Source organism: Molothrus ater, chromosome 1, assembly GCF_012460135.2.
Source record: "Molothrus ater isolate BHLD 08-10-18 breed brown headed cowbird chromosome 1, BPBGC_Mater_1.1, whole genome shotgun sequence".
Lineage (NCBI taxonomy): Eukaryota > Metazoa > Chordata > Aves > Passeriformes > Icteridae > Molothrus > Molothrus ater.
The window spans coordinates 60,643,778-60,932,135 of record NC_050478.2 but is presented as its reverse complement, the minus strand read 5'-3'; the positions used below and the strand labels follow the sequence as shown (position 1 = coordinate 60,932,135).

At 39.1% G+C, this 288,358-nt stretch overlaps 1 long non-coding RNA gene across 1 annotated transcript; it reads right to left on the bottom strand.

Annotated features, from left to right (window-relative positions):
* Positions 1-141,229: 141,229 nt before the first annotated feature.
* LOC118698780 (uncharacterized) lies at positions 141,230-260,464 on the bottom strand. The gene is made up of 13 exons (XR_004981946.2): positions 260,399-260,464; positions 259,546-259,635; positions 213,865-213,942; positions 201,894-201,949; positions 200,938-201,041; positions 182,051-182,114; positions 180,681-180,906; positions 164,607-164,734; positions 160,752-161,074; positions 160,619-160,659; positions 152,406-158,693; positions 144,365-144,520; positions 141,230-143,947 (listed from the first exon to the last, which is right to left on the bottom strand). It is a non-coding gene; the product is annotated as an uncharacterized LOC118698780 (long non-coding RNA).
* Positions 260,465-288,358: the final 27,894 nt, after the last annotated feature.

The window sequence follows — 288,358 nt, the reverse complement described above, 5'->3', positions numbered from 1 at the left end:
AGCTCAGATGCCAGCCAGCCTCTGACTGCCTCAGGGATGCTTTTTTGCCCATCACCCCTCAGCAAGCCTCTGCAGAGGACTTCACCTCCTTCAGGCAGTTCCTTTCTTCACAATGTGGAGACACATTGTGTCTTCTCCTCTTCACCTGGTATTTCAGATCAATACCTTGTCACTTCATTCACCGGTTGCTACTTTAGCCTGCAGTGAATTTTCTGGGGTGTTTGTGCTTTTTCATCCCTTTCTTTTTTCTTTTTTTTTTTTTAATTAGTATTTTTAGCTCATTCCTTCACCCTTCTTGCACAGCAGTGATTATCTTCAGTTTAGCTCTCTCCTAACTCCATATATCACTTCATTACCAGAGATTTCTTAGAAATCAACCTTAGCACTCTGAATAAAAACACAACCTGGACTTTGATTTCTGGAAAGTGCTGTTCTATGGGATGTCAGAGTACCACAACAATGAACTGCTGTGTGATCTGCAGCCGGCCTTTGCTCAGTGCCTTGAGCAGTATTAGCTCTGTTTTCTGATTTTCCATTTGGACCCTCTTTGGGTGCTGCATTTCTCAAATGCTGGAACATGTTGCTAGAGTGTAAACATTGCAATACCAAAATCAGCTGCTCCTCCATCTGTAACTATCATTAAAACATCCCATTCCTGCTATGCAAGAAGAAGAAACATTGGCAGATTTGAGGGGCATCGTTAGCAGTGCACTGCTGATAAGAACAACTTGCATATTGCAGCTAGAGGTGGGAAAGCACTGCTCCAGTGAGAGGTCCCTTCCCACAGCCATGGCTTCTGCAGGTGTCAGCCCATTCCAGCTCTGGTGTTTTGAGTTTTTTTTAATTAGGACACACAGTGCTGAGAATTCATACTTAGAAAATGAAAATCAAAGTTGCTGGACGTGTGTGAACCTGGAGCCACCATCACAGGTTTGTGTGCAAAGGGACATGGCCTCATGGGCCAAAATGTGAACCAGGTTGTTTTCATCCTCTTTTCAGAAATCAAGGTAATCAGTCACCTCCTGCTCCTTAGTGCCTTTTCTGCTCATGGAATGTGTCAGTCCCTTACTACCCTTACTTTAAGAGAAAAGTTAAAATCATTCAAATCACTGAAGAATCAGATGTTATGCTGAGGATAGCCATGAAAGTAGGTTGGGAAGTAACATCTAGATGTCAAGTTTCTGACAGAAAACAGATGATAAACACATTGGAACACAGATACCATTCAGGCCAAAATGCTGTCCATTTTGCCAGGTAAGAATTTTGAAAGAAAAATTGTTACAAAGATTATTTTAAATTAAATCTTTTGTCTTAGGTGTGTATGGGAAGAAAAGAGATATTTTTCTTTTTCAGCTTGAAAAAATGTTGTATTAAAATATAATAAGAGCTTTGACAGTATTTCCTAAATCAAAGATTTTAAACCTTTCATTTGTGCAAATTTTACAAAATGAAAGACTATACTGAAACGTGTTCTGTGTTGTATAACTTGCTACTACCTTTTTTTAATTTGTTTTTGAGTGGGTTTTAACTTAATAAAGCTGAGGAGGGTCTACCAAATTTTACTTGAACAAACAGAACTTTCATTTGAAAACTTGGGGGAAAAATACTTGAAAGAACCATTCATCCATGCCTATGCAAACCTTCACTCCATCCACACTAACAAGCAAGAGGATGCCAATATAGAAACACAGGCACTTGGCTCTAATCTGAGTGAGACTAAGAGGACAAACAATTTTTTGTGAGGAGAGGACTGCCCATGAGGCATTTCTGTAGTACAGATGCCTATGCATACTAGGGTGAGCAGCAAGAATCTGGCCTGCTTATTTGAACAGCAGTAAGGTAAATACAAAAGCAATAAGATAAAATACTATTAGTTTTTCACTGCTTTTCCCCCCTTTCTTATTGAACTTCACTTTTCATTTTCTATTAAGGTCAACTGGGCAGGCTTTTCTGAAACTCCTATATGTTGAAATATAAATAAAATAAACCAAGGAGGGGCATGAAAAGAAATGACTGGTCCTAATGAGTGTAAGTTTATACTCTGCACTACAGAGCCGACAGGAACATCCCAAGGCAGGGTCAGATACTGAGGGGAATGTTTACAGCCCCACTGACATCAGCTGAGGGCTCAGCCTGGCTGTGGAGCCTGGTTTCTAGCATAGCAGTAAGCGTCGGCACGCTGCCTTTTGGCCGCTCTGCGGCATCTGCAGAGCAGAGATGCTGCTGCACAGAGGTGGCTCCAATGCTTTCCCTTCTCCATCCCTCTCCAGATGAAGCACCCAAAAGGCTCAACAGGAAAGGATGTGTGTGGCTGTCCTCTTCCTCCATCAGGCAGTGAGAAGGAAGGGGGAGAAAGGAGAGGGAAAGCCCTTCATCCCCATGCGTTTCTCTTTCTGCCAGCAGCTGATGGGGAGTTGCCACCAGCCTTCCCATTAGAAGTTTACAGAAAAGGTGAGCTCATCTCATTTGATTAGGACTGTCACCATCAGACAGTGTTTGCAATTAGTCCACGCCAACCTTATTCAGGCTTTGGATGCCTTTCAGCAGCGAAAAAGGGAACACTTGAGCTCCATTGAATTGGAGCGTGGCATCTGCTGCATGCTGGGGGGAGAGGTTGGGGGTCAGCGCTTGATTTTGATAAAGCGTGCCAGATTAATTGTCTTCGGTAATCCTGTTTGTCATGGTAGATGTGCAGAGAAGTCTTTGTGGCACAGCCTGACATATGGGCTGGCCGGCTGCTTGCCTATTCAGTCCCTCCCAGCACATGCTCTTCACAGTTGGCCTAGTTCCCAGCGCCTTGTTTTCCCGGGGAGCCAGCCTCCTGTGCCTATTCAGCTGGCCCCCTGCTCCACAAACAGGCTCCCTAATCTTCAGGCCTGTCTGGGCTATTCAAAGTGATTGCATTATTCAAAGAGATCAAGAAAGAGAACGGGGCGGGAGGGGTAAGCGAGAGAGGGGGAAAGAGAGGGGTGCAATTTGGAAAAGAAATAAGCAGCCATGTACTTCAGGCAGAGCTCTTCAGGAGGCTGATTATAGTCCCTCTCCAAATCTGAATCTATCGTGAAATTATACCCTGCCTCTTTGTAAAATAAATGCTAATAAGAGGTAATTTGGACCCTGCTGATTATTAACTTCAGTGGAGATGGTCTTTTTACCCCATGTTTTGTTATGAATTCTTGCATTTCTCCCCCCTGTTAGGATCCATGCTCCACAGCAAAGGAAGAAACAGGAGAGTTAAGAAGCAGGACAAATGTGGCATGACAGAGGATAGGGGAGCATCTAGCTGGGCAGACCAGTCTGGAGTTACTGAGAGACCACAAGCAGATCAGTTTCCTGAGCATGGATCCAGCACACCCATATTCCCACAGCTTAAGTGCAGAGTCTGTCCTGCAGCTGTACAGCCTCCTTACAACAGCTTGCTTCCCCAGGGAATGGGAGAAGGGAGATGGTTCTAAGCTGATGTGAAAAGGAAACAGAAAGAAATAGCTGAAACTACCCTTACCTGGGTTTCCTAAATGCTATTTGATTATATATTTAATTACACACTCAGAAATCTTACTTTACAAGAGCTCTTAGGATACATAGTGTCTAGTTTTTTTAAATGGGAGTAGCTTTGGAGAGATGCTGAGAATTCAGTATATGTCAGTCAAGTCCTCGACTTCTACAGGCCATAACCTAATCTATTTCAAACCCCATCTTGACTAGGCTAGAGTCAAGTCTTCTGCCAAAGAACAATCTTCTAAGTATATGTGTAACATATCAATAGGAAAAAAAACAAGCCAAATCCAAAAACAACCAACCAACCAACCTAGCAAGAAAAAAACCCAAACAACACCCATCCCCAATTACAATAAAGCGCACAATTTCCTTCTCTACATTTTTGCTTTTTTATGATTTAGAGAAGCAGCAGAAAGAAACAGATGCTGTTGAAATGTATGTCCTGTATGAACATGCAGAGAACACACTGTGTCCTGTTCATAGACTGCTCTGACCCAGAGTGCACATCCACCAGTTATTTCCTGTACCAAGGATGTGGTGGCATTAGTGTGGTGTGATTTGCATGTGCTGTATGGTCATCTGGCAGATCTTCACTGTCATCTGCCACATTTCAGCCAATGTTGAAGAATTCTCTAAACCTCTGCCTGATGCACTATTAAAATTTGGTATAGTGTCCTGCAAGGAAACAACTAAAGCATTGAAGAATGACAGGGAGTATCTAAGTTTAAAAGATCTTTCTTTGATATTTTTTTAAAGCCAGTTTTAAATGTCTTTAGCATCATCCTCTATCATTGCCCAGAATTTTCTGATTAACAGCTTAACAATCAGTTCCTGGCTTCTCCTGAGCCCTAGAACTTCAGGCAAGCTCATCACAGTCACATGCTGTCTTCTGCAAAGGCTCAGCACCACCCAAATGAATTCAGTTCCACATTAAGGGAGCCTTTGAGGCCATTAGGCTTTTGCTGGGTGTGTGCTGAAGGAGAGGGGTGGCATGCTCAAGTCAGCAATCTGATTTTTAACCACAGTTTAGTTGTTGTAGCAGAAGGATAGCTCAATTTATTTTTGCAACAGTGTTGCTATGTCTCTTAGAGATATACAAATCTTCATCTTCAATAGTGCCGTTTTTATGGTCAACTGAAAAAAGGGATTTTTGTAACTCTGAATTTATTTGTTAATATATCTGCAATATTATAGTTTATTTCCCCCTAAAAAAAACTTCAGAAATTCTATTTGTTGCAGACAAATAGATTTATTGGAAAGAGGAAAAGCATTCCAAATATTCATGTTCAAGGCAAGTGTTTTCCAATTCCCTGAGAAACTGTAAGTTTCATCCATCCTTGGAAAAAATATTTTGATCTAACATATGTTTATAAAGATGATTATCAGAGAAATTAGTAGAACCTCAAAATTTGGTTTTAATACTTCACACCAACAAGTTCATTCAGAAGATAAAATTTTACATGACCATTGTGTCAATTTTTTCCCATAATTTCTGAGAAGAATGCGAAAAAATATCAGCAAATAATCCACACTAAATTGCTGTCATTCAGTGAATTTGAGTCAAGGTGAAGTGGTCACAGCACCAGCCTTCCAGAGCTCAAGAAACATTTGGATAATGCTCTCAGGCACATGGGGTGGGGTGGTCTTGTACAGGACTAGGAGAGCTTTTTTTATAATGATCCTTGTGGGTCCCTTCCAACTCAGGGTAGTCTAGGGAATTTTAGCTATTCAAATTATTCCAGTTACATTTTAAATAGAAGTGAGTAATTTGAAGAATACCTTAAGCCTTTCTTAAGAAAGAGGGAGGAATCTTCTTTCCTCCAGTGTCTCTGAAAGTTGGCCATGGGCAGGTGGCAGCAACAAATAGGAGTTTCTAATACCAGCCATCCCTGATGCACTTACATCTCCCTTTTCCTCTTGTTTAAATCCACAAAGATTTACAAGGAATGAAACATCTTCTTGCTTTAGGGATAGTTTGAATGATTTCTGTATTTTTAGCAACCAAATGCACAGTGAGAGATTCTTCAAAGATTATTTCCTTGTGAATTTAGCAAAATCCTTTAATACATTTTGAGTAATGCTTGCCATGTATTTTGATGGGAATCAAGGGCAAACTTCTGACTTACTGTGTGACCTAGTGCAGCTCACATAGATAATAGCAGGGAAGCAAGGGAATGAGCTCATCAGTGCCCTCTAACTTGCAAGTTAAAGCCAAATGTGCAACATTAACAGACATGTAGATGCTATATTGAGATATATTTCACAGCATCAAGCAGTTTTTAGAAGAAGATGGTTGGAAGAGGTTTGAACAAGGTCACCTCTCAAAAAATAGCTGTTCTCAGTTGATAAGTAAATCATAAGTAGTGTGTTTGTGTCCCTGCCATCTTCTTAATAATACTGTTCTCCTTCATACCTTTTGCAAAATTAATTTTTATTTCTACAGGGAATAAACTAAGTTCCAGGTCCTTCCTGGGTTCTTGGGCTCATTAGTTACCAAAACCATCCAAAAACTGTAGTTGAACTGGGGAACACATGCATGTTGTTATGTTGTATGACACAGTGACACTGGTAGGAAATGAAAAACTGTAACATGTATGCAGTGAAGGGTCATTGACATAAAAAGAGCCTCATGTTACTAGAGACACAGCTATTATTTTCTGCTTTTCTCAGTACATATCTACAATTCCATTTCTCTGGAATCTTTGAAAAGTCCAAAAGTAAAAACAGGAATTGAAATGAATCAAGATCCTACAAATTACACTACCTCTTCTATTTTTGACATTAATACTTAAGTACCACACCAAAGAAAAACTAAAATTATATTCCAGCCTTATGACAATTACATCATCTGCCTGACATCAGGTAAGAACTAGTCATTTGCATGATAAAGTCCCCAGTGAAGACACAAATAACTCCCTGTATTATAAACAGATTATACCGTCTGTATCTTCATGAAAGCAATACGTTTTATAGTAATTATATGTGTTTTGTATTTTTACAAGAAAGAATAAATTTGGACTGACGCAATTCTTCATTACTGTGAATCTATATCCCTATGAGTAGCTAAGAGAAGTGCTGCTATCCTGATATAGGAGATTCACTACATTCCTGCTTTGGAGACTGAGTATATTTCTGTATCTTATTCTGTACCACACTCTTAAGGTCCTGTATGGAGTGGGGTAATGAAACAAAGAAAATTAAAGTAAAACAATCAGAGCACAGTAGAAGCTTTTGCTAAGCAGGGAATGTCCTTTCATTTGTATCACTCACAAGATTATTGAGTTAGAGAAGAACAAATTAATCTCAGCACACTGTTTTCCATTCTTGTTCATACTTCCATTTTAAGGTCAAAAAGGTCCCAGTCATCTCACTGAACGTGTCAGGAGTGAGAGCAGGTCTAGGGCTGTAAGGACAAATACTTTTGACAAGTAACACAGTTGCTCTGGCTGAGACTTCTCCCTTCTCCTTTGGTCCCTGTGACAGCATTGCCCCCTGATCAGTAACTTCAGGGCGAGCCTCATTGTTCCAGCACTTGAAAGAAATACATCAGAAAGATTTACAAAATACACAGGATAAAGTAAAGAACCAAAAAATGATGACACATAGAGTAAATGTCAGCCTAATGTTCTGACATTCATTTTTAAAAATAATCCTGGGACAGAAGCATGTGTTTTCGGTTGGGATTCACCTAATTTAATTTCAATAACCTAAAAGTCAAGTGCCAAACTAAAGCTCAGTTTTAGAGCACACAGAATATGCAGGAGGAGCCACCATCTTCTCCAGAGGGCAATTAGTCCTGTTCTAAGATAACTGATCTCAGGTTTAACCTCTGGAATGACACTTTCTTTATTAGATATGAGGGGTAAAAATGGGGAGTGTAGTTCAGATGGATACATTTCAGATCAATGAAAACCTCCTTTAGTGTTACCAGTGAAATTTTTTCAGGCAAAAGACATTAGGATTTTATCTAACTGTTGTTATTACACACTTCTATAATGCTGTGGGACCATAATGTTCTCCATACTTCATAGAATAGAATGTTATTCTGCCCAATAAGGACCTGATATTTTCATGGATGCAGTTTTTATTTTAAAATAAGCTATTAAAGTAAATTTCCACGCACTTTTGTTATTTGCTAGAAAATAAAATTATTCTCCACAGAAATGGCATGATATTTTTAGTATGCTCTGGTTTTGTAAGACAGGTTGCACCATTCAAAGGAGTATTTCATATAAACTGACCAGCCATTGTAAATGCTTTCCAAGAGGGAGAAGTGAGAGCAGTGGCCCCACAAGTCAGAAAGTAATGCTAATTCCTCTGTGGGAGAAGGCTACTGAATCTGCATCACCATAAAATCTGAAGTGCAATTAATGTGACTGAATCAGGAGACATGCAATTGAGTATTTTTTTCCTTACTGATACCCACCCTAGTACTGGAGTGGGCAATACAGTCTTCAAGGAGTCAAAAGAAAAAGTTGTCCACTTATTGCCAATTTATGCAAAAAAAACCGTGGAGTGCATAAAGATTCTGTCAAGCTAAGAGAATGTTCACATGTAGAACAAATCTTACCAGTGATCAAGGAATTTGAAAAGAAGAATTTATCAGTCTTTTCTGGACAAGGTCCCTTTTAGCCCCCAGTCCTTTTCTTTCTGGCTTCTCTATTTCCCCTTCCCTCAGTCTCTTCAAAGCTTCCAACCACTGTCATCATTTCCCGTGTTTGCAAATGGATAAGCACAGGGCCCTGCTTCTCAGAAATCCCCTGCAATCAGCTGGCTCACTCCAGCTCCCCACCCCCAGCCCACTGCTCTCCCCTCCACTGTGCACAATGTCCTGGTGACAGGTGGTTGCTGCTTTCTGTAATTCTGGATACAGCTCCAGTCAGACTCAGTGGCCTGTGAAAAAACCTAGAGCTTATGAAGAGAAAAAGCTCTGGCTCTGAAAGTGCTGAGACAGGCTGGTACGGGGACTCAGTACAAAAAGCATTCAGCACAAAAAGCCAAACCCAAATGAAAAGAGCTGCTGCCAGGATCATCACGAGGTCCTCTGCTGCACAGATGTCTACTGAACTAAGCTGAAACTGATGAGTCTTTTATCACAGCCCCCATCCCCCCTCCCTGTAGATACCCACAGCAAGACTCAGCTGCCTGGCTCAATTATTATTATTCTAAGGGACACAGTATATGTGATAGACATACGACACTCAGAGAATTAAGCTAGGACTGTCTGGCAGAATTCCTCTTTCTTTTTTTTTTTTTAATTTCCTTTTTTTCTTTTTTTTTCTTTTTTTTTTTTTTGTTTTTCCTAGTCTGCAAAAAGCTGATTCGTTAGTTACAGGAATGGAAAAGATTTGGGTGCACTATGGTAGCAGTAGAAGCAGTGTTTTAACAAACATATTGCTTTCAGTATACTCAAGCAGGAGAGAGCTAACACAGGTGGCCTCTGCAACTTGGTACTTACATGGGTGCTCTGTGGTTTACTGTCCCCCTTGCAGCATTTTGCCATTCCAGTTAAATAGAAACAGGACTGTTAACTGTGTGTTAACATGCTCAGTCTGATCTGTGCACATTTTTGTCCTATGACTGAAAGTTTATTACACAGTTTCTTCCCTTGTATTATAAAATGGGTTTATAAATTCTGAGCCATTTGCAAGCTTGTGATGGGCTATATCTCAGAAAGAATTCAGCACCTAAAAGCCCTTTGCTCTCCAGGGCTCAGCTGATGTTTACTTTTCAGTAAGTCTGAAGCACATGCTTATTTCCATTGTCGTGTTATCAAAGATGGGACATAGACTTTGTCATGTCAGAGTGCCTGTCAAACACCTGTTAATTCCTCTGAAAGCAGCAGGCATATAAATCAAGCAAGGGCAATGGAAACTGGGCACTCAGCACCTTATGACCCTTGGCTATAGAGGAGAGAAGTGAGTGAAAGAGAGCTGCCTCTGGTTACTGAAGGTGCTGCAGTTTGCTAAAGAACAATTTTCAAGAAATGTTGAACAGGCAAAACATAAAGATCCCATTGTTTATATATTAGAACGGACAGCCTGAGGGGTTTTTACTTTAACCATCTGCCTTCCAACTTTTACATATAAATTCTGCTCTCTAATAAATGTTTAACACATTAGGAAATATATATTGCTGGAAAGAAACCAGACCAAACTCCTTCTACTTCACAAGGATAAATTAGCAAGTGAAAAGCAAGACTTTCCAAACCCTCTTTTGTATGAATACAATCATTTAACTTAGATTTTGGAAAGTTGAAGGTCTAGTCACTAATCTACTGACTCCATCACAGAAGGGTGAATTTAATTTAGGAACTGCTGGCTCCAGCACTGCACTTAGTTATACCAACTTGAAGAAATTTATGTGATAATCCTTTTTATTAGCTTATCTATTCTTTTTTTTGAGCCAAACAGCAGACCAACCAAACAAAAGATGTGCTTTACTGGCTAAGAAATTAGCCGGCTATCTTTTTTGGCTGGACTGTTCCCTGCTTTATCTTCAGTGGGTGATGAGACATATAAATCAGTGTCTACATGGAGAGGTGACATGCTGTTTACACAGCAGGCTTGTATTATCATAGCAATCATATATGGGTAATAAATTAAACTGCATCAAGAAGCCAAAGATTTGCCCCATTGGAACAAGGTCTTTTTTCTTAGAGTTTTACCAAGAGCCTGATAAAATGTACAGATCTCTCCTGTCAACTGTACCAAAGTATTCAGGTTTGACAAAGTTAAATGTAAAGTTAAATGTAAAGCATTTCTCTGTTGCACTTTAACTGGCCTTGTTGGAAAGTTTAAATCTTACATGTAGCCCTGAGATGGCTTCATGAATCTACATTGCCTTGCAAATACCTGCTACCTTTGCAGGCAGGAATAAGGAAAGACTTTGTGACACTTTGTCCGCCCAAGAAAGGCCTCATTGTTGATAAGGGAGTGGGGAAACATGAAAGCAGCTGGACAACAAGACCAATGCATGTGGGTCTGCTCCAAAGGGGAGGGTAGGGCCAGCTTTTCACCACTGGCTTGCTCCAGAGATTGCCTGGGTCATTGGTGATGTTGGTTTGGTGAGTCCTGGGCTTCTGGATCATGACAAATGATGCCAGTGTAGCTGCTGTGTCCTGTATCAGCTGTTGTTTTCAATTTCCTAGTTAGTCATCAGAGGGATTAATGCAGACAGCAACGTGGGAACCTTTTCTCACAGACAGCTACTTGTCTCTTGCTTCCAATTCCATCACTGATTTTATTAGGCAAAACTCAGAGAATCTCCCTCAAGAGAGGAAATATGTCCTTTTGCAGAGTATTTTAAGAACCTTGTATTAAGGAAACAAAATATAAGCACTGTGGAATTTAATATTTCAGCAAATAAAAGCATATAACTATACTTTCACCTCAAATACAAATATTGGAAGGTTTTGGCCCATCTTCTTTTTTTTTTTTCTTTGGCCATGTCAACAGGAAGAACTCCAAAAAATATGGTGTCTTTCTGATTCAGCACAAGGGGTTTGTTGCTGTTTAGACTCCTGTGTGCAAGCAATACTTGATGTCATTGGGCCAAATTTATCCCTGGATTAAGTGTACTGACGTCAACATAATTACAGTAGGAATTAATTTGCCTCACTGATATAATTTTCTGGATCCTATATCTACTTCCAAAATGTAATTAGAATCCAATTTCCTCAGTCTTTTATTTTGGAGCTAGGCAGCTTGAGTTTCCCCATAAAAAGACTGGGCTAAGAAAAAAATGTATCTCCTGGTCACTTACCTGATCATTGTTGTTGGTACCAGCACAAGGGAGTGCAGGCTCACAGGTTTTGCACTTTAAGTGGAAGATACCTGCATCTTAGAATTGCAGATTAAACGCATCCCAGGAGATTCACAGTCCTGGTTTAACTTCCCTAATTTTCTTTTCACAGGTTTTGGTTCATTTACTTTGACAAAATACAACATAGTGATTGATTTTGCTGGGAGTTTACTGAGTGTCTGCACACCATGAATCTGCTGTATAGTAATGCCCTTCCTTGGGAAATATTGACTTGCTCTGTGCCATTACAAAGGATTACTGAATCAGACAATATTGAGCAAATGTTTATTATATTAGGTTTTAACAGTGACTTTATTAATCAATTCACCAGCTGTCTCACCACTTGCACCAGATCCAGCTAAATACAAGCTTTTTAAAAAGTGTATCTTGTTACTTTCTAAAAGCTTCCGTATCAAACTCGGTAATTTGCTTGTACACAAAAATGTACAGATCTCATTAAGAAACCTTCAAAATACTATAAAAAAAAGAAATAAGGGTGTTTAAAATAATTATCGAGGAGACCCATTAAGGCAAGCATGAATTTCCACCTCTTAGAGCAGACAAGTCTGAATGTGCTTTCAGCTCAGCCTTTTCTGAACCACATTAACCACCATCATGAATGTCAGGAGAAGCTTGAACTGAGGTTTTGCTCCCACTTCCTGGCAGCATGCATATTTATTCGTCAGGAGGGAAGATATTAAACAAAATAAGCCTGCTTTTCTTAATAAAGGTGTTCTGTAACTCCTTACTTCTGGCTCTCATGCATAAAAGTGTAGCAATCCAAAGTAGAATTACTGCAAATAATAGAAAAAGTGTATGACACCCAGAAGGAAAAGACAGGAAAAGACTGTGTGGAGCAGGAGAAAAAAATTGAAAAAAAATTAAACATTAGCAATTACTCCATTGTTAGAATAATCCATTAGATATGGCTCACACCAGATTTGCCCATTTCTGGGATAACAACAGTAACAGATTATAGTCATTTCTCAAATACCACATTTACTATACCCAAGCCACTAATATGCAATCTACAGCAGCAAATTCCCCACAAGGAGAGAGCAGCCATGCATGAAGCCATCATGGTCTGTGATGCCCCAATTGCACCAGTTGGAGAAGGGCCAGAACTCTTTAAAAAGAGGGGCTGCATAGGGCCAGTCACAGAGGCTCAAGCTGAGATCAGCTCTGCAAGGCCCAACTGTGCTTGCTGGTTGAAATCCCCTCATGGCATAGATTAAAGAAATGCTGATGTTTATGTTAAAGAGAAATGCTAGCCCATGTTCAAAAAACCCTCGCATATTTAAGATTTGTCAGTTTTAGCTGTCCTGTGGATTTGTCTTTCAGTTTTATCTTTGAGTCTTTTAGACATGGGGCATAGCTTCCTGTTCTAAGAAGTGCATATTCCCCAAATCTTTCTCAGATGTTTTTGTATCCTGACTCAGTGTTTCTCTAGATAATGGGATAAGAAAGTAAAGCACTTTGGAGCAATCTTAGTGAATGCAATTTTCCTTATACATAATATGCCTATTTTCCAGGCATCAAACCAGATTTTAGGGAAATCATCCTCCTCCCCTTCTCCAGGTCCTACTCAAGCTGTAAACATGCTTCACATGGGGAAGCATGGCTGGCACTAGGCCTAACCAGATCACAAAACAATTTATATAAAAGTTTGGACCTGAACAGTCTCATGGAAGGAACCTTACTTAATCATCACAGAGATCAGAACTGGAACAAAATTTCCTGGCCCACAGTTTTTGGAGGTTACTTTAGGTCTCTGGCTAAAAGTTAGTCATTAATTTGTTGAATGCTTGGCCAGCATGCCAGGGAGAGCTCTCTGGATAACAGGTTTCAGCATGGAGGAGATTTTTCAGTGCCTGTTCTTGCAGCATAAGCTGAAAATGACACTAGAAAAGGAGTATAGGATCATATTTGCTTTCTCTGACAAATGGGCTCTTAAGCCTCTGGGAACTGAGACCTCCAACCCACTACGATAAGAAAAACAACCTCTATGAGCAGAAAGTTATGACTTTCTCCCTGTCTCCTCCTCCCTTCCCCATTCTCTTTCTGAGCAGATTATAAAACAAAGAGAGAATTTCTGGAGTTGTCTCAGCTCCTGCGGAGTTTCCATGGACACTGGTTGCCTAAATATCTTTTTGTCTCTTAAGGGAGAAAAAGTATCTCCTTGTTTGATTCAGGGGGGTCTACTCCTTTGAATGGCAGCCCTGTCCAGTCTCACAGAAAAGATTACTGGAGCATACCAGAAATGTAATAAAATTGAGAACTTGTTTACTTGTCCCAAGGAGCAGAAGCAAACTGCTTGACTGGAAGACAGAAAGCTCCACAAAGTCACTAGAGCAATCTCAAATGTATTAATACATAAATTGGTCTTGGGGTTTGTGTGTTTTTTTATTGGTTGGTTGGTTTTGGTTTTGTTTGTGTTTTGTTTTGTTGTTTGCGATTTTGTTTGTTTAGGGGATATTTTTGTTTAGGTTCTGGCATTTTTGTGGTTTGGTTTGGTTTTTTGGGCTTTTTTGTGGCATTGTTGGTTAGCTTGCTCTTTTTCTTGTGGTATTTTGTTTTGGTTTCCACTGTTTATGTTACACACTGTAAGTATGCCATACAAGGCAAATATGTCCTTTCCAACCACACCTCATTTTATGGCAGATTTTGAACATTTTGCTGTTACCATACACTGCATGAACAACAGTAGATTATAGGGATGGCAACCAAATTAAGAGTTGTACACACACAAAATCAACACATTTCCTGGGCTGAGATATCTCTCACATTTTGGGTGAGATGAGATGCGATGCTTTTACACATCTTAGTACTTCATTTGATCACTGATATCTCACCAATCAAATTTTAATTATTATTATTCAATAATAATAATTTGTCAAACTCTATTGCTCATAGGTGTGTAAATTCAGGTAGCTTTTGAACAAGCACATTAGAATTTGGCAAATTTTGCCAGCAATTACTCTGCCTCCAAATTAGATGCATGGATATGTTCCACTTTAAGTGTATCTGACATCTGTTGAGTGCTTTGGGGATACTGGCGATGGGAAGAGAGGCATAAGGTTAGGGTCATTGCCTAAGGGCAGCTCTAGTGCATGTTATTTCTTTGATCACATATTTATGCTGTGAGAGAACATAAAGGAGTCTATTCTGTGCTTGATAGACATATCTGAGTGTCATTGATGCTAGAGGACTCAGATTACCAGTTACAGCTTTGCACTACAGTCCTTTTTGTATATTAATTAGCTTGAGCATTGCATAAGGCTGTTTTGATAGGGTTCCTTAAAGCGTACAGTCTATATTACAACCAAATTCCTGTCTCCTTCCATGGGAGCCCTGCCTTCTGTTAACATTTTGCCTGAGGATGAACTGAAGGACTTTCTCCCTCCACCCCCTACAGAGCCTCCATCACCTCCACTTCATGTTTAAAAATCAACCCAGACTCTTGGCAAGGTGAGACGAAAAGCCAGGCACGGCAGACTAATGCAGAGTTTGTATTAACATTTTGACTCAATCTAGATTTTTACAATGGTTCCTGAAATGCTCTACCAGAGAAAACACCGCTGAATTGTAAACAGAAAAACTGCACACAAGTGGCAGAATTTGCTTTACAGACTTTGTTATCTGTTAAATAAGCAGGAAATGATGGTATTAATGCAAACAGAAAAGCAAGATTTATTCCCAGAACAGAGGGCTGTAGAAGTCTATTCATTCAGAGACATTGCCCCTGGGGGTCCCCGATCAATGCAATGTTTTCACCCTCCACCACACCCAGGCAGAAATTTTTCTGATGACTTTTATGCTGCATATATATTTTGACTTCTGAAGGTTTTTAAAACTGGTGATAAATAAACAAATGTCATACATACAAACAGAACATACGCATCAAATATCACAGGAGCATTAAATTTACCTATCTGGCCCCTGGGTTCATTTCAGCCCTTTTCACCGCCGTTTGCCCTGTCAGTGCTATTTTGTGGCCCAGCTCAATTAAAGGACAAATTCATCCCTGCACGTGTCCTAAGGGCCCTAATGAAGTCAGCTGTCAAACTCCCATCATGCAGCTGCTTGGCTGCAGGATCTGATGGCCACTTGTCAGCTGCTTCACCAAGTCAACCCCGGACAAAGGCCCCTTTTATGGGCTGCCTTTCTCCAATCAATCTACACCTTCTCCTCTTGGACTTCAGCATCTGCTTCTGTGTAATTTGATTTTATATTCAGTGCAGCCTGACCCTATTGATAAATTAAATCTATCTAAACCTGATATCCTCATGCCACCACGGGGTAAATGACTTGCTTTAATTTTGGCTTTTGCCAGATGTGACATGGTATCAATACTCACTCTTTTTTGTGTGTGTGTTTGGGTCATTATTTGAATAGTTCAGTCTCCAGGTCACAATTAGGGTGGGGGGGAAGAAAAGAGAGCCTTTTTAGAAGTATGCACAAAAAAGTAAATCAGAATAATTCCTTCTACTATTTTAGCATTGCTTTCCATAATTATGTTTGTCTCTTTCCTGGTAATGACATTTTATTTCTCTGTCTTCCAAATGTATTTGACGTACAGACAAAAAATCCAGCTTTAATAAACAAACAAGCAAACAAACAAGTAACATTAATTTATAAATTCTCTAATAACTAGAATAACTACTTACAAAAGTCTGTTTGCTATGTAGATTGAAATAGACCATTTTCTCAGATGCACAGTTTCTATTTGTAAACAAATAAAACACATATACAAAAGCAACAAATGAGAAAAATCATGAAACTATATATACCTTAGTTGATACCATCACAATGCTTCAAAATTAAAATAAATACAATATTTTATCTCCCCAACACCCCATTTGATGTGTAAAAATTGTAGAAGTCTACCTTCCTAGGAAATCCAGCACTTTTCCTTCAAACTACTGATGTTTTACAGTTCTTAACTTTTTTTCTCCTTTCAAAGAAGCCTAAAAACTCTGTGAGATCTCCTGCTTCCACATATACCTGCCTCCTTCACCAAAGACTTGTTGATCCCATCTTCTCTTAATCTGTTTCCTTCTTCTCTTTTCCTAGATTGGGAGGGCCACCTACAGTCATTGCCCCACTCAGGTCTAGGCAAAACAGTTCCAAGGCATTGGGAAACAGCTTGTAAATAAATGTGTGCACAGAAAACACTCTGAGGTATTTTGGTGAAGAAGAAAATTCTTCTCTTTTCACTGTAATAGTCTGAGTAGGTTTCAGAAAAGGACCTTACTATTCCTACTACTGTCCACTTATCCTTAGCTAGCTGTGTGTTGCCCTAAAGCTACTCTTTGAGAACAACTGGCGCACACTGAATTCTTCTGGAATGGGAGCTGGAGGAGGAATGAGCTGAAATTCTTTGCAAGCTGCCTGGCAACAAAAAACCCACTAACCAATCAACCAACCAACAGAAATAAAAAAAATTAAAAAAAAAAAAAAAAAAGAGGAAGGCAGAAAAGTAAAAAAAAAAAATCTTCATACTACATTTTGAATGAGACCATCAGAGAGTAGGCACCAATTCATCACTACATGACAAACTGGATTCTCCAGTCATAAATGGGCAGCATCTTCTGTTATAAAACCCTGTTACCTGGCAACTACGCAAATATTATAAAACCTTCCCCAGGTGGAATAAAATTTTCCATGCGATGTTATCTAGTTTGGAGCTTCTCTTCTTTTTAAAAGCTAAAAAGTTCAAAAGTTTTAGAAGTTTTGTTTAATGAACACTGTTCTCTTATGCTTACCTCAATTTCCTCACCCAAGAAGGCAGAAATAACTTCTTTGCTTAAGAAAACACCCCCTGCTTACAACCAGGGCAATTAGGGCATCCTGGTCCTACCATCACATGAAGGCATCTTGCTGACCTACTTGTCCAGGTTGAATCTCCTAATTTTCTTGAAACCAGAGCATGCCTTGCTGAGAGTGCTTTTGACAAGGGTGGTTTACAAGAGGTTTCTCCTCTCCTGTCTACCTGTGTCTGCAGTATGTTTGCAGACATGGCAGCTATAGCCCCTGTCAGCTTTCCGGTTGGCTTCCTGACTCGGGCACCAAGGCCTCTGAGAAGCTCTTTCTAAAGTGATGGCAGAGCTGCAGTTTTACATTTCAATCTAAATCTAACTGTTTAGTTTGGATTGTTTTTTTTTTTTTTTTTTTTTTTTACTTTGATAGGTGAAATGTAAACTTTTATCCAACTTAAGAGAAAATGTCAAAGTAATTGTGTATCCATGAAGAAAAACGCCATTCTTTATTTGTGTTTGAGATCTAATTACTCGAAGACTTTTCTCAGCTGTTTGTGTCCTAGCTTGACAGTGCCTTGAGAGTGGTTTGAATTTGGAGTTGCTTTTCAGGAAAGAAAAGAGTCTAGACTACAACATTTTCCAATCACTGATGTTGTTCAGGCCTTTGTAAAGGGCTGAGGCCTCTACAAACAGAAAGCAATCAGTGACCACTATTGAAGATTACTCTATTTCAAAGAAATGCCTGTAGACATTTTTAAACCAGGACACCAAACTTCCAAAATATGCACTTATTATTATTATAATTACATTTTATCCTTCCTTACAGCAGTGTAAAGTGGAATGAAGTGCACAGATGCACCAGTCTAGAAGAAAATCTGTGATCTTCCACCCTGCTAAGTTTTGTCTATCCCACTGCACCCCAAGAAACCATTAATGCTTCCAGCAGAGAAGTGCAGAGGGCAAAGCCAGGTCCCCATTTGCCATGTAAAGTGGCCAAAACCAACACTGCTATGAGGAATCAGCCATGTGGATTGAGAGGACAAGGGTGTATAACTCCACATGAATGCATCTGCACACAACCTGTGAAATTCCTTAAAATAAAGCTACCCAGCTTTTACCATGTTGCAGAAGAATGAACTTAGGAGATAATATTAAATGCCTGTGGGTCTGCGTCAGTCTCAGTTGTGCACCTTGACCCATGTTTTAGAAACACAGTAGTTCTTGTCCAACATTTGAGTAATTCCCTAGGACTGTTCCTGCCCATGAATGGGCTGTCTCACAGTGGCAGCCTCACTACAGCCAGCCTTGGGGCTGGGTCCTGAGCACCATGGAAGTTGTTTGCCCTGTCACTATCAGAGCTGGTTTCATCAGGTTGTTGTCATTACACTTGTGTCTGTTTTTGTTTCTACAGGCTATAGTTAGATTGTTTTGTTGGTTTTTTTTTTTGTTTCAGAAAGTGAAGAAAATTCAGCAAGCCAGTATAAACTGCTTTGGATTTGGGAATGATTGATTCCATCTTTTCCTTCAAACCTTATCTTTGCTAAGACCTAATGTAACATCTTGCCAAGTCTGGAGTGTAAAAAGCTTCTCCACAGAAACCCTGAAACTCCAAGATTTGTCCAGAATGAGTGTGATAGATGAGTAATGCAATGATTGACTCTCACAATTAACAGACAAATATCATGTATATGTCCTAGGGTGACATTATGATGCTTGTATCCCCATTCGTGTGTTCTGTTTATGCTGGATATTATGTTCTGTGCCTTCAAGACTGGCTCTGAAGAGTGAAAGTTTTGTTTGGGTTTCTTATCAGCTGCTCCCCCACGGCTGGCAGGACACAGAGACAGGGCAGTACATAGTGCTGCTTTTGCTTTTTTGCTTTTGCTTTTCGCTTTGCTCTCGCTCTTGCTTCTGCTCATTAGCTAGTTTAGCTAAACAGTCCAAATTTCTTCCTGGACTGTTTCTCCTTTCCTTTTTTTGGACCTACTGAAACCTGCTCCAGACTGGGACCTGGGAACACCGAAAGTTTGCACCCTGTGGATGCAGCAGCTACCCCAGCACTGGAGGGACCAATAACAGACCAACCATCCCCAAGAGACACTTTCTGAATTTTTCATCTTTTTCCGAGCGATGACAGAGTGGTGTCATCTGGTATTGTTCATTTTGTGTGCTGGGGGGTGCTGTGCCTGTTAAATAAACAGGTTCTTTCCACTTCTCTCTGAGGAATTCTTCCTGAACTGGTTGGGGGGAGGGGCCATGTGGGTTTGCTTTCTGGAGGGGCCCCCCTTTGGAGATTCTCTCCCAAATTTGCCCTAAACCAGGACAATATAGGTTAAGAAAAGTTTTATACGTTTATAGTTTTGTTTTACCCCCTTGTGTAGCTATCAAGAGACAGCTGGGTTGGGACATCTGGGAGGGTCAGCTTGTCACTATGGTGACATCTCACCTCCAATCAGGATTTGAGGAAGCGATCTCCACCACTGGACAGTGAAGAAGGGGGCAATGGACGGAACTTTGGGAGGGGTTAAAGGGTTAAAAGGTGAAACCTCCATTGTGTGAGCGAGAACATGGTGGGAAAATCCTTTGCATTTTTATCTATTCAGTCTTCTGTTGTATTTTGGGTAAGGTTTAATAAACCTTTTTAAATTAGAAAAGTGAATAAACATTTCTCGCAATGAGGACAAAAATAAGCAGCCAACAGGTACAAACACATCTGCCCACTTGGAGCAGCACAAAGGAACAGTGCATGTCCAAAGGGCAGCACAGCAGTGCCACTTCCAGCTGTTCTACTCTGTAAGCTGCACTTACAGAGAAACTGTTAGAAATCCCATCCTTCCTGAACATTTCTCATGCTCCCTAATTGGCTTGAGATTTTGGGAGGGACAGTAGCTCTTACTTACAATATTTGCTTTAAATGCATATATATAAAATGCACATATAATTTATGTGAATATAAATAACTTTATTTTAAAAGTTTAACTATAATTTCTGTGAAAACTCTGAAAGTGAGAAAAAGTGCTTCATTGTGGGTGAAAAAATAATTTGTGTTAAGCTGCTGCTGTTAAATAAATTTTGACAGCTGTCAGAAATGACAGCAGCCAGTGGTACTTCCACTGTTGCCTTTATTAATCTATATGAGCTTTTAAAATTTGAAGTATCCTCTTCCAGCTGTTAAGTTAGGATAAAATTACAGCTTCTACATCGTTCAGCTCTTAGTTCTTCCATTTAAGCTGCATATTCATGGAGGGATTACAATGTGACAAAATTACTTAGAAACTAATGCTGTAGTGAATTATGTCCATCAGTAGTTACTCAAAGTCCACTGACTTAATGCAAGGTAATTTCAAGTTGACCTCAGTTCTAGCATTTAAAGGAAACCCCCCCACATCTTTATAAAACTTCATATTGCAGCCCATAATGCCATTATTTAGATGAATTGAGGAAAGGTTTGGATTGGAAGGGATCTCAAAGATCCAGTTGTAACAGTCCCTGCCATGGGCAAGGACACTTCTCACTAAACCAGGTGGTTCGAAGGCCATCCAACCCAGCCTTGAAGACTTCCAGAGATGGGACATCCATAGTTTATGAGGGAAGTGTGCCTCACCACCCTCAGTAAAGAATTTCTTCCTAACACCTAATCTAAACCTACCCTCTTTCAGTTTAAAACCATTACCCCTTGTCCTATCACTACACGCCCTTGTAAAAAAAGTCCCTCTCCAGCTGTCCTGTAGGCTCACTTCAGGTACTGGAAGTTGCTATGAGGTGTCCCTGGGACATTCTCATCTCAGGCTAAACAATCCAACTCTCTTAGCCCATCTTCATAGAGGAGGTCCCTTGGTCATCTTTGTAGACCTCCTCCAGGTATGGTCTCACAAGAGTGAAGTAAAGGGGAGAATCAGCTCCCTTGATTTGCTTGTCACAAATCTTTTTCCCTTTTTAAACCTGGGGGTTATGTTTCCCTATTCTGCAACTCCTGGAAAACTTCTATCCTTGGTTTTGGTGGCATAGAGTTAATTTTCTTCACAGTAGCTTGTATGAGACTGTGTTTTAGATTTGGGCTTAAATCTTTGTTGATAATGTAGAGATGTTTTTGTTATTGCTGAGCAGTGCTTACACAGAGCCAAGGCCTTTCTTGCCCCTCACACCACCTCACCAGCAAATAGGTGGGGGGCATGAGAAGTAGGGAGATGACATAACCAAGACAGCTGATCCCAACTGACCAAAGGGATATTTCCTGTGACATCATGCTCAGAAATTAAAAACAAGGTGAAGAAGGAAGGGGAGGACAGTTGGAGTGATGGCGTTCTGACTTCCCTGGTAACCATTGTTCATGATGTAATCCAAAACACAAATAAAGAATGTAATCCTGCTTTCCTGATGATGATTGAACATCTACCCTCTGGCCCATGGGAAGTGGTGAATCAATTCCTTGTTTTACTCTGCTTGTGTCTGTGGCTTTCACTTTCCTGATTTAACTGCCTTTATCTCAACCCGTGAGTCTTCTCCCCCACCATACCAGGGGAAAGCAAGCAATTGGCTGCATGGTGCTCAATTGCCAGCTGTGAGTAAACCGTGAGAGAACTTCACTAGTCTGCAACAAATTTTCAAATATGATAGAATGGCTAAGTAACTTCATCTGTCACTTCCCTCAAGACCTTTGGATTTATCTTTTCATGGACTTGTGCACAGTAAGGTTCCTTATAAAACCAGCCAACCAGAACTACTCAGTGGTTGAGCGTAGACAACTTAGAAAGAAATCAATGATAATCTCACTTCTGAAAACCTGACCTTGATTACTGAAGCATAGCTAAGTTGCATCAACCTCATCTAAACCAGTCATCCCTTTATATTTAACCATATGAGTGGAAATAAGCAAATAGTTAAAAACAAAGATACACTTATTAGTCTTTCAGTAAAGATGGTTATCTGCCCTTAGTGTAAAAAAGCCACTTGTTTTATACCTGCTGGTACATATCCATGAACCCAAATGCTGTACTGAGAACACGACTAAACTAGACTAGAAGTTGGCTGCTTGACACAGTAGTTCACAATACTTCTTTTACATTAAAAAAGGAAAAGTAACTACTAATTATTTTCAAGACATTGTAGAGGAACAGCAATGCCTTCATTGTGCTCTTACACTGGAAAAAAAATCATCCTTTTATTGTTTTGCCAAAGTTTTAGTTTTTTACTGTTATCCCTCTTGCTGCTTCTGTTTTAGAAAGGCCAGTATTTCCAAGTATTTAATTTGGCAATGCAAATGTGAGTGTGGAGATGGGTGTCAAGGACAAGTGGTCTCCAAAGCTCAGCTATTTCTATTTTGACAAGGTATAAACTTTGTGACTGCCTTCCCTTTGCCATACTAGCCCTCCTCACTCCACCAAAACATCTCTAAATGATGTCTCCTCTTTCTCTAATAAGGCATAAGTTCAAAAATCAGCCTCTATTACGTAGTTAACGGGTCAACAGTGCAAAGATAAACTTAAGAGGTTTAAGACAAAGTATCATGTCTCAACAGGCCAGAAAAGCTTGGACATGCAATGGCATAGAATTCTGATATGAAAAATTTAAATACCAACTGACTAATTTTCTGATTTCATTGTATTCAAGTCTGTTGCTGTTTTTCCTCACAGATATTCTTCTTTTTTAGTTATTTAGTCTGAGAGGTATCCTTTTTATGTACCACCTAGTGAGATAATGTAGGTGTCCACTGTGATTTTTCATGGCTCGTTTATCTGATAAAGGCAACCAAACTCATGTGATCTAGGATCATTAATCAAACTCCTCTTTAGCCAGTGAGAACTCCAACCAGCACTCATGCAACACAGTGGTCATGCAAGTGTACCTCAGTTACAAAGAGTACAAAGTTGATCTCGCTTTGAAAGAGAGGCATTGATGGAGCGGTGTGGCCAATGGAAAACACGCCCAGGCTAGAATGACCAGCCCATCTCCAGCCAAGGGGGGGGCGCTTCCCCAACACGAAGCTGGGTATTGCGCCTAAGGCAATAAACTGCCTTCCGGACGTTGGCCGCTGTAAAACTCCGAGCTGCGGGATGAAGAGGCGTCTCTCAGTCTCTTTGGTTTTATCGGGTTTATTAGGTCCCGGGGGACCAAACACTCCCAATGGAATCGGGGGATAGGAGCAGAGAACTGGGAGCTGACAGCTAGGGAAACAGAGAACTGTGAGCCCTGAGGTGTGGAAGACCTCAGGTTTTAAAGGAGATGGGAGGGGCGAGAGGTAACAAATCAGGAGAGGGAAGGGAAAGATACATTGGGGATTGACACAACAACAAAACCAATCACGTACAACTGAGGGAGGGGCCTCGGTCCCTGGGCCAATCACCCGACACCCTGGCCAGAAGCTTCTGGAAAAGGAGGCAGGGGTGCCGCGTGACAGGCAGGCAACCGGGGGTGGAGAACAAAAATGATACATTTGATAACCATAGAAACTGGGGAGGGGTTTGGGGATTGACAGATAACTGGGATTGGGGCAGGACCTTTTAACATGAACAATGGGGGGAACAGAACGAACAAAAAACGAACCACAACACATTGACTCACTGAATCTCTTCCTGGCAACAATAAATGAGGATCTTAGATGGGCATCAGCTAAGAAGTACACAATAATAGTTGAGGCTTGACTTTTTCATTCATTCTCTTCAGATAACTATTCACAGTACTCTGAGAGGGAAAAATCAGATCAGGTTATTTTGCCACTCCTTTATTACACTTCTCTGTTTCGAAGTTTCCTACTAAAATTACTGAAGGTCTCAGTCACAATTTATTTGATAGTCTATAGGTGTATGAGCCACAATTATAGAACTGCAAACAAAATACAGGGTAGAAAAAGGAGAAAAGAAAGTCAATGCAACTGTGATATAGATCACTCTCTACACAAATCTGTTTGGGAACAATTTGTTCATTATGCAAAGTCATTCAGGCCGACTTTTTCTGTTAAATGCTGCTAAGATTTGAACTGCTAATGGAGATCATTTGTTTAACTACCCCTTCATCATTAAAGGTTCTTGACGTGTAGCTGTCATCCTACAAACATTCTGAAACTGAATTTCATAGCTTTTTTTTTTTTGTCAAAAATTCCTGCTAGAAAACAGGTATTTTTTGTAAAGGACAAAAAATGCAAATAAAAAGCAAAACAGTACGAAACTGATTTTTCTTTTTTTTTTTTCTTTTTTTTTGGGTGGGGCAAGGTGTTTAGCACTCTAGTTTAAATAGAAGCTTGCAACCTTAATCCAACTCTACATGGGATATTCACTTCCTATCCCATGAACATTTCCACCCTTTTCTGATTTATGGCCTTTTGTGACTTGTTCTACAGCAGTCACAGCATGCTCTGATCAAACTGGTTTTTACTAATTCTTCTCCAACAACAAAATATTATACAACAGCAACCTAATAAGTGGTCTGTTATGTAAATAAATGGAATATTACATGTAAAAGGGTAGTTGGTGTTGGCAAAAGGAATGACTGCTAAAATTTAAAAATCAACAACTGATATGAATGCTTCATATTCATATTAAATATTTTTTTCATATTCCTTCACTCCCCTAGATTAAGACCTTTGCTAGGGTAATTATAAGTTTTAAGAGCTAAACTAAGTCATCAGTTTCAATTTTTTTCTTTTTAATTAGACATATTATATCAGACACTAGCCTGCAAAAGGCATTCCACTGGACTCCCTTAAATAGATCAGCAATGCTCAGCTGCAATGTTATAGATTAAGGGAAAAGATGAGAGCAACAGAGAGATGGTGGAAGTGGGTTGCCTGGGAGATGACTTATCTCAAAACAGCCTAAAAAGAAGCACATGTCAGGGCTTGGAATCAGGGTGGAGGGATGACATCAGTCTTCATGGCCTTAGGCATAGCTGATGTGTATCCATTTTGAAATTTAGTAGTTGCTGCTGTACAGGTTCATGAAAAGTACAGTATACCAAGTTCATACTTGACTCTTATGCTTCAGTTTGCTCTGCTCTGAGTTTCAATAGTATTTAAGACAAACAGACTTGCTGCTAGATGAGCAGGAGTCATCTGGAAGCATATTACATTTGGCTGGCCCCAGAAACCTACCACAAGAGGTGAGGTTAGCATAGGAGTACTTGCTATAGGAACCTGCTGTGATGTACATTAAAAACATGGAATGTTTTAATAAAACATGGAATGCTTTAATAAAACAACCAGGTAAACAACAGCTTGATGGACTAAAGAAGTTCAAGGATCCTTCTGCCTTTATCTCTCTCTTCATTTTTGCAGTAGAATATTTATCAATGGAATTGATTCTGAACAAGATTGCAGAACACCTGTTTTCAGCCTAAACATTGCTCCAGCTGAGTCCATTTGTCTTTTTGCTCCCTTCATTCTGAAACCTGCACCATCAAGATTTTAAGATGAGAATAAAACACAGGATTCATTAATGTTTTTAAGGATAAATATTGCTCCTACAGGGATTTTCATCAGAGCTTGCAAAAGTCGGATCTCAATAGTCTATCGTAAGATTAACAAAAGCAGAAGTAAATGCACCAACATATAAACAAGAGTACAGAGCAAAGTCATGATATGCACAGATAGAAATCCAAAAGCATGTCAGAAACACTGAACTTTACGCATAATTTAACAGTTTGGAGTCCTACACAGTTTGAACTCTAATACAACAGGTTTTAGGGGGAGGGGCGTTGAACATCAACTTTACTATGGAGAAGGCAAATCTTACTTGTAAATGTACCAAGTTTGGAGTCTATTTCCTACCAATGATTCTAATGGTAACATCCATAAAGGGAGCTGAAACATTTCTCTTTGACATTTAAAGTAAAATGTCTGTGACTTGTTTGCAAAAGCCTTGATTTTTAAATTTAAAAGAGTAATTCATTTTACCAGGATCTGTATAAATAAAGCAAAAGGTTACCAAAAATTGAAAGAAAACAATTTTGTTTTGATTCAGGTTGAATTTTACTTATTGAAAACTTTTATTTTCATTTTACTCAAAACACTCCAAAAATTCTTGGTTTTTTTTCTGAACTTATCCCAAATATTTTCTTGAACTTTTTTCACCACTATTTACCAAGTTTCATATGTAAAGATTTTGATTTATATATTTTAACTGTGTACTATGTTGTACATGACAAAGTTTTTAAGAAGACACATAGCACATCTTATTATCAGACTGAGGGAGAAGATGACATACACCCAGGATTTTTCTCAGACCATGTTTCAGGCAGCAGCTGGATCAGAAAGATCACCTATTTTTCCCCACCACATATGTAATCTGATTCAGTAACAGGGATTTTACTACATAATGAACCCCTTTGTTTCAGGTATTTTCTTATTTTTCTTCTTTTATAACATGATTGTAGGACTACAAAAACTATTTGCAAGCTGACGCTGAATTAGGTAAATAGTTTTTACCCCCTACGTTTACTTCCTTTTCTTTTGTTCATAGCAGTTGTAGATGTCAAACACTGATAAATTTTACAAAAAAATATTACCATGCTTTGTTCTATTTCCCTTTGGAAAGGATATTTTTGGTTATTTTTAATTGAATGAAAAGAAAGTCATAATGTTAACAATAGCAAAACAATTTTATTTCAAGGTCAACTCTTTGCCTCTGCATGACCTTAAAAGTAGTGGTCAATCATTTGCTGCCATTGACATGAGCTTAGAATTTGGAGGATGAGTGGTAATGTCTCAGCCAGGAAAACTTCTTGTTTTCCATTAAATGGAAATGTATCATTTAAAACCAATTTTTTTCCTAAGAGTATTTTGTATCTATTTCTGTGCTGTATATATATTCCTATGCATTACCTGTCTCTTCTACTGGGACAAAATAACCACACTGCCAAAACCAGTCAGCAACAGTCATAAAGAAAAAAAAAAAACAGGAGAAAAAAAAAGGTATAGGATTGCTTTTGCCTTGAAACTAATTGCAAGTGTAAAAAGAAGAGTAAAGATGCAAACATTCTTCTATGTGGCAGAGTGGATGGGGTGCTTGCAATCAGAAAAGAGAAATCAGGAATCTTTGTGTGTCAGCTGGTTTTTCATAAGCAGAGGGAATCATCTGCAATTGTTCTGCAGCAGTGACAGTCAGTGGGGCCTTGGGGTCCTACACAGCACTGCCAGGGAGGAAGGCAAAGCCTGCTGTCATGTCTTCAGTGTTTCAGAGTAGTACAGGAAACTGAATAATGAACTGGGAACTTCAGGACATTTTTCTCTCTCCTCTCTTGCTGCCATCCCTCACCCTGGTCATATTTGTTCCTACCCAGATAACTCCAAAAACAAGGGAAAAGAAAAAAAAGACCCAAACCCCACTTATCCAATCTGTGCTTGCATTCAACATTTTATAAAACTCTGCTGTCCACATGGCTCAGTATCTGATTGAGCTTGTGTTTCAGATGGTGCCTCCTATTGTTTCAGATATCTTACTCCAAAAGGGGCTTAATTGCTTCTTCTGTTTATTTGAACAAAAAAGTAGCATCCCATCTGCATACCAGATGCAACAGGACTGAACCCAACTTTTCAACAGTATTTTAAATGAAGTGCTTGTTTGCTGGTAGCTGACAGCATGTAGCAGCAGACTCAGATTCTGGGAAGATAAATGAAATAATTCAATTGCCCCCTTCCAATTACCCTCTGCAAAAGGGCACACAAAAGGGAGAACAACTAGCCCAATCCATCCTTAAACTGCATGCAAATTCAAGATCTAATTAAGCTCATCAGTTTCCTGGTGTGGGTCTTTCCTTCATGTTCTTAGCTTGATTCTAAGCTAAACAACATTTCTAAATAGTCAATGCAACTCCATTGGTTTGCTTTTGCAGCAGATAGTTTTGGAGTAACTATTCTTAGGAAAGTAGTCTGTCTTTTCCTCTATATTTGTGTGCATAGATTGCATTATTAAAGAGACTGGCCAGTCTTTTGGGAGTGAATCTGAGTAGAAGAAAATATCTCCCTCCTGCAGCTTGATCATAAAGTATGCATTTCTGTGTCAATTTATAATCAAAATCAAATACATTAGTGAAATGTAACTAGTCACCTTTGCACATGAGGCTTTCCCTGCAAAAAATTCAAAACTAAAAACAGGATTCTAGTGGAGCAACTGATTTTTACCAAGCAGAAAAAATCCAGAGCTTTCCAGATAAAAATTATAACAAATCCGAGGAGGTTATGATGGCATTTTCAATTATAGACAGTCATTTTTTAGGGAAAATTTCATCTTAAAACTTTCTGTTTGGGGTTTCATGGCTCTTACAGCTCAAACTGCAAGGTTACTTGCTATAAAACTGAACTTATAGTATATACTCAGAAGTGTGTGTGTGCATGTTCCATGAATGTAGTCACACTGATGGCTACAAATAAATAAGAGCATTAGGAGCTGACCTGTTCTTGCAATACAAGAAAAAACCCCACCTTAACTGTCCCAATAGATAGACTTGTGTATCATTTAGATTGCTATTTCAGGACTCAATTACAACAAATAACATTAGTATATGCTTTGTTAAGCAATTTCTGTTTTAATAAGCTAACCAGAGCAGCCTCTCCTAAGAGGCATGAAAGTCAAGGTTTTGAGTAGTCCAGGCTACTAAATGGAAACACATATTGAAACCTTTTTATGCTTTGTCAACAAAAAAGAATTCCAAAGGAAATATAAATAAAGCATCATGTCAAACACTCATGACAACTACAGTAAGCCAAAATCACATTAGTCCTGCCACAAGGATAAAATCTCCCCTAGTCCTACATTAGTGCTGCTAGGTAGACTCTGCAGTGTTTGTACATACCTCCTAAATGCAAGTCCTGCTGCTCAGGTGGCAGGAATGCTGTTAATCAAATTTGACTCTCTACTTACAATGCAGAGAGGAGAACATTTTTGAGGAAGAATTCTGCCCCATTCAGGAGCACTTTGCAAATACCTCTACTTTCCACAAAATTTCACCTTTTTTATATTTCCAACATTTCTGGTCACAATCCCCTTGCACACAGGAATTCCTCAAACCAAGAAAGTCTAGAGTTCTATAGACAGAATCTGTAGCACCAACAGAGTGTATTTTGCTCCATTACTTTTGATTTAAAGTGATTTCCTAGAAATGGTCTAACTCCTGTAATGCTGAATCAATCAGCCTTAAGGATTGACAGGATTCCTCAGCTTAGCATGCAATTCTGCTGCTGGTGATGCTGCACCCTTTATGACAGAGGTCCTTCACCATGAAAATATCAGATTATTTTGATTGTGGTTGGAAAGAAAGAAAAGAAGCAGCTATTAACAATAAACTTTCATACAGAAAGAAGGAGAAAGGAAAGTCAGAGGAAGATGTACACTACTCACTTTGGGGGGCAGAAGATGCTCACAAGGCCCCATCTCCCAACTCCCTTATAATCACATGGAAGAGACCAGTTCTTTAATTGGTTGCTCCAGAAGCCACAACCTCATCCAAGGTACAGTCACTTTAGCTCCTGTTACATGCCTGCAGTCCAAGGCTCCAAATATCCACAGCACTGTCCCTGAAGTTTCAGCCCAGAATTTTCAGTCCTGTTTTCCAAAGCACTGAACACCCTAAGAATTGTGGTATTTGCTATTCTAACAGCACAGAAGAAAATAAAAGTAGAAATTTCTCATTCTAGCAAGAAGTCAGCTTCATGCCTACATTTTATTACTTTCCAGCTTCAGGTTTTATGCTTTCAAGTAACAAAGACACTCAGGAAAATTACGTTGTCTGAAATACTAGGGACTCTCTGAAGCTTGGTTTTGGGCCAGTATCTTCATTGCCTTTACAAAACATGAGATCTAATTGCAAGAATATGGAGTGGCTTCCTGTTACAGCACACATCAGAGCTTTTGTTGTAATTTTATGGTAGCAAATTGCCTCTACTCTCACCCTGAAGGATACTAAAATCAGCAGAGAGGTAGGATATTCAGCCTAGCAGTGACTCTTACTCAGTGAAGCCAGACACATACTCTTAAAAAAGTGCTACAGTGATGGGAGAAGGCTGTGTGAGGAGGACCTAATCATTGCTTCTGGCCATGATGCTATTTCTCCTCTTCCCACTACAAGTCTTTCCATACAGCAGGTGCTCAGGCCTATTTCTGGTTTTAAAATGTGAATGTTTCCAAGGCCACAGAGGTGCAAAATATTTGGAAAAGGAGGTAAATAGAGATTAGATTTACACCTGTATGTAAATTAAGGAACAGGTTTGCAACATGAATCAACATCTGCTGGGTGAACTATTTATTTTTGCTGTGTAACAGCATTAGATCTGTCTGTACAAGCACATAACCTCTCTCACCACTCTGATCAGGTTGCACTGTGGTTGTACCCAAACTAGGAAAACAATTGTTAATTAAATTAAAGAGATCACATGGTGGCAGAGTATGTGGTGCACTCATTCATCATGCAAACTCTGGACAAAAGCGCTCCAAAGTGTTATAAAACTTGTTGCAAACCAGTGATTTACTCCCTTGTCAAGACCTTGGGAGAAGTTTTTTGAACACCTGATCCAAAGGAAGCAGCAATCATCTGCTGGCACTTCAAATCCTGTCCCTTGCCTTCCTTGGAAGGCCTATTAAAAATTTATTTCTAAATTAACAATACTTCATTATTATTTTCTTTTTTTTTTTTTAAACATAAATCTATATGGAGCAGTGTGGGTTACTGCTTTGTTTTCCTGCAGTGTTCAGCAGGGTTCTGCAAGTTTCATTACATATTTTGAATAGTTATATTTGGCTATCTGATTGCATGTTCTGAATACATAACGGCTGCAAAGTAATTTTTCACTGCAATATTAGATTCATCAAGAACTCAATCACCAGCTGGATGGGATGCCTTATGCACATGGAGAAGACAATGCAGATTTGCAATTTCATTTAAGAAGTGTTAACAGAGAAACTATGAAAAAAAATAGTGACCCCCTATGTTAGCAGTAATTAGTCAGTGAAAAAATACCAGGGACATGGAAGACATTCCATTTCCATATGACTTTATCACCTTGTAAATCTCATTTTGCAGTGCCAGGACAAAGGGAGCTTGTAGCTTGCTTTTGTAAAACAGCTCCAATACTTCCTTGTTAAGGTTCCATCATTTTGAATACAATTATAGAAGAAGAGAAACAGACCTAGCAGCTCCATTTATTCTTCTCCCCCTTCTCTGTGCTCAGAAGTAATTTGCCTTTTATTTGCCTTTCCCCCCCAGTGTTGGCCTCTAAGACAACCCCCATAAACCTTCATTGCAGGGAAAAAAAAAAAAAAAGTGGTGTTTTTTTTTTTCCTTTAATTGATACACTGTTTCTGATACAAGTGCCCCAAACAGAGCATCTGAATTTGAATAAAATCATATCATGGTTAATGATAGCTAGATACTGCCTGTTACTATTAATAATAAAAATTAGCAAGCTCTTCTGAAGATACTAAATGGAATAAGGAAAAGAAAATACTTCACCCTGTATCTTGAACAAAATCTTACAGGATCTAGCTAAATAATCTCAAAATATATGGTACCTACACAATCACAATAAAAAGACAGCAACTGGATATGGTTTTAAAAGTAAAAAATACTACACAATTAAAAAAATCAGTATTTGAATTGTGAGACATTGATTAACACAATAACATGGAAAAAAAGGTTGATTTTTTAACCATCAAGTCAATCCTGAGGAAAGCTCCAATCCATAGTCTCATATTTGAGTCTAACAGGACTTTCTAAAATGTATGTAGGTGCCAAAGTTTAAATAATCTTCTCTGTGTGTAAATAATTTAAAATTCCAAGTTATGTTATTACACCTTTTATACAGCCCAGAATAATTGCACTAATTTACAGAAGAACTTTTAAATCCAACTGGATAAACGTATGTGCAATGCACCATTAAAGTACACTCCATCACATAATAGCATAATGCAGTTTCTGAAATGGATCTGTAGAAATAGGATTCATTAAGATAAAGTCCCAGCATTCCACCTGAGGCCAATAAAAATTCTGTGCAAACCTCTTCAAATTAAATTTTCTTCTTGAACATATCCTGTCTAATTATGTTTAGTATTATCCTCCTTTAGGAATTCTGATTCATCAGTGCTATTAAGGGAGGGAAAAGGAAAACCAGATGCTGTGGACCGGATACCCAGCTGGTAAGAAATCACTATAGTTTCACAGAAGCCAAAAGAACTACAGTGATTTATATCAGCTATGGGTTTGTTATATACATAGGAACACACATATGGACAGATGTACAGAGAATTATATTTATATCTAAAGTTACACCAGCAGAGAGTCAGTCTGTGGAGTTGCACCACCAGAGAATTTGACCCAGAAGCTCTAATAAGCTGAAGTTTATAAAAGAGCCACAGCTGTGTTGAGATTTCTTGTCTTTCACTCTCTAGAACTGAAAATAAATGTAAGAAACAGAAGTGCTCTAATTAGACATTTGGCTTTAAAAATCAGGAAGATAGCCAGCTAATGTCTAAGCACTTTTTTGTTCTGGGGAGTTAGGCTAACAAAGATTTCATAATTACAATCATACTACATACAGATGAAGCGCACAGAATATATTGGTAAACCAAGTTGAGGGACTGAATTAGATTCCAGCTAAGTTGTTTCAGTTTCAGTCTTTAATGAATACCATTTTTGTTGTTCTTGTTGTCCATACAGTAAGCACAAATTTAGAGTGAGATTTCCAAGTGCATCTAACCATACTGTGACCTGAAAAAACAAAATTTCTGGGTAGCACCTGTGTTCTTCTATTCCACAGGCATTTCTACATCTACAGCTCCAGACTTGCCTGCACCACTGACCAAAAAGGTACTGCTCAGGACACTTAGTGCCTGCCTCAGTTTCCATGAGCCACCCAACTCATGTTGTAAGCTCTTGCTCTGCCTTTGGCTTTGCTCACCCTGACATTTGTGCCCCAAACACCCCTGCACGCCCCATTTGTGAGACCTTTCTGACTTAAAGGCTGGAAGAGAAGAGGAAAGAGAAGAGCCCACTCCTTTGCCTTTACCAAATAACATTATATGTGAAAGTCTAGCATAAAATTTACTCGACACCTATTCTTCCCAGCACCTGCTCAGTGTTTGAAGAGGACTTCATCCTTCCTCAGGCTTTAAATCTGGGACTGCAGTCAGCCTTTGAAAGCTGAATAATCTTCAAAGACTAATGCCTAGATATCATAGTCTGAAGTCTACTCTGTTATACAGAGGGCACCTTAAAAGAAAACTGAGTTGGAACCAGGTTGTTTCCTCTTTCAGTTTTCCAATATTTTATCCAGCAGCCCAGTGCTAGATAACACAGAGGTGAGACACAGCAAACCCAGGTTGCATTTCCATTCCTTGGAGGGAAAGCAATTAGCTGTCCCACTGCTGGCCACTGCGTGCTGCCTCTATGCCGATGACTGTGGCCCCATTGCACAGAGCACCTCAAGGCTTGCTGGTCAGGAGAGAAACAGCCCCAAGCCACCAAAACCACTGTACCAGGAGGCACATGGCTGCAATTCCATTCCTCTGTCAGGGACTGTTTTCCTTACAGGAATCAATCCTTGAATGAAAAAGCTAATTAAGCCTCAGGATGAGGACCTCAGGCTGCTCAAATCTTTCACACTTAGAAGCACATAACAGCAGGAATAGAGAGACTCTCTATTTCACTGACCTTTTTATCCAAATAATTAGGCCATTTATTACAAGATATACAGATTTGACCTCCTGCTGCATAAGTGCCAAATCCCCAGTTCCCATGTTCTAGACATGTGCTCTAAATACTTTTTTCAGACAGGCAGAGAAGGCAGCAATACCAGCTCCTCTACATCAGGGTTTGAAAATGAGATAGACAGATGCCAAGACTCTGACTGAGAGCTCACTACAGTGGAAGCATCCAGAAAACATTTTTTATACTGAACTGGTGTCACAGAACAGCCCATTTTGTGGATTCCTGCAGTGCTTAATGCTGAATTATATTTATGCCTACCAAAAGCAGGCAGACTCTGTGGTTATTCAGAAGCAGAATGTAATGTACCTCAAATCTCTGTTGACACAATCTTCTTCCTGATGTAGGGCATTGTAGAGTTAAATTGCAGCTGGGAAAATTTTGAGGTCTCAACTTCAGATGCCTAAGCCCTCCCCTCAGTCCAGCTGTTTTCACATCTTATGCCGCACCTTCACATGTACTATTATTTTCTAGGTGTATCTCATATGTGCAATAGAAATTTGAACCTGTAAATGACTTCACATTCAGATCCAAATTCTCCTCAAGAGCTTCTAAATGTTCTGCAGATAGCTTTTAACCTCCAATGTACTTATAATTATTATTATTATAGTAAAAATAATTTGAAAAGAAAGACCCAGAGCAAATAGTGCTCACTTTCCAAGAAACAATTTTACTTGGAGGTAGGAATTGGAATTATTTGATAAGTGCATTAAAACAATTATAATTCTTCTCCTTGGCTCTGAGATACCCCCATAGCTACTACTAAAGCTTTATTGGAAGGTCACAGTCAGCATCTTTATATATCTCATAGGAGGTATCCTTGAAGGATAATTTATGCTCCCTTTCTGGTGGCAAAAGCATTTCTTTGCATGGTAGGATGTGTCATTTGCTATTTGAGTTGACTACACAAATATTCAAGAAATATATGCCTTCAAATACAGGTGTAATTTGCTGTAGTAATGTCTACAGGGAAAATGCACACCATACCTTGTTCCATACCATACCATAAATTACATTGATTGAGGTACAAAAACATATTAGGTCTCTTTCAGTTGTTCACTTCTCCTTAAAATAAGTCCATCCAGGACTATGTCCTGGGATCATGCTGAAAACACAGCACATTTCTGAAAGATAATAGTAGCAGTCTTAATGGATATTAAAGTGGAGATGTTTCTGGGGTATTTTGGAGGGAGATATTATTGCTGTGCCTTCAAAGGGAAAGAATACAGCAGGAGCTCCAGAGTATCAAATGCAAATGTTTAGGACCAGAAGCAATTCTGCCACCTCTGTGTTTTTCTTCGCCCTCACCTGTTTCCTCATCTGTCTGGAAAACTGGCTGGACAACTCCCTCTAACTGGACCTGTCCTTTTCTCTAATACCCTGGAGTAGTTAACTATAAGCAGTTAGGTTTTTGGATGAGATGGTCTTTTCTCACCCCTGCCCCCATAGCCATGGGATACCTGAAATGAGACACCCATGGCAGGACCCAAGCAATTGATGCCTCACATGCCCCTGGCAGAGAAGATTTCATTTCAGAGTTTTTTCCAGAACAGCTTGTACAACAAATAGCTTTTAGCATATACAATTTGCAAAGTTGCCAGTTTATCATGAATAGAGCTATTTGTAGTCTAGTCATATCATAAAATCTTGTTAAAAGAAACAACACAAAGAGACTGCTCACTTTTCAGTTATGGCGCTTTGAATTAATTTGAATCCAGATTGCCTCATGAGTATTGTTTGTTCCAATATGAAACAGTTTATGGTGATAAATTGCAGCAGCATCACTTGAGAGCTGCCTGGTACAGTGTACTGCAGCAGAAGTTGAGTCAGCTTTCATACTGAGTACACACTGTAGCCACAGCACACCCAAGTTTTTTGGTTTGGGGGAAACCTAACTGAGAAAGTCAGCAAAGCCAGAGTATTTTGTGGCATGTGCAGGTATTGGGCAAAGTCAGGGGTTGTAGGGGCATAAACAACTAAAGCAAGCAGTGAAAATCTAGTAACCTACCTCCTATCTGAGCCCTCCTGTCCCACTCAGCTAGGTATTTACTCAGCATTCAGAAGTACCATCTATAGAGACTGACATTGGGCTGTTTCAGACATACTTCCAATACTAAGCCATTGAAGGTATAAGAATTTTTCATCTAGCTCTAAATTTACTATTATAACAGATGTTAGAGTCAAATCTCATTAGCTAAGGTTTCAGTAATCTGCAGAGTAATGACAAAAGATTTCTGCATCCTCCTAGTTATAACCTTAATTAAGACTAAGCAGGGTATGTTGTGTAACATATTGCCTGTGAATGCTCACTCTCATGTAAACCATCATGGGCTTGATTCAGAGAGGGAGCAAGCATTTGTCCTTCCCACCAAAATCATTAAAGATTCAGGAAGTCAGTACTCCTCCATTGGACCAGTTCCTTACTACCACATGATTCAGTATCTTAAAGATTTTCTGTAGCCACTCAGAGGAAGAGACAGCAGTTCCCTAACTCAGCCAAACATACTGATATCTATAGCCTTATGACAAGTATTTAAGGTCTTGCCCAGTGCTGCTAGATCTTGTCATAAGGCAGAAGAGTCACAGCTGTCACCTCACACTTGAAATATTTTTTCACATTTAATGAAATTAATGAATTTGATCCGGCAGTATGCCAAATTAATCTCTAGTGCCCTTCCATCACACGCAACTGAGTTAAACAGGGATTAATTGAGGCCCATGCAATTACCTCTTAATTAACCTTGAAGGATTGGGATTAACCCTGCTGTTCAGGGTTAGATATGAATGTGTTTGTCACGGGAACTCCTATATCATGGGTATCACAAAGTCAGCAACATTGACCAAAATGTCTGTGCCAAAACACATTTGGGGAATGAAGCAGATTGCTCTTGCTCTCCTGGCCTCAACATGTTGTAGGATTCTGGGGGCTGCTCTTACTAGAAGGAAAAATCAAGGATCCAACCAGTTCCTCCAAACTCATCTATTAACATAATGCATGCACAGCAGGAAGGCAGACAGCAGGGAACAGTCCTTTCCCTTCTGCTTCCAAGCATCTTTTCAAACACTGTCCTCCTCAGAATCTTGCTGTAGGATCTTCTTAAAATTTGCAAGAATGTTTTATTCCCGGGCTTGGTTTCCTAGCTGCATTTTCTCTCTGAGTGTGCCTACATATTATTTTGAGTATGCCTACATTGCAGTCTGGAGTGGGAAGCAGAAAGAAGTGCTGGAATTAGCAAGGATACTGAACAGAAGCAGTATTCAGCAGAACGTTATCTACATTTCCACCTGCCTGCAGGAGTTACTATTTGCAAAGATCAAAACTGATCAACTGCTGCAACATAATTCAGTGCCATGCAGATCGTGGATATCTGCAGGGACTCCAACACATATCCACATTTCTACTACTCTTCCCTCCTCCTACATACATAAAGAAATTGTTCATTCACCCATCTGATGTGTATTCAGGTACTCAAGAAAAAGCCTGCAGCCTAACTAGGCCATTCCTGTGTTACACACAGTCAGATTTTCAAGTAATGCCCTTCTCTTTGCCTGCTGATTGTATGGAAGCTGGAAGGTATGTGTGTATCATTTGGTCTGAATGAAAAAAGCTGTTGTAGCAAAGAGTTTCAGTAAAGCAATAGAACCAGCCAGTATCCAGCGTAACCCTGCACAAAGATTGCCACAGGATGCTGTGTATGTCATTCCTACATGTTTCATACTGATTGTGACTACAACAGTGGCTTACAAACAACATTTAATGAAACAGAAGTTTAAACCAAGACTGCTGTACTAAACAAGTACACATCATGGCTATCCTGCAATTGGTACTGTAAGGCTCTGCAAATGAAAAAAACATGGGTTTTATCCATGTGAAGAAGAAACAGAAGAAAATTGAACCTCTCACCCTCCTCTTTTGTGGAGATCTCATCTTTTGGCCAGCATCTTGAAACAAGTAGAAAAGCAGACTCTGGAACACAACTGCATCTTCTTAGAGAACCAAGACTGAGAAGTCAAAAACAAATAAGGGCTCCTACAGGAGCTTATCTAGCAAACAGCTCTTTAACCAAACACCACTCCCTTTCAAACCTTCAACCCACACTAAAATAAACCACAAAATGGTTTATTTTTGTGAAATATTTTAGTGGGACTGTGGGAATTTCTTTAATGTAGAGTCAGAGGAACTGTCTCTGTCTCCCTGACAGAGAACTGCTGGTTTGCATTTGTCTTTAAATTATGAAGACACCCAGGAAAATAGAATTTGTGTTAAATTATGTTAAAACAGACCAAGAAAAAATTTTGGTAAGGATTTGACTCAACAGACAAGGGGAAGGAAGCAGGGGACAAATAAGTTCTTCTAGGCTTCCCTGTCTCTATTTCAAGTTTTAAAGTAATAGCAATATCAACTTAACATATTCCTGTCTTTTCCCAAGATGAAGATAAGTAGCTACAGCATGCCTCTTATTAAATTACAACACTCAGCACACAGGAACACAGTTTAACTCAAAGGTTTGCTACCAGCATCCTGCAACAGTTGGCGAAATTGCTCAATTTAGAGTTGAGGACCCAAATTCAACACTAATTTAAGATTAACAATTTGAATTCTCATTGCCAAATATACTAACAACCATAGAAAATGAACACAACTTGACAAAATGCTTTGGTACAGCTGAACTGTTATCAGCATGTAAAAGATATCAAGAATATATTATCATAGTGATTCTGGGTCATGCCAGACTCATTTCAGACTTCAACAGAAATAGTTTTGCATGATACAAAGGCACTGAAATATGATTAAAATGCACTACACATCTCACTGTCTTAGAGATCAGTGCATACATGAAGTCTGAAATATGCTAAGGAGGTTTTTCCTCAACAATTTTAATCATCCATAGTAACTGCTTATACATGGTAATTCCAAATCATAGTGACAAACATTTAAAAAACTCTTCATTTATAATGAATGCAAAGTATCACACTCCCTCCCTCCCTCCAAAACTGCTGCCACGTGGGTCTCTCTTTCCATGGGATGCAGTCCTCCAAGGACAGGCTGCTCCAGCCTGGAAGCAGGGAATCCCTCTCTCCATTGGGTCTCCCACTGGATCACAGCCTCTTCCAGGTATCCACCTCTCTGGCATGGGCACCTCCCCACAGGCTGTGGGTGGATCTCTGCATCCCCTGTGGATCCCCATCGTCTGCAGGGGCACAGCTGCTTCGCCATGGTCCTCAGCATGGCCTGCAGAGGAATCTCAGCTCCAGCACCTGGAGCATTTCCTCCCTCTCCTTCTCCACTGACCTTGCTGTCTCACATGTTCTCACCTCCTCCTCTTCTCTCACTAGAAGCAACACCCATGACTTTGTTTTGATTTTCTTCTACAATATGTTATCACAGAGGCATTACCAACCTCCCTCACTAGCCCAGTTTTGGCCAGCAGCATGTCCATCTTCAGAGCCATCAGGAATTGGCTCTGCTGGTCATGGTGGGAAGCTTCCAGCAGCTTCTCACAGGAGTAATTTTTGTGGCCCCCCTGCTACCAAAAACCAGGCCAGGCCAAACCAATGTAATCAGGGACACCCAAGTGCTGTTTACAGTATTGTAATTGAAATAAGAGGGGAAAAACACCACAAATCTAGAAGAAAAAAAAATGTAATTAAATAGGAACTGCTAAGCTGTATCAGTCCATCAATCTATCTGGTCAGGTAACCCACCTTTTCCAGGTTGTATTGGTCAATAAGAGTGTTCTATCAGAAAATAACAGCGGCTTACACAGTTAAAGAAGTGATATTGATATATAGCCAAATACAAAATAGCTACTTCGGGCCTAGTGTTATGTGGGTTTATAAAATGGAAAGAATTAGACCAGAACAGGTGTATTAGAGTGAAAAAAAAATCCAATATAAACCAAAATCAGGTTTCAAAATTATTTTCTCTGACTTGAACCAGCCCTTTCTATTGCACAGTTACTGTACTCACCATTCAACAAACACTGTTGATTGAGTAGTAGTGTCTAGAGCAGAAATATGAACACAGAATTTATTACTGAGTAATGAACCATACTGCCTAAGTAGATCTCATGGTCACAGCACCAGTCAAAGGAGCCTTGGGACCAAGCTTACATTGCCCTTCACCAATCCTGGTAGAGACAGAGACAAGAAATGCTTAGGTTACACTATGTACTTCCCAGCACAAGTGTTAGAGAGACAGCTTCAGATGAAAAGCTGACTGTTTTGTTCCCCCGAAGCCCCAGGGATGGTGCATTTACAATCACTTTCTTCTAAACTGTTCTTTGCTCAAAACCATCCTTTTAATTTTTAGTTACCTTGCTATCCTGTTCACTCACAATACCCACATAATTACCAGCAGCCATATTACCATCATACTGTAACATGGACACTCAATAAGAGCTGCATGAAGTATTTACACATAAATGAGGAAGAAATTCAAACTAAATGGGTGGGGGAAGAGGCGGAAGGGAGAAGCTAGCAGCTCTGAGGTAAGAAACAAATTTAGTCATGTAAGTCCCGTATTCATTTATTAAGCTTCTCATTTGAGTCCTGTGGCAAAAGCATATAGACATCATCATTTAAATTAAAATGCACGAATTATATGACAGTGAAATAATAAAAATAATAAAGCAAGAGGCATAAACTGCCATATCCAGGGGCTTTGGATTACATTTTATTGTAATTTTTACTAAGGACCATCCATTTGCAAAGTTATTGAACAACTCTTGTACCTTCAGCAAACACATAGACCATAAGAGAAGAGAGTAGCTTTTAAAAACCTTACTCTATACTTTCAGGAAAAAAATTTGGCAACAGAACTTCAAATGTTTTGTATGGTCCTTGCAACCCATCTGTCCAAATTGATGGTCAGTCAAGAGAGCATCCATCCATGCTCACCATCCTGAAACTTTCCCACCAGCTTTGCCACTACAGGAGTGAACAAGGGGCCTAAAGCTGCACCACTAAAAACTACAGTTTGAGAGGAAGTAGTGATCCCAAGTACATTTCCAAGCCACTTGGTTCTCTCTTGGCATGTTGGGTAACCTCAGGGAAGACCTACTTGATTGACAAACACATCCAAGGACACACAGAGAAGTCACTTTGCCTTCTCACCCTTAATGAGTCTCACTGTGAGGACACTGAACTATGGTGTTTGTAAGGGTCCCTAGGACGAAGTGAGAGATGAGAATTTGACTCCATGTTCTCAGAAGGCTGATTTATTATTTTATGATATTATATGATATTAAAAGAATGCTATACTAAAACGATACTTAAGAAAGAGAAAGGATACATCAGAAGGCTTAACAAGAATGAATAATAAAAACCCGTGACTGACTCAGAGACTCTGACACAGCTGGCCATGATTGGCCATTAAGACAAAACAATTCATATGGAACCAATCAAACATTCACCTGTTGGTAAACAATGTCCAAGTCACATTCCAAAGCCGCAAACACAGGAGCAGCAATCAGATAATTGTTTTCATTCCTCTCTGAGGCTTCTCACTTACCACGAGAAAATCCTGGGCAAAGAGGATTTTTCAGAATATATCATGGTGACACTGAACCACTTAGTCCTGGTCTGGACTGAGGTATTCCACTGCACTTGGAGAAGCACAGCTCCATGCTTCAGGCATGCCTCTGTAATCACAATGAATGAAGTCAACAGTACCTTCACAAGAGAGCAGTAGCTGACTAGGGGCTGTTAGAAACACCCCTTCGGGATTCAGACAACTCAAGCTAGAAACAATTCTCCAGATGGAAAACAAAAAAATCACATAGAAAAGCACATGTATAATCAAACTACTAAGAAAATCCTCTACTTCTGCATTTGACCAAGGTAACAGCAGATTTCCCTGTACCAGTCCAAGCATACCTGCTATGTCCAGGAGATGGAAAGCAAGCGTGACTCCAGATTAACCAATTAATGAATTACTGCATTTTTGCTCTTTTCATTTGGTTTCTGCTAACAAAGTTGGAACGAGTGCCCCAACTCCACAGTCAGACGCTGTAGAGATGTGTTAAATCACAGCAAAATCTGAAGCTCACAAAAAGTGGGCCATACTAATTGAATCAAAAGAAACAACAACTGAGGAAAACAAAGTCCTGTGTGATAAATGTTGGTCCTTTGATCTTGTAGCTTCTGTAATGGATGAAAATTAGGATAGACTGTTTAGCTAGATTTCAGCTAAACATATTAAAGGATCTGTCGAATCTTTCCATTTCTGAGTAAGAATAGCCTCACAAGCCTACAGGGTCTATCAAATACAAGTGGAAAAGATTGGCTGTGAATGCATTTAATGCCTCTCTTGACCTGCTGTGGGCTGGTGGTAACTGTATAGGAAATCACAGAAGAGAAAGCAGGAAGACAGAAAAGGTATCAGACCTGTAGGGCTATGGAAGAACAAGAAGGGAGAAATGACAAAAAATGCATCCCACAGAATGAAAAAAATATTGTTAATGTTGTATATGCATCTCCTCACGTATTTCAAAACACATGAAAAGTTATACCAATATCAACAGGTTTGTGAAGGAAGCTGAAAGGGAGGCAAACATTATATTCATTTGCAAGCAGTTATCAGGGAACAGAGCAAAAGCCCACACAGACACAGACTGGCCAAGGTACTCTGATTTTTGAAGTGAGAAAGGAGGAGTTTGGATTGTTCATGAGCCTTTCTTTTTTAAATTGAAAAACAGAGATAATGAGGAAAAGGCAGAACAATACAGTAGCAGCTATCTTATTCTTGCTGTTTGACTTTACTGTATTGAATTCAGACTGGGCAAATAAAGTCCATCTAAAAATAATAAGTGACATTCCTTGACACTAAGCCCAGTTAGAACTGTCCCTCCCATAGCCCAGGGAGGAAAACAACCTGTTTACAATTGAAGTACTCCAATAGCCAAGCCCTTTACTGTACTTGTAGCTCATCAACATCATACTACCTTTCTAATGTCCTTCACAATTAAACAGCATAAATCCACCCCTTATTCTGGCATCTGCATGACAAACCAGAGGCTGCAGTGCCTTCTTACCCAATTCCGTCTTCCATCTGAGGCAGATCCTGTGCAGTCATTCAATTCCAGCCTTATCTGTTCCCAATTACACATGGATTAAACTCAATGTAGCAGGTTTATCACACATGCAAATCCACTGCTGTTTAATCTTGCCAGTGCTGTGTTTGGTTTTGATATATTCTGACTGGCTTGCCTCTCAGCAGCAGGCTGAAGAATATTAAATAGTTTGATGCACAGTAACTCACACACACTTTCATGTGTGTTATTTAATTGTGCTGTGTGACTTCTATTAAATCAAGCATTTCCAAATCACGCAGCATGGACAAAAACACAGCAAGAAGGTGCTTCAAGAAGGTGATCAAAAATGCTGCAGAAATATGAGGTGATTCAGGCTTGCACTGTTGGAAAACATCAGCCCAAGGAGACATCAGACCAGAGGAAAAACAAGCAAGAAAACCTTCAGACTCTCACCTTTCAAGCTGTTTGCTCAACACTACTACAGCTCTCAGCAATGCTACTCACTAACACCCAAGCACTGATGCAGTACATGCAACAAAGCAGAACAAGGACAGGAGAGATCCAGAGACTCTTTGTAACACTCTTAGGCCATGGGGGTTGCAATCCCACATAATTAGCTACTGAGTGAAGACCTTGCTAACATCCTCTACCCACAATCAGCTGATGAACTGACTCTTCTTCGTGCCTTACACACACAGCAGGGGAGCAGGGGTGAGGGCCAAAATCTGTGTTCGCATGCTGGACCAGACCTACCTCCCTTCTAGTTCCTGTAGCTTTGGTCAGTTCAATATCAAATTCAAAGGTTCATCGCTCTTCCCTTCTGCCAGAGAAGAGTCTCAAGTACCCTTTGGAAATTTCTGCCAAGTAGAGAATGGGTGTCTCATATCTCCTTCAACCATCTCACCTCTACTGCAAAAGAAAAGTCATCATAGAATTCAACAAACATTATTTCCTTAGGCAAGGTTTTAAAATGCATTACAAAATCTGATGTCAAATTTGATCTTTCACCTTCCTCATTTCCCTGCAAAGGAGTCTTTCTCCTGCTGATGTCAGGCTCTGACTCTCCAAACATATATTCTGCACATGCAGAGTGCTGCTGGCATTACCTAGAGGCATGCATTAGAATAAATACAAACAACAACAGGCAGAGACCATTGGGACAACACTAGCAAGATAAAGTGTCTAGTGAAAAGTATATCTTCTTTAAAATAAGTAGAACATGCTAGTGGTCTTTTGCCTGTATTTGTTTTTTATAGCTCTTGTGTTAGAACATTGTTTTAAATATTTTTTAATAGTTGAGGGTGGGGGAACAGATGACATTTATGCTTTCAAGACCTATATAGATTCCTATTTCACTGTAAAACTTTCAAAAAGGCTTTGGCAGGCCTCCAGAAGCTGCCTAAGGTGCTTCATGGACTCATTTCTTCACATTTAACAGAGGGACGTACAAAAGTATTTGTATATATAAAACATATTTATTGTTGGCTTTAATAATTTTGGGGCAGGGACTCAATTTCGCTCTGGACTGGTGCATGGCCAAGCAGAAGATAGCTATAGGGAACACAAAGGATGGATTTTGGTGTCAGGTAAGGATTAATAATGAGATAATTGAGAGCATAGCAAACCTGGATGTCTCCTGGGAGAATATGCTTTATTGACTGATGAAACCATAAAAACAACTTAATAATAAATTTGGTTGTTTTCTGAAACTACCCATTCTTAGTTTGCTAAGGTTTTCCCCAAAACTATTAGCTTCCCTGTGAGCTGGCTAAGTGTAATTTGCAGATCTACCTAGCCTCTCTGAGATGTCTCATATCTATTAACACCCCACTTTTCTTTCCTCAGTATCACAGCACATATATGTGTCTGTGTATATGCTATATACATATAAAACACACGTATAACCCTTCAGAATCCCAAACAGGTAAGAGAACTGGAAAGGACCACCCAGTCACAACATTCAACTCCTTGCAACTACATAATAAACACTTTTCTCAGGAAAACCCACTAAACACACACTTCACACATGCCCTCATATAAAGCAAGCTGGGCACAGCTCAAGAACTTAAGCATCTCTGTCACCCTCCCAGTTCCAGGACTCTGGCCCAAGGCACCCTGACCACACAGTCATGCAGACCCCTAAGCAAAAGCACTTTCCACCAACAGATCCATGATCTATCAGCACAGTCCACCCCCACATCTAAACATCAGCTTTGCCTGCATTTCCACTTGTCCTTTGCTCACTAGACCTCATTTAGAGAGTTGAGGAGTTTTATCTCTCTGGCTTCAGCTTCTGGTACTTTATCCAAGTTCCCATCCCTGTTCAGAGAAGTCAGCTGGTGAATCCCTCAGCTCCTTTCCCCAGCCTCAGCCAGGAGACCAAACACCTCTGTCATTCCCTCAACCCTTCCAGCAGGTTCTCCAGCTTCCTCTTCCTTCATTGCTTTCATATGCTGCCCTGCCCTCTTAATTTGACTCAGCTGGGAAGAGTTGAACTTTCCTCACCTGGTACTCCCAGAACCACATACACAATTCCACCCACCAACACATCTTCTGCCAGGCTTGTGTGTTTACTTTTCTAGAGTTTCACAGTCAGTGTCAGTACCGCAAGGGAGGGCCTACAGTTCAGATGTCTGTGAGCCAAATCAGATGTACAAATGTTACAAACCTATCTGGAAAAAGCTAATGAAGAAAAAAAGACAATGGTGGAGAATCCCATTATAGCAGCACAAAATTACTACTTTTTGCTATATATATTCCAGAGTTTGTTTTTTTTTACTTTTTTTAAACATTTATTTATTCTATATTACTATTTTTTCATTCATTGATTACCTACTTTTTCCATTCATAAGTCAATGGTCCAGGTTCTTAACTGCCATTACTGCTCCTCAACTTTCTGGAACTGTAACTGTGTGCATAAGCTGACTAACTGGTGATTCATCTCCCAAAGCTGCTTTTAGGATCATAAACAAATGTCCTCACTGGACTGCTCAGAAACATAGTTCTTGTTATAGCAAAGCCTAAACTTTCTCTTCTATGATGTGAGTCTGGACTGCTCAGAAACATAGTTCTTGTTATAGCAAAGCCTAAACTCTCTCTTCTAAGATGTGAGTTTATTAATAACAAGGGGGAAGCAGGAAAGCAAAAGGCTAGCTCAAATATTTCCAGGTTTTACTACTTATAAAATTTATTTCCTCAAGTTTTCTTGATCTAAGTGATTGTCCTTAGACAGTTTCTCCTACCACACTTATAATCATGTGAAGGCTGAGTCCCCTGTATTACTGAATCTATAGAACCTCCACAGATATTAGAATAACTGATATCTGTCTGCAGGATGGAAAGATCTATTATTGTCTTTGAAATAGAGTTTCTGTTTCTCCCAGAAACATTGTTTTATGAATTACTGAAGACAACCTGTTTATCTGAGAACGATCTAGGGAAGTGACTGACTCCTTAATTAAGTTGCTGGAAGGAAGAGAAAATGCTTCTCTGACCCACACTGACCTTCTCTTTCCAAGAAAGATGTGAGTGAGACTACTCTAATAAAGCCACTAGGACCAGGTGGCCTAGGTGGGCTACTGCAACCACGCTGTTTTTGCTTTGCTTTGGCATTACCTAATAATCCTTGGCCAAAAGCTGCTGTCTTCTGCACAGAAGAATCACCATGCCAGTCATTGGGTACAATAATTGTTAACCTACAGCAGAATTTGAGCCTGGGCTACGATATTCATCATTAGCAGGTTTGTCATATATTCCCAATTTGCTCTGTGTGTGTATAATAATTTTTTAAAGCCCACACACAATGGAGTTTTGGCTGCTGGAAAGAATTCCATAATTTGGTGGGTTTTTTTCCTGAACTTTATTTTACTCAGTCTTGCATTTCCTATTAAATATATCAAAAGTTCCAGAGTTTGTTTGAACAGTAAAAGAGCTTTGCAAACTAAGCTTCATTTCAGCATTGATCAGGCCAAGGACATAACCTGGCAGAGGTATAAAATCTTGGCCTTAGAGGAATTCAATGGAAGCTTTGAAGTAGATTTTTTCTGTAGTATTTCATTTCACCTTGAATTCCCCTACTACCCTTTTAGAAGTTTGTTACTGAAGAAGCCACTGCATTTCCTTACCCTGTAGGTCTATATTGAGAGGTCTTTGCATGGCATCCACACAAACTGCTAGAGATGGGTCTGTTACAGGAAAAAGAAAAAAAAAACCCAAGAGATTTCTTTCACTTTTAAGAAAGTGAAAGGGAGAAGGTTGAATGAAAAAAGCCCATTTAAATCCATGGCACACTAAAAGATGCCTGGAGATTTTAATTATTTTTGTAAAGAACTGCCTTGAAAACATGAAATGTTGAAATAGCATTAACCATTTTTAATTAAAAGGGACTGATTTTCCTTATTATAGTCCACCAATTTTAAATATTGAATAGTACTAAAATACCCAAATAGACTAACTGAATATTTTCTGTGCTATGGAAGATCAGATAATACTTTATGGTGTTTCAGTACAGTGGAGTGTTGAAATATTACTGTGGCCTTTCTCTCAGCATGATTTCATTTGGTTTTGTTTGAAATTGATTTTGAATTGAAACAAGAACCTGAAGGTCTGATGTGACTTAAGCTGACCTTTGTTCCATCACACTGTTTTCATCATGTAATTCTGAAACAATTTTTCCCCACTCTTTAATAACTCATTTGCATATATTTTCACTTCTCCATAGTAATTTTTTTAAGTATGTATTGCAAGCTAACAGCACTCATAGCATAAATTTCAAGGTGAATTCTCTAGAACAATTTTGTTATAAAGATAAAGAAGACATATGAACTTTTCCTTGTCTTCCCAATAAAAATTCTTGTAATATTTGAATAGTTGCCCTCTTTGAACCATGGCTTTCATATTTAAGAAATTTCAACTTAGTTTGCACTAAGACCGGTGCCCACTGCTCTGTACTGGGCCCTTGCCTTTGCACTATGGTGCATTCTTACAGCCCTCACAGAGAGAGGACAGCTTCTCCTAAACTCAAGGATCTACCTTCATGCCACTGTTAACTGGCTAGCCTCTGTAGACAAGCACTACAGAGAAATAGTCTTCTCTGAATAGTACTTCAAAGTAGAATCTTAACCTGAGGGAAAAAAATTGTTTTCAAAGAGCCTTTCCTATTCAGTATTCATTGTAACATAAACACAAAACTAAGGCTTATAAATTTGACTGTACCTGGCACATCTTCTCCACTTCCTGGAAAATATATGAATATATAAAAATACTGCATGGTTTGCAACTGAAATTTGAGTTAATTTTAAACAAGATATAGTTGTGTTAGTTGTATGAAAACTGGATGAGGCTTTAATGATAACTCAGGTAGGTCAGCATCTATGAGGGAAAACAAACAGGTACTAAATCAAAAGCATTAATAGCCAAAAAAAAGTATACTGTTAAAACTACAACACTTGAAACTTTAGGGGCATTTTAATGTTTTTCACCTACACCTAGAGCTGAGGGAATAATATCTTGACAAAAATCAGCCAACTGCTGAGACACCAAAGTAGGAGACACCAAAGTTCCATGGCCTAAAGAGATCTTGAAGGGAATGGTTATCACTGATCCAGTGGGAAGGTGGCACCTCTGAACTGCCTTCAGAAGATGAAGGGCCTCATTCAAATCCAGTACTTGGCTGTGTGGTATCTAATTTTAGCATGTCCTTTAGCAACTTCCTTCAATTTTGCATTAAAGATGGAGAGCAGAATGATCCACCACATAAAATATTATAAAATAATTTCCCAGATTCTTCAAATTCCCCTTTACTCTTAGTTTTTTGGGTTTTTTCTTTTTTTTTGTTTTGGTTTTGTATTTTTAGTTTTTGGGGTTTGTTGTTGTTGGTTGGTTGGTTGGTTGGTTGATTGGTTGATTGGTTGGTTGTTTGGGGTTTTTTTGTTCTTGTACTAATGCCACTTCTGGTGCAGCTGGTGAAAAATGTCCCAGCCCCGAAGCAGACTTGGGTGACATAGCATTTGGACCACACATACTTTTTACACCCATCACAGCATCCTGCCTTAAGTCTGGTCTTTGCCTTCTAAAGTGATTTCAGTTGCATCATTGTTAATTGCCAGCATGCTAAGCTGTGTCCGGGATCCTGATAGCCTTCTGATTCATGGCCTAATTTATCTCCTTCTATCGGGGAATATTTCCAATGAAGAGGAAGAACTGAGTCAGGCATTGATTTCTCTGTCCCCCATTTCAAAGAAGCAATCTCTAGTATTTACACAGAACAAGTGTTCAGAGATTTTTAAGAAAAGAGGATCTTTTTCTTAAATGCATGGTGTTAGGGGACTAAAATAACAAATCAAACAATCTGTTTTGAACAACTTATTGTTTATTAATCTGAACAAAAGAAGTCAAAGAAAAGGGCTTATCAAACCACATACAGCTCCTACATAGGTGAATTCACATCAGGTCTATTACTCTGAGCAAAAACTCTTCCTGGTCTAATATTACAGAGAAGATTAATTAAATAATGCATTCAGTCACAGCATCAAAATGTGGCAATATAGTAAATGGACAGTATTCAATCAGTTCCAGTAAACACCAGTTAAAATACTCTGGGAAATGAAGAACTCTTGCCAGAATTCTATTTAACAGAAAATTATTCACAGACAATTTGACTGGCCCCATACAGATGAATTATTTCATGCTCAACTAGGAATTAGAGGGGAAAAAAATACTGGACGCTATAAGATTCTCTATTCCTTGGTAATCTAAGTCAGAAATTATATTCTAAATCACATTATATTCTAAATAATTGGGACATGCTATCAGAAGTCAAAAATATTGGAAGATATTTATAATAAAAAATATATATGTGATTGAAAATTGCATACCATTTTGCACATACTCACAGTCTTTTCATCCTAACTATTTGCACACAAATAAGGAATCCTTAAGTGCATTTTAAATTCTACACTACCTTGAAAAATAGAGAATTTTAAAGATATATTTATTATTCTGTAGGAAAGGTAGCAGTAATACGAACCAAATAATTACTTTGTTTGAATAGTGATAAGATTTATTTGTAACAAAATCCTTTTATAAATATAAAGAAGGGGCACTGGACATTATGGAACTTGACAAGAAAAATAACAGAAAATGTCATCAAGAAAATGTGCATTCATAGGTGAAAGAATTTTAGTACATTACTTTTCAATATATCTCTACTACTAATGTCAGAGTAACATGTCAAGGCATATCCAGCATATGCCATGTTTATCAGGCAAAAATAAAATGTAGATTGACCAAAAAAAAAAAAAAGAAGCCAGAAGTGTCTGAACTTCTTGCACTTTGGAGGATTTTCTTGTGAAACAGTTTTTTTTTAAGTTGCTGAACCAATGTTTTAATTTAGTAAAGATAAATATAATTTCCTGTGTGTGACCTTGAATTTTAAGTCTTAGCCCAAAGGGAATATTAACAACTTGTAAACAGACTCTGATAATGGAAATTCTGACAAATCTCACTATTATAATGCTAGTTACATTTATCCTCCATTTTTTTCCCTTCTCTCCCCCCTCTCTAAAACATAAATATCCATAGCTGACTAAAATCCTTGTCTTAGGTGTCTATCAGAACATGTCAGACCTTTATAGTATAAAGGTATAAAGCCAGTTTGTATTCAGGCCTGTATTCCATTTTGGAGCCTTTCACAAAGTAACTCAGATTGGCAAAATTTAAGCACATGATTATCTTCATTTTCACAAAGACTGTAGCAATCAAAAAGTGCTTTTTTTGTGTGTTCAAACTGGCTTTCCTATCTCCTACTGCCACTGTAAAGCAGGAGGTTTCTCTCCCACTGCCTTTCAGAGTCCATCCATCCCCCACCTGGTGCAACAATACAGGCAATATAGGCACTTTTTGGAGAAAAAAAGTGGTGCGTCTAGGTTCTTATGAACACATAATGTGAATCCTCACAAGCAGTGCTGCTCTCAGGTTACACAAAGTCCCTTTATTTTTTTGTGGGGAGAATGAGGCGGTGAAGGACCTACACAACTACTGCTGCTGACAAATCTCAGTGGTCACGTTTTCATACTGCAGCAGGGTTTTGCTCAGCTCAACAGGGACCATGGAAACACCCTCACCAGCAATGATTTCCAAGAGTGGACTTGCATATACCCTAAAACTTTCATGTGCTATCCAGGTGCTGTCTCTCTGTATTATGAGTGCTCTGTCTCTAGCCTGACAGTCAATGTTTTCTGCTCCAGCCCTTCCCATCATCACGTGGCACACACCAAGTACAAATCCTGATCAGGTCATGCAGACCAGACATGCTTTGACCAACTACCAGCTACCATCAGCTGCTGTGTAACGTGGAGGGGTGGGTCGGAGAAAGAGAGGACACACACCCAAAGTCCATGTAGCAACAGAGAGCTTTGTTCTTTGAACCCAGCCTTATATAGGGGGTTTGAAACATCCCAGTCTAAAATGGTCATTGGTGTGCTCTTAACACCTCCCATTTCTCTGACCAGTGAGCTGTCTGCAGCTTAGGATGGAACGTGAGTGGTTGAGGTTCTTGTGTGTCATCCATGGGGCCGGTTTATAGAACTGGGCTGCGTTTCTTATTGATAACTCAATTAATTGCTCAGTCACAGACTGGATGTGACACTGTTCCTTATTCCAGTGGTAAACTTGGTTTCGTGCAGTGGTCACACAAGACCTTTTCTCCTCCTCACACTGCCCCACCAGTGAGTAGGCAGGGAGTGCACAAGAAATTGGGAGGGGACACAGCCAGGACAGCTGACCCCAGGTGACCAAAGAGGGTCAGTTCAATATTCAATTGCCAGATTTGTTTACTGCAGTATATTCAGGGGACTGAGGAAGCAGCCTTGTGGTGCTTAGTTGCCAGGTGTGTTTTGGAGATTGGTCTTTATACAGCCAGACTTATAAACTGTCCCTTGCTGATCATCTTAACTCTTGTGCTAAGAACATCATTAGCCTGTGCTTTTTCTTACTTATGGTACAGTTCATTTTCAGCATGGCTGCAACTCATCTTCAGAAGAAAAGGATGCCCAGATCTTAAGTTCTTCTCAATCACTTCTTCTGGTGGGAAGAAAAATATTTTACTATGCCAGTACACTTCGCACATTGTAGCGTTCTTTGGGTTTTAGGATTCACAGTTATTCATGTCTACTACTGTTATTTCAGTATTTGGGGAATGAGAAAAGAAAATAAAATCTTCTCTAGAATCTGTCTCCTGCAAATATATTCATTAAATGGGAAGTCTGTGAGAGGCCTTGATGTCAGCTCTCTTGTTGACTTGGAACTGTACCACTACAGGTTGTAACAAGTGTCTTTGTAGAAGTCCTTTCCTATGTGGCATCACAAGCTGATTATACCTCCTTATACTCTGGAAAAGATGTTCAGATGTTAATTTGGAGAAAGCAGTCAGCAATGTTCTGACTGAAATTCCTGCCTTATTGCATCAGATAGGTCTAAGAAGAGGGCAAACCTTCCAGCAAGTGAAACACCATGTTGTATGCTTTTCAAAACCCAGAGGAAAGATTTGTCCCTTGTTCAAGAAGAAAATCCTAAATGCTCTCAAAACAAGCCAAAACCTCCAGCACCACAAGCATTTTATCTTTTGATCTGTGTCTCTTCTTCCATATATTAGCTTATGATAACATGCTACAGAACTACAATACTGTATATCTATTTTTTGTTTGTTTGCTTGTTTGTTTTGCTTGCTAAAGCTACAATTCTGCTAGGAATATTCTGGCTTAAACTGCTATTCAAGCTCTAGAATCATACTGAAAATGTAAAATTCAGTGCAGGTATTTGTGCAGATATGTTCAGTAACTGTGATGGAAAAAGAAAATTACCCCAAAGCAGAAACCAGCTGTATCCAAGCATGTATACCAGCATGTATAATTTTCCATAGCCTTGGGCAAGAAATCTACCCATAGAAAAATTTCTAAGGTGTTAGAGTAACCAGAAAGGCATTAACAAGATAATTAGGGACTGATTATGAAGACTTACCAGATGGGTATAAAATTAAATTTTGGGGGGTTTTTTAGTTTTGAGCTTTTATATAATACCCAAGTAACCTTTATTTAACTGCAGTCCACATTTATTCTTCCCATTACCCAGTATAGCCAAGAAGTTATTTAACAGTTGTTACTGGAATTTCACTCACACATTCTTCCTAATTTGATTCAAAATGCTTCATCTGGTACCCAGTTCATGCCTTTTTTCACTAGGCTGTCAAAAGGTTAAAAATAATCAGTAAATAAGCAGAAGTATTTTTCATTTTGAAGCAGTTGTATAAGGAATTGCCTTTTCAATAATATTTACATTACAAGCAGCTAGTTTTCTTTCAAAAAGTACTTTTCCTCAGAAAAAGGGTATCCTATATGTTGTCTAACATCCATAAAAATGACTTTAGTGAGGTACTGTGTTTAGGAGTCTAGGTATATAAAGTTCACTGTCCAAGCTTCCTAGCTAATTTGATCTCATTTACACACGGTGAAAACTTCTTTCATGGCTCTATACAGCAAACAATGCCCATACCTGTGATATCTAAGTTTAAATTGATTAGAGTAGCAAGAGAGAAGGAAAAGCCAAAGTTGCTATCAACAGGTAGACTGAAAGTGTCTAAATTTCATCACAAGATGATAGGTTCATCGTTAATCAACCATAAGTCATACAGAAATAAAGTTTTCTATTAACAAAGCACGTGACTGTGTAACTAAAATACAAGCAGTACAAGTTTTCCAAAATGTCCTTTTGCTGTGTCACAAACCATTATTGGCAGGGCAGCTCCTGAAAACTGTACTGTCAGTTCATTGCTGCCTCACTGAGATTGCAAGTGTGAGTGTCAATAAATGCTTCAAAAAAAAAAAAAAAAAGCTTCACCACTAAAAAATGAGTTCATTTAACATAATTTTCTAAACAGCTGTAAAATGGTAACAGCCTTTGTTTATTGCTACCAAAGTCAAATCATTGCTCTGGATTCAAAATCTCCAGGTTTGAATTATCAATTCCCCAGCCTCTTCAATCTCTCCAATTGTCCGTTCACAAGTCAGCTTTAAGGGCTCTGGCTTTATGAGAGAGCTGTGGCAAATACATGCATTATGCAAAAAATATTTACCACTCAAAGAAATCTATGCATGAGTACACCCTAAACTCACAGCAGTGCTCTGAATATCATCTTGATGATTTCATTAGATTTTAAGTCTCAGGAATGCAGAGATCCCTGATATCTCTCCTAAGTCCATCCTCACCCTGCATCCCCAAAACAAAGAGAACTTGATGCATGAACAAAGAGAAGGAGACAGAGAGAGAAATTTTTGTGTGCTCTCACTAAATAAGTTGTCTGACAGGGAACAAGGAGAGTTGTACTGCGCATATGTACTATTGTGGGAAAACCTATTTGGGTCTATTACAATAAAGAAACAGATGAAGAAAAGTCCATCTGTGCACAAATATGACCCCTGTGATGCTGCCAACGTTGCAGTGATCTGCCAAATGATACCATCTGCACAAATGGAAATTCTTCCATGGGCAGATTGAGCTCACGTGCAGATTTAGTAAAACTCTTAAAGGAGCACTGTATCCAAGGGGACTGTCCACTTTGGAGGTGGAGGAGGCTTGCTATCTGCTAATGCTTGTCTGCTGCCAGGCACACGGGGGGTCTGAAGGATGTTGTCCTTCCCAGAAGTGGGGAGGAGGGGGTAAAGAGAGTAGGGCAATGAACTTCATCTCCTGTGATCCTTGAGCAGGATAAGTGCATCTTGTTTTCCAGTCAGAAAGAACCAGCTCCTTCCCTTGCACTCCTCTAGGATAATTCCTCCTTGTCACCTCAGTGAGAGCAACAGGAAGATCCTTGTTCAGGGCTGCATTATTACTTCATTTCAAGGACCTTATGGCACAATGGTTTGGGATTCCTGATTTTGAGTGCAACACCTCATCTAACAGAGCTCCTAACCTGCAGAAAAGGAACTTAACCCTCTGGCACAGCACCTCAAGTGATTTTCAATTGTGACTCCGTTTCTGTGTGCAATCTGTCATCCCAAAGAGTAGCATAGGTGGTTGAATCCATGTGGGCCTTAAACACTGCCTTGAGAACATACCCTAGAAAGAGGACATCTGTACCCTGGAGCACAAAGAAATTGCCTAATTTCACTGACACTTTCACAGTTCACCTTATCTGAGGTACATTGCCAAAAAATGCCACCAGAATCACCTGGCAGGGAGAGAAGCTATCTGCTCTGGAACTAAATTGGGTCCCATGGCTTGAGAAAGTATGTTGATGACATCATGTAAATATTCATGCATAGGTACAATCATCTTTGAAAGAGACTGTATAGGAAATTAAGATAGTGAGGCAAGGATCTGCCCATAGATGAAGTTGAAAAAGAATCTGATCTAAAACAGAAAGTTAAAATTAGTTTGGAAGTTTTACCTCTTGCTGAGTCCCCTTGACAATTTCTCTGGGTTCATAATCACATTTTAAAACCCTCATGTGTTCCCTTGTTGCTTTTTGAAAGACCAGTACATAAATGGATAGATCAGGAAACTGACTTTGAAGTGAAAACTAAATCTGACCATGCACAAAGCACTGCAAAGAGACAATTGCCAAATTAGAAAGGACAAAAATATATATTTTCTTTAATCCTCTTTTTGGAAGACATTGTAAGTGCTACTTATAACAAGAAACAATAATAAAATCAGAAATAACATATGTTAATGATATCCCTGGAAGAATACACAGAACATGAACTTCACTCATGATAGGCCTTATGCCACTTTTAGTCAGTACTATTTCTGCTGATAAAAGTATGGATATTTTAGCAAAAATGGTGTTATCTTTACATATCTTTCTTTACATATCTTTCTGGATGTCCTTCTAACACAGGGAGATATCTTCATTTTTCTTATCCAGAAGCAAAAAATTTATAACCAGTATTTGCTGTTCCTGATCTGAGATACAGGCCTTATATCCACAGGTATTTATTAAATAAAGCCCAGTTCCAAAACTGGCCTTGGTCTGCAATGATGATCACTGAAATGATGAGCTTGAGGCATTGAAGTTCTGGAAGAGGAATTGTATTGCTGTGGCAGGTACTTGGGGGTCTCCCCTGGGCATCCCAGAGGTGGGTGTCCAGTGCAGCAGGACTGCTGTGGGCAGGCACATGTGTGAAACACCGTGCTTTGCCAGGTGTCCCTGCCCCATGCAGTTCAAACTAAAGAAGCCCTGCTCTCTTCAAAGTCTTCCTTCCCCAGAAAAAATGAACTTGCTTTTTTCTTCCCTTCAAGAGCAGAATTACTGTAGGACATGGCCTCACCCTTTTACATAAATAAATCACCTTTCAAAAATGCAGAAGAGCCATTTTAACTGTATTGCTCAGCCTGGAGGGATTCACAGCTACACCTCTCCCAAGAGCATGTTAAAGCTACCAACTGTTCAGGAAAGAAGGTATTCTTCTATCCTGTGGCAAAAAGAAGATAGTAAAAGGGCCTTGACAAGTAGGTACCAGCTAGGGAGGTTAACCATCAGTGATTTTTCACATGAAACTGAAACAGCCTGTGGAGCACAGGACTTCTTCATCTCCTTCAAGTACCCTGATTACTAATTTATAACCTAAATCAGTTGTAATTTATTAAAAAAAAAAAAAGAAAAAAAAATGTCTGTATTCTGTTTAATGTGTTTAATGAGAGATGCTACCCCCCAAAATGTCCATGCTGAATTTAGTCTGTTTCTTCTTTTTTTTCACGGAAAGTATTAAGATATTCAAACATGTTTAAAAAAAAATAAAAAAGAAACAAAGGAAAAAAGTTTCTATATACTTGTGAGAGACGACTGATTGATACATGCTGTCAATCGACCAGTTTCCAAGCTGATGGTGACAGCTCTTCCAATACCGCTTTAGAACTAGGTTTTGAGGGTGCAGGGAAATATGTATAAATATAGGTATAACAGAATGCCTTCTGTTCAAACTTATTTTTCTTCTTCCAAGAAATGTTTTAAATGTTGACAACCAAGCTGTATCAGAAAACTAATCAGCACATCGACACCTCAGAGTCAAAACGAAATGCAGACTCCACTTAACTTGAATGGCAGTTGCATAGTGACACTTGTCTTCTGTGAAAATTATTATGGAACAGAACCAAGACCTGAAACATTTGGGTTCTTTGTTTTGCCAGTCTTCCTGTGAGATACTAACCACTATACAAGACTTATTTTTGTGTCGGTATTTTGTGGGAGGTTTTTTGTTGGTTTTGGTTTGGGATTTTTGTTTTGTTTTTTTTTTGTTGTTGTTGTTGGGGATTTTTTGTTGGGTTTTTTTTTTTTTTTTTTTTTTAGTTATGCATTAGCTTACTCCTCAGTTATGTGAGTAGTTTAGTTCAGAAAGGGATAAAAAATTTTTGGATGAATAGCATCAGCCCGCTGTGTACAATTTGCAGTCATACTAATCACTTAGGGACACATCTGAGGTTAGGCACTAAAGAAAATGGCAATATACCTAGAGGGAAGGTCCAGTGTTTTCTTCTTCAGGAGCAAGAAGTTGTCTGAATAAAAAAATCTTCTTCAGGAGATATCTGTTCACATAATTTCAACATGAATTTTTTTTGCTTCCAGTTTGCTGCATCATTTTATTATAACAGAATTCAGACAAATATGGACAATCCTGGATCAATTTCCTTAATTTTTCTCTTGAACAACTTAACTTTAAAAAAAAAAAAAACTATATACAGTAATGTAATAATATATTGCTGTAAGAATACTAGACATATATAAACCACCCAGTAAATTCTGACTTAATTTGTTTTTTCTTGTCAGCATAGGATATCTTGTTTCATCCATCTTTACTCTGCCTTAAACACTTAGGAAAACAAAAATAAGGACAGATCCTTACAAAAACCTGATGCATTAGAGCAGAGCAATGTATATCAAAGACAAAATAATAAAAATGAGACTAAGTTAATGAATGTTAATTTTAACCTAATTTTAGAATTCCTGCTGATAATAAAGCTCTTGATGTGATTCTTTTTCAAGAAAAAACAAATAGATAAAAGTAGGAGTAATCGTTTGTTTTATGCAAGATGATAATTTAGCTAGGTATTTTCTACTTTTGTTCCAGCTGAGAAGTCTTTCAATTAAGGCTGCATAGGTTGTGTTTTCAGCAAGATATTCCTTTCTCTGAGTATTTTGCACATTGGGGAATATCCCAAGGACAACTTTTGTTCCTGTCTTGTCAAGATATTCTATAAACTGTCAGTTGACTACTTATTCCACCGAGCTGAAGGTCTGTCTTGAAGGATATGTGATTATGTTCATCTGATCAAGACGGAGATCTTGCATTACCACAAGGATAGTAATTTCTATTGCCAAGTTAAATGTTCAGAGGTATATGCATTTAACAGAGCTCTGTCTCCTATTTCAGAGCCATTGTAGATTAAGTCTCTTCACTGGTAAGATAACGATCTTATTGCAAGTTCAAGACTGCACTGCAATCAACTGCAAGTTCAATCTCATCTGACAGCACTATCTTTTATGCCATATTACAAGATTAATTTACTCTGCTTCATAAACAATAAACTCGGTTCTAAAACTTAGCTATTTCTCTGATTTAAAAATCATTATGAGTAAAAGTATTTAAAACTGTGTGGCCCAAAACGTGAAGAAGAAACGGCCATGAGCTGACTTCACACCTCAAACAGTTATTCTCCTTAGATTTTGAGCAACCATATCCTATATAATTTAAATAATTTAGTACTTTTTTTTTAATAGAAAAGGAAAAGCTTGTGCAGGTATTATCAAAAGCTCTCCACCAAGCATACAAAATTTAAAAGATTAATCGACCACCAGGAAAGAGATGGATGACCATCGATTACCATGCACACATGTCCAAGATAATAGATGAGTGCTGCTGGACCATTGATCTTTGTGAATGAGCCTGCCTTTGGTCAACTTATCACTCGTCTTTGGGAGTCCTTCCATTAGCAACTAACCTTAAGCAAAGAAAAACAAACAAAAACCAGCACATTCCTCTGTGTTCTAAGCCACTACTTTGAACACAGTCTCATCAATACAACCTTAGCTCATCATAGTGCTGTTCTGCAAAAAGAGAAGAGATGGTTTCATTTTTTCACATTTCTGTAAAAAGATTCACAAGATTTTTTGTGGTTTTCTGCCAGGACCTACATCCAATCTCTTGCTCAGGTCATTTTTCCTGTTAAAGTTTACATTTACATTTTGAGAACAGGTTGAAAATGTGATAAACCATTCCGTAAAGAAAGAAATGTTTATCAAAGCTTTCCCCTGGCTCTCATTCTGATCTTGTACTTTTATACTTACACAGTGTCAGATGAGTTTTAAACAAATGTTTCTGCTATTCACCAATAGAAGCAAGATCTGGAGCAGCCTATTGAAAATAGGTATTAATGTTCTGCTGACCTTTGCTGTGCTGTAGAAGGTCTGGCCCAAATAGCCAAGGTTTCCTTTATATCATCTGTTGGAGGATGTCAAGCAATCCAAATTCTACCACAGCAGGAGACAAAGGAGATGAAATAGATAAATTTTTGAATCACATTCCTATTCCCTATTCTTTTTCTGAGATTCCACTCTGAAGATCAGCTGTTATTGCTACATGCAGCACCAAATTCAAAATCTGATCATTGTATGTAGACACAACATCTTTTGAAATTAAACAGCTATATGAGGAAATTAAACGTGCCTATTTTGCCACCAACTGTGCACAGGCTTCTTGGAACACAGCTATTGATCATGTTTAGGCTTGTCATTATTCCCAGCAAGATCCTCAGCTTCAATTTTCAGAGTTCATTGACACTCACAGGTATACAAACTCACAAGTAACAGATGATTTTTAAGCTTGATGTGAACTTCCAAGAATGACTGTGTCTGTATGCTGTTATTAATGTCAAGGGAACTTAGCCTGGGCACACACTGGCCTCCTGCCCAGTGAAGATTATAGAAACTGCTGGCCAGGTTTCTAAGGATATATATTCCTGACAACCCAGGAAACATTTCAGCATGTGTTCTGCCTGAGATTTTAATGCTGATAATTAAGAGAGAAAAGTCTAATAGGCAGGAAAAAAGTCTCATTAAACATGATCATTTCATCCACTATTCCTTCCTTGCCCCCAGAGAAGGTCTGGTCTGACAGCAAAGTAAGAAATCACTCTAGAAAAGGGGTTGAAACGAAGAAAAGTGAAGAATGGATTAATTTCATAATATGCTCTGGATAAGTATCTAAATGCACTTGCCTTAGCAACAGATAAAGCAGTCTATATGCAAACCTTACTCTTAATGTTACGTAAATCATGATCTGAGGTCTAAAAACTACACATTATTAACAACTGTGCTTCACAGCTCCTAATAAGCAAGATCAACTAGGTTTCTATGAGGGAAAGAAAGCTAAAGTTGTCAATGTTACACAAGGCCATTGCAGTTCAGGATTAAAGAAATTAATTATTTTACCATACTCAAGGTAGAAGTAAGAAAGAAAAAATATTTGGCATATCTCTGGAAGATGGTGAATTGTTAAAATCCATTCAGTGCCTAAACTGATTACAGAACAGTGTTGGCCAAAATCAGTTTCCACCGCATGGATAATTCAAATATTTCAGTGTTTGTTTGCATCCAGAATTAAAATGAAAAATCCATGCTTTCAAATTATTCATAGAAGGGTTCAGTTTCATAGAAATGCCTCAGAAATGTCAAAATGAAATTTGACATTGCCAAGAGAGTCAAAATATTTTGTCATTTGCAAACTTCTCTCATTTCACTTAACAGCACGAGAACTTTTGGGAGGGATGAAGGTATGTTCAGCACATCCATTTTCCCCAGCAGTGCTGCAGAACTCTGCAAATCATAGCCTACACTGCCAGGTCCACACAATCCTTGGTGGATGGGATCCTATCCTGAAAACAGGTGTGAGGATGCTCTGTGCCCAACTGACTTAAAAGGTCCCCCTTTCGTTCAATCAAGTGAGCAAACTTCCTCTGTCATTTTCTGAATCATTTAGGGAAAATTTCCACTTTATGAATACTGTGTCTGTTATATAAAGCAATAAAATACTAAAATTCACAGAGTTTTAAAAGACTTAGCTTAAGTTCTAGTGTTGTTGTAAGAACAGCGGGGTTCAAATTATAGGGTGCTCAAGCACCTTTTCTAATACAATTGTAGAACAAGTTGCTTCAAGATCAATTCAAACCCTGTGATTGATCTCTTGTACTGAAACCAAACTAAAATATTCCATTTCTTTTCTTTCTTCTGTGTAGCTGCTCTCAGTTCAGTCTGCTACCAGATGCCTATTTTCTGTCAGACTGTCATATTCTTTTAGGAAGCATTTTGCTCGCTTTAAAAATGTTTCCACTTAATCATTTCACTTGACCAAGGTGACTTTTTAACATTAGTTCATTCTGACTAAACTTGTGAAGTTCTAATCAATGCAAGTTCTGAGTCTGTTTCTCATTCAAATCCCTTCTGTTTTCACTGATCTCTTGCTGAGAGAGCAATTCAACCTCCTTTGGTTATCCTTCATATATCATATATAACGGCTGTTGTACAAATATTTGTCTGTGCCTTCCACACCACCATCTTTCTAGTTGGCAAGAGAGGGCTGCTGTATTAAATAAAAGCCACTTTATGCTTTTGGGGTTTTTTGGTTGGATTTTGTTTGTTTTAGGTTGGTGTTGTTGCTGGTTTTTTTGGCTTTTTGCTGTTGTAGAGTTTTTTTAGCAACATTTATGAACCTGTGCAATCCATGTTTATTATCACAAGAGAAATCTGTCGGAAGGAGGACACCCAGCCCTCCACTCTGCTCTAAGACTGCACAACATCTCTGTGATCCTGCTTGACTACCCCCATGGGGAATCTAAGCCTCTCTCATTTCAGATTGTTCCTATTTTCCCTTGTGCTCCTGAGCTACCAATAGCATTTTTAAATTTTAGGGAAGCTCTCTTGCTCTTTTTTCTTTAACTTCTGACCAGGTTGGTGGTCACTTTTCATCTGCACTGCACAGGCTCTGTGTAAAGCATGCTCAGGATACCTGTGTTTGCTCAGGTGTCTCCAGCTGCCACTGTTAGGGTTAGCAAGGGCATCTCATTTTGACTGCTGGAGGTGTATTATTTAGCCCAGAATTCCATCCCAGAAGGAAGTGACAAAGTCCTGATACATTCCTCTGCAGGAACATCAAGGCCTGAAGCCTTGTGTTAATTTTAAAAAATGTTGATCTTTAGTTATATTATATTTCTCTAATCCATGTAAAATACTAATTTTTAAGAAAATAACCCACTGAAGTGAAAGTTCCACTGTTTCTGAAGAAACTGCAAGGAAAGTTAGGAAAATTTCCCACTATGAAAAACAGGAAAGATTTCTCGTAGTAAAGAAGTAATATTTGTAGTACCTCTTGGATCATCCTGTAAAATTACATACCTGTCCTCCCACAGTCATTTCACTTCCCTTATTCTTCTCTCAATCAGGCTGGCATAATTCCAGAAGGTTCAATCATCCCAAACTCATCTGCAGCCAGTGACACTGCTTCTCTTCAAACCATGGCAGAGGTATCTGCTCTTCTGCCTGTCAGAAATGGTTCCAGAAACACTGAAAACGCACCTAATAAACATTCTGAATAGTAAAGTATGAAATTATATGCAACACCATTGTTTTCTTTTCACAATCATTTTCATAATCTCTCATTGTCATCCTCCAAACAGATTCTAAATCCAGTACAACTTTCCACGTTTTTATCATACCCAGTAAAAGTATTGACACTTAGTCTTGGCTGTAAGTCAGGACTGAATACTCTGAGTGCCTCCTCTCAACCTGTCAGTCTAAGAATCTATGATACATGTGAAAAAATATCCACTTTAAATACATATATGTTTACCAGTTAAAAAATCAGAATTAATCCTTAATCTTGTTTGAAGAGGAACTCTGCTGCAACTGAGCTTCCACAGCACAGTCCCCGTGTTTCTCCAAACTCCTCTTAGGAATGACATGATCTGTGGTTACTTTGAAACCCATTCGTAACCCGGACAGATAATAATCAAATTCAAGGCATATTATGTCTTTATTTTGCATGCATAATTTCTTTGACCCAATCACATGTTGCACTGTAATTAAACCAGACAGCCATACAGTTATATGTCCTCTTGAGTTAAAAGATGTGAATGGTTCTTAAAGTCTCCTCATTAATCAGAAGAGCAGGTTAAGCACCTTGCACATCTCACAGGATTCCATACCATGGCATATACACCTACTCTTGAGCTGGCAGCATTAGGCACTTAGGTTTGAAGCTAGAGGTGCTAAATGTGCACTCAGGCCTCTGCTTTGCCTTTAGCTTTACTTGAGTCATGGGACAATTTCTGTGCCCCCCTTTCTGCTAGGAAGTAGATTTTCATTGTCTGAACTTGTTCCACATTTTCAAGATGTTCAATGGTATAATCATTATTTTCTGCACCTGTTTCCTCACCTATGTTGTCCCCCGTGTATCATCACTAAAGTTTTGTGCAAAGAGAATTTTCTGAATTCATCCTAAATTTGTGAATAGTTTTGGTCATATACAGTTTTACTCTTCAGACAATTGGGTTTTTTATGTGGAATATTACCATTCCTCTAATTAAAACTACCTCCAGTTTTATAAGACCTAACTTCTGTGATGCTTTGTGCCAAAATATTTCTAGAAGGTAAGATTAAGGAGTAATTGTCCCAGATGTCAGCATGAAAGCAGTTCTTGGAGCCTTAAGAAGTGCTTTGACAACTCCATATGAAAGATGTAGGTAAGACCTAAGGGAATTCTCTGTATTTCTGGCAATGTATTTAATTTGCTGCATGATTAAACTTCTGCATCCTCTAAGTTTCTTCAGCAAGTGCAAGCATTTCCTTCTATTCTTCTCTGTAAACTCATATAAATGAAAACTCTGGGCACTCCCTTTCTTATGACCAGTTGTTATGCTCATTCTTCTGAATTTTTAAAGGAAAACGCTCGTTGTTTAGCAGCTTCATTTCCTTTCTGATTTTTATTTGAAAAATATATTTTTCAAATGGCACATCCTATGGATAGGAGTAATTATAGTTGAAAATAGGGTACATTGACTTTGGACCTTTTTTAACACATGTGGCCCTATTTGGAAAAATTCCCATTAACATTACGGGGAATTTTAATCCTTTTTGTTTAATACAGGAATATTTTACAGAATATTTTCCTTTCAACCAAATGGGAAAAAAAGACCAGAAAATGAAAAAATTTCTTTCAGGTCCCCTCAGGGTTTCTCAACCTGGTTAATTGCCCTACCATGAGCTTTTTAGTTTACAAGACTGTCGTCCATCCAGAGCGACACAGCTTTACTAAAGATCCTGTCAAAGAGCAAGAGCATGAAGCATTGAAACAACTGTTCCTTGGCTCTTGGCCACATCTTGGAGTGTGTTTATTATCCAGCCTTGTATAAGATCTCTGAGTACCACTGAAGTCAAAACAGCTTTAAATGAAAATGAACATGTTCAGATTGTAGCAGCCATATACTGTCCTGGAAATTTGATGGAGTTGAAATGGTAAATTATGATTCCTTTGAGATGACCAACATGCTGAGAAGTAGAATTCCAATAGTGCTGTGGGCTTGCTGTGTAGAAAAAAATAATTATTATTCTGACATTATTGTGATCATAATCAGAAGGAAAGCTTTCATTTCTCTTGGCCAAGACAATCAGAGGTGGCTTGATGACCTGTTTGATGTTTGCTGATAATTATTTATTTCACCAGAAATGAATCTGCTAAGGTGTTTCACGTAGGCACGTAGCCATCAAATTTTCTAAAACAAGATGCTGCCTGAAATGTATTTTTGTGTATGTCCCTCTCAGTCAGATCTACTGAAAACAAATACAATTACAAGATAAGCACAATTTTAAATATGTCTCTACACATCCAAAGAAATAACAACCTAATTCTTGTCCCATGTTCTTTAATATGATCCAGAAGTAGTCCATCTTTGAAGGCACTGGCCATGAAGAGGGTATATCTTGATTGGTGCATGTTGACTAAAGCATGTGCGTGTCTGAACCTCAAGGCAAGGGGTACATCTGTTAAACATGAAAAAGAAATCTATTTACCAGCCATGCACATTGTTGCAACTTGTTTTCTATGTTGGAGTTGCACAGTCTTCTGCCACAATTGAGGTGGTTTTCCATTCTAAAAATAAAGAAACAAATCTCATCTCTTCCATATAACACAGGTGGGAGCTGTTAGCCTTTTCAACATCTACTGGGTATGGTTTGCAGAGGGCCTGAGCAGAACAGGGCTTCATCACAGCCAAGGCTGCACATGGAGATACAGTGCTATCCTTCACTGGAGAAATTACAGCCCAGCTTGTGTTTTACTAGGGCAAAAGAAAAGCCCTACTGCTCGCCTGCCCTGCTTCATCTTTTCTAAAAAGTAGTGGGTGTTGCTCTGCCAACAATAGCTGCACTGCTGGATCCCTGGGAGTCATTCAAGCAGAGGAGAGACAGGAGCACCATTCTTCAGCTCCAAGAAGAGCAATTTACAAAAGATGTTGACCAAAACCTCCAGAACTGGGTTACCTCCTTCCTGCTTCAGGAGGTGCCACCCTTGATTATGCCTCTCTTTGCTAACCATTAGTGTTGGTGATGTCTTCTCATCAAACAAACTTTTTGTTAAACTTCCATAAATTCCTCTTTATTTAGCCTGAAAAAAAAAATTAAAAAAAAAAGAAAACCTACTCTACTCCTGCAAGAGAAACTGCTGAAGCAAAGGGCCTGCTAGTCACCAAAAAAAAACTGTGTGGAACATCTTCCAACACCTTCCTGCAAGGCAGGTTCATATGGAAAGGTCATGTGAGCATAAACAGCCCCTTGTACCCTGACAGGGAAGGACTCCCAGAAGTCCACAGCAGTTGCCTCTCCTCCCTACACACACAGGATCTCAGTGAATTCCTGCTGCTTCCCAGTGCTGGCCATTAGCACAGCTGATGGCTAACAAAGCCTTGCTGCTCGTCCTGGGGTGACTTTACAATGCTTAAATCCCTCTAAACCAGGACACTGCTCCATTCCTCCTGAGTTCTGCTCCTGCCTGGGGAGAAGGGTGGCCAATTGTATTTGGGTTTCCCCTAGATGAAGGAAGGAACAATGAATCGGACTCCATGTTCTCAGAAGGCTAATTCATTATTTCATTATTTTATGATACTATATTATATTAAAGAATACTATACTAAAACAATACTAAAGAATACAGAAAGGATACTTGCAGAAGGCTAAAAGAATAATGAAAACTTGAGACTCTCTCCAGAGTCTTTACACAGTTTGGGCCTGATTGGCCAAAAAGTGAAAACAACCCAGAGCAGAAACCAATGAAACAACCACCTGTCGGTAAACAATTTCCAAACACATTCCAAAGGAGCAAAACACAGGAGAAGCAAATCAGATAATTATTGTTTTCATTTTTCTCTGAGGCTTCTCAGAGAAAGGGAAGGGCTTTTTCCAGAAAATGTGAATGCCACAGTGGCCCACAGTGAGCCTTTCACAACATCACAGAATGCCCATATAGAGTTGGAAGAGCAGTGTATTCAGGCCACTGAATGAGGGGAACCTGGGCTGCTTCAAATGTGTTCTGAGGCACCCCAAACACAAGTTTGCCTGAGGAGATCCTGTGCACAGAGTCTGAGTTAAACTCATGCCTGTGTGATTAGGATGGAGAAACTGAAAACTGAGTTATGAAAGGAAATGCATTCAAACCTAGCAATAGAATCCCTTGTCCGAAACCTTCCCCTGTCCTTGCTCTGGTCTTAGTAGCAATGAATCTGTTTCATTCATATACCTTAAACTGCTACAAGATTTTATAACATCTTATAAATATGTGTTCTCAAATCTCATAGGGCTGCATAAAACATGCTTGTTTCATACTATATTTTCAGACATATATTTGGTAAACTGTTGATTAATTAGTTTCCTCATCACATCCAGAACTGTATTTTTTTATATCACCACAGTTCAGTATAAAACAAATTATTATTCTGATTCCCCAAATCTGTTGCAACAGAGTCACTTCTTCAGGTTTTGTCTTTTTTCTTCTTTTCTTTTTTTCCTTCTCAGCTCATTCTCCTACCACAAACAAGATGTAGGTAAGAAGGAGGAGAATTGCAGACAGGAGTCTGCAAGCCCTGACTTCTGTAGGGGACTCTCCTGAGAGTACTGGCAGATGAGATTAATTCCACAACCACAGGCTTTAGAAGGACCCCAAATTAGAGTTGTTCTCCATAGAAAGGTGAAAAAACCCTGAGCAGCCATGAGCTGAAAAACCCTCTCAATGATTATCCATTTCCACAAGATATAAGCCAAGGACTGGCCAACCTTCCTCTCAGAGCATGAGCTTATGCCCTGGATCAGCAGCCAGCCTGGGAGAGCATTATTGACTCCCTTCTACTCCCTCCAAATGCTCTTGATAGCAGACCTGGGGCAAGCTGCCCTGCATTTTGTTTTTTCAAGGAAAGAAGAGACAGAAGGCTCCCGTGTGGCTAAGAGTCTCATAAATTCTGAGATCTTTTGGTCCAAAGAATTAAATGTGAATTTTTTTCCTGTGGGTGAACTCTGGAAACAATAATAATACCCAGGACAAACAAAAGAGATTGCAGCACCTTTAATTATGTTTTTCTCACCCTTCTTAATCATCAGGCAAATCAGAGCTCTTCAAATGCATGATTAATGTGATAATTTAACAAGAGATCTATAGCACAGGCACAGCAAGTAAAGTGGAGGCTTAGTTTGTTGGTAAGCAAACGTCCATCAGCCTACCAACAAACAGCACACCCTGATCTACAGGGAGATGGCCTGATATGGACACTGCTCTGACCTGATCTTTTAAAATATTTATATCTGTACTGTACTCCCTTATGAACCTCTGCAACAGTGAGTTGGAGGCACTTAGTCCTTCTGCTACTCTTTCACTGTGGTAAATATTTAATCACAGAGGGAAGTGTGCCTTTGCAAGAGGAAGCATCAGTCGCAGACTTAAAAACAGCACAAAGGGCACTATTACCTAGAAGTATTTTATTCTGTAGTCTAGGAGTCAAGAGAGGTCCATCTAATTATTTCTGCAGTGAAATAGCAGTCTATCTCTGTGAATTTGACATTTATCCCCTCTTCTCTGGAAGAAAAAAAAAAAGCTTGAATACAGAATTATGGTCTTTTCTGTCTAGTTTATGACTAGATTTTGTAGCAGGATGCATGGTGTTTGATTAAGAGGCCAGCAGTATTTAATTTCGTTTCTAAAACTGAGATGTAGGGAGTACAGGTTCTGGGACTACCAAAAAATCACATGCCAGGTCATGCATATACTGCCATCTAAAGTTACCTCTGTCAGGACAGAGTTTTTAGTAATTCTTTAGAAAGTGTACACGTGTGTTTGACATAATTCAAAATCTGGTTTAACTGACTCAGGTGATAAAGAATTAATGGCAAAAAGACATCTATTTTTATGAGTTTGACAGATTTGTAGTAATCCTTGACAGATTGTTAGTATAGTTAGGATCCATGCAAAAATCAATTGTTATCAGAAAGGGGAATAGATAAATGCAACGTATATACAGCAAATAAAGTGATGATCTGAGCAGGTATAAGGAGTCATAACTCACAGAACGAATGAAAAGTAACAGGATAAGAAAAATGGAGCAGAATACAATTATTTTGGACTGAAAAATTTAGGAGGTCATAATATATACTCTTTCTGCTGTGAGTCTGTTCTGCTAGAGATGTGGATTGTTACACAAATGTAACTCTTAATGTTTGGCAGATAAATATTACCTATTATGTAAAAAATAAAATTAAAAATTCTTTTACTTGAGTGTTAGGACTTTGTTTCGGGTTTTTTTCCTGACTGGGATGCATACCTAGAATACAAAGTTAGGTAAGACAATGAAAGGGTACTAGTATTAAATCACTGCTTCTTTTGATACTGGATTATATTGCAGTTCATTAGTCAGAAACTATCCCAAAGTATATTCTCTAGTTTAAATTTTCAGACAGTGGCTTCCATTGGAGTTGATGACATACGTTTTTCTTAATTATACTGGAATAAATCAAAAGTAATAATGCAGCAATCTGTGGAATTGCTCTGGGTATACAACCACGTAATTGGAAACACAACCTGAATCACTAATTCAATGGGGTTTTTTTTTACTGCTTCTTGTGTGTGTATGTGTTGCACTACATTAATTTTATACTAGGAATATTCTAGAAATACAAACTAACCTATAAGTATTACTTTTTATTTTGCCTGACAGACATCTGTATCTGTTGCAATTTAGATCATTTAGGTAAAAGTAATTTCTGGGAAAGTTACACTAGGGATAAAGTAATTTCAGGATGATATTACAATAAAAGTGATGTAAGGTTTCTGATCTACCTAAAGGCATCTTTTTTAAGAAACATTTTTGATTGTGAAATAAATCTGGATCCTAAGGCCAAGACTGAGTAGGCAGCACATAAGGATTCTAAAAAGGCATTGACTAAGAGAACAGCAGACATAAAATGTCAATATAGTATGGTTTTGTCAATAAAACAGGTTTCTAGAAAATGTCCAGGAACTGAAGTTCAGGTAAATCCATGCTTACAAGTTAATATTCCTCAAGTAGTAAAACTACCAATACCACACACAAGGTTTCCTTTTATTAAAATTGGTGTTTTGCAGTTGGTCTGTAATGAAAACCTAATCAAAAAAAGCAGGTCCATAGAGAGGAAATTGATGAATAAGGGATAGACCACACACAGGCACATACAATTTCCATTTTCTGGTAGTGGTGAGATGCAGTTTGTGGTCTTCACTGACAAAAGACTGAAGTTTCACTTAATTTGTTACATGTTTAAAGCATCGGACCAAATGAATTGGGAAGATTGTTATCAGACATCTGGCAAGGAGTCTGCATTGTAATTTGGGCATTTATATTATTTTGATGTTTCAGATTTGTCACTTCCACTACTGACTATCAAAGTGTATGAAATCTGACAGATGCAGGTCAACAGCTGGGTGTCCACACAAACAGCTTTCTTCCTTAGCTCAAAGATGGAATTCTATTTCTGTTCTCTGTGACTGTCATCCAGGAAATGAGAAACTGCAAACAAAAAATTTGCCATGAGAATTATTTTTTTTTTACAAAATTGTGTGTTTTCCTGGGAAAAAAAATCATGTCAGTGGAAAATTTCTGACTCCAGACAGCTCAAGATATTCCTGTGAATGCATCTGTCATGATTGCCTGAGAAGCCTTCTCCACCAGTATTTTTCTATGGGTTATCTCCAGCTGCCAATCCTAAGCTTGGCAAGCTGAGACTCTTAGAATTTGTTGCAAGGCACAGACAGCCTGATCAGACTGATGATGAGGTCTAGGGCCTGGGCCATATTAACAAAGTTTATTCTTATATTCTTACAGTACATTTACTGTATGCCAAGGCAGCAAGGCATTTTGGATGGCTTTTTTTACCAAGGTAATAAACAAATACATATAAACCAAGAATTTAAAGTGATTTCAAGGCTCATAGACAAAAATCTGCATTTAAACACCTGACAAAACTGTTTTCAATATACCAGACAAGTCCCATGAACCATAAGCCTATACCTTAGGTTTGAGATCTCATCAGAGTAGGCAGTTAAGGAATCCTGAGATTCTCCAGGGCTGATGCTGTGAGTTCAGAGCCCATGTGGGAGCATGGGACAGACACATAATCCTGACAAATCAGACTACACCAGAAAGAATCTTAGGATGCAATTACCACTTTGCTTGCAAAAAGCTTTATAGTTATGACAAAGGGGGAACAGCCCCACAAGCCTAGATGTGGACATCAGACACCTCACAGACTGTGTGCACTTCCAGATACCCCTCCAGCCAGCCATGGTAAGGTTAGTTGTCTCACATAGGCTTCCCTTTAGAAATAACTACATTCTAAGCACTAGATAGTTACTAATCTAAATGTAATCTAAAATGTCACCCTGATATGCCTAGGATGAAAAAGATAGGCACAATAGGATCATCTCTCTCAGGCAGGACCAGAGCAGAGATTCCTGAATGTGTGTCTTCACACACAGACACCAAAGTGCTGACTTATATTTAGGAGGAAGATGTCACTTGGGAATTTTCCTCACAATGATCTTTCAGTGGTACACCTGGCCAAGGAAGCCAAACAGAAACATGTTGCCAGGGTAGGATTAAGAGCACTGAGCAGACTTTGAGCTCACACTATCCCTGTGTGCTGGTTGGAGCCACTAAAGGCACATCCCATTAAACCCACACACATTGCATCCCAGATGTGTCAAGCTTATCTGCCAGCATCCAGCAGTTCTCATACATATCACTCCCAAAGGAGTCATCTCATATCTGAAAATCCCCTTGGACCTATCATCCTTAACAATAAAAACCACATTAAAAAGTGAGATTAAAAGCCATAATCAATCTATAATTATAATGTAAAAAGCCAAGAAGTTGTTAGAATGGAAGGTACCCTTTTTTTCTTTTTTTTTTTAACGTGACAGCATAATAGCAATGGACCAGTGCTGTTAGTTTGAAGGGCTGTCCCAGCTCAGAATAAGAAAGTAAATTTTTGTGCACATTTTAATATTAATGGAACAATTAAGCAGTTCTCTCTCAAAAGAGAGAATATTTTCTCTCATAATTTCTGTGTGTACTTTAGCCAAACTATGGCATCTCACATTCACAAATCATTGGCCAAGACATAAAACCAAATTGTTGCGTTTCTGGTACCTGTGATTAAATATGCTTATTCAGTCTAGTTTCAGATATTTCAGAAATGCATATGAGGAATGAGATCCTGAAAAGGAGGCATCTTGCTTGCAGGTGTGTGGAAGTTTTGAAGTCCTCGGCTGAAACCTGAGGAAGGAATTTCTTTTTTTTTTTCATTATTTCTCTGAGGAACAAAGGAACACTGACTCATTCATTTTGGTTCAATCATTAAGAAATGACTAGATAATAATAAGGTTTCATCTCTTTGACAGAGATCCATTTTCAGACAGGCTATTAATTGAAAATGTGCTAAGTATTACTTTCTTTATCAATGCATTGTTTTAATGTAGTATTACATTAGAATGACTACAAAATGGTAATCCATGAGATACTACAATTCAGTAATATATAGATATAGAATTTATATGTAAGTATATAAATAGTTATATAAAATAGAAAAAAATTTAAATTACTCCTTTTTTAGCAAATTGCAGTGAAAGGTCACATAGAGACCCATTTAATTCCCAGGAATTAAAATTAAGGTGGCTTCTGGTGAGACATGAATCTTGAGAAAAACTTTGCTTTTGAGGGTTGTTGTGAAACAGTGTTTTACAGCACTGAAAGCAACCTGTGTACTGCTCCTTAAGAATTGTTGTGAACTCCCCAAAGTTCCTACCTATTCTTAGCTGAAATTTTCACCTACAAGAAAGAGTAGAAAAGGAAAGGAGAAAGAATATGACAGCTGTTAATAAATAGTCTGCACAGCCATGAAATTAGGAGTCAGATTCGAAGACAGAAGGAGAGGAAATTAGAGACAACTGTGAAAGTAAGAGAAAAGCAGAGAGAAATGCTGTCTGAAGACTGTTTGAAGATAATGGATCTTAATTGTGGTCAAAGAAATCAACAAAAAGAACCAGGGGCTGCTCTCTGCCCATCAGAGGTTGATGTGCCAGGCTGACCAAAGCCTCAGCACAAGGGTGGCTGCTTGTGGTGTGTGTGCAGTATACACAGTCTCTGCAAAGTCACCACCAGGCACCACATCCCAGCCAGCATCCTGCTAAATTCTTGCTGTGGCAGCTGCCCTTAGCAGCTCTCCTCCATTGAAGAGAAGGGTCACTAAATCCGAGAGGAACTATATTAACTTTAGTCATTATTGGAAGCTAGGAAAAAAATCAGCAAATTAATTTTTTTCCCAGATCTCTGAGTCAATATTTTTCCCTACTTGGCCACCTATCATCAAGTAGATACATTTTAAAAAATTGAGACATTAGTGTGGCATTTTTGAGCCCTTTCCAAAGTCAAGGAAGTTTATTGGACAAAGAAGATCTTAGGGAATACAGATAAGGACAGAAACACAGGTTATATTTAGGCAAAAAGCTTTCTTTGGTCATTTTCATTTCTTGACTATATTTGATTCAATACCTTATTTGACAGAATGCTGCCAAGTTTTGCGGATTCAAAATGGGACTTGCCTATTTTTGGTTAATTTTAGGGATAAATAGTTAAATATTCTCAGTTCCTTATTACCACTTGCTTCTGCTGCTACCAGAAAACTCACAGCCAAGTAAATCAAAGTATCCAGATGGATCAGAAAAACAATTCACTCAAGAAATGGATTTCAGCTTCAGTTTTCCCAAGAAGCTTTTATAAACACTAAGGCACAGAATGTTTATGAAAAACGTCTCGTCAGTGTCCTTTTAAATGTGCCATACATATGGAGTATATACAAAAATGTTAGAGAGGAGATGAAGTTCCTGTAGATACTCCATGTCATTTGGGCATTTGAAAGCCACACAAGCCCCAACTTCAGAGTATATTCAGCAATACCTATAAGCCCAGAAATGATCCATTAAAAGAAAGGATTCTATCTGCCATATATGGGAGAGAAGCACATTGAGTGGAATATGTTTGGTTTGGGAAATCTGGTTCTGCCTGTAAAGCAGAGCTCTCCTTACACATTAATAGAAAGATGAACCTAATGTTCATTGCCTCATGTGGTTTTGTGTGTCCCAGGAATACTTCTACTACAGTCTACAACTACAAGGCTCCATCTGGCTGCTCAATTAGAGCCCAATGTGACAACTGATTGTTATGCAAAAGCAATTGATTAGATTTTTATGTCCCTCAACAAGCTGACTCAATTACAATGAGTATAATTTTTTCTTTTATTTCCTATTTTTTATTTTCTTTTTGCTTCATAGCTTATAGTTTATATTTTTGTTTTCCAGTTCTGGCATTGAATACTGTGGACTATCAAATGCCCTTGCCAAGAGGAAGCTATACAACTCTGGGAGCTTGATGTGCTGTGAAGGACTTCTGGGAGGCTCGGCAGAAACTTTGCCAAAGCACAGTTGATAATGCAGCATTCAGACAGAATTTCTGAGTAGTCTTGCTAACTGCCTCTCCAAAACAATTGGGAGATGAATATTAAAAAGGAATTTGAGTTACTGACTGTTCATCTGTTCAGATCTTCAAAGTTGGTGTGCTCTTCCCTTTTTAAAGCTCTGCTTTTGAGACAGGGTGAGCCAAAGCAAGCCTCATGAGTACTGCTCCTGCCCATTTTGCACCGACCAGAAACAAGATCCAGGGGAAAGAGGCCAGCAGAAGCTATGAATTTAGCAGACATGTTATACTCTTCTGAAAGCATTGTTTTCCAGCAAAGTTCTTCACATCTCTATTGATACTCTGAGAAGAAAATTTGGGCCTCAGAGCTGGGTATTTTTCCCAGCATTATACTGATGAGCTGAAGGGCAAATAAAGCTCCTTCTCTCCCACATATCTTGTATCTGGGAATGACATCCTTGCATTTACAGATATTTGAGACTGATGTACTTATTTTCCCAATATCCAGAGTGTGTGTATATACAAAGAGTGCACTTTACTTGCTAGGCCATTAAAGCTCATCCTAAATATGGAGGAATCAAAAAGAAACAAAAAAGACTGTATGTACTTGTGACCTGCTAGAGACATTGCATTTTTCTTAAAAGTGAAAATTTGGCTCAGGTCCGAAATTTATCTTATCCTGAGTAATTCAAAGGTGTTTCAATTCAAAGCCACTAAAAAAGCAGCAAAGTATAGTATAGTTCTGTTCTTCTTTATGTCCTAATCCAACCCTTACAAATGTAGGTCTTCCATATTTTTAAGAGTTTATGAAAATAGTTTCATGAGGCAGAAATATGGTGGCACCATTTCTCCCCACATTAGAAAGCAAATACATTCCTTTCTTGTAGCTGAATGATGCTATTTGAGGAATTCCTAGGAAGAACAAAGTTTTGGTAACAGTCTTATTGCATGACTTACAATCCAACAGCACAAGGAATACCTCCCAACACCGTGGGCCAGCGACATAACCCTCTGCTGCTTCCTCACTTGCTGCTCTGTGTAAGTCAAAGGCTTCATCATCAGCTATTGCCACAGGGAAAAGGTGAGAAGATAGTTGGTCCTCCCCTCTCTGAAGTTCATTTTTATTGCACTAGCTGCTTTTGACTTCCTCCTCTTATGAGGATTTCCTAAACATGGTTTCACTAATTGTTCTTGTCATTAAAAAAAAAAAAACAACAGCAATGCCAGGATGCTCCAAAACATCTGGGAAGGGAAGAAATTTATATTTTTTCATATTTAATGAAAAAGTATTTTTCTCAGTTAGCTGTTAATATGAAAAATAATTTTAAATAGATTTTTTCATTGGGTTGTAAGTTTATTTTTTTTCCCTTCAAGGGAAAATAAAAGCAGAGGACCTAAAGTCAGAGGTAATTTTGCAGGAAACTAGACCTCACTCAAAACTTACCCCTTCACCTGTGAATGAGAATTGTGTAACCAGGACATCATAGAGGGAATCACAGCATCTGGAAGTTTTATTTTACAAACTGACCCTAACCTGAGCTAAAAGCCAGAAAATTCTTAAAAAGTCAGCTCTCTGAAAAGCTTAACTCTCTGAAATTCTTTGAAAGCACATAATTCTTACAACAGATTGGAAAAAGTACCATTTCATGCCTGCCTTAGGCAGTAGCACAAAGATGCTAAATACCAGTACATTCTGATTCTAATAAAGCATAGTTTCTTCTTGCTCTTGCAGGTGAGGCTGATATATCAAGCCCCAAAGTCTATCCTACCCAGGCAGTGTTATTAGACTTGCTCCACTGGGAGGGTGTCGCAAAGGCTTCAGTGTAACATGAAATTATTCAAGCTGCACCTCTTTTTTTTTTGGGCAAGTAACCTTTAATTCTGAGTCACACTACCAGGCCTTATTAGCAACATCAGTCTTGCTGGCCCATAGCCCCTCAACACCTCCCAGCTGAAGGAGCTATGAGCTGGCTTCACTACTTCTGGGGTCCCCAGAGCTATAAAGCAGATCTAAACAAACTATACAGAAAAGAACCCCAAACAAACAAACAAACAAAAAAGCAGCAAAGAATTTAATTTGAATATTTCAAACTTGTAGTGTGAAGAAGAGCTCAGACTTGGGAACACCAGCCCAGGTGGAATTTCAATGGAAAATGCCTATGAGGAGGAGATATGTGACTTACTAGCAATGAAATGGGCTCAGGCCTTGCTTACTTAGGAAAGCTGAAACAGGATTATTGTTATTTCAAAGAGCAAATACTCACTATAGTATAAACCACATTAATGTTCCCAACAGCAATACTCTTCAGCTTCAATGGCACTGTCAAAGCACCAATTTTACTACAGGTTGTAGGGGTAACAGTACCAGCATCACAACCTTTCAGAAATAGTAACACCCTTCAAAGCTGAGTGTTTTGCTGCAGAACACAGTTGAAATTTAATTTCTCCACCATATGAAAAATTGAAATACTTAAGTAATAACATTCAGCAACATCATCTGCCATCTGATAGTGCACAGAAACTGGGCAATTATGTTTCGCCTCGGGTGGCTAATAGGCCCATTTCAAATTTCAGGCATTATCAGATAATAACACTGCCTGCATCTGAGTATGTTATTAGAATTATTAACCGCAAAGAGAGGAGGGGGGAGCTACACACAGGGAGTGAGAAGGATTGTTTTTAATTATTTAATTTTGAAGTTACATAAGATAAGTTCATTGTTCCCCATGAGCTAACAGACAAGAGACCTGAGTGCTGGCACCACTGCAGATTTAACTCATTTCAAACAGACTTGTTTGCAGATTCATAAAACCTTATCATTGCTATTTGGAATAAATAGGTTTCAGAGAAGTGAGACTTCTCTAGAAACATTACATGCCAGAGAAAATGGCAATGACAACAGAAATTCTGAGTTATCTTCTAGTAAAAGCCAGTTTATTGCTGATATCATGCTAAAACCCTGCAATCAGTGTTTTAGATCCATTACTCTATTTTAATTATTTTGCTTTCAAACTCTTCTTAGGAAGTGGATATTCAGAATGATATCCAGAATCTGATAACAGAATGATGGAAACAGAACCTTGATGAATATTGTTCATCTATTTATGCATGCCAGAATTCAGGACAGAAAATATGTACATGTTTGGAAAGTGGAGAAATGGCCTTTGGGAATAGGGACCCCTAGTCAAAGTGGCACTGAAGGCCAGTGTTTTGCTTTTGTGACCTGGGTAAAAATATATGAAGGCTACAGATATCTCTTTTGACAATTTTCATCCTTCATTTCTGTACCCATAGCAAAAGTTACATAGTATCAAGGTGAAATACAGCTTTAGGCTTTTTAGATTTATAGCTGCTTTAGTTTGTGGGAGGAATATCAAATATAAACCTTCCTACAGAAAGGAATAGTAAGTTCATTAGACACAGAAAATTTAAGAAATAGAATTATGTAATTTAGAAATTGTTATTCTTCACGTCTCTCAATTTGGTTTGATTCTGTGATATTGGTATTCTTCCAAGTTTAAGGCTCCAAGATAACATGCAAAGTGCTTTTAATAATTGCTTTATTTTAAAAGTAATTTTCTAGCATTCTGTAGGAAATACTTCAGAAATAGTGAGGTGAATTTACACTCTTTGGCCGAAACACAAGACAGCATAAAAAAAGCCAACTAACGATTTTAATCCTTTTCATTATTTCATGTGGGACTGCTCTTTCCAGCTCTCAAAGTTCATTCAGTACACAGCAGGACTATAATGCATAAGAGATGAGTGCTGTGGAAAAGACACATTTTACAGAGTTGCATTGAAAAACAGAGAATAAGAAGTAAAGGCAGTTAAAAACAAGTGTTTGTCTAATCACCTGGAGGCAAAAAGTTCTCCATTTGAACAGCCACTGTGAGTCACTTCAAGCTACCAGCAGCATGCATGCTCCGATCCCACTGGCTTTCTAGCCACATCACAAGCCAACTGCGCATCTATCTGTTTGTGGGTGTGCTACAAATAACTCCAGTTTCTGAAAAATTATAAACTTAAGAATTCTGTTTTCATAGGTGTCCATTTCTCTGTACATATTGAAGTTTTCTCATGAACTATGTCTTAAAACTAGAAAAGCAAGAAAAACCTGCTTCCCTCTGCAGTGTTAGAGGGCTGTGATGGAAGATGCAATTCAGGAGATTCACAGCACTGGACAGCCAGGCGCTTCTCCTCCAGATCCCTCCAAAACAGAGCTGCTCCACTTCCCTAAAAGGAAACTTTAGCTAAAACACAGCACTTCACGTTTTTCCATTAACTAATCTTAAATACACATGTGGAGTTAGTTTGAAGGGATAAGGCAAATGCAACTGCAAGAAGGTCTCTGCCTCAGCAGCAGTGGATTTGATGAAGAACAGGTCTCCCTTCTGAGCCTTTGTGAGCTTTCACAAAACAGCCTCGCCAGCACTCATGTAGCCAGTGCCAGCATTTGCAGCTACTCTGGCCCAGCACTTCAGGAAACCAGTGGAGGTCTCCAGTGCCTTGCTCTTTAGCTGCCTGCAAACTTTCATGACAGGGCCAGCCCAACCTGTGCAGCCAGATCCTGCACAACACAAAGGAGCTCAGGAAAGAGGAGGATTGATTCTCCCACATGGAAATAGGGAACTAAGCAGAAATGTACACCTTGGTTAAGCTTATAAAAACTGAGGCCACCAGTAACAGACAGATCTAAGCTGAAAACCACACTGGATTGACATCGCCAACATAAGGATGCTGAGATGTAAGTACTGGGAGGCAAGGGCAGCCTGGCTTCCCTGGGCCTGTGTGAGAATGGGTCACACACAGCAGTTGTGACCCTGGCATGGCACCTGAGAATTGAAATGTGAGTGATATGTTTTATGGCTGAGGGCTGACTTTATGACTTCTTTAACTAGAAAGGGAATTATTTGGAAAATTAGTTTTTCAGGGCCTCGCTGTGGAGTTTTTCTGTATGATGTATGTAGTTATTTAATGTTTTAGACTTTCAGTGCCACACAAGAGGCAACTGGACAGGAGAAGGAAATTTTCCATTACTGTGGAGCATTCCAGCCCAGCAATTTTTTTTCAAAGTCCATTATTGATAGGCTATTTAACAAATTCTGAATGGCAGATTATTTACTAGTTTGCAAACATGGAATATCTCAAGTATTAAGATATTCAAATTTTATTGCTTTCAAATAGAAGATGATCACATCGCACATTTAAAACAAACAAATAAAAGCATCCAAAAGCAGAAATAAAACTGCTTAATCTAGTGAAACAAATATCTTAGCTGTGGAAATCTTCCTCTCTCTCTCTCTCCCCCCCCCTTCTCCTCCCCCATGTTTTGAAATAGCAGTGGCCCAATGTAGAGTAATCCAGTTTGTTCAGTGACCAAACATTCTCACGCCTGGAGGATCAACTGGAGATGCTGCACAGCGAGAATCAATTTGTGAAGCCAACATACGAGCATCCTCTGAAGGCTGCAGTACCTGGGGTGCCTGAAATGCCATTATTTTCCCTGTGAGTGGCGAATCTCAAGAGGTGGAATCACTTTTTCCCTGGCCTGTTTTCAATGGCAACATGTGAGGTTTTAATTGCCTAAAAGGGTCTTAAATTTAAAATGCTTTTTCCCAGGTTCTTGGATAATTTAAATCCTTGACTAGTTCACTAAAACACCATTTGCAACGAGGCAGGCTGGAGCATCTCTCACTTAGCACACTCAGCTGAGCTAGGAATAGAAGCAAATAAACAGCAACTGCACTGCCTGACACTGAGGATGAGTGTTTGAAGTCACCCACAGCAGTGGCAGAGGGGCAGAACAGATATATTGTGGTTAAAGGGCTCCAATCTTCCTTGAACAAATATATAAAGCTTTAGTGAAGTCAGCAGCAAAATTCCTTGAGATTTCAGTGGGACCAGATTTTTCTCTCAATTAGTTTCAGGCTTCCTACAGGATGTAGCCTTTGAAGGTGCAATGTGAAGAGACAGCTGATCCATCACAGTACCGTGTAGCTCATTGGAAAACATTAACAAAATAGAGCAACAACACGGAGTAGATGCATGCTTTGGCTCGACACCTTCCTCAGTGTTTTGCACTTTCATTCTGTGTTCTGGTAGTGTCTGTGTATTACTTCAAAATGATACAGTATTAGATTAGACCCAGTAGTGGAAGCCTGATTTAAAGGAGCATTCAGGACATCAATAAAAGTCAGTTTCCCGATGAATGGAAAAAGCTGTATAATAAAAAGGCAAAAGATGTATTCTTAAGGCATTTGGAGCTGACATTAGGAGAGAGGTGGGAATAGCCCCTTGTAAAGGTTCTGCTTTCTATGCAAGATTAGTATAAGGGCCTATTATTTCTAAATACGGAAAATACCAATATTTTCCAAAGTTTGCGAAAATGTAGTGAGGAATGTATAATTAAAAAATCTCAGATGATGTTTAATGTATGCACATGTATAGGTGGTTCTTATACACACCGCTGTCACTATCCATATATACATGAACAACAATTTTTTATATATATAATATATGTGCACACAGAAATAACGAGACTCATAATGCAGCCACCCATATTGTTCTTACACAAATGCATATATACTGTGCACGCTCACCTCTCGGATTTTACAGACCCTGACCACAGATATTTCACCAGCCAGGACTGCTTGCAAAATTCCAGTTCTTAATGTCAACCACTTTATTAATAATTTTACTCGGCACTTACATGACCTCTTTAGGGTAAATGATACCTTCTGCATGCTGAGAGATTTTCCCTTACAGAAAAACCGTGCGTTTGTGGTATCACAGTTTCTCACCACAAGCTTGGCACTATACAGAGTTGAAAAGTTTTGCTCTGCAGTGCTGCCTAGTCTGCTATACAAACACTAAATGCTGTTGATACCTCTAATGAGTTTTTCAGGTATTTGCATTTTGGCTCTTAAATGAAATGAAATGAAATCTGCGAGCAAGTTGCAGCTTACCAAAAGAGTTCAGTGGGAAAGCACACTTGCTCATTTCCAAATGCCAAGGTATTTTTATTTTCCTAATGTAGTTCTTTCCATTGCAATTTAAATTAAGCAGTTTGTGTAACTTCTTTTCACACATTTCCTATTTCCCATTTTTTAAAAAATTGGAAGTGTATCTTTAAACTCTATTATTTTTTAAAATGTATCTGCTTCCTTCCCTCCCCCTTTGAAATTTTTTTCTTCCTTGGAAAGCATGTTCAACAAAAGCAATCTTTTTCTTTTTTCCTTTTTTTTCCTGTGACAGGTTGAATTTTCCCAGTTTTCCTTTCTTGCTTCTCACTGTCACTTCACTGTAAAACAAAACAGTGAGAAAATGATCCATCTCTGTAAAGGTTGCATGCTATTAAACTTAATACCTCTTTGAACTGCTGCTTCTTTTTCTTGAAGGCCTATATTTGTCTTTAATTAAAAAGAAAGGATGTGGATGATACACAGCTAGCTCCCTCTGATCTTTACTATTTGATCCCATCCACTCGAATATAAATGTTCTTTCTTGTTCATTCAGACACTAAATCAATGCAACAAATCCAAAGGTCTACTGCAGTGTTCATTTGTTTGTAGGATTCTTGTTTTCTTTTCTCTAATGAATGTGTTGAAAGAGAGGTATTACAATAGTTGAACCTCAAGAATTCAATATTTAAAACACAGAGCATAGCAGGGCCAGATCTTTAGGCAATTCAGCATATTTTGCAGCATAATGCAAACATCTACCTTGGGAAGGCACCAGACTCAAAGAGTTAAATACCAAGAGTGGGATTACTTGAAGCTGACCCTACCTCCCCCCCAGGGAAGGCGATGCTAATACACCCAGAGGATTAACAGCCTTAATACAGGCTAAGAGTATCTGTGTCTGACTAGTCCTCTTTCACGCTGTGGTTCAGTCTGTACTCCCAATCAGTTCAACTTACCCTTGCATTCTTTTTACAGACGTGAGCTATACCACTACTTACTGCCTCCTTTCTCCCCCAGATAATTATAATCCTCCCAGAGACAATGTCTTTTCTGCTTTGGTTTTAAAATTTTCCAGTTAGATTTGTAATACAAGATGAAATTACATTTCCATATCTCCTTCTGCTGGGTCTCTCAGCTTTCCTGCTCTGCAGCTTTACATGCTCAACTCACAGCATTTCTTTTTAAGCTGGGTCTTGCTAATCTCTTCCATTCAACCCTGTCATGTTTGGCACCTCAGGGTGGATCACACTGGAATAGGGAAGACAAGGGATCTGGTATGTCAGGGACAGAAGATATTTTGCTTGTTTACCCACTTTCCCTTTTGAAAAATATTTTCTTCAGATAGCTTAATGTCTTCTTCATACTGTAAGTGTCTTTCATGTCAGGCCATTTATGAAATCCCTGCTGGAGAATTCTATCTTAAAAATTAGGCAGCTGGGGACTGGAATAGTTAGAAAATAATATCATTACAATGCAATAATGTGTTAATAGTGCTGTTATAGCTTTGTAATTCCTACTGTTCTCATATCCCTGGCCTGCTTTATGCTGATTTTTTCTTGCACTAAAGGAATTGCTATAGCAACATACCTTCAAACACTTATGATTAATACTTTATATGCCCATGACTGACTAGATATTTGTTCTAGACATAGCATATTGAAAAACAAGATGGAATACCTGCCATATATCCATAGAAGAGAAACTGATTTATACCAGGAGAAAAATAAATCATAAATTGAATAAGAACAAGAGAAAATACAATTTCATAGATTCAGAATACAGGCAAGTTGATAAAATATACTGCAATGCTTTGATCTCTCTGATATATCTAAATAACACAAAATATCACAAGCTATTGTAGTGTAATATAAAAAAATGTTATTTTTTCCACATAGGAAAACAACTTCATCACTTTTATTCACCTGCATACAGATTTCTCAGTTCAGCATCCAGACTCTTCCTTAAAGCCCAGAGAAGATAAAGATGTTTCAGTCTAGGAAACCAAAAACTGGTCACATTTTGTAAATTCCACTCACATGTACCTACAGTGGCCTACAGTGAAGACAATGTAATGTTCATGCTTCCTGTCCACTACAGCTCCACCTGGCATCATTCAGGATCTGGCATAACTGACTAAAGCTGTCATTCCTGGTCAGAACAAGGAATTAGCAACATATGCTTTCTTAAAATCTCATTATACAAAATTTGCCATTAACCACATGGGATGATAGTTGCTAGAGCCCGATTAAACTAGTTTTCAGAAGTCACCCAGCTTGCATCATGCATCTAATGGCTGAATTTCTTCTTCCAAAGCAAAAAGCACCAGGGTGTCACCAGTGTAGTTACAAATTTCATCTTTTAAAATACTAAATAAAGAATAAAGCTGAGTAATGCAATGAAGAGGGTAGTGGTCAAGTGCAAAACTACCTTGCTATGAACTAAAGTAGGAATGCCTGGCAGATTCAGGAAGAGGTCCACACACTACTAACACTGATTTTAAGACTTTAAAATAGGGCTTTGTGTGTGTGCCCTTCCCAAGGGTAAGTTCCACAGTATGGATGGACAGTGCAGGTCACGGTGAAAAGCGAGGCTGTGCACCACTCTGGTCTGGGGAGCTCTTGCATCCATTTACTAGCCCAGGTCCTCCAGTCTATTTCTGCCAAACTCCTTCAAAATTAACTTTGTGCATGTGCAGAATGTGGTTTGCATGGTGCAGGAGTCAGAGAGTTTGTCATGCAAAATGTGGAAGTTACATAAGGGAGACAAAGTATGATCAGAGTTCCAGAGGGAATCAGCACAGAACATGAAAATGCCAAATGTCTCAGGAAAAATTATACTGTGAATAATAGGTTACAGCTAAAATCACTGGTATGGGAGAGGCTTTTTAACATTTCCAGAGCTGGGATTAAATTTCTGGTTCCAGTTTCTAGATGTTGCATATGGTGCTCACATACTCTATTGACCTGATGGGGATGTGTGCACAGCTCTTCTCAGTCTGTGATAAATACACCTTCAAACCCCCGGCAAAGAGAAACATCTCAGGCAATCTGTCTTAAATGACACTAACAGTCACTTGTGTTGGCTACTTTCCTAAAAGACCAGGATTTTTTAAGTGTTATTTTCCCAGTGGCAATCACAGGACCTGAGAGTCAAGGTAAGTTTGCATGCCAGACACACAGGCTTTCTCAATTAATAGGGATATGAATACCCAGACATCTCTAGGTGTCTCTGACCAATTAAATAGGTAGGTAGCTGTGTGGGTGAGTTTGAATTCTGACTGCTTATAAACAGCTGTTTGTCCTCTCAGCTGAATGCCCACTTCTTATGCCCAAGCTCTCAGATCATTCAACAAAATCTCAGTTTGCTCTCTTCTAGCACTTTTTGGACTCACAGCCTTTTTTAGGCTTCCAGTTTTGACACATCATTAAGCAAGGGGGAAAAAATGTCCCTAGCCTCTCTTTTTAAGTCAAATTTTTTAAACTCTGATTGTGGCAACATTAAAAGTTCAGACAGCCTTTTGGTATCATATTGCCACATAATTTGTACCTCGGTTTCTTTCCTGGCAATTCTGACCAACATTTTCCAAATACTTGCCTATGGTCCTGCACAGCCTCTATCTTTCAATACATGATCCTGAGCATTTCCTCAAACAACCCTTCTCCAGTCATTTTTCCAAGACCTATAAATCCTCCAGCTCACTCCAGCTCACACCAATTTTTTTTGAGAAGGGAGTGAAAAAATAAAAAAAGGTGTGAAATTCCCCCTCTATTCTCTTAAATAAGCAAAATTAGGTTGTCTGACAACTGTCACCGTACATGAATGAAGTAGAAGCCTTTGTCAGAAAGGATAGAAAGGCCTAAAGGAATGATAAGCAACACTCATCAATGATAGGAGGCAAAGAGATTAACTAAATGAACAATTTAGTAAGCTTTCATAGAAAGGTCAAAGTCTTCCTCAGCCAATGCAGCTAGCTTCATTAGTAGACACAAAACTTAACCCAAGAATTCCTTCAGCAATGGTCTTTACCTAAGTGTTCACTGCCAGCTGCATCCTTACTTGGGGGAGCAAATGAAAAAATGAAATAACACAGGCAGATGAGAAGCAGAGAAAATGTCACTGTCCCCTCTACAATCTACTCCCTCTTTCCAGCACACATCTTGTGCCTTGAGCCTCTCAGGAACCCTTGGCCAGTCCTGAGTCGGCAGACACTGGGGGGAGCAGCCCCAACACGGCCGACAGCAGGGAGACACTCTCTGTGTGCCCCGAGGGTACTGAGGGCACCTGGGCTGGCAGGGAGACACTCTCTGTGTGTGCCCCGAGGGTGCTGAGGGCACCTGGGCTGGCAGGGAGACACTCTCTGTGCCCCGAGGGTGCTGAGGGCACCTGGGCTGGGCGCCTTTGCACACAAGAGACACCAGAGACATCGGTAGAAGATAAAGGGCCGACTCTTAGCAGGGTTTTATTAGGATCCCAAAGGAGCTCCTGCACCTCAGGGGGCCTCCTGCCGAGAGCCCCGGGAGATGTGCCAAGGTCACATTTAAAGGGAGGTGGAAACCAAAAGCAGATAACATTTTACCAACCAATGAGTGACCCTAAGGGATGGGTACTGGGGGATAGACATATAGGACAGCATATGGGGCAAGGCTTGGGGGCTGACTCCCAGCCTCTGGCTAATCACTCGACGACTTGGACCGAAACTTCTGGATGGAGGGATGGGAGGCTGAGTGATTGACAGAGAGCTAGGGTGGGGATTAGGGGATGATCTGATCTCGGGAGAGGGATAACACAGGTAAAGGGAGGGGGGTACAGTTGGGGATAAACCATTTGGGAAAAATATGGGAATACAAAACAAAACTGCTTCAAAGTATTACAAATTATAAAAACACACTACAACAATCTTGCACCATGCATCCTTGCTGCAGAATCCCAGAGGCAGAAGAAATGACAGATTTATCCTGTCATTTCAAGGTTGCAAAACTTAACCATGCTGATGAAGGGTCTGTTTTTCTTTGACCCCAAAACTGAGAAGGGCTGAGGGAGGCAGAACTATAATAAATTGCTAATCAGAAATACCATTCCTGAAGAATACCAGCCCCTTTCTTCTTTGGTAATATTTTATCATTATGTTATTTTAAAATATTCTATGCCAAGTTCTTATTCCACCTCCATTTGCCTGACTGCTCTCTACAACCTGTCTACACATAATGATCAAAGTGATTACAACAATGGTCTGTTGTAGTTCCTCATGAAGAAGCTGTATTTTTGAATACATGCATTTCCCAGTGTCCTTACACCTGTACAAAAGACTAAGAAAATCTGTATTGATACAATGGTTTGAGTGAATTTAGATGTGTTCTTCTAGACCGTTTATGTGTGGACAATCCCCTTAATCTTAATTCTGACTTTTTGTTAATTTCAATAAGCAAATTCAATACCAAAAGACCATGGATGCAATGCAACTTTTCCATTTTTTCCACACACTGAGACAGCCCAAGTTTCACTTTCCTGGATCAAGAGACAAAAAATTGCAGAAAAGGAAGATAACACTGTGTTTCTTACTCAGGGGTGAATATATTCCACTGCAAATGCAAAGGAAAATCATCCTTTCTACACTGAAATGAGACTTCAGATATATGAACACTCGTATGATGGTGGAAGGCCCATAGGTCTGCATCTGCCAGAGAGTAGGGCAAATATGAACATGCCAAATTTGGAAAAACTGGAGGAAAAGTCACATATCCTGCATTGTCACACTTGCTCTTTCTGTCTCAAGAAAATGGAAACAAGCCAGTGAACAGTATATGGAATCAAATTTGATCTCCAAATATTTGAAAACTGTGGGATAGAGCAACTTGGGTAGATTACACAGAAATGTGTAGACATAGAATATGGCACTTACTAAATATGCTTAGATGTTTGGTAACTGTTTCTGAAGCTTTAAAAAACTTTCCATTGTGGGAAAGCCATCTGGCAGGTCATCCATAGTTGTTCAATGAGAAATTCTTTGTAAATTGAAAGTTAAGGGCTGCCCTGAGCCTGACTGATTAAGAACCAAGAGATATGTCTCCTGTCAGGGCCAAGTCCCAGAACTTTATCAGTTTCAATTTAGACAAAAACTGCCGGGAGAACAGTCAGGCACCCCAGAAAGTTCCTGACAAACTTCAGAAAGCCAGTGAGCAGTGAGGAAATGCTGTGTCAGGGACAGTCTTCTCAGACTCTAAGCATGGATGACATTTCCACACACATACTGTGGTTATGCTATAAATTTCAAGAACTGCCTTGGGAACAAGATGAGAAGATGCTTTTGTATAAAATAAAAAGTGCTCAAAACCTTATGTTTGGTTATAAAACAGCAACAGAGAGGGGTGGACTGCATAAGGAATACAAAAAAATATTCCAGTAAATTTTGTTTAAATTTCTTGAGGATATTCAAAACATATTTAATGTTGCAGTTTACAATATTTTCTGTGTACATTAAACTTTTACTTCATTAAGGAACTGCATGTTATTTTTAAAATTGTCTGGAAACTATTAACACCTGTTTTCCTGAGCTGCATCTCCAACACCTTGAGGTGTGAAGCTTTGAGAACATCCTGAAAAGTCAGGGCTGTAAACAGCACATCAGCTAAGAGTTACGAGTGAGTGATAGGAAGATGGGAATTTAAGGACTTGTGCAAAACATTGCCTACATCATTATTTTAACATAGCTTAGTTTGCCAAAAGCAAACATATTTAAACAGGAAATACCTCAAATATGCTAGCCTACATCTGAGTTGGTGTCCTCAATTCTTCTTTGGGGATGTGCTGCATCAGCCCAAGTTCAGCATTACTGCAAAAATCTCCTGATTTCTCCTTCCAGCCCTCCTTAGGTCACCTTCCTTTACCACTAAAGAAACCATCATTACCACTTGCCTGTTGTTGCTTCCTCTGTCTGCAGGATATCTCTCATTCAATATTCCTGCTGAAGAAGCTCTGGGCTCTGTCTTGATAAAAGTTATTAGTATTTTCTGCTTAAAAGCTCTTAAAGCCTTTCCTTCAGAGCAGAAATTCTCATTCATCATCTTGAATATTGCAGTGTTCCTTCCCTTGCCATTAAAAAAGCAGTATTTGTTAGAAAAGTGGTTGTCCCTTCTCTTAGCTTGTGGGCTTGACTGCATCAAACCTCCTTTCACATTCTTCCAATGGCTTCCTTCTCTCCATGATACTCTTGGTTAAACTTCCAAGATGCTCCACAATTCATCCCCTCCTTGAAATCATCTTTTCTGACACATTTAATCCCTTATGACAGTTTGAGCTTACTCCATGAGCTGCTGAATAAATGTTCTCAAAGACACCTTGGTGTCCTTCTTCACATCTTTTTTCCCATTGTCTTAACTTTACTAGCAGTTCAAGACTGTTCTGTACTTGTGGATGCCTTTAGGAGTTTTGCTGCAAGAAGGAATAGGAGCAAGAGAAAACCTCTGTTATGAAATGCTGGAATAGTGTAATAAACCTTAGCTGATGTTGTGGTTGCCGTGTAACCAGTACATTTGCTTGCATATTGTTGCTCTTTCTTCTAATTGAAAAAATAAATGACCAAAAGCTGTTTCGAATGAGAGTGGATTTTGTGTTAAAATATGTGTGATTCACTTTTAAAAAGGAGTGGAAGGAGTTTGTTGGAAACTAGTCTGAATCATAGCCATAAAACTGAATACCTCTTGTCCTTGAAATTCAAGGTTGAAGGAAAAGCTCAATCTCTGAATCTCCTTGGGTTTTAATTCTGGGCTTCATTCAAAACCAGAAGGGACTAATGTTCCAAATGAAATTTAATGTGGCCTTGGATAGTAAAATCTCACAGAAACATCTGGGAAGAGTTTTGTTGATAGAAAGAACATGGAAGTATTGTTTCTTGATAATGCACAGCATTATAAAGTTGACATATATTTTTTCTACAATAATTTCCAGTCTGACATTAAAAGTGGGGGCCATTAGTCCAGAAGAATAGCAGAGAAACTTTGCATAATTCTTTGCATCCCAATTATGTGTTGTAATTTTTATTTCTAAGAAAATAGAAGTACAAGCTGGGTAAAGCTAATTATATCAAACACCACCAAAAGGACAGTGCAATTTAGGGAAAAGTATGTGAGCTTGGCCACATTTTGTGGTCTGTTCTTCTCATACTCCCTAAGCATCCAGAAAGATGCGTTTAAAGACGTTCCAGGATATATTCATGTCTACTTCACTCTGGTCTTAACAGCAGATCTGCTGTCCATTGATTTCTCTAATTCTTTTCCACTGCTTCAAACGGCTAAAGGTTGTGAAAGCTCATGATGCCCTCTGTGAAGACACCCTTTCACCAGTTTAAAACCAATCTTCTATCAACTTCAAATGACCTCAAGTCCAGTCATTGCAGAGTGTGGCAGAGAGAAGTTTTGCATCTGACTTATCTGCTGACTGTCATTGGATTTCATAAACCTTGATCATATCTCCCCTAACCCAGTTGTCTGTTCAAACTGGACAGTCCCGAACTTATTACTGTGTGGTGGTAAAGTAGCTGCTGCAAAACCTTGAACATTTTGTTGCCCTCCTCCACACCAGCTGCACAATATCCTTCTTGAGTTGTGGAGATCAGAGGTACACACCGCATCAAGACGTGAGCCCATCTTTTATATAATTCCCTCCTTCCTTCTTCCTGACAACACCCAGCCTTTTTTTGGCCGCTGCTGCCTTCTGAGCTGATGACTTCAGCAGCAACTGAAAATGTTCCTGAGCAGTCACTGCCATCTCTGTGTTTAACCCCATGCAGTAGACCCATCTAGATGATTTTATTTCCAGATGTATTTGGTCATATTTTTCTGGATCAGTACTTCTTTGCCCCCCTTTTGCCCCCACAGTTAGTTTTCTGAGGTCCTTGTGAAGTTCCTTGCCATGGCGGTGGCACATGGCTGCCTCAGAGAACTTAGTGTCAACTGCAGCCTTGGAGATTGCTCAGTGAACTCCCACCACCACAGCACTGATGAAGGTCTTGAATAAAACTGGGTTTAGCACCAATTCTGAGGGAACAAACTACTGATTCATCCATGAAGGAAAGTCATCTGCTTTCTGTCCTTTTACCAGGTTTCAGTCAATAAATGATCTTTTCCTCCAAAAGCTCCCATAATAACTTCTGGTTATGAACCTTAGGGAATTTTGGAAACTCCATGTTATATCTCCAGGGAAATCCTTTATCCGTGTGCTCACTGACTCCAAGAGCTCGATCAGGCTACTGAGACAGGATTTCCCTTTGAAGAAACCATACATCTTTTCTAAAACACCATGTTCTTAATGCTTTTACTAATATTTTATGGACTGTAAGATCTGAACTGACTTAACAGCCTGTACTTATATCCAAAGACTTTCCAACCAGACTGTTGCATTAAACAATAATGCCTAATCTCCATAAAACTTGTTTTCAGTGTTTTATTCATATCCTGGAGCTGGGTAAATGATGCAAGTTTCCCAAAGCTGTGGCTCTTGATGAAAATTATTTTTATATGCTAAATAAGACAGACAAAGGGGAAACCAGGTCCAACAAGTGATCACACCCACTTAATTTCATTGCTAAGCAAAGAAAACAAAACCAAAATAAACCCCAGGTGTGTTACAGCCTTACAGTTATAATGCAATTAGTAGCATGATATGAATTCATCATTCAGCCAGGTTTCTCAGCTTGTATATACAGCCCTCTGAATTTCAATAAGATGTAGCCTTTTTATTAGTCCTAATTAAGTTATGTTTGTTTTTCATTCCCACTCTTGTTTTTCCTTCACCCATCAGTTTTTTCCAGCCTTCCAAATCTCTTAGCATCTCTAATTTTCCCACTAAAAAGCAGAAAAATTGCTAAATTTTAGCATGCAATAAAATATTTGCTTTTTTTACTAGAATAAATCTATCCTCCACATTCATTTGGAAATTAAAGTGCTGAGAAAAACTAGTCAAATTATTGAGAAAATATTACCCTTTCAATGCCAGTAAGAAAAAATATCTAAGTAATACAGAAAAAGAATTCTTATAATTTAAAGTTCTTACAAATGCACCTAATTTAAGGTAAGGAACATGTGATGTTCTGATTTTTTTAAAAAAATAGATCTAACATTGGACAAACATACATACACACATACTTACATAAGTTGCAGTGAATTTGTAGGAACTGATTCTCTGAGGGTTTGCCAAACTACCCTGGCTGGCAAAAATAATGATGCAGTATCCAAGCCTGGCTTTCAGGGGTTCACTTCACTTCATGGTATTTATTAGTCTTAACATTTCACCCCCGCCATGCAGTAGAAAGGTTACTAAGAGCACAGCACAAATAGCCTGTATTCCCAAGAGCATATTTTAATCAGAAAGAAAAACAGTAACTGCAGACTCTGATAAGAAAGGGGCTCTGTGTGAGGGAAATATCAGAAATTACATGGAAGAGTTTTGCTCCTGCCTATGGCCAGGCACATCCTGTGGTGCAAAAGGGAATGGACCACTACCTGCCACCAGCTCCAGCTGGAGCTGCTCTCTGGAGTCATGCATGGAGGTGTGGAGGAGACACATGCCATTCTTGCTTAGCTCCCATCACCTGTCTTTCCCAATGTTTCAAAAAAAAACTCAAACAAAAAGGGTTTTTTTCTTTTCGGCTATGAGGAAGAAAAATCTATGGTACAACTAGAGCCTTATTCCTTAAATTTTTTTGCAAACACTACTGGGAAGGTACCTTCCATTCCTGTTCCTCCTTTGGCATACATTTAAAATTTCCTTCTAGTTTATTTTGTAAGAGTCAGCATCTTTCCATACTCCTTTATTGCTCCTGAGAAAAAGTAAACAGTATGTGACCACCCACTTCTGCTGGCTCCCACCATGCTCAGCTGCTATGGCTGAGCTGGAGTCACATCCCAGTCACTTCTGACTCCTTCAGTGGCACCCCTGCCCAGCAGCTGTCGCTGGCTGCCTGTCCCTTGTCCCTGCTGCCCAGCTTTCGGACACCCACTCAAAGTGGTGGCTGGGGTGAGACAAAAAGCCTGAAGGATGGGCTTTTTCCCCCCATATTTGACATCTGCTATGGAATTTCCCCGCATAGCTTTCTGGAAAGAACGAGTTCTGTGTGTCTGCAGTTTTGTTACTCTATTGCATTTTTTCCTCTTGTGTGATGTTTGGTTATTTTGCAGCTGGGAAATATCCTTACTTATTGTTGTTGAAAATCTCACATTTCTAAACACATCTCATCAGCAGAGAGGATCTGCCCCAGTACCTCTAAATGCATGGCAGTGTCTCCTCACAATGCAGCCTACATCATCCTGTAAGCAGACATATGCTTCCTGGTGCTACAATTCCCAAGACATCTCTCTGCTGTGGCTTCAGCTGCAGTCTCACAGCTCTGGATGCCATGCAATATAAGTGACACCCTCAAAAAGATGTATCTTACCAGGTAGCAGCACAAAACCTATAAAAAATGTGCTTATGAAGTAACATTGTCACTCTCACTGCTTGAATGGACATCACAATGAGGTTGCTTGGGCCTAAGCCTGATCAGTGTCCAGTAAAAATGAAAAATAATGTTGTAATAAATCAGCTTGAATGCCACTCCCCAGGTATTCAGTGACATTATGATGAATTTCTCCATTCACAGGCAATCTGCTTCTGTCTTTGCCAAAGTTTTTCCACCTTATTTTCAAGTCCAAATTCATGGTCATGAACATTGATGAATTTAATGGGATAGTTAAGATAATGTGGGGATATTACATAGATGCAGAAGCCACACATTAAAAACAAAGCTCTGCTTAGAGTGTCCATAGGTCAATCACTACTCAAGTAGAAGACTCAGTGCAGAGTTAAGTGTTTTTCTACCTTTGCCTGATTAGGTTTAACAACCCTCAGCAAGTTCTCTACATAATCCCAAAAAATTACATCATGCATTGTTTACATCTGACTGAGATATAGCAGCATTTCGACTTGAAAAGCAGTTACACTTCTTAGTCTTTCATGGCACCTTAGAGCAAAATGTTCTTTATTGAGACATTTTGCCCATGTAGTATATGAAAAATGTATCATGTGAATGTGTAGTATAAATATTTATACCAGATTCACTTAACATCAATCCATCATATATATTCAGCTTTAACTGTGGAAGTTTTGGGGGAGAAGTACAGCTTACAGGGTGACCTGTCAATAGCCCATGCCGGTTAAAGGATGGTTTTTCCTTCCTTATTCCTCTGTACGAGGAAAGAACACAGTGGCCAAGCACAGAATTTATCATTCCAAAGCATAACTTATTAATAAAAGACTTATTTGTTGATAATTGCACACTAATCTTTCCTAAGTTACAGACAAATACTGCAAGGCATTATCCAAACTCTGTTGGAAATATTCCCTGGGGTTTTCATCTCTTCAGTAGGTTTTGATGGTATCTTTGGCTACACTCTAGCTGATCTCCTTACATATTGATCACTGCCCTCCAAATTAGATCATTGTTATACTTTTTATTGTTGAGGTTTTTAATTAGTTAAATTAAATTAAAATATCTTTGTTCTTGATGCTTCATTAAACAAATGGATTGAACTAATTTCCAGCCAGTCTTAGAGGATGAGTGTGCAGCCTTTCTTACTAAGGCAGGGATGGATGCTTTTGTACTACTCCTGTATTTCAGACTGTCCAGCCTTTGCCCTGCAACCTCTCTCCCTAACAGTTATCATGCACCATATCTATGGAGACCTAGAGGAATTCATCAGCATTTTTTTTAAATTTAGTTTGTTGAAAAACATTTTTTGTCCAGTCAGTGAAATAGATTAGCAAAGAGATATGCTTTCTATAAATTACACTACATGGATCACACTTAGTTACTTGATGTATTAAATTTCATCTAATGCTCTAAGTATTCTTTATATAAAATTCCCACATACACAGTGTTTCTTGCAAACAATTAGAAATTATATCTGAGCCCCACAAAAAAAACCCACTTTCCAAGGTTTTTGTTAATTTTCACTTTAAAATATCCAGTGTATCACAGAATGTTTATCCTTCAATTTCTTTCCAAAAGCAACATTTCAATGAACAAAAAGGAATCTGAAAATAAAACAGTTGTCCAATATTATACCTATGAAAATAAATGTTTAGTTGAGTTCAATATGGGATAGGTGCAAATACACTCATGACATAAACAATTTTATTTTCCTCTTTTAGAATGACCTTGCAAAACCATCTTTATTACAAGAAGTAATAGCTGACTCATCATGTTGACTAGTTCAAAATTAAAAGTGCCTCTGACTTTCCACACCGCCCAAGCAAGGAAGGTAATAGACTCTACATGGGTAAAAAGCCAGCCAGCTCCTCTCAAGGTCACCCAGTCAGGCACTGCTATTTTTGGTGGGTAAGCAAGGCCAAACCACTACAATTTTCAAAGAAAGGAGACCTAATAAATTTGAGAGGTAAGGACTGGGAAGAAAAGCCAAGTCACCCCATTGGGGGGAAGGAAGGTGAACACAGTGCAGCCAGCTGGGCCATAGAGCAAGCCTGCTTCAGCTGCCCAGTGTCATAAAAACTAAAAAAGAAGGATGGATTATAAAAATGTAATAAAACTGTTTATTTATCCTTATTTCAGTTCTGTTGAATGACTTTACATTCCAAGAGAAGGCATCAGGCAGAGGATTTTAAAATACTGTAACTGCAGTACACAGCACAAGATTTGATTGTAAAGAGATTTTTCTTGGAGGGTGTGCCATTGCAGGATTGTCATCTGTCACTGAGGGATTGTGTTGTACTCCCTATGGGCTTTCTGAGTGCACCCTACATGTGGTTCCCTGTGGCCAGCCTGCAAGGCAGGGACACTGCCCAGCCTCCCAGGAGCTGGCTGGAGGGCAGCTGCCCTGTGGTCACCTTGCTCAGGTATGGTAGGGATGAGTCCTGCCAGCCTGGCTCACTCCCTGCTCCTGCTCCTGCTCTGCTCCTCCTGCTCCTCCTTGTCATTGCCTGACAGGTTGTCCTAATTTATGGCAAATCTGGGAGGAAACCTCCAAATGGGGTCCCTCTAGAAAGCAAATTCAAGCAGCCCCTCCCTGAACTTGAAAAGTCCAGGAAAAGATTTCCTTGGAGAAAAGTGGAAAAAGCTGTTTATTTAACAACCAAAGTATTCACAAGCATAAAAAAAAATTAATATTAAACAATAAAATCTCTCGCTGTTCTGAAGAGATGGCAAGTTCAGAAAGTCCTTGTCGTGGGGTGTAGCTCGGCTCACTCAGTCTCTTATCAGTCCCTCCAGCACTAGGCCCTGGTGGGCCACAGCTGCAAGCTCCCGGTGTTTTTCTGGGTTTTCAGTCCCAGAGCAGGTTTGGACAGTTCCAAGAAAAAGAAAAGCCACAGTCCAGAGAACTTCTCTGCCTCAGCTGGCTAAAACTAACTAAAAGCAAAGGAGAGCTCTGTCCTGCTGTCTGTGTTTCAGACAACACAGTCTGTGAGAAGGAATGAGGAGAGCAAGTGCAGTTTCTGATAACAAACTGAGCTTCTTCTCCCTCCCTTTACTCTCACAACCAGTCTTAAATGTACAGAACTTAATATCCAGCATAAATAGAATAGACAATTGGGGATGCAAGCATCATATAGTCACTCTAATACACAGGTGAATCTTACAGCAGAGATATGCTCAAGAAAATATAGTATTTATTTTACATACACTCTTTGTGGACCTAGACCATTCAGACTTGGAAGAGAGGAGGTTAAGAGGGCTGTTTGCAGTCCCATCACAAACATCCAATGTGTTACCATTATTCTTCACAACACTGAAGAACAAGAGCAGTATGAAATGAGCACTGCAGCATGATAGCATGATAGTGAAAAGATAAAACTCTATTCAGGCTAAACAGGGAAACTGCTTTCTAAGACTGAGGGTTTCAGCTACAAAGCCAATGTTAAGATTATGTTGATCAGATGGTTTTTCTACACAGAAAAAAGAAGAGGACAATCAAGAAAATTAGCAGAGGGAGGAGACAGTGCATGCCTGGAACATGTGCAGTAAACCACAGAATTCATTATGAATTGTATCTGTGTGCACATTTGCTAAGCCAGCTGTGGATAATATTTTAGATATGCTTTAGGGTTGTTTTGCACTAGTAACACTTTAAAGAATATTCTGTTTTCACACTGAAAGTCTGTCCCTTCAGTGTACTGAAAGTCACCATCCTTTTGAACTAACCATATTAAATAAATAATCCACCGTTTTGATGTTTTTGGTTTAAGGCAAATGAAGCATTCTGCCAGAGAATGTTGCAAGGAATTCCATTTTCCAGCACTTACAGCAAGCTGTTACTCCTGCAGTCACATCTGCATGCACACCTCCAGTTGTGTTGATGATGGTGTTATGTGCATGCAATGGGGATGTACAGCTACCTAGCTACCTATTGTGTCTAGGTGTAGATAGATACCAGTGAAGATAGGGAACCTCTCTTCCTAGTAGATAGATACACAGGTATGTAACTAGCTGGCTCTATACAGATATCTATATCTGTGTATCTACATAGATAAAGTCATCAGAATATAGACTATCTATCTCTCTATCTGTTGTGGTTCAACACTGGCCCAACACCAGGCACCCACAAGAGTCACTCGCTCACCCTCCCCTGCCACAGCTGGGCAAAGGAGGGAAAAACAATTAACAAAGGGTTCATGAGTTGAGATAAAGAACGGGAGAACACTCTTCAGGGGCAAAACAGGCTCAACTTAAGTTGCAAAGTAACTTTATTACTAACAAAATAAGAGGAGAATAATGAGAAGCAAAATAAGTCCTTAAAACACCATTTTCTCCCCAGCCCCTCCCTCTTTCCCACCAATAGCATAGGGAGACAGGGAATGGGGGGTTTGGTCAGTTTGTCACCCCAGATTTTTGGGGGTGATGCTCACTGATGCTCCAGGAGAGAGGAGTCCTTCCCCTGTGAAACTGTGGGTTCCCTTGGGTTCCCACCCATGGGAGACAGCTCTCCGTGAACTTCAACCAGAATGATTGCAATCTCATGAGCAGCAAACCTACTGCACCTGCTGCAATGTGAACTCCCCCTGTGGGCAAACAGTCCTCCCAAAACTGCTGTGGTGTGGATCACTCTTCCAGGGATGCAGTCCTCCAAGGACAGGCTGCTCCAGCCTGGAAGAAGGGAATCCCTCTCTCCACTGGGTCTCCCACTGGATCACAGCCTCCGCCAGGCGTCCACCTGTTCCAGCATGGGCACCTCCCCCACGGGCTGCAAGTGGATCTCTGCATTCCCTGTGGATCCCCATGGGCTGCAGGGGCACAGCTCCTTCACCATGGTCATCACCATGGCCTGCAGAGGAATCTCAGCTCCAGCACCTAGAGCACCTCCTCCCCTCCTTCTTCACTGACCTTGCTGTGCTCTCCTCCTACTCTTCTCTAGAAGAAAAATTGTGTGCCCTTTGTCTTGATTTTCTTCTTAAATATGTCATTACAGAGACGTTATCAACCTCTCTAATTGACCCAGGCTTGGCCAGCAACATGTCCATCTTCAGAGCCATCAGGAATTGGCTCTGCTGGGCATGGTGGAAGCTTCCAGCAGCTTCTCACAGAAGCCCCCTCTACAGCCCACCCTGTTCCCAAAAAACAGCTGTGCAAAACCAATCCCTTGGTCAGACCCAATATTCTTTCTATCTATCTATCTATCTATCTATCTATCTATCTATCTATCTATCTATCTATCTATCTATCTATCTATCTCTACATCTATACAATTGCCTATCTAGATCTCAAATATCTGCCTAGACAGGCATCAAGACAGATAGATTCAGACAGATAAATATGTCTACCTGTATTGATCTGTGTCAACATTTGTATGAGCCTATCTGTTCCCAACCAGGTAAGCGTAAATCCTGGGTGCTGGACCAAGACATACAATTCAAATACTTGCTGGTTGTTCCATTAACTTCAGCCCAGCTCAGGAAAGTAATGTTCTCCCCAAGCTACCAGTATGGACAGAAGGAAGCAATATTGCTCACCACCCACCATTTGAGACAGCTGTACAGCTAAAACAACAGGAATCTGACTGGATTTCATCACAACTCTCTCTGATTTTTCATTTTCTGGAAGACATTTAATTTAGGTTACTGTTAAAGTAAATTAAATTAGTATTAACCTAGTCTGTGAAAATGATGCTTCAGAAAGATAGATGTATTTCTCTTGGCATGCATGAAGATGAAATTATAAGTTGTTCAAATCTCAATGCAGATGGACCCTTTCTAATGAGTTATCACCAACATGTAAGATGTATTAATTACATCTGTAGGCTGTCAAGTAGGATCAGAGAAATCAGATTATGTTCAGAGATAAAACTATGATACCACTCTGATTCTAAATTATGTCTGGGTAGAAAAGAATGTGGAATGTCCCATAAAGTGAGATGGACACAGGTCTGAGCAAAACTGACAAGTTGAGATGTGGTTTATCAGACTGGCTTTTCAGGTACTGAATAAACTTTGTTACCAACTATATCTAGTATAAACTATAAGCTGAACAGAAATAAATCAGACAGAAAAACATTTAATAAAACCTAGTTTAGTGGTAGCTATTAGAACTGAGGTTATCTTCCTAGGTCCCTGCTGTTTTTTAGCAAATGAAGGGAAAAGAAATGGCTTGAATTGACATTGTTTGTCTAATTTTGCTGATTATTATCATTTTATAGGGGCTGAAAATTGTGTATTAGTCTCCAGACTATCTCTATTACAGTTGTGGTTAAGATGTACCCTATCTGACTTAATTTTTCATGAGTACTTTCTGAACACCTGGTTTTTGTTGTTCAAAATAATTTAAAATACAGTCTAATTTTGCTTTCCTAATTTTGCAGTGAACTGAGGCATCATCTGCCTGCCACATACTTGTTTACTACATCCTATTCCTACATAGAGCAATATATCTAAGTATCTATGGTAAAATTTCTATCACTGTGGCTCAGTCCTAAAGAAAGACATGAGAAAATCTGTAGTAATGTAAGTTGTGTGATTACCTAAGTGCCCAATGTGTTCTTAGAAGAGGGACATGGCAAGCACATACTCAACTCATCACTAGTTCAACACATGTTTGAATCTTTAAATGGTATGGAACTAAAAGATGAGTCTCACTGGACAGAATGTCAGTTTAACCATTGTGAACCATGACATGGTAGTTAAGGTGACATCTTCCTGAAAGGAATACCAAAGATTGTCTTTACATTCTCAGTCTGCTCCTTTGGGAAAGCTGATGAGCGTTTTGCACAAATTCTGGTGCTCTTCAGATGAGACTGTGTGGCAAATATAGATCAAGAAATGTTTGTCATGCACAAATTATGATTTCTTTCAATCACAACATAATACAGGCAGATATCACAGTTGAGTAATTCACATGGTATATTTCAATAGTGTTTTGTGGAGTCCTGCATTTTTGCTGGGGTTTCTGATGGGCAAAAGCAAGACAAGAATGTAAAATAAAAATTAGAATCCTACGGGTTTCAGTCACTCCTCTCCCACAGAGCTACACAAGCATTATTTTTATCGTGAATAAATGCTTTGATCCGTGTCTTTGAAGCATGGTGCACTTTCCTTCACAGACTGCGCTGCTTCACCGTTTTCAAAGAATAATACTCACTTTGAGTTCTCCTTGTTTCAGAAAGTCTGCCCCCACTGACACTTTGCTGATGGAGATAATGTCAGTGCCTTGTAGCATATATTTTCCTCATATTCTTATAGGATAAAATGGTATAACATACCAATTAGTTTCATTTGGGTCATAACCATGCCTGGTATGGTGGGTCTGAATTTCCTAAAAGTGCAGGAAACTATCTGCCTTGCCAGATATATATCAAAATTTTATGACAACAAAATTGGAAATCATAATTTAATTTCCCCTGAAAAGATCTGTCCCAGCATTTCAAAGTGTAGAAAACCAGAAACTGCCAATATTTGCTTTTTACCAAGAGGAGTTAGTTTTCCTTTGCTCTCTTCCCTCCTTTTCTGTCCCACACTGTTTTCTCCGTATGTACAATCTGTCTTTGAACCACATTGGCTCTGATCCTCTCTGACTGCATGCTAGGATAGTGAAAGGGAGTGAAATGGAACAGGCATAAAGAGTCCAATAGTGTAAAAGAGGATAAAGGAAAAGGGAAGAACATGGAGTCTGTAGTGCTTCACCCTTCTCAGACACATCACAGTGCAGCAGAGCACGTCACAGCCAGGGTTACACTGTGCCATCATATGAGATGTTATAAACTTGTGGAATAACTCCACTGAGGACTGTGCTTGTCCCCTGCAAACAAATATCTGCTCTTAAAAATCAATCAGACACACAACAAAATCTCTAGGCTGACTTAAAGCCAGTGTTTGAAAACTGGATGGAAGAAGAAGGTGTTCTCTGAAAGAGGCCAATACATATTTCTTTTTAAATGGAGGAGGATGACAACAAATATTACCAACAGATCCTGTAGAAGGGACAGATATTCAGTTGAAGCATCTAGTGAAGCAGTCAGGATGAGCACTTGGTAGATATTGACTGAAGTATTTGAACTCTTTAATTTCTGCTTCAGATATTTTCATAAGCTGTTTTGTGATGAGCAATCAAAATGCCAGTTACCTAGAGTACCATTAGGTAAAAAATCCTAATCTTTCCATTCTCCCCAGAACAAAATCCTTTCTGCAAAATCACCCTTAATTTTTAAAATGTGGATTCAGTCTATCCAGAACACATTTTTCCTTTGGCTAGGTCCTAAGAAAATTCTATATATAGGAGGGTAATATTATGTACTTTATGACTACATTATTTTATCCATGTTTTGCTTCATCTTTTTGGGACTCATCCATTCTTTTGTTGCTATTGGACCATGCATCCTTTATTGTTTATTAGAATAATTAGATGAAACAATAATTCAGATTTACTGCATTCAATTGGCTCCCAAAGAGTCTTGGAAATTGAACAAGTTCATATTTGCCTTTTTCTTTCCCACCAAGGCATGTGTGAGTTGTCTGGCAAACTCATGGTGCTGTACTAAATTGCTGCTTGGCACAAAGGAGCTTGATAGCTGACTACAATTTCCCTTTCTTTACACACCAGAGAGAGTGGGAGAGCTTAGACATTCTTCTGTTTCTCCAGATCACCAAAAAGCACTGGGTTTCACAGTGCAGAGAGCCAAGTTAAGTCTGTCTGGTTGTAAAAAGCACTGTGTGCAGGGGTATAAAATTAAAGCGAGATGTAGTGAGGGGGCAATAATGGTCTGACCATGCAGAGGACACTCTGGAGAGAAGAAGAAAGGAAAAGACATGGTTTTCCAGCTGGTGATACAAGCTTAGTTCCAGGGTCCTGCACAGAAGTTGGCACAGAGGACTCTGCTGTGCTCCGAGCACTCCACGGGCTCCAGCACTGCTGTCACATGGGGCCTCAGGCCACCACCATGAGCAACCCACAGTGCTGCGACTTGTGTCACCCTCACCAGGTGGGCACCCACTCCTGGAAGACACACAAGGCATCTGACACTACCTTAGGCTCTTCAGATAAATGTCTGGGTGTCTGTGCCAAGGAACACACCACTGCATTTCTGCTCTCATAATGATTGTGTTTGACTCCCACATTTTCTAAAGCAAACATACTCAACCCAGGTTACTACTACTTGTGGAAAGGTTACAATATGGGAAGAAAACACTGACTTTATTGAAGGGTTAAAAGAAGGCCACACTGCTTCTTTGTTGTTCTCTGAACCATACCAGAGCGGAATCCTCTTGAAGGCCACCTATACCTTTTCTATTTTCCTTTCTTTTTTTTTTTTTTTTTTAGGAAATTTGATATCAGATCTGAAATGTTGAGGCTGAACTGTCAGTTTAAGATTTACATAAAGCAGATCTCTGGCAAGGCTGCACATCTCTTCAGCATGACTTCTCTTGGGAAACAGAGTTTGAAAAAATGTCTTGAAACTTGAGAAATGTAAAATAATGAAAGATTACTGTCAAATAACAGGCTCATGGAAAACATCAGTTGTATCTGAGATGATCTGTAATGAGCTCTGTACTGATTAAAATAAAACTGAGCTACTCAATGCATATTTTATCATCCACATCTTAATATATCACCAGTTAAATATGCTTGGTGACTCTGAGATGATCAGCTGCATAGGTCCTGTGTCTCGGCTCTCCAAAAAGAAAGCCGTGGCACTTCATTTCCAGCACACTGGAAAACAGCCCATTCATCACTGCCACTGGGACTGTAGCTACCCGACCTTTCCCTGCTAGGGAGAGCAGGGGATTTTGCCAAGAGCTATTTGCTTGCTCACTGCTGCCATGGAGCATTGTTTTTCTCCTTTGGTTGGGATTCTCTGCTCAGCACAGGTGCACAGGGCACGTGGAAGAAGAAGCTGGAGAGATAGCAAGATGTAAATGAAAATCTGTACCAGCAATAAACAAAAAAATAGCCAGGTGAGCTCAGTCAGATTAAAAAAAAAAAAAAACCAAAAAAAAAACCAAAGAAAATAAAAACAAGAAAAAAGAGATTGCAAGAGTCAGAATGAAGCAGCAGATTGTACATTTACAATGGCTTGATGGTAAATACTCATGTTCTGATTTTTTATTTTTTTCACATTTTCCCAGGAAAGAAAATGCCAGGCCATAGAGTCACAATGAAGTAACAACCAGAAAATTACAATGGAGTTGTACTTCTTCAATTTCTTTATTGTTTCTTTGGACTGGCAAAATGTGCTCCGATTCAGACATATTTCTGAAGTGAACCAAAAAACATAATGGGGCAACAGGGTGAGAAATTAGAAGTAAAAAGGAAGGAAGATTAAAGAAATGTGGGCTAGCAAATGCACTGCAGGATCAGGTAAGTATGCTGTCAGTGTTCCTGACCTGGGTATCTACAGGCCCAGGGAGATTTCTGATGTGCTGTTGCTCTGATAAGCAGAACACCTTGTAGGTTTGTTTTAAGGAAAAGCAAAATCAGACAAAGGAGAGTGTCAGGTCCAACATTTGATAAACTTGGCCTAAAACTGAGCATCAGTTGAGGAATTAAGCTCTTATGGTTTTCATTAGATTAACATATATGTGTGTCGATAAGGAATCACTTACCCAAGTCCTAGAATGGTAATGCAGATCCAACAGTCCCCAGAGGGAGACCCAGTGCTTCCCCTGCTGTCTTATTTTCCATTTCTTCTTCTTCTTATAAAAATACATCAACTGCCTCTTAAAAAGAATAATGAACAACTGGCCTCCAGTATAAAAAGTGACACCAAGTCACACACATGCACAGTTTTCTAAGATATATGTGCTTTTCCTATAGGCAAAAAATAGAAAATTAGTGGAAATCCAAAGAGTGCTCTCCCATTATTCTGCATTAATAATGTCTCCATTTAGTTTTTGTTACCCATTTCCCAAGAGATTTCACAATTTTAACTAGCATTATGCCAAACCAGATAATACAGAATGAAGTGTTCACACAATATATTTTTCATCCACATTTCACAAAAAAATTAGGCAAAATCCTGGTACTGGACATGATCCTGTATCCAGCAACACATAGGTGATACCAGCATCTAGGAGACTTTTATTTTATGAAACAATAACATAAACTTAAGCGTAAGATGTGCTCACTTAACTTTAGCTTGCCATGTATACAGAAAGCACGATCCTCACAATCGTCATCCATTTTCCATGTTCTCTCAGAAGAAAACTTCACCATGAGGAGCTCCTGAACATGGTCAGAGCCCAGTGTGGCATCAGGGGTGGATCATGTCCACCTCTACACAGAACACAGGGAGAGGGAAAAAACTTCAGGAGAAAACTCTTCTGCAAAGATGTAGCTTAGAAATCCTGGCATTCAGCACTAAATTGGAAAGACATACCTCTACACTTATCTGCTATGGAATCAAAAATTCCTCAGAATACTTTTTCAAAAAAGTTAGTCCCATGTTGGACCCATGCCCCTAACACCCATTCAAAATAACACCCTGGAGAATTAATGACATCCTCTCCCTCAAGAGACCCATCCACCTCAGGCTCTGAGTGCCAGCCACAGCAACCACGAGGAGAAAAACAGTCAGGCTGCTTCCAGGATGGCAGCAGGAAGGAGTTACAGAGACTTTCACTTTGGCCACAGCTCTGCTTTTCTCATCCAGAATTTCAGATAGAGAATTATCCAGAATCCACATGATTTGGCACCATCAGGAAGGTAACAAAGACCTCAAACAGATGCTGAGCTCAGAATCTTGTGTAACCCATTGCTGCCTTAAACTGAGTAAAAGTTAAGACACTAGCTGGGCTGAAACCTTGCATGAAAACATGTGACTCTCTTTTTAAATCAAAAGATTATTTCTTCAAATGAATTTTCATGAAAACAAAAGATTATTATATCTTTCCACTGTGCCCAGAAAACTGGCTATTTCTAATTTTTTGTACACATAAACCATATCTGTACATGAAAACGTTTGAATATAGAACTGTAGGTACCCAATTTGGAAATTTAGATGATTGCTAATGTAAAAATTAATGTAGATTTTCTGGGGGTTTTAGAAATTGAATTGTTTCTCTTGTTTTTGTGAGGACATTGAGTATCATTTGCATGATCTTATATCAGCTAAGTGTTTTCTAAAAGAAAATCCAGTCAAAAGCAAGCTCAGAAGGTAACTTTACTCTAAATATAAAAGGATATAAACAATACTGGGGAAAAAAGCCCAGGCTAAAGGACAGCATTTTTCTGCAGTCACAGCCTCTTTTTCTAAACTGTGCTTTTTTTTGCACTGATACTTCTTTTGTTTTTTCTTTTTTATGAAAGATTAATTATTAAATTATTCTTTTCTGATTCATCAGGACTCTTTGTTGTATTCTAAGAGAAATATTCCCCCTCTGTGACTTATTTTTACCTTCTTTCATATTAATAGAGGTAAGACCAGAGAGGGAAAGCTTTCTTAGCTCCAGTGCTAATATTTAGCACAGAATTCACTTGGTAGCAACATGGCTTTAGCCTGAGCTGCCGAGCAAGCAATAAACCCTTTAAATGGCTCAGGCACCACTGGGGCCAGTGCTGTGCACAATTCATGAAGCCAGGCCTGCAAAGGCTGCTACTTGGATATTGCTTTCCACGCCTGGATCTTCCTGTATGCATCCAGGTGACCCTCTTTTGTAATCCTTGATATTGATCAATCCTCAAGAGCACTGCCGTGGGCAAGGAGCTGGAGCTGGAGGTCAGCACAAGAGCCTAAAGAACCTGCCATTCTCTCCATAAAGAACCTGCCATTCCCTCCCTAAAGAACTTGCCATTCCCTCCCTAAAGAACCTGCCATTCCTCTCCCTAAAGACCCTGCCATTCCCTTCAAGGAAGGGTGCCCTCTGCCCATTTGCCTTGGCTCAGGCTCCTGCTGCTGCTGGGTCTGGGAAGCAGGCATGATGTCCCCACTGCCTGCCTGGGGGAAGGAAGGAAGGAGAGAGGAAACAGACAAGGAGATGACATGAAAACCCAAAACCAACAAGGCTTTGTGGAGCCCTGGTAATAAAAGACAAAGAGCACTCTCTGATATAGTGATGGGTTCTGCCAATATGTTCTGCAGAACCCAATATGTTCTGCACATAACGATAAAGTCTATTTCTTTCCCCACTTCCTACCTCCCTATTTATTTTCTTGCTTACAGGACTTGCCAGGACCCCTCACTGTGCTTTATTTCCATTACTCTTTCCAGTTTAGTTCCTTTAGTATCAAGATTTCTTTGCTTTTTTCCTTTTTTTTTTCCTTTTCAGTAAAATAGTCTAGGGTATTTTTATTCCTTCACGCTTGATAGTAATTTTCTGCAGTCATCTCTGGCCTCTGTGGCAATTTACAATGATTAGCAGTTTTCAAGAGGTAATGAGTTCCTATCTTTTCCTTCTCCCCCTCTCTCTTTCCCTCTCGGCTGCTTTCTCAGGCACAGTCTTCCAGTTATTTAAAATAAACAGACAACTGCAAAATTATCAACCTTAATGCCAAAAAAGAAAATAGAATTGAGCCTTCTAAAGACTAAGGAAAAAGACGGAGAGCTTGATAAGTATTGCTACATCATCTTTCAAGTCCTGAGGTTGGGATTTCTTTTCTCCCCCATTTAATTTCTGTTTAAGAACAAAATATTTTTGCGTTTTCAAGAAAAAGAGGATGACTGATTTTAGTTTTTCACTCTCTCTTTGCTAGAGCCTAGCACTTTATTGAAAATAAAAATTTAAAAAAGTTTTCCATCTTACAAATGAAAGCATGTTTAACTAAAAAGACACTTGAGAAAAAAATCATAAAAAATAATTGCTATTTTTACAAAGCAAGACTGAAATATCCAGAGGTCAGTAGGAAATGACTAGCACTCATTTAAAGGTGTCTGTTTCATTTTTCTGAAACCTCCATTTTAGCTGTGGATAAAAATCTACGTTAAATGATGCATCCTCATTTCACACAAAATTACTTGCCTCTTTAGAAAAATTGCAGGATCCTTTTAAATATATTCTCTTTAAGGAAGACTATTTGTCAAAGTTTGATGACCACATATGAAGTGGCACTCAAAGTCAGGGTCCAAGACTGTCTTCACCTGCGGCTTGCTGTGGTCCAAGCAGGATGGGGAGCCAGGCAGGAGTGGGGTGAGAGCAGTGCCATCTCTTGTTTGCAAGTGCTGAGTGTCAGGGCACAGCAGACACCTCCCCTGGGCTCTGTCCCCTGGGCCAAACAAGTGCCTGGGAGGGACCTTCTGTCTGGTCACCTAGCACAGAATGGTGACAAGTAGTGTGGGCAGTCTCACCATTTGCTCTGCTCCTTGCCATGATGAGCCTTGGTAACATCTCCCAGATGCCATGTTCAGGTCTCTTCATTTCCCTTATGCTCCTGGAGAAACACTTGCATTGTTTTCCATGTATCTGATATTGCAGACTTTCCTTTTTTCTTGTCAAGAAAATAGTATTTTTAAAGATCCTGTGGACCTTTGGAAAAATACACATAGCTGCTTTACTTTTCACTTTAAGCCCTCCAAGGACAGCAAGTCTTTTGTTCTGCTGCTCCTCAGAAAGCCCAAGTGAACCAGAAGATAAGACTGAAATCCTGTAAAAGAGCTGTGCTTGCTGATGGCTCATAGGTTGGCCCAAGTCCAAGACCAGTGCCAATGAGCAGCCTGGATCCATCCAGCCTATTTTGAACAAACTTCCAGCTCTCTGGACACAAGTCATACTCATTCTCCAGTCTGAAGCCTGGGGAACAATTCCTAATTTTTTTTATTTATTAGTAAAAATGTAGGCAGGGGAGATCATTATCCTGAGAATATCTAGTCAGCATCAGCATCCTTTATTAATTATTATTATTTTTTTAATCTCTTGTCTTAATAGAAGACTGTCTTCGACAGGATCTTTTACAAAAACAAAGTGGAATTTGACCCAACAGGAACATTAATGTGGGAAATCCTGCATAAGCTGCTTTATTTATGGTTTTTTTTACAGAGCACAGTGCAGCTCCAGTACTTTCTCCACTGTTTATTCCTCCCTCAGTTCAATCTCATCCTCTACATTTTCCAGTTGTCATCCTGAAGCATTTTGGCAGAATTCACATGCCTATCAAGGTTTGGCCGGGCCTGTGTCACTTTACCACACTTACACGCTTGTATACGTTTCAGCCTTACAATAAATGAAACTTAACATGTGCAAGCCTATTATCATTAGCCTTAACTTTGTAGAAGGTGAATATGTTCTGACTTATACAACATGATTTTTCCATTCTCCTGCTGATTTCTCTCAATATTTTATTTTAAGCTTTTTGTAGCTGAATATAGGCCAAACTTGGGATACTTCATCTGCTCACACAGAAACAATCCACTCGATTCCAACTGTGAGCCCAAGTCAGTCAGATTGCACAAGAAATTGAAAAAGAAATTGGTTGTATATTTTTTCAGTAAGACCTTCAGGTTCAAAGGAGCCAAATTTTCCAGTGGCATGCTTCTGCCCTGCGGACACAGTATATTCTGCAGGGAGGGAGCCTGCTTGGTTCTGGCTGACCTCATGAAGAGAGCTCCAGCCTTACCAGGACATGGTGCCTGGACCAGTTAACACCAAAAGGCAGATTCAAGGCCATGTGGATGGCCTTTGGCAGACTGGGCGAAAGCCGGAATTAGTCAGCGTCACTAAGTCACTTCTGCAATGGCACAGTCCTGTGCTTTTGGGGTTTTTTTTATAGTGTCACACCTTCACTTTTTTTATATCATTCTATACTGTAATCTACTAGGCCTCTATTTTTCAAGAATCTTCTTCCCATTTTGGCATATTGGAGTATGATAAAATAAATTGTTGTAACTTCTTCTTATTTTCTTGTGAAAAGTTAACAGAATAAATTTACTTAGGTATACCATGGGGAAACAGGTTGCCTGTTTTCCTGCCCCCTTTTTTTTTTCCACTGGATGACTATGGAACAGTCATATATATACAGTTATCTGACTATATAACAGTATATATATAAACTCCCCAACTTAGGTCTCACTAGAGTGAGTCAAAGGAAAAATTACTTTCTTTTCATTCTTTTCATTTCTTGGTGTCCGGTACATTGGTTTCTAAGGATTGAATTGGCTCTTGTAGCTCCAACATCATCTATGGATATCCTGTATAATTGGGTCTTTTTCTGACCATTCTCAGAGACATTGTTTTTGGAGATAATAGCTAATTTCAAATCTGGTAATTTAAAAACACTAGCAATGATCAGATGTATTTATTTTCTGGAGTGAACTGAAGCAGCCATCAACTAAGATTGTCATGGTGAATGGTTATGTCTTACCATCTTGTGAAAAAATAATGTTAAAAGGGGTCCATTTTGCAAAAGGGGTCCATTTACTGTAGCTAAGTGCTACAGTATATTTTCACATGAATATCTGGAAAAGGAGAAAAAATAATATTGTCATTTTAATAACTTCCAGTTACGAGTTTAGCACCTCAGAAAAAAAATGAAAGACATTTTCTTTTGAAGTCTTTCCTGCCAAGCATGAGTAAAACAACAGGTCTATGTTCAGACTCTGGCTCATGGGTATTCATTTAAACAAATAAACAAAGAAATTGTAAAGAAAGCATTACACAGCTTAAAGCCTGGTCTAGTATCAGATGAATAATAAATACCTTAGTGTTGGTTGAGCAATGGCAAAATTCATTTCTACATATCAGGAGATAATGAGCTCACTCAAGGAGCCTTGCGTATGAAAAGACATTTCAGAAGAAACACATCACAATATAATTGAGAATTTGTTATTTCTAATCCTAAGACTTTGAATTTACATCCCCCACTTTTCTTTTTCCTTTGATTTGTCTCAGCATACCCTGTGTTGCAGTAAATACATGTATGTGAGCCAAATATGAGCAAAAGAGGGACATACAGAAAACACAGTGCCTGGAAAGAGGTGCTAGAGTCTACTAGAACAATCACCCAGTTGCTCTCATACAATACAATTTGTTCAGGAGTGGCAAGATATTTTAGTTACAATTATTCTTTTTTAAGGCTTTTTTTTTTTAATGCTAAACTCTGGCCAACATGGATGCCAAGTGACAAAATGTCTTCAGCCTTTTAGCACACACTCTTATTAATCATAACAACATTTTTATATTATTATAGGCAGTACTGGCAATGTGTTCAATTGTGCATGGAATAAATAGCTCACATTAGCAGTGTGCCTTAAAATTCATGTGATGGTAGCAGCCAGCTTAATTAAGCGCATCTTTCTGGGAAATCGGTAATAACTGTAATGAATGAACCTGCTTCTGACCTGCAGCAATGAGAACTCCTTCAGAACATTTCTGAGTTTGAAACTCGATGTCACCCAAATCTGCCAACTCTGTAAGGCTGTGATTGGGAAAGACAGGCAATATCAATGTTATTCATATTAGTTTGGTAATTATACCTTCCTTCCTTCCTGGCCTTGGTCAATTTATATTTCCCATGATCTGCTATTGCTTTCCAGTGATGGGATTTTCAATATAGTGGTTCAACCAGATGTGGGGTTGCTGTCTGATTAAGTGCCTGAATTCTTCCACAGAAAACATATTTAAGAGTAGTTTAGATTTTTTGGCCAGTTAACCAGAAGCAAGAAGCAGCCATTTGGTTTCAGAAAACTAAATGTATCTATTCAGATCATACCAACCTAAAACATGTGTGAGGGGAGGAGAAGCAAATACCTTCTGCAGGAGAATTATCTCTTTTTTCAGACAAAAAATCATTTTCAATAAAAAGCAAAACAAAGAACCCTTTCACTGGAAAATTCCCAACTAACTCTAACATTGACAGATTGTGACTTCTGAGGAAAAGCCAAAAACAAACAGAAAGTCATAGAGCCTGGAAAACTTGCCTTGCAAGGAAAAAAATTGAAAAAGCTGAGGGCAAACATTTGACAAAGATGAAAAGACAAATAGATGTTTAAACATATTTGAACTGCATAAACATCAAGCATAGAGAGAATTTCTGTAGCTAGGCACATGCTCTCATAGAACAGATTATGGAGACTTGTAGTCACAGGGCAGCCTAACAAGATAGGAAGTCGAGACACAGAGTACGTTTTTATGGGTGATATCAATTTTATTAATAGCAGTAGAAAAAATTGGAATGGTCTAAACTACACTGCATTAATGTTTGGTACCTAGAAGGTAAGCAGAAAACAATTTAAACAAATGGAAATAGTAAAGAATACAGTTGATAGGAAATAAAGGAAAGGTACAGAATATCCTATATCCATATTGGTAAGGAAATGCGAACAGCCTAACAGAGGATTTTCTGATTTTTATTTATCCATCCAGAGACCAGAATATAAAGAACCTGATAACATGCATGCGACAACATAGACACAGAGGAGACATTGTTGACAGGCTGTCATTACTGTGACAATTATTTAAATAAAAACTATAAAGTTCTGGGAAAAGACAGCTAAAACCAGTAACAGTAAGTGAGAAAAGGGATGTGGGAGAAACCATGAACAGTCTCCTTCAGCAGTTTGAGCTCTGCCAAAGAGCTCAGTCAGGAACAAAATATACAGTTAGTTAGTTGAAAAGAGACATTAAGGGAAACCTTTCCTTTTCTTTTTTCTTTCTCTTCATTACTTAGTAGCAGTGATATCACCTAAACCAAGCAAAGGACCAATGAAGAGATTAGAAAGAGTACCTTGCACTCAAAGTCTCTGAAATGATGACCAGTTATATAACATTCCTATTTCTAAGGGAAAACTAATTTTATATTTAACAATTTTAAGAATATAACTAAGAATCACAACCATCAGAATTAAGATTTTTTTTTTATTCATCACAGTGTTAAAAGTTCAACAAAGCTGGTTATGCAAAGCTTATATGAAGAAAATCTAGAAATCACAAATAATAATGAGCCATAAACTGCAGGACTGACACCAGTATGCACTTTTACCCCAGATGGCCATCAGCCAGATTTTGATGGAATTAAAGTCACTGGGTAAAGAAAAGCCTTTAAAATGTACATAAAACCATAAAGTATCTCAAGGAATCAAGCCCTCAAAATCAGGAGCAAAAAGTTAGAATATTTTCAGTAGTCCAGAGAGAACATTTCTAGGACTTTTTTCGAAGTGTTTGGAGATTATACCCCAGTAAGCAAGGAAGGAGTTCAACAATAGGTAAGGGAGGAGACAGAAGAAAAGATACTGAGGTTCAGTTGATTCCTCTGCAGAGTTGCTGAGGTGCATTAGGTGCTTTGCTGCTGATCTGACATGGTAGCAAAGCTTCCCCATAACTGTGTTGTAGAGATAAAACACAAGAATAAATATTTCCATGCATTTATCATGTGTAGGTTTGCTTCAGATTAAGTCTTTGAGTGTTACTGTTACAGGGCCAGACCACAAAACTCACACAATCTATACATAATCTGGCTGGGCAGGATTCAGAAAAAAAACAGATCTGGATTTCATTTCTTTCGGTCTTGAGAGAACTTGAGAAATTTGCAAAGCAAAATAAAACCAACTAAGCCCTTTTCACCTCCATATCCACCCCAAGGAGCTGTGGAAAGCAGAGGATTCTTGGGGAATTACACTGATAATCTGCCCTGCTCGTTTTCAGGGATCCTTATCCAAGCTCCTGGGGCCAGCAGCACAAACATTGCCTTGTTCTAAGCAGCAGTGGCTGAATTCTGCTGCCATGTGGTGACACTGGTGCAGGGGAAAAGAGAAAGGGAGGGGGAAGGGGAGAAGCCCTGCCGTTTCCATCAGTCAGACAGACAGAGAATTGAGGAAGGAGCAGAAGTTGTTTAGGACTGTCTAGCAAGTGACAACTGCTTGATTGGCAGAGAGCCACGATGAGCATGCTGTGCCTTTAAAATAGGTGTCTATCTTCAGCCTGGAATATATTCAAATCAGGTTGCATAAAAAGCTGTTCCAGCTACTTACAAGCTACTTACAGTAATTAAAAACAGAGAGCTGCCTTTGTCTCCTAGAACCTGCGCAGAATAAAAAGCAAGCAGAGCAAAACAAAACAAAACAAAAAAAGCAATTCTCAAGGTCAATTCTAAGGTATTATCATCTTTTTCTGCATATGAAATTTATCTTTACATACATAGGGTGCACAGAGTCACTTCTTAGCAGCTTCTGATGACATTCACTATGGGAGGTGAGGGTCCTACCAAAAGTAGGAGGACTTAGTCTATGTAATTTGGATTGTAAGATACAGGCAAGGTCAGATTAGTCAAGCTCCTAGTAGGCATGGCTAGGGGTGGGAAAATAAAAATAGGGAAACTAAACTAAAAATAGGGAAACTATTATGCTTCAGCTTCCTGCTCACTTGCTTTTTTCCTCAGGTTTGTCTACATTGGCAAAAAATCTCATACCCAGAGATCTAGTTTCTGAGTGCTCCTGGGGCACTTTAGCAGTGTTAGGCCCAAAGATAAGAGGAACCAACTGCTAAAATTTGATTCCACTGGACATAAACAATCCTACTACAGTTTTCACTGGGAATGTCTGAATGTACTCAGGGTATGGAGATTGCTCAGTCTTCCCCCATTCTCTGCAAAGGTGTGCACCTGTGGGACAGCATAAATTAATGGAGGGGATTTTGTCCCAGTGTGGTCTGCTTGCAAACCTGCACCTCATTGGTATGTCAGGAGGGCAAAAGAGCAGCATTCCTTCCACAGAGGAAGCCCCCACAATCAGATCTCTAAAACAATGGAGTTCTCAGCCAGATAGCATTGCTGTGCTTTAATTCCAGACTACACGAAAAGGAATGGGAAAGACTCTAAATGTATTGCTGGGTAATGGGATATTAACTTTGTCACAATTTAGAAACATGGAAAGATTGACAGTACAATATGCAAACAAAATATTCATATACACCATATACAACATATGTATACTATATATACATATGTTGAGCAGTACTAGTATGATTATGAGCTTCTTCAGCTAAGTTAACACACTAGGACTTTTCATTGTCAGTGAACACTTACACAGAAAGTGCTATGGTAAGTGAACCTTGCATGTTTGACATAGAGCATTGTATGATATGTATTTAGAGATTCCTTCAGGGTACTCAGTGTACAAGGAATACCAAGCCCAGGAGACCAATTAAGGCAAGGCTGACACAGCTACATGACCCCAGGTCCACCCAGGAGCCAGGCTGAGCACATCTTCCCCACAGGTGCCCAGGCAAATACCTATATATGATGCAGAAACACAGAGCTGGCCAGACAAGCTGTCACCACAGGCCTCTAGCTGGGTAATAATTAGCGTTGATTCCATGACTCTTAGAAGGCTGATCAATTACTTTATTATACTGTACTTATTAAGAAACTTATTGCTCTTACAGACAGACACAATACAGGTGTATCCAATTGGTCCTTTAATCTAAACACCATCACCGTTGGTCAATCAAAAAACTACCCTTTGGTAAACAACTCTCCATAACACACTCCACATGTTCACAACAAGTGCAGCAAGTGAAGATAAGAATTGTCATTCTTCTGATCTTCTCAGCCTTCCTAGGTTCCTGGAGTGTGTTGCTCTCTGTGGCCAGAGAGCTGCTGCCACAATAAACCATCACAGACATTCTCAACACTCACACAAACACACACAGCCCTTTCCCTGCTCCCCTCCAGACAACCAGGCTATTCCCATATCCCTCCTTGTCAGTCCCTTCCTTTCCCCACCTTTGGTAACTCCCCTAAAAATCCCATAATCACTTTCATATAATCCCAAAGGGTTCTTCCCTGCGTTCCTGTGAGTCTTGTCCACATACACATCTGTGCCATGGGGCTGAAGGCTCCCTGAGGACAGCTCTAGAGGCAGCTGGGACAGATTTCCCTGCCTGCCCCTGTGTGTCTGTGCTCACAAACTCCCACTCCAACCGAAACATCCTTTTTCATCAGTCTGCACAAAACAATTACTGTGAACTAAATCCACCTCTGATTTCTTCCTGGAAAAGCTAATAAATACCTTTAATAAATACAATTAAATCAAGAAAGGCAAATTACTTATCATTTTTCAATTCCATTTATTAATAAATAGCAGATAGTTAACCTAATATTCAGGAAAGATGGCTATCCATTATTTGCAGCATCACTTAAAATTTTTCCTAGTAAAAGAGTCTGGACTGGAAAATGGGTTCAATCAAAATAGAAACCTTTTGTAATTAAGAGGTAAAAGTTCTCTCTCTCTCCCTCTTCTCTCCCCTGTTTGTCTGAGGAGAACTTCAATTTATTGACTTTTTACCCTTCTTCCAGTGTATTAGAAAAATGCCTTCAATATTTTATTTCTAAGAGTAATTTATTCTATAAAATTTCAGTTAATTTCATAAAATAACACTATCTTATTCCAGTGGAGTAAAATACAGCAGTTTTCTCTACTGAAAACTTTATGCGAAGCTTGGAGATATTTTATTAAATATTAGTCCCCTATCATATCATATAATTTTAAAATGTTCATATTTTACTGAAGTGTTTGCAAACACATTGATAATTTCCAAGTGGTTCTATTTTTTTGTAACATATTCAAGTATGATCAAAGTAATATACAAATTTCAAGGTAATTTTTTTCAAAATAATTTTTAGACGACAATGAAACTTTCATAATACATCTCAATTTTTAAGTTGATTAGAAAAAATACCCTCTCAAATGCACAGCATTTTACAAACATTCTACTATGTTTTTCCTTGTTTATCCACAAATGGCTTAATTTATTTTGAATGTCTTTTTAAATACTTATAACTCATCAGTCTTCAGCAAAATTATTTTTATTAAATGATAAAGGCTACTCATTTCATTAAATACGTTTTTCAGAGCATGTCTGAGCCATTTATAGAAAAGGACAATTTTTATAATGTATTATACTCTCTATCTTTGCAGTAATCTGTGGTGCTTGAAAATATAATTGTCATGTCCCCTAAATGTATTGTAAATGTATTTTAAGACATTTAAGTCACTGTGCAATACTGGCAGCATGGTTTTAAACATGTCATTGACTTCCCACAACTTTTATACAAAAATCTGTGAGGTTTGTCACCACCAAGGAAATAGGAACTAAACACTTACAATGTCTCAAGCTAGATATGAGAAGGAAACAAAGACTAGGTAAAGCAGGCAGGCTAAACAGCAAATTTAATAATCCAAAATACTCAGATGATCATGATTGCTGAAAAATAAAATTTTATCTTCTATGTTTATTCGGGTTATAAGTCTCACAAGGATGATGCTGCAAGGTGTACACACCATGAGGTTCTACAAACCTCCTTTCACTCACACAATGAGGAGCTGTGCATGCATCACCGCAAGGATAACAAGAAATAATTCAGAGCTTGCGGAGAAATTAAAAAACATACCCTGGAAAATGATCAGTCAGTTTTATAGAAGAGAAACAATCCAAAATATAAAATCACAGAGCAGAAGTGTGGAAAAGAGCATGAATTTACAATAGCCCAAACTCAGAGGAGGGGCCAGCATGATTTAGATTTCCAGATACAGGACATCACATCACGATCTTGATGAAGATCAATCTGCTGCAATATGCTGAGTGTGAAGCCATTCTCTAACAGAAATGTATCAACAGACATATTGGAAAGAATTCTGATAAAGGCAAGAAAAATATGCAAGTAATTTTATCCACCAATCCAAACTCATCTGCTCTCTCTAGCCTGATGACCTATAGACATCTCTCTGCTCCAGACTTGTCTCCTTCTTTACAGGATAAAATCTGTGTCTGTCTCCCTGACATCTCCTCACGGGTGTTTAGCTGTCAGCTGAAGTTCAGGGTGGTTAAAACAGAATTGTGATTCCCCCTCCCCAGCTTGGTTCCTCAATCTGTGTAGACAATGCCATTATTCTGCCTGTCACTCAGGCTCACAGCATGGACATCATCTTTGGAGAGCAGTCTGAACTGGCAGCTTCCATCATTTCAAGCCAGCCTAAGCATGAGCAGCCACAAAAAGCATAACTCAATTTTCCTGGGTGAAGTTTGAGCTGGATCAGCCCCCTAATCCTGCTGCCAGCATGGCTTCATATAAACTAATGAAATTGGGAGAAACAAGCAGTATGGTCCCCCTTTTGAAAACAACCTGTGATTAATGTAATCTGAACCATGATTAATGTAATCTGAATCCTAGTGCTAACATCTGCATTTTTTTTCTCACATGTAGCTGCAGTGGTGAAGCTCCTCTCACACCACATCCAGGCCCTGCATGCTCCTTGAGAAATGGGACCTCGAACACAGGCACAACTGAGCTCTCTCCAGAAGGCTACTGGAGACAATGTACCTTGAACCTGCTTTGGTCACTTCTGTCCATCCTTTGCTTAACAAGCTTCCTTCCCCTGTCATACCCAATCCACAAACATGGATTGCTTATTTTCAATGTCAGGTGGTCCTAACTTCACAACCATCCTGCCAATCATGTCAGTCCCTGCTCAAACATCTACTCTTTAGCTGGCTTAAACTTAACTGTCAGCATAATAATCAAAACAAGGTGTTCCAGCTTCTTTTAACAGAGTTTAGTCACCATTCTCTGAATTATCCCATTATTCTTCACCCGAAAGCATTGATAGAAAATGTACCCAAGAGTGTCTTCTGCTCCCTATTTTGTTCCTCTGAAGCTTCAGCAGATAATATTATTGCAGCCTCAGCCCTTGTCCATTGCAAGGAGTCCAACTTGCAGAAATTCCTCTCTTATTCACCCAAGACCAACACACACACATATAGACTGTGGCTAAAACTATGTGCCACTCATTCCCATTCCAACTGAAACTGTTCCTTAGGGAGGCACAGACTTGTCTTTTCTAGAATTGTGGTGTTTTGAAGTTCTCTGTGTGTATTTATCTACAGCCAGTCTTTTCAGCATGTAAAGGCACACCACCCAGACTTGTCAGTAGCTTACAGCTGAGAGAAAGCATCTTATGGTTAGCACAATAGTACCACCAGCTATCACACCTTTAATGAGCACTTAGGTAAAAGTTTTGGACCCACATTTTTGGTGCTAAGCATCAGAGCTCAGACTCAGTGAAAGCCATAGCTAGTTTTCCTTGCATTCCCATTGTCAGTTGTACCAGAGGTCTCTTGCCTTGAAGAATGGAAGGGAACAAGATCTTTATTTTCAGGATCCCTGAGAGTTATAAGAATTGCAAGAGCAAGCAGGGTGGGTGGGAAAGACATCAACTTTTCAAAACTAAATATAAGAGATAAAATATAATTAGTGAATAGAACACACTTTATCAGGTGCATGGAGATTAGCTGCCCCACCACAAGCATAGGAAATATATGTCCTCTGCATTAGTATAGGAATTCCACTCTCAACGTGATCTCTTTCCTTCTACAGCATATATGCATGATTAAATGTCCAAGAATAATCACAAAGAGAGGAAAAGATTGGTAGAACAACAGCAAAAAAAAAAAATTAAAGAAAGGAAGTAAAACTCATGCAGAATTAGTTAGGAAAAAAATATGCACTAACAATACAATAAATAGATGGAAATATCATCATTCAAGATATTTGCACATAGACAGGACAAAGCACACTAGAACATACATCCAGTACAGCAAGTGTAAACCTGCCTTGACATAGGAATAAATCACATGTTCTTATTATAGGCTGACAAGTGACACAACATTAAAACTTGGAGTAAAAAACCAAGCTCCATTTTCTAGACTTAGTTTAGACCTAAAAGGTCTTCCCCTTTCTAAATTCTGTGATTTTCACCTCTTTTTAATTCGTGGGTGTAGCAAGAGTATTTGAAACACAGTGAAACAAAGATGACGGAAGATGGATCTAAAAGACCGGAAACAAAAGAATGATTCAGGTTCAAATGACAATGTGCCCTATAAGGAATTCTGGCTGAGTTCTCCCATGGAACACATGAGTGTTTCATGTTCAGTTAATACACCCAGCAGTGCCACAGAGGGTTAATCTCACTCCCTGTTCCAGGTGCTCTGCGCTACACCAGTAGTTTAAAGCAGCCAGCTCAACTGGAGAACACCTCACCTTGCACATGAGTGACTTACAGCAGCACAAAATTTTTCTTTTAGTCCTTACTGCAAGAGACATTACCAAATGGAAAAAGAGTAGCCAGAGTTCACACCTTGGTTATACTACATCCCTCTCCAAGACATCAACCTCCTGGGAATCATAAGTAACAGTATAAATAAATACCAACATAAATGAGAGCTCAGAGATTACTGTAAAGTGGCCAGGGACCAACAAGATTCCCAGTTGGTCCTGGGATTAGAAAGGCATAAAATCATTTTAAAGCTGGCTTTTCTTCCCCACAGAAATATGAAGCTGAACATAGCTCCAAAGGGTTTGGAAAGTAAGCCTTATGCTTCTAGCTTTGATATGTTAATTCAAATTTCAGGTTTTGTAAACAATTTAGTCGACAATGTGGATTTATTTCATATATTTTATTTATTTATTTAATATATGATTATTGTGTAAGAAATACTTGGTTATGAAAAAGAATTATACACACCAAACTGTACAAAATCAATTAAAGCAAAGCAAACTGCAAATTAATCTGTATATTTTTCTTATAGTGCTTAGTAGAGATACTTGGCAAGCTCATGGTGGGCAGGTAAAGAAGGAAGAGAGCATCACCTTGCAAACAGTGAAAGGACTTTAATACTTCTACTCACAAAAAGTCTCTAAATGGTCCTGACTGATCACTAGGTTTTCCAAATTAAATTGAAAAATTCATACAAATGTCAAAGCAAAATCAAAAGTAAGTATTAAACTAAACAAGGTTATTTTAAACACTTGTCAAAGAATATGTTCCTGTTTGGTGCTGTAGATAAGCTGCTCAAAAGGTTCACCTTTCTCTTTCAATAACTTTTCAAGTGTCAGAATTTTAGGATGGAAATCACTTGTGAAAGCAACAGGAAGAGAAATATTTCCATGGGTTGGTTCCATCAGTTTTGCAGACCCTTGATTTCCATGTAGTACAGGAAAGAAACACTGCAGGAACAACCCTTGATGTCAGATGATGGAGTCTCCTGGTACAGGTGTGTGAGGAAAGCCAAGGTTTTCCTCCAAGGCCACATGTAGAGTCCTTTTTGGGGTGATGCAGCAGTTACTCATCATTACCTCTCACCTGCCACTCTAAAATGCATTTTGTGACCACTGGCTTGGACATTTATACGTTAGCACATGAGGACCTGAAATTAATTCCTGCTCACCAACAGCTGGATCCTCACAGACACACCGGAGGAGCTCTGGGGGAGCCAGACCTGTTCCTGCATGCCCAGAACCAAAATCCTTGGCTGCACCCAGCCTGTCTCATCACAGAGACACTCAAGTGGCCCTGCGCTAAATCCCCAAGGAATCCCAGTGGCAGCAAGTGCTCAGTGCTTCCCCACTCAGATCCCCACTGCCCCATTAAAGCAGTAGACATGCATGTGGCCACTAGCCATTGAATTGATGGAAATATTGGATCAAAACCCACATTTTACCAGTTACAAATATTGATCTGATTTGCAGCAATGAAAAGTCACTGACTAATGAGTAACACAGCACACATCAGTGCCTGCAGACTATATAGACAAGTCATTTTTGGCAGTTAGAGCCACATTCTTCATCATAGAGTACCAGTTTTTGGTTTTTGTTTTGTTTTTGTTTTTTTTTTAACTAATACAAGGAAATTAGTCAATATAATTTTTTTTACTGGTTCTGTCTCAAACTTTTACAAAACAAGTATACAAAGTTCGGTTGGTGGAGTTTTCTTTCTGCTTTTTTCTTTCTTTTTTCTGCTGCCCTAACTCATTTTTCCAAAAGGTTTTTCCATATAAACAGAAATATTCCTGAAAATTGGACTAAAAGTCTTCAAATCCCAACTCCTTTCAAGGATAAATAGCCTATTTCATTTTTGCTTAAATTAATTATTGTACATAGATAATGTGAACCAAATTGCTTTGGAAAAGGAAGGAGAGGAAGTCTGCACTGGATTATGCCAGATTAATTTCAGTGCAACTCCTTCAATTTCAATAAGAATAATTTACACCACCATCTCTAGGAAAAAAATATGCCACAATGGCTGGCAGTTAATGGAAACTCAGTAATTCTGCCAGATGCAGTGCCCGGTTTTCAGCTTTCTCTCTATAATCTTGTAGTTTTTTTCCAAGTGATTAAAGCAAGTACAGAGAGAATCCATCAATTTTCATCTCACTCTGGTTGCTCTTAGGGATTATTTCTTACTTTGAATGAAGTCCTTCCAAAGTCTCTTAAAGAAATATGGGGATTATAAGAGGTAATTTATTTTCAAGATTTTTTCTTTCTTCAATTAGATGTTGAGAGCTAGTTTGCAGTCTGGTCACTCAGAAAAAAAGTTAATACTATCTATATACACAAGTTACTTCTTGAAAAAAAGTCACCTGCTGCTCATTTTTTCAATGAAGATCATTATATATGTTAATAAAAGCTGATGGATTGTTCTGGAATGGAAGGTGTATTATCCAATATGAGATGAACATATAAATATGGTTAGTTTAATGCCACTGAAAATGTAACTGTAAGATAAAAACACAGAGAAAAAAACGAACAAAAAAAGGAATTTAATAAAATGCTTATCAAGCCTTCCATCAACAGTTTGCTAAGTGGTTTAAACTGTAAACCAATGAAGCAGACAACCAATAGGAAGCAATACTTGAAGGAATAGGAGCAGGTCAGGGGAAAATTAAGAGTCTCCAGACAAGAAGACTGAGGAAAACTTTTACAGGAGTTCAGGAGTACTTGTCAGGCAAAAGCAGTTTTGGAGAGAATCTCACAGCTCACCTTGAGATGTGACTTAGATTGCTAAATGAGAATGTGATTTGACTAAAGAGTATAAAATTGCTTTTCCTTCCAGCTTCCCCTTCCTCCCAATTATCTTTAATAGAACTAAGGAAAAATCAAACCACGTATAAAAATAAAAAACTAAAAGCCCCCAAAAAAATTCCATTAAACCAAAACAAAACTTCACAATTCGTGGAAATCATGAAGAACAGATTATAAAGCAACTAGAAACCTTTAAAACAGAAGGAGAAATCTTATGCAGAGAGTCACAAAGACTGTTTATGTTTTCCTCAGTCACAGCATACATTTTATTATTGTTGTTCCCAGCACACTGAAAGCGTTCAGCTTTGGGAGTTCAATATATTAGAAAATGCAAATGCCTGGCAGAGAACAGGCAGAGAGTAAAAACAGGGTCTGAGAAACATAAAACAAAACAAAAAATACAGCCCCACCTAGAATTTTTATATTAGCTGCATTTACTTAGCTGATTTACAGGAAGATTCAGGGAGGAGGGAGAGCAGTTACACCAAGCCTGGGACTGACCACAATTAATGAGTTGTGACCAAGACAGACATGAGCAGTTTCACAGCAAACAGATTTCCATTGTTCATTAGAAGTTAGAAAACTCTGCTGCTTAGAAAAATACCAGCTGTATCCAAGAAACTGACAGCTGCTGTTATCAATATTGCTTCTCAAGTCTTGACCCATTGCCCAGAAGTCCACTGGGTGACCTTGATCTCAATGGCTTGAGGTGGTAAAGCAATAGCTATAAATAATGCATTAAAAGTGTCCTTCCATGTTAGCAGGCTCACATTTGTCAGGCATTTCCATACTATTCTGGGCCACCTTTTATGGTGTTCTCTTAGCATGCTATGCATTTTTCTTCAACTGCTTTAACATGGATTTATCCCTTCCTAAAATACAAATATATTAATATAGACTTGTCTCTTCATCAAATGTGGCCTGAAAAAACAACAGTTGGTGAGTACAGTGGGGGAAGAAAAAACAGTTTAAGGATATCACATAAAATGTTGGCATCTTTATTACTTTTTTAAATGGTGTTTATTATGAAGGAGCAACTTGCATGCTAATGGTGTTTTTCATGTAATTTGATCATTCCAAGTGTTTTAGAAAGCAGATAGCTGCATTCATGGGAATACAGAATATCATTATAGGCAATTAGGCATAAGCGGGGATATGACTTACTTTATACACTTAGTAACTTCTTTATCTGATATCTTGATCATCAGATCATCAAGAAGAGGCACAGAAAGTACCACAAGCAGACAACCTCTGCTCCAGTACAGTATTACCAGCCCCTTAACCCACCTTTCTCATTCATTCAAACCTCCCAGCAATGGACACTCCGCAATCCTCCTTGACACTCCACCTCTACCTCACTGTTAGAGGGTTTTCCCAAAAACTAATAGAAATTATACTCCTCAACTTACTGAAGTCCTCTTACTTGGAACTGATTTTCTTTAACCATTCTTTCCTAGTGGCTGCTTTTCTCCTTCACCTTGTCTGCAAGACTTCCTAGTCAAAATCAAATTTGGTAGAGTTCCCCATTAATTTCTTTGTTCTCTTTCCATAAAAAAATAATGTATCCCAACACAGTCTGACAAAATTTTGAACAATCCCTATAGTTCAACTATGGTCAATCCCTGTCAGGTAAAGACTCCTCTTAAAAGTGGATTTAAATCCACTTTTAAATCCTCTACATTAAATCCGCATCTATCTGATCCTTCTGATGTCATAGAAATTCCCTTATTTTAATATAGATTTATGGTACACAACTACTCAGCAAAACCTGTCTTTTCTCTTTTTTTTTTTTTTAATGACCTTGAGGCTATCAAGAGGAATATTTTTCCTCACCTCTTCAACTGTTTTGCTATAGGCAACTTTTTATTCACATCTCATTTCCCTCTTTACTGCCATTCTGTCTTTGCTAAACAAACTCTGGCTTTCTATTTTAACGCTTGGGTTTGTTTGTCTTTACATATCTAGGATTGGGTATTAGAACTTTCAGGCCCTGATTTTCCTCAAATTTCCTTTGGCTTCCAATGAGCCTGTGATGCCACCTTCACCTCTCAGCCCCACTTCCATGCCCTCCTCCTGAGATTAGGTCTCAGACAACATCCTCCATGGGGCTGAGGGACACAGAGATGCTTTCTGCATCTCCAGAAAGCTGTCAAAACTGAGCAACATGATTCTAGGGGAATTTGGCTTTTAGTTTTGAAATTTGTTTCATATTTGGTAAAGCAAATTTGAAGCAGAGGTGTCTCCAGGAAGAGGCAGCCCTGGAGACCAGCAGCGCAGTGTGTCTCTTGAGCTCCCACAGCTGAGAGAGGTCCTGAAGCAGCGCTTGAAGTCAGCAAGAGCAGGAGATTCCTGAGGTACTTGCTGAGTCTTCATCTTCCTGCTATGAAGAGTGTTCACTCACAGATGAGTTTCCAAACTTATAATCAGAACTTGCTTCTTTGATGCCCTTGCTGAACATTTTTTTGTTTAAAAAAAAAAAATCCCAACCAAAAAATTAAAAAAAACCAGCCAAACAAAACTATTTCTGGTTTTGAGCAAGATTTCAAGTAATGCTACGAGCACAAGGCACCTTTCTTTCCCAGAAGTGCCAAAGAAAAAGTCTTAATATAATGCACAGTTACAGAAGAATCCTTTTGGTGCCTAGAAACCAAGACAAATTTGGAGTGTCTTAGCAGCTGGGATGTGTTTCCCACCAACCTGCTAAAGTTTTTTGAAGCATAAAATCATCAAGGGCCAAGACATGGAAAGAGTCATTCCAGTGAGACACTAACCAGGGCCTTCTGGCACAGGACAAGTGACAGAGACACAGCCCAGGACTGTAGGAATCCCCATGTTGTCATAATCTATAAACAAGAAGTTTTGGGAAAGTTTCCAGGATTCCTTGCCATTTTCATTATCAGCAGCACAAGTTGCCAGGAGAGACTTCTCTGCTTTTTCCAGTGCCTATCAACACACAGCATGTGTCCCAGCTTCTTCACTGGGAAATTCAAAGTGAAATCGTGAGAGAAACCGCACAGTCTTATACACGATAGAGAGCTTTGTGTAGGCATGAGAAGAAACACTGTCTCAGCTACTAAAATGCCATTTGGATTAATTAAGGGGCAGTACATAACACTTAAACTTCTATAAGTTTAGGACCATGCTGGATAACCAAGAGCTAATTCTAGGTAGGGAAGTTGATGGTCCTAAGATAAGGTGATCTGTACTTTTTTCAGATTTGTGCACATTTTAGCAAGTGTTTAACCATTCTCTATAAACAGGATCTCTTGATAAGTGCAAATTTATTAATTCACTTTTCTAGGCTCTGCTTCCTGTAAGAGAACAAAGGCCTTCCTTGTATGGTACAAGTGCATCTGTTGGTAGCAACAGGTAGATTTCAGGTAGACATTGAATCATGAAGTGATGATAAAATGTGACATAGTTATCAGCACAGTTCTTAAGCTAATTGCTATCTTGAATAAGGACATTCTACCTTGCATCATGAACAGCAATCCCAACCTGCTGTTGGGACACCCTATATGGAACAGGAATTTTTCCCAAGCTAGAATCAGAAAGAATATTTAAGGTATGCTATATTCAATTATCAAAATAAATGCTTGCATAACCAAAGAATCACACAAAATCAATCTGATTGTCAGAGAAGCTGAAAATATCTCAGATACTGTAGACATTTTAGTCAAAGATAAATTTTAAGTCCTAACCAATAGAACACTACTTTTAAACCATAAGTCAACACTTGATATTGAAAAAAACTTACAAAACATGCTAGTTTGGAATTGATCTTAAAAAAGTTGTAATCAATGTTTCCAGCAACTTGACCTTCCTCACCTCAGCTGGAATGTCATGCCATACAAATGCAAGCACAGTTTTAGCTGCAATACCACTGCTCTTTTACTGCTGATTATGCTTTCAGTAGACACAGAGCCCATGGACAGTGTATGTATATAAAGTATATTTAATTTCCTAACACATGGTGAACAAGCATGAATGCAGTTCTTTAGTCCTGACCTTTAAATAAGCCAGTTTAAACACCAGTGAGTGTCATGCACCTTGTCTTCTGAAGACAGAAGTTATGTTCAGCTGAACAGTGTAACAGAGGCCTTGGAGATGAGTGGTGTGTGCCAGACAATACCTTTACATTATGAAATTATTATACACAATACCTTTACATTATAAAAAAGGGCTTTATGTTTCTCTATGTCAGTAGCCAGCCAAATAAAAGTGCACTGTCACTACTACAGCTACCAAATTAAATTAATTAGTCCCAGCCAAACATAAAAGCAGTGGATTTGAGCCCTGAGGAGCACCGGGGAAACACAATTCCCTGATGCAGCTGCTGGGTGCTGCTGCCAAGTGCCCAATCATTGTGGGCAGTGGCACTGAAAGCAGTGAGGGAGCCTGGCCCCTCAGCACAGCATCCTCAGCTTCACCCAGACCAGGGATCCCCCTGAGCCCGAGTGTTCTGATGGATCTTTATTCTAAAAGAGGCCAGCTGCACTACAAACCTCCACAATTTCTTCATTTGTGTGGTGGTACTCTCCAGCCTATTGCCCTTTTCTTGTTTCTTTCAGGCTTCACACAAGCAGGATTGGCAGGTCTTGGATGGCTTAGTGCTAAGTAAAAGATAGGAAAAACCCTGATTCACTGGCCCAGCACAGTACCTCCTTAGTTTTAAATATCCTTTGCAACACATAGGTAACTATTGTGGTCACCAAAAGTCTCTGTTTTCTAATTTCAAGTGTAGATTTTTCCAGAACATGATAGCTCTCACTCGAACTTATTAGACTTAGAGGCACACGTGAGTAGAGGGCTACATGCAACTTCAAGAGCTGAAGCTGTCCAAAGTTACAATTTTTATCTATATTGAACTAGAGATACCAATAAACTTGTTTAGAGGAATTATTTTGCTGTCTTTCCTTCCTGCCAAGCTTAACCTCCAGCCCTTGCACTGCCCCTGCTAAGCAGACACACAAGAACATTTTTCTTTCAAGCCTCTGTGTCTGCCCTGACACTTCCACTCCTGTGCTTGTGTGCTGCAGAAGGTTCAGGGCATCACACTCACCATATGCAAGTGCCCACAGAGAGATGAGGACATGGACAGCAGCTGGCAGGAAAAGTGACATTCTCTTACACTGATGTGACGTTTAATCCTGGGCTCAATTAAATGTATGGCACGATATTTATTAACTAGCTGAGCCACCCTACAACAGCAGAAGTTGGCTGCAGCTGTGACAGCCTGTGAACCCATCCAGGAAACTGGCTGGGGGTTTCTGAGGAAGAAAATCACTGCCAAATTTCAGCATCTTCCAAATAAGTTGTTTTCCTTTACCAGGTGTTGCTACTTCATGGTGTCATCAGCAGAGCAGGCAGTGAGCCCCATTCCTGGCTGACTGCTTCCTTCAGATTTGTGGGGGAGGAGAGTCAGCTCTGCAGTGCAGCAGTTTGTGACAAAGGACACTGGGGGACACCACTGGGGAGACAGCCCTCACAAGGTGGCCCATCTCAGCTCTGACTCCCCTCTCCTGTGGCTCTAGGGAAGTCAGTCCTGACTATAAGGTTTCTTATTATAAGAAAAGCGTAGATATAAACATACACACATGCACACACACACATATATATTTACATTTACACACTGATACCTACATATGTGTGTATATATATAAGCATGACAGAGAGATATGATGAAGCTGCACAGAATTCAGCATATCACAGCTTTTCCATTTGAGCCGTGTACAGTAGAAGGATTTTATTGGATTATTCTTTCTTTTTTTTTCTTTTTTTTTCTTTTTTTTTTTTTTGGTTACCTTGCTGCTGTAGTCAGGAGCGATTTGGGGGAGGGGAAGGATGCCCAGAGGCTACTTCTTAAAGCCGGGGTGCTGCTGCCATCTAGTGAAGTGCTTCTGCCCAGGGACATACACATACACACAGGGCAAGGTGTGGGGGCACCTTTCTGTCCGCGTTTTCCAGGTAACGCCAGGAGCATCGTGCCACTCTGAAATTAAAGGGGCAGTCTGGAAGCTGAGCCGTAGGATAACGTGGCATACAGCAAAAGTGCTTGTTTCCCATAGGGAAGCCTGCACTACAGCCAGGTTACAGCTTGTGTGGAAACAGTTTGTTAGGATGGTTCAGTGAGGCTGTATCAGATTCTGCTAATGCCTGAACATTATCACTTCAAAGCAAATATATGAAGCCATCAGTCCAGATTTTACTCAGGATCAAATTATGAACATGACAGTGATTGGAGCCTTGTGTATGAATTGTCACAGGAGACCACAACCCTTGTGAACACAGTCTGCTGCCTGACAAAGGTAGCACTGAAACACAGCTTCCCTTCACAAACCACTTCCACAGGAATAAAGGACTCTCTCCACACACAAAACAGCTCTTTTCTGACCTACAGCAGGTTCCTACAGTTTTAGATCACTCTGCAACAGTCAGGAATAAAAAGCAGACCAAGAGCCAACAAAATGCAAAGTGCACTAGCTACCAGCTTCACTTGCAAAAAGCTTTGTGATTTGTATGTCTTATCCCAGCACTGGAGGAACAGAATATCCCAGGGGAGAGGCACCAGTCTTGGTGGTCTCCGTGTCATATCACACAAGGACACTGTAATCTTGCAAAGCCATCCCATCCACACCACCTCCTTGTGGCCTCTCTCCTGGACTCAGTGGCCCACTGCAGAGGTAGATGGGAAAGCCCAGAAAGAAGCCCAAATATACCTGTGTGGGAAAGGGAATGAATGGATGGCATCTCAATGTGTGAAGTCAGGAAGGAGGTTAGTTTTGAAGCTATTGAATTAAAGCTACAGAAGAAAGTAACAAATCTGAGCATTTGAAGTGCTTGTTTGAGAGTTCTGCTTCAACCCATGGCACTTCAAATCTGTTCCTCCACAGGGAGTCCTAGACACATGGTTATCTTATGATGCAGACATTTGGCATATTTTCCTAAATATGCTGAAAGACCTAAAGATGATACTGTAAAATGTATTTTTCTAAATTGTCTGAGAACTGATGGAAAAAGAAAGCACTCTAAGTGGTTTCTTAATTACTATCCATGGCTCATTGTGTTGGTTTTGACTGTGAGAATCATAATTTTCTCCATAACAGCTTGTATGAGGCTGGGTTTTGGATCTTCATTGGAAACAGTGTTGATAACACAGAGAAGCTTTCGTTATTGCTGAGCAGCACTTACACAGCATCAACACCTTCCCTGCTTCTCCTACTGCTCCTCCAGGAGGCCAGGGATGTGCAAGGAGCTAGGAAGGGACACAGGCAGGGACAGCTGAGCCCAACTGACCAGAGGGATATCCCATACCATATGGCCTCATTCCAGTAAATAAAGCTGAGAGAAGAAGGAGGAAGTGAGGATGTTCAGAGGAATGGTGTTTGTCTTCCCAAGTCACAGTTCCACATGATGGAGACCTGCTTCCCTGGGGTTGACTGAACATCTGCCCATCCATGGGAAGCAGTGAATTATATCTTGTTTAGCTTGCTTGTGTTCATGGCTTTTGCTTTACCTATTAAAGTGTCTTTATCTCAACCCAGGAATTTCCTTACTTCTACTCTTCCATTTCTCTCCTCCCTCCCACCATGAGGTGAGTAAGTGAGCAGCTGAGTGACTCTAGCCACTGACTGGGGTTAAACCAGAACACTCACCAACTTTTGAGACTTGAAGTCTTCCAGGAGTTCTTCCAGTCTTTCAAAACTTTCTGTAACCTGGATCAAAGTGAAGCCATCCAGCAGCCTTCTGCTCTTGCATTATGGACTCCGCACTGAGTGACCCGATTACTCACAGGTCTGAACCATGCAGAGACTGAGGTTTTAGAGAGGTTTGCACTTGGAAAATGGGTCTTCTAAGAAAATATTCTTTTTCTGTTTCATTCCTCTTTTCTCAAGCTCATTAAGATGCTGGGGATAAGAGTACTCCTATATTACCCAAAAATTTACTTTTATATATATATATATATATATATATATATATATATATATATATATATATATATATATATATATATATATATGTAGAATCAGTCTTGTGCTCTGATCCTGGAAGAGCTTATGAAGATTTAGCCTCGTGCCTTTAGCCTAGCACCTATTAATTTTATGACAAGATTATGCAATTATGTAGATCTTTGCAGGACTTGTCACTGTATTTTGTTAAGTAAAGCAGCTAAGGCAGTGTTGCTATGATATTATAGAAAAATATCTGTGAGTACCAACTACCTTCTGGCCAAAGAAAATGTCGAAAAATCATGACATTTTTCACTGACAGCTATCAGATTTTTCCCCTGGAAAGATTTAATAAAAATCCACAGTCTAATATTCAAGCTTCCCCTAAATCAACCAGGCAAGCAATAGTTTCTATTCTATCCAACATGAGTGAGAAATCACATTCCTATCTGAATAAGACACTATAGATGATAACATATGAAGCAAACTATTTCCAAACCTTTATCAGACTGAAACAATATGCTGAAAACAGATGGCACTCACCCAGAATAAAACCACTCTAAAACCTGGACAGAGCTGTAATGTTTTTAAAAAACAAAAAATGAGGACTGCTTTCAGAGCAAAAATTTTAAGGCAGGTCTTCTGCCAGACCCCTGGAGTAGGTGATTCCAAATTAGAGATTCAATATAAACAAGACTATGCCCTCAAAGTGCATATGATAGTTGCATTACTCTCTACTATGAAGGGACTTTTACCAGGCAGAGTAAAAGAGTACCAGCACTCATGGAGTGCTGGAGTGAGTGAAAGGGAGTGAAGAAGGAAAATTATTGGTAGAATCATCAGACTGTCAGACAGAAATGGCCTTTTGCCATCTGAGCTGTGAGGAATCAGGTCCAGAAAAGCAAAGAATGTGGTTTAGCCTCAGTGCAAAGCCTAGATTTCCATTTGACTTTCTAGAGACCTTCACAGCTCCTTCACTGATTTTCTTCCCTTTTCTCTCTATCCCACCAAGCCACACTCATGCTGTACCATGAGCTATTCTGTGCACAGTTTAGCACCTACAAAAGAGCCACGACCAGCGCACACATCACACAGGAGAGGCAGGGGATGTAACTCACAACTAGGAATAATTTATACTTAAAGCCTAAGTGCAAAGAGATTAACTCTGAGGCCTGGCAAGATACTGCTGCTGTTTGTTGCCCCACACCAAGCAGCAGCACTGTTGTTAATCTTTGCCACAGGAGGCATGTATTATATTTTATAACATTATGAGCAATCCTCACATGCTTTCTAAAAGGAGGAGAGCTAAAAAAAAAAAAAAGCAGAGGAAAATAGAAAGGTAGGAGAGTAAAAAGAAACACAATGAAACAAACATGCAGCTAAGAGCCATCTTATCCTGCTATATCTGTCCTCCCCTCTAGACACCCCTATGGAGCTATTTTAGTAAGTTTGGCTATTTATTATATTGTAAGCCCTGCTGCTTGATTTATTGGGCCTTGGTTGCCTCAAGGAGTGAGAAAATCTCTCTCCCTTCTCAGCTTAGAACAGAAGAAAGTTTTATTACCATCTCTGTGGTGCCCCCTGGTCCTTTCTTAGTGATGCTGTTTCTGGCACAGACTGATTGAAAGTGCTTCTGTCCCCCACATGGCTGCCAGTTTGACACTTTTTGACATTTCTAAAAACTCATGCTCTTCCTGCCAACTCCCTGTTGCTTTCTAAACCTTTTTAATGCAGAAGAATGCAAACTAATCTACCAAGAGAAAGAAGCTGGTCCATGGAAGCAGAGCTGGAAATGTCAGAGTGGTAGAAATGATAAATTTACCTGCTAGGAAAGAGAGCCAACATAGGAGAGGGGCTGTTAAGAAACATTGCTGACACTGTGGCCAGTTAACACTATCTACTGTAAAAACACATGGAGTATATTATTAAGCAGAACTGTATAATATCTTCTTTAAAAAAAAGAATGCTTTGGAGGCAAGCACAAAGCATGGTTAATCAAGTGGAATAAAGCAGTGGTCCCTGAGGGAGACTTAAACTACTTAGATCTAAGTATAGCTAATAAAAGTTAGCAATTCAAGAGAGTTTCCAAAAGGCTTTATTAGTATTATTGTTGTGTCACGCCTGATCTTTTGAATGCAAAGGTCAAAGAGCCTATCGTGTGCTAAGCTGATAGATTTATTTTCCAAGAGTACTCTATATATGCAGAGAACATTAGCACCCCTGAAGACCCCCTCTTCCCTCCTCTCACTTTCCACCCTGTACAATTACTTTTCAGAAGGCCTCCTCATTCCAGAAAGAGACAAAATTTCTATTCTAATTATAACACTATAAAACAATAGACTCCAGGTTTTAGCAGAGTCTCTTTTCATATTTCTTTACCTTGTTCCATTCACAATGATGCATTTAAAACAAATGTCCTCTGTTGTTTCTTTGTACTCATAGCTCTTTACAGACACAAGGCTACCTTCAGCCAGGTAACCAGGCATCTAAAGACAACACTTTCCATCTAGGCTGCAGGCAGCAAAATGCAACAATGGTTTACACTCAAGTATGTAGCACTACTAGCAGGGAGCCCATTTTAAAGAAAAATGAGCTGCAATACACATTGGCAGTAAGGGTTCTGAGCACTTCAAAGCCATACTTCCCAAGTGCCTGCTTTTCTTAATTCATTACTCTTACATGCTGGAAGAAAACACGTTCTCTTGAAACTCAAATATTTCCTGTTGACCATGGCTGGCTGGAGCTGGCTGCTCAGCACCCTTCCAGCCCAAGCACACCTACCCCACCCAGCATGGCTCCTCCTTGGCAGCATTCAGAAAACCTTACATCCATTGGAATGTAACGAGGGTAATGATAAGATTCCCTAAATACCACCTGGCTTTCATTGCTGTTTCAAGATGCCAGAGGTACTTGACTGGTAAAAGCCCAGAAAGTGCAAGGATTCAGGGGAAATTGAGCTGTTAAGTTCTGACTATAAGCAGAATATTTGGTGATCAGACAGTCTGACACTATTTTTTTTATTCTGCCTGCATAGTAGAAAAATGGATTAGACATTGACATTTCAACATAATAGTTGTCAAAAATAACTTAGAAAATGCATCACTAAGAAAATAAGTTTCTTTTTAGTGAAAGATTCACCACTTCTCTGGCTTTATGAACAATACACCAGCAAAGAGCAGAACTCAGCCTTTGACTAGCTTTTTTGTTACTACCAAAGGGCAAGACTGAGAAAAAATGCAAAGACACCAACAATGGCAATCCATGCAGTGAATAGTTTAGATGACATGCTGGGATAGCTTTAAAATGGGATTTTTATGTATTTTCTTTGACGTTTGACAGCATATATTCCAGTACAACACGGAGGTTCCCTTCTATGAAGTATTAGTTTATGAAAAAATCTTCTAGGAGAAAGTGAATTAAAATAAACCAAACATTAAGGAACAGGAAACTAATTCTTAGCTTGGTTCCATCTGTGTCCATCAAAATCTTGACTTTTTCTTACACTCTGTGACAGGTCACTTCTGATGCAAAATCTAGAACACTGCCATTGAAAACTCCTGTACAAATTGAAATAAAGTCTAAAGACCTAATTTCAGCATTCTTCCATTTTACATACCCCAAAAAGAGCTATCTATCTGACTGCTCTGTATGGTGTAGAAGTCTATGCACCATTGCTATCTGGCCTGGAAGGGAGTTTGACACTGGAGCTGCAGCAGCAATGAAAGGTGCTAGCAGTGCTGCTTACAGTGGTTGATATTAGTAATTCAGCTCCATTAAGCTGAAAAGTATTGGATTCATTAGAAACATGAAAGGTATAGTAAAATTCCGAACACTGCATTCCCTGCCTGTCAGATTAATAAATTCCATGAAGTTGCATTAGACATCTCAGGTTAACTTAGGAAGAACAGCACAGAAGAGGAAACAACTCGGGGGGGAAAAATAATTCAAGAACAAGAATGCATCCAAAGAACATAGCATTACCCACAGGATTTGTAAAATTCCCCCTTTTGCAAAGCATCCAACATACATTTGACCTATTTTTACATTCAAACACTGGGATTTTGGTGGTCTCTCTGTCCCAGGATGCCTTTCAGCACTGCAGGGAATTTTACCCATGTACCAAAAACCACAGGACCTGCTGAAAACTAGCTTAAACCTGCAAGAGCTAAAAGCAGCGTGGAGAGTTTCATTGCAGGCACAGCAGTGAACTCAGGAACTAAACCTGGAAGTTTACAGCACAAGGTTCAGTTGTCACCTCCATCACTGGCATGTAATGCCACCCAGGGACATTCTCCCTTCTTGTCCATCCTTCCTGAGTTAGGAGCTTGAGAGAAAGATGATGTCCTCCCATGTCTAGCACAGTACAGCTCTGACACCAAGGGATTGGTGTAATACAAATAAAACTGGAGATATGTACAATCACTCTTAAAGGCCATCTCCAAATCTTTTGAGATTAGGATGGCTTCTCCTCCCTCAGACAGGCAGGATACCCTTAATATGTATCCTATTGCTGTGAAGCACACATTTCCTTTAGGGAAAAGAAGATACACCTTCAGCAAATCTAGAAATATCAGGCTGTCATTGGGAGGAAACAGGTGTGTTGCAGAATGTCATGAAACAGCTTTCTCCAGCAGAGCTTACCAGAGGCATCCCTAAGTGAGGGACAGGGGGAAGAAAGCTCTCCCATAGGTAACCTTTTAAAAGGGCATTCCTGGCAGTCAGCAGGCATTTGACTTTTGGAGGTCCCTGGGTCCCACAGCCAAAATCCCTCTTATTCTTCTCAGAAGAGAGCTCAGAAATGTGATAGAGTGCTTTAATTATAAACAGTAAGGGTAAAAGCCTGGTTTTAATAAGTCAGTGGTGAAACTCTCCTCAACTTCTCAAAGGCATTTCTAAGTTGCAGTGTTGGTTTTAGTTTTCAAGTTTCTGATTATTTTTTTTAACTTTTCCTTCTGAAATGTAGGTTTGGAAGTATCTGTGAAGCTGGCTACAATTACCTGTGACCTATATAATACATACAATAGCTTCTTATCATATTCTAGTGTGTCATTCTCACTATTTTCCCCTCTCCTAAAGGGTACAGGGGATGCAGTTTGGAGACAAAACTTCCATTTCAATTTTCATGTTATTGCCACACAGGTCTCCCAGGCTCATTTTGTCTTTGAATTTAGAAAATTGAAATTCTTATCTCTCTGGCCATACATCCTGTACAATTTGAGTCAGATTCCAGACTCCCTGATACTTTTTTATGCTGCATATGTAGCGGAACTGCAGAACTGAGTTTCTCAGCTCATATATCCTCTTTTGTCCAGACTAATACACTAAAGTCACAACTACCACAGCCCCTTTCCTGACTTTACATAGTGGCAGATTAGGGGGCCCAGAAAATCCATTTCACTCCACACCACTGTGACATGAAAATTTTAGACTCATAGCCTGCTGCACTCTGTAGTAAGATTTACACCTCACAATGTTTAGGACATTGAATATCCTTTACCTGTAAATTCTTTTGATTTAACCTTTACTCACTGAGCTTTACAATTTCTTCCTTTCCTACTAGTTGTCATGAATTATACTTGAAGCAAATTTTCCCTTAATTTCACCTTTATTTCCATTGTAATCACCCCTCATACAAGAGCAGCCTCTTATTTTTTCATGCTTGATACACTTATATTGGAAAATGGGTTTATCTACAGATTTACACAGACTATCACAATTTATAACAGTGTGTTTAATTCTTTGGAACCAAACGAAGAACTAACTGCCTTGAGCTGTTTGGTGGGAAATTAGATTTGTGCTAAACTGCTTAATGCTCTGGGGAATGCAGAATAAACTAGATGTGGCAATTTTATGAGTTTCAGAACTTCAAAATGACTATATTTTTATCCCTATCACTGAGCTTGGATGTCATTATCTAAGACTTTTTTTCTATATATCATTGTCCCAAAATGGATTTAAATTTTAAAAAACTTGAGGAGGAAAGTGGGGAGGGGGGGTGGTTTATGCAAAACATTTCTAATTTACAGCACTCTGCACTTAGAATATGGAATGAAAGAAAGAAACACAATTTGGGAGCAGTTTGATTTTAATTTACCTTTTAGATAAGACTACATCAGAAAATGTGATGTGATTTCAGATTGACAATCTGGAAGCAAAACTTAAACTGAAAATATAGAAAAACACTTCTGTCTTACTCCTTTTCCAAACTGCAGCAGGAGGACAGATCTCAAATCCATTCTTTCATGACACTACCCAGGTCACTTCAGAGGAGGGGGAGAGAAACAAAGAAAAGATGATAAAATTATTTATGCTCAACCATTTAAATAGGCATTCCAGCTGACACCACACTAATTCTGAATAACAGCCACTGCTGTATGGACAAGAGTTCTTTATTTAAATTCCCAAGTGCTGTTAATGTAATATGATAATGCAACACAATTAGCTATTTCAGCAAACCTGATATTACCCAACCTTTTATTGCATGATGAAGTGCCATCTCCATTATGAAATTTCATAAAATACAATTCTCACATCAAAAAAAAAATATATTTGCAATAGAAGGACAATAGAAATTGTTAATAAGATGATGAAGCTTCTGGAGCAGTAGTTATGTGGCTAAAAGGCAGTGATTGTCCCACAGTGCTTCTAAGGCAGGTTTCTGCAAGCAAGATCTGTATTGGAATGTTTTGTGCTAAATTCACTGCCAGTTCTGCCACTGCCAAGGACAAGAAAATTGATCATTTTCTTATCCTTAGCAATGCTGTGTAAAGATAAAATACACAATGGACAAGTCTGGATTTTCAAAGAAACTTCACAAATCTGCTGAGTTGTGAAAATATAGGAACCCATTCTTGTGCTGAAAGGAGAATGGTTTGACTATTTCTGTATTGTTTTAGTGTGATGAACAGGCCAGTCAAGCTTGACCCATCTGTCCAGTTGCTGTTGCCAGATATTGGCCCTCATAGAGCTCAAAAAAAAAATTATTTCCAAAAATTTATCACTCTTTTGGTTGAAATATCCAAAAAGCTCTTCTATTAGATATCTATTTTTAATGATAGACCAATGAGAAAAAATCTCTGCAAGGACTTCACAGAGTTCTGATAGGACTCTCTATATTTTTAAGTCTTTGCCAATGAACATGTTTTCAAATAACTGGAGCTTTTAATAGGATAAGCTGTAATTGGGATCTGCATCACAAAGCGTACTGTGACAGGAAACAAGGAAGAACTGGGACAGAAAAACAAAAGTAAGAATAGGCTAGGGTATCTAATATATCATAGCTAAATTATCAGGAGATCATACAAACCTAAAAAAATCTAAAAACCAACAAGGAAAAAACTCGTCCTACTATGATTTCAAAAAAGTGTATGTACAGCATAAAAAACAGTAGAAACCTGGACTTCTACCTCAGTGCCTTTCTTGGAAAGAGATTTGAAGAGCCAGATGCTGTCCTCAAACAGAGAGGCTAATTATGGAGACTGATATATTAAAGCTTTAATAAGGGCTATTGGCAAGTAATTACCTCCATCAGTACTTCTAGACTTACATCATTGGAAATTATTGTTAAATGATGCCCTTTCCTGTCAGATGCATATCTATCAGGACAATGGTTTTCATAAAGCCGATTTGAAATTTTGGGCAAGGTAGACAGAGTCTACCTTGAAAACAAGAAACATTTAATGAAACCAAGAACAGTACCTGTACTGTGTATGTAGATTGAAATCTTCAACCCATCCAAGTTGCTGAGCAGTCAGGAGTTAAAAGATATTTAATGGATTTCATCCTTCAGTGTATAATGGAAGTAATTTCTTCCCTGCAACCAGTAAGTCTGCAAAAGTTTTCATTAACTTCTCTTTACTACTGATAAGACCTAGAAGAGAAGAACTTGTCCAGCTGCTGAGAAAAACTGCTTATCAGTCTTTCTGGTGGTTTTTTATTGTTACTTTTATTTCTCTTTTTTGTTGTACTAGCTAGTATTTTAAGCATATGATTACTGTTAGCATGTTTATTAGTACACAATATTATTTCATTAGTTAATATTATGCATCACAATACTTGAATAAAATGAAATAATCATGTTTCTAAAGCATGGTCACGTACAGGTACAATCCCTAAAAACAAAATTATCATTAAAGTCCACATTTTATCAATATAGCTTGAACTTCAGTGTTTGGAAGTGCAAGTAGGCAGAACAGACATATGTACAGCTACAGGTACCACCAACCAATATGAATAATTCCTGCTCGAATTCTTATTCTTTGTGTATGATTTTTAGCATTTTGGTGAATCTCTCTCTGACATCTGTAATACTGGTCATTAAGCAGCATACAATATATTTGAAGAGATCAGAGAAGATCAATTTCCACTAACAGAGAAAAAAAACGAACCAACACAACTGCATCATTGTTAGTTTTCATTTGGGCTATTTTAATGGCATTATACAAGTCTGCACAGTTAGGCAACAGGAAAAAATTCATAATTTTCAATGACAGAAACAATTTTTCATTTTGGAGATTTAATTATTTTAAATATATATGCATACTTAATTTTAAGTATGTTTCAAACTAATAAAAGTATGTCATGATTTTAAAAATAACTTCAAAATAGATGTCACTGTTTCTATGGTACTTCATTAAATACACTTTTCTAGATAAAGTTTTGAATATGAGGCTTTTGCCATGAGACTCTTCAAGGTGAAGGTGAATATGAACATTTTTTTGTCCTATTTTTCTTTGATCCTGGGTCAGTGTGATGAAACATGGCAGTTCGCTCCAAAAAGAGCTGGAAAAAGCTACAGTGGCTGCCTCTCACAAGAGTCTGATTCATGAATTTCCAGGATAGGCCCAATGTAACAAAATAATTGGTGTCTGATATTTTAATAGAAGCATAGTTGTTATAAGTGAGATTCAGTTTGTATTGAGTTAAGGTTGAGTTGATTATTATAACCAAGGGAAGGGGAGTTATTGTTTTAAGGGGGTTAGTCAATGTTCTTTACAAGTTCTAAAGGGTCCAGGATATAGCGGGGGGATGGTCCAAAGGGGCAGAATAACATCCAGAAACAGAGTCAGCACAATGAAAACAGCACCGCGTCAGGAGATTGGATGAAAGACCTAACCAATCAGTCAATGCCCCAAGGAAATGATTGGTCAGGAATGAACGACAATAAAGACCAATAGGAACACCAGAAACAAGACAATCACAGCGTGGATCCAAAACCCACCAATTCTGGACCCTCAGGGGGGTTATAAAAATGACAGTCAGGTAAGTTTTGGGCTTTTTTGAGGAACTTGCTTTCTGGAGGCTTGGGTGTGTATGTGGGGTAGACGCACTGTTATTTTTTTTTTTGACTTGCTGCATGGGGGTCTGAGCCTATCTCAGGCCTTCTATCTCCTGTAGCTCTTTTTAAATAAACAAGAGCCTTTTTCTCTGAAGAAAGTCTGGCCTCATTTGTCCATAACATCTTCATGTTTTTTAGCCTCTCAGAAGGAATTCTCCACTCCATGTAACTTTGTCTCAATACCATGGGAACCAGTTGGATCTCTGTGTTTTCATACCATCTGTATGTGATCATTGACACAGGCACAGAAGTCCCACAGTCCAAGTGCTCTGCACTTCTGGAGCACTTCCCCAAGAATGAACCAAAGAGTTTGAGCTAAAGAAACGGCTGAGACTGAAGATTACTTCAGATGGTACAGTCCTGAAAGCAGCAAAAATACAACTGCAAGAATTTGAGGTATAAATAAATGAGAGTTGTTTATAAAAAAAAAAATCAGATATTGAGTATATTTTCTTAATGGTATTTACAGGCACCCAGCAGGATTTGACGTACTGCTACGTGCCACTGGATTTCAGTGGAAAGCAGAATCCAAGGCAGTGTTTTTTTAGATAGTATCTTGTATCTTTGATACAAGCTGCACATCCCCATAGGAACAGATTTACAGTCCAAAATCTCTGATGCTGAAAACCTGACACACCCACTGCATGAATTTTAGGGAAAGTTTAGGTCAATTTAACATCATTCTGGCCACTGAGTATAGGAAGCTCAACTTCTGGGTGAAGCCTGTGGGAAGGTTCAGTCTCTGGGGCTGCTCCCCAGCACAAACCCAGCACAGCAAGGTGGGCAGCTGGGAGATTGACTTCAAAAGCAGAGTCAGGGCAAAGCCAGCAGCTCCTAAAGTGGACACATCTCACTTGCTCTGGCACTGCTAAGCTGCTCCTACTTACTCACTCCTCTGTGGCCATAGGAAGACAAAATGGCATTGTGAATTCATCCCTAAAATCCAGTCTCATCTTAAATTTAAAGAAAATTGAAATTTTAGGTAACTCCTCTCATTGCATCCTAGGTAGTGCCAGAGTGTGCACAGAATCATTAAGTCATGGGATGAGCCATGAAGAAAACAAGAATTTCATTAACTATCCTGTAATCATTCCTGAAAGAATCTGTATTCACACTTGTTTTAAATCATTTATGTACCACCACCACCAAAAATATCTCACAAAATATTTTTTAACTAAAATTGCTATTTTCCCTATCAGTTATGCTCAATGGCTAATTTTGACTGTTCTATATGTCACAATCTCAAGCAAACAAAAACAATAGTCAAGGGGGCAGCATGCAGAATATTTCATCTGGGGAAAAGATGGAGTAATACTCAGAAAGAACTTTTTTCCCTTGCTTCTCCTCAACTATCATCTTTTCCAGAAAGAAGTAATTTTTAAGGCACTCAGAAGAAATCTGTCTGAGCAGTCAGGCTATACTTAAAAACATATGTAAATACCTACGGATAGACATGAGTGCCTGGAGTAAGTCATTTAACCCCAGTGCATGAGAGGAGCTCAGCTCAGGAGGGATTTTGGGGGCTCTCCCAGAATCTTAAATGCTTAAGTTATTGTTTACTTGCATCATGAGTATTGCAGTCAGCCTGTTCTGGAGGAAGGAATCTCTGAAGAAAAAACACAGTTTTGATGAATTTCTCTGTTAATCACAGCACTTCAGAGCACACTGAGCCCATCACAAACAGCCACACAAGGCAAGGCCCTCCTCTGGGGCCCACCACCTCCTCAGCATCCCTTCAGTCTCCATTCTCTGTCCTTAAGGGATGCTGGGTTCCCAGTGGATTGCTTTCACAGAAAGAAGTGCTATTTCGAAGAGCCTTCAGGTTGGCTCTAGGAACTGAATGAATTTGTCCACATACCTTCAGTGGAAGAAGAAACTGGGACTTAACAATTTTTCTTTTTTTGCTCTTCTTCATTTATAATTTACAGTCTTTGGCTCCTAATGAATATAGGTCTATATATAATTGCATTAAAATTATGAGATGCGTTTCAGCATTAATCATTTCATATATGTCAAAACATATTTTGGAAGCTGGCCAAAACAATATATAAATTTCAGTAATTTTAAAGGGTAACAGCAGCAAAGTATTAAATACAGTGCTGCAGCAATAAGCTTCTCATATAGTTCTTCCTCAAGATCCTGATTTAAATTCTGGTTTATCAATTAAAAAAAACCGCTACCACCTTTGAAATTTTAATTTCCTTTTGAAATAAAGGTCTCATCTAGATAAAGCTGGTGTTGCTTGCCTCTCAATGCTCCCTACTTTCATTATACAGATTTTTTTTCATACAGCTGCTAAATCTTATTTTCACAAGAGAAAAAAAATTTGCACCTCCAATCATCAAAGCAGCATAATTTAGGCCTTTATTATGTCAGTCATGAATTGTCTTTCTTGTGAGCTCACAATGTCATAATATTCTTTCTGATTAATGAGGATCCTACAATTACAGGGTAGGAGCCGTCATGCTGTACTGCAGAGCCTGTCTAGAGGCAAAAATTACTGTTAATGCTAATGTGTTACTGGAGAGTTAGGGGTGGAATTATTACTGTCAGCAAATCCAAAGGGTCTGCACCCACAAGATGGATGGCTTTTGTCATTCCTGGAACACAGTTCTGGGAGGCCAATGAACTTTCACATGGGACCTCACCAATTCCCACTTCCACTTTTTGCATGCTTACTGCCCCTGCTCACATTAGCTGAAGCACCTCTGCCCTCCTAGGAGGCTGCCAGATGGGGATGAAACAAAAGGGACCTAGAAAAGCCAGCCTGGCTAAATGGAAATCTATCACATCCAAACAAAGAAAACAAAGTCTTCAAAGAACAATCAGCTTCTCTCATGCAGGTGAAAGGCAATATCAGATCAATAACTATTTCAAATCAATCCTTTAATTGTTATAGGCAATTTGTTTCCTTTTTAGTTGCTTACAATGCATTTTCCCACCTGTAATCACAAAAAAATCAAAGTGATTTCACAAACCTATATACTTTATGGTACAGCCAGGGTGCTTATTTTACACCCACGTGTGATCCTCATGATAGAAAACCCAGGATATTCTCTATAATTGTCTCTGTGACTCAGATAACTTAATCCTATGACAAAATGGGAAAGGGACGTGACATTTTATGTGCTGCTTGAGTACTTTTCAAATTTTGCTCTCAACATTTCTAGAGAGTGCTTCAAGCTTTCTACTGTTTATTATTTTTCCACATCACTCAGTAGTACAAGCATATACTAAAGATCAAAAACATAGGACTTGAAATCTGAAAAACAATTTTTCCCTTTAGAAAATAAATACTCAGGATGGAAATGATTAAATAACGAGCAGCAGAAGTGATGTCAAAAACCAAAGTGTCTTTGATGCTGCACTTTTAGAACACAATATCATCTTCCTTGAATCCTCCTCTTTTGTCACATCTCCTTATTTAATTTCATTCTAGTAGGATGTATCATCTTTGAACAACTCAAGTGGGGAGGCTCATTCCAGCTTCCAATATGTCAATGCCATTAACTGAACACATGTTTTGTAGTGGAAGAGACTGGTTGATGTAGCAGTACCGTCATTATTCAGCAGACAGACATCCAGCTGAAAGCCATTAACCCAGAGAAAACAAATGACTGCTCTCAGGATTTGCCCCTCCAAGTTTATGCTGCGGTAAAGAAAAACATTTAGTCCCGCACTGCAGTTCTCCAACAGCTTTCTTTACAAAAAAAGCATCCCCTTCAAATGAACAAATCAGTTTAAATATATTTCTTTGCTTGGAAAGGCAATATATATTTAGGAAATTGTTCTAGAAAGTAGCTGAAAGCAGAAGCAAATAATGGTTTAAGGGTGTGAACAAATATTACACTGTTTCCTATCACATAAGGAGTTTCAAGCAGTCAGGAAGGGGAGAAGGAACAAAAACATTCTGACCTACAACAAGCTTTTTGAAGTCCTAGTTAAAAGTAATAGTCTGTGATATGCAGGAGTTCAAGAGAGTAGTTGATTCAGTAGCATTTCACTATTGTTAAAAATATCATAGAAATGGTACTAACCACAATATTTTAAGTATACATAGTGATCTAATGATAGTCAACAATCAAGATTGTTAGGTAAATAAAGGATTCAGATTTGCAATATGCTGATGTTGCTAAAATCAGTGAGAGTTTATTACCTAATTGAACTAGCCATAACTAAGATTATGGTGGACTGCTTCATTTTATATGGCAAAATTACAAGAAAAGTTCACATCATAAACTCTAAGTAACTCAGTATATTCCATGGAACAAATGAATTGTATAAACAAAACAAAAAAATATTAATAGATTTTTCCATTGGATTTCTTTTCTTGGGAAGTTTCCTGCAAAAGCTCCTGAGGAAGATGAATAATCCTCTATATTCCTTTGTAGCTTGTGGTAATACAAACCATGGTTTTGAAAATGTAAATTGATACACTGACTTTTCAAAACTCTTCAAATCTATTTCTTTTGGAACAAAAAAACTCAGAGGGAAAAATCTGTTTGAAGAGCAGGAGCGAACATAGGGGCTTCATAATGAGTGGGACTTGTAGACTACCAATTTCAGAGCCCCAGTTCTGGTAAGTGGCAGTAGTGAGTCTTTAGAGACAGTACAGTACCTGGCTAGTGAGCATACTCATGCCTTGCCTGTCCTCTAACATTTCCTAATCAGCAGCTTAAGTGCTCCTGAGCCAACAGTTGTATTCAGGGCAATGAACAGCAGCTGTCAGTGGATTGAGTTGCCATGAACTTGCCTGCCCTCTTTTGAAATCCATTTTGAGGGAGGAATCATGCAGTAAAACCAATAAGCAACGAGTACATTTTGAGGCAGAATAGCAAATGCCAACCATTGCAACTTCCCTCAACTGAGTACAGCCCTCAGTGTACCAGACCTCATTTTGCGAAATATAGCCTTCCTCTGTGGAAGGAGAGACTAAAGAGACTCCTGTTAACTCTGTTGATCTTTCAATTTCCATTTTCATCTAGCAGTTCCAGTATAAGCATTAGAAAGGGCTCTCAAAATTGGCTTTAAATTTAGGCACTCTTAGAAGCCACTTCTTGGTTTATGTGTTCTTGTGTCACTGATGTCAGTGGAAATTCCTTGCAACTGCAGCAAAGCAGGCCTGGGATGGAAGCTGCTCACCTCTGCATAGTGGGGAGAAGTGATCCATGTCCATCCTGCTCCTGGCCTCCACATTCATCATCTGCACTCCATAACACAGATGTTTATCCTTATAGAACAGCATCTCATTCCTTCCAATTGCACAAAGGGATGAACACCACAGCACAAACTTTTGTATTTCTGCCCCCACACCCATCGTTGCAAATGATTATCCTGAACAATTTAATGCAGAAGATTGTCAAGCTTCATCTTCAAAAAAATTCAACCATTCCATTCCAATATTCTTCTGAAGGCTGTTCCACAACCTTCTGCAGGCTGCCTTCTTTTCCAGATGGCTAAAAACTGTCTTCTAATTATCAGCCTGAATTTATTCATGGGATCCATTTGTTCTTCTGCCAGTATTGTCTTGCAGCAACAAATTGTAGCCACAACTGAGTTGGGTTTGGATCAGCAAGTTGTAACCTAAAGATAAAAGGATCATTGTATTGCATTTGTTTATAGATTAATTTCCCCTGTAGTTATTTTAATAAAAAATATGCAGTGAAGTGTTTAGAAATATAAACTAATTACATTGACAATTAAAATAATAACTTAAAAAGTTGTATGACAATAAGCAGTCTTCCCAAATTATAGTTATATTTAAATTATTACTATCTAATTATCTATATATGTATATCTCTATGAGCTAATTATCTGTAACTTGTTGGACACGTGCTCTACAAAATCTTCAGCCATTAGTAATAGATTAATTAAAAATTTATCAATAATGTGCTTTGAGGTTATTATATAGAAAGTAAACTTATCTCACATATTAATCTGATGAACTGATTTTGCTTGTTAGAAGAACCCTTTGTATTCTGTTGATGTCCTTTGTAGTACCTGAGCCTTCAGCCGAGCTTGACCTTGCTCATCTCTGGGAGCTGTATTTCCTGGCTCCTGCTCCTGCTCCTCCATGGCAAGCAGTCATCCCTCACCCTGCTGCCCTCTTTCTCCTCTCAGGCAGTCACCATTTGCCTTCTTCACCTTCTTGTGCTGCTGATGGATGGATTCAGAGAAAACAGCTGGACTCTATTATAGCTTTGTGGCTAGAACCATTCTCATGGAAGACAAATAAACTCCACTGTCACTGATAAAAGGTTTTTGCTTCTAAAAAAAATGCTTAAAAAAAATCCACCAGTTTTCCTAGATACCCTCCCACACCTGTTGGAAACTATGATTTTGCTTTGCCTTAAATTAAAAGAAAATGCCCAAATATGACAATATAGAAAAAAAAATGGATTATAAACAAATAGTGTTTCCCATAGGTCTGAGTTGCATTAATAGTGTGCCAGCATTTTCTTTCTTTCAAACATTAACTCTTGAAAGAGGGTAATATTCCAAAAGGTATATTTTTATATACATAGTTATCTATAATTTAATCCCACAAAATCAATACATGATATGAAGATAAATAGTAGCAGGTCACTGGATTGACAGTTTGGTAATTTTTTAGAAATTTTTACAGATTATTTTGTAATACTTTTTGCCAAGGATATAACAATTCCAACTTTGAGTCCAACATTTGGGTAAGTTTTGCACAGTCTCTCACTAAAAAAACATACCACCTCTTTAAGTTTTAAATTTGCTGTTGCTGAAGATGACAAGGACAAAGCAGAGACTTCCACATGACCATGCAAAGAAAGGCTGACCCTGGGCTTTTACATTTCCAATGGAATATAAGTGGCCTCAGTGGAATAGAATTCTAGAAAATAAGTGAAGCTCCCCTTCCCTCTCCTTCCCCCCATCAATAAAAGGATTCTGTGTGTGTTTTATTTTGCTCCTTAAAAAAAAAGAAAATCTGCTCCCCATGACAGCCTGGATTGTAAAAGCAGTATTCCAATTGGAATATTTGTTAATTCCCATGAAAGCTAACTAGAGAGTCTCATCATTCACAGATGACTTGGACAATAAAATCTGTTTTTTGTCATTAATCTGGCACCAACTAGCTGACTGGTCACCTACAGTGAGCTGTGAGAGATGGGAAGTGGGGAACAGTCATGTTTATTCACCAGATAGTACTATGTAAAACAAACAGAAAATTATCTTGAGAAAACTGTGGACCACAGAGAAGTTCTTGTCCGTTCAATGCAGGGAGCAAGGTTATTAATGTGATTCCTCATAGCTTTTCCCTTACCCACAGTTCTGGGAAGGAAGACATTTTCCTCTCATAGGAGGAAAGAATGGAAAAAAATATACAGAAGTTTGATGAAAGTACAAAGAATAAGCACTGACAAGTCTTTGAGGAACTACTTATTCATTAATAATATTTACTTAGCAATAGCAGATGTTCGAATGTCAGCTTTTCAGTGGTTTAATACAGAATCTACTTTAATGTCACTACAGCAAGCCCTCAGTATGGCTGTAGACTAGATGTCTGGGTTTAGAACCATACCTCTGCAGGAACCCACTTTACTCGATGTGGACAACTTGAGAAGGCACCAAGCAGTTGGAGAAAGGACTTCAAAAGTGGTTTGAATTTAAGCTTTGCTGCTCAAGAATAAGCAGTTTGTTCAGTTTGAAATTTCCAGTCCCGAATGCCCTAAGGCTCAGGAAATGTGTTTGTTGGGCAGCACAGGGTCGCAGTACAGTACCATAGGCAATTCTCAGAAGGCAGAGTTTGGGCAAATTTATTAAAGCTGGCTGAAAGTGAGTAGAACTAAAACTGAGATTTTGGCATGGCAAACTAGTACCAGACTTCACCACAGCTCGTTCAGCTGAGGTCCACTTGACACCAAGAGGTTTTCTGGCAGTAAACCAGAAACTTGTGTTGGTTGCTGGATTTACAGATTTTTGATTTTGAAGATGGACAAAAGCTACAAAACCAGAAAAAATAAAGAACTCTGTACCTGTGGAGCTTGATTCCTCAGCCACCTCCAAGATAACATAGCTGTGAATGCTTAGACTCAGCTAAACCTTTCAACAGGACTCCTCTAAATCCATATCAAAAGCAACCGGCTGGTCACACATCCAGAAAAAACCAAAATATGCGACAAGAAGTGCAATTTTCCATCCTACATTTCAGAACATTCTGCTGTACTGTGAAGTCCTCAGTGACATTACTCTATGCTAAAAAAAGGTGGAGATGGGCACCAATCCCAGCAGTAGCCAAGATATTGTGTATTTTTCCTGAAGTACAGGATGCCCCGGGCAGTTGTGCTGTGCAGGAGCTAAGAGCCTAAGGGAAATCTTCCCTCTGTGTGTGAGGCTCTCTGCACTTTTCTTTTTGACTTAATTGAGCAATTTTTGCCAAAAGTGAGGGAGAAGAGCTGCTCATAGTGAGTGGAGGTGTTGGCCAGATGAGTGTTGAATACAAAAGAGGCTGTGAGTCCAGGACATTCTCCCCTCTCAAACACAAAATACATTCAGGTGGCTAACAGGAGCTATATTGCTTCCCTAGCAGTCTTCGACTCCAGGGTTATTCCTCACAGAAGCAAGGACTCCCACCTGATCTTCTTTCGTGTATTTTTTGGGGCTGGCTTCCCCCACAGACATTCCATGACTAGTGACTAGTTTTCAAGTTATGACTCAAGACCTTTGCATGAAAAAAAAAGACTCTAAGAGGTTCCTGCATACTTACTTTAAATAAGTATTAAACTGCAGCAGTTGTAGCTGATTTTGTTCACTGCACTGCTGAAGCCTAGCAATAAAGCTATTTTTTTTTTCTGTTCATTATTAGCATACACTTGGTGAGCTAATTTTTCAGTTCAGCAGGATTAATTGCAGCACTCTAAAGGAAACATCCTACACAATAGCAACTCAGTGTGTATGGCAGTGTGTGTTCAGTCCATTTCTTCTAAAACATACATAAGCACAGTTATGTCCTTTTTTTTTAATTATTAAAACAAATCCATTCAAGAAATGGGAGTGTTCCATTCCAAGCAAGACAAAGCTCAAAAGAGAACACAGTGAGTATATCACAAAGGTGCTGATTCTTCCAGGAAGTATATTGGTTCTCTTGGAGACTGAATTTTCACTGAAACAAAATACATAAGTAAGAAAACAACTTTGCGCTGTGGTTCTTCTGGCACTTACAGAATATTATAGAGTAAAAAAAAGAATTAAGGATTTTGAGCTGAAGACAATTATAACCTCAGTCAAAAAGCAGGAAAAAATTAAAGGAAAAGAACAGTAGATGATGGAGTTTACGTCACCCCCTTTTGCCAAGTCACTGGCTTGGCAAAAGAATGTATTAAAGGTAGGAAAAGTTCCATTTTTTGTAAACTAAAATTAAGTATCATAAACCAAAATAATACTTGGCTTCATAGAAAAAGTTATTACAATAGTAATGCTACACTCTTCTACAGTGGTTTTTTATCTTTAGGTGCCAAGGCTTCTTATAGTATATGCATATAAGTATTATTCAATAGTTTAAAAATGCACAAAGCTTGCTAATAAAAAACCTTATTTTAAGAGTGCTCCTCATCCTTTTAAACAGACCTAGATAAAAATGTGACCCACAAGGCCTAAATTGCCTCTTGCTTGCATAGGCATACAGAAGATTTGCTCAAATTAATCCCACAGAGACCTCAAGTGAACCAAAACAATTGAATGGCCTAATCACATTTACAGAAAACATTAAAAGGATAAGGAATCAAAAAGCTGGCCCAAGTATATGGAAATTAATAGAAAGCTCTCCTTTTTATTCCCATCCTAGATAAGAAGGTGAAATACCTACCAAAACAATTGGTGTTTGGAACACACAATATCCATGAACAGAAAGACCTCTACTATTGCACATGTTTAGAAGTTAGGAAGACAGATATGGAAAAGTAGTCAAATCCCTAGAATTAATAAGGATTCCATACAGAAAAAATATCTTTTGATTGTGGGACTTGCAGTCAGCACCAAGAGATACTGAACAGTTTATACACAAAAATAAGATGAGAAAGATGAGCACATCTGTGCCAGTACAGAGTCAAAGCTGCAACTGCTTTAACCAGAAGAAAACACTTTAAAGAGGAATCACAGCCATCTAAATACTGAGAAATAAAAGTTCTACTACAAACCTCACGTACCTTTGAGGGTGAGTCTATAGCAAGAAGGAGTTCCGGGCCACACATTAAGATTCCACAAGTTCCTTCAAGATATGTGTTGTACCATGCAAAGCAAAGGAAAGACTTTTCCTTTAGCAATAAGGAAACAAAAATAGCAACTAATCCTATTTTCTGCCTTCTTCAGCTGCCACCTTCAGACAAGGGCATATGCACAGTGACTTGTGCTCTAGTGTTCCAGGTGTCTAGCTATGGCAGCATGCTCTGCCCAGTAACACATTCCAGAAGACACGGGTAGACTTTAATAACTTAGCTGAGACTAAATTTAGCTAACACTTCTCATTGGGATATTCCCAATTCAGGGATTAAGTCTCCAAGGAAAGAAAGACTTTATAATATCTAACAGGACATCCAAGCACAAGAGCAGTTGCTATTTTTCAGACAGTTCCTTATAGCATATTTGTGGGCAGATTAGAAATTCTTCTTAAATTTTATTAAGCAGAAATTGCATAGAGGCATAAAAAATATTAATTACTATCTTCTAAACCAAATAGCCTGATGGCAACAGGAATCCCACATCCTCCTCTAACTGGTCAAGCCAAAGGTGTCTCCTGTTACTGGTTTCCTGATCCATTTGCTCCAAGTTTTGATGATAAGTGGACAGTAGGCCCACCAAAATTTGCATTTAGATTACAGGCTTACAACATTTACACAAAAGTTATCGAGGTTCAAAAGCTTGGCCCATAAGCCAAGCAAGTTCTTGGAATTTAATTCTACTGGAAAGCTTTTAGTAAGGAAGACTGGAAGACTGGTCATCTTTTTGAAGAGGATGGGTAAACCCTACAAAACAAATGGATTTAATGTGAAGTATGTTTCCTTCATGAATAGCTATGCAAACAAATCTGTCATTGACTTAATAGGAGAAGGGCGAGCCTGTAAACTAGAAAACCAATTAAATGTTTCTTGTTAATTGGATCTTCCTTCTCTGGGAACAATATCTCTGATTTTTTTTATTCCTTTTTACAAATGAAGCTGGGGCCTGCAACTTCGCAAATTCTTTAATCATGCAACTAACCACACTATCCATTATGTACAGCACAGTGCATATTTGATCAATAGCGCTGGTTTTGTTAATGCTACATGAACTAAATAAGTGGGAAGAAAATCCTTCAAATTTTGTGGGTATTTTCAGTTGCTGAGTCAGAAAACAAAATAAGGTCTAACATCTGCTTTTATTTCTTGTTCAGTAAAGCTTGCATCTCCCTTCAGGACTAAGAGCAAGCAAACTGCTGCTAACCATGATAATTACACAGTACTCAGCATGGTGAGTAGAATAACGTTGTAATTGTCCAAGGGTTTGAACAATTTGGACTGATTTTGTATAGTGTATAATTTACAGTAAAGATTCAGAATGTGTTTTCTTTGCTTCAAGAACACTTTCATCCTTTAGCTTTGGATTATTATGCATGAAGAAAAGTATCCACAATCAAATTCAATCCAGAGGAATAACATCTGCAAAAATAGAACCATTTATTTTATTGACATTTACATTTACGTAATTTTATCAGCGTCTGATTTTGCTTGTGACAGTCAAGGTAATATAAAATAACCAAGACCCCACGGAGTCATTCAGACAAAATAAAAGTATGCAAACACTTGAAATTTTACTGTAAGCAAAGCAAATTAGTGACAGTGACTGAAGCCGGGTGAAAGGACTCAAGAAAATATTAACAAGCTCCGTGCTTGCATATGGTTTATTTTCCTTCATGAGGTCAGGGCCAGACTCAGTCCTGTGCGGCCACATATTTAGACCCTTATTCTGCAAAAATCCAAGTGTTTATTTTTACACACTGAAGAGTCACTATGAAGCAACTGGGACTAATAACAATTGAGAGCAGTTATAAATCAGGACCCACATAAATTCTGAGTATTAGATGTGGTGGTGCATAGCAGAGGGAACAATGAGTACCAGAGCCATCATCATTGCCACTGCATGTAAAGCAGCAGCAGTGTGACCTATAAGTGTTCTAGCTCTTCTCAGAAAGAAATGAACAGTTCATCACTGGGAATGTACAGTATCATCCTGTATGAGACACAGACAAAAATCTTTACAAAAAATAATCAGAAGTCTTAACAATGGTTTGTTTTCTATGGATTTTAGACGGGTTTTTTTTTTCTGGAATTGTTTCAATCAGGGAAGGCAAGGGGGAAATGGTACTAATGGGAGATGGGGGGGGAAAATGTTTTTCCATCAAAAACTATCTTGAACATTTTCCTTCTTGACTTGAAACAGAGATTTTGCCTCTCAGAGATTCCACTCCACTCTCATTTTGGTGAAAAAAGGAGACACAAAACCTAGTAGGATTTCTTTTTTCTTCTGTTAATGTTTCATGGCTGCTGTCTATAAAATGGGAATAAGAAATACCTACCCCAAAGGCCTCCAATGGAAATTATATAAGTACAATTTATGGGCCGCTTTCATGAAAGAATGTAAGATAAATATTCCAAATAGTTACAAAGTTATATCATAGCATGAAATAAGTCTAGCAAAGAATTGAGTACTGTTTCTAAATCACAGGATTGTTGCCAAAATGACCTTTCTAATGCTACTGAATTCGTTCCTGTTAGAGAACTTAAAGAGGTCATCATACCAGTTGCCAGGTTTATATACCCCCTCAAAACAGCAGTAGGTTAAACACTAGATCCAATGTCTGCTTTGCTAAAAACTAGTCAGTAGAGATACACAACAGACAGTTCAAAAAGTTCTACATTAAATGCCTTCCAATTTTTCTTCAGTCCTTAAGGCAATATTTTATTTCTACTATGTAAAACTGAAAAAAACCACCCACTTTTTAAATTAGCATTAAGTCCAACAGCTAGGGTAACTGTAAATGAATTTGACTTTACACTTGTATTTTATATATCTGACCTTCAAGTGTGTCACACAAAGTCATTCAAAAGTAAGATTCACAATATAATTTTGACAAGTGTCCTATCAAAATGGATATCATAGCAGTTTCTGGGTATAATGTATCAGTGTTTGTTTATGCTTAGACAGCTTTATCCAGTACAATGGAAAGGGAAGAAGAAAGGGAAATTGTATATAAGCTGGTATCCTGCTTCTCATTGTTAACAAACATCACTCAGATCTGGAAAGCAAAGCTGTGAGTCCTTGGGACTAGGTGACCTTAACATTCAGAAACGGATTTTTCAATTAATTCAATATTCATCTTTACAATGCATTTACACTGCAATATTGCAAGTCAAAATTTCAGACAAATCTCAGTTGCCAACAGTTAGTCTGACAAACTTTAAAGCAGATGCTGCCAAATTAAAGAATAAAAAGTAAGAAAAAGGAAGAAAATAAGGATTCTTGGCTTAAGGAGGTTTTCTCCTCATTATAGTTCTGGGGAAATTATTTCCTTCTTGCACTACTTTTATCATTACCCACAGCTCAAAAACAAGGTGATGAACCTCTAGGAACAGAAGACAACCATTTGAGTTGCTTTCCAAACTATATTCAGCTTCCAGGGCATGGATTGCAGTGTTCTCTTCTTGAGGGAAAACTCAAAGCACAGATGCAAAATCAAATGGTCCCAAATTGACTGCTGTGCTCAGCAGCAGTGTTTATCCAACACACATCAGACAGAGGACTTCCTGAATTACATCAGACCCACAGCATTTACTCCGGAGGAGGCTAAAAGCTCCTTCCTGACAAAGGAGAGCAAGACCAAATGAAAGACAGCACTCAGATCTAGGCACAGAACATTTTGGGAGATGCAGTTCCAATGAGAGACGAGCATGACATCTTTTCTTTTCATGAGCACTAACAACAAGAATGTCACCATAGGCCACACTCTCCTTTGGTGTTGCTAAGCGATTTGATTTACCTATATATTGGTGTATATACAGTAGAGTTGCATATTCATTGATGGTCCTGTGTCAGGTCCTGGCCTCTGATGTATTTTTTGCACACTTCTGCAGCAGTCCAGGTGAAGGAAGCAGACTCTGCTCTAAACCACCAAAGAACATCATCACAAGAAAGAATAAGTCCACAAACAAGTTAACAAGTTACCAAACTAAACTGCTCACACACATCCTTTCTTCCCTAAAAGGATAAATTTTATTTTACAGAATACACTCTATCCTGGTGCACCCAGGGCACAGGTCACCCTCTCTATCCCAGGGAACTGATGTATAGCTCCCAAAATGAGGGAATGTACTATATGTGTGGAGGACAGATTGTGGGAGGGAACATCTCTCTTTCCCACTAAATAGAAGCACTTAATCAAGGTGTTTCTGGACACAACAGGAAGCCAAATTTTAAGTTGGCCAAGGCTTACCTTAATACAAATAAAATAACTAACATAAAACATTTGCTTCCTTGGCTGCAGAGGCAATTGAGTAGGACTTAGGGAATATGCTTTTCAGACACTCGAAATCCTATGTTCAATCTTAAATTTGCTTAATTTGTATCAATCTCAAATCCATTCCAGGGAAGAGAACAAGAATCAGAAAAACTCAAAAGTTAAATTTCCCAAAGCTCCTCATGTTCTGTCCACCTCTGATAGATTTTCTGTCAGGAGGATTTGACTTTTTATTTGCCTGGTATTTCCATTCCATTTCTTTAGCAAGACTGAAGTTCCTTTTGCTTGAGAAAATTGTAATCACAAATTTAGGACATTCCACAGTGTTAAAAAAAAATTAAAAACAAAAAAAAACATACTGAAGTTCAGGAGGGTTGGGATCTAGTCCAGAAAACTTGATTGCAAAGCAGGGTTTTATTTATGTCAGCTTTGCAGAAAGCAACATTTCAAGTTCTGATAGAAGACCATTATATCTAGGTTCTACATTAAGCAGTCTGTTGTCTGGAAAATTATGTCAGTGAAAAGAAAACTGTTTTCTTAATTATCTCAACCCATTCTAACCTCCATGGTATTTTTATTTTCTTTTTTTAATGAGGCTCAACCTGTGCAGTTCAATGTGGGTTTATTTTCTCAGAAAGAGAACAAAGAAAGACTGGGGTACTTTTATTCTGTGATTAAATAATGGAGTTGTGAAGGGTGGTTTTTTTTGGAAGACCTTAAGAATACATGCAACAAAGTATGTCCCAAAAGGCAGAATACAATTGCTCACAGAGAGATTTCTCCTGATAATTTTTTTTCTGAGGATGTGATTTTTCTTGTAGAGTTAAATAATCCTTTAATGTGGACATTCAGTAATTGAAAGTTTGACACTTGGCTAGGCCACTGCTACATTGAAAGACTACATCATGTCAGGTACACAGCTTCTCTAAATCAGCATAACTTTCCTGAAAACACTCCAACAGGACTTCACTGCTTTACAGTAGCTAGAGGCCTAGATACAAATCTTCCAGGTACAAAACACCCAACTAAAATAACCCTCCTCTCCATTCCTAGAAAAGCCTTGATTCATAGGTACTTGGAATACACAGGAGGAGGTCAATACCTTTTTGCCTTCCTCAGTCATGAAAACCCTCTATTTTTTACTCAGTTTATTTTCAGAGAACATGCTTGAGGCAATTAAATTTGAAACCCATTTGGTGAAAAACCTTATCCTCCATCACCTTTCTCCTGCAGTTAGCTTTTTCCTGTTTCATGCAACATCGGTAGGAGGCACACCATGCCAAGTCCACCTATCCACCTCTCTAAACACAAAACTTCTGAGGTGCAGTTATGTATTTCACAAGGGAATTTGAAAGAAACAGTGACAGTAGTTTCTGTAATGCCAGGAAAAAAGGCATGAAACAAGAGAAACCAGTTCTGATTTTTTTTTTTTCAGGAAGCTACAAATGGTCTGTTAAACAAGTGACTGGCTGAAGTCACAGAGTGCTAATCATTGATCCCTAACAGAAAAAAAGCTCACCAGCTATGTTAAAACCCAATTTTTATGTCTCTCCAGACACCACAAATGAGCTATTAGAAATAGTACATCTCTCCATAGCAAGAACAAAGAACAGGTAGCTCCTAAGCACCTGATTTGATCCTCTTGGAAGCATTTGATGCAGATCTGAAAGCTCCTATTTCAGTTTGGGCTGTTCTTTGTTTCAAGAATCTGTTGTATGTTGTGTTATTCACTGGTGTGTTTTGTAATGCCAGGCACAATGCAATGAGGGTATTTCAAATTCACATGAAAGAAACAGAAGCTGACTTTGACTTTAAAGCCATTGTTTTATTACTGGAAAGCTGTGTTTTGGAGTGATTACTCAAACATGAATCAAAGATTGGATCTAACAAAATCTGCAAGGTGGTACAGCAAAATGAGGATTCTGATTTATATATATTGCTTGTTGCTACTTGCACTTCTGACTCCAGATTCAAGTGCCTAGTATGCCTTATAGCCATGATTCTTAAAGTTAAAATAAATGTTAAATAAATAAATAAATACATACATAACCTTTGTTACTTTTGAACCATGCAAGACTGGTTGTGCACAGTGCAGGCAGAGAAGCTCCATGCAAGGCTCTGCAGAACAGTCTTAAGGGCAAACAGCAGACTGAACCAGACAAATCAATTTTTGACAGAAGTAACACATATGAAAAGAGCAACCAAGAACCTCAGCCACAGGCCACCAAAAGCATTGAAGCCTTTTTTGCTTTATTAATTAACATGGATTATGAAGAATATAAGGCTTTCATCAATCCACAAATAAACCTGGAAGGAGTTTGTGCTAAGTTTTAGGTAATATAAAATTATTAATTTACCTATTCATTCTCATTGTGAAGTATTAGAGCCCCTCATGGCAACATTTTCAGTGTTGAACATTTTTATATATTTCAATGACTTTTAAGAAGTCTTTCCATTACAGCTGTCCCCCCTCTTAAGGTATGTATATATGTACTTGGCTTACTGAAAGGGAGACGTGTGGAGAAGTTTGTATACATCCCAGCATTTCAGCATTTTCATAATTTGCTGAAGATATAGCTCAGCTCAAATGCATTTCCAGTGAGACTGATGTAGTTGAAAGCAGTGAGATTTTTTGAGCCTATCTGTTATAACACAGCACAATTGTCCCCATCTGTTTAAATCTACAGTTTCACTCAGTGAGGAGCAAAGACGCTGGAGCGTGCACACATAGTGGTCACAATATGTGCAGTAAGGAACTTTATATGGGAGGCTCTTGTCACAAAGTGTATGAGATACTTTTTGTATCACATAATCTCAGTAAAATATGTGGGGAGACAGCAGGGAACACCATCAGTGGAAAGAGAAGAAAAAGAGACAGTGCAGCACCTAAGTGTGAAAATATTTGATTTGACTATAATAGTAGCCTTGACTTTTCATTTCAATTTCATTTATGAAATTTCTTTGTGCAACTGTTCTTAGAACCATACAGGAGTCTAAGTACCTAAAGTTAAAACTTTATGTATAAAAACTACTGCTTCTACTTTTAATGCTTTGAACATGTTAAATACCTTTGACACTTATCCTCCAGTGTATCAGTTTTCTACCAGAAAAATCTGTCAATCTATAATTAAAGAGTAATGTGGGAGATCCTATGGCAATTGGCTTGTACTATTTCCAGCATTAAATTATTTTCTTTAACCTGACTTCAGTTTTTTTAATGATAAAAAATACCCATCATAGCAGGAAAAATCTCTTTTCAGAGCTTAAGTACTTCTAATATTATCCAGGCAAATACCAAAGTTTCAGAATAGTAGACAGGTCATCTTCCATAGGCTCAGTTCTGTTGTACTTAACTATGCAGAGATCAGTGGTGCCCTTGGTATGCATCAGAAATGTGGATAAATGCCACTGACAGTACTAATGCCTCTAGATTTATTCATGCAGCCCAAAATACAAATAGACAGAATTTTTTTTTCTGAGGTTGTTCAACTTTAATTTATCAAAACAGATATTTTCACTCCCTCTAATCATCCATTCTCATTGATGTTTCTCAGGCAGGTAATTTATGCTATTATTCACATGCTTAAAACTTCCAGCAACTCAGTAAGCATCCATTCCTTCAGTGACAAATTGTGTTAAGAAAAAAAGCACAGTAACATCAAAACCAATTCCCAACACAGTGATGTTCCATCAGAAAGAAATTGCTTCATTTTTTCCTTACAAAATAATCAAGAGAAAACAAAGAAAGTGAACATCCTAAAGAATGAAAAATGTAAAGTTGACACAGGCCTAACATACGTTGGTTAAAAAATTATGATTAAAATCTAAACTGGAAGAGACATCTTCATTGAAAGAAATTCACAAATAAACACTGATTGCTCCCTAAAGACTTTAGACAGGTAGAACACAAGGGTAGAATGTTTAAACACATTTAAAGAAGGATACATATGATGAAGAGGGAAAGAGAAATAAATTATACGGCAAATGAAGCAGATCCTCTTTGTCCCACATTTAAAGCATCACATCCTGAGAAATTTCAGCTAATAGCCATGAATTAGAGAAAATTAGTTCCATATATAGGGTGGAAAAAGCATTTGCTGACCTTTACAGAAATTCAAATCACAGAATGATCACATATACATATTAAAAGGGAACTTAATCTATGAAACAGAGTTGCAACAAACAGCCTTTGGGAGGAAAATTATAGTTGCACTCATGAATTCTCCCAAGCCAGTCTTCAGCAGTCTAAATCATTATAGCAGAAAAGAAACACATGCTGGGGATCCTACTATCCTCCACCAGGACACAGCCTCCCACCTTATGTGTGCGTTTCAGGGAGAATACTCTTACTTACTGCTGTACACACATGGAATCCCCAGAAGGACTAAGGGGAATTTTATAGATAGCAGCTGAGCTGAAATAGTTTAGAGGTGGCAAAAAGCATTTCCTATTTAGTTAAGACAAATATAAGAAACCTAAATAACAGGACCACACCAAACACAGACATCAAATATATTCTTGGTTGTTTCTGTGCCCTGGGCATCCAAGGACTCCAAAGGCTTCTGAGTAGTGGACAAGAAGTTCAGAACCTGTGGAACAGAACAAACTGGAGAGAAACTTCTGTACCTCCATTTCTGGATGGCTTCAAATTGCCAGTAATGAATATGCCTTCAAAATTACCATGTCATTAAATTTCCTGGAGAACGGGAAATGCTAAAATATGCTACATCAGAAGCAGAAAATACAAATTATTTTTTCAATTTTTATTTGAAGGACCACATCCCACCTTAAGCAGTAATGTTGCTTCTGATTCTTTAAGCAAAATTAGTCCCTGTTTTGAATATTCAATGATTACTGTCTCTATTTTTAACTTGAGCTTATACATTTCCTGGAAGATTTTTTCTTGACATGATAATCAAGTTATATAATGCTTTATGGACCACAGCACACAAAAAATGCTGTTTTAAATAAAGAGCGGCTGTAAAGTTTCTGACAAATTTTGTGTGCGATTTCTAAGGATGAAAACACTCAGCTTTTTTTTCTTACTAACAGGTTTTAAAAACATCTATATGGTTGGAACAAGTTTGGATTTATGTAAGCAGTGATAACAAGACTAAAGCACACCTCGGACAGAGGAAATGCATTTTTTTCATTTTCAGAAAAACAAGGAGAGTCAATACACCGTATCTATAAGACACTTATCCTGTCATTATTTTCAATAGAACTGTAAAGCTATGCATGTTCATCTTCTGCCTCCTCAGTCCTTAAGACTTTGAGGTTGCTACTGCTGCTGTCACTTGAAATGATATCAGAGATTTAGGATCTCAGTCACTCATTGGAGCAAGAGTTTTGGAAGTTTCCAACCCACTTACCTGGCAGGGACACTCTTAATCAAATGGGGCTGAAGATAACAAGTGGGTGGGGAACTGCAAACTCTTTCTGCCCCCAGAGAACTTTACATTCCCCACTTGTCTTTCCTATGTAGCAATTCTCCATGCTAGTGTTGAACCAAACTCAAGGAAGAGGAATGATGCTATTTTTACATAGAGCTATGCATCCTTCTAAGTTTCAGCTTCACATTTCTCTGAAGAAAGAATAGCTCATGTGACTTAATTCTACAGGCAGCTGAGAAAAATCTTTTCTGTCATGCTTCATTGTGAATGACAATGCTTATAATATGTCTGTAAGATGTAATTTTTTCATGTCAATAGAAATTCGATATTCATAATCTAAGCAATAATTATCCTTTGTAAATGCCCTTGTTTTTGGCTTCCATTCTTATTATGGCTGTTTAAATTCACCATCTCCAGCCTGTAGAGAAAAGAAATGCAGCTATTTATTCCAATGAAGAGATGAGAAAAGAGATTTTTGTTTTATGGAAAAATGTAAAAGCTGGAGGGGTTAATACAATTAGCCTGGTGCTTGAGGCCCTTCCTACCTTCAAGTTTATTTCTAGTGTTATGAAAAAAACCAAAAATGTATTTGCTTTAAAGAGGGGGAGGTTCTATTTCTTTCATATATAATTTCATTTATTGTTTATACTTTTATCTGCTTAATTTTGTAGGGTGGACTGTATGACTTCCTCTTTGAATAGATTCTTCACTGAAAATAGTTTACCAGGTTGGAGAAAGGCAATTGACTTTGATTTATACCCTCTAACTAAAAGGCATGGCATCACATTGTGTATATAAGTGATTGGTACAGAATATGAGGTAGGGTGTTAGAGGGGATTTCCATTCAGCTGCTATTGAACAGCTGACCTAAAGCCTGAGGACTCTAACTTGATATTTTTAGCATTATACATGTGTGTAGCTTTGTCTTCTTACATTGTTACACTTAAGGCTGAAGGGAAAACATTCTCTGAGAATTCTTTATCTACCTCCTAAGATCTATCTGCGGCTACACATTATTTGCAAGCAAGGCTAATTCCTGCTTTTCTACTTTATTCATTACCAAGAGTTATGGGAAAGCAGACTTTTGCTCTCACTCAGCATACCTGTGTGTTCCAGATTGCAAGGCAAGTTGTTTTCCGTTACCATCTGCATGGCAGATTACCTTTGTCAACTGGGCAGTTTGCTTTATCTCTCTCTTTGAATGACCACAATCACCCCTCCCTCAGGAGGGGACATTGCTGATAACAGACTATTGTATGTCACTGCATGACTGATAAGAATGCTAATATCCCATTGTGAGATGCTCCACCCAGAGGGAGGAGCCAAGCATTGCTCCCCAGATATAATCCAGAGGTTTTTGAGACACCAGCACAGCTTTCTCCACTGGATTCCCCAGAGGTACAGCAGCTGTCTCTTCTTCTACTGGATCTTCAGAGGAAGAATCCATCCTTCTCTACACGACCCCCTTGCTCCGACAGAACCACACCTGACACTTCAGCAGGACTGCAGCCACATTTCCAATTGGACTGCTACCAACACCCCACAGGGTGTCAGGTTGGGTTCTGACTTTGTCAGTGTTGTTCTAGTGTACTGCACTGTTTATTTTATCCTTTCTTTTTTTCTTCCCTATTAAAGAACTGTTATTTCCTGCTCCCATATTTTTGCCTGAGAGCCCCTTAATTTAAAATTTATAGCAATTCAGAGGGGGGGGGAGGGTTTACATTCTCCATTTCTGGGGAGGCTCCTTCCTTCCTTAGCAGACACCTGTCTTTCCAAACCAAGACACTGTGCAAATTAAAAGCCATTTCAGTCCAGCACACATGATAGGCAAGTGGGCAAGCAATGGCTTTCAGCTGACCTGCAGCAGGAGATCCCACAGTCAGACAGGTCGTCCTTGCCCCTGTCTCTCCCCAGCAGGGAGCTTCCTGGATGCTGTCACAACAGGTTTGGCAAACCTTCTGGCCCTCTGTTGTTTCTCCTTTGTTAGAAAAGCAAAAGCTCTAAAAGAAGCACAAAATTTATACAGTTTACACAGAAAGGGAAAAAAAAATCTGGTCTTTCATCCATCATAGAGATTGCTGTGCTGAGGTTCGCTGGGAATTAAAAAGGTGTACAAGGCAAGATACCCCAATCATTCACCCCTCTGAGATTAACTATATGTCCAGCTGCTTCTCTGACAGAAATCCTTCCTCTTTTCCTCTTAGTGTATCCCACTTGGCAGATGAGATGAAAACTTACCAGAAATATGACAAAAAGTAAACAGGGTGACTCTCATAATTCTCTCATAGGCCACACTGGTAGGTCCTCACAAAATGGTAGCTACCTCTTCTGGGAGTAACCTACCTTTGCTTAAATGGCTCCCTTTCCATAGCAGAGTAAACCATCTATAAATATGAAACAAGTACAATAATTAGTAAAACTGTGCTGTCAAAATGCCTTGCACACAATACACAAATAGGATGTTTACATTTAGTACCTTTAGCTGAAAGTACAAGAACTTTGTTACTAAAACATGGTGATCCTAAAGGCTTCTCCACACTCTAGCTTGGCAGGATAAATGGGAAGTGGAGATGTCAAACTGCTTTCTTCCTCCTGGAAGTGACAACGTCGTATGCAGACTTGGGATCAGCCTTCAAATTTTACTTCTCCTGTGCAAAGTGATTTCCCTTGATCAAAATGAAGATTCCAGAATCTGTTCCCAAAACTTTGCTTTCTCAGCTCTTCATCTCAGGTGAGACACCTTCCAGCAAGCAGCTTTATATGCTGGTCACTAATCAGTCCCTCTGGTGAGCTTGAAAGCTGCAAGAAAGGCCATTATGTGAGTGATTTCCCCACCACAATAGTTCCTCTGCCTCTCCTGATTCTGACTTCCTCCCAATGCTCCTACTGCTTTTGGTCTTTTTTCTGTATGTAGTCACTTGTTGTTCATTGCTATAACTATACATTTCAGGTCTCCTGAGAGAATATATCTGGACAGTGTGCTGCTGTGTGTCATGTCTCACCCATATGGCACCACTCAGGAAAATTCATCTGAATTATCCTTTCAAGTGGATTAGTTGAAGCACATTAAAAGCCTAGCATAAATGCAACCTAAATTTGTTTTAGTTTAATATGTTGCTGAAACAAATTAAGCAAAATTAAATTAGTCCATGTTTTTGTTGGGTTTTTTTAAAATACGTGATTTCACAGGGCTGTAGTATGGTTTACCTAAGGTACCTTCAGTTTACATCTTTGTTAGTCTGCACAGGCAAACCCTTATGATCCAGGGATTAATATCCAAGACAATTTTTCTATACATGCAAGTTCAGGATCAGGGCAGTTTAGCTGATGAAAAAAATCAAATCACACAAAGTACTGCTTTCAATTTTCCATTCAAATATGGCTTCCTGGACCCTCATTGTGGGGAGGGTCATATCACTGTATGGGGACTGAATTCCCAAGTTCTTCGTGCCTGTCTCTGACCTCCACTAAGACAATCTTCTCTTGGAAAAAGATGCATATAAAAAAAAAAATCTTCAGAAAGGTGGCATAAACTAAAGGAATGGAATGTAGCCAGAAAGCAAACACAGGTAAAAGAAATACACTGTTATTTCAGTGGGAAGCAAAACCAGGAGGATCATCCCTGTGTTATTTCAGTTAGACTGAACTAACCAGAGGGAACACTGTGGTGAAGGAAGAGAGAGAATAAAGGAGAAAGGTTAGTTATCTTCATACTTACTTTAACAAATGTATTCATCTATGGAATTCATCGGGTGGCCTGTGGAGGAGAGCTCCAAGAAATAGCAGGCAGGGAGCCAGTCTTGAGACATTCTAACCAAAATGGGAAAAAAAAAAAAAAAAAAAAAAAGAAAAAATAAGGCCAGGAAAACAAAAGATTTCAGCTGAGACCAGAATCCCTAATGCACTCAAGGGCAACAATGTCAATCTGGAAATTTATTACAGACAAGAACAAGTCCCCACTGGTGGAAAGGACTCAGGTGCAAAATATCTTTTCCAGTGACAAAGTCATCAAAAGCCGGAAGCATCCATTCTTGTGATCCCTGTGGTTTTTGGAGGGAAGGTGCTGCAGGGGGAGCTGTGCACCCATCATTTCCATGCAGCAGCTGGTGAAGGTAATCTGCTCCTCCAAACGACAGTGACATCTCAAGAGGCATGCTCCTCTAGCAGCAGCAATGCACAGGCACCATAGGGCTCAGTGGAACCGCATTGTTGGTTACATTTCTGGCTGCATTTATTCTGTTGGTTTTCCAGCAGCTCCCTGAGTGCTACATTGAAAGTGTGTTCCCAGATACCACAGTTTTGTCTCATCTGCACATTGTGTTTAATTTGAACTGATGCAGTACTTCCATTGTCATTTAGCACAGAAAACCTATCCTGCTTCCAAGGTGAAGAGCCAAGCACTGAAAAAACACACATGGTTTAAAAAAAACTCATTAACTGATGACTACACTTTCTTCCAAATTGCAACATAAGGCATCTCCCAGCACAAAGAATGCTCAAATGAGTAACTGTTTAATTTACCATCACTATCAAGGGAAAAAAAATGTCTAAAAATGTTTTGTGGTCAGTCACATCAAAAGAAATTTAAATGTATAGTATTCATATGGCCAATATACAACTGGTAAAAAATATTACAACAGGAATGCACCAATAACACTTGTATTTGGAAACTGAAAAAGTTTTACACTGACCTATGAGACTGTAGAACATGCAGTGTGTCTGCTAGGTTTGTCAATCTAAATTCATGCTTCATTTAAACAAAAAAAGGAGCAGAGAAGCCAGCTTTAAAAATGCATACTGCATTCCATTTAATAGATTACTATGCAGACTGGATGGATTTGATTCAGTACATTCTGATACAGATATACTTTTCCTGCAGTATGCAAGGAATGTAAGGTAGAACCTAAGCTACAGGAGAAATAGTAATGAACAGGAGATGGAAACAATTGTTATGGTCATTGCAATCTAAGCTCACAGTGATTTATGACTTGGATATAGTCACCTAAAGAAAAGACTGAGTTGTTAACAGTGGAGGATACTTCAAGTGATCAGTTCTACAGACACAAACTTAACACAAAAATGCTTGGATAAGGCACTGATGAAAACTAATATAAAAACCTGGCTCCAGCAACATCCATCAGAATAAGGAGCCTTGACAAGACCTCTGAAATCCCCTGCTTCAGCAGAGAAAAAAAATCTTGCTCTTTTCTGGCCTGTGCTAAAGAATAAAACCAGGAGTTTGACCACATATTTTCAGCCAAATTTTGCTAGACAAGAAAGCTAATAATTTTGGCATTTTGTGACAATCTGCTTTGAGTCAGGCCTAATAGAAGGCTGAAAAGAATCTTGTGATTATACCAGGAAAAACACATGAGTAAATACTCTAGAAACATTATTAATGGAGTAGAAGAGGCATTACAGCTGGACAGTCTTTGAAAGCTTATTTGTCAAGGTTTCTGTCTTGCCCAGTTGTTTTTTAATGTCACTTGGCAAAACTCTGTTTTGACCAGAGATCACAGAAGACTAATTTACTGACCATTTTTTCCTCCTTTTTTTTCTCAAAAGCAATTTTCCATATTAGTTTAGTCTCAGTACTGTTAAAATCATTCATTCAGAGAATCAACAATGGGGAACATGTAAAGAAACTATTTATTAAACATATATATATAAATCAACATGAGCAGATCAAGAAGCTTTAAGAAGGAATTAGCAGTGCAAACATGACATTCACATTTAAATGAGAACATGGAGGCAACTTCTTAATACGCTTTACATGTGTGTGGTAAAGGAAATGTATAGGGACAAAGAAACAAAAATATTCCCTCACATCCATCAAACAGTACCTTCTAGAAGCTAATGATTAAAAATCTCTAAGGGCCTCTCAGTCTCAAATTTGGTTGCTTTGTGAAACTGTCACCTCCTTGGCTTGTACACATTTGGGCACATCAGTCCTTGTGGTATGGACCTGCAAAAACCAAAGCCTGCTTCTACTTCAAAGACTGATGGAGAAACTACTTCGGTTTCTTAACTATTAGCTTTGAAACACCATCTTTATCATGCCTGGGGTTTGGGGAAGAGGGATATACACCACAGCCCAAAAGCAAGATTCAGATTTTGCATGTTCTTATTAACTGGGAGCAACAAGAACACAAATTGGTGCTATATGTTGGTTCTTTGAGAGAAAGATAATTCTTTTGTATAAGATTTCCAATAATTTGCAGCAATAGAGCATTAAAGTAGCATGTGTAGCATATATGCAGTAGGAATTGATCAATGCTGCTCTGATGAGCAGCAAAGGGTCCTTACATGACTCCATCATTACATGACTTACATCCTTACATGACTCCATCAGAAACCGACTGGAAAATCAGCAGAACAAGAAAGTATTGGCTTATCATAAGACTGCTTCCTACTTCGTTCCTACTTCCCAGGTATTTCAAGAGGCACAGATAAATATATCTGTAAGAGAACAAAAAGGTTTTAGTTAGCCTAAATCTTGACACTTTTTTTGGTTTTACAAGTACAGCATGCATTTCTACCAAGAATCCTAAACATTTTCAGGACAAGCTTTTGGTGCAACAGTTGAGAAGAAATACATGGGAAAGTATTTTAAGGTTGTCCTATTTAAAGTTCAGAGAGAAACAATGTGGAAGTTTCCCTATCATCTTCAAATGTCTCATGTCTACACCCACACATGCTTATCACCAGGGTTCTTTGGGCAGGATGACCCCTTTTTTTACGTGTTGATTACACATTAAGGTAGCCAGCCAAGGAGAACAAATTTGCCCAATCAGAGTCAACAAAGATGAAGAAGGGTCTGGGCACAAATTGTATGAGGGAGCTGGGGGTGTTTAGCCTGGAGAAAAGGAGGCTCAGGGGAGACTTTATCACTCTCTACAAGTCACAGCTGCCTGAAAGGAGCACAGAGCCATGTGGGGGTTGGTCTCTTCTCCCAGGCAAGCAATATCAGGACAAGCAGAAATGTCCTTAAGTTGAGCCAGGGGAGGTTTAGATTAATTTTTAGGAAAAAATTCTTCACTAAAAGGGTAGTCAGGCACTGGAATGGTCTCTCTGAGAAGTTATGGATATACCATCCCTGGAAGTGCTCAAAAGGTATGGGGATGTAGCACCTGGGGACCTGATTAAGTGGTAAAGAGGTAGTGCTGGGTTAAGGGCTGGAATCAATGATCTAAGAGGTATTTTCCAGCCTTGATTATTCTATGATTCTATGATTAATCCTGCTCTTCCACTGAAAATTTGGACAGTGGTTGTAGTAGAGAAAGGGTACAGATAACAATTAAGCTAAACAAAGAGAATATCTTCCCTTTCTTATCAATTTTTATACACTGCTCCACTGTTAGTAGATACATGTTGTCCAAGCAGCCACCCATTACTTCTCTGAGCCTAGCTCTTACTACACCAACCATGGACTTAAAAGCTGAACATACTCCTGTTCTCCCTCAGGCCACAACAATTCACCCATCTCTAGTAGAAACTGACTTCAGTTGTCTCAAAAACCCCACACGCTGCTAATGAAAGCTTCCACTCTTCTGCCAGACCTCCTCATACCTGCAGTTGTGGCGTCCAATCTTACTTGTCATTATAAGGCTTTCCAAAGCTGGAGACATCTTTTGGAAGTGACAAAAGCCCAACCAACCAAGCACACAAGCAAACAACCACGCCATGCTGCTGACCAGTCCCTCCTTGTTGAAAGTCAACTACTGCTGCTGTATGAGGGGAAATCAAAGGTAACAGATACATCCTCTCTTGCTCCTCTTGTGAGTGACAAATCAGAAAATGAGGCTCAGAGCCTCATGGCTAATTTACCACTGCCAAAGTGTCTTACAGAGACACTCTGCTGTCTTAGAGGTATCCCATTCCTTGCCACACTGCCGTTTACTGTGTCTGGGCAGGTGCTCGGCAGGTGCTGTTGCTTGACATCAGGAAGCAAATATCCTCCTCCCTTCTGTGCCCCAGATGAAGAAAATGTATCCTATGAGACACAATAGGAGATTCTGCATGATCACTGAGGAAACTAGGAATGCTATAATGGCACACCAATTAATACATGGGGGGAGAGAAAGAGCAATAGAGCACTGAAAAACAACAGCAAAAAAGAGTCCATGCATCTGATACGTGTCTGATAAATTATTCCTTTCTCACAAGACGTGGGAACAACGCCTAAACTGAGTGTGTAATGGCCCTTCCCTGAGACAGGGCCCATCTGTCTGACAGTGAGCCCAGAAATGCAGGAGCATTCTCCTTGAGCTGTGGAGCAATAAAGTCTCTGTGCTACAGTTACTGCCACTATTAAGAAGAGGTGCAGGGCATTAATTATATTCACAGGAGAAACACAAGTAAGACTGTGGCATAGCAGTATAATAGTATTGAGACTGTCATTTCCCAGTCCAAACTCCTCTAATTAAGTCCCAGCTGAAGTCTCCTGTCCAGGTCTATGGTCTTGATTTCAAAGGGACAGAGGCAAATAAATAAATAAATAAATACTAACAGTTTCGTTTCTTTCCAAGTAAGGATGGCCAGATATTTGGAGGTATTTATGGGTATTTTTATTTGCAGAGGCTGGTAGGTTGTTTTTACCTTGTAATTGTCTGCTGTCCTATTTTGAAATTAATTGACTGCATTCACTCCATAGAACCTAACTCACCTTGAAGTCCACCAGGACTTGATAGGTCTTAGACTTAGTTTTTGTGTTATAACCCAAGATCTGCCAAAACGTGAGAGCATTGGAAAAATCCAACCATTACTTTTCTCTACAACTCTATGTACTAAGGATATCTAATATTCAACACAGGGCTATTATAATCCACTCCTGGCACCACAACTTAGCATCAAGGTAGCTTGTATGACTATTTTCTTTCCAATTCCCAGAGTGGTATATGTAAATTTGGTGACTAATTCTGCACATCTTGTGCTGTTTTCCTTTCCTTCTTTCCTTTTTTTTTTTTTAACAGAGAAATTGGTCTACACATTCCTGCTACTTGGTACTTTTAATGTAACTTAATTGTCTATTAAAAAAAGAAAAAAATAAGCTTCAATGGCAAATTTGTGGAGTTTTTTTAAATCTACATACTCAATGACATATTAGCTTTAAACCTGCTTCTGTTTACAAGGACAATGTTACAAATGCAATTTTCCTTATTCTTCCCTTTGCCAATAGACTAATTGGAAATAAAAAGAAACAAAATTACAAAGGTGAGCGTAAGTGAAAAGAAAGAAATCACAAATTTTTGAGAGAAACACTCTCTTTTTTTTCTAATATTTCCATTTTATTTCTAGTTTCTTGAATAGAGTCCATTCATGAGTTTACCTTGCAGTTTGCTTCCTTTTTAAATTTAAGCTAGTTTTCATATAGGTTTTTACATTTAATTCTCTTGGGGTTGCTGAAGAAATCATTAGTCAATGGTTTATACAACTGTAATTCCATTTTCCCAGGTTATTAAAAACTAATAGCATGCCATTTAATTAGACTAGATGATGAGAATCCACTTAAAAGTTAGAAATAGACTTACAAACTGCCTATCTTCTTCCTCACTGCCAAGCAAGACTTTATAATAAATCATTATTCCTTTAAAATGAATTTAGTAATTACAAAGGACTTCATTCTTCATTATATTCACCATGGTTATACATATTTCCATAAGTTATCTCATTTATTTGTACCAAGAGTACTATTAAATATAGAATTAATTTATCAGAGCAGGGTACAGGAAGAAGCCCTTGGAGGATATTGTTGGTAATGGTCTGAAACAAAGCTTTCTGCTTATCCAAAGAATGAGCTTCTGCAGGAACCTTCAATATTAACTCACACCACAGCATGGCAATGCTGTAGTGTGCTGGGGAAGGGGACAAGGCACAAGGCACAAGAGTGACTCCTTGGCCACATCCTTTCCAAGTGCGGTTCCTGTGCTGAGCCTTGAACTGAGATGACAATTACTGTAGCCTGGAGCATAGACCTCTTTCCCTAAGGAAATGAACCAAGACCTCCAATTTATTTCACATAGCCTGTTTAAGAATCATTGGATAATAATGGCCTTCAGTCACTGCCAGACCATGGTGAATTTAAAATAGTGACTTGGAGGAAAAATGCTCTATGTCATAACTCCCTAGGCACATGATCCCCTCTATCATGCCATTTATTAGGCAGCTTGGCCCTGGCACCACATTTATTTATAACATAATATTTCATCCTATATAGTCTGAGGTTAATAAAGTCTCATTAACAGCTCCTTTATGGACTACCCCTTTATGGGCAGCTCCCATAAAGCTCTCCAAGATTTGATTTTACAATAATGGCAAAGAACCTCACCATTTATTTTCCCCCATCCAATTTTAAAGACCCTACAGCAACACAGAAGTGGGGGAAAGAAAGGGGAAAAAAAAACATAACAGGAAAATAGTTATCTGTGGTACAGTTAGAAGAAGACAAAGAAAAACGTGGTTATCTAATAGAAAAATATGTTTTCCCTATGTACTAGACTATATAGTCTGTTGGTAAGTACAACAACAACAAAAAAAACCTCATTAAGAAAAAACTTGGATAAGGATGACAATGATTTTTAATCGCCTCTTTGTTGCAAATTCTCATTGGCTTGGCTTGAATAGACACTTGATAGAAGGAATGTAGGAATTGGCTGGAATTTCACCTCATACCCTGTGCAGGCTGCTGTCTTCTAGAGTCCTTTGAACTTTTGAAAGCTGAACAGCCTTTCTCTTGAAGTCTTCTTAGATACAGTCACAAGAGCCTCTGTGTCTTGGTCGTTTCTTATTTGAATTCTGAATATCACTAAAAATTGTTGATGGTTACTAAAAGAATATTATTTCCAAGGCATTGGGGATTGGGTGCTTTTCTTTTGCAGAATATATGAGTTGCTTATAATTCTTCAGTATTTGGATTTAGTAGATGCTCATAACTTCTCTCTTAACCTGTTCAGTGTCAGAACAGCTCTGGTACATCCAGAAAAGAAAATAAACTAATAATAAATGTATTTAAACTAATAATAACTATAAGCTCATGTATTGGCTGAAGAGACTTCTTAAAATGTGTCTTAAAAAGAATCACATTGGACCTTTTAAAGGTAATAAGACAGTCACAGCTGAAGGAATGTGCCAGAAGGTCGTGACAGGAATAAGATGCATTTACCTTTCATGTAGAGGAAGAACAGCACATTCAGCAGTCCCCTGTGAGAGAGGACAAACTTTGTCTTGGTGCATATGTCATTCTGAAATAAATACACAATTTCTTCACCAAAGAAATCACAGTCCAAATAAAGGAAGCACAAAGAAGTGGAAGACAAGAGAAGCACTAAGAAGGAAAATTATTTGTCCAAGATCAGTGTGAAATCTTCTGGTTTCTATTCTACACCAAACCTAGAGGAGAAGGGGTCAGGATATTTTTCCATATGGCCATTCCTTCCTGCTTCTACCCTACTCCAAAAATTAGTGTTTAGGTGAACATGGAATTTAAGGGCTTGGGGACACAACAGGTAGATATTACACTGTTTGAAGAAAAGCAACATATATCAGTCAGTGCTTTCTGTAATTCTAAAGTGGGATTAAAGAATTATAAAATGTTCATTCCCCCTCAATTTTATGCTCATGTGTGTCAAAACACAATTAATGCTTTATTTCGTAAAAAATTGAAAGTTTTCACTGAAAAGTGAGTTTTGAGTGGAAAAAATACATATCACTTCAGAGACAAGGGAGATGGACTTGACGAAGAAAACAGTCACACATGGGGAAAGATGGATGGATGTTAGAGCCTGTGAACACTATATATTCTGATGTAAAGCCTATATTTGAGATTTCTGCCATATTCAGTTATTTACAAAGTCAGAACTTGTAAACAGTGACAGAGTTCATAAGATTATAAATGCTAAAAGAGAAAAATAAAAATAATTGCTTTTCAAACAATATCAGTTATTCAATGAATATTTAACATATGCATAATTTTGCTATGGGAGATCAATGCCATCACACAGTGAAATTTAAATATTTGCTTAAATGCTCAATAAAAAGAGATGGGATTATTTATAAATGAAACTGTAAATTCATAGTTACTGTAGTCTCTCATCCTGATTAAGTTTGTAAATTTTATATGAATAAAAAAGACCACTGTATATTGATGCTGATCTCTATTATAAGAATTATAGGAACAGAAATCAAGATGAGACCATTCTCCCTGCCAGCATAGCATCTGCATGCCAGTTTACTACACTCCAGCCTACATTCCTTCTATCAAGTGTCTAATTTGCCAAATCCCAGTGATAGAACAGTTTATGCTGACTGAGAGCTTCAGTCTTCATATCTTTTGTGGTTGAGGTTTTTTGTCTTTTTTTTTCTTTTTTGGAGGGATTTTTTAAACCTGTATTTAAAATCATATAGATGGGAAGTGCCTTTAATTTTTGTCCTGGGTATGAACCAGGCACATGGAACTATTTCACTTTTAGAAAGAATACTTGCAAAAGTTTTACTAAAGATAGTCAGTGACTTTCTATATGCTTCCTTTTTTGGATGTTCTTCCCCCATTCTTCCTGGCTTCAAGTGTTCTAATAACTGTTTTGAAACAGATGTTACATGGGAACTGTCCATCTCCTTGTGCAATAGGATGTTGTATAACTCAACTGCAGTCAGACAAATTTCAGTTCTAGATGACTGAAGGCAGAGGCTCAAATTATGAGGCATGAGGTTGATATAGGAGTGTTGCTCAGGCCTGGGAAAGACAGATATTTAAAACAGATATGCTTAGCAACATTGCTTTAAAGAGTACAGAAGGTAGGTCAATATATTAGAACTGCATTTCCATAATGCAATGTCTATGTTATAGCACTCAGGAGCCTATACTTAATTTGACATTCAGCTCTGCCTGTAACTGCATCTAAGTATTGATCTATCAATCTGTAGTAGTTAACATTGCACACAAACAAAATTTCATTTATCTTCACACACCTGTCATTCATTATTCAGAACCAGCATGTCCAAAAATCAAACGTTCATCGTGTTTTTAAAGACCATTTTGTAGTAAAAACTCATTTTCATCTTGGTTTTTTATTCATGAGAGGGCTTAGACCTCCTGAGCAGCTCAACCATAAACTGTTAACACATGGACTAACACAGCATGAGAGAGAAAACAACCTCACCCACAAACAAACTCAGCACACAAACAGGCAGCCCTCGTTTGCCAAGTCTATTGCATTTAAATGTCTGCAAAAAAACAGAAATAGGAAAACAAGAGTGGTGGCTTTTACATGCTCTAATTCCAATCACTGAGAAGGATTGGGGTAGGTAGAGGTAAAATAGAAAGGAAGGGGTAAAACAAAAAGAATTCCAAAACAGAGCACCAAACAGGACCACTAGAAACTCATAGGTGAAACCAGGAAACCTTCAAGAAAAAGGAAAAAAAAATACATGCAAAAGATTACAAGAATGGCCAAAAATAACCCCCCAAACTAGTAGTGCTTTGCACTCATCTTAGGATCTCCAGAATCACTTTTAGCAGCCTAAAGAGAGGAAAAGCAGAGACAAAGCACATCTACCAAGAAGCTGAAAGTGTTGACATTTATTTCATCAAGAGAAAAGTTTTTAAAAGCAGAATATTGAATTTATAATCATTTAGAGTCAATAAAAATTACGCATAAATAAAGAAGCAACAATAGCTGTGACATGTCTGTAGGTAGTGAGAGTAACCAAGTATTATAACTGGATAATATGAAAATACATACACAGGTGAAAAAACTCCCAAAAAAATCTCAGCATCCATTTTCCAGCTATTCCAACTGGAATTCAATCTATAAGACAGGTAAAAAAATTAAAGTTACATTTGAAACCTGTTCTCCATTTAAATTTATGCACCACAATCAATGTTGCATGTATTTTCCACACTTCATTCTTGTTTATTCATGATACACTGGTAAGAGAATTTTCAAGGGCAGTATGACAGGAAATCATTTATAAGAGAAAAGCTTCAAGATTTTCATCAGATTATAATTAATCAATTGTATTCATCATTTTCTCCCTTCTAAGGTAGTTCCAGGCAGCTCTAATTGTAAACAATTAATTGGAGATATGCAAGGCAAAACAGAAAAAATGAAAAAAAACCCATCCATTAGATACAGCAGCTTTAAAAAAGGAAAGAAACAGCATGGAATTTGCACTGAAGCCTAGAGAGAGTCACAGCAGAAGAGGCAGAAAAGGCTACACACATATCTGCATTTCTCAGATAATGCTGACACCTAAAGAATCTGCAAATATTTCTCATGATGAGGTACCAGTAGGAAATCACAAGAAACAAGGGTATGGACTGCCCATAATGTCCAGGTTATTGTCATTCTTCCAGCACCTGAGCTACGCAGAATAAAAATGTGAGGTATGGGAAGGAAAAAGAGAGTGAATACATATTTCAGTGTTTGGACTCCCAAAGAGCAATAAAAAAAGAATACTCACTTGAATTTCAAATTTGATTTTTTTTTCAGACTCAAAAGTGGGGAAGACACTCAGTACTAGCTCTTAGTACTAGTATATCAAATTCTCCTTTCCATCTCCCTCCATTCTGCCTTAAGAGCACACATCCTTCCCACATTCCCAGCCTGAACAAATGAGAAAATGTGTATCCCATCCTCACTGCTGAACAGTAAAGCAATACAGGAAGAAGGAGGAAGAATTAAAAGCTATGCATTTACATTTGAGTGAAAACATACTCTGGCAATGCCTTGAAATGATTAGGAGCAAGGCAGCACAAATCCAGAAACACTAGCTCAGGTTCAGAGGCATGCTCCTGTGTGCTGCCTCTCACCACATTCACGTTTGTCTTGCACTGCTTATTCTTGCTCCAGTTCTTTGGAAAGGGATTATCCAAGGTAGTTACTTGCAATAGCAGGGGTTTAAACTCAGTGACCCAGAACGTCCTCTAGTCTGAAGTCTCTCTGAGTTGTCCAATTCCCACCCCAGCCATCCCCCAAAAGCTGCAGCCTTCCAAGTAATAGCGTGATTGACCTTTGCCTTATGTACAACATCTTTTAATGAAAGCAAAAATATTTTTCTGTATCCTAGCACTAAGTTGTACCACAGTAACTGAGCAAAATAGAATTCTGTTTGCACACTAGCAAAAAGAGGTAACACTGGCATCCAAATAAAGAGTTTTATCTATAAAATCTTTTATTCTAGACTATTAGGCCTGGGTTTAAGTTGCATTCTAACCATAAACATGGGAGAAGCTGTCCCAGATGGTGAATGTAAAACGTGCTGTAAATTTTAATGAAGCAAATAAGTCACTAATAACAATAATGCCAACACTGCTGCATTTTTGGTAGATGTTAATAAAGCAAAATTAAAAAAAGAGCATGCAGCATTCAAATAAGTGCTTAAGAAGCCCAATATAATTTGCTAATTCAGCTATTCACACTTTGATTGCACAGCCCCTGGTCATCTGCTCAAGTACAGCTGCTTGATGTAAAAACAAATAAAAAAAATTTTATTGTCCACCAGATGTCCCAGCTTGTAATACTTGCTGCTATAATTCAGGTCACCCAAGGTTCAAGCACATTTAGAAATCGATTGTTCTTGGATGGTCAACCTTGTGACAGTGGTCAAGGCACTTCAGGGTTTATCCTGCCAAGAGGGGAGGGAGCACTCCTGTATTGAAAGAATATTCATGCTATGAATACCACAGGCACCCCAAACAGAAAATTACTACCACAGCTTAGGGAAAGAACTGGAGAGGACAGGAGTGAAAAGAACTCAAGAAACATATGCCCTGTTTTATAAGGCCATTGGAAACCCATTAACAGGGTCCTAACAGATTTATTTTCTTTACTGAAAATGAATTTTTTATTATTATTATTAAGGAAAGGTATAAAAGCACAAGGCACAACAACCACCACTGCTGTGCACCAGCATTCTCACTGCTCTTGATGGGAACTAGATAATACATGTAGTGCAGCCAGTACTTCTCCCCAAATCAAATGTAAAATTCAATGGAGCAGAATTATCAGCTGGAGCTAAAACATCTTGCACCAAGGGTGTCTGCTGCTGTGCTGCATAAAGCAGGTTTGAAATCAGCAGGCTGTGTTTTGTTTATGGATTGCACAGAGCTGACAACTAAGGAAAGGCTGAACTGGAGGAAAGAGAGCTTCTTTCTGGAAATACCTCCTCTTCCAGAGCAGGAAAGGGCATCAGTGAATGGAAAGAATCTGAGCAGAGCCAGGGACTCCTGCCAGAGCCATGCTGAAGGCACAGCGGTAGCATACAGATGCTGACACCAGATCCCCATCAGGGTGAGAAGGGCGATGATTTTGTACAAGAGTGCACCACACCCAAAACTCTATGCCTTTACTACACAAGATGCAAAAACCTGAAACCCCAAACGTGTCAAGATGTTTCAGAGTAATTTTTCCTTAAGCAGGACCTGTGCAGCCTGTCTTAGCAACACAAGCAGCCATTTGTCACCTTGTCTGATGATTTACAAGGAGCAATATCTTGACAGGAATATTTTCTGAGAAATAATGTTGTTCTACTATACCTAATTTACACAGTGCTGCAGAATACACAAAAAGCTACATTTCCATCAGGCGTCTACCTCTCACTGTACAGTTCCTCTCAGCCACTGAATTTTTGCAACTCTATGCAGTCATCACCAGCCCCTGGCACTTAAATGTGCATTGCAATTAATAGAACAATTACTTCATTGAAAACTTTCCCTCTTGACCTTTACCACTGTTAGCCTTAAAATAGAGAAAACAGAGGATTACTCAGCTACTTAATGATTTCACATGAAAATGAAAGTCCCTTCTGTCCTAGTAGAGTGAATTTTGGAAGAGCTGCTAACATCTGTGAAAGGGCTTTACCACTCAGCTTGAACAGATTTAAACCATCAGTATATTTGTTCTTCAAAGCCTACCTTTCTCACTTTGTTCTCAGAGTTCATGAGTGTCTCCTTGCCCATTTTTCCCCCACAGCACATATTTGCTTCTCTTCTCCCCACAGCTGACCTGCCATTATGCCCATGCAAGCCATTAAATCAGAGCTCCCTTGCTCCCCATTTTATCACCATGTCCCAAAGAAAAACCACAATCCAATGATTTGAGTGCTCTTCAAAACCTCATTTCTCCTTACAGTTTGTCAGCCACCACTGACAAAGAAACACCACTAAGTCTTTTATTTCCCTCCATCTCTGTTTTGATAATTTACTCCCATCTACATCAGTGGCCAGCTGCTCTCTCTGTACCCTTGGTGAGGCACTAAATAACCAACAACAGCCTGGAGGAGATGGAGCAATGGCTGGCTCAGTGACTTGGCTGGACTGAAGACAAGGATGCAGTGCTGCTGGTACAGGAGCTACACAACGAGCCTCGTGTTTGCAGGGCCCTCTGCTATCCTGTACAAGGGGAACAGAGAAGGGCAAAACAGCTGGAGAAAAACCAGCTCCCTGTGACTTTGGGTCACTTCACCAACGTTAACAGCTGCTTTCTGAGACATCAAAGCAGCAGAAATATGTTTCAGAAATGCAGCGTGCTTACATCTACCCAAAAGAGTGGAGTATAGACTCAGGGAGAACAAAATGCAGTGGCTTTAAACAGTTAAAGGGATTATGCTTGAAGATGTTGGATCAAATTTTAATCATGTCAGGAGAAATCCACCTACATGTCCAGAGAGCAAAATATCTCTCCCAGGACTTGCAAAGAGATTGTCATTGCAAATGCACATCCTTGCCTTTTCCACACAGTTCAGGCAGGATTTGGTCAGTGCATGCACCGAGGCTTTGCAGCTGCCTGCCCAGCACTCATGCAGTGGCTCCCAGTTAATTACCCATTCCCTGCTCTCCACCTGGGTTAGCTGCAGTTGGAAAGCTGTCTTTTCATTCCCATCTATCACAAGTCCCCAAAAGCTAGGACAAATGTTGGAAGGATTAAATCAGATTTAACAAATAAATAAAAAAAGGGGGGGAAGATGTGGGAGGGAGCAGAGGGACCAGAGAAGATATATTGTAAATCAAAGGCGACTCTGGGTTGGTGAGAGAATAATGCATCTGACTCCATTGATATTAGAAGGCTAATGAATTACTTTATTATACTATACTATGTACATTGTATCTAAACTGAATCTGCCATGCACTCACTGTTGCTCACAACTGCACAGAACTGCACTCATCTCTGATTCTCCTGTGACTGTCCCGTGACAGTCCGACACACACACACTTGGCCCTGACAGGCCAAGGGAACAAAACATCCTCACTTTGGGTAAACAATCTCCATATTGCATTCTACTTTAGCACAACACAGGCACAGCAAACGAGATAAGAATTGTGTTTTCCTTTTCTCTGAGGTTCAGAGAATGTGAATCTCAGAAATCCTTGGGAAGAATTGTGCCTTGTTTTTCTCTGTGAAGAGAAATGTGGCAACAGAGATACCCGTCCTCAGTGGAGCTGGGATGCAAAAGGAGTGAGCAGGTGCCTCCCAACCATTTACTCTGTTACCACATTCTGTGGAGGGCCCAGTACCAGGCTTTTCATCCTGGAGTGATGCTGGCAGCGTGCAGCCCTGGTGGAGACAAAGGGAAGCCTGATCTGCTAGGTGCCCAGGAGGCAGCCCTGCACTCGGGGTGCCCTGGAAACCCGCCTCAGCTGCAGCCACTCTGCCTTCATTGGCAGGCACCAAGTGCCACTCCTGGCCATTGTACAGCCTCACACAGACTAATCCTCTCAGAGGTTATCCTAATGAATTGGCAGCTTCTGGATTAGATGGGCTGCAAGCAGGCTGCAGCTGAAAGCTGACTGAAATTTCTCCTTATACGTCTGTTTCTAAGCATCAGATTCAGTCTCCATCTATCAAACAATTTTCCCCTTTTTAACCATCAGCTCTGTTGCAGACCCATTAACTTGAGCAACAGTTTTGTTTGACAAACTAAAAAATTTGATTTGATCTTTTAAAGACTCGGTGTCACTTTTAGGCTATTGTTAGCTCTCAGAGTTTCATTGCCAGGCAGACAATAACAGGTATTTTTCAAGCTGCAAAGACTAGAGTCCAGGGATTATATAACTGGGAAAACAAAATGTGACCCGCATCTAATGGCTCAGAAAGTAAATGTAAGAAAACAGTGATTACTTGTTGAGTCTCATTTTTAAGCCTATTTCAGGATCTTCTAAACATTGAGGGTTGAACAATTTGTATCACTGCCAATTCCTCAAAACAAAATTTGTCCTCTCTGCTGTTTCAATTATGCAAACTGCACTGTATCTACAGTCTTTACACTTTCAATAAAAGATCTTAATATCTAAGCAGATATGCAAGCAACTTATCTCCCTGTGCTTTCTTTGAGCATTTATCACAAAAGGTTATTATTTCCATGGGACTGTGCAATTAGACTTCACCCTTTATTGACCTCTGTCATACTTTGAATTAGCCATTATCTATGTTGTTACTAAGTAGCTCCTTTTGAGTCTCATTTCATCTGCAGCTTCAGAGGACAGCTAATTCATCTAATTCAATGGAGCTAGGTCTTGCTTGCACCAGCAGAAAAGAACTAGGACTTCTGTTTTCCAGCCTCTCCAGCAGGTGCAGACAGGTCTGATCTTCTCTAAAGTCCATGGAAGTCAGTCACCCACAGAGACCTTCAGACAGGTAATGTGAGCCAGCTTCTCAGCTGTCTGACATCTGGTGAAATCAAAACTGATCACTGAAGTTAGGCAACATCAGAGGATCTCACCCATATGGGTAAGAGAAAGACATGGAACAGCAGGAATCTGAGAAAGCCTTTGGAAGCCAACAGAATATGTGGCATTAAGCACTGAACACATGAATATTGCTGATGGCTTTTTTTCTTCCTGTTCCCCTTTTGTTCCAAAATGATACTTCTACTGAGTTTTTCCTCTAGATTTCACAGTTCTCAGTCTTCTGTGTAACTGGAGCTAATACTTGTCCTTCAACTAACAATAATCCCCTAGCCACAATATTAGTTTAAGGACAGAAACAGGGCTTGCAATTCAAATTACTATGAATGTGTTAGCTTGTTTTTTTAAACTCTAGGGAGTGTTATTCTGGGAATGTGCTACAATCTGATGCCAAATTTGGATTTAAATTCTGGGGACAACATTACTGCTTGTGATCTAACCTAGATGGTCCCAGATTGGGTGTATTTTAGAGATACAGGCCTACATATTCCATGCAAATACTTATGTGAAAAGGAGATAATAGATCAAATATTCCAGCATTAAAAAAATCCCCAAATCCTAAAGAAAAACTCCCCTAGAGGAGAAGCAGACAAATAGCTATAGAAGAGGGCTACTGACAGACAAGTTCAAAGCACAGTTTCAGATTTTCACTTGAAAAATTTTACACAAGGAATCTCTTTCTGATGATAGCTAAGCACATTTACCTCTGTACAGCATGGCATACTTGGTAAAGTAGTGCAATGCTTCTCTTCCTTCCTCTGAACCTCACATTTTCCACATCCTTAGCAAAATAAATGTTAGAGCACAAAAGCTTCAAATAAAGCCAGGGCATAGAGTCTGGGGAAGAGCACGGAGTGAAACAAGTCCCTCCACAGGCAACAGTTTGGAAACCAGTGCAGTACAGGTGAAATCTGCTTTTGCAGCTTCTGCAGAGACTTCTGCTTATGTGCAAAAAAACCCAAAACAACCTCACAAAAACTGATCTGAAATACCATGCATGAAATTCATTGAGATACAGGTGGTTTAAATGAAAGTTTGACTGAAGATCCACATTTATTTCCCTTGATCCACTTTCATCCCCTGCACAGTAATTTGATTTTTATATTTTAACAGCAATAAGACACACTTCCCTTTAAATTAAAATACTATCTATTTCCCCCTCAAGAATATTTCATCTTCTAAGGCTACAGTGATTCTGAAAACTTCACATTAAGTGTGAATCTGTTGCAGAAAACTCAAAATTACCTACTAGGAGAACCAAGCTTGTGAATACCACATATAACTTCAGTCTACCCATATCTAGTGTGTTTAGAGGTTGGCTAATAAAACCCATTTAAGTAAGATGGTCTCCTTTTGCATTATATCTCTGCTTACTATTCATGGCCTGCTTGGGCAATACTCTGTTAAAATCCTGTTTTAAAGCCCCTGCTTTGTGAGATGACATTTTAATGCAGTCAGTGCTCATCTCCAGAGTTTTTCTATTAAAAAAAAACTGTGTCTGCTCTGAAGAGATAAAGCAAGAACAGACAGTCTCCAAACCCCTCGTAAGGGGGCAGAGATTCAATGCTAATGTTTCTGTTCTCTTTCCTTCTTCATTAAGTATTTTCTTAATTCAAAGCCCTTTTTGTTTTGTTTTTGTTTGACAGAAACAAAGCATTTGATCTGCTACGCCCTTTATACCTGGTCAGATATGAAACCTTCTCATCCTCCATCACCACAGGACTGCCTGCAATCCTCCTCAATCACTGGCTCTGCCTCAGAATCCATAAGGATTTTGCACAGCCTGAATTTATATTAGTCCACACAGTGCATTTCCTCCCCCCACTCTCTGCCCACGCTTTTTCAGAAGATGTCTGTTGGCTTTCATTGACAAGGATATTAACAGCCCTGGGGAAACTTTTTTCCTGAGCTTGTCTGTGCAAGGTGACACTTGACATGCCTCAGTGCCACAGTCTAAGCACAGCTGGGCAACTGCTGCCCAAACATGAATACTCATGATAGATGAGTTTATTTAAAAGCTGTATCTGATACTGATGACTGGCTTAAAACACCTGCCTCACCAGCATCACAAGAGAGCTGCCAGGCCAGTGGAACACCAACCATCACTCATCAGCAAGATTTGAAACTTGGCTAATAGGTAACTTTTCTATTACTCTGTTTATGTGCCAAAGTATGAAAGATGAGGGGGGCACATTGAAATCACCTGATGGCAGACATATGCCAAGTTTTACTTGCACTTCTTGATGTTGTTGTCATTCCACTTGAACACAAACAGTTACATGGAGAATAAAAGAAAACCAGAGCTCACTTGCATGCTGACTTTGCTGTGCACTTCTGCAGACACAGTCTTCTTTACAAGAGTCCTCCTACAAAACCTCATTCATTCAGCAGCTAAACATCAGTGCTGATTGTACATCAGGCACCAGGCTGGCATGTTGAAAGCTGATTCATTCCTTTTAGCATGGCACTAGAAGTGCCTGTCTCTTTCCATGCTTAATATAGAAGCACCTGGATCAGCAAACTTGTGAATGGTTAAAGATAGCAAAGCTGAACCCCTCCCTCAGCTCTGTGTTTTAGAACAGCCAGGGATACAAACCAGCTGTGTAAAAAAACAGTGCTGCTCTCCAAGAAATTGGTGAGACCTTGGCTCTCACAGCCAGACCCATTTTGCTCACCCACTTTACTAAGTGAAAGAAAGAAGGACAATTAAAGGAGCATCAGTACCAGGCAGGAGAATGAGCACAGCAGCCAAAACATGAGCAACTCCAAGAGGAAGCACCCAGAGAGCTTGGGGACAGCAGGACCTTTGGAAGCTGCATGGGCAGCACACCACCACCAGAGCAACCTGCATGGCAAACACTCCTCTCTCCTGCACCTGTGTGTTGCAGGGATGATGGATGCCTACCACCCATGGCAGCAGGATTCAACTCCACCCTCCAAGGCTGTGTCCCTTGCAAATGCAGAAAATTAATTAGAACTAGGTCATGTTGCAAGATATCAGACCCTACTTGGCAAAATTTTCTTGAAAATTCTTCAATCTCTAAAATTATTGCCTCACACTCTTAAGGAATAAACACTCCAAGTGACAGAAGTAATAAAAAAAAATGCTGTTGAATTTTTCCTCCCAAAACAGAGGAAAATCTGTATAAAAAGCAGGTAGTAATAGTCATTTAATAAAATGAGTCCATGACAAAAAAAAAGCACACAGCTTCTTTAGCATGCAGTGTACACTGTAGGTAACTTTACAATGTTCATCTTGTTTTTTAACTCTGGGAAATATGAAAGAAATTGCAATGTTGTATGCTGTACAGGAAAGGCCTAACTATGGGGTTTTCCTTTAGATATATCTCTAAAATAAGCAAAAAAAAAAAAAAAACCTTGAAAATGGCTGTATTTTTAATTTATTAGCTGAAAGGAAGACTTAGCAGCAGGTAATGGTAGTTAAATTAAATTAATAGAAAATTCTATCAAACTGAAAAATTTATGACCTAACATTCCTAAGCCACCATCTTTCCATGTGTCATACACCTACTTTTCCTAAAAAAAAGAACAAAAAAAACCAAAAACCCCACAACCAAAACAGCTAATAAGGAAATCCAATCAAACCTTCTCTATTTTTAATGTGTTTATTGAATTTTGTCTGTTTTATCACATAATCCCACTAAACTGATCAAAGTTTCAAAGAATCTATCAGCAGATTAAAACTGCTTCATGAATTAGCTAAATAAACATCTGTGAATTGTCCTTTATCAGTCACTGCTTATTCCCCTTTCTCTCCTATGTTTGTTCAATACTAATAATTTAATCAGGAAGACAACCTATTTATAGGAAATGGAAGAGATATGTATTTCCACAGTGTCTAATTAAATAAAACTAAACACTCAATTTTTTTGAAATTTTCTGCAACATTTGCAATGAAATGTGTTCTTTTGCTCAACATTTCTTTTTCATAAATCTGTTGCAGATATTTCTTTTCTCACATTTAATTCATCTGAGACATGGAATGACAAATCATTAATACTATCACCACTACTAGTGTTACTTTCATTGTCTTGATGGATATGACTGAACATCAAATCAATTTCAGAACCTACCTTAAATCTCCAAATCTTGAGTTTGTGAAAGCAGCTGCTGTGGAGAACTTGGATTCTTTGAATCCTAAAAGAATAGAAGGAGCACAGAATTAAATAAAGCAAAAGACTAACAAATGTTAAAGTTTCTAAAATAGCTGGGAAGAAGGTAAAAGGCAGTAAGACATAAAGACAAAGCAGTTTATAGTTTGTCCAGACTGTTCTACTCATCATTACCGGTACCCCCTTAAAAACACTTAAATAAAAAGTTTCTGATATCTCCTTTCTTTGTACACCACCAGAATTATAGGAGAACTGCTAATAATAAATATGAGACCTCAGCATTAACCTAGTCAGACTGGAAAATATCTTAGTTCACTATTAAAATCTTAAATGACAAAGAGGAGATTTACTAAAATTGTGCTCAATAGAAAAGCAAAAGTATATCATAAACAACAGGAAATTTTAAAACTCATTTTCATTTCAAATACAATTGTGGATTTTTTTGTTAGTATGTTTAGCCAAACAGAATAGTCCTAATACTGAAATAAAAATAAATATAGTTGACCATATTTCCCTGCTACACCAAGAGTCTATGAGTGTGATTATAAAACAGATTCTTACTAATAATAAATTCCAAGAAATAATAAAGTCCAAAATCAATACTGGAATTTACATCTTTTTCAGAATTACTATTGCAAAGAGACTCCAAGTCTTTAATAGAATAAGAACCAAGACATTGGTATTTCCACGTCTGAAAAGTCATGGTCTGATTTGGGATTTTAATTTGTTCAGCTTCACTGCCAATTAAAAACTTCTAGAGCTTTCAAAAATTATTTAGAGGTGAGATGAAGAGGCAGCATGACCAGCATATATTTTACTTGTAGCTCCAAGGCCATCCACAATTTTCAAAATCATCTTAGAAGGAAGGAACATGGATAATATATGGAATGGAGTGGTCACACCAGTAGGTGCTAACAGTGCCAACTCAAACATTAGTTTGTTCCCATGGGCTGAGCAGCTCAACTCAAACTGAAAATAACCCCCAAATACAGGTTAAGAGATGATTCATCCAGGGGAGAGTTAGAAGGGATTTAGATACATGCAGGAAGGGCCAGCTGGAGTCAAGTCATTGACCCAGACATGCCTACATGTTTGCTACCTGAGGTGCAGCCTAAGTGATCGGAAGAAGTAGTTTCAGTTCAAGAGCAGAGCCTAACAAAGACAAGAGACAGATAAGTTAGGAGCAGAAACCAAGTGCAATGGGACTTTTCCTCTAACCACTGCAGGCAAGTGAATGTCAGCAGAGTGCACAGCAGTCGCCTGAAGCTCTTGTGTTCAACCCTATTGTGCTGAAATGTCAAACAGGATCTTTGCCACTGGCATAAACATTTTAGAAAAGCTTCAGGGAATATACTACAGTGCTTACATCTCTGCTGGTTCTCATCTTGCAACACAGGAAAGATCCCTCAGAAACAAACACAGACTGTGACTTGTAGCAAAGAGTAGGATTGCAGCTGTGAACATGATGGGGTTTGGGAAGGAGGGGAAGAAAGTAAAGGTTTGAGAAATTACAGAAAGGTCAGTCAGATGCTTACCTTACACATGCAGTTCTTTCAAAACAAACTAATGCCACATGGCACTCTTTAATATATAAATAACAGCTTTCCCTCCGCATTTATAGTCTCATATCCAAAGTTCCTAAGGAGTTACAGAAGTCAGGTGTACGGAGAAGGGAGTGACACCAAGGCCCAGCTCAGTGTTAAAAAAGAACTACTTCTCTTTGGCTCTCTTTGTGCTTATCTGGATGATGATCACATTAAATAGCAGAAGACAGCAAAAGGGCACTCCAGGCAAATCCTGTTTCATAGCTTCTTGGCCTATGGGAGATACTGCTCCCCAAGAAAGCATTCTTTGGAGAATCAGTGCTTCCCCTCATAATCAAGCCCAGTAAACTTTGAGGCACTGTACAATGCCTCATGAAACCTTTGCAGAAGATACAGGTTCTCACAAATGTGAACAATTAGAAATGATCAGAGTAATGAATGCAATACTCATAACCAAGAGGATAGCAAAGGGAAAATACTGCTAATGATCTGCATTTTTCCCACAAGGTGAGGTAGTCTTTGATTTAAAAATACTGTGATATGCAGCTGCATATAGAGACTCCATTCCCACTCCAGCACTTTTCTTAGACAAGCTTTACCAAGAGGACAACAGATTACAAATATGCAAGCACATGTTTAGAAGGCAATGTGATGTCCTGAAAAGATAGCCAGCTTTGTTACTTTTTCATCCCTTGTAAAGAATGTACATAACTGTGGTAGGATTGCTGAGAGCTGTGAATTAAATGGAGCTATATATAAAGCTAATACAAGTTGTGCTCTCACAATTTGAATTAAGTAGAGTGGAGTGCACAATGTGACTAATTGCATTTATTCTTCCCATTATACTCACATATAATTTCATTTCATCTTAAGAGCTGTGTTGGAAAAATGTAAAGACTATGCTAGTTTGTATTTTTTTTGGCATTTATTTTATGAACTGCATTCTCAGACTACATTTTACTGCTGTCAAGAACCACAAAACCTTAGAGAGAAGCTGCACAGATTTTTTTTTCCTTATTTAATGCTATTGTGGCACTGTAACAAAAAGTATTAAAATGGACAAACATTGCTTCTCCATTTAAGGTTTTGTACAATTGTTGCACAATGAATGACACCCAAATAAATTCCTTTCCCCCTCCTTTAATTCTGGCAGATATAACAGATTGAGACACTGCTAGACAACTACTAGACTGAAGTAATTAAACAGTGTAATGTGCAAACAGCATTTTAGAGTCAGCAATTAGATCACTCAAATTAGATGTTTTATTTGCCCAAACATGTCTGTAAATCTCATCGAACAAAAGGCTTCATTTACAAACAATACAGCAGCAGACTCTCAAAGCCCAGTGCTAGAGCACTGCAGACCACTGCCTGCAGTCAGTGCCCCAAGAGATCCATCACACTGAGGCATGGGCAAGGCTGATAAACACTCCAGAGCCCACCCAGCTCCCTGCATCTACAGTGGGCACTCAAATCGTTTATGCAGGCTGTACCTCTGACTGGATGACTACAGAGTTCTGAGGGAGGAAAAGAGAACCTTCAGGAGCACAGGATGATCTGATCAAATATGTTTATTCATCTTTTGAAATATTATTGAATTTTAAATTAGTCTAGTGTTTCTGTAACATTCCTGTTCATGGCCTTGAAAGCTGAAGACTTTGAGCCTAGTCAGAGGGAACACAGAGAAAAAGCAAAGTCCACAATGTGTTTTCTCAATTTTGTGGTTGTTGCGATATATTTGAGTCCTCTCGGTAGTTCATGTCCACTTATTATCTAAAAAATAGTGTAAGTCAATCCACTGAGTAACACACAAACCTTAAGAAAACTGCCACATGACAGATAGTAGCATCCATTATTTAACACTGAAAAATCCACACGATTAAATTGTCTGTACAGCAGCACAGGAGACATGTCTTTTATATTCCACCTGTCTTCAAAGACCAATGACTTTTGTTTCTCTTTCTCTCTCCTCAGGTTAAATCTTAAGGGATATATTTTTGTCATTATGCTCTCTGTGGAGGAAAGGCCACTTTCCAGAGAAAGCCAAAAAAACTATCTGAGAGATCGTAGAAAAACTTTCAATCCACTCCTTAACAATGCAATACACACACCCTGTATCTTAGATAAAAAAAATCTCCCCTAATTAAATAGTGTTAAAATCCATGCAGATATATTGTAAATAGCTTATCCTAATGCTGACATTAATTGCTCAACACATTGTCCATGTAAAACAGACTGAGCCTGTGTATTGGTTTAAACACAAGTACTCAGCCAAACAAAAGAGCACAATGCATTCAGAGACATAATATTGCACCACCACAAAACAGGAGGAAAAATTAAATTTTGTGTTGGCCATGAAAATTTTTTATGAAACATTGTCAGGGCATTGTTGAGTCAGTAATAATATCCTGCTATTTACAATGTAACTCCATTCTCTCCTAAAGCCCCAAACTGAAAATGTTCCACCTCTCCATAACTTTAGATAGCTGATAAAGTCACAGCCTGGGTACATAAATCATGTACATTATCAGCTAGGTCTGGATTTAAGATACAAAAGTCCCATCCAAATCACAAACAGTTTTTACACAGATTTCAGTGGGTTTGGAACTAGATGTTAAAAAACTTCTCTTTAAATTTAAATTTATTTTGAATGACACAAGCTTCTAGGAACTGCAGCAATAAAAACAGCAGGAATAAATAATGGGATCATTTATAAATAAGAGTGTTGGAATTGCCTGTGGAAAGAAGTCTGCCTTTATTCCTTCTTTCCTGGGACAGGTAATAGCACTTGCCAAAGCCAAGCTTCAAAGAAAATCCTGTAGCAGAGAGGCAGGGGTTTTTTTTTGTGAAAATACTAAATCTAGAAGCACCATTCCTAAACCCGTACACACACACACTAATAAGATCAAGGGCTGTAACATCCTTGCCTATAACTAGCACAGTCCCAGGTTGTGGAAACCCAGAGCACTGGGAATATTTCTTTGTCTGCTCTGGGGTGCCCTGACCCAAGGAGAAAGTTTCCTAGACTTCAAGAGAGACTAGAATCCACTAAAGTGTGAAATAGATTATAGAGAGTAGTGTAGGTGTATCACTTGGTGAGAAATTTAGGTCTTGGGATTTTTAGTATGTTGGGGATGGAAGCAATATGGAGGGCACAGGGTGTCCTCCTGAGTTTCTTCTTCATGCTTCTTTTTCCTTCTTCTCCATGGGTTTGGGTGGCATTTGTAATTGGGCAGAAAAGTCCACATTGCAGGCTCTTTGGGATCAGTTATTGGATTAAAAGGGAAAATAATCTAGGTGTCAGTTCTTAATTGGATAGTTTAGTCTTAAAAGAGCTTGTAATAAGAGACTGTTAGCCATTTGTGCCTTCTAATGAAAAGCTGATGAACTCACAGATGTGGGACTGTTTTACTAATAGGAAATAATAAACACCTGAGACACCAGGTTATTGTGATAGTAGGCTTTATTGTGTTCCTATCAAATGACTCATATCTCCTGGTGGCTGGAAAATGGGAGGTACCTTCCCTTTTCTCAAGGGAAAGAAACCCATTCACTGAATTCACCAGAGAATTCACAAAAGACAAACAGCAAGGAGAAGCTAAACTGAAGGAGAACCAAACAAGGAAGCAAAACCAAAGGAGAAATCAAGGACTCATCCAGGTCCCAGGACTGGCCCAGATCCCTGTGGACCCTCTGAGGTGCTCATTGGTAAAGGGAGCTGCTGCTCTTTGTGTGGCACAGCTTTGCCAGTTACTCTGGCACAAAATACAGCCCACCTTCGCTGGGGTTCCTTCTCCTGTGGGAGCACGTTTGCTCAGGAGAGGCACTGCAAGTGGCCTGGTTGTGACTGCATCTGGCCTCTCCAGAACAAGAACGTAGAAAAGAAAGCTCTGAAATATGTGACACGTGCTCCCAGTTACCACCTTTTCCAGGCTGGTGCAGAAATGTCAATTTAACCTCAGCTATATGGTCAGTCAGACCACAGACTGCAAGCATTGTACTGCAGCCCTTGATCCATTGATTTTCCACCTCATGCCATGGGCCCGTACACAGAGACCAGCATCAGTTTAGCATTTCAGCAATATAAAAGCTCAGCAAAATATAGAACTTTTTATTTCAGCAAAATAAAGAACTTTCTCCCTTTTTTGTATACATGTGCTCTTGTTTACTTTTGCCATCATGTGAATGTCATTAGAGTGAGGGGGGAGGTGAGAAAAAAGGAGATTGAAGGCATCATTGCATATTATTATCACTTACTATATTACCTTGCCACTGATGCTTCCATTTCAGATTTAAGTAAAGAAAATCAAAACTATTAGAAGCAGCTGATAAAAACAAACTAAAGCCACTGGAGTGTGATGAAAGCAAAGGAAGATTATTAATCTGTTGCAGGTACAGGAGAGAAATGCAATTATAAGATTCAAGGGAAATAAGGCAGACAAAAACATCTGCAGTGGAAGTCTAATCCTTTGAAATGAATTCTTTTACTAAATACTCCTATCTTTTGAAGTTTAAGATTCACAGCAAATATCACTGCTTGTCAGATAAGCTTTGACAGAAAAAAACACACACACTTTGAAATACTCATCAACCAACTCCAAGGATGTAGTAGGGATTAGAAAGAATGTGTTTTCTTTTTACTTTTTTTAAGGTATCTATATGAGCATTGAGAGCATTATTATGCTTTTAAGGGCACATTTCAAGGAAATAAAGAGTTGTGAGGTTATTTTCTTTCTTTCTTTTTTTCTCTCTGTTTACAAAAGAGCTCTATGATCTTGAGCACTAAAGTGCACTGAGCTGTTCACACTGTATAAAACATGTACACTGAGTCTGCTTCTAAATCAGACACAGATCAAATAGCCCTGCAAGTGAATCAGAAAAATCAACAATATTTGCAAAAAATACTGACATGCAAAAACTAACATGTATGCCAAAAGATGGGAAGCTAAAGTAGCAAGGAGGGCAGATGATCCAGGGCCTGACTATAGACTCCTGTCTGACGTATGGAATCCCCATCACCAGGGAGCTTTATGAACTGGTTAGTGAGGGATGGGCTAGATGTGTGTCTGGAACACATCCAGTCGGGCTGGTCTGTGATTAATATCTCTTGTTTGCATTACAGCAGACTGAGCCAGGAATGAGGACCCCCTCCCCTAGCCACTGCACACACAAACCTTTATTCCAGTAAGTTTAGAAAGGCTGGAGACCACTCACAGCATTCATGCAAATTATTTTAAGTGCCAAGGTTCCATGAACCTCTGCAGTAAGGCTTGATCAAGAAGTTCAGCTTGCTTCTAGTTCTTTCCTTCTCCATGTCTGATTAAGCAGGACCTACCCAATTTAGCCTAAATGCCATGAAAGTGGAGGGCAGCAAGCAGGAAGCACCTGAGATGTACCCAACCTGAGATGTTTACAGGAGGATCAGTGAGCCCCAGCTGCCAAGAGATGTGGAGAAAAAAGCCCCTCAGCCCCACCTAAAGCCTAGCAAGATTCTGTAAGGTGCTACCACCTCCTGAACATAAATTCAAGAGCTGTTTTACAGGAACAGCACATCCCCACACAGCATGCCTCAGCTGAGCTAGTCCCTGCACAAGAAAAAGATTCACCTATGTGCTGTTCCGTCCTCTGAATCAAGTGTCATGCCTCAAACTTCATTCAGCTTTAATCTGCTTCATAGAAGGAAGTTTTAATTTATGCCCTTGCCTCTCCAAAGCAGACCCCACAGCTCTGACCCTCTCTCAGACAGGGAGACATTTGGGATAATATTTCTCTTTAAACCACAGAGAGCTAAAGAAGGTAAAAGGATATTTCCACAAAGCAAGCCTCAGAAACCACACTAGATAAATACTGCAACATTGATATTTGGAAGTGATCCTATCTAGATGACAAAACCAATGCATCACCAAACCTCTGTGCAAGCTGCTGTTTAAGGTGCAAAGGCACTGCACACACGTACTCCCATAATGCTCTGTAGGGTTCTCTAAAATCCAGCTCACAGGCATGTACACCCACCTCCCAGATATCCTACTTCCTTAAAACAGGCTGGATCAAATCAAAGGAGCCTGTCACCAAGGAAGCAAGGAGCTGCAAAGGCTTCCTGTCAGACGGTAAGCAGGACAAGATGGTGACAAGTGTACCATCTGGCAATTTACTTCTCTTCCCAGGCTTCAGCACACAGCCCAGATTGAAAAGCTTGCAGGAAATCCTTCCTACACCCACTACCTCTCAGCTTCTGTGTTACTCTCCTCCTCATCAAAGAGGGCAACGTGTTGCTTTCTCTCAAGGTACGGAGACCACAGAACGACCCACAGTTGTTGGTGTCACTGCAGCACACCCAGAACTGCCTGTCCCATTCAGTTTAATTGTGTCCTGCGGTGGCATCCCAGGCTCCAGAGCCTGAGGCAGGCAGGTGGTGCTCTTGGAGGCTGCACAAAAAGCAAATCACCAATAGTCTCATCCCACTGGATTGCAGAAAGAAAAATCTGTTTTGTTCTGCATGCAGTCACTTTTGAAATCAGGGAGGTGTCGCACACACCTCAATATAAGTAAAAGGAGAGAGAACAAGAGCCAGGCTCCATTCATGGACTGGAGACAAGGACTACAAACTACACCTCTGCTTCAAGGTGAAGCCACAATCTGTAAACAGTTTAAATCAACACTTGAAGATTCAGCTTGGCAGAATCCACACCTAGAGTCCCAGTGATTTCAAGTGTCTAAGCTACATCTACTTAAAATCTCCACTTGTATTAGAAAGCCAAGGGATTGTTTCTGTTTGTGAAAGAAATAGATACATAAAGTAGCATATAAAAATATATATTACAAGTCAAGTTAAAGGAAAAGCTTCTTGTACAGGACATGATAGTTTTATTTAAGAAATGGTTTAAAAGATGAGAAGAAGCAAAGAACCCAGAAATTAAAACCAAACCAGTTAATTAATAGTATACAATAACTCTCAGAAGACCTTTATTCTGCAAACTTTTCTAAGCAGTTTACATTTTTAAAAAAGTTTCAGTGGCCAATATATAAGAGTTGATACTAACTGCATTATTCACTCAGGAACGTTATGCAGAGAGAGAGATCATGATTTCAGCAGAACCCAAACATGCAAAAAATCATTTGCAGTGAAGCTTCCCCATTCCCGTCTTCATCATAAATAATTAACTGTCCTTTTAATTAAGACATCATTGCTCAGATATCAACTTCTCTATTAAAATACTGTGAAAGAAAGGAGGAGTACCAACATTCTGATGAATCTTGATGTATTACACAATGGTGTGACTTGTAGTATAGGGCTTGGATGATGCACACATCACAATATCAAGCCCAGTGCTATTCTGCTAGTTGCATCAGATTAAATACAGAGACTTGTTAGATTTCAGTGGAGCTTCTGCTGCTGTAAACATTAAAAAAAATTAGAAGAGAGATAGTCCTGGAATAAGAATATACATTAAATCCAACATAATTTCAAATAAAAGTGGTTGGTGATAGCACTCAGAAAACCCAGCTGATTGCTTAACAAACAATTATATTTACAGGACAATAAATGCATTCAACCAGCTATCACATAATGGCAGTTTTTTATGGGCTTTAAGCTGTGTCTTTATAAAAAACTTCATTAGGCTACTGAGATCCTTTCACATTATCTCCAATGGGGAGAGCAGCAATAAATCAGCTCATTGTTCATGATCTTCCTCTGATCCCTTACAACTGAAATTCTCAAAAATATTTAATTTCAAAAAAAAGTAAGTACTGAATCACATACAAGCTTTTTCAGCTGTGGAAGTACCTCAGAGAATTAAGAAGGTTTGGAATAAGGCCATTTTTTTTAGCAAATTAGTAAAGAACATAGAATAAATTCAAACTACAGGTCAGTCTGAACTCACCTCCCTGTATAGAAAACACATTGCTCTATCTACATCTCAATTCAAATTAATCAGTATAAGGGAGAAATTTACTTCAGTTTTATGATATAATAAGCTAATCTCTTTACAGTAGATTTTTGACAGATTTCAATAAGTTTTGTTAAACTTAAAATAGATACAAACTTCCTGCACAACCTCCATAGAGCTTCCCTTGTAATTTGCTGTCAGAATTATCTTAGATAAATACAGGTACATTTATCCATACAGTCTTTTGTAGATTGTACATGCAGAGAAAGTGTACTCTGTACCAGGTCCATATTGCCTGCACTACAGAAGCCCTGGTGTTAGATCTATGTTTGTGCAGCACTATTCTCCAGATATGTCCCTCTGGTTCTTAGCACAGTGTTAACAACATTTAGGTTAGTTTTCTTTGATTAATTCTTTCACTTCCACTCTCTGCAGCTTCATGTGCCTTTGCCAGGGTCACTGAAATGGAAAGGCATTCTTCTGCCTTTTAATTTCTCCACCAAACCACATAGAGAAGAGTAAACCTATGGGCTTTCTCTCATGTTCATCAATTTACACAGACCATGTTCTTTTGTTCTTTACCATGTTTTTATTTTGTTTTGTTTTTTTAGAACCCCCAAACCATCCTCAGTAACATTAAGAGGTGGTATACTCCCTCAAACTATAATTATGTTTGATTTTTGAGCAGTCAGATGAATTATCTTCCCCACAATGGTACTTGTAGACCTTACTGTTAATAGAGTTTATCTTACTTTACTTATTCATTGAAGTATTTTCCCTGTTCATCTCTCTAGTGCTCACTGTACACTGCCTTAGATGTAGAAAGGAGATTTTTGTTACCCTCATTTAAAAGAACCTTTGAGTAGTATATTTTTTCTTTGTTTGTTCAGTCTACTTCTCTGCATGTAGTAACTAGATTTCCTTGTTTTGCTTCATTGTTCTTTACAATTCCCTGACTCCTCTTTTCAGCTTGCTGTCATATACTATTTGAATTTCAATCTTCAGATACTCCTTTTCTGTGATACCATTCCCCGTCCCAGATGGCCAAAAAAAATGTTCATTTGCAATAACTTTGTTGCTTTATTTTTCTTTTTCTTATCTTCACAAACTTTCTAGCACCATTCTCTTTTTTCAGAGTGAAACATGACCAGCAACACTATTCTAACCTAACTTCCAAGATCTTCTTTAGATTTCCCTCCACAAATAAGATCATAAATCTTCTTAGTCAACCAAAACACAGTCATTTAACTTTTCTGGGGTTTTGTTTAAAGAGTATGCCATGATCAGATTTTCCCTTCTTCCTCCTCCTCTACAGAGGTTTCATTTCTGCCTCTCCTCTTTGTCATTCATAAGTCAAATATTAGTGTAAGATATGGCTTGAGAGGGTGTGCAGGAACCACGAGGAGCTGCTCACAGTATGCAAGAGGGATTCTGGAGGACATTTGGGAAGGTGACTGCATCATAGCTTTTGCTTTAACACAGGCAGCTAACCAGCAATTCTAAGTGTTAAAAGGGGTCATGGCACACATGAGTAATGGACATCTGATCTCCAGTCACAGGACATCCCAAATGTAAACAGGGGATTTTGGCATGGTAAAGAGGAATAAATCTAAACAGAGGAAGCATATATTCATTTACTGGATGGAATCCCACAAAATCTCAGTAAATAATTGCAGCCCATGTTAACATGAAAATTTAAACCAGATAAAATTTTAAAAGCAGAAGCCTGAAAGTAAGGCCTGGATAAGAAAAGCTAAATGCTTCCATAATAAATGTTCATAAACCCAAGGGAGGCACATATAAACTAGCCTAAAAGGGGCCTCCAAGATGTGGTCCTGTGGGAGATGAATGAACTCTACTAAATTAAGAGGCAGCACCTTACCTTGCTCACTTCAGGTCTTGCCACAAAGCACTGTGTAAACACCAGACACAGTCAGTTGTAGCTTCTCTTACTCCTTAGCTAATTGATAATTCTGTTGCTCTTGCTCTACTTTGGGAGAACAGTTACCAGCAAAAACAGTTTATTAAGCACATTTCCCCTTGGCACTACCTGCAGCCTGAACCTTAGCCAGCCTGCAGTGTCCCAGGCAGTTCCCAGCAGGATAGTGTATGACAGAGACTGTATGAATGGACAGCAAGATGAGCTAGCCCTGGCTGCTTGCAGAAGAATTCCCCTGCACAGATAAAAGATTATTTACTATGCCACTTTCAGGAGAAAAGGGCAAAAGCTAAACTACCTTATCCATTAACATAGAGAAGCTTGCAATAGCCTGCCATGACAAGAAGCCATTACCTCCTCATCTTTTTCTAAAATCATCACTGATTTTGGTCCTCCTAGTTGCCCTACAATGATAGGAGATTAGGAAAACTATGAGTATTGGCTGGAAACAATTGCCTGACATTTCCTCCATTTGGATGAGCTATTCTTTCCTTCTGCTATCTGGTTAAATCAGAAAGCCTTAGACCAAAAACACTCTTGCACATGGTGTGGGCCACTTTGAAACCCTGTGCAATAGAAAAGATGAAGGGAACAGGGACAAATAATGGAAAACAAACATTTTCATGAATCCAGCCTCTCATTTTGATTCCCTTTTCCACAACCCTTCACATGTATGAGTTTGCATTTGCATAAATGCTGAGAATAAGGGTCCATACAAATACTCATTCATATGCAAACAAGGGTATTCACTCTTGTTCCAGAACTGTTTGCCCTCTGTTTACAAGGCTTCAGTAGCAAAATCACACAGCAGAAAAATATCATGAATTCCAGCTGGTCAGTGATATCCCACCAATGATGCTCACTAGCCCAGAGACAATAAAATCAAGCAAACAAAAACACAATGATGTTCACAGTGCCTTGATACAACTATGTAGCGAGAATAAATATACACAAATCAGACTCTGCACACACCACACTTATAAAAATACTTATTTCCTGATAAGCTGGCTGCTTCATAAAGACAGAGTCACATCTACCACAGTGGAGAATGCCTCAACAGCTAGCTCTGCTTTCTGTTGCCACACAGGCAGGCAGATTTGGGCTTCAGGGTTTTGTCATTTGTTTCATTCCGATGCTCAAGAGCCCAGAAAGAAATGGGAAACCCCCTAAGTGATGGTTGGGATGCTCGCTTGGGAATGGAAACAACAGCATTAAAGTCACTGGTATCAATGTCAATAAAACAAGTATTCAAACTCATTTTTATATGTTCCTGATAAATCAGCTCACTGATCTCTTCTGTGGCTGATAGCTCTGTCACACTCAGCTACTGAAACAGTTCAACTTCTTCCCTCCCACTCTCCCTTTGGCCAGAAGTGAATTGAGTGCACTTACCCACAGTGTTTAGGATCAACTCCTCTTCCAAACCAGTCTCCTGGCTTTCTGATGGGTGTTGGGCATTGCTCTTTATTTCTGAAGTGAGTACTTACACGGGGTTATGTGATACACAGGGACCTCATCCCTCCTTTCTCTGTTGCTCAGAGCACCCACTCTGGGAGGTATTGGTTTTGGGATGTATCAGCACTTTCTGACAGTAGTTTTGGTCAAAAAGAAAACCCATTTTGTCTTGCCATCCACATTCTTCAAGAGCAAAAGACCAAATCTGAAGTATGAGCTATTCAACCCCCCACAATAAAATGAGAAGCTTTAAGTTTAAACTGTTAGTTGTTATGGATATTAATCATAAACTGTGAAGGCAAAGCATTGTTCTAGGACTTTTTCCTAGCTAATTCTTTGCTTGTAATAATTCTACAAGTGATTTCAGATGTGCCCTTCCTGCTTTCACTTTCATCCTTGAAAGTGAAAGTGAACATTGAGGAATGTTCAGAGAAAAGTAATTTTATTAGATAACAGGTAATTTTTGAACCATCTTAAATAAACTTATTTACAAAGAAACAAAGAAATGCTGGATCATATCTTGGCATCATTTATGACAGTGAAAACATATTGACACAGATTTTACTATCAGAATTTATATTTTGCATCTGTGGCCTACAAAAAAAAAAGGGGGGGGGAAGAAAACAAAAGAAAGTCACAATATGATCAAAATCAAAATTAAGTTTTTTAAAAATCCTTTTACAGGAAAGGCTCCATTTAGGAATCAGGAGTACGCACCTGGAGTGGTGAGTACACACCTGCAGGCTGCACCTGCACCTTCCAGGAGCTCTGGCAGCCATGAGCCTGCTCTTTCACTGGTGTCAGAATGCCAGGAAAAGTTCCCAACACATCTGAAAATAGCCCAGGGAATGCCTGCAATTTATAACAAAAATGATAGGACACACATTTTCACAGGGATAAACCAATGGTTCATCTAACCAAGAAGGGGAAATTAAAGTGATGAACATTGAGAACATGGTTGCAAAGGAAAACCATTTTTGTAAAGCATCTCAAAATATACTGAGATGGAACTCGCTCACCTTTCTTCACAAAGTTGAGTGAGTTCCTTTGATCAAATCAGTAGCTTTAGAGTTTTAAAAATTAACAATTTTTTACTTTCCCCACAAGACTTTCTGTTTACTGGAAACATATTTGTTAAAAGTACACCATTTACTCCCAGTTTTTTTTCCTTATTTTCAACAGATTTGCAAGAGGCTACAGCAAGGAGCAGGAAACACACAAGTCTTCTGTTCTGGTGTGTATTTTGAGAGAGACTTGTTTTTCAGTCCCTTAATTTACAGTTTGTATTTGTATAGAGTATAAGCTGTGTGAGGAAAGCAATTGATTTACAAAACAGACTACACACAGCACATACAAACTGACTCCTCTTATCAAATAGGAAAGACTTTCTCAATGCAACAGCTTGGTGCAGAAGAGCATGCTGAGCTGAAAAGCAAATACAGCTATCTGATTAATTGATTCTGACCTTATAAATATTATACTTTGGGGGCTCTAATGGAACTTCCTGAGGGTAAATTGCATGGTTCACCTCATTCATTTATATCTCTGGCTGACAGATGTACATTATGAAATGTCACTGAATATGCTGGCAATAAATGAGGTATAACATTAGCATCTTGGTTCTGTTTTCCTGAAGGAACACTTTTGTTAAATGAATCCCACACCAGTAAAAATATTATTCTCCACTATGTACACTTCTTTCTATTTTAATCAGGCTTGCAGAAATATATACAGGCCTTCCAAAGACACAGGGCTCCAGTAAATTAACAAAACAAGCTGCTCTTTTGTTGTGCATGTTTCCATTGTGAAGCCATATTGTTGGAGAATATTAGGCTGTGACAAGCATTTGATAGTGTAGTAGTTGCACTAATGTTATGGTTATTATCTTTACTACCGTGCAGTGAAACACAGTTAATTAAAATAGAGTGAAGAAATTGCTCCCTTCCCCTTCCCACCCATAAATGAGATGATAAATTTGTTGTTGTAGTCAGCATATAGGGTCCCTTGACCTCTCTGCATGTATTAGGCATTATTCTATTTTATTTCATTTTTTATTTCCTTGCCATTTGAGACTGATAAAACTGCACATAAAGGGCTTGGGAATAATGGCAAATAACCATGACATGTGCAGCTTAATGAAATTATATACTGTGGTGCATTGCAATAAAATTCATAGGAATATGTGCCCCACTACTGTAAGGCTTGCAAACTCCAATAAACCATTAATCCTTGCCATGAGCAGGCCATGACTGCAAAGGTAACTTTGCCAAGGAGTGAGGAGAGGGGAAAGAGAAAGGAGGAGGGAGGGAGGCTGAGGGAAGGAGAACAGAGCTACTGGCAAGTGTGGTAGTCAGAGGAAATGAACCATCCCTTTGGGATTAAACCTACTTCCAACTATCCCCTTTCCTCCCACTGTTAAGGCATAATTGTTATAAAGGACAGCACTGGAAAAACATGTAATTTGTCTCTCACTAGTCGCCGACAGCTATTGCAGGCTTAGGAGCCCAAGTGAGGCTGACAGATATTTCATCTTGTAGTGTTACCTCCAGGACAGCTTCTGAAGAGCTGCACAGTGGCTGCACCTCTGCACAGAGAGCAGCACAAGGGGCAGCCCCCACTTGTACTTTCTTCCCAGCCACTGGCCACAGACATTTTCCACTCTAACAAATCTTTCTCAGCAAGCTCCAAACCCCTCTCTTCAGTTTTTCAGAGAGGGAGTGAAGGAGGGAGGCCAGTGGGGTTGGGAAAATTGACTATTACAGGAATTTTCTGCAAACAGAAATTGCAAATGAGTGACAGAATTTGTGCCTGCTCTGCTACTACAGCTGTGCATTTATTGATTTACTCTCTGGCACAGACTGCAGCTGGACTGTAAAGGGGCCACACAAGACACTTCTGCCTTTGCATAAAACCACAGAGGTCAGCTGTCACTTCAGTACTTTTTTGACTGAGTTTAAAGAAAAAGGTTATGAAATGAAGAAAAATGTGTTAGGTGCAAAGAGCATCATCTAGCACTAAGAGCAGGAACACCAGGCATTTTGTAACATCACTTCTGCTGCACACTGTGAAGGGTTCTGGGTGCTGCCAGGCTCTGCAATTTGGCTCAAGGTGGTTGCAAGGGGAGAGCAGTGTCCTTGGCAGACAAGGATGCCTGGGCCCCAGGAACAGGGAAAATGCTATGAGAAACCCTCCTCCTTGCTCCAGTGTAGTTTACTTTGCTTTGTCAAAGTCATGAGTCAGGCCTCATCAGAATCATCAGGATTTTTTTGGTTTGGGTTTTTTATTTTCTTTTGCTTTGGGTTTTTTTGTTTTGTTTGTAATTTAAAATAAAGCAGCAAGGATGAGGGGAAGCAAGTTGTAAATTCTGTAACAGTACCTTCCCTGCTCAGACTTTATATTTCTCATCTCTATTCTGCTAATGACTTTGTAAATCCTAGTTGCAATGTTTGCATGTTAGGATGTTTGCTAGCGTACCTGTGTATTAAAACAGGAGTGGAGAGATGTTAAAGATCAGTAAATAGGATTTCTACTCCAGAAAACCTTTAGAAGGTGGATATGCTTAGATGCAGACAATTAAATACTTATACATAAAAACAAGAAAGACAAATAGGAAGTAAAATTATGGTTATATTGGATTTTTTTAATATATGGATTTCTTTCCTGTTTACATTTTTCTACCATTTAAGAATACTTGTCTCTTCTGCTTCTATCTTGCACACAACTGAGAAAAACAAAACACATAGAAAACAAAAATAAAGCAAATACAAGGGCTTTACCAGTTTCTGCCTACATACTAGTACACAAACACACCTTGACTGATAAATAATCTGGAAAAAACAGGAGAACTACCCCACACTGCCTCATAACAAGAGACATTATCCCATACATGATTTCCTGGCTGATAAACCAGGGTGCAAATGACACAGTATCCAGTGCCATAAACCTAAACTTGCCAAGGCATTACACTGGTCAGCTCTGAGGCTGCTCAGCGTCCCTGCTCACAAGGGGCACAGACAGGGTTTTGCCCTGCTCCAAAGTGTTGTACATCACCAGGCTATGAATATGACACCAAAGTCGACAACTATAATCCAGTCCAGCAGGGAGCACTCAGGTGAACTCAGTACATGCCACTAACCCTGGCTTAACCATGGCATGGAAAGCAGATCACTGACAGTAGAGGAGTCTGCTTCAAAAATATTAACCATATCGCACTTGTACTTAGCGTACAGTGTCTAGACAGTATTGACTGCATGCATCCTCCCAGGGACAGCTCTCTGAGACCTGAAGCTGTGCTGCTATAATTAAAGCCTACAGTATTTTGAAGTCACTTGCTTTTACACTTAGATTTTTCCTGAGCAACCTTGCAAGCAAGGCACCAACATGCACTTCCCTAACATAACAGGTGGAAGATGAGGAGAGGGGGAGCCATCTTTGAAAAACTGTGAGCAAATTCACCTGTTTTATAAGACATCATGGAGGACAGAAATAATGTTCTATTCATTTACACGGAGCATAATGTATTTTTGTCTTCAAATGTCCAGTATACTGGTTTATAATTTTGATCCCTAAACATCAACCACAACCTTTAACACATGTATGTATCAGTACTTTTTATTTTCACCTCACAGACCAGGTTTGCACTATACAGACAAACAGAGATTTTTTTAACTCTACAGCTTTACAATTCTTATTAATTTGATATTTTATTTTCACCACAAACCACACTTCTATAAATGGCCCAGCCAAAACATCATTAATTTTGGCTCTAGCAGCCCACCCTGCTCTCGGGGTGTAACAGCCAGGGACCCATTAAACTGTCTTAATGCCCAGGACTTGTCAGCTTCTCACTGTTTCCCTCAGAAATCAGCTGGTTGGTGTTTCAGAAAGCAAGTCAAGCCGTGCAATAGTCAGGGCATATTGTGGCACAGGAATAGCCTTGTAAGTATTATTTGCTTGTGCTTTAGAAGCTGAAGGTCACCAACAGTGTCATCCAGCTCTCAGTATTGTTGTTGGGCAGCACAGCAGACACATCATTCAAAGGCTTCCCTATTCTCAAGGGACATCTCTATTAAAAATAAAAAAAAATATAAAAATTTATAAATGCCCAGGCTGTTCTTTATATTTAGAAGACCTGAAATGCATTGCAGTGTTCTTCCTTTTAGAGCTGGTGCTCATATTCTTATGTTACCCATTCCTCCTTTCATGCTAAGGATCAAGAGTCACTCTGTCAAGGGCATTTGCAGCATGATCTCTCTCTGCTATTTGTGATTCTAGAGCTGCCCAGATAAGGTCAGAGCAGAATAACATGTGGCCAGCTCAATGTGAATATTTGGAGGGAAGGTCAAGGACAGCAGAAATTAAATGAGACCAAATATATGCCAGAAGATGAGAAGGAGAAAACAAAAGGAGCTCAAGAATCTAAGCTGGCAGTCTTAAATGCTCAGCAGTAATGCTAATGGTGGTACCCGCACAAGAGACAAAGTAGCATAAACTGGAAACTAGTAATATGTGCAGAGCTTTGTTTAAAATAGGGTAGCTATCCATGATGAAGAAACAGCCTTTCTGAGGAGGTAAAGGGGTGAGCATTTGGCAGACAGCAGTCAGTAGCATACACTTACAGTATCAGAAACTGGCTATGCAAAGCTAACTTACAGGAAAACAGTAAAATTAATAAAAATCAAATCAAAATTTTTGCATGGAAGGACAATTTATTTCCCCTCTCTGACCTTTCAATACCCCTTGAAGAACTACAGTGGCATTCCTTTAAACCACTAACCTTTCCCAAATGAAAGCACATTATCTAGCATCAAATTTTTTTCAAGCATAGTCCATGGTGAGGGATGGAGGGAGCTACAGCAAAAGCAAAACAACAAACCCTGAAACAGTGTAAGAGCCCTTTCTCTAATACTGACCATGAGCTCTAGCTCTCCAAAGAGAAGTAAGTGAATTGTGCTCCAAGGATCTGTGAGTAAGTTAGCTTGAGTTTAAGCTAGAGAAGATCATATATACTGAAATACTTACCCATAATTAGGGACACCCATTTCCACTTCGTGTCATGGCCAGCAGAACTGATCTGACTGTTGCCTTTTTTCCCCTCTGGTCTAGTGTACATGTCATCTTCCTAACTACAAGATACAGAGAGGAAAAAAAAAATGTATATAAAACCTCTAAAGAATGAAACTTTGCTAATTCCTCATGAGGCTACTTATTTTCCCATTGCCTGGTTGGCAATGGATATGCGATCCATTGTTTTTGAGTTATACAGACACACAGCCAGGTAGATGATAGATAGATAGATAGATAGATAGATAGATAGATAGATAGATAGATAGATAGATAGATAGATGTGTGTATAAATACATACATATATATAAAACAGACACAACGGAAGGTTACATATATCTCTCTGCATAAATCTTCAGTGGAATATAATACAGAGTTTATGACAAGCTATTTTCCTGATCCGTTGTTAAGCTTACTAGCTTGAGCTCTGTCCTAGTTTGTATGCTGCCTTCCAACTCATAACCTGATGAGGAGCTTACAGAAAAGCTAAACACAGCTGGGCAGAAGCTGGGTCAGCTTTGGAAAGCAAACCACGAATCAGCCACAAAGGAGCTGCTGCCGTGGACCCAAAGTCAGGAGTTTGGGTCATTTTTGGTAACAGCTTGTGATATATCCAAGGGGATGCTGGAAGCAGGACATAGTGAAGATATTTTTCCCAAAGCACAGAGAAAGAAACAAGAGGACCATCATGCTCTCTATATGTGCCAAGAGTGGGAGAGAAGGTATCACATCATTCACAAGGTAAGTCCAAGCTCTGATGGAAATGAACTCAGTTGCTTGTTTGGAGGTTGTGCATATAGGTGCCTGAGCAAACCACAGCACAAGCAAGTCCACTTGCTTTCTGAAGCATAAGCCTAAATAGCCAAAAAAATTATTGCCTGTAATAGTTAAGAAAGAGAATGGAGAAAACTCACAAACACTGCTCATCTTCTCAGAAACAGGAGCCACCTTCCCTCTTTAGAATAGATCTCTGTAAGCAGAAAAGTACCAAAAGAGGAATAAGAAAAAAAACTCAGATCCTTCCTCTGAATTCCTCATTTCAATTTATGTATCCTATCTGCCAGGGAATTAAAGAAGAGAGGCAAATACTGGAGATTTGCATAAGTTACACTGAAGCAGAGATGCATGCTGGTCTTCAAAGTAGCAACCTTCAACTTGGCTTCATCTTCCTTCCCCGCTCACTTTATTTTTTTTTCCTTTAATAGTTTTTTTTCCTTTTAATGATCCTTTCCCCGCCTGCCTCTCTGCAGAGTTGCACGGAAAAATGCTGCCATCCAGCGGAATTCCCAGAAAGAATTCGGAGACTGAGAGTTGTGAGGGTCTGGAGAGCAAGACCCACCCCCCCAGTTTATCTTCCCAGAGCAGAGGAGCAGCAACGGGGGTTCAGGAGATGCAATTTTAAGACTTGCAGGCACTCTGAATTTCACTGCCAGATATAATTATCTCAAATCAAAGATACGATGATTCTAAGGATCCTGCCAAGCACATTGATTATTCATTACTGAATTCAGCTCACTTACAGGCAAGCAGATTTTCTCTAGCTGATGCATTTGAAAAACCCTGATTTTATTTCCCTAGAATGATCTAAACAGAACTGTACAAAAAATTTACTAAAAATTCAAATATCTAATTTTATAAATGTAATTAGAAAGGGAAAAAATCTCCAATTTTTAATGAAAAATAATTCCTTTTCTGTCATTTAGAATTATTTTTCCAGCACCCAAAAATTCTCAGACTGAAAGACATGCAGTCTGCTCACATGTTATAGAAGACTGATTTTTTTTTTTCCCTAGGAATATTTAATATTATTCAATAACTTACTCGAGGACAAAAGTCCACAGTCTATGAGTTTGAGTTATAGGTTTCACATTTGAGTTATATAGGTTTTCACAATCCATAAAGGCTTTGGAGACCTTTCCATCACTTTATTAAAAGCTTGAAAATATCTGTTCCATGTCAAGAAAGTGTGCACAAACATGTAGTTACATAGCCAATGTTGCTGTCTCCGGAATGGGAAGAGCAAAACCAATCCTTCTAAACAAGCACATACACTTGCAGAGAAGGTCAGCAATATTCAAATTTTAGTAAAATGGTGGTTGTTTATTTATCTAGGGTAAAGTGATTTTGCATACCACTGCAACTCAAAAACATACACGCAAGATGAATGCACTGAGCTGTTTATGAAAATTTAGCACGTCTGTGAGCCTTTGTTTTGGCTGTGCCTTTAGCAGTACATGCTCATATATCAGATCCAGGTTGTGTCTGCAGCTTGAGTTTTTGCTGCCTTCTTGCTCCATGAATCTCCTCCACTAGAAATTCCAAGCTTGGCATGACCTTCGCTCTGGCATTCAAGACAGGGTTTTAAACCTAAACATCTGCTCCCAGAGACCGGCGCAGCTCTCTCCCTGCTCTCTGCCCCCAAGGAGTGAATTTGGAACTTTCCATGGCACTGCCAGAGGTCAGCACTCCCCAGTGTTCAGCACCAAAGGTTCAGAGAATGTGAATCTCAGAAATCCTTGGGAAGAATTGTGCCTTGCTTTTCTCTGTGAAGAGAAATGTGGCAACATGGGTGGGAACAAACAATTGCTGGAGCATCTTCTGAGCTATCTGGGTAAAAGAAGATCAAAATAACAGAGGGAGAGACACCTCAATCCTAGGTGTTTTCCTGGGGTTGTTGGGCTCTCAGGCTGTGTGGGGCAGCTCTCTGAGTGCTGTGGCTGGAGCAGACCCATCTCACCCTCCTCTTTGCTTTTGTAGTTGGTGGAGAGACCACCCCAGTACCAGTACAGGGCACCAAGCCCCGAGCTCTACCAGCACGTGCAATCTATCAGGTCAGTGCCATATCAGCCATGGCCTTGTGGCTGTCCCTTGTGTCCTGTTCCTGGGTTGTCTTGCATGGAACAGGTAAGCTTCCCTTTTCTCCCTCCTTTGGGACACAGCAATCTGCTAGGAATAAAACCAGGGGGTTTTTATTTTGGTTACAATCAATTATTTATATTCATTTTCCCCATTTCACAAAGTCTTGTCACATGTTCAACTGTTCAGTCCCTTTACAGCCTGAGCTCCTAACTGCCCACTGAGCCCCAGTCCTACACTAATGAACAGCCCCACCGAAGGAAGCAAGAGGCTGACTGGATCATCCACACAATTCTCCAATGTGAGGGGATGGAGTCAGGCTGGGGGGCTGGCTGGGTTTCTGTTAGACTGTCAGTATGGGCTGAAGCACCAAGACTAGATTTCCAGGCCATTTCCAGATTCCACCTTTCATACCATACTGAAGTCCAAATGCTCCACTGAACCATGGAAAGGACGTTTACTTCCACATGTACCCATGAAAGAAAGCTAAGATACGAAACTGCTTGCCTCAGTGTAAATATGCATCTTGGTTTCTGCTTCATTTACTTCATTCCCGGTATAAACCATTTTCAGTAATCCCACTAAACTAATGGCAGGCCTGCATGCAAATTCAAGAAATTTTTTATTAATGAAGCCTAAATTTTCCATTCATGCAAAGCCTATATAAATACTTCCATTTTAAATCAACAAAGTCATCAACCAAAAGGCTCAGCCTTAAGAGCAAGGTCAATATATCTACATACTGGACCTACAGGGACATGCTCACAATATGCGGTAAAGGAATGTGTATTCCATACATGACAGATAATGGAAGTAAATGGGGTTAAATCTACTGCTGACCACTCCCTATGCCTGTTTGTTCAAATAGTCTCTCTATTATTTTCCCCTCAAAAATATTTTCCATCCTTGTCAACAGTTGGCTCCCCTCTGGCTGGATATTTTGCAAAATTCTTTATCACTCCTGTTTACTGTGTTTCTATTCTTTGATTAGACATGACTTTACACTTCCCAGAGGTGATGCTGTGGTATGTTTTAAAAGGATGAAGAATTATCAAAATATGAGAAGACTGTCTTCAGGCCAATCCAAAGCCATTAAAACCCAGCACAGTTCAAGAAAAGAGAGATTCATATTTCACAAGAGACTTTATGCCTCCTATTTTTTACACATCCCTTTACTCATGTATGTTGCATGAGGCAGTTTCTCCTAATTTTGCAAGAGCTGAGAGACTCAGATTGTTAAAACATTCTGTTTACTGGCCTGCAAAAGGTCATCTCTTTCAATGGCTATCATTAAGCCCATTACTGCACAATTTAATCATAGATGCTTAGAGAAAACACTCAAAGCAAAACATCACAATCAGCATGCCTAAGTGTATTACATAATAGATTAATAGAATGGAAGCTTCCAATTTCCCATCAATACAACCGAGTGAATTATTTTCTTGAGTAGACTAATTACTATGAAATATCTCAACCAAAACCTTTCCTAAACTCCATTTATCAGTCATTTACTACATGCATCCTTGTCAGAAGAAATATGCACTTATCTGCTCCATTTAGAATAATGAGACTAATGAGTTTATAATTGCTATTTACCAAAATCCTTTATAAAAAGTAATGAAGTAAATGTAACTGTCACATCAAGGAACTAGAAAAAGACACTCCCACAGAATAGCCTTTCTGTGGGAATTGCACTGCCAGCAGTGGAAATCTCACATTTTGGACACAGGTACAGCCAGTAGAAGCAGCATTTTACAGTCTTTCTAACTGATGGAGTAAGAAAGGTGGGGACTCCTCCCTTCCCAGGATGATTTTGCTGAACTGTGCAGAAACATGCAAAGGCAAATCAGCATGAGACTCAGAGCAATTCTGGCACCACTAAGTTATACCACACACATAGGCACTCCTGTCACGTGTAGCAGAGCATTTGCACACCACCAATTGTGCCCTTGCTTGCCTCTCACTTTCAGCTCAGAGCACTCCATCCTTCCAAGCATTTTGCAAACACTAATGATTTTTAAATGAACAACTAAATAGAACTGGCATAATAGAATGAAGACCAAGTCTGGGGGAATGCTTTGCCCAGGGCTGCAAGCAATAAATCAATCCACTGCAAGATAATCATATAGTCAAACTGAAGGCTAAAAAACGCCTTAAATGCATGACAGCACCACAGAGTAAACAGTGAATCCACCAACAGACAGCCTTATATTTAAGAATGCTTCTATCTTATATTCTTAATTCAAAATACTCGTTAATAACCAATCCAAAAAAAAAATTCACTTCAACTGAAAGAAAAATATTAAAAAATCTTGAACCCGAAGTCCTACTGGATTATTCCAAGCTGGGAATGCATTCCTTATTGGGCTGGGAATGCATTCCTTATCAAGATATCAGATACTACATGTCAGAGCAGAGATAGTAGAGCATGTAACAAATAGCAATAAATCTGGATCTGGAGCTAAAGTGAGACTGGTAGAATATACCAATGAATTGTTATCATATACTGGTCCAGTTTATAGAGTCCTTCCAAAGCATTAATTTCTATTGAAAACAGATCCTTTGGTCTGAGCAATACAACTGTTTTCCTATTCTGAAATCTTTTTCCCTCATATTTATAAGCTCTTTTCAGATGACTAAAAAAGGAGAGATATGAGATTCCACAATATAGGAATAAAAATATTTTAGAAGAGGCACAACTACATGTAGGAACTATGATATTTCTTTTTCTTTGTCCTTGTGTTTTATACAGAGTTAGACAATTTCACTGTGTGTTGATAAGGTTATACTACAGAATAAGAATCTCTAAGGAATTACTAAAAAGAGGTTGTACTTAATAAAAATTCCTCTGTTTGAAAAGTTACAACTAATACGTCCCATGTGAGACATCAGCTCCACAGAATTGATCATTTTGGCTCACCCTGAGTCAATGCCTGACTAGTCTGAGCATTAAATGATGCAGCTTACACTACCAGTAAATTGTTAGCAGGACTGGCTGAAAGGAAGGAAACCCCTTCCAAAGGTAGCACTTGCAGTAGGTTTTCATGATCCAGCCTCATGACGAAAGAATTCCAAGATGTTGATATGTTTCTGCTTTCTTTGGTAAGATGCCATCTTTACCAGATAAGAAAAGACTTCTTGTCTCAGGTAGTTACCAACACTGAAGCAGCCATAGTACTTGTAAAAATATTTTATTAATATGAATACTTTCCTATTTAAAAAAAATTGATTTGGTTGAAAACTGCATGGGCTTTTTATAACAACATACCTACCCAACAAATTCAGGAATGAAACGTGTTCATTTCTTGCATTTAAACCACTGTGGAGATGTTTTGGTTTAGATTAGCAATTTGTACTATTTCAAAAGTTAGATATTCCCATTATGGAGCAAAACCTACCTTATGTAATTATGCAAATAGTGATTAATTTTAAATCATAGCAGAGACTGGTATGGTTAAAAAATGCCAAAAAAAGGTGAAAAAATTCTAGTGCACATTTTCTTGATGACTGCTGTGCAGGAATGCTGGGAGTCTGTCTACAAACAATTCACATAGAAAAACATTCTAAAAATACCTTAATCTCTTTGCAATTTATTTCAAATGCTTTTGTTAGAAGGACTTTGGTAAACAGAATAGGATAAGTGTACAATTTGGAGGCAAGTGTTATTATCAGAACATTACTGAAAGTGTCTCAACAATTGACTATAAGAACAGTAAGAAAAGACACAGAAACAGGATTTACAGTTTCCAGCCCAGTTCTGCCCTTACCTCCTACCCCTACACAAAGTCCCTGACTACCCTAGCCAAAGACACTGTACCCCATTTGAACTGTACCCCGTTTTCACAGCTTATAGCTTTGAAAATTAAAGCAAAACATAAGCCTTTTCTGAGTCTCTCCTCCTGTCCTTGTGAATTCACCTGAGGTTAGCAAAAGTCAAAAACATAAAGATCCCCTTTTTTTGCTGCAAGAACAGCAAATCCCAGGGAAAATTAGCAACATGGGATTGTATATTCTCCAGGGTTTCTCCATCTAAAACCCAGGTTACTAACTTTCCACATTGCTGCTTCCAAAAACTTTGCCAATCACCATTGTAATGACTAATTCTGTCATGTTTAGAGTCATTAGAAATAATTAATGTTCAGGATCTATAATTTTACAATGGGACAAATGGAAATGATGTTTAAACCAAAATAAGAACATACCCTAAATTGGCTTGAGTGGTAGGGCTTTAGTTAAAATGATGCAGAGTTTGCTAAACTCTGAGAATATAAGGAAGATATAGAAGATCTTAAAAGTGGACAGAGATGTATTTAGAACATTTAAAAACTAATATTGCAAAAAATTAAATAAGGACAAAAATTCACAAAAACTGTGAAACACATACCTTAGAGTCTAGATACTAAATTCATTGTAGATATGAAAATTCCTCTTTTATCTCTAGGCACTCATGTTTATCTCTGCAACAGTGAGGACAATAATCATGCTTATGAAGTGGATTCATACTCTTCATGCTTTTTATGAAGCCACCTGTATATCTGGATACTTAAACAAGCATTTCTATAGACAAACAGTGACTATCTTCTTATTATATCTTCTCTTCTCTCTTCTCTGAGATATTTCTACAATGTTGCTCCTTAAATTACTCACTACCTGAAGCTTCAAACAATTCAATGCTACTTTGAAGCTGATGAAAAACAGGTTAAAATTCTCTAGAAGAACTGAGGATGAAATAATAACCCCAAATTTGTCAACTGTGAATTTGATGCAAATTTAAGAAATTTAAGGACACTGAAAAAAAAAATAAACTGTTACTCATATTCCCATAGACTGTTTCATTAGGGAAAAAACAGTTTGCTACTGATACAGGATAACTCACACCTGGGGATTTGAATTTATCAAAGGTGCTGGTCAGTTGCTTTGGACAGCAATGGGAGTCCCAGTGGTTGGAGCCTGTTGCAAGTGACATCTCCACCTGGGTCAGATGAGACTCTCCAGACTGTGGCTCTGCAGATTCCTTCTATCCAGCTGCTCCATGGCCTGGACAACCACTCCAGTACATGATCCCTTGCTATTGTCTCAAATTTCATAGAAAATACCCCCTACCCATCTGACCTACCTAAATAATACTGCACTTCATAGCCATTTCTGCATCTGCAGAAACAGATTCTACTGATTCACAAGCACCTTACAAGTGCATCTTACCTTGGTCTGTCTTGCAGCAGGAACCACCTGGGTGTCACTGGGACACCCAGATTCTTCATTCAGCATGTTAATAATTGTATTTAAGCAAAGAAACTGGTCAAAATACAGGAACAGCTACCTAGGGAAAATCTTTGGGAAAGTCTAAAATGTCCACTTGGAAAGCCCCAAATATTTGGTCAAATATTACTCCAAGTCAAAGACTTAGCTGTGAAGGCATCTAGTAGTTCAGTCAATGAGTAAGTTTCAAATCATTTTAGTATCCCAGACCCATGCATTACCTCCCTTGCACAGGTGACTAACCAAGGAATTCCAGTACTCCCCAGGCTGTTAAAAGACTGAAGTGCAGGCGTGCACTCTGGTTGAAACCCTGCTACCTGGCTACAACTATAAGAGAGCAAACTTAACTTTTTTTATTTATCCTGTAGCCCTCGCAACAAAACAATCACCAACAACACCAGACAGCTACAGTCAAAACCATAGCATGGATGTCCTGAGAAATCTATGCTTACCAGAGAATTCATCCCTTCCACTAGAGACCACCACAGGGCTTGACCACAAAGACAGCATCTCATTTGCAACACCATTTTACAGAGGAGGAAGCAGGACCCTTACAAAGTAGAAAATTTGTTCTCACAGCTTGATGGTAAAATTGCTGCATGAGATTCCTCAGAGCTCAACTCTCCTAAACATAAATTTGCAATAAACAGAGCACAGGGCTCTGAAGAAAAAAGTCAGCATCCTGCCCTAGGAAGTGAATGGCAATGTGTTCACATTGCAAAATTTTGCTTAAAATAAAGACAACATTTCTCAGAAGTGCCATAGATATGAATATCATCTCAGCCAGCACTGGATTGTGTGAACTGAGAAAAATATGCCTTACATTTATGAATGATTGCTATTTAAAGGAAAGGCAACATATGGCAAATCTTATTTCAGGATTGGAGTGTTAAGACAGGCTACAGTAGCACCTACAGTGGCTGACTGCTAACATGACTAAGGACAGCCATATGACAAAGCACGAGAACTGTGTCAGTCCTCATTGCTTTTTCCAGTGCTTCATATAAATGTACTGGAAAGGTCAAAAAGAGGCTATATTTGGATCTCACTTATCCTGCTATTGCACTTTCAGCTCCATGAACCAGACTGAAGGAAACTTGTGAAACATTAGACATTTAAAACATGGGATAAACATGGTAAGGCACTCAGCCACTTAGATAATGTAAAAGTAGTTCTACCAGAGTCAATAGCTCCCTGTATCAGCTCCTGAGAGGCAAGGACATGCATCTCAGCTGCACCTGCATAAAATGAAGTGATTGCTGCTCCACTGATGGTTAACTGTACACACACTGGAGTGATCCCAAAACCTTGAGAATCCTTTAAGCCTTTGGAAATCAGCTGGTTTTTTATCCACTGCTGCCAAGATATCACTCTTCTAGTGCAAAAGAAGCTTAAATTCTTAATGTTTGCTCCAGGCAATGCTTTGCAACACCAAGGGTCAAGCAAAAGAAGGGTCAAGAAAAGAGACTGCACCAAAAGGAATATATAACCTGAGATTTGCTGGCATTAGATTGGAAAAAAATTAATCTGTTTTTCCATAAATTAAGAGAAAAATTATTTACTATATTCTTCACACACAAATCATAATTTCCATTTCTCTTCAGCTCCAACTACTGGATGAAATAGAAAATAAACATCCCCAAGCTGTTAGCATAAAAATTGAGTTGTTCTGTCTAGAGACCAAAGCATCTGGTTACTGTACCAGAGGGAACCTGAAAAACCTTTCCTTCATCTGGCAGCAGCAGATTTATAACCTGTGTAAGGCGCTGGGTCTAGATTATTTCAGATTCCTTTCCTTCTCTACAAGCAACAATACACAACAAGAGGACTTTCCAGACAGTGATTTATTTGCTCAACACTTGAACTTTAGTAACAACTTTCAGTAACAACTCAGCAATCTGCAGCCCACCATCAATCTGGCACCATTTTCCTGAAGTCTCATGATTCCTAGTCTGCCATCTTTGATCCTCACCTTGGATTTGTCCTGCTGGCCATTAGCAGAGCTGCTGGTATTCCCAACAAAAAACATTATTTAATCTGACTGCACACAGCAACTGAAGTTCCTGCTCGAAGCAGAGATTTGGGTATTTAAAAGAGGTAGTAAACAAGAGAGACTTTTACAGAGCAATGAAACTAAATTATCTTCTGGCTCCCCTGCCAGGGACTTGCAAGAAGACCTGTTCCCAACTTTGCTGTGCTGTAGGATTTGGATCTTTTTGTACTGAAATGAATCTGAGGGACTGATCATTAAAAACACTACAATTGGCCACAATTCACTCAGTCTAGTTGGTATCATGTCCGGGCAGAAATGCATTTCAGGCTGAAAAATGGTTCAGCTTCCTTACGATGACAGTTGTTGCTTTTTCTACTCCATTAATTTCTTTCCAGCACTCACTTTTGCAGTAACAATCCCCAAGATTTTCCTTCCACCATATCCCACACTGTGGTGAAGAGTGGGCCATGATCTTTTAGGCATATAATGAAACAGTAAAAGACTTTTCTGCAGCTTGTTTTTGTGAGTCCATTTGCTTCTGATTACAAAACTGTGGAAGTCATCACTTTAATCCAAATAATTTTCCAGATACTTATGCCTAAATGATGCTCTCTAAAATAAATTGCCATATTTTATGTAAACAGTACAAGCTTTATGTGCTGCTCTAAAAGTTCATCTGTTTAATCTGGCCCTGTCAGGGCACAGGCATTTTGAATCAAGGTATGAACTATATTCTCTTGCTGTTTTCAACATTGTGAACAAAAGGCACCTTGTGTTTTCCTGAATAAGTACTGCCTTATTGCCAACACTGTAAGAAACCCTTGTATTTTTTAACATAGACAGAGGCTAAAATTACTAACTAAGCATTCACTCACATTTTGCTCCCCATAAAAAGACTGACTGCAAAAGCAGCATGCCCTTCTTGCAGTTTCTAGTACTTACACCAGCAGGACTGTCATGAATTGTAATGGATGGCTAATCATACCTTGTGCATGTTGTACAGCACTCTTTTTGATAATTCCAGGCATATTTATCTCAGCTTGCAATTTACTCATGTCAGACTGTATCCCAGCAGCCTCTTCAAAATGTTGTTTTGCTTCCAGAGAGCTGGCAATTTTCCTCCTTCAGTTTTTATTCAAACTGCACTGAGTTACCTGAAGCCTCTGCACAGAGTTATCATTATGTCCTTTTTTGCGCCATTCCTGCCTGTAACCCCTCTCCCACCCCTTCTTCTGCCACCATGGGCAGTACAGCACTCCCAGGTGTCCTACTTCATGCCCCAGGAATCTGCACAATACTGAATGTGCAGACCATCTGATACCTGGGGATAATCTTTCAAAGGCAGCTTTGCCAAAAGCACCTTAGATGCAACTCATTATCAAAATTTATCTGCCAGGAAGGTGTGAGGCACTCACCTTTCAAAACTAATAGGCAAGTAGCTTTTTTTTAATATTACTTTATCTTCTTGAGAGACCAGATAATGTCCTTTCTCTTTTTACGTTTTTGTTTGGGTTTTTTTTTTTTAATGGACGAGTTTAAGCCCACAATCTGCCTCTTTTTCACCATCTGGCAAATAAGTCAGCCCAATTAGTTGGATACAGAGAAAGACTAGAAACAGAGACTAATCCAAATTTCATCTAAATTTTGTTGGAAAGGGGAAAAAAATTGTTACACAGACCCTGGTTTTTTACTTAACTTTGTGAGGAAAATGTCACTAATTATGTTTTGTCTGGCAGAAGTGTATCCCAAACAAAACAGCAGTTCAGATGGAGAAGTCTGATCTAAAGACTCTGCTTGATTATTCAGGTTTTGTGGTTTGAATTCATTTCATGTGTCTTGTCTATAAGACTTTCTACACAGATCTTTCTGCCTTCAGCCAAATTGTTATGGAAGGTAAAAGCCACAGCTGTCAAGTGAGTATAATTTAACCACTTCAAGCTAGCAAAGAAGATGGCAAAGAAAGACTCAGTGAAATGGAAAAGCTTTCAAGCATGACCCAAGCCACCACCTGCTCTGAGGGAGCATCCAGCACACAGAAAATATTTGTCTGACCTGATCCTTAATTTTTTTTGGCATCCACCAAACACTCCCCATGTAGCCCAAGTGTTTCATCAGGCTAGCAGGTAGAAAGTTTTCTTTCCTGCTATCAGAACTAAATGGAAGCTTATTAGTTTCCACTGTATAAAGACAGGTTAATTTCTCCCTCTCATAAGCAGTAAGAAAGATTGAGTATTGCATCTTGTTATATAGTCTATATAAATGGCTAGAAATAGCTAAGGAGCTATTAGGTAACAAACCCCATTCTCATCTTTCCTATGAGGCACAGTTTCTTAATGCCTTACTACTTTTCCTAGTTTTTTCTCAGCTCCCACATTAGAACAAAACATTTTTAAATTATTTCATGAAGATTTTTATCTGCCTCAAGTTATCATTAGTCCTTGCAGTAAAGCCCTGGAAAATGTTTACAGTAAGAGGAGCCTGGGTTCAGGCCTCAGAAGACCCTCTTTAAAGGGCATCTTGCCCAAGGCATCCATAATAAGTGATGTTCCCCTACTCAATTGCCTCCATCGCGAGTGCTGTTTTCCAGTGAGAAGCATGTTAATTCATGGATTCCCAACAGAAGCATATTTTGAGTCTTCAACAATAACTGCCACACCCAAAACACAACAGTTGTGCCATTTGTCCTCCCTTTATCTTCTTCCCTTGTGGATGCAACTGTCCCAGAACAGAGGTCCTTTTAAGCTCATCCCTTTCCCTCCCCCATCCCCACAGCTTACCTTAGCTACTAACGGTCAGCAGAACCCAGAGCAATGTCCATGAAGGATCCTTTCCCATATGGAATAAAAGCAGGAGAGCTGGAGGGAAAAGGAGACAGAAGGAAGTTTCCAGGATACTAAGGTAGTGCACACCATCATCATCTTCTCTTTATCACAACCCAGAATTACAGCACTCTATGCTGTAAGATTTGTTACCTTGCCCAGCTTGTGGTGCTTCCAGTGAGGTTAAGGCATAGGAAAGAGAGCAAATGAAGAAAGGGAGAGTTGCTTTAAAAGCACACAGTTTGCAAATTCAGGAGTCCTACACAGGAGCCACTGAGTTGCCTTCCAGCCCATTTCCTCCCTTTGCTCCCACTGATTTCAGCTTGTTAAATTATTCTTCACTAGGAAAATGATGGGACAGGTCAGTGACTGATCAGAAACAAACCTGAGCCAAAAAAGCACATTGCCAGGCAGCAAACTCTCCTGCACTGTCTGTCAGATGGACAGTGAGGGGCTCTATCAGGCTGCACCCATTTCCTGTGATCACAATCTTTCTCTTTCTTACGTTAAAAACTAACACCACCGACATGCCAGAACACCAAAGAGGTATCAGCCAAATTATTTTCATTTTGCATCCAGACAGTCTCTACACAAAATGGAAATAAAATATCTATATTTCAAGGCAGTTAAAATGCCATCATGGCAGTCTGTCTGTCTATCTATTCAGGTCCATCAGTCCTTACATGTTATTGTTGACCCAGGCAGGTACCTGACAGGTCACAGTCAGCCAGGCAGAGGAAGTTACTCTTTCCTGAGGCAGAGAAGACATGCAGAACGTGTTTATATTTTATATTCTTGAGAGCATCATATCTTAATAGTGCAAGTGTGAAAGAGAGTTACTAATGTCCTCTCCTTCTCCTTTTATCCACACCTTATGGAAAAGCCCTGCAGGTTTAACAAAGAGGTAACTAATCACCTTGCACAGAAATGAAAGATTTCTGAGGGTGTTATCCCTATCAAAACATAAATACAAATAACTCCACTGAAGACAATGAAGTTCCACTGGGATAAAAGCATTAACCAAGGGTTAAGAATTTTATGCAGAATTCATTCCTTTTAAAAAAATCTTTGGAACCCTCCCATGGAAGAGATAAAATCCTCTGCTCAGTCAAAAGAGTGGTTACAAAATAACCTTTCAGAAAGGTTTCCCATTGAATTTTGAGAACTTTTCCGTTAGTACAGAATAATATTGTCTCTGGAAAGTGCTTTGTTCCTGCAATGGTACAGCATCTATACAATGCCTCTTCATCTGAGCTATTAGAGCACACAAAGGTAGCTGGAGTGTGAATCCATTTTATAGAGGCTATGTACCACTTAGAGGAATAAAGGTAATAAATTCTGTAACTGACAGCATTTCTTCCCAATGCTACAACATTCTTATTTAACTTCACAATTTAACCTTAAAATCTGACCAAAAAGGACAAATGCTCATGCTGCTAATACAGAATTGTCTTTGGAATTGAGGCTGTCATGGCAAAAGCCAGGTAGGGAAATTCCTCAACTTTCAGGGCACAATTGCTTTAGAGCTTTTGTTTAAAAGACTGTGGGAGAAGGAGGATTCATTATGACAATGGATTTTAAGAGAAACATCACTTCAGCAGTGGTGTGTTTGACCTCAAGTATGATTTTTGCATTGCACAGTACGAAAGTAATACACTATTTCTAGAAATGAAGTAGCTCCAACTGGTGAAACAAAAGACATTGTAGATGAGAAGTATCTGAGGAACTGACTGTCTTTCATAACAAATGAAATGGAAATTTCACTCCATTTACTGTGCTCCCATGGGAGTAATGCACACAGCTAAGTTTCAACCAAATGGAAAATGCAATAGCAGCACTTAACTTCATTTTCTTGTATCTGTTCTCAATTTTGCATGGGATATACTTTAAACATCTGTAATAATTATACTGAAATTGTTTCTAAATTAAATGTCACAGAATATAGTTAAGAAAAAACAGCTTTCAGTACATGTATTACATATTGTTTTAAAACAGTACATATCAATGATTAACTACCTGCAGGTACATTTAAAGAAAGGATAGTGAAGGAAACACAGTGGGATGATCCTTTTTTCCTCCTTTTCTAAGAGTGTTGCACAAGTGTTGCACAAGATTGTCCCAGTAGAATCCCAGTAAAAGTTCCCCCTGTTCCCAACCCCAGCATCTGAAATCACAAATCCTTTGAAGAAATTCTGTACTACTGGTAACATTGACGTATCAGAAGACTTCCATGATTTTCTACTTGACACTCTGAACACAGGGAAGTATAATTCACCTGTTTGAAATTATGCTGTAAAAATGGTTTATTTTTTAATTAAATTGAAGTACATTTTAAAATATATGTACCAAGTGTGACTGTGTGTGAATATGTATAAATGTGCACATGCTGGCTTACTTGTGCAATACGAGCACCCTTTAGGGACAGGACAATTACAAACCCACCAATTCCTCCTCCTTTTCTTTATTGAGCAGACATTCTGGGAGATTACTTTCTTCTCCTCCTCTGTCTTCCAGAGCAATGTGAAGAGATATAGTCAAAGCTACAGCTGAGACTTCATTTTATCCAAATGGATGTGTCAAGTGAAATTAAAACCACTTAGACTTACCAAACTTCCACCATATTCCACATCTCTTTTTTTTTTCTTTTTACATAACTTATGCTAACCTGACTATTTTTGCTTCTAAGGTAGGGTCTGTGAAAGTCATACAGCTGTTCATATTTAAGATGGCTCTTGTAACAGAGCACAGCGCTCTGAAGATGTAATTAATGGCCATGTGGAATGGGATGACTCACCATCTCTTAATAAGATACAAGTGCTACAGGCATGAGCAAAATAGGCAAATCACACAAAGAGGTTATCAACATGTCCTTCTCACAACCCATGTAGGAATGCGTTTTGTGTCTTACAAACTATAGGAAATCTTTTTCCAATAGTTTATGGATACTTTGGTGAGTGTTACTGACATTATTTTGTGCCCCCTTCTAGCTCTGAAGTGCATTTGCTACAGGTACATCCATGGCACTCACAGCTCAGGAACGGTTAACCTGGGCAGTCTAACTGAGAATCAGGACATCCATAAATAAAGGAGTGTAAGCCAAGAAAATTAATGGTTTGTTTGAGGTTTTTTTAAGCAGAACTAAAACCAAAGCAGTATAAATAAGCTGAATTGTTACATTACACAAATATGACCGTTGTTGTTCCATTCACCGGTAAAAGACTGCTGTACCAAATTATTTCAGGAGCAAACCCCAAATTCCCTGGCTGCCAAACACTGGCCTGCAAACCTAACACTAGTGACCACTGTCTTGTATTTGCAGGGTTCCCAGAGGAAGGAAGGAATGAAGGAATCTGACTCTATGTTCTTAGAAGGCTAATTTATTATTTTATGATACTATATTATGTTAAAGAATACCATGCTGAACTATACTGAAGAATACAGAAAGGATACTTACAGAAGGCTAGAAAAATAATGAAAACATGTGATTCCTTCCAGACTCCTGACACAGCTTGACTGTAGTTGGTCATTAGGTCAAAACAATTCACATGAAACCAATGAAACAACCACCTGTTGGATAAACAATCTCCAAACACATTCTAAAGCAGCAAAACACAGGAGAAGCAAATGAGATTATATTATTTTCCTTTTTCTCTGAGGCTTCTCAGTTTCCCAGGAGAAAATTCCTGGGCAAAGAGATTTTTCAGAAAATATGACAGTGACAACCACCGTCCTAGTGAGAGGATTTCCCTCTGGCATTGTTAAAACCCTTGAGTTCTTTCAGTAGTCATCTTTTTCTATCTTTCTCACTTTGATCCTTTCAATATATCCTAACATGGCATTGTTTAACAGCCCTCATACAGGTCAAAAAAACCCCTAAGAATACTTTTTTTTCTTGTTAGTTGTCTTTTTTTTTTACACAGTCATCATAGAATAAATTAATCCTCCATGAACACTTGCTATGAAGCACCACTATATCACGTTCACTTGGACTTCACCTTTTTCCTTCACAGAAGCAAATGAACAGAGAATACATTTATACACTTGAATAGAAAAAACTAAACATTTCAAGTATTCTGTTCAATCATCCCTATAAAAAAAGAAAAGCAGTCAAAAAATAAAGTTCTTCACATTAGGCATCTCACTTTTTGTTTTTAGAAGTACTCAAGAGAAAAATCAGAATCAAAAACTTCATGTCAGATCAAAAGAAGTGGTGATGGACCTGAAACAAATTGCAATGCACTTGAAATGTTCATTTCTGGAATGTTTTTTTCTCTTTTTCAGAACTGCCAACAAACTGAACAACAATCTGTTCCTCACAATCTATTGTGCTCTTAAATTCTGCTACAGTAGCACATTAAATTGCAAGTGTCTTAATCAATCAAAAGTGACTTCTCAAGGAGTTTTATTCCTTGATAATAAGCTTACCTCTACTGAGAGGTGGCTAAAGTAATGTTATATCTTTTATATTTGATTTGTTTCTCTTTGACTCTGTAGCTTAGTTTATTTAACATAGGGCTAACTCCAGCTTATTCTTTTACATAAAATGACATCAGGAGGAATAACATATTTAATCAGGAGAAAATACTGAATATTTACCACAAAACCAAACAAATTTTCCCGCAGTAGGATGATTCTCTTTTTTATTCATCCTACATCACCACCATGTTTGAATGAATCAGCTTTTTCTGATATCTCCTAGTCACAGGTCTGCAGCTGAGTAGCCTAAAAGACCTTTGTCTTTCCACTCTCAACAAAAATCTAAAATAAAAAAGTCTTCCCAGAAACTGTTTAAAAATATTAAGCCTACAACAAAAGACATTTTTTCTGAGAACTTGTCATAGATCCCCATTCCTTGAACTGATATGGCCCACATACTTTTTAGGTTTTATGAAAACTTCTGACCCTTGAGGATAAATGCCATGCTCTGCACGTGTAGATGAGCTCAGTACTGTTGGAAGGTTTTTCAATGGCAGACCACTGAAAACTCTCGTATCAAAGTGTCCTTTTCTAATGAAGTGATTTCTTTGTGGCTGTTTGTAACTCTGTTTTGCTCTCTGCTCTCTCTGCATGCAGGAGGAGTTCCCTCAAGGTGACCTTCCCACATCCAGTGCCCATGGGAACAGGTCTCCAGCCACGAGCAGCACCACAGAACTTGCACAATTGCAAGCATCAGGAGGGAAGATGGGAATCAACATTTCCCTTTATCCACTAGTGTCCTAGGGTGGCGTTATGATGCTTGTATCCCCAGTCATTGTTCTGTTTATGCTGGACATTATGTTCTGTGCCTTCAAGACTGGCTCTGAAGAGTGAAAGTTTTGTTTGGGTTTTGCTATCAGCCACTCCCCCACGGCTGGCAGGACACAGAGACAGGGCAGTACATGGTGCTGCTTTTGCTTTTTGCTTTGCTTTTCACTTTGCTCTTGCTTCTGCTTTGCTCCTGCTTTGCTCTTGCTTTTGCTCCTGCTCATTAGTTAGTTTAGCTAAGCAGTCCGAATTTTTCCCTGGACTGTTTCTCCTTTCCCTTTTTTGGAACCACTCGAGCCTGCTCTGGACTGGGACCTGGGAAACACCGAGAGTTTGCACCTTGTGGCCTGTAGCAGCTACCCCAGCACTGGAGGGACTGATAACAGAGCGACCACTCCCAGGAGAAACTTTCTGAATTTGTCATCTTTTTCAGAGCCGTGAAAGAGTGGTGTCATCTGGTATTGTTCATTTTGTGTGCTGGGGGGTGCTTTGCCCGTTAAATAAACAGGTTCTTCCAAGGAATCCTTCCCGAACTGGTTGAGGGGAGGGAAGGTGTGGCTTTGCTTTCTGGAGGGGCCCCCTTTGGAGGTTTTCTCCCAGATTTACCCTAAACCAGGACAACTAGGTAAGTGCATAAAGGGAAATGTGCACATGGCTGAAGAGTGCACATGGCTGAAGAGCAGACCTGCTAAGCCAAACTTAGGACCTCCTTCCCTGAATCCTTGCTAACCACATAACCTACTTTCATTCACAGGTCACTTGCTCCCTGCAATCCACTAAAGCAAAGCTGGTAAAGGTACCTTGGAGCAAGGGAAAGGAGGAGCAATTCTTGCCGTTGTCCCCACATCTTGGCATCTATCATGTTCAGAAAGCACAGAGCAATGCTGAAGCAGACCCCAGTACTCAGGCATAGATCCATAGGGACTCTCATAATGACTTTTCTTTTTTTCTTTTTTTTTCTTTTTTAATTTCCTCTGGGTATAACTGGTTACAATTAAGCCAAAAGGTATTTTACCTTCACTGATCCTCTCAGTAGAAGGTAGGTTTATATCAAGAGATCACTTTGTATTCTTAAAATTAACAATCTGTCTAATCATGCCCTAGGGCTTTACAAATCCTTCAGGCATACAATTTGTCATTAGCCATTAATTTCACTACCATTGGCACACTAAAGCTCTGAAGAATTATACCAGGAATAGATAAGAAACAATATCACTGCAACAGGAGGAAATCCCCAGACTCACCAGCCTGGAGCAGCTCTGGAGGCAGGGCTTCAGGTTCCTCATTTCACCATCACACAGCTACACAGAGAACAATTACCTTGGTAAAACCAATGCCAAAAAAAACCATGAAATTTCATCCCACCAGAGCAACAGAGGTCATATTTTTCTCAGGGCTAATTTTACACTTTCCTAAGTTGAAAAACTTCTATCACTAAAACAAGAACAAATCTAAAATAAATGAAATATTCTGTATGTATTACCCCTTTTCAGACTGCTTTGCATTTAAGCTGGAGGGCTCAGAAATATTTCCTCTGTCTTTTCATTGGATGAAGACTAGAAAAGTTCTCCTGATCTTTCAAAGGATATTGTAGTCTCAAATTAGTGGGAAAAAAGCAAAGGCTGTGTTGTTCAATGGTATGCTTAGAATAGAGACAGTGAAAAAAATAGTGTTCTTACAAAGCTATTACATTTTAATTTTAATTTTAAAAAGAACTTGACCAAGTGCTTTTGAGTGCTGTCCTTAGACTCCAAAACCTGAATCCTTCATATCATTATCACTGGGATTTTTGATATGCAAATCTAGAACAATCCCAGAACTATTGAATTATTTGAAGGTTTGATTTAATTCCACATTATACTTTTGAGGCCTACAGTGCTGTGTCAAGTCCAGACTGTCTTGCACAAGGGAAAAGTTGTGCTTGTACAGTACAAAGGATATGTAAGTTCCTGTCATTTTCCATCTCTCTGCTCCAGACCCGCACATATAGTTTGTTTCTTCTCTATGGGATACTAATCAGAGATAAATTCCTGTGAAAGATGATGTTAGAAAGACATCAATTAATGCAAAGCCTAAAATCCCAATCCAAAATGATTGGTAGCAATTAAAAGGGTTCCAGAATGGTGCTGGAGACTATGCCACCACAAACTTTATCGCATCTGAGAACGTAACATAAATGTGTGCACCAGCTATAACAACAGGACAGAATTTGCCACATTCAAATATTTAATAAAATACTACTCTAATCAATGTCCTAGCATCCTACACATAGGAAGTCTTCCCTCATTTCTGTGGTGATGAACTTATACCTTGAAATTGGAAACCTAATTACACTTGCTTGTCACGGTGACCACAGAATATAATTATAACTATCACCAGCCAAAATAATTGGACAGCTGTTCTTAAAAAAAGTCTTCTTACCTGAGTGGAGATGCTTGGATAGGAAGGAATTCAGAAATTTAACCATTAGCTTAATCAGAGAGGAAAAAGGAAAAGAGAAACAGCATTTGGAATATTGGGGAACATGGCAGAAGCATGCATTGAAGAGGAAGTGAAAAACAGAGAATGTAATTTTTTAATCTAACATCAGAATTGATATTAGCATTTAGATATTAATTCAGAGGGAAAGCAGAATATATTATAAAGAATCCTTTCTCGGTTGCATTACACTGTCTGGATGGAAAAATCTTAAGAGAACATGAATTTGGCTAGGGCCTGTGTGAGACAGTCTAGTGACAACAAAAGCAAAAAGAGGAAACATATGGGGGAAAAGAAATTCAAAATAACCTAAAAAACCCAAAAAAGAACAGAAACAAGAGAAGGCTACTACCCTTCTTGCCTTTTAGTCAGCTCCAAAATACTGTCAGCTCTCCACCCCCAAATATGTGTTAGACTGTTTCCTAGCAAAGCACAAGGCCCTGTTGTATAAGCAGCAGGAACAAGATGACAGCAGAGAGGCAGAAACAGAAGCAGGACAAGAGCCCCCAAGGCAGTAGCAGTGGTTTTAGCACCTGCTGCATCTTCTCTCCTCACCAAACACAAAGCAATAGGGAAAAGAAAAAAAAAAACCCTAACAATTTTTTCTTCTTGGCAGATGAATCCTTTAATTCAGCACCTGCTGCCCAATTCCAATAGTAGTATGCAACATCCATGGATGCATTGCAGGAGGCCAGTGAGAAAACGATGGAGTCTCTGGCACCAGGAGCTTCTGCTTAGCAAAAGGAAGTAATAAACCCCCTGTGGTCCCCCATGGTTTGGAAGCAGCCACTGACAATCTTCTACACAGCATCCCTGACTCAAACTAAAACATCAGATTGTGGCATTGCTGCTGATCCAGGCACAGCAACAGCATTTTGCTGGGAGGCTGGGGACAGAAAAGCAAAGATGTGATCATGGGAGATCATGGGAGATCAAGGCCTGACCTGTTCCTCCTCCTGTTGCTTTGGATATAGGAAGACCAGGACCCGAACTTGTCTGGTGGGGAGTGAAGAATAACAGCAGCAAGTCAGAGAGTTAGGAAGAGAGAGAGAGAACTTGTCTCTTACCTGTCTTCTCAATTCAGGCAACTTTTATACCTAAATTTTAAAGGTGTGCTCTGGTAGAGTCACTCTAAGCTTCAATGTAACACATGGCTTGGAGCAGCTCCCATGCAGGAAGCATTCACAGAAAATGGAAATGACCAGGCCTTCAGGGCAGATGTGAAGCAATCTCTCTGGCTGATTCTGTCACTGCCAGCAAAAGGGTCCACAAGAGCAGTGGGAAAGGGACCAAAACAGACATATGGCATTGTGCCACGATTCCTGAAGGCAGACCCCTAAAAGGCAAACCATGAAAATAAGAAGAGAATAGCAGAAGAATCAAGCCTGAATACACCACAACATCAAACGTGTTCATTCCTTTTGGAAAACTGCATAAGAACTAGAAAAAGCAGAGACACTGAATGAACCTTATTCAAGAATTTCACTTTCATATAAAAATGATCTTATGGAAAATAGGAAATACAAAACATCTGTAAAAGGCCTTTATCATTCAAATGTCAAGTTTGCTTTTGATCATTTCTAACACATTATTTATTTATTAACACAATTATACAGTAGCAAATTATATGCAAGTAAAGAGAATTGGTAATATTTTCTGTTCACACACTGCCCTGAATCCACCTTTAGTCTGCAAAAACATACCCAGCATTTCTTCTTGGCTTAGAGTTGAGATTTCCCCAAAAGAGCTGTTTGTGATCTACTGGAAGAAAATTAATTGTTACATTTAAGCAGCAGCTCTCTTTTTTCCATGAAAGATATAAAATAACACAATGAGCATCCAGTATAAACAGGCCATTAGCCACTTCTAGTTGGTAAACAATGTGATAAAGGTTAGCCCAATTTCCAGCAAACTCAGGTACAAACAAACTCAGATTTGGGAGGGACAGGGTGTGTTTTAAGTGACAGCTTTCCTGTCAGGATACAGCTGCTACAGTAGGAAGAGTAGTTCAGCAGGACCATGGTTCTCTTTCACCCAGCCTGCTCTATGCACTGAATGAGACAGCAGGCCTCAGAATATAAGGTACATGACCACAGAACTTTATCACTGCAAACACACAAGTGAGAAAAATTTTGAAATTTAGGCTGAAATACTTTAAATACCATAACTCCTGGAAAACTGGTCTCATAACCTAAAAAAAATTTGTATGCCATTATGTGCATATGCTTTCTCACTGTTCTTTGCTTCTTTGGAAATGAAACTCTCTGCAGAGGATGCAAGATATGGTGATAGGGCATTATTCATCATCCCCTCTCTTCCCACTAAGCAATTGGTTTAATTACAACTGAGCTGTGAGGAAGAGGAAAAAGAGGTATTTTTCCTGCCCTTTCAGTAAGTCAAATTAGGATCCAGGGAGCACAAGGGCTGCTGCAGGAAGGATGAGGGTAAATTGCACATCCTAGACGTAGATAGACAACTGATGATGTCATAAACCATCAAAAAGCTCCAAAGTGCACCCAGACTTGCTACTGGGGCCTTCTGCCAGAGGACTGTGCATGAGCCACAGTGCTGCAAGAGTGTTAAACACACACACCCCTCCCAGGGGAGGCACCTGGGCATTCCCACCTGAACCTGAACCTGTATTAACCTATTGATTTCTGTGTTTCATGGGCCTCCCTCACCCAAGACAGAGAAAGAGTGCAACCATCGGTTGGACCAACAGACTTAAAAATGACCCATTGGCTTATCACTTAATCCAACAGGAGGTGGTGGTATCTTTCCTCTCTGCTAGCTACTCTTTTCCTTCCTTTCTCTTTCTTTCCTATATATTTATACCTATATATATATACACACACACAAACACTGGTAATTCAGTGTTATTTCATTCTATTCTGCCCCTCAAGGGATCTATTAACAACAACCTCAGTAACCCTCGCCTTCAGGAGGGGGTGATATCTTCCTCCCCCCACTCCCTTATTTTCAAACCTGGGAAAAGCTCATGTTCCAGGCCAAGCATGCCATGCCACTAGACTATGAGAGGCAGACTCTGAGGCATGTTCCTGCTGCAGAGTCTAGGCATAGCCAGGGAAACAGCTTGATTAGAGTAATTGAGCAGTAAAATGCTTCATGAGAGTCGAAGGTCTCTGAAAGCATGCAGGACAACAGAAACAGATTGAGAGCAGTGCTGTGTCCTTAAGCAGGAAGAAAAACAAAACAAGATAATTAATTTCTGATAGTAGCTGGGGCATAAAGCTTGCTCTGTCTTGTTTATCTTAATAGCTTTTCAAGTCAGGCAAGAGGTAAAAAACTATGCAGCAGAATTACAGGAATTTGAGGAGTACTGCACACTATGAGAAAACTAATCATTTTGGAGGAGACACAAAGCAGATAAGAGCAAAACAGACACAAAATGTTATATAGATTAGAAGCCTATCTCACAAGTGCAAAAGGGAGTGAGGAAAAGGGATGAGCAGGCTCAGGAGAAGCCCCCATCATGGCAGACCCGGCAGGTGGATGACTATGAAACTCCAACTTTAACACATGACCACACAACTGGAATTCGAGTAACAGAAGCCACAGTGCCTGTACTGAAGCTGGAGGAGGACTCTAAAGTGGCATCCAATTAGACCTGAGCATGACAAGGCAAGTCAAACAAGCATATCATATCTGGTACAATAAAGAGAATGAAGCCTGAGTTATTCCACTAGCTCCATCAGCACACATGGTGTGCTTAAAGAATATGCCAGATTAAAGAAACTTTACACTGTTATAATGGAAGTGGCTTGTGGCAAAGCCTTAAAGTAAAATGAAAGGTTTTAGTTAATCACAAATGTGTGGACAAGTATCACCAGCAGTAGCAGTGACACTGAAAGGGAAGACAGGGGTGAGCAAGAAAATCAGGGGGGCAAGTGTGATGCTCTGGTAAGTCCTCCCATATGACAGAGTCTGTCTCTGCAGACATCTGTCATTTAATATATGCTCAAATATACCCAAACAATATGCAGCCTCTTTCTAATATTGAAGGGTAAGATAAATGGTCCGAGTAAGAAAGGCATGAGGCCACAAAAAAGAACATAACAGAGAATTGCAGAATACAAGAAGTAAAATATGAGAAGAAGTGAGATTACAAAAAAAAAAAAAAAAGGTCACCAAGAAGTACACTGAGGCATGAGAACAAAACTAGTTCTCTCTGATTTATGCAGCAATTCAAGTTGCTGTTTTTTTCAGGCTTGGTCTCTGGAGAAGCTCGGTCCCCAGAGCAATAACACATAGTTTTCAAAATCTGAGAAACAAAAGTGATTAAACTTTAGTTCCACCCTCACAACACAAGGGAAGCAACTTTTTGGGACAAAGATGGGGTAGGCAGCCACAAACATGCAGATCCATCCCAAGCAGCAACACCTGAAGAACAAGCACATTCTTTATGAACAAAGGAAAGGCTGGGTTTCTCTGCCATGGTAGCTTTACATTCTTTCCATCTCCTAAACAAAAGTTATACAGCACACAGGGGAATTACTGTTACAGGAGTAGATGCTTAAAAAAAAAAATCATGTTCTGGATGCCTCCAGTACAAACAAATGCCTTATGTCACTTACAAACAGACACCCAATAAAAGACTATATGCCCTGGTAGAAAAACATTTTTTGGGTATAAAAGTGTACTTTGAACAGTTTTCTGTACTACTTCAAACAACAGAAAGCTGCATTTGGATTGCTCAAGGACAAAGCCCTCAATGAAAGTCACAGACTGCAATACTTCTAAACACCAATGTCCTCTATGGGAGGGTGAGCCAAAGGAGCTTCTCCCTGAATGCCTGCAGCCTTCTTGCCACCTCTCCTTCTCTGTGCTTTTAGTAGGGAAAAAGACAAATAAAAGAACAGAGAAGTCAGAGCTAAAGGCTCCCTTGAAATTGAATTCTGACTATTTTTTCAGCATGTGCAGTACATGTCAGGAACAAAGAGACCTTCAGCAAACTATGTACTGCCACTAAGCCATTCCTGGCCCAGAGCTGCCATGGATTTTGGTTAATATTAAGCTTCTCCTGTCAAAATAGCAACAGCAGCCACCATTTTCTACCATGCCTCCCCAGCCATCTTGCAAATGTTTGCCAGGCAGAAGATTTTCTTCAAATTCCTTTGTGAGTCAAGTTGAGTGCAATATACCAGAACAAGGAACATAATTTCATTTGGAAATGTTATTGGCTCTCTAATTTCTATTCTGAAAGCAGATCGTGTTTCCATCTACCTTTAACCAGACATTTGGGATGTTTTTTCTCCCTCTCCTTTTTTTTTTTTTTTAGTAATGACTTAGTGTTGACATGGTTAAAAATCAGTCATTTTTCCTCCAGTACTTTAGAATATATATCAGGAATATTGTGCAAGAAATGCTATTATTATGAGGAATAGGTATCTGTGGATGCCACAATAAAGATAGAAATGCATTCAGTCACAACTTACCCATTCTACTGTACAAAGTTTCTAAGGTTAATATTTTTTTTAAAGCACACAGAATTAACACAACTTCTATTGTACAATTTGTATATGTGCTCACATAGAAATTGTTACTATTTATGCAGAGGTTTAATTGTTTCTGCCCTCTTATGAGTATAGAATTCAAAGTTATTAGTGTAAACAGATTAATGTGAATTCTAAAAGCTATAGTATTTCAATAGCTCAGTCACCAGTTTTAATTAACACCAGACAGAGGTCAATCATGTGCATGAAGACTGTGTTCTTTGTCTGTTATTTATTTTCAGTCTAGAAAGAGTATGCACCAAGTAAAGTTAGAAGAGTCTACAAAACTTTAGCACTTAATAATCTTAGTTTTAAAAAGAGAGGACATTATATAGAAGTGACTGATGTCCACTGATTAAAAGACTGAATTTGATTTGCCCTATCCCAGATCTCATTCTACTTTTCTGGGAACTTCATACTGCTTCCTAGAGAAGAAAATAAAAGGAAAGAGGAGGGGAAAAAGTAACAGCATCAGATGAAGATAATATGAACATTGAATTTGAATATATGTATGTCTACAGTAGAATTCTTAAAAATAGCTGGCAATGATAGAGTGCCTCCAGCAGTCTTCTATCATTTCAGGAAGCTACAAAGACCAATGATTCACAAATACCAATGACAAATATGTAATCACCTGTGAAGTGCATTCCTATTTGACTTGTCCACATTTGCAGGTCTTACTCCCTAAGAAAAGGTTAAATTGGCTGATTCTGACATCTGCACTAAGAGCAGCTGCCTTCCAGGAACAGAGCACTTTAATCTTGTCAAGCACTGTGTTCAGCACCCATATGAATCCAATAACCAGTTATACACACTTGGTCCTTGCTTCAATGTTGTCAGCATGGAGATAACACTCCTGTCTCTCCCCTCCAACTCAGCAGGATCAGTTGGGCAAATCAGTCACCACTGAGCTCAGATTTGCCTTGATGAATTCCCAGCAGCAAGCAGGAGGCCAAGCTCTCTGCCACGTCTGCCATGTCTGCCATCATTCAAGTTAACACCAGCGAATATTTGTGAGCTTGGGGAGTGAAAAGAGGCAGCTGCCAGGCTGCACCTTCCCCAGCCAGCAGCACATACCCCATGCATCCAGCTACCACCCCTCACAGCCGGGGCGCTGATGGAGCGCTGACAGCTGACAGCAAACCAAAGATTATCTTCTCAGCTCAGATGCTCATGATGAGCACTTTTGTTTTGGAAAGCAGTCAAGCATATGAATAATGTTTAAGTGCTTTTTTAACCCTGAGCCCCATCACAAGAGTTACTCAGTGAATAATTGCTGAGGGGAGTGTTGAGCCCAGGATATGAGAGGTTTTGCCCTTCACAGAACATTTTGAGTTGGGAGAAGTTAAAAGAGCTTCTGTACAGAATGCAATGCCAAAAGAACAAACAAAAGATGCAGAAGGATTTGATAACAACACTAACTAGCTAATATCATGCAGAATACTAATGTCTTTTAGATTAATCTTCAAATTTATTCCAACACTTGGAGTACAGTGCTGTTGAAAAGGGACTGTAGTGGATTCAGTTTCTTATGTCCTATCAGGTACTCAGGAATTTCAGGCTAGCACTAGATGTGTTGGCCAAAGGTAAGGCACTTGAAGTTTCCAGGTTTTAGCCAATAACATCACCAACTTCCCTGCAATCAAACTCACTAGGTATTCCAAAGCTGTTTAAAAACTGATTTTTCACTGCTAACATTAACATAATTATCCCACTTTTATGCCAGCCAAATGTTTTATCTTAAACATCCAGAAAATGAAGAAAGAAGAAAATCACAGAGAAAAATGTCTGCAGCAAGAGAACTTATCCCCATTTAAAACCCTACACTTATAAAAGACAGAACATTATGGAAAATTGATTAGATTTTTTGTCCATCAGTTAAATGATTAACAGTATGATGCTGGATGTAGAAATGAAATAAAATACTATGTCACCTAAACTATTTACTAAGTTTACTCCATTAGAGGAGGATATTATCTAACACTCTTTTGCCTTGTTGGGATTATTTCTTTTTTTTTGGTTGATGATGGGAAGAAAAAGAAAACTCAAACAAGTCTTTCATTTTAGAGTAGGAAACACTGTGATACTGAAGGGGTCAGAAGTGCATGGCAAGAAAAAACTTCTCATGGTCTCCCTGCAAAGAGGTGGTTACAGTCTCAAAGAGCTCACCCTGAGCTGGGCTACCTTGCCACCATCCTGATTTGGACAGGGCAGCAAATACCAAGGAAGCCAAGAAACCTTGTCAGACCCACCTGCCAAAGACTTGTGTCACTCTGTGCCAGTGAGGCTCCCCCACCCTACATGGGCAGAAGCATCAGGCATGATTTGGACAGATGTGATACAGATCTAGAGAAAAAAACCTTCCCTAGATGTCCTGGGAGACAGCCTCTAAATCACTTCATTTATATAACAAATGTGTTGTTTACAAGAAGTCCGAGATTTGTTTTTCCACTTCTACATAATAGATACTTCTATATTACACATAAATAGCTTCACCCAAGCACAAAATAGTAGGATCAAAAGCACTCAGAGTCTCAGCCCTGCAATTCAGTGAGAATGACGAGACCATGTAGGGAGGCAAAAATTGAGAAAAAGGCAAACCAGGGATATCTTTTACTGGCTATCAGTACAAATAGCTAAATAGATTAAAGGCTTCTGAATTGCATTATAAGATGGAAACCATAATGCATCACTGGACAAGTTAGCTAGACATTTAGCATAGGCTTGACTTTATTAAGAATCAAAATACTGAAAACTCAAGTCAGATTGAGTGTTGGCAACTTCTAAGAACTCAGCCTATAAACAGAATTTCTCTTTTCTGAGAAAGCAGAAAAAAATGCAGACATAGGAAAGGCTTTACAATAATTTGAAGATACTTCACACAACAGAACAGAGCACAAACTGACTTATCTGAGCAAATACTAGGAAATTAAGAAACCCGGTGATGAAAGGTTGATGGCAGCAAGTATTTAATTAATGAATAAGGGAAAACACTGTGTAGTGCTAGAAAAAGTTTCATTAAATATAATGAAGTCCTCTTAGAAGGATCTCTCTAGGAAAGGCTCACAATTGACCCAGAGATTGTGTGTGCACCGGTCCTGACAGGGGGTCAAGGTCCTGCCAGCACTAGACAATACATGTGTGGGTTTTACACACACACATATAATTTTTTATAAGAGTGAGGGGAAATTCTGGTGCTCCAGGCAACAAGAAGGACTAAGTAGCCTGTAGCATTGCTGTGTCTGCAGTCTTTGTAGCTCAAGCAGGTACATTGAAAATCAAAAGGCAGGAAAAATGCTGAACGACAAAGCCAACATGTGACTATGGAGCAGAGTGCCAAATGGAGCAGAGTGACAAGCGCAGCACAGAGCAGAGCTGCCCAGAGAAGCCTGGTGGTACCAAGGTTGTTCTGGTACAGTTTTCATACAGCATGACAAACACTCTTTAGAGGATGCAGTTGCATTCATACAACAGACTGGCAGACCTCCCACTCTGAGCTGGAAACAGAGAAGGAACAGTTCTTCTTAAAGTAACTATCCTACAAGTTCATCCTGAGTATCTGTTAAACTACAGAGAAGAAGGAAAACATAAAAACAAGTTTCAAATCAGAACCATCTGCAGTGAATTGAGATTGAGTTGTGAGTGGCATCAATATGCAAACAGTTTTCTCATTTTTCAGGAGCACCTATGTCTGTCCCAGACTCCCCGTTATTTTTCAAGATCTCAAGCTTGCCAGCTGCTAGGAGAAGGTGACCTCATTCTTTGTCCTCAAGCAGAAAAGATGTTCCCCTAGCCTGTCCCATCACTAAGCATCTCTCTCACTTCTCCAGGTATGGCCTTGAACTTACCTAGACATGCTTATCACACATTCACCTTCCCAGACTAGAAATCATTTCCTGAAAACATTCCCCCCCTTTCCCCTCCAGAAAATAAATCCTGCTTATTTCAGCCAGCTTTACAGAGTGATAATACACTGGTGTCTCCATATCTGTAGTAATACAAGTTCCCATTTCACTTGCCAACCCTCCCTCTCCTTTGGCTTCAGTACAAGCTTTTCTCATCTTTGACTTGCCAGGGAAAGGGACATAAAAACCTGATTGCCACTCTTGCAGGTGTGCTTGATACATGTTGACTGGTAACATCTGTAGGTTTTGGCTCCCTTCAAACCCAGGGGTGCTGTTCCTCTTCTGACTCAGTTGTCACAGTCATAATTCCACTTTCTTGAGTAAGTCTGATATTTAAAGATTCTGGAAGCTACCAACTCCTCTCCTCCCACTGGCAGTGAATTAATGTAAGCCTAGATAATTGCTGTGTCTGTGTACCTGCATTTGGTGCTAAATTCCCTAATGAAAGTTTTTTTTAAAGAGCCATAAATTTCAAACTCTATTGTCCAGAAAGTTGGAATAAAATTCCAAGAGAAAACCAAGACCTCTTTTGCATTTCACTGGTACCACTGTCCTGACTTTATACTACTGGGTATTTTCTGTGATTAGACAGTGTTAAAAATTGAAGTAGTTATGCTGCCTATCCAAATTACTGCATAGAAACATCTTATAATACATTTGACAGTCTTGACACAAAAATGCCCTTTCCCAAATACGTTGTTGTCTACCTAAGTGACTATGAAGTATGATTGGAAAATGCATTGAGCTGTAAGGAGGAAGAGGAGGAAGGGTGAATTGAAGAACACCATGAGGAGTTATCACTGCAGACTCATAAGACAAGAGTTGCAGAAAAATGTACACTAGAATTATATAGAATAGATTAATCCTATGTGATAGTTCAGATAGTATTGTTCATATATAATCTCTGAAGAAACAATTTGAGACTATTCAAACAAAAATAAAATTTCATATGTATAATTTAAAAACAAAATCAAATTTCCAAGCACAAATCTCTAGTTTGAGGGTTAAAAAAGAAAGAAAAACAACCAACCTAAATCAAACCAGCCAAACAAAACCACCAAAACAAAGAAGCCCAAAAGAAAAAGCAACTCACCATGCCCAAGGTCTTACCCAAATTTTTTTTTTTTGCTATCATCTTTCTAGTTCAGTGCCAGTCTAAAGCTCAGTCTAAGTATTTGAGGTTGAGGTGACAAGAAAATAAAGTTCTAATGAAAAAAGAACATTTGGTAATCACCCCAAAAGTGATGTCTTAAATCATTCAAATCATACCCAAGTGTTGTTTGGATATGAAATTCAAAATAGAAGATTAGTTAAAGGAGGAGGAAGGCATGTGGAAGAAAAGAAAGGAAGTAAGGAAAAAAGTCAAAAGACTTCAGCAAACATTGCTTTGTTTCTAGCTGATCCATAGAGCAGCAACAGCACAATATTTTTGGACACTGTCTGTCTGTTCGTCTCCTGCTGTCCACTGACTGCTTCGTGTCCAGCTGTCCACTGGCTTCTGTCTTCACTAAGATATAATTTCAGCTGAATTTGACTTTCTGCTTGAATTTCTGTGCATCCAGCCTTGCTTCTTGATATGACCCCACTACTTGTATTACAAAAGAAGTTCCACAGTGATCCCAAAAGCTACAGTTGCTATGCCATATTTTTCCACTTTTGATACCTTTATTTGAACTATATCCAAAAGCTCAGACAAACAAGGGCAGCCACAGGAAGAAGAGATAATCTGTCTTCTTCTCTAATTTGTACCCTAAATAAATCATGTCTTGTTTTCACTACTTCTCTCCCTTGAAACCACTCATATCAGCAGTCTTACAAGGGTTTGGGAATGTTTGCAGCCATCAGATTGAAGACAACACAGCAGAAGTCAAAGTGGTGCAACACTTGATCATTTAAAATCTGTGAGATGGAGGGTGGTAGTTGAGGTCAGAGCAATAAAGAAAATTTTTTGAGATGCTGGGAGGACAGTGATGATCCTCTTTCAATAACAATTTGCTGTAATTTAAAAAAGAAAAGGAATGATACATTGACCCCCTTGGAAAAAGTCCAGCTTTTGCCCTGATTGACAATTAATAAAATGCTAAAAAGCACTTTGTCTGCCCTCATAGCAGAAATCTCTTCTATACAAGAGGCAGCAACATTTGAGCAGCAGCATTCAAGACCACATGCAGCAAGAAACCCAAGTGGAGAGGTGGTTAGTCTGCTACCAAGCTAAATGGAAGGTTCTTGCATGAAAACAAAATTACAAAGTAAGCTGACAAAGTCCCAAAGTCTCTCCATTATGTGAAACAACACCCTCATTAAATGTGGAAGGCCATCCAGAATACAGCTGTACGGGCAGCCTCTCCTCCTCCATCAGGAAACATTATTTGCAGTTATTTCTCTCCTGTTCAATCACTTGCATCACAGCAGAATACTAATAATGCAGTCTCACATATTAAAATTGACATTATTATGACCCTCACAGAGACCAAAGGATTTCTTGGCAGTATTTACTCCTCAAAAGGAAACATTTGGATTAGCTCAGTTGGTTAAAGCACGTTACTAACAAAGCCAAGGTTGTGGGCTCAGTCCCTCTACAGGCCAGTCACTTCAGAGTCACATTTGATGATCCTTGTGAATCCCTTCCAACCCAGAGAATTGTGTGAACGCTTCCCTTGTTGGATGGCTTTCAACTACTCCATTCCTGACTCCAGAATCCTGAACACTTTGAAAGTTCTTTCCCGTAACATCATATTTCACCCTTCTGTTCCTGCCTCAACAGTTCTCCTCCTTTGTCCTAAACCAGCAGTTACCTTTACACTGTCAAGCCACCATTGCTCACTGTACATCAGCAGAAGGCTCGGTTAAAAACTCACAGTACATCAAGGGTGGGTCATTGTGGTGAGGGGAAGTTCATTATGATCATAGAAAATGAATTGTGGAAATTAAGATCAGAAGAGACATCAGGAGGTCTCCAGTCAGTTTTCATCCTTTTTTATTGTTCTTCTGTGACTCACTACAGAAGATCCCATGTCCATCCTCTTAATAAGCTCTTCAGATGTATTGACAGGCTGCTATGAGGTCCTCGTGAAGTCCTCTCTTTATCAGGCCACACAGGAAAAGTGCTCCAGGCATCTTGAGGGCCACCTGCTAAACTTGCTCCAGTTCATCAGTATCTTTCTTATATTTGAGGTGCAGCAGGAATATAGGGCTCCAGGTTTTGCCTAACAAATACTGATAGAGAGGGGTAATCACTTCTGTCAATCTACTGGCAATGCTTGCCTCTCTGCCTGGCTCAGTCACAGGTGACTTCAGTACGTACTGAGATGTGACTTTCTGTCCCCCATTAGCTAGTAGGACATGGGAACTACCCTGCAGTGTCTACTACTTGCAGACCTGTAGCTGGAGAACCAGCCACCCTCCTGCTGCAAAAGAAAGGACTAAGCTTCCCATCTTCTCCATCAAACCAAATGGTTTCTGGCTGCCTCTCCTCTGTGCAGTTGGGAGTTCAGGCTCTCCTCTCTGCAGGGTCTCTGAAGATCCCCTCATTGCTTTTTACTTCTTCCCTGATGGTGCATATTAGCTGACCTCCTCCAGATTGACCTCAGTGTAGTGACACAAGTCCACTATCAGTGCACAACTTGTGCAGGCAGGGACAGCATCTCCCCCTGCCCCGACTTCATCAAGAGGCCCTGGGCAGCTCTCTATCCCAAACCCTGTAGGTCTATGTCCTTCTTTTGGAGCTCCCTCAGGCTTCGTGCTGCAGCTGCAGGGCAGTGCTCCAACAAACACTGGAGACTTTACCCTGTGGCACTACTCCTCTGTGCTTGACACCATGCTGAGTCCCATCGTGTCAAGCAGACTCAAACCACCAGGTTTGGTTAAGCAAGTGCAAACTGGAACCAACAGTAAACATCAGGCAGATCAGGTAGATTTTTTTTTTCTAGCATCCTTGTTCTTACTCTTTTTTTAAATATTTCTGTACTAATTTCATCCTATTTGATCAATTTATATAATCTGTAGGTATACTCGGTTGCCCTGTTCTTCTAAAGTTCTTCTAAGCCTTCTGATGTTTACATTTTTGTAATGGAGTTTCTAATGCACTTCTCATGTAAATAACAATTGTTTTGCATTCCTTTCTGGAAGAAAAGAAAATTGATAGACTGTTAGTTTGACTAGTGTGGTTGGAGAGGTAGCAATTACATCCTCCAATCCATGGTCACCTTTGAAATTCTATAAATATCGAAGCCAAAAAATAAACACGCTCTTTTTTGCCTTGAATATCCCAGCATGTGAGTATCGTTCATTTCGTGTCGTATTGCGACAATGCTCTACCAGAAGTCCACATGAAGAACTGTCTGTTCCTTCCACCCTGAATACCTGTCACTCTAGGGAAAAAGGAGATAAGTACTAAGAAGAAGAGACCATAACTGAAGATATACTGAGAAACATTATCTTTAGTCTATATCAACTAGACACTTAGGCACATAAACTCTCCATATGTAATATTGGTAACAACATTAAATGGGTGCAAATACAAGAAGGATTATGAGAAAGTTATTGAGCATACACAAAATTCCAAATTCTAGTATTCAAGGACAATGAATGCACTTCTTAGGCATTATTTCCATTAAATAAATATTTCAGATAAAGTATACACTGCTTTTCAAGTAGTAGATGCACTGAAATGTCTCTGAAAGAAAGCACAGCTTCCCACTATTGTTACTGGACTTGAAGTGTATCTGTTCTCGTATAATTAATAATTATTGACATCACATTTAATTGGTAATCTTATTTTGCCAATGGCCTACTGAAGATTTATCATATTAATTAGTAGCAATGAGACAGCTCTAACCACCTACTGTCATTAATTTCTTAAATATGTACAATAAGATGCACACTAATTGTGACAGGTAATTGGTACCTGCCCACATTCTGCCTCTTTTGAAATTGCTCTGGAGTAGATCTAAGAGTTAATCATCATAAAACTATACTTTTTTAACAGATTAAAAACCAGCCCTTTCAAACAACATATTTCCGAATTTAAGCTGAAACTTGTTCTTTTATGAGAAGGCAGAATTTGTCCATAGACTTACAGATCTAGTTATCCATTCAGAAAGGCTGGAGGATTCTATCCAGCTACACATTTTGCTGAAACCCACTGAAGGCTTCAGCCAAAAATAAAAGTCTCCTGTGTTCTGGATTTAAAGTAGTTTTGGGCCAAAATATCATATCAGATATGAGAGGCAGTCCTACACCTAGTAACACAGAGGAGAAACACCAAGAAGCATTGGGAAATTCAAACCCCTTGGCCCTCAAGATAAAGACAACAGGATTAAACTTCAGCATTTCAACCACAGAAAACTTTTCTCTACATCTGCCCAGAGTCAGGCAGAAAGTGTCTTTCATTCTTGTCTGTTGGAGCTTCTCCCCTTGTTGTTATTTGGCTATGCACAGATAAAAGGAAGAATAAATCCAGGATGGGACATATGTATAGTACTGGGGGGGTTGAAACTCTTGCTCTCATTCTTTCTTTGTATAAATATTGATTTATTCATACATTTCACTAATACTGCAAATATTTAAAAATAGCAAAAGCTCCCCATGCCACTTTGACTGTCATTGAAGCTCTACATTGATAAGCAGTGGGGGTGAGTCAGTGCAGCAGGGATGGCAGTGTTACAGATGCTCACTCTGACCTGATGGTTCCTCAGGGAACCGTGAAGGAAATTCATCTGACAGACACAGGCTGCATCCCATGCTGCCACAGCAAACATAGCCTAATAAAAGCAGAATGTAGTGACTGAGAGATGCACAAGGGAAAGGGCATCCTCTGCATTCATCCATGGTCAGTAAGAAGACACATAATATTAGAACGACTGTAAATCCTGTGGTGGGAAGGGGTTGGAGGGGGGAAAGGAATAAATAAAGGAAAGTACCTTATACATAATTAGCCTTTACCAGTAATCAAGTACAGTTTTCTGTATATCGTCAGTCCATTTCATTTCACAAGCAACTCATTCTTTATGTAAAGAGTTCTGTACTTTATTTATTTTTAGGCAGTTGCAGATGGGAACAAGGTGATTGTTGTCTCATTTCTCTTCACAGAGAAAATCAAGGCACAACTTCCCAAGAAATTTCTGCGATTCATATTTTCAGAACTTCAGAGAAAGGAAAAACAATTCTTATCTCATTTGCTGCATCTGTGTTTGTTCACAAGTGGAATGCATTGTGGAAGATTGTTTACCTGAAGAGAATTGGTAATTGGATTCTGGTGTGAGTGTTTTGATTCACTGACCAATTGAATCCATGTGTGTGTGTTGGGACTGTCAGCAGACAATCACAAGATCCTGTGCAGGGGAGTGTAGTTGAGTGCTTGGCAGATTCAGTTTAGATGCAGTGTAATATAGTACAGAATAATATAGTATAATAAAGTAATTAATTAGCCTTCTGATAACATGGAGTCCTCCTCATAATTTCTCCCTGCCACGGGGGTCATCTTGATCCAATAGGTGATCCACAGCAAAAGGAAGCCCTGTGTAAAAGGCACGGTCTTCATTTGTGCAAGAGGAAAATTGGTTTTTATATGTAAGATGAGTGTCAAAGAATGGTCATTCCAGTAGGCAGCATCCTACTCACCTATGGTTTGAAATTACATCCTACCTCCCAGTTTGCTGGGTTAAAATACGGATCTTGAGTCTACAACTGTATGATTGCATAGCCAAGCACCTTCATTTCCTCCCAAAGAACTTTTGGAAGCATGAGGCATATACCCCATTCAAGTGAAATATTCCTGCAAGGCTTTCAACATCTAAGTCCCTACTTCATATAAGGGCCATGGAAAATAAGTTACAAACTGCTGGGAAAACTCTGAGTAAAGAATTTCCCCCCTTGTTAGATCTGCCAGCTAAGAAAAGTTCATAGTTGCAGCATGTTCATAGTTCAAAAGTTCATAGTCTTGCTCCTGACTGTCATTTTCAGCAGCTCCATTCACACGTACAACACACAAGTAAAGTTCAAGCCTGTCTGAATGAAGATGTCATCAAGCACTAAACTAGAAATAAACAAATGCATAAAACTTTTCTAGATGATCTTTAAGGACCCTTCCAACCCAAACTATCCTCTGATTCGATGTCTGAGTTTTCAAGTCTTAGGCCTGTATAAAAAAAGGCAGCTCTAAGAAAATGCTTTGAAAATAGCTGACCCAAAAGATGTTGGGGTCTAATGAATCACTCCTTTGTACTCATGGTAGTCACAAATACTTGTCAGCCTGACAAAGACATTTTAAAAAGTTAACCATGCTGAGGAGGCTGCCTTTTAAAAAAATTGTTTGTTTGTTTGTTCTCCACTAGTAGGGTTCAAACAGTCTGGATTAAAGCAAGTTGAAGATTTTGCCCACTCCTTTTCCAAAAGACATGAGGAAGTGTTGCTCATGAACATTTTCACACACCATCTTGGAGATTTGTTATTTGTATAAGCAGGTAGTTACTTACCCTCAAGAACACCGTGGTCCAGATGCAAAGGCTAAGAAAGGGAGCAGCTCTGGACTTCAGTAGCATTTCCACTGACCCCTGTCCAAAAGCTTGCAGGTGAATCTCACAGCTGAATCAATAATGTCATAGGTACTTGGTGCTATCCTTTGCCTTCAACTCTGGTCATCAGCCAAGAAATTCCTATATTTTTTGAAGGGAACAGATGCAGATGCACAAAAGCCCAAATTCAGACAGCCCAGCCTCTGCCTAATGACTTGCATTTAAATAATCTTGTGAATTTGGAGTCTCCACGGTTTAAAAGCTCAGGGTGTGGGAGTATGAAGGAGGTCTCAGGCATACCAGTAAGTCTGGTATGTATTTTTCTGGTATGTATTTTACATGTATTTTTCTTCCCTTTGTTAACCTTATTTAGCTATAGCTGACTTAATCTTAAGGACCATGCATCCGCACAGGCTTGCCTCCACAATAATTCCTCTACCCTGGAAGCAGATTACTCTTCTCCCTGGGTCATTGTCTGAAGAACAAGCCCTGGAACTGTTTTTGCCCATGAAGACTGGCATGGAGAGCTGAAGCCAGTTTTTGCTGGCTCTGGTGGCTTTTGCCACCACTGGGAGATTGTGGGTATGATTAATGGTGCTTCAGAGGTGGCTGCCTCTGTAGGAACAACAGCCTTTCTCCCACTTTTACATCTTCTTTGCCTCTGTGAAGATGAACTGAGGTACATTTGAAAAACAAATGCTGTGTATAGCTAACACAACAGTTAATAACTCCCAAAATTCAACCCCTGATGATTCTATCTCTCTTCAATCCAAAAAAGCCAGAAGGACAAACAAATTAAGATCCAACTAAGCTGAGATATAGAGTGTGCAATAGAAAGTTCTACTGTAATGGCTTAACCAGCACACTTGAATACATTTTTTAAGGCATGCTTTTTGATTAAATCCAGTAAGCCCTGTTTATGGAAGATGACATATTTCTGAAGAGAACTTTTGTAACTAAGAAACGTAGTCTGTTACTCTTGGATAAGTGGCATTCTCATTCATTTGTTAAAATTTTTTAAAAACACTATACAAAACTAATAGAAACATCTTTTGAATTGTAGCATAAAATGATTTTAAAAGTCAAGAAACCTAGTGCAGTCATAGCATTATCCCAGGCTACAGTCAACCTAGATTTGGAAATGAACATTTCTAATTTTGAACTCAGCACATAAGGGAGACTCCTCTTCAGTCAACACCTTTTCCAGGCTCCATTTTGGTTCCATATTGCTGAACCAACACATAACTACTCATACTCAAACCATTCTATGTATGGTTTTCAAAATTTCTCTTCTGGCACAGACCCTACGGATACGTGGCCATGAATTTCCACAGATGCACAGGGATTGTGAGTACTTGGAGACCAAGACTCTTCAGCTTGAGTGACTTGAAGAAGCAGTTTACAAAAAGCATTGAGCATCCACACTTGACAGCTGAGGCCAGGCTTTCTTGTGAGAAACTCTACACCTTCTCTAGGAGTCCATGTGTGTCCATACATGCAAAGAGTCATGTATGGACTTGCACAACACACTCCTATAAACTCACAAGTATTCTTTTAGGAAGAAATTGCTATTCTCAAAATTTTAATGGAGAGAGATGTCACTTCTTGCTATATATTGTTAAGTTTCACACTAATGGAGCAGATACCTCTTATCAGCATTTTATCACATACATTCATATCTGTGTGTATATATATATATATATATATATATATCTTCCACATATATATTTTATTTTCCTGGAGCTGTCAAAATCAGTTATTTTCCCTGAAGACAATAAGAAGGGATTAACAAAGCAGTTGGAATAAACCCCAGTCTCTTATTTGTCCAGCAAAGCCTGCAGGGTTTCAGTTATCCTGTGAGGACAAGCTGGTTTGGCTTTTTGCACACAGTTTCAACCTCAGACCCAAAACAGGTAAAATTAGTCCCAAGATTACTTCTCTTAGCACCTTTGAAGGGGACATTATGGGTTTCAAGAGTGTGAGAACTGACCACCAGAGCTGTTTGTTGAGCATTGTGACAAAGGGTGTGGCATGAAACTCCACCTCCGGAAATGAAGGAAGAAGTTACTGTTTTCCCTCTCACTGTGTAATGTTCTTTATTTCCTGCTAGACTGGTAATCCACCAGGTACCTTTTTCTCTTCTCCCCTGGCCTTTATGCAGGAAAACGCAGGAAAAGACAGGAAGAACAACACTGAGGAATCACAGGTTCAATTACTGGGCATGCTGAAGTGCCATAAGCCAAGCCATCACTGCAACGTGATGACAGAACACTATTTTCTGCAACAAGTACTTAAGGGGGAAAAAATATATAAGACAGCATTTTAGTATAGAGGATGGGAAACTGGAGATGTTGTTTGCCTCCTGTTTTAAAATTATTTCAAATCATTCCTGGACCACGTTCTGGAAAGAACTTTTCTTCAAAATCTGGTTTTTCTTTGAAACCCTAAAATGACTTTAGCAAAGAGCTAGTGAGAAAAACATATCTATGTGCTATTGACTAAAAGGACAGTACATTAATAACTGACGAGTGAAGGAAGGAGTCTGAAAGGGCTTGGAGAGTTGTCTCCTATGGCAAAAACACACTACAAATGTGTAGCAAGTCCATTCTTTAAACCTTGTGCCTGACAGCAAAAGGCTGAAATTCAAGGCGATGACCACTGATTCCAAAACTGTATTTCTGCTTCAGTCCAAATTACCTTGAAGCCAGCTTATTCAGTTCTAACAAATTATGAGCTGCAGTAGTTCAGTAGTTCAGATAATCATTCAAGCATTAAAATGAAATCACAGCCTCTCTAAGAGTCATTCTCAGCACTGCTTTTACCAGAAGTGGACAATAAACCCCATGCAAAGATCCAAGGCACCCTCTTGAGGAGTTTCTCCTGATTATCAAATTCAATCCTTGGCCAAACCCGTCCTGTACCCCTCCAGCTGCAGGAGGGAAGGCTCCATAGTAACTTTTAGTCACCAGATGGCACTAGTACAGAAACCAGACAACCACATTACCCTTCAGTGGCATAACATAAAACTATAACACAATTTATCTGTAAATATTTACTTGAAAACCATAAACTGAGTTAATTAATGCTCTGAAATACTTGTTAGAGGAAGTTGTAATTTCTGATATTTAACTAAATATGGATAAGAAACTTGACAGGCAGCCACCATGAAATTGGCTGTTTTCTTTTAACTATGCAAACCAGGATATACAGTCTCTCACTGTACCTGAAAGCATTCCACCCAAAGACAGTAGCTTTGGACTGTTACAGGTCAAAAAAAAAAAAAAATACACATTGCATTTAATTCTGGCATGCTACTTTATTATGAAGCAAAGGGCATCCCTACAGTAAAGGTAACTGCAAATCTAAGGAGAACACCAGAACTGAGGGACGCATCCCTCCCTCTCACCACCTCCTGCTTTTTTAGCTGCATGTTGACACAATCTCTGTCATGGATACTCTGTTCAACAATTCTACCCTTGAGATATTATGAGCTCTGACAACAGCCAATGTAGCTCAACTAAACTCTCATGGTACCTTCATCTTCAGGTTTTTACAGCAGTTTGAAGGTAGGCTTATATTTTTCCATATAGCATTGCTCCCAGCTGGAGAGTGGACTGCCTGAGTCAGTTTGCAGGCTCAAATACATTAATTCAGCATTATTTGCTGGGATTCAATCCCAGAGGTGTAGATTTTGGACCCACTTTTTCTGGTGTACTAATTTTTTTTTCGAGTTTAAAAGTCAAATCATCCTTCCACAGAACCCAGATAACACAGACTTTTTTGTTAACCAAAATACCTGCTTTAAAGCTCTCCTCCTACAGGGCTGAATATAAATACACATTAAAGATTTTTGTGTTATTTGGATATAGACAGATTGAGACATTGCCAGGACACACATTAAGCTACTGACTGAAGGCGAATGCAACATCTTGTGCCTAGCCTTGCAATTGGCTAGAAACACATTTTCTACACAAATTCTCTTCAGAGTAGAGAGTTCAACACAAAAAAAAGCCACATGCTCCACAAACAAATAAAGGAGAAAAAATATGGCTTTCTAAATGTTGATAGAAAACAGACATGATACAGTACCAAAAAATGGCATTACAGGATTCAAGCAAGCTTGAAGAATAAGCTTGCTGAAATACAACAATCATGTATCTCTGATTTTCTCAAGGTGAAAAGTTGTGCAATTTATCTATAAAAATGGTGATATATCAAAATATATCAATGAAGTCAAGAATTAGAAGATTTCAGTTAAGTTATATAACTATTTAATCCTAATAAGAATACATAAAACTGCATTCAGTAGCAGGGGAAAAGTGTAGAAATGCTCATATTATTCAGGGCATAAGTGAACTTCTGAAAAAAATCCAGAAAAAATTCAGACCACTCTGTCTCATAATTGGCTACATTTAATTCCACTAAAGCATCAAGCTTTTTCAGAAATAACATAATCTGAGCTTTAACGCAATTTCTATGGTCATATATCCCCGCCTCTCTCTAGCAGAGGTCTCAAAGCAAAAGAAGAATTATACATGGCCATGCAGAATGAGAGCAGCAAGGGTCAGCATTTATATTGGCAATAAATGCTTAGAAGGCAACAACTGCTCAGAGACAAAAATCATCAGCTTGCCAATTGGCCAGCATGTGCAAGCTGACATCACATGGCTCCACAGTAGCTTAAAATAGTTCGTTGCAGATTTCTTTATTTTTAATCTACATAATATTAGGTATTTCAAAGAACAAAAATGGAAGGCTCACTCAGACTATAAGAAGCTACTGACTGAAGCAGCACCAAAAAGACAAATAGGTTAAACCAAAAAAACCCAACAGAAATGAAGGGGGAAAGACTGAGCAAGACAAAAATAAATGAAAGCCACTGTGGTGACTTTCAGATTGCAGGAGGCATCTTCTGCTTTAGTATTACTACTAGTAAGGTAGAAGCAGGTAGAAGGGTACTGCCCACCACCCAAGAGAAATGGACAGACACCCAGCCATCCCTAAACAAAAAAAATCACTAAAAACATTGGCCCCATAAACAAGACTTGGACACATAGATCCAGAAATATTTGAGTCCACTCATACATTACAAGAGGAGTAAGAGTGCTTCTGTGTCTGACCAAGTTTGAAAAGAAGTCATCCCAGAGTAAAATAAAAGAGTATAATGTCACAGAGAAAGGTAGGCTCATTTTTTTCCCATTTCTCTATGGATTTGGCCTACTGAGAGGGGGGAAAAGTGTACCTCACCACTTCAAAAAAATAAGCAGGAAATTATAATGGAGGATGGAACAGGAAAGAGAAAATGAAAGGTAACAGTTTATTTTCTACTGGAACAGGTGAGGGTGGTTAATGTACTTTTTAACATTACATGGAAAAAAATACTTGGCACAATTGAATTCCCTTTGAGCTTGTAAACCTCAGGAAAGCACCAAATTCCCAAACTGATTATAATGGAAAACCAGATTTTACATGAAAGCCTAATACATATTTCAATTGAAAAGACGTAATTCTTGTTAATAATTTTTTCTTTGTGCACTACTAAGAGGTGTTTACATACACTGTGCTATTAAAGGCAATGTAAGGCAATACAGTAATACCCTGGATCTAAAAAAAACAAAAAAGGTTTTTCAGCTACCTTCAGCCCTTGAATTAATCAAAGTATATTACCAAGATTTGTCTGAATATCACCCCCCCCACCCCCCCTTACAGCTCATTAAGCCTGGCCTTTTGAAATGCTGCAGCAGCTGAAGCAAGAGGCAACACAGAGAAGATAAAATGCAGCTGCTCTCCAGCAGGCTCCAGGCTGCCCAGTCAGCTCCTCTGCCAGCATCTCCCTCAGGCAGCAGGGTCAAGCACTGGTGATCAGAGAGGGTACAGGTACAGGGAGGTTTGGACACTGAAAACAAAGCCATTTTACTCAGGAATTTATGTACACAGCCTGGATTTCAGAAAGATTTGAGGGATGTGTATGGTTTCTTTGAACACACAGGTGTTGCTTTACATTCGTAAGGGTGTCAGATTTAGAAAGGTACAAGGTACCTCCTTCTGTATCACTTGTTTATTGATTGTCTGAGGCAAGAAAACTTGCAGAGGAACAACTGTGATGCAGAATTTCCCCCAAAGCAGTTGCCACACTTGGATTAGCTAGAAATACCGCCATAGGTACTCTTATTTGCTCTCACTATGAAGCAGCTGTCAAAGATGACGAAAATGAAAAATGTCACTCTGCTGCTTTCCACTCTCATGGTTTCCACTCTCCCTTCACAGCCCTGTTTCTTTGCCACACTACAGCACTTATGGAAAACTGCATTCTTTAAATACACAGCACTACAAAAAGCTTGACAATATTGGAGATCATGGCACATGTGCCACTCAATGTACACAGGTCTCTGAGGAGCAGTTTAAGCACAAAAGGACAAAGAGAACAAGACAAGCAATTCCAGCGGCAAAACCACATGAAAATCAATTTTGCACATGCTGGACCAACAAACCATCATCATAGTTTGTCCCCTCTATATTCTTCCTTGATGTTCCTAATCCTTGACCTTCTGGCTAGGTTACATTTAGGGTTGAGGTTTTGTTTTTCTAATCAGAGAAAAGCAAAAATGAACTGTGCAATAGGGTAAGTCTTATTTATAATCAAGTAAAATGTGACTTAAATGGAGAGACCTTGAAATCACATACATGGTACATTCTGTTGAAATTAATTTGATTTTAAATATGAGAGTTGGACCATTATGGCAAGTAATGACATGGAGTTTTCTGAAAGTCACTGAAGAAATATTTTGCTTTGCTAATAAGTGAACCTTTTGTGAATTATTAGCAACAACCTATGCATCTGGGCCATGACGTGAAACATCATCAATCTTGCATCAGTGTAAGTATTAATACTCAACTTCTCCCTACAAATCAGCTTAAGAGGATCTCGGTTCTGGGATCTTTCTCTACCTTCCTGAAGGGTCAGTGATGCAGAGGTAAAGAATGAGTTATGACAACACCACCTTCTTCATGTTAGACAGTAATGCCTTGGAAGATGTAAGTGAGGGGAAGCAGAAGTCACACAAGGTGGGATCCCATTTTCTGCAGCTCCACATCATGTTTCTGTCCTGCCTCATTCCTACCCATGGAAATCAATAGGCATAGCACTTTCAGCAAGTGGCCCAAGAATAATTTTTTACTATGACGTTTCATGGCATTTGATGATTCATTGGAAGTGCTTGATTATGCACATTTTTATGAGCTTTTTTCACCGTGGAGGCTTGGGAAAAAAGCAAACACACAGAAAGTAAATACCTCTTCTCTGACATTGTTGTTCTAACCTTCACAAGTCCCTCCGTTCATTTTAGGATCATCATTTCTTTATCACTGTCTTTCAGCTTGTGCCAAATATGAATTGTTTTTAGGTTCAGTAGTGTAAGTTAAGCAGGGAGGGAAAGGGGAAGGTGAACAGTGAGATTTATTCTCTGTGAAAAAGCCTCACAATTTATCCAAGATAAAATTTGGAGAGTCAAACTCCCAATGTCAAAACTCAAAGGTAAGGTTGAAATCCCTTATAACATTCACCAACCCTGGACAATACCAAGATGCATCCCTGGAAAAGCCTGACTAAAGCTATAAAGTTGCTGGAGAACACAAAGCCTTCTCCTTTTAGGAGCAAGCTAAGAGTACATGAGAAACCACTCCAGGCATTAGCATTACCAGTTTACAGCTCAGATATCTTCACATTTCAAATCCATCAGTCACATACCCCTATTTAGACATCTCTCAATCTCAGGGTACTATAAAATCCTCTAGACAGCTTCTTTTTTACAAACATCCACAAGCAGCATATGCAAAGTATCATTTTAATGCTACATAATGGGAATTGAATTTGGCCCTGAATTCAATGTCCAAATTAATAAAATACGTCCTGATGGCTGAGTTATCTACTACTCATCTTGGATATAGTCAAAAATAAGCCAGATCCCAAATTTAGGATTTTTTAAATGAATTTTCCTTTTTTCCACATGGTGATATTACTGAAGCATAGCTTTAGATTCTGTACCATCCTGAAACCATGAGCATAATTTTTGGGTAGTGTTGTATTTTTTCCTGCTACAATATGAATGTTATAGACAAACTAAAATCTTTGGTAGGAGTGCAAGAACTAATGTTAAAACAGTTGTGTGAAGGACTGCAGGCAATGTTTCTGAAGACCTAGCTGTAATGCCAAGATCTGGCACAGACTGGGTATCACTAAGTAGATTGCTTCCCATTTAATTAAAGTAAAATCAAATTTCTACCTGCATTTATGCATGAGATACTCTGTTAAAAGCAAAAGTACACAAAAAAAGAGCTGCAGATAAGAACACAAGGACAGGTGTTACATATACTTCCTGCATATATGGATTTCCTTTTAGAGGATCTAGGCTTGAATGAATTTTCTCAGCGAAAGAAAACTCTGCAGCTACTAACATCTACATTGTGGCTTTTGTGGATGCTGTAGGACTCACTGCACCCAGAAAACAGAGTACTGGCTTCTGCAACTGCATCAGTTAGCTAAATAAAAGTGTAAAATTTTTACAAACCCCTACTCAAACACATCTCAGCTGCAACTGCAAAATCTCTACCAAAATAGGGAAAAAAATAATCTCTTAAAAACTGCAAATCACAACACTGCCTGGACCAGAGGATAGAAGAGAGAATGCCCCATTTTATCCCAATTAAGTTCTAATAGCAGAATGACATGTGAACAGATATCCAGTGAGTCATATCTGAGCAACGTGATTTTGTGCAACAGCAGGGAAGAATTATAAAGGAAACCAAGCCACCGTAATACTCAGCACAAAAATTTACATGTGGATGAATTTAGGTCTTTTCAACTGCGACAGTAAGCACTGCTCTTTGGCTAGGTAAGCAGAGAGAAAGAACACAGAATACTAAATTAGGAATAGTCCCTTAAATGCTCAGATTGCAATTGCTCTAGACGAGCATCCTTGTTTACAGCCTTTACTTGAAAATTTTAGTGATGTTGCAAGAGAGCAAGGCACCACTTCTCTCCAGTAATTTTTTATCCAGACATTAATGATCTCCACAGACCAGCAATGCACGAAAATTAGAAATAAATAATTGATGATTTTACACAGTCTGAGCTGGCTGAGTCATCTCCAACAGGCTATTAAAACAGCATCATGAGCTCAGCTGGTATAAAATGCCTAGAAATCCCCAGTTCTTCCTGCAGCTGGAGCCTTTTTTCCATTCTGACTGAAGACAATCAGAAAAACAAACAATTTAAGGAAAATCTGAGAAGTTGGCAAGGGGGGTTGAGCTTTTTACCCCCCTCTTCAGACATCTGCCCCTTTTTTTTCTCTAGTTTTCACAGTTCTAGTCACAACTTTCTCTGCACACCTATAGCTCTCATGAAGGTGAGGGAAACAAACAGTTATTCCAAAAAGAAAGGCCAGCTCCCAGATCAGGACCATAAAGTCAATAGCATTGCTCCTGGGATACTCTCAGGGATACAGAACAGTTACAGATATTGGCACTGTAGCAAACACAGTTCCCTTCCCTGATTGTGAGCATAAATTCCATAGCTCTGTATTCACATTTGTTTGGGGACTTTACCCCCATACTGCACACACAAGAGATTTTTACTGGTTGAACCATAAAAGAAACTAAGCCAGTTTTTCCATCTCCCTAAAGTGAGGGGGTGGTCATTGCTGACCTGTGGGAATCACTGCTCAGCAATCCCACTACAGAGCATTTCTGAGAAAGCTTTCTAAGCTATCACCACCAGGGAATAGTGGAAATCAGATTTTTTAAGACATTAAGGCTCTTGTTAAGAGCAATGAGAAGCCCAGATTTTTCTGACTCCAAGTTGTGTTAGAGAATGGTAGAATCACATAATGATTTGGGCTGGAAAGGAGAAAGCCAACCCTGATAAGAGCTCAGTAGGGCTAATAGCACCAGGATCGCAGGTTTGATCTCCATATGGGCCACTCATGTAAGAATTTGACTTGTTGATCCTTATGGGTCCCTTCCAACTCAGAATATTCTATGATTCTGGAAAAAGAAGTCTACCAGCCAACCTTTTCTAGTGTAACCCTGGTGACACTAGATATGGCAATTTCAGACAACCTAGTAGATTAGGCAAGTTTATGTACCTATTTGCAGAAAAATAATAATATCCTGTCCTGGTTCCAGCCAGGACCATTAGGTTTTTCAGCAGCCAGGAGGGTGCGTGGCTAAGAACCAGTGGTTTTCAACACCACCTCACATCATTTTCTGGGAACACAGGTGAGGGTACATAGAAGCAGTCAGGAATTGTCAGGTTTTGCATGGCATTGTGGTGAGCATTTGCATTTTGTACACTTTGGTCACTAATATTGTCGCTGTCCCTGTTTGTTTTCTTATCTCATTGCTGCTTCCAGTAAATTGTTCTTACAGCAACTCATGATTTTTACCTTTTGTACCTCCAATCCTCCTTTCCAGAGAGAGGAGGGAGAGGAAGTGGGGTATGAGCAGTTGGTGTGTAATTTGGAATGGTTTCAGTGGGAACACTAAATTAAGCAATACCATTCCTAAACCACGACCTATCCACATGTGTATTGTAACTCTCCCTGACAAAGTTTGATACCAGGAAGACAACTATCATGTAGCCCCACAGCCTGTACTTTATCATACTGGGGTTCTGATACACACATGCCCTAAGTCATGCAAGAATCGTATGAGGATAATATGGCATTGCCAAAATAATAAAAATAATAATAAAAAAACCCAAACAACAAAGCCCTGCTAAAGGCCAGTTCCTGAATTTGTGACCTTCTTGGAGCACAATGTGTCAGAGCTGCTAAGAGACAGAGGATGGAGAAAGCACCAAGATAAGAAGATAAACTGCATTTTTTCTTACCTCTACCTGACAGTCTAGTAGGATTAAGCCATGAAAAGGGGCCTTGCTCTCCCATCTCCCCCTTGGCCACAGATTCTCATTATCTCCTTTCTACAGGCTGGAAGCTAAATGGCAGATACTGCTCATGCATACAAATCTAAGTTTTGTCTGGTTTAGCAGGCTTACTGCAGCCTGTTTGGTATTAAAACAAAAACCAAAAAACAAAAAAAAAAAAACAAAAAAAAAAAAAACAAAAACAAAAAACAAAAACAACAACCAAAAAAACCCAAACAAATAAAAAAAACAACAAAAAAAAAAAAAAAAAAAACCCAAAAAAACCCACAAGAACCACAGAACCACAAGAAACCATGTTTTGGGTTTGTTGTTTGTTTTGGTTTTTGTTTTTTGTTTTTTTTAAATTGCATTTAGATGCTGGATTAATTTTGCTGCACCACAAAGCCCTGTCTTTGGGGGTACTCTGGGAGCAAGTTGTTCTATAGGACCCAGCAGAGCAAGGGGCAGAATTTCTAGCTCAGGTCACAAGAGCAGACCAGTGGATGCTCAGCAGTAAGCTGTGCATGTCTCTAACTCTGAAGCACAGAGGTGTCCTATCAGCAGTACCAATTTTACTTTCATGACAGATCAGAGACATCCTGATGCTGATAACTGAACAGATTGTTCCCAGTGCAATAAAAACAAGGTACCAAGGATGATCTTGCACTATCATTGCTTCGCAATGATCTCAAACCCTGGCTTCTCGTTTTTTCCCAGTTTCTTACTTTAACTCCAAAAAGTTAGAGCTATGGAAATCTGGGTTAGTAAATAAAATATTCTATCTGAATTTCTTCAGTGAAATTCTGGTTTTGAATAATTAACTGTTTCCATGCCAGAAGCCTAAAAATACTTATTAAGAGTAGCACCCCAGCCCACAATATTTTTACCCTCTGTGCTGGAATAGGCAGAATCTTTGAAGAATTATGTGCCAAGGAAAAAATTCTCCTAAGGAAAAAAAAAAGGGAAAACAACCACACACCAAAAAGAAAAAAAAAAAAAACAACAACAAACCAAAACGAAAACAACAACAAAAAAACCCCAGAAAACAATACACACCAAAAAAGAAAACCACAAACATTTCACACTTGAATAAAAAGGATTAACGAATGCTATCCAATAAGACATCCAAAATCCAGAAAGTAAACCAAGAGTCTGGTCATTGTGAACTAAACATGTAGACACCTGATTTAAGCCAAGATATACCTCTTCAGATGTATCCTCTACCCATTCAGGGTCTCCCATACATCACAGTTATCACTATATTATGCTGCTGCTATTACATTTATGTTACTATCTTTGTGCTGCCATTTACTAAATGGCCATGAGAATATTTTATCCTTATCCCAAAGAGATAGAAACCATTGTTAGTGTAATGTTGGTCATAGATTAGGATGGAGCCAAATGTTTGGGACAACTGGGTATACTCAATAGAAGACAGGTCTGGCTATAATGTTTGAAAAGATACCACCCAAAGAAAATATAAATAAGAAAATCCTAAAGTCTGTTTACGGCAACTAATCCTCATCAAATTACTTCTAATTAATGCTTCAAAATGAGTTAGAACATCCAGATCCCATTCTAATGGGCAACATTACAAGATTGTCTCTTTTTCCCTGATTCATCTGAAGAGAGAGCTTAATGAAATTCCTCCCCCTTCTCCAGCCTCTCAAAAAACTCAAAAAAACCCTAAAAACTAAGCAAAAAACCAAAACCACAAAAAAAAAAAAAAAACCAACAAAAAAAACCAACCAAACAAAAACTACCACAAAGTAAAAAATCTAGCATGCAAGCCCTCTGAGACAGGGAGAGTAGTTGGGATCTTACCAAAAAATTAAGCACTTTTGGAAACCTAAATAGCAAAACTACAATAAAAACAGTGACTTGTTTATGACTGAGAACTTTGTCTAAAACAACACTTGCAAAAAACATCAAAGTAGAGAAAGAACAGGGAAATCAAATGGTTAAGGAAAAAAATCTGGATCCTAGAGATACCATTACATGTGCCTTGGGGAAAAATATTACATTTTTTAAAATTAGGTACCATTTTCAAAACAATTCTTTTCTCTATCCTGACAGTTTCTCAGTGCAAGATGTGCACTGCCAGAACTATCCTATTTTCCAGAGCTTCTGATGGGAAAAGATATTATGCTATAATGAATCTAACAATCTTATATCCTCTATATATAATGGACCCAGAATGCTCCAAAAATAATTGGTGTCGTTTCTTAACTTCAAGTCTTCTACTATTACCAGTGCTTAGCAGCAAAGAGAATTGAACACTTTACTAAGTAATAACATGAAAACTCAAAGAAAAACTTTCCAACATACTGTCAAGTTTTATCAGGCATTGAGTAATTAACTTCAGTTCAGACTGTGGTTAGATGAGGCAGAGGTAGGGGGGGTTACCCATTATATATTAAAATACTACATTGAAATAGAGGCTGGTGGAATGCAGAAAGACTGAACAGAGCTAAACAAATGTCATTAAGGATATCAGAATTTACATATCCTCCAAATATCACTTGTAGATCAAATCTTTCCTTGGAAATTGGTGAAGACAATAATACTTGATACAGAAAAACAGAGCAGCAATGCTACCCCAAACCCTAACATTGCAATAAGACCTAAGTCAGTATTTGTGCATCTTTAACCTACAAAAGAAAAACAAGTCATCCATCTACTTTAACATTAATTAACCTCTAATAAGCCCTGATACATATCCAAAGTAGATTTCCATTTTGCCTCCCTTCCCATAAGCAGGGTCACCCTCTTCTCCCAGATTCTGGTCTTCCTTTGAATAAGACTCTTTTGAATAGGGTCTTCATACCCAGACCCTATCTGAGCAATTAAAAAATCTACTTGAATATTTTCATTTGCAAGACAATTAATTTAAGTTTAATGTATTTAAATGTTACATGGAAGCAACACTTTCAGGTCCATTTGTGTTGGTTTCTTAAGCATCCATGGGCATTTCAGGTTTGCATTTGCTCAGAGCTCCTGCATAAGCAACCTGAAATGGCTGTGATTTTGTCTCACACTTGCATTGTTTGCTGTAGCTTTATAAAAGCACTGATGAAAGTCTTATTACAAGCATGTTTAATCTGATTTCTTTTTGTCCCTAACAGCTCTAATAGAAAAAAATTCTTAACTCTCAGCTACTCTAACTACAGTTCTCTGTAGCTATTTTTACTAAAACACTGTTCACCTGTAAATGATTTCATCAGATACAATTCACAGGCATAACAATATGAGTGCTTAATTATAACTTAATTTCCAACATCTCTAAAGAAATAAGGGCTTAGGTCAGTCAAGATTTCTGATGGAAACATGAGGACTCCTCTTTCATATTATTTGTTTATGACAACCTAGTATTTAAAATTCCTATTTCTGTGCATTGAAATATCATTTACTCCAATTCTTGTATGCTTTAAAAAATGAAACAAACAAACTGAAAAGCCCTCAGCTACAGACAGGAAACACACAAATAAATAAAAACAAAATCCCCACAAATATATAGGAGATCAAGATTCTGTTTATTCTGACACAAAGTAAAAATTTTCTTAAAATATTTAGAGGCATTTTTTACACCGTGAAAAAAGACTGAAACCCAATCCCAACCAAACAATTAAAAAGGGTTTTTTCTGCTTTTTTTTTCAGCCTCAGGAGATGCAATTTGCTGTTCGTTTCTGAAATAAAGTACAAATCCATTGACTGCAACATGAAAATTTCCAAGAACTCATTTGTTCAAGAACACATTTTGGTTGTTTACTAGGTGCTTGGATAATGGAAAAAAAGTTTGGAACAGTGACATCCAATTTTGCAACTAATGATCTATCATATCTATTCCTTGAAAGATGCTTATGCCTCAGCAGAACTGATATACTTAGGCAAGTAAGGCAACAGAAACACTTCTAATGTGAGGCACAATTTCACTCCTAAGTTTTATAGCAGCCTATGTGCTATCCTATTTCTTTCATTAGTAGATATTAATTAGCACTTCACAAAAGAGATCAGTCCTCTTAACCTGAAATTCCAGGTGGGGAAAGAGATTCACTTTGAAATACAGTATTGTCCAACAGGATATGGTTTGGCCCTCCCATACACTGAGGCACTTCCTATACAACCTACCAGGTTGTATTTTGTCTTGTTTTGATTTCCTGGCTACAAACCTGCTGTCAAATGCACAGACAGATGTAATACATGCAGCAACTATATGGAAGCCAACTATAACTCAAATTCATGGTGCAGTGGAAACAGAGCCTTTAGGAACTGAGTTTTCTAGGTTTTACATAAATAATATAAAGCTCTATATCAAGAATATACTAAAAGTTAACAGAAGTGTACACACCATCTCCCACATCTCTGACCAAAAAAAAGACAATCTGACTTTATTTTATTAGAAGTGTCTTCATTCTTCAGGCTCTAGTGTTGTGTCTAATGCCATGAGGAAATGCACAGTGAGGGTATCATGTTTGTGCATGCCTGTGACAGTGCATTGTCAGATAGCCCTCAGGAGACACCTTTGCCTCTTGGGTGCCACAGATGTACAGGCAACAAAACAAAGGGCAACAGATGTTGTTTTTCCAAGGGTGCACTTATGCAACTGCTTGCAACGTAAGGTTTAATACTCTTGAAAAATGCTCTGATATTGACTTGAGGTTAGATAATTAATTAAACACTAAAAAAGGCAATTGCTGAGAGGTGGCTAGCAGTTCTTTCTTCTAAAAGTGCATATTACCTTCAGAGAAAGTTTCCATGTAGACACATCTTAGATTCTGCTGTGGAGAAAGCTAAAGAAGAATGGTCAATAAAAAAATGTTTCTTCTGTTCGCCAAAACCATCTATGCACATCAGCCGGTTCAATTGCCACTCTTTACAGCCACAACAAGCTTCTTTAGAAAGGTGGGGAGATTAAACAATGTTTGTGAAACTTGTTAAGTATTTCTTGACAAAATACTTCAGTGTGATGATAATTAGTGGTAGAAAAAAAAGGCAAACCTCATCACTGCATTAGCTAAAACACACTGTATCTCACCATCTGCAGCTCTGAGAGCCATCAGCCACTCCATTTATTTCAGAAAGGACTGTTAGGAAGCTCTGTGGGAAAAAGCCTCATTTCATTCAAGTTACTCTGCAAACCAAGTCCCTGATGTTCACAAGCATGAATGAACGCTGATATAGCCCAAGAAAGAACATTTCATTCTCAGGCTGTTTCTGAATATAAGTACCTGTCTTCTTTGAAATCCCATTCTAAGAAGGGAGCAGGAAATTCCTATGGAAAGGTTAGCACTCTGATAAGCTCGTAAAACACTGATGGCTTCTGTGGCTTGCTGAGACCACAGGCACTTCACATCACCACATCATGACTGTGCTATGGTTATTAGCAATCTAAAATTAAATACTTACTCTGAAAAGGGATCATTTTGCTGTTTCATGCTGTCAAATTAACCTGTAGGTGGGCAATGATATTTCACTGGGGGCTGAAGGTGAATGAAAATGGAATTAAGCTGAATGCTAAATTCAGCAGTATCATAGGAAACCAGGGTCTCTGGAACCAAAACAGATGATTCTTGCAATGACTAAGTATTGGATTAGCAGCCTCAATGCTTCACCAATTTCATCTTTTTTACCAATATTATATAAGGAAAGGCTCCCTGCTCACTTCCTGCCAGTCAAATAGCCAGTCAAATGAGTAATCAACTCCAGACCAGGCTGGTGGTGTATAGATAGCAATGAAATCACCCTATTAATATGGTATGCAGATTTCAAGGGACAAAACACTAATTTAAAGTATTCTCTTTCTCTTTAGCAGAAGGCTACCTAGCTTGCAGTATACGGGGCATCAGCCAGTTTTAACTTTTCTGTTGCAGCGATAGGAGGGCAATCTACGCTGCCACTTCTACTCCATGTCCAAATCAGAAATGAATTAACCACAGAGCTGCAAGGATAGAGTTAGCAGAACCTTCACTAGTCATTTCAGTGAGATTAATTGACAGGGTATTTTAAAACCCATTTTGACAGCAAGTTGAAACAAGGGACTGTCCTGGCTCTGTTTTCTCTGTGCTTGTAAAAGTGCCAGATACTATGTTCCACAGGGAGGAGGGAGGCAGTGGAGAAGAAAAGTTGATCCTTCCCCAAGCACATCACGGTGGTATATGGAAATCTTTACTCAGACTCAGGATGAATAGAATGGAAGCCATGAAAGCTATAAGCAGACACATCCCAGCAAATTACTGTCTTACTGCCAGACAGCCACTCCTGGACAGCACAGGAACAAGAAGATATGTCTGCTGGTACCTGGGCACAGCTCATTCACCTGGCAGCAGAATATGTTTCAGGCTCTTAACAGTAGGAATGCAATGACTCCCATTTTTGGAGTCAAAGAGGGGGTTGCTTCTTGTTATTTTTAAATGCACTAAACTTTTTAAACTTTTTTAGTAAAAATGTTTTCTAGATGAACATGGGAGATGCCTTACAAGAAAAGAGCTGTTTGCAGGATCATTGCTCTGCTGTTCCCCACCAGAGCTGTTTGCAGAGTAGAGTGGCTGTGAACACTTTTACATCAGCAAGCTGTATATTTCTATCACGCTTTGCCAGACTAGAACTAAATCTGAGTACACTGTCAAAGGAGGGCTGATGGCAGGCAAGTAATTCATTCCCTATTCCAGGCTGTTAGCTTCCAACAAGCCCATTTCACGGGATAGTTAACAGATCCTCTCGTGATAAGGATGACTGCTGAAAGCACTTAGGCTGATGTTGCTTTAATACCAAATCTATATTGAGGTGTTTGACACAAGTAGTGTCATACAAAGTAGCTTACAAAGGCTGGTGGAGTGGAACAAGACATGAAACCTAATAACAAAATTCCTCTGTTTCTGAAATGCCAATGAAATCTCTTGATGCAGTATTTCTAAATAGGATGCTTTCACGCAGCATTTTAGTTACAGCAAATGTAACTGTGCTTGCAGATTAATTTGATGGGTAAAGGTTTCACTTTGAAAGTATACTTTCAGTTCTTGAAGCCCTTGCACACCTAACATATCCTTAGTAACATTTATGGGTTATAATATTATTTCATTTTATTTTCTTGAGGGAAAACCACCTGAAAAATGGTTTATTGCTTATGTCCTGAATTTATGTGGTATGTAGTTGTTTATATAATAAATATTTATAATGTAGGGCAACAAAATATTGTACAAAGCTTCTACAAGAAGATATTTTCAAGCATTAATGATGAAAGTCAAAGAGTTCAAACAATTCTCCAACAGAAATTTTTTCTCCCATTTTCCAAAAGTGCTTTTGACTCGGGACCATCACATTTGAAATCATCCTGGCTGTTTTCACATTTCTGGAAAATCTCCTCTTTCTCCTGCCCTGAAGGTCCTTTAAACTTCATTTCTGCTTGGATCCTTTGAATTCTTTTCCAGGTCAGTAGCTATCTAAACACAGCAGAACTCCCATGTTATGTGGTTGTCCTAATTATCAGTAGTCTTGAGTATTGCAATAGTTGATTCATGAACCACTTCTTGAAAAGAATGAAGAAAAAAAATTAGTTCAATTATTTGGTTGTAAGTTCTTTCTGTTGCCTTTATTTTCACAAATATATACACACACAGTCCCATGTCACGTGGTCAATAGAGAATGACTTGTTTGCTGCTGTGCTGCTCACACTTTCACCCTCTACTTGCATTAGCAATTAAAAAGTATTAACTGAGCATATAGATTGCACTGAAGGTCAAGACCTGTTTTAAGTTATACCTAACAATTTGTTAGGAGCAACCACTGAACAGCACCATCGTTATGGTATCTGTATGTCCAGTGAAAACATATTGACTGCTTTCATCAATATTACCTTGTTGCATCAACTGTCTATAAACTGCACTTGCCTGTCATCATGGAAGAGGGACAGTGCAGAAACCCAAAGTGTCAGTGGTGGCTACCATGCTTTGGTTAAAGCTCATGGAGATAAGTACATCTCATCTCAAAATACGTATTAGGTTTTGCCAGTTTCCCTGAATTTTGAGAGATTGTTCATAAAGTGGCTCAGCTAAATATTATTTGGGGTCTTTCAAGTACCTGGCAGTTTGTCCATGAACAAATTTTCAAATGTTCCCACATATCTGTGTCCATACCCCAGTGAGTGTTGAAATTGCATTCTCTCCACACCCCCCACCAAACACTGTGAATCGAGTAAAGAATAACAGTTTTAAGTATCCGATCTGCAAATGAATAATGAGATTTTGCAAAAGCCAAAAATCTAATTCTGGGAATGATAATTAGTAGGAGGATTCCTGTATTTGTCAGCCAAGAATCCACACTATTAACCTGTTTGCACTTAATATATTATATGGTAGAGATAATTCATGCTATATATGTGTATAAAATATTGTAGAATCGAAGGTATGTCTGTGATCACCCTGGCTGGGAGCAAAGTCTCATTTTTATTCAATTAGTTCCCAGACAAAGATAATATCAAGTCTGTTAACGTATTAAAGAAACCTTCCTGGGCCATGATTGCTAGTTTCCTTGGAATGTCTAAATCACTCATGGGGACCTGTACCTGGGAAGATTACATCTACCGTACTCAAGAACCACCTGGTGTCACTCTGCTACATACGAATGCAGGCTCTGCTGAGGTGCTCAGACATCTGTCTGGACACCTGGACCTACCTTTGTCTATTCCTGCACATGTATGGACCCAGTTCTACATGTGAAGAGACACAAAGAAACGTTTGGTCATCCCTGCCTCAGGCAGAACAGACTGTATATAAGCTGACTGCTTGAAGCATTTGGGGTGAACCACTGGGGAAACGCTGGCACTTTGTCAGTCCGATCTCGGTTCACCCAGCACCTGCACCCGGGGCTGACGCTGTCCTGGCTGTGGTGGTCTTTCGAAATTCTATTTTTTTGTTATCGATCTAATAAATCTTTGTTAATTTTTTTTATAAATTTGGTTACTGATTTGATAATTTATAACATTTAACATGTTCATTGAATATACAAGCATCAAATCCATAACATGCAATTCCCTGAGCAACTGCTGCTCATCCCAGTGCTGACCAGTAGGAGGGAGTGAACTCAGATCTGTTGTGCTGAGTTCTGCCAACAATATCAAGGTGGTTTAAAAAAAAAAAAAAAAGTGGGGGAGGAAGAAAAAAAGAAGGTGTGTGTGGGAAAAATGCTTACACAGTCACAAAAGGGACATATGGTCATGACAGCTAGATGAAAATTGGTCTGTTATATGCAGGGAGGGGGAAAACAAATCTGCATGCACACTGAATACTTCTACCTTACACCATGGCCAAACCAAAACTGATGACAAATGTCAGCACTCATATGAGATATCGAGCAACAACTCTAAAATGTCCAAGAGGCCATGACTTTTTCCTCCTCTACCTCAGATCAAATGAGCTTACATCCTCACTGGAATCCTTACAGGCAAGTGCCACACTGAAGTTCCACTAGAACAAAGGGAATGGTGCTGGAAGACTGCTGAGCAGCTTCCAAGCCCTACGTTAGTGAAACTATGAAGATATTCTTACATTCTAAAAAAGTTCAGGGCCTCAGTTAAGTTGGAATACAGTTCTCTGTGGCCATCAGTCTGAACTTGTCACAGCTCTTTCATGGCAACTATAGGAACTGAATCACAAAGTGTCTGGGGGGAAGCAGAATCCCAAAAAAGCCAGTGAGTCATCCTACTGTGTCCCATTACTTCAGGGGGTGAGCACTATTCCCAGTACTCATGACAGTGAGCAAGCCTGACTCGTCCACCTGATTTTTTCCAACAGTAAACTTGGAAACCTGCATGGAATCTTACTCATGACAGTGGGCTTAGGGATTGGTAGAACTGATACAGAAACTGTTGGAGTTCAGGAGCAGCAGTCATCAGAACTAAGCAAGGCATGCAAAGAATTTATTGTTTAATAAATTTTTATGTTCCATGGTTAGCTTGGGAAGTCCCCACAGGAACCAAAGAGACCTTCTGCACCTACTTCAAGAGGCTTGATATTAACTTTGTTTTTAGTAATTAAGTATCTAAATGAGCAAAAGTAACAAAACAGCACCTTTGTCTGTGTCTCAGGAGTAGCAGTTGACACAGTAATGTTTTCATCTAACATGCTGTATTTCTTCAGAATACATCCAGCTGTCTGACTCTGAAGAAATGAAGAAAAATTAAAGAAAGAGAAAAAAATTTACTTTTTCTGTAAATAGTATAGAGTTTTTCCAATAACTCACAATCATAGCACTATTTCCCTCCCTACTGATATTTGGTACTGACAATGCAGTGCAAATTAAGAGCAGAAAGCCTTTCTGCAGACAGAATCATTCAGAGTTGGACTGAAGCTTCAGCAGGACATTAAAGAAGCTACTCTAGAAAATAAAAAATATTTATAATATATATATTTTTAAAGGAGAACCTCTCCCAGCCATATCATCCTTCACAAGTGGAGTCTGCAGAACAATTTATGCCTTTTGCTTTCTGAATTTCTTCTTCAGAGTGGATCTAAATGACAGAAAACACAAACAGCATGTGACCCCTGTGTACTGGGAAGGAATGAAGAAAACAGCAGCAGCAACCAGGCCCCTTTCCTCTACCCACTGAAACAAGACCCAGCATGGCCTTAATGTTGCAATTTTCTAATTGATACTCAAAAAAAAGTGATATATTCACACCCAATCCAAAATATGAAAATGAAGGTTTTCAGGCTGTGAAGGTAAAATATCAAGCTTCTTGCAGCTGAGCTGAATGGATTTGAGAATCCCTTAGAGTCAGCATCAACCATCACTGATGCACAAGCAAAGCACAGTTTGAAGAGATTTGTGCTTAATTTGTGATTAAAGGCTTGCAATTCATAAAATAGAAAGAAGCAGAGAAAGAAATAAAGCTTTTCTGTAGACAAATAGATTCCAGCCTACCTGCATTTTGTACTTCTGTCCATAACTCTTTTAGCTGGTGCTTTTCTGTGCAGATAGAACTATCATTGAATTGATTGTCTCAGTTGCTAAGGAAACCAAAGGGATGATGCTAATGGATACTATTTATGACACTGGAAACCTTCAGAAACATTTGCCATGAAAAGATGGTGTCACAAGTTAGTTAAAATCTACGTCGAGCCTTGGCACAGAAAAGAGAACTACATAGGTTTTTTTTTCCTTTCTATCTTCCCTCTGACATTTTATTTTTTATCAGATACTTATAGCTTTATGCTTGGTTTGGCTGTCAGCACCACTTTATAGTCATTGTTCTAGCTTTATTTCAAAACACAGGAGTTAGCTCAAACACATTCATTCTAATTCTAAGCAGTGGAGTCCAGGATGTTTTTAAAGCATCACACATGATGCAAAATAGGATTTGACTTTGGGAATGCTCTCCAGAGGACAAAATTTTTGAATCAAAATAATTTGAAATTTTTGAATCAAAATCATTCATATGCTTCTACCTTTGCTCTTATGAACTGTAAGTTATGGAAGATTTTCATAACAGACATAGCAGATCTCATAAACCAAACTGCTATTTTACAAATTGTCATATTTTCAGGAACCTATGTTTATGTTTTTTAAAAAATAATCTCCATTAAAAAGAGACAGACTTTCTAAAAGCATCAAAAAAGCACCAGGGAACTGTAAGTAATTTTTTCTCTTTCCACAAGCTATATGTTCACAGCATGAGTCATCTATCAAAAGCAACCACACAAGTCTGAACTTATACCAGTGAAGGATCAAGCTCCAGGCACTTATTTATTTACAGAAGGCTTGAGGAGTTATTTCTGCACTGGAGTCTCAGATGACCCATTGTCAGACACCTTGTTGCCATGGAAATCTCACAACACCTTTTTCTGCCTTGCTCCCATCCAAGATCCTCCTTTGCATCCCTGGTGATCCCTGCTTGTCACAGCTTCCTTGGGTCCCTCATTTTGGGCAGGCAGCAGCTGCTAGCAGCACTGGAGCACATTTAACTCTGTCTGGCACTTCCAAGCTATAGGAAGGTCAAGAAAAGTTATTTTTTAGGATTATGATTCTTGACTGAACATCTTCTGCCACTTACATTCTCATGTACTCAGACCTCCAAAGTTGTGTTTCATTGCTTAATAACAAAGAAGTAAACAGAGAAACTAGCATCCTCCCATGTTAGTGAGAGAGTAGGAATTAACAATAATTAACCAATTAACAATAATTTGTTCTTGGAGAAAGGAAAGAGAAATAATATCCAGTGACTACTCATTCTCATGGGAGAGCAAATCACTGAGACAATTCAGTGACAGCTCATAAGGTGTATCCAGAACAAAGCAATATAGAATCCCCAAAAGACTCCTAAAACACCAACCCCCCAAAAATGTTGAGAGGCACAGGTAAGCATACATTCCACCTGAGCACACAATCACAGAATCTCCTGAGTTTGAAGGGACCCATAGAGATCAGAGTCAAACTCCCTGGTCTTTGCAGGCCTACCTAAAACTAAATCACGTGCTTTAGATGCTTTTTGCAAAATCTCTGCAGATGAAAATCTCTGCATAACGGGCAACAATTTTTTTATCTCTGTTGCACCTATGCTTCTACTTTAGACTCTCTACTTCAGGATCATACATCTATTAACACATGACAAATATTGCTCTTTCCTAATAGAGCAGATAGGAACAAGTGCCTAAAGTAAGTTAGATAACATAAGAATCTGAAAATTCATTGGAAGAAGTACGAGGCAACTGTACATTATACCATCCCAACAAACACAGGGCATTAAAGTCGTATAGACTGCTTTCCTTGGCATGACCTGGTGATATTGCAGACATTGACCCTAGGTGATATCTGAAAACATTAAAAGAAAAATAATACTAATGATTATTCTTCATACAAGTAGACAATTCAATTTTCAGAAAGATATCTCAGTTTTGCCCAGCCTGTAGCATCAGAACTTCAACCTACCGGGAAACACTTATTTGAAGCAATTCCAGTATGACACCATGAGCATCACCATGTAAGTGAAAGGGGGAAAAAAAGTTGTGACATTTCCAAGTCAGCTCTAGGGAAACCATTTGAAGAAAACCCCTTTCTCACGACTGCCCAGTGCTGCTGTTCACCTTTTAGTCTCCTCTGTGGCCTCACGAGAGAAAGCTAAAACTGGTGTTCCTGACACTTTTACAGCTTGTGAAATTTAAATAGCTCTCTCTCTGTTCAAGATTAAAGGGTTTTTCAGTAGTAGTAGTAGTCCCAGCACTGAAAATTAGCCCATTCCAATTAAGGCTTCAACTAGAAGTAATGTCTCCCTTCAGGGAATACATGACATTTTAAATTAAGAAACATTCCAGCTAACAAGCCTATAAATCTTCCCAATTAACTGTATTCTCTCCTATTTTATGATTCTTCTGTTCAATTTGACAATCCTAATCTCTCAGAGAGTGCAGAAAAAGATGAGACCTCTGTGGTAGCTGCTTTCCACTTGATGTACTGGAAGGGGATACAGACACTCTCTGACTGTACTTTTATTTGACAGATCTGAGCCAAATGGCACATCAAAGCCCAGTACTCTTCACTGCCATCAGGTGAAAAGGTTTCCAGTCTGCCAAAAGCCTCTGTGACGCATTTCTCACTCTCCACAAGAAAGCTCTGTAGCAGCACCACTAGAAACACAGCACCAAAGGATTCTCTCACAGGAGCACTTTGCACACTTCTCCACAGATTATTCTTTAACTAATCAAAGCTTTCAGGGAACACAGTCAGGGTTTGTCCTAGGAAGCAGTGTCACACAGTGGTGATTGAGGGTGCCAGGTGAGGTAGGGTGGAGGAAAAAGCAAGTACACCTGTCAGGGACATTAAATGTAACTTTCCTCTCTGTTATATAGATGGTTTTATTCCCTTTTAATATATTAGGAGGGTAGATGAAAAGAACTGCTCAATAGGAGATATAAAAGAGACATCTGTAAAAGTCACAAACAGGGAGAAACATAAGCCAAGTGCATGGGAAAACAAAGAACAGTAGCTGAAGAGATCACTGTGTTTTTTGAAAGACAAATGTCAAACGCCATTGTCCTAAATTGGATGAGGCAAGCTGGGGTATTGACAGACACACTGTAAAAACAGAGCCTGCTGAAAGACCATGTTGGCTAACAAGTGTGATCATGGAAACACGGAATGGTTGAGGTTGGAAGGGACCTCTGGAGAGCATCTGGTCCAACCCCTGAGCTAAAGCAGTTTCACATCCAGATGACTTTTTAGTATCTCCAGAGGAGACTACCACTTCTCTGGGCAGCCTACTCCAGATTCTGTCACTCTCACAGGAAAGTGGGTTTCAGTTTATGCCCATTGCCCCTTGTCCTGTCACTGGGCACCACTGAAAACAGCCGCATCCCCTCTTCTTGAAACCCACCCTTAGGGTGTTTATAAGCATTGATAAGATCCCCTTTTGTATTCTGGCAGGCCATCCCCAGGGTGGGAATAAAGAGCCTTGAGTCCATGATTGCAGAAGGCTGAACAAATGATTTATTAAGCTATACTGTATTATACTACATACTACACTAATACTAATAAACTTCTATACTAAAGAAAAACCTGTGACCCTTACAGACAGTCATGACAGAACTTTGATCTAATTGGTCAATCAGTCCAAAACACCATCACCAGTGTCCAATTAAGAAATCCCTTTTGGTGAACAATCTCCATAACACATTCCACATGTGCCAAACAAAAGATGCAGCAAGTGAAGATAAGAATTGTTGTTCTTCTTTGTCTGAGCTTTTTCACAGACTTTCCCTAGGAAAATGCTATGGAAAGTCTGTGTCTCTGTTCAAAGAATATGTGAATACCACACTTTTGGTCATCTCTTTTCCAGGCAAACTGGCCCAATTCCTTCAGCTTTCCCTCATAAGAGAGATGCTCCAGTCCCCCATCCATCTTTACAGCCCTTTGCTGGGTCTGCTCCAGTAGTTTATTCTCTTCCCTGAACTGGGAAGCCCAGAACTGGACATAGAACTCAGATCTGGCCTCTCCAGGGCTAAGTAGAGGGTCAGAATCACCTCCCTCATCCTGCTGGCAATGCTCTTCCTAATGTACCCCAGGATCCCATTGGACTTCTTGGCCACCAGGGCACTGCTGGCGCATGGACAGCTTGTTGTTCACTGGGACCCCCAGGTCCATCTCCAAGAGCTATTTTCCAACAGGTCAGTCCCCAGCCTGTCATGGCACCTGGGGTTGTTCCTCCCTCAGATGCAGGACCCTGCACTTGCCTTTGTTCAGTTTCATTTGGTTTCTCTCCACCAACTCTCCAGCCTGTCCAGGTCCCACTGAATGAGAGCACAGCACTCAAGTGTGTCAGACACTACTCCCAGTTTTGCATCCTCTGCTCACAACCCTCTGAGCTCTGCCATTCAGCCAGTTCTCACTCCTCCTCACTGTCCACTAACCCATCCCATGCTTCCTGAGCTTACCTATGAGAATGCTACAGGAGACAGCGTGGAAAGCCTTGTTGAAGTTAGGGTAGACAACGCCCACTGCTCTCCCCCCTCTACCCAGCCAGTCATTTCATCCTAGAAGGCTTTCAGAGAAATCAAGCATGACTTTTCCTGGTGAATCCATGCTGACTGCTCTTGATAATCTTTTCCTCTACATGTCTAGAGATGACATCCATAATTAGTTGCTCCATCACCTTTCCTGACCATGATGAAGGTGAGGCTGACTGACCTGTACTTTCCTGAGTCCTCCTTCTTGCTTTTTGAAGACTGGAGTGACACTTGCTTTTCTCCAGCCCTCAGACACCTCTTCAGTTCTCCATGACCTTTCAAAGATGATAAAGAATGGCTTAGCAATAACATCTGCTCAGCACTCATGGGTGTATCCCTTTGGGGCCTGTGGATTTGTGGCTATGTCCCATTTGGGCCCATAGATTCATGGTTGTCAGGTCTGTCTAAATGACCTCTAACCTGATTCTCCTCAAACAAGGGAAGTTCTTCCTTTCTCCAGACTTTCTCCCTTCCCTCCAGGGTCTGGGATTCACAAGGGCCAGCCTCAGCAGTAAAGACTGAGACAAAGAAGGCATTCAGTAACTCTGTCTTCCCTATCTCCTGTGTCGCCAGGGTGCCCACCTCATTAAGCAGGAGGTTCTCATTTTACCTACTCTTCATTTTGCTACCAATGTACTTAAAGGAGATCCTCTTCTCGTCCTTGTCACATCCCTGCACACCCTGACAACATCCCTGTATTTCTCCTAAGTGGTTTGCCTCTTTTTCCACATTTTGTAAACTTCCTTTGCCATGATCTTGTTGCATAGCCACACAGGTTTTCTACCCCCTTTGTGCAGGCCTATGAGTAAAGAATCAAGTAATCTTAACCTAGGAGGAAGTGATGCTCAAGTATTTACCAACTCTCTTGGACCTGCCATAATTCAGAGGTGTACGATGTGGTGCAACTTCAGGCCATTTCAATGGGACAGTGTGCTTTGGAATTAGAAGCTGTTAGCGCCTACGCTGGCTCACAACACAGAGAGCAACAGTGCACTGTTGCTCTCTGCATACAACCATAAAAGCACAAACAAAATATTTCACAGAGATATTTAAAAAGAAAATTTTGCTACTGTGAAAGTAAAACAATGTCATTTTCCCAAGGCTATTGTCCCAGGCTGAACTACTGGGAAGTGTTGTGGAAAGAAAGAAAAAAACCCAACAAAATACATCACATCCTCTGAAAATGTACCATGTGTATGTACATCTCCCTTCCATAAGGGTAGCATGAAGCAGTTTCTGCAGTGCAGCCTTTGCAAGCCAAACAATATTAGTCCACCACAATCGAGAACATCCCTATACTGCCAGCTCCAGGGCCACTGTAGCTGATCTCCATTTATGAAAGTAAGACAAAAGCCTCCCTTCCCAAGAAGCTTCAGAAAAAGGCAGGTAGTAAAGGAAAGGAATATTCTGCAGTCCTTTTAACCTGCATGCTGAATCCACAAATTTTAAGATGGCCTGTATATCAGGGCTGCCCTTCAGAGCAATCTATATTTAGTAGATCCTGGACAGAAAGTAAAAAAGACAAACATATTAAGATTCCTCATACAAAACAACAAACAAAACAACCAAAAAAAACCCAAACCAGCAACAAAAAAAGCAAAAAAAACCAAACCCAATACCCAACAACACAGCACATTCCAGTAACAGCAGAAGTGCACCACCAGGTAAATGAGTTTGTGTTTACAAAACCTATAATGCTCAATTAGGTCTGTTTAGCACTTGCTGATCTTAATGCAGCTTCTTCTGTGCTATTGCTGCCATGTAAAAATCTGTACAGTGATAGAAATCTTTCCACATAACAACCTAAATGAGGGTGTTTGCCCCATTAGTCAGGAAACAGTCATGCTCTAATTAATTTGTAGGAGGCAGAAAATGGATAACATATGGCTCTACTCTTACAGAATCAAGGGGAAAAAAAGAAAACATATTTATTTGTATTTCCAATACTAAGAGAAGATCTCTACACATTTTCCAAGTGTTTAGCACCTCTTTCAGAGGCACATACAGCATCTTTTGTAGGTACCATTCACTCTGCTGTTGAACACAATGAATTCGCAGACCCAGAGGCAGACAACATGAATGACTCATAAAAACAATTATGGTCCTTATAAATCCAAACAGAAAAATAATAATTTAGAATAAAGGTATCTAGTTAATCCCTACCATGATTACAATACCAAGAATTATTTTATTAGCCAAAAACAATGGAAATATTAACTCATATTTCAGCACGCAACAAAGCAAGAAAAACAAGAGATTTGACATTTCTAGCAACAAAGGTCTGGAAACTGCTTTGGGTCAGTGAGTCCTAAGTCTTGTTAAAGTTTAAGCCCCACTTAAATAAGTGAATAAATGAGGGGGAAAAAAACCAAAGCAGCCATGGTCTGTGTGAAGTTTTGGGAGTGCAGTTTTCAAAATAGGGAAATCATGGATAGGTAAATCACGAATCTTGCCTGAATATGGAAATTATGAAGTAGAAAGTCATTACAGTCTCAGGACAGTTGTTTTGGAGGACATTGCCCAACATCCAGGCTCCAACATAAGATCCTATTATTCCCCCACCTGACAAGGAAGTAGCCAGAACACATTGAGGAAATGATGCGGACCTGCCTAAGGGGAAAGGGACACCAGGGGCATGGTACGCCTCCTTGTCAATGGTCAAACCAATTGCCAGATAAGTTAGCTTAAAACCGTATCCTTTAAGAAGGTTCTTCTGTTTCCCTCTTGTCAGAGGCCTTTATTACTTCCTAAAAGATGTTTCTATAAGCTGCATATGAAGCATTTTGCTTGTAACAAAATTTTTCCCACTCCCAAAGTCTTCCTAGTAAGTTCTTCCATCCATTGTGAGTTGCAGATTCTCACCTGAGCAGAGGGGGAAGTTCCCTTGTGGGAACTGGAACAAGGATAGAGTGGCCCCCACCCCAGCAGCCTACTCGTTTTGAAAACATATAAAATTCTGAACATATTACATGTTTGCAGTTATTGCTTCCCACTGTAAGTTGCAAATTGCCAGGACTAATCTCCAACCTTAATGTGGGGTGAAGTGCTAAAAGTGATGAGGCAGAACAGAAACTTCACAGAGGGTTCCCAATGTTCCATGGCCTAGGACTCAAGAGGCTGGAATTGCTCCCCACATCACAGATCATCCAGTAACTGGTGTATTTGCCAACACAGAATACTGGAATTCATTGATTGGTTTTCCAACATAGAGGGAAATATTTAGTGCCCCAGCTCTTACTGGTCTGCAGATATAAGTGTCTTGGTCTGAAAAGAAATCATAAGAATGTCACTTTCTCACTTCTTGCACATGCACTCAGACACACATCTGGGCTCTTTTCTCCTTCTACATATTTTTGTGACTTGAGAACTGCAGCTTGATCTCAAAACTCAGTTTTATACAGGGGACAATAAGCATATATGACCGGAGAAACGAGGCAATAAAGCAAGAAAAAGTGAAGTAAAATCAACAAACCAAAGAAAAACACTTAACATGAGAAGTCTGTAGTTCTCCTGAAAACAACCTTGAGAATAACTACCCCATTTTACAGCTCTGAGACTTGCTACAGTGGCACTTCACACCTCTCAAGGCAAAATTATTCACTTTCTCCAGTTTCCTTTAGACTGAAATGTAGCAAAAAATGCATTCATTGCCCCAATGTGCTGACAGAATGATACTTGTTGAACAGAAGAGTTCTAAATCATTTTATTTCTTGAGAAAACTCAGACAAGAAAAGTAAACACAAATGTTATTTTGATTTCCTTTGGCCCATTAAGATGCCACAATAAAGTTTCCAACTAGAAGAACAATCTTTTCTCCCCTTTCTTTTTTTCAACATAAATTAAAGAAAAAGCCGTGACTTGATTTCATCAGGAAAACATTGCACTTGTCCATACTGACTAGCTCCTGCTACTGGAAACTTCAATAAGAGGCGCAGCATGTCAAAAATACTTCTTATCAAGACAAAAAAGAAATAAACAAAAATATGCTACACCGAAGGGTGCAAAAGTTGTTGAGATTTCATATTAAAACCTTAAACTTTCAAATTAAAGCAATATTTATTAAAGCAGACACTATTCCTTTTGTAGGGAAGATGCACTGAAAAGCTGGGGAAATAATTTTGGCATCTCCAGAAAGATCTTGGAAAACTTCAACTTTTAGTGCCCCAATGTTACTTTTCAGACCATTGCAAATCATTTAATTAATTCCCCCCCACCCAAGCCTTTCATCAGGCCTTTGGCAGTAGGTCAGCCAACACTGGTGAAAAGGCAGGAGACAGAGTCAAGTGCTCAGGAACTCCCAACAAACAAGGCCCACTTGGTTCACACAACAAGGTTTTTTATAAGGTGTTCAGAAGGAAAATAGGAGTCAGGACACCACTCAGGTTTCTTCATTGTGAACAAAAGGAAGGTGGTTGAAGAGTGAAAATGCATGAGGGTGAAGGATGGCCATCTGCCACCTCTTCCCCACAGAACACAATTTTCAAACTCCTCCCAACATATAGCCTCTGGATCTCATCCCAGCTTTTCCTCATGTACACCATCCACGCTGGCAGATGCTTCCAGCCTTCTTCACTGGATATCTCATGTTCTTCACAGCAACTCAACTCAGGTGCTCAAGAAGGAAGAATTAAAAGTAGCTCTCATTCCTGACACCTCAAAAAACAGCAAACTGATTTTGAGTCAGGAAACAAGGATGAGAGCAGTGGAAAAGTTGAAGGCACAAGAGATGCTGGCTATGAAAGACAGGGACAGTTTGGAACTAAAACTTGCTGATGTGAATTTTTTCCCTTGAAAATGAGCACATCAGAAACCCTATTCAGTGGCCTTAATCCTCTCAATAACACCCAATCCCAGGAGAATCACTGGTGCCCAAGAGAATTGGCAAGGTCCAGTGCCATAAGGATCTGATGCCTTATACCCCAAATACTGGGAGAACACTTTGATTTAAATTATATTGGGAAATCAAAAACATGCAGCAGGATCAGGATCAAAGGAACATGCAAGAATATGGATTTTGTGTGTGTGTGGCATTGGGTTTTGTTGGGTTGGTTTGGTTTGGGGGGGGAGGAGCTGCAGGGAGAGGGAGTGGTTTTGGTTTTTTTTTAATCTTATTTCTGAAATGTGCTGTCCATATCTCAGTCAAGACAGCTGCTCACATCAATGAAGCTGCCTGGGTGTTGTAACGCCTCCAAGATGACATGCTCCATGCCTCACTTAAATGTGATAATCTATATGGGCAGCATATTCCTAAAGGAGAGAATTAGGGACACACACTCACTCTGTACTGTCTACAGAGAACAAAAGTTTTTGCTTTTTTTTAATTCTAGCACTATGAGCTTAAGAGTCGCAGCTCCTAGGTGATTAGGACAAAAGCCATAATCTTGCTCTTGGGCTGTAAGCATTATTTCCTCATACATCCCACAGCCACAGCATACATACATTGAATATTTCTGTACTATATGATGCCAACACAGTTTCACAGCTCTTCCACAGTTACAAGACCTTCCTGACCTCTAACACAATTATAACTGTCACTCCTTTTCTGCCTCCTGCCTTTTTTCCATGATTCTCTTTCATTCAATATGAATTTCCTTCCATCAGTGCCCATGGTAACATCCATAGAATTAGCTCCAGGCTAGACAGTGGCCGTGAACAGCTCCCTAACCATGGAAACCTGCCAGCATTTATCACAAATATAAGATGTTCCACAGAAGTAAAAAGCACAACAGCACTTCTTTAACTCTTTTGCAGATCCTTGGCACATTGTGGTAGCCAGAGCAATTTGTAAACATGGCAAATTGCCTGTCTTGCCTTTTTATATTTATAAGCATATGAATGGCCTTTAATGGCATGCTCAAAGATTCTAAGACTATAAATTAAACAAAATAGTTACCTATTTTGTAGCCATCAAATAATACATGGGTCACGTTGCTGTCAAAGGTGCTACTGTGATAAATATGTACAACAAAACAGTCTGCCTTGTGATGAAGAATACACACAAACTGTTTCACATTAGAAAATTTTGAAGATGCATGCTGGATATTTAAAACTTGCAACCATTACAAATATGAATTCTGGGTGTAGGGGGATTACTTGTAATTTTTTAAGTAACTTTAGGTATGAAATTGGGATGAAAGATGACACAGTCATATTCCATAGAAATAATGTTGATAGCTTGAAATTCTGCAGCGATTTCTTTTAAAACAATCACCAATTGTCTCCCAGAGTGTCTGTTTACTGAGAACATCAAATAATTAAGTTTACAGTGGTGAATCAGAATGAGTAGCAGAGCCAGACTTATTTGGGAAGCAATGAAACTATAATTGGGCTAGAAAACATTGAATGCAATAAAACACAGATATGCATGCTGTTAGGAGGTTCCACACAGGGACAGAAAAACATTTGGCATGCAGTAGAGAAATAGCCTTCCTTGATCTGCATGGGAATCAAGTCCAGATCTACATGCACTTTAGAGAAATACTCAATAAAGTCCATGTCTGGCTGCTACAGGATGTTCAACTACACAGTTTCTCCTCTCCTTCAATTAGTTTAAGATAGCTTTTCCTCAAAACACAGACATTCACATCCCTAACTTAACCTCAGGTGCCATTGAAAAGCCTTTGCCTTTAGGTTACTTATTTTCATCTGAATGCTTTCTAATATTACCCGGAATGCTTGATCACCTGTAAAAATACTTCTCCTTTCTAAATCCCTACCAATTTATAGGTTATAAGCCTGTGGATGCATCAAGCTTTGTACAAAAGCTTTTATCATAGAGACTTGCTAATGGCTGTGTTTTAACATTACTGCATTCAAGACTGCTCACCAGAACAAGATGATTACCATAGCTGACAGTATCACTGATAATTAGGAGGCTTTATTTTCAGGTCCCCAAAATGTGCAAGATAAACGTGCTTTGTATAATCCAAGGCATGAATTTAAACTGGCATATCACAGCAGTGTAAAACTTGCACACATACCTAAAACAACATTTTCCTATTAATTTTTCACATAAGGTTGGGTGGAGCTATCTTATCTATCTACATCTATGTAATTACTCATTTACTCCTATAGTAGAATGGTTTTGGTTGGAAAGGACCAAAGGACCTTAACATTCATCTAGTTCCAACCTCCCTGCCATAGGCAGGGATACCTTTCACTAGACCAGGTTGCCCCATCCAGCCTGGCTTTAAACAATTCTAGGGATGGGGCATCCATACCTTCTAAGGGGAATCTGGTCCACAGCAAAGGATTTCTTCCCAAAATCTAATCTAAATGCACTCTCTTTCAGTTTGAAGCCATTTCCCCCTTCCATATCCTATCACTTCACATTCTTGTAAAAAGTTCCTCTCCAGCTCTCTTGTAGGTCCCTCTTAGGTACTGGAAGAATGCAATAAGGTCTCCTCATAGCTGAGTAATCCCAAGGTCTTCAGGAAGGAAAGATGCTTAAGCCCTCTGATCATTTACATGGCCCTCCTCTGGACCATATGCTTATGTTAGGGACCTGAGAGCTGAATGCAGTACTCCAGGTAGAATCCATAAAAGGGGAGTTTTGGGAGTCCCAGCTAGTTTTCTGGGCTGTGAGTGCGCATTGCTGTCTCATGTTGAGCTTTGTATCTCCCAAAACACCCAAGTCCTGTTCCTCAGGGCTGCTTTCAATCCATTTTTGGCCCAACTTGTATTTGTACATGAGATTGCCCTGACCCAAGTGGAAGACCTTGCACTTGGTCTTGTTGGAACTCCATGAGGTTTGCATGGGCCCACCTTTCAGGCCTGTCAAGGTCCCTCTGGATGGTATCCCTTCCCTCCAGCATGTCATCAACAAACTTGCTGCCAGGTGAATTCATTCCTACTGTCCATACTGCCAGCAAAGATGTTACACAGCACTGGTATCCACACAAACCCCTGAGGAATGCCACTTGGCACCAGCCTGGAGACATTTACCACAACCCTTTGAGCACAGCCACCCAGCCAATTCCATACACTGCGTGGTCCATCCATCTGCGTTGCTTTTGCAAAGCCTGGTTTTTAGTGGCGGGGGGCCACAGAGGTGGCTTCTGTGAGAAGCTGCTAGAAGCTTCCACCATGTCCAGCAGAGCTAATCTCTGATGGGTCTGAAGATGGACATACCTCTGGCCAAGCCTGAGCCAAATGGAGGTGATGGTAAACACCTCTGTAATAATCAAGGAGAAAATCAAAACAAAGGGGGTGCAGTTTTAATTCCAGCTAGAGAAGAGGAGGAGGTGAGAACGTGTGAGGGAAACAACATGGAGACGCAAAGGTCAGTGAGGAACGAGGGGAGGAGGTGCTCCTGGTGCCAGAGCCAAGATTCCTCTGCAGGCCATGGTGATTGATGACCATGGTGAAGCAGCTGTGTCCCTGCAGCCCATGGGAATCGACAGGGAATGCAGAGATCCACCTGCAGCCTGTGGGGGAGGTGCTTATGCTGGAGTGGGTGGATGCTTGGAGGAAGCTGCGATCCAGTGGGAAACCCAGTGGAGAGAGGCGGTCCCTGCTTCCAGGCTGGAGCAGCCTGTCCTTGGAGGACCGCACCCCTGGAAGAGTGATCTATACCACAGCAGTTTTGGGAGGACTGTTTGCCCGTGGAACCACTGCTATTGCAGCAGTTTTGGGATGACTGCTGCTCTTGAGATTGGAACCACACTGGAGAGGTTCACAGAGAGCTGTGTCCCATAGGAGGGGCCCCACAGTCTCACAGGGGAAGGACTCCTCTCTCTGAGCAGTGGAAGAAAACCTCAGATGACAAACTGACCAAAACCCCCATGCGCTGTCTCCCTGAGCTGTCGGCGAGAAAGGGGGAGGGGTTGGGGGGAAGAAAAGGTGTTTTATAAGGGCTTATTTTACTTCTCATTATCCTCCTCTGATTTTCTTAGTAATAAACTCACTTTGTACCTCTTGAATCTGTTTTGCCCTTGGAGTGTTTTCTCCCAGTCCTTATCTCAACTCATGAACCCTTCATTAATTTTTTTTCTCTCCTCTGCCCAGTTGCAGCAGGGGAGGAAGAGTGGCTGTCATGGGTGCCTGGCATTTGGCCAGTGTCAAACTATGACACCATCAAATCCCTGCTACTCCAGTTTGCAGACAATGACATGAGGTTCAGTGTCAAATGCTTTGTACAAGCCCAGGTAGGTGATGTCAGTTTTTCTTACATTATACACTAACGCTGTCACCTCATCAATGAAGGCCACCAAACTTGTCAGTCATAACTTGTCCTTAGTGAAACCATGTTGGCTGCCACCAACTGCACTGGTACACTCCCCCTTGCTCCTCTCCAGGCTGCAGTGTGATCTGAGAAATGTTTGTAAGGCCTTGGGCTTGAAAACAACACCCAAACTCAGCTCCTTCCAAGCTTATCAGAAACACTGTCTGCTCCCAGAACAAGCTGCTGTTTTCCTATGACCAGCCTCAGAAAATATTCCTCTTGCCTGAATGGCATAATGTTCTCATACCTTCAAAGTGCTCACCCAAACTGTGGCCAGGATGAGACATTATTATGACCAAAGCCCACTCTCTTGCGATGCTATAAACAGCGGTCCAAAACTTCCCTTTGAGCTCTCCTGGACTGCAGTGGGCTGCATCCAGCAACCTCCTTTTGAGGAGGACACCTCTCAGAGCCAGCAAACCCTCAGGTTTGCTATACCTGGAGGATTGCCAAAAGACAAAGTATCCTAGGCCGATACCTCACTCCTCGAGGCCTGATCCTTCACCTGTTGGGAGACGTAAAAGCATCCAAAGTGGTCCTCTTGTTCCTCTCTTCCCTACAGGGTTTTATCCCATGGTACTCCACCAAACAGATCCCTCAGGAGGCCAAAGTCTCCTCTCCTGAATTCCAGTGTAGTGAGCTTGCTATGTGCCCTCTTCGCTGCCCTAAGGATCTCAAACTCCACTATTTCATGGTCCCTACAGACAAGGCTCCCCTTGAGTTTCACATTCTCCACCAGTCCCTCCTTGTGAGAAGCATCAAGTCATTGCTCAGTGGAAATTAGATTTTCCATCACAAAATGTGAGGTGCTGGCATTTATCCAATCCACAGTATCTTGTCACACTTCAAAAAAGAAAAACTGACTATTTCATTGCATGTTTTCCAGGACATATAACTTCTGACTAGGATGTAAAAAGCTCCAACACAGCATCACAGAAAGGTGGTGTGCTCCCTTCCAAGCCAATATACAAACAGAGTTTATCCTGAAAGTGAAATGAGAGAGGGTTTCGGTAGCAGAGCAGTGGTTTCACTTGTCAGTCCTGTGACAGTCAGTCATTCTTTATAGCGCTGTAAAGTCACAGGACTATTATGAGTTTGTGCTTGGTCAGCAATTCAATATTCTCAGCTATTTTCCTTCAAGCCATTCTTAACAGCCTCTGACTCACCAAGGAGAACTAAATATAACTTCTACTTCATTCACTGCTGCTACAGCTACAGAGGAAAGCAAGTAGAGGCAGAGTACAGGGGTCCTAACCACACCACTGTCTCAACTTACAAGCTTCACAAAAACTACACTAGTTTCCTCCAAATGCTCAGTGAGATGGGCACCAACATCTTAGAGTTGTAGAATCTGTAGTGTCAAGGGAGCTGTAAAAAAGTAGTAACTAGCACTTCCCTAATTACTGTCTAGGTAATGAAGCGGAACCTTTTTACACAGCTTAATGTTTCTGCAGCATTTTCATTGAAGTGCATAAAGACTCTAAGAACATGAAATCTCTTTAGCAGTTTTGGAGGTGGGGGGGGGGTAATATCCAAGTACAATTTAAAAGATATAATTAAATATCAATTTCATGCTTTTCCAAGAATCTAGCCTCTTATGATTTTACAGAACAAAATCTAGCAGTCAGATGAGAGAGATTTTCACTAAGTAACAGAATCAGAATATCACAAAAAAACTTAATTTTATACTCTACAAGTTCTAAGAAGAGAAAGCAGCAATAAAGGGCAACAGAGTTGCCCTATTGTGCTTGAAAGAGAAGGCCTTATGATTACATTTTTCAAAGTTAGCAATGAAACTGAAAATTATCCTAGTGAATTAAATATCTTAAAAAATATAGAAGCGGCACTGGTTTCTGTAAAACCAACATCCTTGGAATAAGATGCAGTACTTACAGAAAATTGCTCCTGGGTATTCTTTCTCAAAAGCAGTTGGGAATTCAGTATAACTCCTAAAATCATTTTTATATATTTATATATAATGTGTATATCTATATAAAAGCAAACACAAACTCAGTAGCACTTTTAACCATCTGGACTTGGATTTTAAGCATTACTTTATGTAAACCAAGTCAATTACAAGTTCTTGGTATACTGTGCAGTCTGCAACCTACCCTTTCATCAGCACTAGGCTGCATGTGTTTGTTTTACATTTAGAAAGTGGTCAACTTAACCTTGAACTTAAGGAACAGCTATCATGTGGATAATTGATTTTGGTTACTTTCTTAATTGTTTTTTCCTGCGAGTACAGCAGAAGCATGTGTCCCTTTAACACACGCTTTTCTTTCAAAACAGAAAATTGCAAGTTAACACCTTTCCTGCTTCTGCCCTTTCCTGTTAACACCTTTTCCATTGAAAGCCTCTTCAATAGAAAGTGTCAGGGATTGAGGCTGGCTCTGGTGCACGTAAGTGATTAATCACCAAGAACACAGAGGCTACCAGCCAGATGACTTTGATGGAGGATGTGCACACTCCTTACCGTGTACTTGAGGTATGCTGCAAACTACTGGGATGGAGACAGCATGGTTTATGCTACAGAGAGTACTGCTATATGAGAAATCTTAAACCCAGCCTCAAGCAGTTCAAGACTAAGCTGTGCCTACCTTCACTGCAACATCCATCACACCATTTTTGGCATCTTTTATCCCAAAGGCATCCTAGCTGTAAACACCTGAATGCCCACAAAAGCCTTACATTTCCTTTGCTGAGGAAAACGGCATTCTCCTTTCACTTTTAAAGCTTGTCTCAAAATTCTCTTCACAGTGATCAAGGTCAGGCACTGCCAGATTCCAGTGCTTAAATTTTCAAAAGGCCACAGATCTGTAGCCACTTGCAGTTACTAAAATTCACATTTTTCTTCCATCACCTGAGAAGAGTGAAGCCAGTTGCTTAAAGCATGGAAAGCAGGAAAGGAAGCATGCCTTTTGAGGGGACTGCTACCACTGATACCTCATATCCATATAGCCTTCTGTCAACGGATTTGTTCAAGGCCTGTTTCCATATTTCACTTACATTGTTACAAGTGTCTCACAGAAAAGTAACAGAGAAAAGTACAACTCCCTGTTCCACAGGGGCTCAGTGTGCAAGAGGTCATGGAGTGCTGGCAGAAGATCATCCATCCTTCACCAGGTCCAGTGAGCCCTAAAACCATCACAGTAAAGCTGTGTGCAACTTCATTTCTTACACTAGAGGTTTCTGAGCTCAAAATCAAAAGCCTACAGATTTGTAGGTCTCATTCCTGTATCACAAAGCCATTCACTCTGTGGTGGAAATTAATCTTCTGATACAGAGCAGCTGGGAGGGTTGGGAAGTTTTACATAGAAGGGCTGAGCAAGTTGTAAGTACTGAAATGCAGCGGGTCTGTGGTATTAAAAGGGTTTTGGTGATGTGCATAATAGCCCTTATTGGGAATAAGGAAAAAAAGAAAAGAACCAAAAGCCACAATTCATTGAATATCAATTCGAGAAAATCTTTGCTGTGAGCAGAAAAAAATATCTTACCACAGGACACATTTCTAGAAGCTGACTAACCAAAAGAACAGGATAATAATCTTATAGCAAACCAGTATTTTCAAAACTAGTCCAGTCTAAGCAGGAACTGGAAAGTCCTTGACTGTTCTGCTAAAATCCACTGTGAGAAGGAATAAGAAAATATTTTCAGAAGGCACCCATGAGGTATAACAATCAACAAATCTTAGATTTTATACTTTTCATAGTTACATCAATTTATTCTAGCACATGGGACTGAGAACCTCGAATCAGATATTTAGGCACCTGTGCCTCAGGAAGGACAGTGTCTGAGAAGATAGAGGTGGATCTCAAGGGGCTAGAATAGCCTGTTGAGATATTTAGTATTTTATGAATTCCATTTTCAGAAAACAAAGGAGCAATTTATGCTCAAATTCAGGGCTCTTCAGTCATTGTTCTAAAACCTTGGAAGGCCTCATACTCAGATTTCTCAGGGGTATCTTAAGCATTTAAATCCCATTATCATGTATGAGCTTTCACAGATCAGCAGCTCAGCATGTAATTCAGGGGATTTTCAAGCATGCCTTCCTCCCAATAGCTCCTCTGTGAGTTAGTCATGAAAAATAAATGTAGGACAGGACTAATTATAGAATAAAACCTGACAAAGGGGGTCTATGTAAAAGCTTTTCTTCAGAATAATAATTTTTCTTCAGAGTTTTTCTTCAGAATAATAATTTTAAGAACAACTATATTTAACTGTGTAGCTGAATTCAGTTAAAAAATAGTCCCTATTACTCAAGACAAACTCTTGCTGTGCAGTTATGTCCAGTTCTCTGCAGTCTTAGCAGGCAGCTGATTTTCCCCATTTTTTTAAGTCTTGAAATCTTATGTCCCAACTTCAGTCACTGCTTTAAACAGAGAACAATTCCTCCACACTTCCCTTGAAGGACATAGGACATATTTAGGCTTTAGTTTTCCTACTTCTGAATTTCCAGCATACTCACTCTGGATATTTCTAGGATAATCATAAGAATTCAGCAGTGCCCCAATATTGCCAAGAGGAATATTATCTTGTACATAACTGTACTGTGCAGATACTTTGGAATGGCATCTTCCCAGTGAAAGAGCATCATACTGATTAGTTACGGCTCTGTCTGTGGTAGCTCTTTTGCAGGTCCTCTATTTTCATTTCCTGTTCAGTTTTATTCAACTGTTTAAAAATCAGGCCTCAAATGTATGCTCTACCTGTTCTCTGAAATGACATCCATCCTCTTATAATATTTATGAGGTAGCTGCTAATGGTACCAGACCTGCTTTGACTCACTCTTTGCCCACTCAAATATGAAAATATTCCAGTTTGAAGTAACTTGATTTGGCCTTTTGAAAAGCACCCATCCTTGAAAAAACACTGCCTAAAACAGAGTTATTCCCTGGTAGATGCTCCATTACAATCCCATGGTGTGATTGCAGTTACACTCAAGCCAGACACAACCCTGGTTATCCATCTCAGTTTCCCAGATTTTGACAAGCCACCATGTTCTTATCAAGGCTCACTGTCATCAGCTTCATGTCTTGGAAACGAGATCCTAAGTGATCATGGCTACACACTCTTCCTGATGTACAAACTCCACAATACTTAGCTCCCAGATTTTCCCACATATCTCCTGAACCACTGGAAATGGGAACTTCCACATTAGCCCAGGTGAGGTCTGTAGTCATGACTGAACAACACAAAACATAAGATGGGCACTAAGCCACAGGGTGAATATTCTTCTCTCACATCTAGGGGAGAAAAAAGTTAACACAACCCAGTATAGGTATTTTCAAAAGAAAACTACATTTCTTGCATATTATTTAAGATTAGTAAATGGGTATGCCTGTACATGTATTAACCCACATCAGAAATTCAAGTGCACAGAATCTAAGAGCAGACAGCAAAGACTGAGGAAAGCAATGAGAAATGCCCTGTTGTGACCTCACCACCTGAGGAAGGTGTTAATGCCTAACAAAAGACATCTCTGTGGTAAACTGCTGAGCTCTTAAAATGCAATTATAACTTCACAGTGGCCTGGACCAGATAATTTACAACTTCAATACTTTTAGGAATCAGGCAGAATCTTGGTGTAATTAGGCAATTTATTTCTCAATTAGCAATGAATTTAACAAGCACAAGAGACAGAAGAAAATTCAAAAGTGTGGGTTTCTAAAAAGTGAGAAAATTGAGAAGTACATAACACAGTAATTTGTGTTCAGGTCTATTGAGTCAGACCAGGATTCATTTGCAAGCATGTTAAGGAGGCAAAGGTCACCCCCTCTGTTTAACTGGTAAAGAAATAAAATATGCAAAGAGACAAACCATCCTCCTGCTTCATTTGGCCAACATTTCATCAAACAAACAGTGTTGGAGCCCTCCAAGACTCCTTCCAATACACTCTGACCACAAGGGCTATCTTCTCCAGCCACAGCTGATTGTAAGTTCCTCTAGGCTCAGGGCTCAGAGAAAATCAAGTTCCTTCTGATTCAGACAGAAGATGTGGACGTGAATATGGAAAACAGCAGAAGGGGGATGTCACTGAACAAAGTGCTCTGGAGTATGAACCTGGAACTTCATTGCCATCCCCCCACAGCTATGTCTATAACAGTGATCCAGCAAGGATATGAACACCTTCTCATGACACTGCTTGTCACACTGACCCCATTTTGAATCATGTCATCCAGACAATGTAAGGGCATAGCCATGCTTCTCACATGCAGCATGAATAGTGGGGAAAAATGGGGATAGACATGCATGTGGCCCTATAGACAAAGGCCAGGCCAAGTTGCCCTCAAGACCACACAGTTAAGGACCTGGACCATTTTATTTACTGATAAACACATATCTGTGAATGAACAGGGTTGGAATGGATATTATACTACCTTATAGAAGTGCTAGGAACTGCAGAGACAATTGCTTCTGTTACTAAGAGATGACAAGTTCTATAAAAATTATAATAGTCTCCTTGGTCTAATAAAAGCCTAACGTCCTTTTATTTTTGACATGGATGAGTCAGCAGATAGGAAAAGCAATTCCCAAATATAGTCCCTTGCACCAGAGGACACAGCAAGAAGAAAATTTGATCAAGGCTTCCTCCTTCACAGAGATGACATTGCTTGTGATGAGCCACATCAGTCAAACAGCATTCTCCATCCCCAGCCCTTCCTTATGAGGTCCCTGAGTGTTCCAACAGTGAGGGAAGCAGTATTTTGTTTGGTATGAGATGAGATGACTTCCACAAACTTTCTGATGTGGTTAAGACTGCTTGGGGTACAGCTGGAACAAGAACAAAGTGACCAAACAGGTAACTGTCTGTATCGTCACACTCTACCCGTTTTTAGGGAAGTCTCTTACTAAAAGCATATTCTCTCAATCATTTCAAGCTTTCCCTAGCAAAGGCTTCCTGGGTAGGCATTCCAAACAGGATACTTAATGCTACACACACCACTCAACATCGATGTCGTGTTCTGAAAATTTTGTTTAACTACAGGTCTTTTCTAACTTTTGGCTGTATTTTAGTTCTGTGAGATGTAACAATCCCATAGTAGTCCAAGACAATCCCTGGCTGGCCATGTTTTTCTGAAGCAATACTCAAAGTCCAATCACCTTGAATCATAAGCCTCTCTGCAAGATGAAGGGTATTGCTATGCAATTCAAATTTCAGAGAACTTCTGGCTTTACGACCACAGGTCCCAGAAGATGAGATTCATCACAGTTCTACTAACTTCAAGTATACCCATCAATTTACTCAAAAGAGGGATATGATACCAGTGAGTACTTCTGGACTCCTACCTGATGAAACAGCCATGAAAAAAAATATGTTTTTAAGAGTTAGCTACAAAGATTCTCGTATTAGGACATCATTGTATAGTTAACTTGTTTGGTATCCTTACACATTTCTCCTTAAAAGCACCAAGCTGAAAATACCGTCACTAACATTTGAGAGCAATTTTTGTGTAATGAGTTATAGAATGTAGGCAGTTTCCTTTTTTGCAAGGCATCTACAAACCCAGGAAAAGGAATGCTCTTATGAAAATAAAAATGTGAACACCAGACCCTGAAACGTGTCATGCAGAACTGTTTTTGAACATAGAAGTGAAAAAAGTACATTCCAAATACTTTGAAGACTGCTGTGTCTCACTAGAATGCAGCAATAGGTTTGAAAGGAAGTGTGGATTACCAAAACTGACTGTAACATTAAATGACAGTGTTAAGTAGACTAGAATCATATTTTAGGAACAGAATTTATTAAGCCTGTGTAACGCTGAACATAAATCATGCCACTTATAATAATTGTCACCTCAGATGACCTTGATAAACCTACCAGTCATTTTCCACTCCTTCAGTCATTGCCTGGACTGAGAATATAAAAATCTTGAGTTATTTCCATGGATTTCAAAACATTTTAAAACTTCAGCTTTGGACATTTTTTCTCATATCTGCAGAATAATATACACACATTTCTATAAAGCTGTAGTTACTAACATGTAATGATAAATCACTACAGCATGCAATCAGGTACTTTAACAAAGGATAGATCAATTCAGGTCTCCAAATCCATGGGTATCCAACCACTTAGTCTTATTTCTATCACTGTCTCTATTAATTTCTAGCTCCATCTCACTCAAAATGTACCATATTTGAGTATATTTATATACTCAAAAATATATATATATATAAAATAAAAATATAAAATATATATATTAAATATATATATAAATATATATATAAATAAACATAAGTATATTTGTATGCCAAATGATTTTACTACAAAAGGATGGAATGTATTTTTGAAGGACATGTGCTAAGGTACCCAAAATGTTAAAAAATAAGATCTCATAGCTGCATCTTTTCCCAATTTGTAATCCCAAGTCAGTGAGTACCCTACCTATGGCTATTTAGTGAGTGAAATGTCTACTATGATGTATGAACACATAGTTAGGAAAAAATCTTCTTCTTGAGAAGTACATTAATTCCCTCAGTTAATTCCACAGTTCTCAGATGCAAGAACAGTGGTATGAGAACCCCTTCCCTCAAAGATGTGCCTCTAATAAACAAAGCAATCAAAACAGTCAGGCATCAATGTCAAGCATCTCAGATTCTTTTTGCCCCCCACCGCTTTAGAGCACAGCACCCAGTATCTCTTTCAAAACACCTTTAAGCCTTGTTAAGTAAGCATACAATCTAACAGGTAACATGTTCTGGGGACAGAAGACACCAGAAGTATACAAATATCTGGTCCAATTAAACAAAAACTGATAGCAAACTCCAACTTGCCGTAGCATAAATGGAACTCATAAAGGCGTTTCCTCATTTACCTCATAGTTATCAAAGTCAGGATCACAGAGAAACATGGAAAAATTATAACAGAAGAATTCCCCCACTTACTAAAGCAGATACAAGTAAAAGAGAGCAAGTTCTTTGCTGACCTTCATATATCAATTTTTTCCTCATCAAGGAAAACAGCATGAATATAATTAACATACAAGGGGAATAAGAGTCAAAACAAACAGGATCTCAAGAGAGGAAATCATAGCAGCAGCAGATGGAGGCAGCAGTAAACATTAAAGATGCTGGCAAGGCCCTGTTCTCCCCTCTGGCATTTTTGAAAACTTTTTTTTTTTTTTGAGTTGAGCATATGAACATAATGGTCAACTTGCAATGAAATAAAATTCTCTTGAGGGGGGACCATTGTCAAGTGAACAGAGTGCAGCAGTACTTTATAGCCAGTTCACACAACCAGCAGATGAGCTTCCTTCCTTCCAGCATCCTCAGGGACTAAGCTTGCTCTTGTAAGTAACTTTACTTTTGTTTAGCAACATGCAATTTAAGCCAAGGCTTGAGAAGTTAATACACACCAAAGAACAGAAAAAGCTGCTACCAACAATCTCACACTCACTAGTTTGCAATCTACAGCCAAAAAAGAAGTTGAGTTTCTCTTCCCTTTATAGGCCAGGCAACACATGTGAGTGATCATCATTATGAAGCACTCCTGAAGCTGGGTTTAAATAGGGTAATAGATTAAATACCTACTAACTAGAAGTCAAAGGGCACAAGAGTATTAATCGTGCTTTCGGGAGCTCCTTGAGCCATGGTAGTAGTATGTTTTAATTGGGTTTTCTGTTGAGACAATTCCTCTTTTGTGATTTATCAAGAAACAAACTAGTCTTATTTTGAAATGCTACTTTATTATGTAAAGATTATTTAAACAAACAAGTGAACAAAAAAAACCAACAAAACCCCAAAAATGAATCAAAAATACCTCCCCAACCACCAAAACCCTGCTGTGGTTAAGGGAAGGGTCTGAAGAAACTAACATCTCTGCCAAGGGAAGTATGGAATGCCTCCTCACTTCACTTAATCTCTGTGTAGCAATTCTAAATGCATTACAGTAAGCTCCCTCAGTACAACAGGTACTGGAGGCATTTGAAAATGTCCCTGGTCTTAGGCTTAAAGGAGTCTGAGACTGAGGAACGCTGCAATGCTATTCTTCCTCATAACTGAACTGGAATTACATTTAGATGCCATTACTACAACACTCAGGCAGGAAGTCCAATTTCTTGGCAAAACACTTTTATCATCTTCACCTACACAATTAAGGTTCAAAGAAAGGTTTTATTCCACACAGCCACCTAAGTTAAGGAAGCACTTTAGGTTGAGTCAGTGGTGAAGTGTGAATTCTATTGACATTGTGGGGAATTTTGCCATTGACTCCAATGGAACTATACTGTTGCCCAAGAGGTAATAAGAGTTGTTACTGTCTCTTACGATAACACTTAAAAGCGTAAAAGTGTCTTCTGCATGATTCAGAAAATACAATAATAATACCATTTCAGACAGTTTCTGAATGAAGCCTGTTATTTCTTGTGGACTTGGGCGTCTTCCAAAAAGACTGCCAATCTTGATTATGAAATTGGGCAGAGAAGAATCTAGCAAACTCCTAGGCAAATTTCTAAAACAATTAGTTACAGTTAGAACCATGTTCCTCGTTTCTATCCTGCATTAGCACTGCATTAATTTTGAGCACCTTTTTCACAATACATTATTTTCTCTAAAATTACAGTTATTAACTACCAGAAATTGCCTCTACTACAACAGCCACAGTGTTGATTACAGCAATGAAAATGCTATAAATCAGGTGAAAAGTCTCCCTTATAAAAACCATAGTCTATTCAATGTAATTAAACAGGTTATGATCAAGATGCACCCTAACAACAGCAAAACCATTTAATCACTGGAATGAGTAACCAGGAAAGTCATTAACCCCGCTATAGCTGGAGAAAAAAGGGGTTTGGGGTTCCATTACAAAACAAAAACATTTATTTTGAAACAAAATTAGGTGTTTTGTTTCATTTGAGACTAATAAATTTCTTTGTATTACCTTTTCTCTCTCTCTCGGTCCATTTATTAAACAAAACCAAACCAAACTCTTTTTAATGGAAGAATCAAAGGATTAAGGTTCAAACTAGAAATACTTTGATATTTCAATTGTTATTTGAAATATTTGATTTGGAAAAGCGCTTTAACAAAATGCTTTTTTCAAAATCTTTTTGCTCTCCTTCCATGTTTTCCTTTCTCCACTGAACCAAACAAAAAGACATTTTCTTTCTCCAATCTTCCTGAAACCTTTTTTCAGCAAATTTACAATCTGCCAAAATAAAATTACATCCTCATTTATAGAATAGGTAAAAATAATTCCTGAGTTGGAGAACAGAATTATTGCCCTTGGTATGAGAGATGTTGAATAGCCCAGTATAATGGTATCTTTCAGCCTTGAAATAATTAACCAAGGCAAAAAGAATTAGAGAACTTTCTTTGTATGCTGGGTATATTGATCTTGAATGGAAGATCCTACTTTTTCCACTTCTAGCTGTAGAGCATACAAATTGCACTCAAAACCCCTAATAAGAAGGCATAGTTGGTGACCCAGTGAAACTTCCAGCCTTTGTCAGTACCCGCTGAACCATGTCAGTGACATCATGATCATCTTACCATCAAGTGAAAAAATCACTGGGGATAATTCTCTTTAAAGTATGGATTGGTAAAAAAAAAACCCCAACTAACAAAAATAAACAAACAATACCCCAAACAAACAAACCCAATAAAAACCACATTCATTTCCTCTGATTAAATAAAAGGCATTCAAATGTATTATTTAGATAACTACATCTCATTGATTTAAAAGGGCTTAGCTCTTTTAAATGAGATACCACTGCCTGAATAATTAGATCCCAATGCAGTTTTGAAGATTTGTCCCTTAATCTTCAATATTTTCAGCACAAAACACCCAGAACGATCAGATGTCCTGAGCTATTAAACAAGGGAATAGAATGAAAAAGTGGCCTAATTCCCAGTTAAAAATTCACTCTTCAGAGAACCTAGTATCATGTAACACCAAGCAAGCAAACAGAAGAAGAGACAGTGAAATGTATTTTGTTAGGTGTTGTGTGCTATTTCCTCATGAAGTCTGCACACAACTGTTATGAGGTCAAAGATCCTGGACAGAAAATGAGCTCTGCTGAATTACCTCCACCAACTGCAGAGCACCACACTCACAGTGAAACATGGTCATAGAAATCAAAAGGGTTTTAAAACTCTGTAGGCACAAGCAGAAGATTTGCATTCACCAATCTGTCCTTGGTACATATTCACAAATGCAGCAATAAAAACGTTGTCCCACTCAGAAGTCTGAGGATGATGTCAAAAGGACAATATTGACACTGGAACCTTGCTGGCTTATACATCAAAGAGATTACACTTCTCACTCTCAGGTGTGCATGAGAGTGGAACTTGTCTGCCTATGACTGTTTGTTTACTTTTGAACATCATCAGTGAATTAAGGTGGACAGTGTCACCACAGAACTTTGACTGTTTTTTAGTTCAGTAATAATAGTGTTCTCTTGAATGGTCTCTTGATGGTACCTGCCTGCAACCCCACCAATTCCATGCTCTCTAAAAGTGCATTGGGATTGAAGGTGAAATGAAATTTCTGTTGGACTGGCTACAAAGAAGACAACATTTTCTTGTGTATCTAGATATTCAAACACGTTGGATAGATCTGAGATGCTTATTTTCTCATAACATCTATAAATCATAGGAACAATCAGTGTATGCTCCCCTCCATAAGTACATAGCTGGTTACAAAAGCTGAGATGGCACTTATCCTTCTCACTGCTCTCTGGGAAGTAATTGTTTGGAGAGACTTTTATTGCTTAAATCTAGCAGTGTTTTCTGAAGAAGAAATATGGACTAAGAGACAGTCAGTGACAGCCTGGCAATTGATGCTTGGTATAATGGCTAATTACATTACAAAAACATTGTGGCTGCACTGTTTCAGTGAACAAAAACAAAGAACTCCTTGAACCAGAAGATGCCTTTGCACAGCAGTCTTCACAGCATCCTCCTGACAGCAGCCACTCTCAGACACGGCCAGTATACACGGGCAACAGTACCAGCTCAGTGTTGTCCTTCCCATCTTTGCTATTAGAATCAAAATATGTCTTTTAAAACTGTGTTTATGTTGATTACACAGTATTTGTGTACTATCCTCATTCTGCCGTGTTATTAAGATTTGTATTACACATAATGGTGCAAAAGAGACCAACCCCAGAGTAGTTGCATTATAAACATCAATGGCTCCTTTTTAAAAGCCAACCAGCTTATTAAAAGATGATAGGAAAAAATATAATGGCTTCTGGAACAGAAATCAGACAGAGAAAATATTAAGACTCCAGGGCATTTTGAGAGCAGTTTTTAATGTCATCCTCATGACTCTCAGCATTCACAGCAGAGGTGAAGTTTTCAGTTCCTCCCATTTCCATATGGGCACCAAAACACAGAAGAACTTGGTGCATATGAAGCAACTTCAGCAACCTCACCTCTGGGAGCAGAATGCACAGGCATGTGAGAGTTACCAAAAGACTTTTTGGTTCAAACATTTTTCCTCACAGGCCCACAGGAATACAGAAGAGAGAGAAAAATCATCTGATGTGTCCTAACCCATTCAAACACAGTAACCCACACAGGCAGCAGCCACAGCTCAACCTGCTGAAAAACTCAGCCCCTGGCTGACTGTGCCACTGGGAGCAGAGCACTCTGGAAAGTCTTCCCTTGGCAGACGTGCTCTGTACTTGAATGTTACACCACACCTCCTCAGGAAGAAACTGAATTTCATAGAATGACTGAACAGTTTCCCCTCCCCTGCCCATGACTTTGAATTCCTCTTCCCTTAAGAAACCAAATTTGAAAAATTAACCCAAGCTCTCAGGCACTGATCTTCATAAGCAGTGCATCTTAAAACAACGTGGCTGTCTAGTGGTAGTAGTAGCTGCTGCTGCAAAGAAAATACTCTCTGCTGCACACATTTGCTGTCCAACACTTGACACTTCCAGAAAATGGTGGGTTTGATATTTTGCTGTTTCATTTAGGTCAAAAGTAAGGCTTTTTGCCTCTGAACCATGTTGACACACTGCAATTGCAAAGCTTATTTGGCAAAAGCTAGGCCTAAGAGCATGAACGTCTCTTACCGAACACTGGAAACACATGATGAATGGAAGCAGTCTCTGAGTGAAGATGGGACACTGAAATACTTCTAATTCCTACTGCCCATTCCTCTTCACTCAGCATCCCTTCACAGGCAAATGTGCACTGACTCATGTGAGGTCC